This window comes from Anser cygnoides, chromosome 5, assembly GCF_040182565.1.
Source record: "Anser cygnoides isolate HZ-2024a breed goose chromosome 5, Taihu_goose_T2T_genome, whole genome shotgun sequence".
NCBI classification, from domain to species: Eukaryota; Metazoa; Chordata; class Aves; order Anseriformes; family Anatidae; genus Anser; species Anser cygnoides.
The window spans coordinates 39,628,940-39,911,045 of record NC_089877.1 but is presented as its reverse complement, the minus strand read 5'-3'; the positions used below and the strand labels follow the sequence as shown (position 1 = coordinate 39,911,045).

The following is a 282,106-nucleotide window of genomic DNA, read 5'->3' as shown; positions in this document are numbered from 1 at the left end:
TGTACCCTGTACAAAGTAGGGTGACTGTATTAGTTTTGTGGCTGCCTGTTGGCACTACTGATCCTTTCAGGTCTTCTCTCTGTTTATCTTGACCATCAGTCTGCTGATATGTGTGGACATCGTATCGGGGACATGCGTGCTCTTTAATGGCCTTATTCATATATTTTTGGCAAAAGACACTAGTATGCTTTGCTTATATGTTTTGACTCCACCACCTTCCTCTACCGTCTCAAAATGAATTGAGAATTTTAAGTTTTCCTGTCAGTCCCTCCCCTGTGCTGGAGTCATTTGAAGGTGATGGTGAAGCCATGCAGGCCGTATATCTCTTGTTTTGGTTTGTTTGGTTACTTTTGCTGTGTCAGGGCCTGGATGCAGACAAGGTGGCCATAGCTGACAAATGATACTGACTCTTCAGACAGATCCTCTTCAGTCACAGGGTGAGTGTCGGAGGAATGTTGGAGTTTTCTTGAAATGGAATTTCTGATGAAATTTTTGTCCTCCATTGTGTTGGCACAACCCAAATTCATTGAGTTTCACTTCATATTTTGAGAATATACTTTCCAAACCCTTAAAAATGGTGATGCCTATATGCACATGTTTACCAAGGCTTCCCAACCCTCTGAACAGTGGGGCCTTGGTAAAAGCTACCTTCTGTAGAAAGGTGGTTCTTTAATACATCCAAAAATGTATTCTGTAACTAACTGCTCAAAGCTCGCTAATATTTAGCAGGAACATCCTGTTATCCACCACAAGCTATGAACTTAGAAAAGAGAGAAATAAATAGAAACCAGAGGCTACCTGAATATTTCACCTTCTGAATACCAATCCTTTCTCACTGTCCCAAATTCTCTCTTGCCTATAGCAGAACAACATGACCATCTCGATTGCCTTCTACGTTTTTATAAATATAAACATTTATCAGGATATTTTAATAAGCTGTTAGTAAAATGCTCTTCCTGATTTCTTGCAGGCTCATTTGGAAATAAGCTTACCATTAAACCTTCTAGCAGGGATTTGAAAGGAAATTTAATGATGTTTTTGCTTCAGAGCTTATGAAAGAAAAAATTCTTTGTGAGGGAGGGAAAAGGGAAAGGGAAGTTGAACTTTTGAAATCAATCCCCTGCATTAAGGAAGACCAGTTAGTTCATGAATAAAACTTGTTAAAAACAAAGTTTCTAAGTAAGGGAAAAAGCAGAACTGTAATTCAGCGCTACCATTCAAGGAAGCTCTTGAGGCCAACATCAGCAAAGCTTTTGGTTCACTACCACAGCCTAGGCAGAGCTGCACTGTTGTAAAAGGACTGAGGCAGAAGAACGTTACGATTTACCTCCTTTATGATTGCTAATTATGTATGCACACAATAACCAGTTCTGAGTCACTGTGGCAGTTTCTGGGGGGGATGCTGCTGCACAGGCAGGGCATTACCCTCATCTTTATCTAAACCCATGAAAATCCCTCACTGCAAAGTATTCACATGGAGGAGCTGCTGATGTCACTTTCAGAGGGAAGGACAAGTATTAGGACATTGATCTCACAGCTTCAAGGCCAGGTTTTTGGCCTTTTCTCCCCTTGTATGCCATTCAGTTAGTGTTTTTTAAAAGCTTCATCCTAGCCATACATATTTACCGAAAGCCACACATCAAAATCAATAACTTCTCTTTACAATTTGTTTGATGCGTTACGGTACTGGAGAGAATTTCCAGTGGGAACATTGGGAAATTGGAGATTAGTTCACAAGTAAATACCTGAGTTCTGGCTCCAGAAGGGTATCCTAGTTTAATAAGCGTAACTTCATCATTTTCCTTTTATATATCGTAGATGAATGAGGATAGTCTTCCTTGTGATTCAGAGAAATCTGACTGGTATTTTTTTCTTTCTCTCAGTGGCAGCTTCTGGATTGTTAACACAGTTGGGGAAAATCCTTGTCTAATCAGGCTACAGAAGACCAAATGCATCCTCCATCTTGGTCCCCTGGGTCATACAGAGCTCTTTGCTGCATTGTTCCTCCTGATGCTTAATCTAACCTGCTATGGAAGAGAAGCTGCTCTAATTGTGTTTGCTTGCTATACAAATTTGTGTGACAAACAGATTTTGCTATACCTTTCTTTATGCTAGAAATCTTAACAAAACACTTTCTCAACTAATGGCTTTTTCTCCCCCCAAAATTTGGGTCCAGCTGCTCATTTAACAAATAACGGTGTTGCTCTTTTCTTTTAGCACACTCTAATAAACCAAGAGTAAATTACTGGCTGACCTACTTACTGGGATTGCTTAAATAAGCCTCAATATGGCAGTATAATTTGATGCCTTAAAATACAGGGCATACAAGTTGCAAGTTAAAAGAAGAAATATTGAATGTTAATGAAAACACAATTGGGTAATATAATTGCCTGAGGGATATTATGTTTCATATCTAATGTTCCCCTCCCTTTCCCCCCCGCCCCCCTTCATCTGCAGCATTTCGTTCTCCCATCTGGTAGATGAACTAATTCCTGGATCTCTGAATGAACTTGGCAAAATCCTGGTGATTTGTAGCTCAAATGAGAAGTTTACAAAAAAGATAGTTGTGTTTTCCATCTTTAATAGGTAGCATGTTTTAAAGGAAGGGCCAAATGCGTGGTTGCATTATTCCATTTTTCGCTTTGTGCATTCCTCTGGTCCTGACACTGGGCACCACTGACAAGAGCCTGGCTCCAACCTCTTTGCACACTCCCTTCAGGTATTTATAGACATATTCTACCTAATAGAATATATATTTATTTATTTATATTTATTTTGCTTTTATGTATTGTAACTGAATGAGAATAGTCTTCCTTGTGATTCAGAGAAATCTGACTGGTATTTTCAGTGGCAGCTTCTGGATTGTTAACACGGTTGAGGAGAATCCTTGTCTAATCAGGCTACACAAGACCAAATGCATCCTCCGTCTTGGTCCTCCGGGTCATACAGAGCTCTTCACTGCATTTAAGTTATATATATCTGTATGCGTGGGTGTGTGTGTATATATATTTATAAATGTATAGAAAATACCAAATAGGCAAATTCTACCTAATAAGAATTTTCTATTACTGCTTTCTAGTAATAAGTGATATATGAGAGAGAGATGCTATCCTGTCAAAATTCTCTGTTGATTTTTCTTTCCAGTTGCTACCTTCTTCCTGTTATATTGATTTGAGTCCCCTTATTATAAAACATAAGCATGTAGTGCACTCTACTGTTTACCTACCTAAATAGTTATCAAATAACCCTAAGCTTCGCATACACATACTTAGAGTTCAGTTCAAATCTTGACAAGAACAACTCTCTTTTTCATTATTTTTGTGTAGGTACACCAAGCTCCAAGTGGTCTCTAACTGACAGACCTTCAAGGCCGTTTTGTTCTTCATAACTCATCGTGTTTTATAATAGATTTTGTCCTGAAGCTCCCGAGCATGGCTGAACTTCAGAAATATTAAGCAGAAATCCTGCTCATCGCTATGAATATATTACTTCATCACAAATCCATGAGTAACTAGAGTGCTAATGTCCACTTAGTTGCTTAAGCACCTTTTGGGATTTGGGCAGAGGTGTACCCTCCACAGAAGACTTCCAGAGAATGTTTGGTTCCTGGTAAACTAAACAACATTGGAACTTCAGCTCTGTAGAAGCCTTTCCTCATACTCACCATCTTTTCTTAAACGAGGACCATTTATTCCACAGCTAGGAATTCTTTCTACCTGGGTGTGTTGGATTTCTGAACTAACAAGTACTAGTCATCTGAAAAAAAAATCAATACCTGGTCCAACAAGGTTCACTTTGCCAGATGAAGGGTGCTATTGAATGAGAAAGACCTAGGCAGGTAATGGAGAAAAAAAATGATATCAGATTGGAGTGGTTAGAAAAATGTTTCAACTCTGCATTAGCAACTTGCAACAAAGAACTGACAGCATCTGGATTAAATTGAAATGTTTGGTCACTTCAGTGGCTGTGTAGCAAGACTCAAAATTGTCCAGTGTCAGCTAGAACTCAGCTTCTGACTCTAACCATGAGTCACGTTTGCATTCAAACAAGACAGTGAGAATAAAGAAATAGATAAAGAAGATTTTAGCTATAATACAGAGGCTTGATAACCGTCTGGCATTAGTTGAAAAACTCAAAGAGAAAAGTTGTGGAGCCAGGTTCGTTCACAGGATTTCTTTATGGAAAAATTAGAATACAGCTTCTCTTGCTTAATTTTAGGACCTTTGTACTGCTGTAATGTTGTCTAGGAGACTGTTGAATTATCTCATGAAGAAAGTGATGAAAGCTTTATGAGTCATATAAGACTGGACTGATAAAGCACTAGAAAATATTACAGAAGAAATTGGGTATTGGCCCTAAATGGGAAAGGACTATGTGGATTCAGTAATCTTTAATTTTGATAGTGGGGACTAGGAGTAAAGAGGAAAGGAGAAACAAGTAAAATGCATATGATGCCACTCAGCTGCATTTCTCCATCTGTTCTCAGGATCACAAGTGCTTAGTTAGCATTACTGGCATAAGCTTACTCTAACACCTAGCTCCTTGTTCAGAGATAGGAACTAGAACAGAGTTGTTAAATATAAGTGCCAAAACTATGCAAAAATCAGAGGGAAGATTAAAATCCAAACCTCCTTTGCCTTAACAAACACTTCCTGCCTGCTCTTTACATCTTTTTTTTTTTTTTTCCCTAGAATACTGATCACAGCAAGGTCTTTTTTAGATGTCTTTTTGGTAGACATTACTAAATCTGGTGAGGTTTTTGCATTCTTCCTCTTAGGGTTTGTCTTCTGGGGAGCCTCCATGGAGATACTTGAACTAACTGCAAACTAAAAGGTGTAAAATAGCCTTCATGAATCTTCATACTGTTTGTGCTAAGTGGTTTTCAGGATCTGAGCTAGCCAGTTTAATACTCCATGCTGTGACGACATCTGAAGCCTGCAGGTCTTCAGCCTCCATTTTACTTTAAGTGAGTTTTTTCCTGTGGCATGGCTGATTTGAGCTGAGTTGTTCCCAGCTTTTCTGTGCTCCATGGAGAAGGTGTGTTACTGATTTTATTATTACTCATTATGAAGTTCTGGATAGACACAGTAAAAGTCTTTCTCTGCATGCCTTTTTTTATGCAGCAGGGTGTCTGTAAATGAACAGATGTGCCAAATAAGAAGTATTTCTTCAGTCCTGGAAGAGGGGTTGAAAGAAAGGTGGAGGAGGAGAAGATTTTCTCAGAAGTTGCAGGAACAGGGTTTCTCACAACCCTTGCATAGTCCACTGAATGGATTCCTTCTTAATTTCCATACCAGAGGTCAACAGGTGGAAGATCACGTCTCTCAGTGGGAAAACCTGCTCTGAGGCACTCCTTCCAAGTGGTTTGAAAGGGTGTGGTTGCATGTGCAAGTCCCAGCAAGTGCAAATTGCACTTCTCTGCTTGACTGGGCACCCTTTTGAAGTCTCGAGGAGTAAGGCAATGCCCTATATGAAAGGAAGAAGGTGTAGAATGCTGTGATTTAGAGCTTCTTCAGGTTGGTGGACAAGATAAATTAATGCACTGAGAGGGAATTCAGGAGAAGGAATGCAAGGGAAAAACAAATGCAACTTAAATAGTCAAGAGACTACGGTTCCGTGTTTAGACTGGAAACTTGTATGGATGTCCCACAGGCACACTCTCATGGGCTCCAATGATGTTTCTCATCATGTAATATTAGATTATCTCCAGGACACTTTAAGGGATTTAAACTTGTACTTTGTCAATCTTTCGTTTTTCATTAGAGCAGTGGTGTCCTAGGCTTCATATATAAATTGTGATAAGGCAATTTTTCTTTCAAGACACTTGTTTTGTACTTGAAAGAGAAGATAGCTTCATTTGCTACACCACAAAGGATTGTTCTGCTTTCAAGTGTGTGCCTTGACAAAGAAAAAATAAAGCATGGTCTGTGAAGGAATTCCTCCTACAAGGCGGGTGTAGTGGCCCATAAAAAATGCATGTACTGTGAAGAAATGTCCATTGCCACACGGACCTAGGGGTATAATTATAGCTGAAGTCAATGGCTGCGTAAGGCAGGACATCTGAAAAAGGAATATCTCCCAGGTAATCAGAGGAATGTGGCTCAAGGAAGCTGTACAAAACAGAACCTCATTTTGTCCAACAGATGAAGCTCTAAACATTTTAGAGCTTCTGGAAAAGGATGATAGTCTCTCTGGCAAGGGCTCTTGGCTGTTCAGAAGGGGTAGGCAGGGCAGGTGAGGTGGGGGTGTTGTACAGTGTGTAAGGGAGAGATTAGACTGTACATCCCTTGTCATTAGGGATGTTGCAGTAGAGGGCCTCTGGGTGAGCATTAAGGGAACAGATAGCAAAGTAAATGTTGTCATGGGTGTCTATTATTGACCACCCACTCAGAATAATAGCATAGATGAGCTGTTCTACAGGCAATTAGGGGAAATCTCTGCATCAGTTGCTTTCATCCTTAAAAGAGATTTCAAATTCCCAGACATGAGCTGGGAGTATCATACTGTTGTGACAAACAAGTCCAGGAAATTCTTCAAGCACATTGAAGATAAATTCCTGTCACAAGTACTGAGGGAACCAACTAGGGAAGGTGCCCTCCTGGATCTGTTATTCGAGAATATAAAAGGCCTTGTGGGAGAGGGGATGGTAGGTGGCTGCCTTGGCCTCAGTGATCATAAAATATTTGAGCTGAAATTTTTGGTATAATGAGAAAAAATGCCAGCATAGTCACCACCCTGGCTTTTAAGAGAACAAACTTCAAGCTACTCAGGGAGCTAGTTAGCAGTGTCCCTTGGGAATTGGCTCTAGAGGGTCAGGGGTCATGAGAGCTGGTAACTTTTCAAGAATCACCTTTTAAAAGTCCAGGAGCAGACAAGCCTGTTGTGCCGCTAGTCAAGAAAGTGGAACAGAAGACTGGCTTGGCTGAAGAGGGAACTCCTGGCGGTAGGGCAGAAAAAGAAAATATGTGGTCTGTGGAAACAAAGTCAGGCTTCACAGAGAGAGTACAGCACTGCAGTTTGTATCTGCAGGGAGAAAACAAGAAAGCCAAAGCTGAACTTGAGTTGACATAGGCCAGTGTGGTGTCAGACAACAAAAAAAGGCTTTTAAAAAATATGTCAACAACAAGAGGAGGTCTAAGAAAAACATTGGACTGATACTTGCTGAAGAAGGTCACCTAACGAGCAAGAATGAGGAAAAGGCAGATGTATTTAATATATTTTTTGCCTTGTTTTCTAATATTGATGATAGATCTTGAGCCGCCTAGTACTCTGAGAAAAGCTAGGAAGAAGATTATCCTGGGTGCTCTTGAAAGGCATTTAAAGAACAAAGCTATCATCAGGCATAGTCAACGTGGAATCATGAAGGGAAGGTCCTGCCTTAGTAATTTGATTTCCTTCTATGATAAGGTCACCCTCTCGGTGGATGAAGGGAAGGCAGTGGATGTAATCTTTCTGGATTTTAGCGAGGCCTTTTATACCATTCCTCACATCACCCTTCTGGACAAATTATTCACCTGTGTGATAAACAGGTTCATGCTATGCTGGGTGATGAACCAGCGCAAAGGTAGAGCTCAAAGGGTTGAAGTGAAAGGTGCTGTTGCCTCCCTGGAGGGAAGAGAGGCCTTGCAGAGGGATCTACATAGATTGGACCATTGGACAAAGAGAAATGGCATGAAATTCAACATAGGTAAGTGCTGGTTGCTGCTGCACGTGAGATGAAGCAATGCCGGACAATGAAGGAAAAGAAGAGTGTTTGGTATTTAAAACCAAAAGAAGTAGGAGGGCAACCCCCAGGGGCCAGAGATGTTGCATATGGGACTTGGCTATTTCAGTCTTCAAAAGGACACAATCAGTTTAAAATCTTGTCAGTTTGTGATTTTTTAATCCTCTCCAAAAATCCTTGCTACAGTAGTGTATCTGTTCATACCTTTTAACTTTTTATCTCCCGTGTTGTCATTTCCGATGAGTAGAGAAGTGGTCTGCTGAGAAAATGGAAGCATCTGGACATCAAGCATTATTAAATACACAGTGTAACTAAAATTGGGCAATTTCCACTTGTTTTCAGTGCTGCTGCTATTCATTTGAGACCATATACTTGGCTGAGCTTGGAAATCTGTTTGCTGTGGGCTGCCCAAGCTCCAGGCTCCTGTTCTGAATGGCCAAGAGTCTTTCTGTCTAAACAAAATGCTGGAGAGAAACAGGGAGTGGAGAGACTAGTTCCAGAGAGCTGCAGAGTTGGGCAAGTCTGATCCTTACTCCTTACGTGATTAGGGCACGCTTCTTCCTCCAGCTATCAGGGATCAGGGCAGTACCAGCCTCTGCCGAGGTAGGATGCAGTTGCGTGCAACAGTGCAACAGGTCAGGCAGCTGGCAGGATGCTGTATGAAAAACAGCATTGCTTTATTTGAACTGACCATTGCTTTAGTTGAACTGACAGCATCTGAAGCTATAAGGGCCAGGAAGCGTTTCTTTTCAGCTGGCCTGCTGATGCCTAGAACTTGGATAGGAGATGCTTCAGCTAGATTACAGAGGCAGGATAGAAAAGGTCGTTCTTTCTCACACCACCTACTTGCTAATTTTACTTTTTTCCCCATGCCTTCTCAGCTTTCTGTTCTGTTACACTGAGACCTCTGCTATTTTCATATAGAAAAAGTGAAAACCTGTGCAATCTTTGTTCTGTATCACTTACAGAGAGACAGAATTGGCAGGGAAGTAGAGGTTAAATATTTGCACTGCCTTGCTTTCCACTTTTTCAGGGATCAGCATACATGTGCACAAGTATTTGAAATTCAAAGCTGGATGTCCAGTATTCAAGATTCATACCGTAATTTAATTGTGCCTCATCCAGACAGATTATATACAATGATATGATGCATGAAATGGCAAACAGAAGCATTCTGTGGGGACTGTGAGTTAGCAGCAGCAATAATACCAAAACACTGTCAGGAATGTTTAATTTGTAGGCCTCACATAAACCCAAGGTTTCTGACCTACATGAAGCAAGGCATTGCTACGCTTTAACTGAAGTAACTGGAGAAATCTGACATGCTAACCTTCCTTTTGGACCCCTGGTGCCCCAACTTGAGGAATTCTGTGCTGAGCTTTCCAGTTCATACATATTCATACTGTTTATTGAATGAGACAACAGCCTGGCTATTCATTCTTCTGCTTGCTGATGGGTTTGGTGTTGTTGCCATGGTCTGTTAAGCAAAAAAATAAAAATAAAAAAAAATGTAATTTTTACTTTCCTTCTACATCAGTCTCTTGGAAGTTGTCTTCACACGTTAGAGTTGTCTTAGGTATCATCGGTATCCTGAGTTGGGTAATCTCTGTATGTTACTATTATTACAGTACAGCCCAGAGAAAAACTCTGGGTTAGGATGCCATAGTAGTAGGAACCGTATGCACACATTAACCACTCCTCTTGCAAGTTGCTCTTGTGAGATGCAACACATAAAATATTACAAGAAAATAGGAACATTATTAAGTCACTTGTCCTAAAGTGCCTTACAGCTATCAACAAAGGCAGAACCAGAGCCCAGCTCCCTGTCCCAGGTCCTAGCTCATTGGACTGGGAGGCCACTGGATGCCAGTGAACCACCAGTGAACCACCAGTGGTCATCCCACAGGTATGTCTGGGCTTGTGGATTTGAGTTAGCTGCCAATTATGGTGGGGGAAATGGATAAGGAGAATGTTTAGTAGTGATGATGTGATTCAGCAGCAGAGGGAAATTCCCTGTGTCCCCTCCCAGCCTCGGGAACTCCAACAAAGAGAGTAGAGAGAGACCCTGTCCCATCCTAGAAAACAACAACAACAAAATCAAATAAAAAACAACCCAACAAACCTTGCTGACTCAGATTCAGCCTATGATTTGTTTGCGAATAAATAAACTGAGGTGTGGAAGTTAGCTACTGGGGTTCTGTTCCTCGTCTTGGTGTCTTGGATGGTTTTAGCTTCTTTAATCTGGGAAGACCTTAGTAAAGGAAGAAGAGGTAGTTCCTTTGTTTATGCTCAGTTTGCATCAGTCTGCAGCTACTGGTTTGAAAAGCAGCCATTCCCTGAGCATCCCACCTACAGAGCAAGTGCTCAGAAAGAGCAAATAAGTGCAGGCTGGGGCAGGGAGGCGTGAGCAGTGGCTTGCACTTTACACTGACATTTCTTCAACCACTCAGGAAAGAGTTAAAACAGATCTTTTCATCTCCCAAGGTAGTCCCTTGCAATTAGGAAGGATTTCCTGTCCCCTATGAAGGAAAATGTGTGGTGGCTGAGGGTGGCCACAAGCTCGCAGCACCATGCTCAGCACAGCCCCTATTCAGCAGGACCGATGAGCTAGTGTGAGCTGCAGCCAGCATCGGCAAGACAAAGGCAGAGATGGTGGAAATGGGAACTAACCCAGAGAATTAAGGGAACCAAGCAGCTGAAAGGAAAACCCGGCTGATGTTTCTGTGCAGTGCAGTCACCTCCACTGCTTGTGATCTGCTTCATTGAAGAATGCCAGGGCAGGGCAAGAGGTGAGGATGGGATAAGCAGATCCCCCTCCTGTACGTCCCTGCTCAGTCACAGTATGCCCTGCTGCTGTGTTACGTGTGTGTTAATGAATCTTCCCGTGCCCCTTGGAAACGCTTTGCAGAGAGCTGTGAAATGGATGGAAGGAGTTAATGGCTGCCAGCGCAGCCTCTGCCTCCTCCCCGCTCTGCTCTCCTCTCCTCCGCTCCCAGGTTGTTACTTCAGTGCAGGGCTCGGGCTGAGCTGCCGATGGAGGAACTTCCTTATTGCACCGCCTGGGTGCAAACACCAGCGTGTCCAAAACTCGGACGATTCATCTTTTTTTTTTTTTTTTTTTTTAATAAAAATGAAGGGAAGGGAAGGGAAGGGAAGGGAAGGGAAGGGAAGGGAAGGGAAGGGAAGGGAAGGGAAGGGAAGGGAAGGGAAGGGAAGGGAAGGGAAGGGAAGGGAAGGGAAGGGAAGGGAAGGGAAGGGAAGGGAAGGGAAGGGAAGGGAAGGGAAGGGAAGGGAAGGGAAGGGAAGAGAAGAGAAGAGAAGAGAAGAGAAGAGAAGAGAAGAGAAGAGAAGAGAAGAGAAGAGAAGAGAAGAGAAGAGAAGAGAAGAGAAGAGAAGAGAAGAGAAGAGAAAAAATGAAAAAGAAGAAAAAGAGAAAAGTAAAAGTACCTTACGGGTTTGGCACAGGACTTTGAGGTTTGGCAAGGAAATATTCCTGGAGTTAAAAAGGTGTTTTTTGCCATCCCTGCAAAAACCCTGCCCAGTTTGGCTGAATTATAAGCCCATGAAAGTTACTATTCCTGCATGTGCAGTAGAACTTGTTAGTGGCCCCGCTCTGTTGCTGCGTGAATACTCTGCCCTCGCTGGATTATATTCGCACACCCCACTGAACCCTTAACATCCTTCCACAGTCTGGAAACTGAAAATACGGTCATTCGGTTTTGAACAGCACTAATTTGGTTTCAGAGCTCTGTCATGAGCATTTCCAGAAGAGGACCTCCATTTCCTGCCTGTGCATTGACTCGCTTACTTCTCCCTCAGTGCACCAGGTTCCAGGTCCAGGGTAATGTGTCAGGGAGATTCATCACGTCGTTATTTGATGGTAAAATCAACACCCAGTGATAGGGAAGGCAGTGTCAGACTGCAGGAAGATCTGGCAGCAGAGTTTCTCACCAAGCTATTCAGGATTATAACAAAGATTTGGGACTCTTCACAAAGGGTGGAGCTCTCCCCAAATTAGAGAGAGAATTTTCTGAGGAGCCAGCATGGGCTCCAGCAAGGACGAAGCACTGCAGCAAAGCTCTCTACTTCCCAAGAGCAAAGATATACCCCTACGTAAAGAGCTATATGTGCAGGAAGAAAACAAAATCATTTTTTCCCTTAAAAAAAACCAAACATGATAAACCCTGTACAACAGATACAAAAGCACCTGCCTGATAGGAAGACACTTTGCTGCACATACTACTTGAGAAGAAGATGGGAGAAAGCTTAGCGTGTGGTGGACATTAGTCATTTCACTTAATGCGGTGCTGGAGGCACTCAGATACATCACCAACCAAACAAAGCTAGGAACTTAAGTAGAATTATACTACATGTAATATATAAAACGTTACACAATTTGGCATTCAGTGAATTTTAGCAATCACTATCCTGGCATAGATAGTAAAGAACTGAGAGCTTTGGTTTCTACTAAGCAACAGAGTTATATAGAAAATGTCAGCAAAATCTTGTGCTTGGCTTACACTCTGTCATTATAAGGTGTCATTATAGGACACTAGGCCTAGCATTAGGAAGGGGGAGAAAGAACCTTAGACCCCACAGACAACCACTTCTTTGACTTCCTTCATCACAGTGAATTGTCCATCCATCTAGTGACATTTGTGGTGGTGGTTTTATTATTGTTTGTTCATTTGGTTGGTTGGTTGTTTTTTTCAGAGTCCTTTAGCTCTGTAGGCTTTATTTGATAATGCACTCATCCTCTGCATTGCTAATGATTTGCTTTTATTTTTCTTTGGGATTCAGGTCTCAACTCTCTGTGGTAAAACCTCAGCCATTGCTTTTTCAAAAGCATTTCCCCATGACACCGTGTGCTTCTGCTTTTACGTGCATTCCTAAGCAATAGCCACCAGCGCCATCAGCTCTGCCATGAAGATGCCATCCTGCTTTCCAACACCTTTTTTATAAGCTCTTCTGCTTGCAAGAGCTCAGTGTGATTGTTCCCATGGGGCGAAGGCAGAAAGGCAGTGTCAGAAGCTCAAAACAGAAGGGTTCACCATTATTGCCTGGCCCCATTCTTCCTGTTTAACAGGGGATACCTATCTGACCTGAGTATTTCTGGGTTCTGACATTAGCTATTTCCTGACAAAAAGGAGGAGTGGTATAGCATAAAGTAAGAAGCCAGTATGGAAATCTGGATATTGCAAGCATCCATCATACCAGTGTACACATTATTAGCTATCCTCACTTTGTGCAGACTCATCCATTCATCTGGTCTAAGTGGTAACTCTTCACTCTCTTGAAGGGTGTAAGGAAGATCTTTCTGTACATTTTTGCATCTAGGGTGTTCTGTGTCTGGAACTCTATAGGTTCCACAACGACTGAGCATGCGCAGGGCTGACTGCACTACTCTTGTCATGTAATGAAGGCGCCTCCTTGACACTTGGCCCTGTTCAGATGATAAGGTCTGAGTTGTTATTTTAAGATTTGAGCTGGAAAAGCATGATTGTTATATGATAGAAATGATGGACATGATGGACACTTGCAATATCCAAAATTCCATAGAAAATGGCCTCTTTGTTGACAAAACCAAAGCTTTTAATAACATCACTTACATTCTTATGGCTAGCAAAAAACTTGTCTAACACTGTTTAGACTTGGCTTGTGAAAAACTCATGCTGGCCTCTTGCTCTTTCCAAGGACCTTGACTTAGCATGATCCAAAGCTTTAGCCTTCTTTACAGAAGCAAAATAAAATAATTTTTATTAATCCTGGTGAAAATGAGCCCTGCAGGAAAGCTGTCTGGGGGTGCTAATACAAAATTCAGATTCCATTATAGTGCCTTTTGTGAAGACATGCTCTTAGTAAGGACAGTTTTCCTGCAGGGCTCATTTTCACCAGGAGACATAAGCAGTGATCCCTGCCGAGCTGACAGGTCACTGAATCTGTGTGGAAGTCTAAGGCAGGCTCAGAATTTCACTCAGACCCTTCACTTAGCCTTAAAAAGTTTGGACTGGAAGCCATGGATCGACTCTGTCCCTTCAGATTGTTAACAGATGAGTCACAAACTCATTTCCCCTAGCCCAGCAAGCTGCCAAAACTGTCTCACGGGTAGCAGGTGACAACCTGAATCATAACATCTGCTGGCCACAGGATATGAATTTCCACCAGGCAAGTGGGAAACCAAGGTGAAAAAAGAGATTGGCATTGCTTGACCCTGTTTTACTCTAAAGCGAGAGGAGGGCAGCATTGACAAGAGGAAATCAGGATGTGCTTTGGGCTCTATCAGTGACCTCCACCGTATAACTAGGTACGTGTATCTTGTCCTCTTCCTCCCTCCTGAAATTCTGTTATTGTCAGTGGTTGAGTTTTCCTTGGTTAACAAAGCCTGTTTTAATTATTATTATTGTTTCTCCAAAACTAAGTTACTTCTGGAAGGACTACAGCATATTCAGTTCTCTGGTCACCTCGTCCCACTTTTATGGATTGTCTTGCTGGCTGAGGAAAGGAGGTTGGGGACTGGGGGATTTTCACTTTATTTTTCTGCAGAGCTGTTAAATTTCTTAATGACATTCTTAAACTAAGACCTGATTCGATTTGCACACGGTATCTAAGCAAAAGGCATTTGGGTCACTTCCAAATATTAAGTCTGTAAATTTTTACCTCTGAGCACAGTGATGTGGAGGGGAAGGGAGAGAATGAAGCCGAGGCAGCTGCCCTGTTGCTTTTGTCGGTGTCTTCATTTGGACAATCACCACAAACGTCCTGAATTCTTTGCTGTGAGCTCTGAATGAGAAGTAACATGTGTTTGTATGCCTGGCAGCCTATTCCTGGTTTAGGAGAAAGGAAACTGTGCCAGAGGTGTCTTAAGCCACACAGCAGGTCAGTGCAAAAGTCCAGCTGTCTAGTTTCCCAACGCGATGCTTTCCTGATACCAGGGCGATTAGTAATCCTGCTGAAAGTGAGCCCTGAAGGAAAGCTGTCTGGGGGTGCTAACACAGCACCGTGAGATCTGGTGTCCAGAAACACCCTGATATTAGAGTAGCCCCAGGGTCTAACGTGAGCCCGTAGTGGATGTTGCACATCCGCTTCTGACTCATGTGCGTGAAGAGTCTGGGTCTGCAAACTTGCCTCTATAAAAGTGCTGCAGTGGTTTTAATAACCCAGCATCAACAAATACCTACAAACTAGGCAGGGGAGACTATTTCTTTTAGATACAGCTCACATCTCTATTTTCCACTGCATATTAGAAAGGGAAGATGCCCCTTTATCTTAGCTCAGAAGGAAGTTATTATTGTAAGATAAGTCTGAAGATCAAAGTAGCTATATAAATGAGAGGGCATGGCTCACCGCCTTTGCATTTGTCTGTGTGCACACACGTGTATGTACATATGCAGGGTTTACGTTTACATCTTATTTGCTGATCTAGAAGCTCTTTGCAAACTGGAAGTGCTCCCCCTGTATTTCCACATGCTTATACACCAGCGTTATTTGCACTCTCAGTGTTAGACATGTGTTTGTAAGTGTGGAGATGGAACTGTCAGAGGAGGTGAGCTAGCAAGGAGAAGAAGCCACCATCTGGAGCAGGACCGATCACATCCCATCACCTTCTCCACTGGCAGCAGCGACGTGGGACCTCCGGGTACACCACATTGTCTAGCTCAGCTCAGCTAAATGACTGCCTTCAGTATTGCTTAACTCGGTGGTGTTTAGGTCGAAACCACACCACAGAAAGTGAATTTCAGAGGGAATGGAAACGCGAGCTGAGCCCCCAGAGCAGCCCGTTGCCACAGAACCCCTCCGGCCCCCCAGCAGCTGAGCTTCCCACAAGCGAGCACCCGAGCCGACCCTCCCGAGGTTACAGGATGCTGTATGACGAGATCAGAGCCAGCAGCGGTAGCATGGCTGCAGGCCAGGAACAAGGCTAGTTCTTCAGGTCTGAGCTTTGTTGACTCTGGCATGGATTTTTCCATGATGGGTGTCTGGATGCTAGTATGCTGAAGGAGAGGCAGAGCTGGTTTGACAGATCCCTGCTTGTGTTACAGTGAAATTCCTGTAGCAGCGAACATTTTCAGCCATGTGGAAATCTTCTGATGTTGTGAGCTGTGTTCAGAATGGTAGCAATTCTTCCACAAGCATGTGGATAAAGACTTTAAGCAGAGGGAAGGATGGCTCTGGATGTAGCTTCTGTGCATGAGATCCACACACACTTGTTTCAATAAGACGAACTGGTCGAGCACAATATTGCACAGGCCAGCCCAGACAGTCAGTCCAAAAAGGTAGGATTGAGGTCATTTAATAGCAGCAGTTTCTCACACTGTGAACACGTCAGCTTAGAACTCAGTTATCAAATATTGCTGAAAGATGCAGATGCATAAGGTTATATTTGGTTATACAGCAATCTGGATCTGCACAAGGAAAGCAGAATTAAGGTGGCATATATATTATGAGCTTTCAAATGTTATTCCATTACTGCAAATCCTGAATGTCACATTAATTTGGATTACTGTACTTTAAATAATTCATTCAGAAGAGAGAGTAAAAAAAAAATAAAAATCTTAAAGCCTTTCAGATTCAGCTTAGAATTAAGCTTTTGGAGTAAAATTTTGGGTGAATCCAAGCAAAACTTCCAAATTTTTCGGGACTTCCACCTGATGTCACCCTGCTCAAGCCACTTCCAAAAGCTTCTGAAAGTTAACAGGTTCCAGAGAAGCTAGTGAAGCTGTGGGTTTGCCCCGAAACCTGAAACTTCAAGAAATGCAGATGTTTGCTACAAATGCTCTGCAGAGATCCAGTTGTGGCATGCGGGCAGGCTTCCAGAAGGGTTCAGTTCAGTGTGCCTCACAGCAAGCCAGGCTGAAAAATGTCAAACAAAAGGGCACAGGGACAGTGTATGGTGACAGCCTACATCTAGGAAAGAAGGGAGTTTAAAAAAATCTTTTTCCATGCACAGTTTTCACTCATAATGATGGATTTATCTTGAAACCCGTCTTGCTCATCAAGAAAACAGCAGCACAGAGTGTGAAGGAACTGGAAAGAAAGGTAATGTTAAAAGATGATACTGAGCCTGTGCAGCCTTGAGAACCAAGGGACACACAAAGACACAGTAAAGGAAAAGTGTCAAATGGAAATTAAAAGCTGTCGGTACAATTAAACTTGAGGAGTAGATAAGACTGCTCAACAGTGCAGACCCAGAAGGTGAGATAAGGACATTGCACTCCGTGGAAGTGCCAGGGGGCAAGGCAGAGCATTTTGTGGAAAGTTTGGAAGTGTCAGAGGATCATGTATCCTCATTAAAAAAGAAAAAAAAAAAGTGATTGCAAGTTAAGGATGATGAAAAGGATTGCTCAGTGCTGTACCAGTTAGGAAAGAGTTAACAAAATGAAAATCGATGGAAGGCAGAAAAATGGAAAGTAGATGACAATACCAGTGAAGTAGCAATCAGCACAAATGGTGGGAGAAATATGTAGACATCGTTCATGAAAGACCTAAGCCACTCTGTTAAAACATTTACAGAATGCAGGAAAATGTGCACAGAGTGAGGAAAGGGATTCCTCATGTGATGAGGAGGGGACTTTAGAGGACTGTAATATAAATTACAAATATAAATATAATAAAACACAGCAAACTGAAAAGTATTTTCCAATTAATAGTTGCAATCTGATTTACCCTGTAGGGATCAGGGAAGGAGCACACAGAGGGCTCCATGTTACCTCAAACCAAAAACCCACTGACAAACAAACACCCAAAAATGAATGAAAGGGGATGCTTTTAATTGTCCATAAAAATAAAATCCATTCTGAGGTGGCATGAGCCAAATTATTAAGTAAATTGACTGCAGTGGCAGGATTTTAACAGATCTCCTTGAACAGAAAGTGCTCCAAGATCCACACTTTGAGAGCACCCTTTGGCAGATACTGCATTCTTAAATTGCCTTTTTGAGTATATTCAGCATGGTTCTTCTGGCAACAGGAAGATGAGCCTGGGTGCTATGTCTAGAAGAGAAGCTCTTCCCCTAGGCTACCTGATTTGTCAGGCACGACCTGCCCTTAGTGAAGCTATGTGGGCTGTTACCAACCCCTCCCCTATTTTCTCTGGGCCTTAGTAGAGTTTCCAGGAGGATCTGCTCCATCATCTTGCCAGGCACAATGGTGAGGGTATTCCTTTTTATCTGAGTGCATGCTCAGGACAAGGAAAAAGAAAACTGATTCAGAAGCTGAAAATAATTTGCTGAATTATTTTTTGTTATTAGTTCTGAAACTCAACAATCTGTTGCTAGTATGGACTTACCTAAAAAAAAGTTGTGTGACACAGCAGATCAGTAAGACTGGCTGAAAATCCCTTGGGAACTGACTGTAACATGCCTACTGTTGTATTCAAGCAACCTGAAGGCTTATGGCACTTTATCTGTTACAGGTTGCTATCTTTATGGGCTTTTAAGTAATAAAGGAAACCTAAAAGGGGTTCTAACAGGTGGCATGATTTGATACAAAACAGCATTTCTTAATCTGTTGTCAATGAGACATTGGGAGGTGGGCTGCAAAGCACTTTCAAGTTATTTTCTTCAAAACCTACACACACATATTCCCACAAGTTCAAATAAGGAAAATTAGCTAAAATTTAGCAGCATCCTACAATATATCTCAAGAGCCTGTTTATTTCAAAAGAAGGTATTGTGCCTTTAATAGCCCATTCAACTATTTTTGTAACAGTGACACCCACGGTACTTAAATTGACTTTGTTTTGATATGACTTGACACAATGACAAAAAACAATGACATATGAACACAATGGCAAGTGCTTGTCCCAGGTACCTCAAGTATTGTGTCATACATGTGAGGGGTGGGTGGGAAATCCTATTCAAGGGGGGAAGTTCCTTATGCTGACAGGTCAGAGTGGGATTAGAAATCTAGCAAGCACTGGCTGCTTGCAAGAGAAGACTGGAGAGGTACAGGACAGATTTCAGGTTTTGAATACTATAGAGAAGAATATATATATGTATATATATTAGTTTATTTTATGCCTAATTTCCGTTTCTAGTTAAAACTTCATCTGGAGATCAGTCTTGATTGTCAAGCAAATAGCATTCATTTAATTTCAACATCAAGACGTTGCAGGTTGGGCATTGTGAAATACAGCACTATTGGCTTTAAAGGAGCCTGGCCAGATGCATTTGGCTCTCTGCGCTGAATTTATCCTCATTGTTTTGTGCTCTGCCTGGTAAGTCGCCCCAAGGAGCATTTGTGTGATGAGAGATTTCCTGTCTAGGGTTTTACCTTTGTAACGCTTGTGTTCTCTGTCTACTTGCCCAATGTGGCAACAGCAGAGCAAGCTGTAGAAAGAGAGTGCATCAGAAGGAGGAGTTGAGGTCCTCAGACTTGTGACTGAGTTGCTGAGTGATTTTTTGGCTCTGTCTTGATAGCTTGTGAAGTAGAATAACCGCAGGACGAAGTTAACACACTTTCTGGTTTTCAGAGGAGCTAGGTGGTGAGATTTGATTCACTAGTACTAGTAAAGCTTGGTGAGACCTTTGCATAAAAAGAATTGCAGAAACGATAGCAATGTGGCCATTAATTGAAGAACAGTAAATATTTTGCACTTCTGCAGTGTTCATGAAAAACAAACAAACAAAAACAAAAAAACGCAGGGGGCTTCTTTAGTAAACAAAAGAACCTAATTTTTTTCAGGCATCATTAACAAAGATTAAAATGTAAAGCCTCAGCAATGTAAATGCAGGGGTTTTGCATTGCTGTGATAATTAAATTGCTGCAGGGAATGGGTTGCAAGTTCCTAAATTAGGATTCTCCAGTTCTAGCTCAGGTTGGATCAAAGAGATCCATAACTCAGCTCCATCATGTGTCTTCATCTGCCTGCTCTGTATATCCCTGTGTGCCTCTAGGATAAAATCTACCTCCATTTCGGCCAAAGCTTGGAGCCACTCAGCTCTGTTCATTAGGAGCTCCAGAGGTAGCTCATTTCTCTGTCTAAGGACCAAAGAAGCCACAAAGAAAAGTTGCAGAAGATTTGGGGAGCAGGAATCCGCAGTGGACACAAGGAGCATTTTGTTTAGTGGTTTGCTAAAGAAAAATAAATAAATAAATAAATAAATAAATAAATAAATAAAGCTGGCTTGAGAGATGCCTGGGTGGAGTTGCAAGTCCTTCCTGGGCTGGAGCCAGTGGCTGGTTACATCCCCAGCACACCCTTCCTCTTTCCGCTGGTGCCAGGGGGAGATGAGGGTGCTGCCAGGGAAGAAGAGAGCAGCCCATTGTAGGGTGCACCTGCAGGGAGCTCCCCCCCAAAAGTTCACACCCGCGCTTGGCTTTGATGGATTTAGGGACCCTACTGAATGCATAGTTTGCTTCTGCCAGAGCAGAGTTCTAGCCACTGTGTCAGGAAGATGAATTTTCTTCTTGCTAAGGTGAGGGTTCCCTGTGCCTTTGCCTGGAGCAGCTGGGGCTGGCTGGGGTGGCAGGGAGACTGAGGCCAGCCAGATCAGGGCTAGGGGAGGTGCTGTGTGCTTACCCTCTTAAACTGACAATCCTACAACCCCTGTTTGAACAGGCACGCTCTAGAAATAGCCATGCCATTATCTATCTCATGCATCACCTAAAAGCCAGGCAGACTTGACAGCAAATGGGACCAAGCCGTAAATGAACTTGCACTGCGTGACTTCATAGGTCAACAGGACAGGGAGGGGAGAAAAGGGGGAGGAGAAAGAAAACAACTTAGAGCTTCGTTTCAGGCCCATTTCTCTCTCTCCAGCAGTCAGACAGGTTCCTGCTTAAATCAGGCAACTCCATTTCTCATTCTGAATGAATCACTGCAATTCTGAGACAGAAATATTAAAGGAACTGTCTGTCTGTCTTCTGCTCTCCTACACCTTTGCCATTCTCTGCCACCCAAATCATTATGACAGCTCATCTGTGGCTAATAATTGGCATTTGCCTTTTGCAGGACTAAGGATAAAGAAACTGCCTCTGTAGGAAGCGGTGTGACACATTCCCTCTTCCGACGGGAGCATCCCCTAGAATAAGGTGAGAAGATGGATTAATGATTTCTGGGTACTTATTTCTAAGGACGCAGGAAGCAAAGTGCTATACACTGCTTTACATTTGAGAAAACTACGGCAGAGCAAGCCATCACTCCACTCTCCCAGAGCACTTCCTCCCAAAGGAAGGGAGGGATGGGACATATACATTAAATCGTCAATAATTGTTCTCAACCTTTCTTGCAATTTTACAGGGACATCCCTTTCTACAAAGTGGGTAACTGTACTCCAAACTATTGACCCAAGCCTTCACTGGCATGTTTTGTGGCACGCAGCAAGCAGCATGCCCAAATGGGCAGCTCAAGACATACTCTGACTGTAGAGGAGGTCACAGTGTTGGCCATGGTGCTCGCTTCCAGTTTCATGGCAGGAAAGACTGGGTTAATATTGGGAAGAAATTCCCTGGGGCATCTCTGGGTAATCTGCCCATGTCAAAAGCAGGCAGGTCTGTCAGAAAACACAGAAAATGGGCATGACGGAAGACACAGAAAATGGGCATGTCATCCTAGGCTGACACCTGCAGCATTTTCTTAAAAGAAAGTGGGTTTTATTCTAGTTTTCCCCTTCTTGTTCTGTCCCAGACTCTCTGTTTAAGCACACATACTACAGGCCTCTCTTGAACTTGCAGGCATGCAGAGCTGTTTCTGCCCTTTCTAAGCTCCTCTGGCATAAAACAGTGGGAGGGGAGGAGACAGGATGAACTTTCACGCAGCATCCATATCGTATTTGCTCTGTCATGTCACAGGCAACGTATGTTTTATGAATTACAGAAACAACCTCTGTGATCATAGCATGCCCTCTGCTTTTTTCTAGCCTAAATGAAGCCCACCAAGTGTACAGAAGGGTATGATGGGCTTGCCTGTGAAAACTGGGGATGGTGCTTCTTGTAAACCCAAGCAGCATCTTCTGTTCTTATGTTCCTTCTCATTCAGTGCTGAACAAACTGATATTTGAAGAAAGCACTGCCCTGCTTTTAGGATGGGATGTAGAACATGAATAATGGCTCTTTGTGGCCACTGAAGATCTGTAATACTGGAGGAGAAAGAGCACCCATTGCTACTGTCTTGTATCAATGGCTCGAGGGCTATTCTGATGGGGGATGAACCTACTACTTGCGTTAGGCTTAGTGGAGGCAAATCCTCCATTCATTTTCAGGAACAGGGAACAACCTAGCTGCTGAAATGCAGCCACACGTGGGTAAGTGCACACTTGCTATCTAGTAGAAGCTCCTCTGAAAACTTATTCTGAAAACCAGTGAGCATGTCATAGGTTTCAAAACCACCGGGACTTGTTCTGTCACCTGATCTGACTTAGAAGCGTGCCAGGAAGGAGGCAGGTACCAGATTTTGCAAATGTAGGGTAGAGATGTCTCTTCCCAAAGGCCCTCAGGAGCAGTGGCCACCAGAGGAGACCTCCTGCTCGCTGCCGTGCTGCCGCCCAGGGACAGCTCTCAGCAGCCTGGCAGAGGGGGGCAGGCTCCTGGGCACAGAAGTGGCTCTGGCCATGCCCTGGGTCAGCATCCAGAAGTATCTGGAGAGACAGGGGCTTGTGGCAAAGTCCCCTCACAGAGGCAATGTTCCCATACCAACCTCCTTCAGAAAACTGACATTAATGCTTGACAAATTCAGGACATTATTACTCCTCATTTTTCAACAGCTGGGAGGCAGAAAAGTTTTTTTTTTTTTTTTTTTTAAATGCTTTCAGTTTAAAAAAAAGGAAGATTGAAAAGGGAAATCCATTTTTTTTAACCAGCTCTAGGAGTATAAATGGTGACGATGACCTGCTGACAGCCCAGCTGTAAATAACGGCGACAGTATTTGTTAGCAAGGTCATGTTTACCGAGACTTAAAATTAGTTAGCAGACTTATCTCACAAAGTTGTTAAAGCCTATGACATCTTTCGGGGAACGGAGAAGTCCTATTTTTAGCATTTCCTCTTTCTAAAACTTACTTCCTTTTTGGGGAGCTTTGTTCTTCCTTGCCAGGGTGGTGCTGATTTCCTCCCTGCTTTCTTACCCCCTTACTCCTAACTTCCCCTCCCCTAGCAGCACGGCACTCTGTTTTGGTGTGACGTCCCCTCATCCAAATTTGGTGTCACATTCCGGCACCCTAATGGGCTAATGTGCTGCCGCCGAAAATAAATGCTGCAGTGTCCTCTCCCAAATGCGTATGGACTCAGCTGGGTCTCCAGGACTTTTTATAGCCCTTCAGCTCAGTCCTATCTTTGGTAGCATCAGCATTTCCATAGCAACCAACTGTGATGTCAAAGTAACATGTTTTTTGGTGAGAACAGCAGGAAGCGGCGAACCCTTCATAAGCAAAGATCCAATTTTCATGCAAATGTCTCTCAAAATGTCTGCCAACCGCTGTTTATGCTCCTAATTCTAATTACCTCACTGTTACCTCGCTGTCCCCCATCTGTCATGCCCACCTGGTGTCCCCTCTTCAGTTAGGTAACGCAGTGTGCGCTTCCTTAGGGGAATATCTGAGCACTGGGGAGGAGAAAAGTGCACTCCATTCAAAGCAGAGGAAGCAGTAATAGGAATGGAAGAGATGTAGCAGTAGCATGTTAAAATATAACAACACTTTTTTTTTTTTTTTTTTGTAAACCAGAACTGGTGTAATTGGCCAATATCAGCTATTTCCAGCCTCTTACAGTTGTAGATATTTTTTTCCAGTGGATGCGTAGATTGCAAGTGATGCGAATTGAGCCTCCTGACACGTGGTTTCTGGTGGTACTTTTCAGGACCTCTTATAAGCAGGATCTCAGGGCTCTGCAGCCCATAGCTGAAGAATCATAGGTTCATATACTATACTGACAACTCGTAAGGGAAAGAAGCAAAGAAATGAGCTTTTAAGTTGCAAAGGCTACATGCTAACTGGATCTTAAATAAACCCTCAAGACCATGGATTCTGCCTTGCCCTTGTCAAGCTGCAGTGCTGCCCCTGTGCATGTCCTCTAACCCAGAAGACAGCAGTGAGCGGTGGGGGTTTCCACTTGGAATAGCATCTGTCCATCTTTACTGCAGCACTGCATATTCTTTGGACCAAAACACTCACGTGATGGAGACTGCCTCATGGTGTTAAGGATTAACCCTGTAATTTGCAACAAGTTTGATTTGTAGGAGAGAGTTCTCTCACCACCAAGGGTGGGAAAAACAACATATTGTAACTTAATGCTGAAAAGACTAGAATTTATCTACTCAGAGCTCTCCTAAGCGTTACCTGCTCTGTTGGACTGATTCTGTTTTTAGGGTCCTTGCTTCATAGGGTGACTGCAGTCTAAAAAGCAAGGTGTGCTGCAGGCTAGAGGATATGTTTGGAGATGTGAGGCCTGGAGCTGGGAGGGATGCAGGAAAGCAGTTGCAGGTCAGGACTGCAATGAGTTCTCCAGCCTGCCTGTCAAGAGAGAACACGAGCAGAGGGCTGGGAGTGCTGAAAATCAAGGGAGAGGGTAGATTCAAACACGGAGCAGCTTTTATTCAAGGAAAATTCCCTTGCATGCAAGTGAAGTAAAGAAGTGTCTCTTCTTTATCCACAGCGGTGAATGGGCTTTAGCCAATTCTAACCTGGGCAACAGAGAGTCAATCTACTCCTCCCTGCCCAGCCTGAATCAACAAAGAAATGAGTTTTCCTCCTCTTTAATTACTGGTACGTCACTGGCTCAATGGCAACTGAAAATGCACTGTGGTTTCTCTGGCTCCTAATTTTTTATAAGCATATATATACAAAACAGTGCTGAGAGGGGAAAATGAATTACTTACTCCATGGCCCTACAGAGAAAGCAAGATCACACAAATTCTCCATCTGTATTTACTACAGGGGAAGACACAAGCGGGACTCTTACTCATCTAGAAATTGGCTCACAGACTGGCTTCTCCCCAAGGTTGTAAAGTGCAGCAATGGTGGAGGAAATAAAAGCACAAAGCCAGGCCTACATGCAGAAAAGAGGGCTCTGCCAGGCACTGGCTGCTGCCCTACATCCTTCAGTGCCATGTTGTGACAGTGGGGAGGACAGAAAATGTTAGAAATACTAATAGAAATAGACAATAAAGGATGGCATAAACTTTGCAAGCTAGTTTTTAAATTTAATGGCAAACTGATTGTTATTCCAAGAAACTTTGTATGGGTTCTACTTTTTAGTTGCAATGTGTGCTATCTTTCATTTTTATCAAAAGAACTTTTTTAAATCCATTGAGAAAATATGTATTTCTGTGACCTGAGAGGTCACACACATATTCCTTCATGCATTTGATCAGTGTTTTAAACACCTGTACCACAGACGCATTCTAAAAAAAAACATTTCAAGCCGTACATAGAAGTAAGGCCCATTAGCACTAGACATACTGCCTCATCATTGTAAGGGAGGCCAAAATAATGCTACATGCTGATGAATTGGTGTAACCAAATCCCTTAGTTGCTAATCTGGGACCATATATGCCAAACCAATTAGTTCTCCATCCAATCTTGAACACACATCTCCATGCAAAAGCAGTGGACAGTTAGAAGAAGAGGCCCAAGAAATTAGAGCATGAGATGTCAGGACTTCAGCGGACCAAATCTGGGAGTCAGCTGCATTTCTAGTTAAAATCTGTCACAACTGCTATGCCCTAGACTGGAGGCCAGGAACTTCATGGTCCTGAATACATGTTGTTTTCTCCAGCTGAGTCACTTCAGGCTGTTGTGCAATCCCCCCAGGGAAATGATGGATGGAACATGCATTCCTTCTCTTCCTAGTCAGGGTAGGAGGACCACAGCACTCTGGGACGATGGGTAGGGGAAAAGGCACCCTCAACCCCCTATCTTGTGCTTCTGGGATGTCACCTGCAAAGGAACCTTTCGGTATTCCCAAAGATAGCCATATGCAGGTCTTTCCCTTGGCAGAAAACCTCCACGGACTCCAAAGAGGGTTATTGACTATTGCCTGGCCAGAGAGCCTTCACAGAGGCCTGTGTCAGCCTAATCTCAGATTATGGCACTCAGACACAGTGCCATGCTCTATTTCTAATCCTGAAAATTTTCTGATTTTTTTTTTTTTTAAAGCCAGGTTTTCATTATCTTTAGCTCCTCCTAATGGTAAACATGGAATTTCTGGATTTCAGTTTTTATCACTACTAGATCTGTGCAGCACCGTTGACCTGTGAGATGCAGAAGATCCTGTACCTCTGGAAAGAGGTTGCCAAAAGGTGGACAAAACCTCACACCTCAAAATGATGGGCCACTTTGGAAAGTTTGGTTTTGTTCTCTTTTTGGGGAAGGGAGATAATTTCCAAGGTAGCAGGTAATACAATAAATTGCTTTGAGATCTTCGGGTAGATGATGCTGGAACCATGAAAGCTTTCAGGCTGGAGTAGGGGTTAAGACTTTATAAATTCTCTTTTGGATAATGAAACCATTAATTAACTGGAACCACCTTTGTTTAGGCTGAAAACCAAATAGCTCCTATTGAAGCTTTGGGATTGCTCTAATGCCAGGACTCACTGTACCACAGCATCTCTCTTTAGAGCAGAAGAAATCAACTCAGAGAAGAGTTTTATCCCAAGCCCCTTAATACAGTTTGGTACTGCCATCCTAGAGACACCCTAGTTAAGCTCTGACAGGAGTCAGCTGTTCCTCCAGCACACTGAGTACTGCCTATAATGCTTCATAGAAGCTAATAACACAAAGGAGACCAGCTCAGACAACCAGTGCCTCCTCAGGGAAGGCAGCTAGGTAACTCCCCAAGGAGTTTAGAAAAGGAAACGTCTGTCAGCACTCAAGCAGCCAGCGTCAAACCCCAAAAGTCTTGCTCTCAGACTGTCCAGACCTTCTTCATGTGCAACACCAGCAAGATTAGGCAAATCAGTACTCTGGAAACCCTTATTTCTGCCTCTCTCTAGGTTTGGTATTTCAGTGCTGGCAAGAATATTAGAAAGCATTTTTCCTTTTTATTGCCAGCACATTTAGGTCTATGAACTATCTGCAGAAACTGGTCTTTAATAACCCCTCTACACTTTACCCTTCCAGTTGAAACCTTTGAATGAAATAATGACAATATTCTGCATCTCTGTGCAGCAATGGGGAAAAGCTGTGGAAGTGACCCAGGGCTACGCAAAACCACATTCTTCTACTTTTTGTACTGTGATTTTTGCAACTGCTCTGCAATGTCATATTCTGCATTAAAGAGTTTTCTTTTTAACAGTGTTAGCAATTGCCCAAGGGCTAGACATTATCTTCAGAGCATTAACTCATGTTCTGGTTCACATACCATGCCAAAAATGGGGGGAAAAATAATCTGCTTATTTGAAATCCTTGATAAAAAATGTTGAGATTCTAAATGGCTAAACTTCACAGCAGATTCTCCATGACAAGCACCAGCTGTACTTCACCAGATTTACCTAGTGGTAAGGTGTACTACGGGATTGTGCCATGACCTGCATGGCTGGTGGTTTTGTGACCGGCCACTGGAAAGTTAACTTATGTATATATGTACAGTAGTATTTCAGATCTAACTTAGGCTTTTGTTTTTAAGGTATTATTTCTTTCCTTGCAGATAATGAAAACAATCCAGTCCCCCGGTGTTTATACAGATACTGGAATTTAATTAATTTACTCAGCTATCAAATTTTTATTCATCTATTCATCTAGCAAAACTGATAACAGCCATAGGATTTGTTGGTTGTACTAGATAAGGGCTCGAAGCAAAGTTTCAGTCCTGAATCTTGGAAGTCTGGACAGAAAAAGGGAGGAAAAAAGACGAGTTTGGAAACTGGCACTACCTCTGCATATATATCCTAGCCTATGAAAAGAGAAAGGATATGTTTAGCCCTGTTGGCAGCAGAAAGGCAAGCTGTAGAGATATTGCCCTCTGCCCGTACCCGTTTCCAGATGCCAGGGTGATGCAAGGAGCTGAGACACCCAGTGAGACTGGTGCTTCCAGTGAGGTGGGAGAAAAGCATTTTCCCCGTGATCAGAATGCTTAATGTTCAGAGACTGGTCCTCACCACCCCACAAGATGTCTGTGTACAGGCCATGGGGAGACATTCCCTGCTTCCTTCCAGCTTTATAATCCCATGGGCCCATCAATAAACCGAAGCTGCAGCACAGGACAAGGAAGCTGTTGTGGTGACACCTGGCCACTGTGAACACTGTCCCAAAAGACAGTGTTGCTTCAGGGGGAAGACAATATTGCTTCAGCCCCAAACAGAAATCACGAGTACAGTCCAAAAACAGCACTAAGTACCCCCAAACACTGGCACAGACAATTCAGCATGGGACGCTAAAAGCAAGCCAACATGGGGTGTCCTGCTTACACATCACACGACAGGAGGAGGGAATTCTGCTGCGCTGTGGCAGGATGGCAGGAAAGCAAAGAAACCGCTGAAGACCAGGTAAGGCGACCTTAAAGCCCATCTAATTGCAACCCCCTGACATGGGCAGGGACACCTCCCACCAGAATAGGCTTCCTCTAGCCCCATCCAGCCTGGCCTTGGGCACCTCCAGGCATGGGGCCTCCACAGCTTCTCTGGGCGGCCTGTGCCAGGGCTTCACCACCCTCTGAGTGAAGGATTTCTTCCTTGTATCTAATCTAAACCTACTTCTCTTTCAATTTAAAGCCATTCCCCCTTGTCCTGTCACCACACCCCCTGACAAAGAGTCCCTCCCCAGCTCTCCTGCAGCTGCCTTTAGGCCTGGGCAGGCCGCTGTGAGGGCTCCCCGGGGCCTTCTTGCGCTGGGGGCACAGGAAGAACACGGATGCTTGGTGTCCCCAAAGCATATTTATAGGAATCATAACAGAGATTTTCATGGAAAAGTCAATATAAGACTGTCTTTGTGCATAGCCTTAATGAGAACAGACTTATTATTGCATCGATCACTGGTGTCTTCCAGGGACAGCTTAAACTTTTCTTAGCTTTGACCACAAATTGCTTCAGTGCAGGATTTTCTACAGGAAAAAAAAAAAGGCAGTGCATTTCTTCTAAAAACCTCGACATGCCAACACTGGAAAGAATGAAGTCAGAACTAAACTGAAGGGGTCACTGCGCCATCCTCTGTAGCGGGGAGGGCAGTGGCACCCCACAGGGCCCCAAGCCCCCACCCCGTGAGCTCCATGCACTTACAGGGAAAGTGAGAGCCTTGATTTCAAGCTTGGGGATGGCCAGGCTTAGAGAGCATCTGCAAGGCAGCTTAAAAACAACTGCCACTGAGAATTGTCCCTGTTAGCAATCTCTCCAGGTCGTAAAGTGGCAGCTGTAATTAAGGAGGAGCCTTGTTCAGAGCACGTCTGTCTTTCACAGGTGCCAGTTTTGCACCTCTCCACCTTTTACGTTTATTTCGGGGCCGCACAAGCCAGTGTGGCTTGTCGTTGTTTGCTAAGCAGGATTGTTTTGCTTCCCACAGGAAATACCAGATGTCGCAAATTCTCTTTTATTGCTAAAGGGATGTCTCTGCTTGGGGGATGTCTGACACAGAAGGGCAGCCCTCTGTCTCCCTTTCTCTCTGATGAGCATTCTGCTCGGGGTGCCAGGCCTGGCATCACTGAGATGGCCTTCCCCGATCCTGTTGTTACGTTGCAAAGCCTTTCAGACTTTGGACTGAGCAGCTCCAGTCAGCAGATTGTGAATGACTCAAATGCTCTTCATCAGCAGATGTTGAACCTCCCCATTTCACTTTCCAGGAAGGGGGAAGAGATTGATTTATTCACTTTGCCGGGGTGGCAGAGGACAGAAGCGAACTCTAAAAAGGAACAACATATTCTCTGACATTTTTCAAATCCTGAGGCTTAATGCATGCAATCTGCCCTTCCAGGATTTCAGTCCTCTCATGAGTGATATTTTAATTTGCATCCAATTACAATTAGAGTGTGCACCATTTAACTTTCTAAGGGAACTCTGACAAGCTGATATGCAAGATGCTCCTCACAGTTTAGTGACAAACTGGTTGCAGAAAGCTATTGCAACTGTGTGTGCACGTGTTTTTGGATCACTGCTTCTCAGAGAGGCCAAACTGCTCGTCTTTGTCGTATGTTCCGTGCTGCAAACTGGCGAGGGAGATTCTTCTGCTCAAGGAGTGACAGAAGGGAGAAGGAGAAAGGGAGAAGTCTATCGTCGGGAAGAAACGTCATGCAAATGCCCCACACTGCTGTGCTGAAGTCCTGAGTGAAGGCTTGGTTTTATTGCTCACATTCACTTTTATTACAAGAGCAATTAGAGATATCAAAACTTTTGTTGGACATGGTGCAAACGAAATAAATTGCCCATCCCCACTCCTCACATTACTGATAATCTAACAACAATAAGCTAACCTGAAGCCTCTAAGTGGCTGGGAATTTATCACCCTAGGAAGATGCAGATCACCGATCACCTTCCCCTTGCAGGCTCAAGCCTTTAACAACCACTTTGTGGCTATATCTGCTGGACCTTTTCCTGCTCTGAAGGCTGGCAATTGGTTTCACCACCTTGGTTTTTGTATCACAGAACCTGCAAACTGCTTTTATCACCAGACAGCGCTTCCTGGAGCAGGAGAGCAGGCTGAGGAAAAGAGGAAAGAAGAAGTCTCCCCCATTTTTGCACACAGTGCTGCCTCAAGCAGTGGGCTCTGTGGCTGTATACCTGTTTTTTGTGTTCCCCAGCAGAAACTCCCAATAAATATGCACTGTGTGACTTGTCTTGCAAGGGAGCAGTGACAACTCCAGTCATGCAGAAGTAGGACTGGACTTTTCTGCTCCTCCTTGTTCCAACAAAACAGTAACATCCCAGTCCCCTACACAGTGACTGCTTTTTCCTTTGAAAACTAGGGGAAACCAAATGTCTAAGCCATGATCCAGGGGCTCAGATCTGCAGAGCGACTTGCACTCATGGCCACTGTTAGTAAGAGAGAGCTGCAGTTGGATGGTTCCTGCAAAGTTAAACAAAGCCCTGATCTGTCTACAACAAAATTCCCATTAAAAATCCTGATTTGTAGGATTTTATGCTTCTATGAATAAAGCTAAAATGCAGGCTATTGCCTAAATGTATATTCAGCAGAGGTCTCTGGTATGGCTGTGAGTTTTTTGTCCCCGGGACACTTGACACTACTTGAAAAATAGGAGAGGAGCATGCAGACACCTGGGGATGGGGTTACACTGCTATGCTCTGCTCCTGCTGGTCTTCTGTCTTGGTCACCAGCTGGGGAGATGGCCTTAAAGCCCTCGTGACATTTATCCTCAGTGCTGGTACTTGCATTTCATTAGGGAAGGCCAAATCATGTTCTCAAAGACACATGGACAGGATAGAAGAAAGCTGAATCTGATGATGCAGGTACAGAGCCTTTTGGAGATCCTTTGCTCTCCCCCTTTAACAAAGGCAATGTGCTCCTTTCGGTGATGAGGAAGGCTTAAATGGGATGACTAAAGAAGGCCTGAAATCTTCTCTGCCTTTGAAAAGAGAAATTAACTATTTTTTCCTCAGATTGTTTTTCTAATTACAGATAAAGCCAAGTGCCACCTGGCTTTTCCTCTAAAGTAGTGCAGAAGTAGGTGAGCTAATGCCATTACATTACAGGCATCAACAACAGAACTCATTTGAAACAGACCAGTAAGGAAAGGCACCTGCTTAAAACCACGTTTTCTTTTGTCAACACTTAATCAATTCAGACTTTAGACAAAAAGCTGGGAGAAAAGACTCTGAAAGTTTTGAGTGCACCTGATGCTTAGTTTTACCTTCCTCTGGCAGATCTACAAATAAAGGCAGGGGGAAAGGGCTATTTCTTGCTGCCCCCAGAAAGAAGCACCACAAAGACAATGAACTTAAGATTCTCTCTGGCTTCCTCTCTGCAGAAAGGGTGCCATCCGTTCATGTTTTTCTTTCGGTAATGAGCCGGTGTCTCAGCCAGCTCAAATCTAACTAGATAAAACTCAGGACTGATGAAATCAGAGCTTCTTCAGACAAACCCTTCAGGGAGCTTCATGGCTTTGCTATTGTTCTCAGTCTTCTCATGGTTATGAGTTAAATCCTCTTGATATTGATGCTGTTACCCACAGCAACTTTGCAGCTGGGCTGCCAGCCCTTTGTTTTGGCAGTCCGGAGCATTCAGGATGGAGGTTTATGAGGCACTTCCCTTGTTTCCAGCCTGTTTCCAGCCCCAGGTTTCTCAAGAAGGTGAGGGGATTTTCTGTCAGCTGGGAAGAAGCTGTCTGGGTTGGGAACAGTCTCATCTCTGTGTCACACAGCACACCCCTTGCACTGTGAGGCCACGCATCTTTTTCTGCCGCGATTTAAGTTGGGATGACAGAGGTGCAGGAGGTCTGTCAGGGTGACTCTCTGTGATTCCACTTGGCCTCCTGTTTGCCCTCCGGCTCCAGAGCCACTTTCCTGGCCTGGTCCTGTTCAGAGGCCACATCAGCAGCTCCCCACTTGGCACTTCCATAACGCGTATTTCACCTGAGAAAGAGATGAGAGCATGGGCGATGTCCTAGTGAAAGAGGCATTCTTCTGCTGGAAGCAGTCACCTCTCTGAAGTGGTTCACACTGAACATTTCAGTCCCTCCCTCTTACAGGCTCAGATTTACTTGCAAGGCCCTTTAGGTCTCATTTTCTCAGAAGCCGTAAGCTCTCATGGCATAGAGAGCACCTCTGCAGTTCCTACCTACATCCTAGCCCCCCTGTCTTGCCTTTAGACCCTGGAATTTATGATGCTAAGCTGATCAAAATTTCTGAAGAGTTCACAAGCCGCTTTTGCTGCACTTGTGGCTCTGTGTAACATTGGTTACTTTGCCATTTTGTTTGGGTGCTGCAAATGGAGCACTTACTAAGCGAGCCCTCCACAAAGCCTTGCAAGGGGTCACACTGCAGCGTGGTGGAGCCAGACCAGAACCCAGAGCCCAGCAGTCCTGCCCCAGAGAAGGGGCAGGGAAACTTTTCTCTTCTTGCATAGCAGTTCCCCCCACCCACTGGTCTCTAACCAGGGACTAAAGCTGGAGTCTTGCAGAGATTACAAATAGGGAACTATTTGCAGTGAGAGCACAGGCAACCTCTGATAAGCTGACGTTTCCTGACCAAGCAATGCTTTGCCAAGCAGTTCCCTCCCCTGAGCTCTTTCTGTGCTTCTGTTTGCTGTGCCAACTGCTAGAAAATACTGTGTGATGGCATCATTATTTGCATGTTATTATTCTGCTTTTAATTTAAAGCAGCAGAGAATCTGAGGCAGATCTGCTGAGCTGGAGCCTGGAAAGAAACCACAGGGAAAAGTGTCTGTTTGCTGCAGTGCAAACGGCATAGCATCGATCCTGGCCTGTTATGGGACTGACCCCAGTCCTGTGTGGACTGCTTCCAATCATGTCTGTCTGTCTTCTCCTGCTAATCCATTAATATAAAGAGCAGAAAGGAAATTTAAACCATCCTAATCACTTTTCACTGGGCCACAGCTCTGCCTCTGTCCATGCACATGCTTTGTCATTGCTAGCAGGTGATCATTGCTTATATAGAAAGAATTAAGAGTGGCTGGCTCTTTTCTCGTAACATTTTCCCCAAGGTAAGTGGTGCAGCAAAGTACATGGAGTAAAAGGCAAAGTCTCCTGCAGCACTTAAGCTCAATTACATTGCCGCAGTCTCAATGTGCAGTCGTGTGCCACTGAGGAATGACCAATACATGGCAAAGAATACAGGTCTAACCCTCCTGTCCTTAATGTTTTGTGAACTGGGGCTTTGAGCCTTGTGCAACACAAAGTCCTGCATCTGCAAGGGTGTGGGGATGGGGCTTTGCGTGCAAACAGCAAGCACTGGGCCCCCTGGGGGGCTGAGCACAGCACACCTGGTAACTTTCAGGTAGGGTGCAAGGAAAGGATGGGGATCTGGGCCTGGGAGCATCCCCCTCTGTGGAGCCTTTTCTTCTGTCTGCAGCCGCTTGCTCCTCCCTGAGGAGCATTTATCTGCTCTATATCCATCCATGCCCCTCAGTCTGCAGAGCCTTTTCTGCTCTGATTAACCCAAGACTGCCCCTTGTATCTGACACTCAGCTGTGTGGTGCCTTCTGATGGTCTTCAGGTGGAAAGGCCTTGGCTTTTCCAAACGCTCCTGACCCTGTTCAGGAAGGTAAATACAGAGTTCAGCATTCCAAAACGCTTCAGCTGGGATATCAGTTAGCAGGAGCCCTTTTTTAGAAACACAGACCAGAATAAGGTGGGTTTTAAGCTTTTGATTATACTGGAAATGTGACAAGAAGGTTAGCAGGAATCTGCCAGACTGGGCCGGCCCTAATGCTACCAATCTGAAAGAAGGCAGACAAGTTTCTCCTGTGTTTTCAGCACCCAGTCCTTTGTGCAGCTTGGCAGCTCCTACTCAACCTTGCCTATTTCACAGAGCACACATGATCTGATGAAGTGAAAGGGAGCTTTACCCTGCTAGTGCAGCAGCTGTTGTACTCTCAACCAGGGACAAAGCATGGGCAAGGTATGGGGAGATTTCGATGCTGTATGGGGAGCTGTGGCACCTGGGTATGGGGCAGCTTTTTATTGCTACCCAGGAAAGGAGGACACAAGAAAACAGAGTTCTTGCAAAATCTTGAAACACTGATAAGTTCCTGTACTCCACAGAGGCAATAAAAGGAAATTAAGAAGAAATCATGACAGACAAATGATGAAAAGCTATGGCAGGACTTAAACCTAGAAGAAGAAGATACCTGGAGGAAATTTCACCATTGGTTCCCTGGGTATATGTGAGCAGCAGGAGACAGAAACGGTGGGGAAGCTTCATTCCTGAGAAGAAGATCTGGGCCACTCAGTGAACATTTCATCTGAGGGTGAGGACATCCACGCAGGTGACTGCTACTGGCACTAGAAAAGCATGAGCAGAGGCCCAGGACAGGAAGCAGAAGACTAACAGCAGCTCCTCTATTGCTAAGCAAAACCAAAAATTACCTGTAACCGAAACGACACAGTGAGGAGAAAGTGAAAGCGGCAAAGTGGACAGGTAGGTAAGAAAGAGCAGGAGGCCTGCTTCACAGTGTGCAAAGTCTGTGAGGATGGAGGGGAGGATGAGGCAATGAAATTGTTGTGGAACTGGAGATTGCTCCTGGGCACGGAGGTCTGAGTTGCATAGGCTGCCAGTCTGAGGGAAGCACTGGTGAAGCTAAAGGTGTTAGCGGAAACAGCCCCAAGCTGGGCTGCTGCAGCAGCTCAGTTGTGCACAGCAGGTAGTCCTGACAAAATTAGAGGATCCAAGTCCCATCCGCAGTTTACAGGGAGCTTCTGATGGTGAAAGAGCATCTGTGGATGCTGTTAACACCTGAACTCAAAAAAAAAAAAAAAAAAAAAAAAAGAGTCTGCTGCCCCTGGTAAACACTGTTTATATATAACAAATGTGTTTTTATCCTCCTGCCTGGTTGAATGAAGCATTTGTGAAGAGTCCCTAACTAATCCAGAACTAACGTGGCCCCCTAGTCCTTCTCCTATAGAGCATCTCATGCCAGACTGAAGGACCAAATCTTGCTGTAGATTGAGCTGTGGGGCTCTTCTCCTCCTCACAGGCCTGCTGCCCTCATGAACCACCCTGGCTTTGCTCACGTCCTGTGCTTTATGGTGTGAGTCTGACAGTCATGGTTGCTTTACAGCCTTGTGTCCACTCCAAGAAAGCTTTGCAGCATGCCAGAAGCATCCAGCTCCAGCAGAGCTATGAGAGGACACAGAAACTACTCCTCTGGTATTTGCTTCTAACACCTCCGTCACAGCTGGTTGTAAGTCCCAGGTGAACAGGCTGTAGCACCTTCACCAGCAAGGCACAGTCCCAAAGCACCTGAGCTGGATGAGCGTGCAGGGATGGTAACAGCCACAGGTCCCATTGACAGTCTGGCCAACACTCAGCTAAAGTAAGGCAGCTAGTCAGGTCCAGGGTCAAGCCAGGAAAGCCAAACAACTGAGGAAGAGATGCGAGAGCAGTTTTGCCTATGACATATATCAGGCCAGGAGAGAATGGTCAGAGATGAACTTCAGTGGAGGCTCTTGGGCCCACAGGCAGAGGTTGTGGGGGTCCCAGGCGAGGCTGGTTACATTAATTAAGGTCCATGGATGTCCTCAGGGCCCTGACACAGAGCTGCAAATGAACAGATGTAAAGGGCATGAATGATTCTTGGGCACAGTGACAGCCTCTGTGTCATCTTGCTCCTTCTGTGTCTTGCAGTGGGCAACCACAGACACCTAAAGAAGAGCATGAGAACAGAGCATGCCTGGAGTCCAAATTCTCAGCGTTTTCACAGTCTCCAAGAACGTATGGTTTAGGGACTATCTGAGCAAAGTATGGCATCTGTGTCCTGGTGGCTTTGTCTGCCTTGAACCTGTCTGGTCTTTCCTGTCCAGCATCCCCCACGTCCTGTGGTGGGCAGTTCTTCAACCTCACTACCCATCCTGTGAAAAGCCACCTCCTCCTGAATGTTTTAAATCTGCCACCTCTTATCTTCATTTGAGCTTCCTGAGCTTTTGTATCAGAGGAGGCAGTGGTTAGTTATCTCCGCTAATTTCTTCCATGCCATCTTGAGCCACTTATATCTTGTCCACAGGCGTAGGGTGGCTGCAGGCTGCAGGCCGTGTGCTCTCATCACTGCAGTCAGTTAACATGCAGTGCTTTGGTAGTAGGCTCTGTGCCCTCTTTCTTCCTTTGAAACAACTGATTTGGGTAATTTGATGGCACAGAGAAAAAGAGATGGAGGTACCCAGGCAAACATTTATCTTTAGTCTTGCAAATGCTAGACTCTTTCGGAAAAAAAAAAAAAAAAAAAGCAAAAAAAAAGCTACCAGCACTGTGAAAACATGGCATTTTTTGCTTTATCCCTGGCTGGCTGGTTGCCGGGCCATCTAGGCAGATCAAATCCCATCACATCTCATTGCTTGCTTTGACCTGATGCTGAAAAACACAGTTTTTCTGTCCATGTTCTTACCTGCTACCTATCTCCTGAGCCAGCCTGTGGAAATTCAGTTTGAGACAGGGGCTGATACGCAGCTCTGCTTTTCTCTCCTCTACACAGATGGCTATTTCTTAATATTTTATTTATTATTTATTTATTTAAGTCAGGGCTTTTGGAAAGCAACCCCTACTCTCCTCAAAATGCTGCTTGAGAGCTTGTGGAGATACAAACGCCGTGGTCTCTGTTTTACATGCCGCTGGAGTAGGCTGCACCTCTCTGCCTTCTCTCTGCCTGTTTGTTCTTTAAATTTTACTCTTCAACTCTTAATGTGGCCCTGGAAATAATTCGTTCAGACAGCTAGTCCCCAGCAGCTTAGAGGATACTACTGCCTGCACAAGAGCAGCTGGACCCCCCTCTGCATGCCTGCAAGGCTAAAATGTGATTATTTCATTGGAGAAGATGGGAAAGGAGAGACCCACGGTGGCTGTCCAGACTCAGTGCAGAACAGCTTAACCCCTGCACCACTGCATCTCCTCTGCTGTTCTGAGAACCTGGCCAGAGTGTGTGCAGCTCGGGACCGATGCAGGTGCTGCCTGGATGGCATCACTTCTGTAAGAATGGTTGCTAGGAGGGAAAGATGTAAGTAATACCAAGACTGTGGCAGATACCATGAAAGGTGGTACCAAGGGACAAGGAAAAATGCAGCATCAAAAGGATGTAGCACCTGCAGTTATCTAAGAGAGGGAGCATAGAAGAGCTGTGACAGGAGCTCCGCAGGGTGAGGGATGCTAGAGAAGCTGGGAGATGCACTTCCCATCCTAGGGGCAGTAATTCCAGGGCCGTGTATCCTTTCTGAAACAGCTATATTGCAGTCACACTTTTTTTTTCTTTTTTTTTTTCCCCACCTGGAGTTATCCTTTGCTTTCAGAGGTAGGAATATCACTGCTGCTAGAGCAGAAAACATATAGATCCCAGGTAGGTACAACAGGCAAGGGAAAAGCCCCACATATGGTGCAGGGTATTGAGCACAGGCCACAGAAACTGTCCCTTGAAAATGGCCCCTGCATCCTTCAGTCCTCCCCAGAGCTCTGCCTGGTCATGAATCTTCTGCCAGGCCCTGCCTTGGGGAGTGAGAAGGTCCTCAGGGACTGAGCGAAATTTGCTCTTGTGCCATTGCAGACTGTTTCCTATTCACTCCCCTGGCTTGGCTGTCTGCTTGGCCACCAGGAGCCCAAGCCACTTGAAGTAGCTCCCCTGTCTGACCCCATCCTTGCCTCCCCCACACTCCCACCCCTTCCATCCCTACCCTCCAGCTGTGTTTGTAAGTGCAAGTGCAGACTCCAAGAGTGGTCTGTGATGGTCTGCACGGAGACTCAGGGACTGCTTGTAGTGTTTTCCCTTTCCAGATTGCTCCAGCTCCTGCTACCAAACACTCCCATTTGCTCCTGTTCACCAGCAGGCGAGTGGAACCAGCATGTGGCGAGGTCAGTAGCTCTTCGGTGTATCCCAAATAAGAAAAAGCAGTTTCCACCTCATAACTGCAAATGAGGGCTTTCTGCCCCTCTGTGCATCTCCTCCCGCTCTGGCAGCCAGCGCTGCTCCTCCCTGTGCCTGTATCCTGACACGGAGTGCAGGCTGGGCACAGCCACGTCGCTGCAGGACGGGAGAGGAGGCACTGCAGATATCTCAGCAGCCTGTGCTCCTCCTCCCCCTGCCCGTAAGGCTGCTAAGCAGCATCAGCACGAGGGAGCTTTGAGCTGAGCTGTCACAACAAGAGCAAAAGCAGCAGAGGGAAAGATGCGTGGGGGACATCGTGCCCTGCAGCGTGGGACCCAGCGGAGAGCAAGCGGTGACCCAACCCACCAGGAGGCTCCCAGAGCAGAGCCCTCCACGCTGTGAGCGTTTTATGTAATCCCCCTGGGATGGTGTTGGTATATTGTGGAGGGGGGAAGAAAGCAAACCTCAGGAGGAAAAACATTTCCTTGTGGTAACACCACAATAAAGGAAGGGGGAGATGGAGGTAGTGCTCTTGCCTGCCCGCTCCTTTCCAAAGGGAAGGTTCAGCATCTCTCGCTCAGCTTTCTCTGCTGTCCACTTTATCCAGCATCCACTGCTCTTGATGGAAGCTGTTCAATAAGCTTTGGATTGGACCCATGTCAGCAGGAATCTGCAAAAGCTGACAGATGAGGTGGGAAATGCCAGCAAATCGGTGGTGCCCTCTCCTGCCTGCCCCATCATTCATTATTGGTTTGAAGCCAAGTCTTTTCTGCTTTTATAGATTTATTTTTTTTTCCAAATACCCTTTTGTATCTCCTCAAGTCCTACCCCAGAAAAGGAAAACTTAGAGCATCCTCCCAGAGACCTCTTCTCTCGCAGCAGTTTGCAAGCCACCGCACTTACATAAGAGTTGGCACTTTTCCCCTTCTGCCTCCCATTTCCTTCTAACACTCTTTAAAATCTTGCAGACTCGTTTATTTTCTCTCACGTGATCCTGGCAGAGACTTCCCTGCTCTCTATTTGGCTGAGCTCTGAGTGGACCCTGCACTCACCTGTCCTGCACCAGCACTCCTGATGGTGCCAGGCGGACTTCTTCTGTCTGCAGTGCAACCCAATTTAACCATATTTGCAGCTGCCTGGTATGCTTGGCTGTACAAAACCACATCGCTGTGCAGTGGGAGACATTTGATTCACATATTACTCAGCTGTAGGGCTTGTAATTCCACCAGTGGGGTCTTGCAGCAATGAATCAGTCTCTGACACAGAGGGACACCTGGCCTGCAAACTTAAGAGTAAGATGTGAATTCGTCAGGTTCAGGTATTTATATGCATATGTATGTATATATAAACCAGCTAGGATTTTAGTTATTAGTTTCCAGCAAGTGGTCACATTTAAAAGGAAAAGAAGACATTTTGCCACTGATTGTAGTAATTATAAAATGAGAGAGTGATGCAGGTTTAGAGGTCCTGGTTGTTTTCTAGGAGGCAGAGAGCTAACTCTCCCTCTCATGTACGAATACAGAACAGTCTGCAGTGAAAAAAACCACACGTTACTCTGCATATTATTCACCCATGAGGTACCTTTGTTTATGTAGAGATTTCCAGCAGTAAGTTGCCCTTCATAATCCCAGCAGCTAATGGTGCAGCTGAAGCTTTGTCGAAGGTTGTCTTTTACTGTGGTTATTTCCATCAGAGAAAAAAAAAAAAAAAAACTGCTTAAGGAGGAGTGTGATTACCTGTGACACAGCACTAAGATGGATGGCTCCAGGAGCAACCGATTACACCTGAGAAAACTCTGCAGGCTTGAGATCATGCGAAATATGGGAATCTCTGACCTCGTGTGTTTTGTACATTTTTCTGTCAGCTGATGCTAAATCCACATTAGTGAAGAGCAAAGAGGAAAGAGGCTGGCTGGCGAAGGTCAGGACTCCCACTGATCTGGCTGTGCCCTTGCCTGCGAGTTTGACAGTGTTGTTGGAGCCCTTTGAGCCCTTCTGTTTCCCTTTGGCAGCCGCTGCGGTCCAGCCCTGAGGAAGAGACCTTGCTAGCTGAGCTGGAACACGGTCGTATTGTAATGCTGCTGACTCAGCTAGTTTACAAGGGTCAGCTTTGAACCCAACCTACCTGCTAATTTTTCCTTCGATGTCTGGGGAGTCGGAGCATGGGGACAGACCATCTGTCACACCCGAATCAGAAGACATACTTTAAAAGTTTGCTTGGAAATTAAAATCTTTGTAGGCTAGGGGTCAAACCTCGGACTCTCTTACACTTGAGTAACCCCATATGGATTGGCATTGGCAGCAACCAGCAACCTCTAGGGCACGCAGACATGCTGCATTACACATCTGAAATGCATGGCCATGCATGAAGATTGCCAGAGTCAGGCAGAAACAGCTGCAAAAAGCAGCACCAGGTTTTGATGGAATACTTGCTGACTCCCACTGGAGGAGAAATAACACCCATGGGGAGGGTTCAGGTGACCTAGCTTTCTATGGTTAAATGATCGCTTCTCCTGCCAGCTTTTGGCAAAAAAAGAAAAGCTTTTTGGTCTCAGCAAAGCAAGGCCGCAAAACCTAGGCCCCAGGGGCACCTGCAGGGATTTCACATGCTGGGATGAAGTGATCCCTGCGACCGACAGAGGCATTGGGACAGAAGATGCATGGGGGGATAAATGATTCCTGACAGCACACCAGAACTTGTCCACCACTTGGATGTGGGGCTTCTAGACCTGCTCTTACACTGCAAGTCCAGGAACTGTCAAGCTGGGGGGCGGTTCCCAAGAGACATTTGTGTGCCGATTTTTTTTTCTAATAGAGGTCTTGGATGTCCACAAGGGGGTTAATTAGGGATCAAATCAGTGTTCTGCACAACCTACAATAGTTGCTGGATGCAGAGAGCAATATAAGTCTTAGCTCAGCTGTGACTTGATTGTGAAGGACTGCTGCTTTTTGTGGTGGTGGTAGGAAAATGTGGCTGGGGGGAGGTGTTTTACCAGCCAGGTGAGAGCCTGGCTGGAGATTTCAATAAGCCTTAGAGGTCTGGAAGGGGCTGGGGGATGTGATGATGTTCATACCAAGGGTAGCTTCCCTAAGGGGCTGCTGAAGCGTGGGGAGCAGTGTCTGGCTGCACTGCCTGGAGGTACAGTGGGGCTCAATCTAGCCTGAATTTGTTGCTTTTTGTTTAGGCCTGTGGAAGGGCTTCTGTGTCTTTTTACTTCCCTTTCAGATGTGTTCATTTGCCTAATGCTGTGTCTTCCAACTGGCCTTGGATTGATCAATGCTAAGCAGTATGAAATACTGAGGTTTTTTTCCCCCTAAAATGTAGCTCTCTGCTGGTTACTGTGGGTTACAGGATACAACCTGACTTGTTCTTAGACTTTTTTTTCTCTACCCTTAAGGATCATAAATCTGTATTACTGCTAGTGGGTGACAGCTGAGATATCTAAAGACTTTTTGATTAAGGAGCTGGAAACCCACACCCCCAAAGCCCAACTGCATGACTGCAAAATAGTGGAGTTGACAATGCTGCAGATGAGTCAGGCCCAAAGCAGCTGGGTTAATTTCCAAATGCTCCTCTCCTGCAATTCCTCCTCCTTTATATCTAAGGCTCCTGGCTGCCTTGATGAGGGTGATTTTGATTAATGGTGGAGAGTAGTATGAGAAGACAAAATCAGTGCTGAACCCTAGAGGTATAAAGAAACAAATGCTGTTTTCCCCTGAGGTTTTTATTTATTCCAGCAGTGTTGTGATGGTGGAAGAAAAGCTAGGGTAGGAGGGCTGGTTCTGGTGACTCCTGGAGCAACAGGCATCCCTAGTGGGATCTGGTCAGGCAGCCTCTTACCTTCTTTTTCTGTGAAGAGGGGAAGGTTTGACTCAGGGTGCGGGTTTTCTTCTTTTTTTTCTTTTTTCAACAGATCTGTATCTCCAAGTTGGCTTCTGTGGTCTTCAACAAGAGGTAACTCCAATGAAGCTTTTAAAATTCTACCATTTTGTGGGGATTCCCTTTTGTCGCATAATGGTTATATGTTTTGTGCCTCCTCTTTCTCAGTGTGGGGCACTGAAATCATTCTTCCTTATCGACTCAGCTCATAGGAGTGTTAGAGAATAAGAGCTTTGTGTCCCCCAGGTCCCATGTGTACTGGAGGGTAGGACTATAAACCTAACTTCACGAGGAAGTCAGAGCAGCAAATATATAGTTGAGGATTAAAAGGGAGTGCTTGGAATGGGAACGTCTTCTGTGTGAGCCTGCTCTGACGGGGAGGTGCAAGCTGCTTGGAGAGGCCTGGTGGACAGTGCTCATGCCCCAGTAACTTATCTAAATGAAGGAAATCCTATGAGATGAAATGATGCCCTGACTAGCTCATTCTCCCATCCTCTATTCACATTGTTTGAATGTGTTTCAGTGCTGGTAGAGGAAGAGAAGCAGTAAAATAGCTTGTCAGTGTGGACAAAACGACAATGCTCCTTTCCCTTCAGAAGATCAGACCATCTCCTTGCCTGTAGGTCTAGCCTAGGAGTTTCCTTTCCCTTATCCCCCGATGTACTGAACAAAGCCCTTCGACCTTCACCAATGCAACTGTGCTCTGCCCTGCTGCACCTCCCTGCCAGGAGCTGGTTCAGCCAGCCACAGCTCCGTTTGTACCCTGCTGATATTCTTGCACAGACAGTGCTGCTGTTTCTCTCAGTTTCCCCAAAACCATGCTGGGAGTCAGTGATCCCAAGGCCTTCTTCTCTCAGGGCTCTGCCACCTGCGTTGAGAATGCAGCCCACCTCCAGTCCCGGGAATAAATGGTATGTGCATGTGATCCCTCTATAGGGAGTATATCACCTGCAGCATGCATGCAGGCAAAACTGAGATACGTGAAAAGCAACGTTACCAGTATGTCTAGGGGAGCAAGCTCCAATGGCACGCGTTCACCTCCACATTCAGACAGGTAACCCTCAGAGAATGCAGTGACATACAGCTCAAATGAAACTTAATGTGAACCAAAAAGAAAAAAGAGCAGCTCGGCTACACAAATCATTGGCAAAATGAAACCAGTTTGAAAGCCCAGCTGGGAAATTATGGCCAATAACAATTTTAATTCTCGTGTGATGAGTAACGTCTCCTGGCACCTAGCAAGCACTTGACATCAAGCTAGCAGAAGTCAGAAAGGACACTAAATAATGCCATGTTCTGCCGTGACGTCAGCGGGTGATAATTCTGGAGCCTACAAGTAGGCATCAGTTCCCAAGAAGACTAAAGATAATAACTCACCCTTTCTGGTACTCCATGGGTGGGCGACTGGGGAGCTGGTCTTGGCAGCAGGGGATGCTGCCCAGTCATGCAGTGTGACTGAAATCCCCAGGTAGTGAGAATTGTACAGTCAACTGAGTGGAGACTTATTTAGGAATCAGACAGTTTAGGTTTATCTGGCCATCCATGGCAACAGACTGTTTTTGTTGGCTAATGGGCTCTACAACCCTTTTACAACATTTACCTTTGTTACCAAATGTGCTAATCAGCTGAACTTCAAGTCTCCAACCGAAAAGAGGATCTTGCTGTGAAAATTCTCTCTCTTGGTAATTTTATGGTAGAGGTGAGATGGTGGGAAGTTGGGAGAAGTACAGAGAAGAGAGATGAGGCACAGTGACGTGGCTCCAACATGCTTTAATTGAGCTGTGCTCATGCGTTGTGTCTGTGCTGAGTGCCTGTTTTCTGACAGCCAGGCATGTCTGAGGTATCTCAAACTGGCAGCTGAAGTCTCTGATCCCTTTTGAAATGCTTGGCATGAAAGGTGAGTGGGAGATGATAAAAAGATGTCTGTAGCAGCTTTGGGAACCAAACTCGGATCTGCTGAGTCTTGAGTTGGCGTGGTGGGCACAAATTATACCATTTGGCTGATTTCTGGAAATATTACAGGATTTACTGTGGCTGCTGTATAGACAAGCCCATCCATGGGCCTGAGAAGGCCACAGACAATTCCAAAAACCTCGCACACAGGCAGTTATGCTCACACACAACATGGAGCAGAGCTACTTGATTGAATTTGACTCTTAGTCCAGGTCCTGTGGATTGCTGAGGGTGTTGTGTGATAGATATTTGTATCTACTGCATCCTTTTCTCATGGTATAAAATTACACCCAAATGCAGCATTACGCCATTTCAGCACTGCTGGGGCTGCAAGAAGCCTGGCATGCTAAAGGTACACTAAGGAAAACAGTGGCTAGACTAGAGGTTGTGGGAATTTCACCACTGGGTTTCCATCGCTCTGCCCTTCCCACTGCTTTCAGGGTGAAGGTAGCTTGATAAGGAAAAAAGGAAAGACCCCCAGTGTCAGAACTGTATCATATCAGATTTACACCCAGAACTGATGGCTCCCAGTGGTGCTGCTTTCAAAAGATCAGCCTTCAGCAGCTGGTTGAGATTTTGAACTGAGATCATCTCTGAATCACACCTGCTGCTCCTGCAGACTTGCAAAGGAAGGTGTGTCATGGTAGTAAGCACAAGACCTGAGCAATACCTTTCTTTGTGGAAGATACTCAGTGAGCAAAGTCTTTTTTTCCTGTCTCTAAAAGAGACTCTTGCCCTTTCAAAAGGAAGGCTGCAACGGCTGCAACCCATGGTTGTGATCCATGAATACAGTTCTCTGAAATGTACTTATTTCTCTGAAGGGTGTTAGCCCTCTCTTGCAGGAACTCCAGATTTCATTTCTCCTTCTACTCTCTAGTTTATTAAACCAGAAATCATATGTTACTCCAGGGAAGTTAAAAACTACTAAAAATGGTTAGTGATCTATTAAAAACCCAAGAGTTTTATCTAGCATTTTTGGTAATTGTGCAAACTTTGTGGAGTATTCTAACTTGCTTGGTCTGCTTAAGGTTTGATGTGGCTTGAGTGATGTACTGAAAAAAAACAATTGCTGCACTTACTCATTAATGAGTGGAGGGCTGTATATCTCATTCATTCTGCTAATATGCCAGCATAGACGCATTTTTTTCAGTGCATTACGTTGTTACTCAACGCATTGTGCAACCATTTGGGCTTTAGAAGGACTGCACCCAGTACCTTATTAATTCAAATAGCATGGTGCCAGCCTTGGATCAAGGGGAACTAAGGACCTCATGCAGTTTCAGTGGTTTGTTCGCATTGTTTTCTGTGCCAACAGCTGTGAACATTCTGTATGGACAAAATTAGTGATGTAATTTGCACTGTTTGGGTTTTTTCTGATGATCAAAAGATCAGAGAATAAGTGGCATTTGTCCATGTTGCTTCATACTGATAGAGGAAAGAAGCCTGCAAGTATATTTGTTTTCTTAAGGGGTTTTCTTTCCTGATGTGATTATGCATTTTTTTCTGTGCTTTTGCAATATCAGAGATGTCAGGTCCTCTCTTATTTCTCACTGTTGATGGAATACTTGGAAAGTACCGAAGAGGAGACTAATATACAGATATGACTCAAGTCTCTAAATGTGATTGCCAGTTGCCAGTCCTGAATAATTCCCAGGTTTCTCTTCCTGTGCTCTCCCTATAGACGTCTCTAGGATATACAGACCTTTGATATGAGCCCCCAAGCCAGCAGCACCACCTGCTCCCACCTTACCTGCTGCTCTTTCTCTTGGCATGAAATGCCTGGCTAAAGTTACTGGCCCCAAGGACCTAACAGCTGCTGAACTGGATTATTATCCACAAGGAGAGAAGGTAGAGAACTACAGAGACTAGTCACTTACGTGTATTTTTTCCCTTCAACTGGGGAAAAGTCATGAGGTTAAAAGGCAAGAAAACTGTTGTTTAAATTGTTGTGTTTGTGTCCTGTCTCTTCATCTCTTTGAGGTAATCAATCTACACAGCTTCTGCCAGCCCAAAGCTAGTTCTTAGTAGCTGATGAAAAGAGTTTTTCCTCTATGCCAACAGAGAATACAGCTCTCTACAGCTGGTTAACATCCTTTATAAAACACGAATAGAACACACTGTAGCATTCCATTATAGATCTTGGCAGTACTGTACATGAATGACAAAATCATATCCGTTATCACATATTAATCTATCTCAAAGTTGTATTAGCTGTTTTTGCTATGTCTTTTGCAAGGCTCTTTGTGTTCAGCTTGTGTTTTATCACATCCATCACATCCCTGTCCAAGACGTATCCTGTGCCTTTCTCTCCTCCACTTCAAACCACCTCTTGTCAGCGTGGGACAAAACCCTATATTTCTTAGTGTTTGTCCTTCCACGTGATTGTATTGGAAAGCTTTTGGATTGAATATGCCCATGGCCAAGTAATCCAGCCCATGCCATATGACTGATGGTTGTAGATACTCCCCTGTAGCCTGTAAGGGGTAGAAGCACCTGGGAGTATTGTACTGCTCTTGGGCACAATTGTTGGATATTATAGTGAGATTATTATTATTAGCCTCCTTTACTCTCCTCCCTATCCTCTTTCTGCTTCCTAAAAACAGATTTAATTTGAGCACCACAATGTTCCCATGGACCTGGTGTAAGAATATTTATTAGGCAACCATTCAACAGCTTCTGCTTAAACTCTTCTTTCCCCTCCCTTCCTCATACCTGAACTCTTAATTCTCACTTCAGTAGTTTCCCTCTCTCCTCTACCAAATACCCTTTGAGTAAGACAATGTCATTTCTGAAGAGTGAGCCTGTACTACAGAAGCTTCCAAGCTTCTGATTTAGAACATAAAGATTACAAAAGGGGTCTGCCTGGAGCCCCGGAGAGGAAGGTTTAGCTGTGGTAGAGATCAGTGGGCTCCAAAGCGTGGTGAGCATACCTAGAGGTATGCAAGATGATCCACTGGAGTGCAGGAAGAAAACGTTAGAACTTCAGTAGTACATGTATATAATTTATAAACAGATAAATATACTCATACTGGGGAGTGCACACTCTTTTTTTTTTTTTTTTTTTTTTATACTGATAGGGCTATGCAATCAAAAAAGATTGGAAATGACTGGTCTATATTACCACAGCATGCCTCCCCTTCCAGGAGGGTTTTGCCTACAGGGTTTTATCTCCATGCTGCTAGTCCAAGGAGCCATAGGACCACCAATTTCAAGTGTACTTTAAACCTGGATATGAACAGAAAGAGCACAGAGACAGGAAGGCCCCACATAAATAAAGATACGACCAGAGAGAGACCTCTGATGGTCTGGTTTATGCATATATGCAAGCTAGAAGCTATTATTTGGCCTGCGGACAAGCAAAACTCCAGGGGCTGGCATGAGTTTGCCAAGCATTTGTTGCTTTCTGTTTCGAAGGGGGTCCTATGATGTCCTCAACACAGAGGCTGGCAGATGGTGCTCTCTCATATAGTGAGTGTGTATTTAGGACTGCTTTCCAGTATAAGAACATACATTTTAGTGCCTTTTAGAAAGCAACACTGAGTCTGCATATAAAAGGCAACGGATATTTTGTCCTATTAATATGGATACTTGTATACTTTATAGTTTGCTGTTGTGTTAGACAGTACTTCGACATTCACTTTCAGTCTGTCATCTTAAAGAAAATAAAGCATGTGAAGCCAAAGAAGGCAAATATTTGTCCAGTGATGATTTAGGGACATGGATACATTTCTGTATGTATTTTTAGGGAGTCTTTTTTTTTTTTTTTTTCCCTTAATGCTGTCTAGATGTGTGGTTACAGGTTGGGAGAATAAGGTAGCAGGTGTGGTGTGCTGGTCTTCTACAGCCAAAAGCATTTTTTTGCTGTATCTGGCATGTCTGGACAATGGTTTGAACATCTGAGCACCTTCTTCAGACTGTGAGGAGCTTCATAAGCCGTGCACAACCCATTACTGCCACCCACACTGATGCGTGTTGGAAACGTGCAACGGTTTGTGGGGCAATGAGCAGGGCTCCCCTGTCCCCTCCTTCCCATCAGACACAGAGCCTCATGTTTGCAAGGAGCTGCTTTGCCATGTGGGCTATTGCCACTCTGGCAAGGCCCCCACGGTGTCCCCTGAGATGTGGGGACGTTGCCGCTGAGCCTGACACAGGTGAGCAGTGCTGGCTCCCAGGCTGTGGGGTCATGGCAGAGGGGTGCATGTCCCCAAGACCCTCGCTGGCCAGGGTGGGCTCTGCGGAGCTCTGAAGGGGCAGTGCTGTGGCTGGGAGCCACAGATGAGGCCCTTAGATGGGGGGATTCGGAAAATCAACCGTGATGTTCCGGCAAAAAAGCCGGAACAACCTGAAATGTTAACCTGAGCGTGACTGTCTGCTACCTACAAAATACAGGTGGGGCCCTGCTGTGAAGCCTGCCTCGATGGCTGGGAAGCAGGGCAGCAGTGAAGTTGTCCAGCAGGCGCTGAGAAGTTCTCCGTTCTCTGTACTTTCTTCCTGCATCCAGCACCTCTTCCTGCCTCTGTGTGCTTAGGTTTCTCTGTCTCTGTATTGCCATCTACCGGTGAGATTGCCAAGAGACCACTGAAGATGACCCGTGAGGACCACACCAACCCCTGGTGACCTGCCTGAAGGTCCCTGCCTACTGGCCGAGGTGGCAACAGGCCTCTCCTTGCAGATGCCCTGAGGGGACAGTCAAGGCAGCAGAGGCCATGGGCAAACAGTGAAGTCTCTGTGGTGGCTAGCTAGTCACTAGTCAAGCGGCTAGCTGGGAGGGATCTGAGGTGGCCTGCTGTAGCCGTCCTAGTGTGAAAGCCCCGGAGCACAGCCACCGAGCGGTGAGTCCAGCTGGCCGATGGCACTGAGGGCTGCTGGAAGGATGGGGTGAGCCTGGAGCAGCAGCTCGGTGCCACCTCGTCTGTCACTCGTGCAAAGGGCCACAAGGGGTGTGTGTGTGTGTGTGTACAGGGGTGTGTGAGGGAGGCTCAGGCCCAGCGTGGAGCACATAGGGCACTGCAGCTTTTCTGCATGGTGGCAGGCCATGTTCTCCATCGGCAGATGCTACTGCGAAGGCAAACGCCCCTCAGTCAGCTGCTGAGCATGCTTGTGGTGTGTGAGGTGGCTCGTGTGTGACTGAACACTGTTGTTCTGCTTCTGGGATGGGGCTGAGTGTAAAAGAGAAGACCAAAGAAAGCCCGAAGTGGTCTGGGTGAATGTTGATGTCGGGGCTTTACGGATTGAGTTCAACTCTGTCCCCCCCTTAAGTTTTATTCTGCAGTAAGGGCATTGCTGTCGTCAAAGTGGCATGAGGGCTGGCGTCTATCAAAGACATTAATTTTGGCTGACATGAATGCAATAGGTTAAAAAAACAGTTTAAAATAGGCTTTAATAGGTTAAAAAAAAGGTGGATGGAAGAAACTTTAACCCTTCTGTTTCCTTACAGGCTCGTGGAAGGGGAGTAAGTCCCTTAGCCACTTTCGGATGTGTAAATGCCTTTGTCTAGCCTGCTTTCCTGCCAGTCTGGCTCTCAAAGGGTGTTCAGGAAACCTCCTTCCACCCCCCCCCCCCACTCCTTCTCTGAGCCTTTTGGCAGTCCTGGGATTTCCTGGGTGGAGGCTGGGAAACCAACAGTGCCTTGGCAGGCCAGAGAGGAAAGTCTATTAGGGCACCTAGCATGGCCCTCTGTAATTGCTTCCTCCTGCTGCCCTTTCCCCTGCCAGCCCCGGGGTAGTTTCTGAATCTCTCCTTGACTGGGATATATCCCCCACGTGCCAGGGGGAAATCCATAATCAGCTCAGTTAATGTTAAACAGATTGTTATTTGGGAAAGTAATCACCAGAAAGTATGTTACTGGTTAACTGCCCTCTCTTGCACTGGCTCTACGCGATCTCAGGAGAAGGAGAATAATGGCACTGTGCAATGCTGTTCTCCATCTTCTGCTGACACTGCATTGCCCCCCATTTAAAAAGAGGCAAACATTCATGCTGTTGCTTTGTCATTAGAGCAGCTACCCTAGTCTTCCTCTGGTACTTCCACTGTTTAGAATGCACACGATTTGTTTGAGTTGATTTTTCTTTAAAAACACACACAAACAAGTACTGACTCTGATGGCTTGTTAATATAGTGTCTCTTTCAACCTGGGAAAGCCTCAGAGCTTGTCTGAATTCAGTCAAAAGGTTTATATTAAAATAAATCACTTTTTTTTTTTTAGCACAACAAACCAAACACATTTATGCTCCACACAGAGTTAATTTGTACAAATTTCTGTCCACCTCATGTTTTAATATAAAAGCTATAAACCCTGGGGTGGAAAGATGCTGGGAAGAATGGTGTTTTGCAAAAATGCCACTAGACACAAGGCTGAGAGCAGCACTGCCAGGCATTGCTGTAATAACTTTTGTTTTTTGGGTTATGTAAGTAGCTACAGTCTTCATTCTGTGCCTAAGGCCAGTCTGCTGATGGTTCAATGGAGGCTACTGTTAAGGCAGTGTGCAGAAAGAAAACAATTCAAAATTCATCAGCAAATGCATTGTCTGCACACACTTAGACTGGAAAAAGCAAAAACTCTACAGCATTGTTTACAGAGCATTCAGTCAGCCCCAGCTTCAGCAGCACATAATCTTCAGGTGTTCTTGGCATGGGATCAAGGTCCTGTTTTGTGGTGTGAGGATGAGGGAGGGCAAGCAGGTCTGAAGCAGGAAACAGCTTCCCTTGAATACATTGCACTCAAAATCAGCTGTGGTGCAGTGTGCTGTTTGACCGGGGAGGCAGCATTTAAGCTAGATTCCTTATCGTGACTGACCTCTTCAAGCAGGATAAACCCAGCTTTCAGCACAAAAGATACAGGCTTAAAAACCAAGTTATAATTTTTAAGAATTCTTTAATCCCACCAAGCCAAAACTCCTCCCCAACATGGCTCTAAGCAAAGATGAGATTTGGTGACTACTCTCATCACTCATTTTTCTTCTGACTGGAGGTTACTTGTTCTCTGCCACCCCCCTTAGCAACCCACTTTTTGGGTGTTTGGATTTTTGCTTATGTTGCTCTTCCAGTCTCCCTTTCTGAAAGGATTGCCTCTTGTTCCCCCAAAACACCCTTTGCATCAGCCTGGGCTGTCCTTCAACACAGGAAGCAGCTAGTGCAAAGCATTGTGGCATAACTCAGAAATCCTTATGGATGAGCTAAACAGCAGAGCAGAAACCAGGTCAACAGGAGTTCTCAAGAAAATTTAGCTATACCTCCAACATCTCTCTTCTGATCTGTTTCTCTCCCAACCCTTCTACTTCAGTGTATGGCCATACCAATATCAGAAAGAGAGGTGTGCTTAAAATCCTCGTGCAGACGAGGCAGGTTGTATTGGTCAGTTAAAGCACGTTTTGCTTTCCTTTAGGGAAAATTTATCAGTTAACATATTGAGAATATGTCCTTTCTCCTTCTCCCCTGCTATCAGTGAGGACAAAGCCTGTCTGCTTTGGGATGGAGTCTTAGGAGTGAGGACCAGCTCTTCTTCTGTGTGCATGGTACCCATCACAAGCATTCCACAGCTGTTCACCAAGAAGATGACAAAGCAGAAGAGGAAAACATCACATGCGCCCCCTTTGTGGTGATGTTGGAGTCACTGTGCCGTAAGAAATCCAAACGCTGAAACAACCAAGAAGGTCATATTTGAACCCTTGGGAATATGAATCAAATTATAGTGCAAGCTCCAGTTCCAGTTCTGGTTTGAGTGTGTGTGTGTGTGTGTATATATATATATACATATATTCCTTCCAACTCAGGCTATTCTGTTTCTATGATATATCCATATATATGATGCATGACAGCACTACTACCTACTGGAGTGTATACCATGCCACACCAATGGTGTGTAGCTGCCGACTGCAGTGCAGGATGAGCTGCAGCAGTGCTGCCACCCAGTCCTTGTACAGCATGACGCCCACCATGGGTGAACGATGCATTTGTACTCACCTAAGAGACTTTCCAGGTTGCTGTGCGGTAGCAGGGTAAGGTGACAGGACTGTCACTAGAAACTTCTGCCTTGTGCCATAGCCCAGAGGCTGTGCTGGACCAGCCAACCACCAAGTTAAAGGTCTGGTCACATCATGGGCTCCCTGAGCCTCATGTTAACAGTTTGCAGGCACCCTCATTCTGCCCTACTTCTTGCGTGGTCCATGGCAATCTTCAGCCCAGGTTCCCTCTGCCCTTGGCCCATATTTTCTCTTCAACTCTATGAAGGGTGATGAGCCTAGTAAGGATCTGCAAGCAGAGGCAATTCTAGCCAGTAATGAGAAAGCTAGTTAAGCATAGAAGCTTACAGCAAATTGTGCCATGGTATCAGGTATGATACTTGTCTGATAATGCACTGCTAGACTTATCTTCCATGCTGCTGCTTAGCTGTGAGGGTTAATGTGTTTTGACTTGTGCTTCAGGGATTCCTATGGCTTCAGAGAGGCAGGATCTCTGGCAGAGCATGACATCCATTTTTCATGATGAAGCTGCGGTAACATGATGCCAGTGGGACAACTCTGTATGTGTCTGAAGAGAACTGGAGCATCCTGATGGGTTGTGAGTAATGTTATATCTGTAGTTGTAATGTTCAGTGGATGCACAGAACCAATCCTTTTTAGCTGTTTGCACATATTTAATTCATTATAGTAACTCAAAATGCAACCACTTTGATGCTCTGTCCCTGTGACCAATTCTTTAATTGGGTTAACATTGCTACAAACATGGTATTACATGAGAATCTTGGCTTTAAAATAAGTTTATCAAGAGCACTTTGAATTTTAAGTATGAAATTTGACTTTTAGGTGACTACTGTCAGTGGATGGAATACCCCGTACTCTGATATGGGGAGTTTAGCTCACTGAAATTGAGATTTGCTTATCTGCATTTCCACTTCTAGGGACATGTATTCTGCATTTCCTTGCATACACCAAATCCATTTTAAAATGATAGTCAAGATCCTTATGCAGTGTCTTGATTGAAGAAGCTAGAGGGTTCAGAAAAGACTCATAATTGCAAGATCTGCCAAGACTCACGATTCGGTGGGACTGAATTCAGAGATGTGCAAAATGCAAGACCAAAAAGGAACTGTGGCCAAATTCCTTCAAAACTGTCATGCCAAAATGAGCTGTTGTACAGTTGGCTGCAGGCATTAGTCTTGATGGAGAACAAGGGCTCTCCTTCCCCAACTAAAATGGCCTTTGTGTCAGCCCAGGGTTCCTCACTAGAAAAATTCACACTCCTCCAAGAGTGGGCTGCCTCAGTTCTTTGGTGCAATAGGGCATATTCCAACATTGAAATTTTGGAGAGAGTGTAATTCTCAAGGAATGAGTTTACTTATCATTTAATTGATTTTAATAAAATAGCTCCAAAGAACCAGCATGGGCTTTTTTTTTTTTCCACAATGTAATTTTTATTAGTAATTTATTCAGCCTAGCAGATGCCAACATGCAAACTATGCAAAGAGCAAATCTCTTCCTCCAAGTGTAAATATTTACTGATCATAGTCAATGGTATTTAGTACTCTGCAAACATATTGTCAACGGTTCTATCCAGACTCTTCCCTAATTGCAGCTTGAGAGTTGGCAGAGGCATGTCCTCTGTGAAAAGATGGCTACAGGAAGGGAAGAAATAAAAAAAGGAAAGGAAAAAAAAAACGATAGCAGGCTAAATAGGTTCTTGACTTAATTTGATTGGAGTTATACCAGAGGTGAATATGGCCCAGAACAAGTTAAACTCTGGTGCAGGAGCCACACAGAGAGTTGGAAGGATGATCCTTGTGCCTCTAGAGGGACTACTCTCCCCCAGCAGACCATAAGCTTGTCTTGGCACTGCTCTAAAAGGGACTTTACAGTGTAGGGTAGGCAGGTTCAACCTTCCACCTGTTTGAAGAGATGTAGGTCCACTCCTTCTTAGATGTAGAAAGAGATGAAGGACTATTCTTTGCATTGCCTCAACTGGCTAAGTTTATTTGAGCAGTCCAAAAGAGCAAATATTTGCTATCCCAACCACCATCTGTTCTGGAAAGGAGACTATTTTTTAAACACAGACCTGCCTTTTGTTCTCTAGCTGTCAGCACAAAACCCTGCATGGGTTAATGTCTGGAACAGAGCTCGACTGTACTGGAGCCACTTGTGCTTGAACTAATATCCTAAAATCTCCTTTACTGCACCTCCAGCCCAATCCCCTTTGATGCCATTTCATTACATCCCATAATCTCTACTCTCTCAACAACCTCAAATAAATACAAACCAACTGAAAGATAAACAGTGGCTTAGACCTCATTTATATTCTATGAAAACCTCCTATTGCCTGCATGTCTTAGCACCCCAGCTTTTCACATGAGGCGTGTAAAGTTGCAAAGATCTTTAAACACCTTTCAAAACGATGTCCTCTGGGGGCCTGAACAGCAGATGTTCCCCGTGCATCACAGGGAGAGAGGTGAACAGGGCACGTTTATGATATCACGTTCTCTTTGTTTAGGTGATCACGGCTTTACTTTAGTACCTTTATTTTCCCATTCTGCATCTGGGCTTCTCCGTGTGCATTTTCATTTATTTTTTTTTCTCCTGAGACTGCTTAAGAAATGTGCTTGTTCCCCACCATACCAACCCAAGGGGTGTGAGCCCTCCTGCTTCATATTATTTGCTCCATCTTTGCACTTGATCCTGTCAGATTTCCTTTTTCTACAGCACACAGTCCTTCCCCCATTTTCAACCGTCTCTTCTAATTCTCCTGGATAGCAGAGGTTCTTCCTCCCTTTCTCCTTCTCTGGAAAGGAGGGGAGGGAGCATTTCAGTAGATGTCAGTATCTTACATGAAAGATGGAATGATACATCTACACAACAGATGCAGGCAGACACGCTTTGAGTCCTTAATGTGGAGCTCTGTCTGGCTCTGCATTTTGTCTACTTTTAATTATCTGATGGACTAGGGTATAAATTCCTCCTCCTCATTGCTCATTTCTAAAAGCAAATTTCTGTGTTCTAAAATTACATCAGCATGTGTGAATGATTTCAGCATCGCTTTCATCTATGGCCAGATTAGCAGTAGCAGCTCAGATCCTACTTGAGGTAGCAAAAGCTCCTGTTTCACCTGTTCAATGTCACAAACACTATATAAAGCATCTCACAATACGGGCTATGCCTGTACGCACAATGTTGTCACCTGCACTTTTTTTTTTTTTTAAGACTCTTCTCTGGGCCATCTGGAAATAACCCAAACGTGCTGAATGTGTACTTGATCTAAAATGGGCGCTTACAGCTTAAAGGAAGTTCTGCTCCTTCTGTCGTTTTGTGGAGCTGGCTGCATGTTGCAGAATGCTGCTCCGGCACACCTATTTAATATGTATCTGTACGTACTGGTACACACTGCAGTGTGTAAATGCTTCAAAGTTCCACTGCTGCTAGGGTTTCCCCTGATAACACACCAAAGCAGCTGCAGACTGGCGTTGTGCAAACCTTTGGCGTTGACAGAAACACTAAAAACGGCAAAATAACCATTTATTATTGCAGGATGTGTGTTACTGAGATGTGGGTAACAAGGAGCTGTTAGCCTGAGCATGTTTCTATCTAGTTTTTCCTTTCGGAGACAGTTGTGAGTCTTACACAACCAGCCCAGCCGCCCTTCCTTTACTCAACACAAAGCCTCCTGTAATGTTTGCTTGCAGAAAACGTGGGGGAGGCGTATTGGTAATGAATTTAGAACACCGAAAGATGCTTCTGCAGCCGCCCCCCAGCTTGCAGCAGGGGTTTTCACACTGGAAGAAAATTGCCCCTTTGGCTGCAACTCCTCAGCCAAGAGCGGGCCAGGGTACAAGCCTGACCTCCACAAAACAGGCACGCCTTAACGTGTGGTGCGCATCTGGGGGTAATTTACACGTGCTGAGAGGAAAGGGGCGTCTGTGGCCCTGCCCGGTGCGCAAATAGGAGCCGGGCAGGAGGAGAAACGACGCTCACGCAGAGGGCGGAGGGACACGACCACGCTCCTCCAGGCCCCTCCGCCCTCCACTGGGCACAGCCCCCGCGCAACGCTATTTCCGCCCTCCCCTCGCCGTTTCCGGGGTGACAGGAGAGAAGGGGGGCGTGGCTGGGGGCGTGGCCGAGGCGGGAGGAGGCGGGGCGATCTGCGGGCGGGCCAATGGGGAGCGGCGATGGGCGGGAGGGGCGGGGCGAGGCGGCGGCACGTGGCGGGGCGCGGCGCCGCCCGGTTCCGCTCCTGCCCCGCGGGGGTCGCGCCGGTACCGGGCGTGCGGCCGCCGCCTGCGCCCCGCTCAGCGCCGCGGTAAGCGCCCCGCTGCGGGCTGACAGTGCCGGGGGGGGGGGCGGTAGGCTCGGTGCGGGCACGGGGGAGCGGAGCGGGGCCCGGCGGGGCACCGGGAGGGGGCGGGCAGCCGTACCGGGAGGGCTCCGCCGGGTCGTCCCCTCCCCCAGCTCCCGGTTGCCCCCGGTCCTGGTTCCCCACTCCTCTCCCTTCCCCCGTCTCCTTCCCTTCCCGGTCTCGGTTCCCCTCTCCTATCTTCCTCCCCGGTCCCGGCTCTTCCTCCCCAGCCCTTGTCTCGGTCCCGGTCCCGGTCCCGTTCCCAGCTGCGGAGGGTAACGGGGAGCACCCGGTGCCGCTGCATGCCCCATACCGGGAGGTGACCAGCCCCCCGTGATCCTCAGGAGACCTGTTTTTTTTTTTGGGGGGGTGGGGTGGGTTGGGGATGTTCTGAAAAGCCCCCCCCGGTGCCCGCGGGGTGCCCGGTGGGCGTCGTGGCAGGGGGTCTGTCGTGGGGCTGGGGTCTGAAGTTGTGCAGCGGAGAAACCGTGGGGTGGGAGGAGCGCCGTGTGGGTAGCGCGTGTTCAATAACCCTGACTGCACCCCAGAGCTACCGGCGGCGTTCCGTGCAGCTCCTTTTATTTCCCTATGGACCCCTTCAAAGACGCGGGGTCTGCGGCACTTCCTGGCGGTGTCACAGGCACGCACAAAAAGTCTGGTGTCTGAATAAGCGATGGAGGCTGCATGAAATGCAGATTGCCTTTGTAAGTGGCTTTCCGCTTCACGTGGAGGAATGAAATGTTTTTCATCCTGTGCCCCATCGTTTACCCCAAGTAAATGTTTTCAGTAGGTTTAACTGTACCCTGGGCGATGTTAGCACACTGCCATGAGACAGTAAGAAGAACAAATCCTGTTCTTTGACCGGGCTCTTAAAGACAGTATCCTCTGGGGATGTCCTGTTCCAGTGGTTCTTGCCCTGGTGGGTTTAGTGAATCCCTTAACTCGCCTCTCTGCTGCCTCCAAACTTTGTCTTGTAGGACTGGCAAAGAAAAATCCCGTGTCAGGATCCTATTGAGTACGGTGCCTTGGCATCCCGTGTGTTAGCTGAATGAATCCCTGCCGGGCTTGGTCATGCGACAGCACTCCTGCTTCCCGATAAAGTGAGTTAACCGACTGCTTGCCTAAGGAGCCACCATGGGAACGCTGACCCTCCCTGCCTGGAGCTAATCCGCGGCCTTGCTGATCGAAGTGAACTCCCTGATACTGAGTATTTGGTGCCCTTTAGGCCTCTGAGGGTTTGTGGCTGATCAGTAGCTTTGAAAACTGGGCTCTAAGATGCATGTTGATGTTTCTCTCTCTCAAAAGTGCATGTATTTCTGTATTAATCTTACTTACCTATCATAATGATCCACTACTGTATGTGTTAATGCAGTCCATTACATGGCAATGGGTAATTTAGAAAGGATCTGTCCATTTTTATTATCTTTATAATGGGTTAATGCACTTGCTGTGCGTGTTTGCTGCTTGGTTCTAGTTTAAATACTTTATATGCTTGTATATGCACATATCCTTTTTTGTACTTCCTTGGGGAAAAGTTTGGACTACGGGCCTCTTAACGTGTAGCTGCAGACATCTTTATTTTTTTGTTTTAGCTGTAAATTCCCTGCTGGGTTTATAAAATCATCTGCCAGAAAACAGGCCTTGCATCTGGCTATCTGCTATTGAAATTCTAATTGGAGCCTCTGTGCAACCTGCAGCCCCAGCCTCCTAAACGGAGTCTCCTGGTGCAGACTTATCAGAGGCGATGGAAATAATTTGCAAGCGAAATTTCAAGCTTCAGTGATGAAAAATGCCCATGCTGAAGGCCTGATAATGTGCTTAAAGGCTCTGGCTGCATACCCTGGATTACAGGGTAGGTGCTTGTTTAAATGTGGTAGCTGACTTATCAGGGTATATGACTGACTAAATTTTCAAGGGACAACGTTGCAGGGATATTAAAGAGCGGAGACGTTTGTTTTAAGCAGTGCGTGCTGGAAACATCCAAAACTTTGCCTGAAGAAACTGCGCAGAATTGATTTGCATCAAGTTTCTTGTCTTGCTGTGTTTTTTTTTAAAGGCTTGGGTAAAACTTTTCTCCGTGAGGCTTTTAGTGCACGCTTCCGCTGACAGCTGCCTGTGCTCTGATGCATAGCATTAACCTAGCATGTGTTCTGGGTAGCGTTATCTGTGCTTGAACCACAGTTTTATAAATCGAAAGCACCATAAAGCAGGTCCAGCCGGAGTTTATGCCAGCATGCTGAAGTGAAAAATGATGAGGAAGCAGGAGGAATGAACTTGTTACTCAGCTGTGCACCCACAAACCAGAGGAGCGGGTGCGTTGTTTTTGCTGCTTCATCTTGGTTGGTGTGTGTGCTCTAGGCGTGGAGTGGTGCTGTACTGTTCAGAGCGGTTGCATCAATGGGTGGGTGTCTTGCACGTGTTTCTTTCCCGGTCCCAATCTCCATATGGAGATCTTTGACATTGCCTGCGTGGGTGTGGGGAACAGCCATGCTCAAATCCTTCTGCTCTGACCTGTTTCTGGCTTGGAGGCCTGCTCTTGGAGCTGGACCCCACACGTAAGCATGTTCAGACACTGCTCGTGTCTGGTTTAATTTATCCTTCCCCTTTAATTGGTACTTTACATTTGATACACGCTCCTAATAGCAAGAACAATTATGCAATAGGAAAGCTGAAGGAAAAAGCAGACGATTCACCAATGCTTGCGTGCAGATCCTCAGCTGCAGTGAATTGTTACAGCTGCCTTGCAGAGCAGTGGCAATCCACACCAGCTGACTGTTTGTCCTTTGAAGTGCTTAAATCAAGATCAGATGCCTTTCTGAAAGATGTTCATGGTATTAACACGTAGCTGGTGCAAAGTTCATTTGTGTGGTAGGTGAGATAGCTCCCCTCTGCAGGGGAACTACTGGATGAAATTCTATGGCTTATGCTGCACAGGAAGCTGAACTGGGGGATCTTTGTGGCTTTTATTTTCTTTCCCTCCTACCCTTAAGATCTGTGACTCTCTAAACCACAAAAATGGAGTCAAGGGGAGGTAATTCTGTTGGAGAAATCTGACTCAGTACTGTGTGGGTAGTGTGTGGGGGCAAATGTTGATGTTCGTGTCTTCTAGCCAGGCTGCCAGGACTGAGCAGCCAGTGTGCTTTGTCTTCTGGTGCTGAGATGGGACACTGACTCACCAGCTGAAGGACTGGGAGAGCATTGTACTTCTGCTAGATGCTTTCTGATGCTGTGTGCTCTTAGCTTAGTGAGGTTGCTTCCCTTCCTGGCTTCCAGCCTGTCCTCAAGGTGTAACCCTTTGTTATACCTGTACTGTCAACGTTACCCAGTAAACTTGGATTTCGAATTACTCCCAAAGAGCTGTTGACCTTGTTGACTGGGAGGCCAAGAAGTCCTCTGAAATAAACTGCTGTATTCCTTGAGCCTGTTTTGGACTGCATGCAGTCTGCAAGCATTCATTCCTTCTCTGTGAATTCGACTCGGAAAAATTCATGGAGCTTGTGAATCTGCTGAGCTTGACAGCTGGGGTGTAAGGATGTTGCTGGAGCTGCAGGGACAGTAGTGATGCTGAAAATGAATGCAGGCAGAAGCTTAAGTGTGCTTTGGAAGTGTCATTCACGGTTCCTCTAGCTCTTGCTGCTGGCAATCCAAGAAGGTTGTCACAGAGGTAAGGCCCCAGGGTGCCTGCAGTAGGTTGTCGTTTCCTGGATTGGGAGCTGTCTCCTTGCAGCGTGGTGCAGGGTCCCCATCTTGCAGGGATGTGAGGGTTTCAGGGTGACTTTTTCTTTGATTTATGAAGTTATGGCCTCAGGTCTTGGCTGTGTCATCAGCGTGCCTTTCACTAGCCAGAACGTGGCTTCCCGGTGAAACGCTGAGATTTCAGGTTTCTGAATCTCAGCTCCCAGCCCCTTTGGTGCTGTTGTTTGGTGGCACGGTGGGCTGGGTTAGAACAAAATAACCGCCTTCAAAACACTTGTCTCTTCTTTTCCTTCTTTCCATTACTGTGTGTTCCTGTGAACAGTTAATCCAGGCTCTACCAACACGAGCAAGCGACAAGAACTGTGGAAGTAAGTGGGTTTTACAGCTCAGTGAAACCACCCGCTTGCCTCGCTGGTGTGGAGAGAGGGGTGAACGCTTAGCTGCTTGTGCTGTCTGGGTTCCTTGCTGCTTCAGGTCTGTAGGCTTATTTGTGGAAACCCTGCGTGTAGCTGATGGCTCTGCTGTGTCGTTACCCTGATTATCACTGAAGTGAGGTTTCCTCCAGTCAGTTTCGAATGTCAGTCAGCGTAGGTGCCAACACTTCTGGCAGTCTTCCACTACCTCTGTTTTTTCTCTGCTGTTGTGGGCTTTGCCTCCAGGATCAGATCTTGAATTCCAGCGCTGAGGAGCGGGGGTGTCGCTGTGGTGACACTGAGCTGCTGCGTGTCATCAGACGGGACGGGGCTGGAACAGGCTCCTGTGGCACAGCTCCGGCCGCCTCTGCAGGGACTGCGTTGCTGTGGTGGGAGAGCTCGTCTCACTTCGCATAATGTGCTGTCCCTGCGACAAAAGACAGACCGAGCCCGGATTTTCCATCATGTCCTTTCCTACAAGTTCAAGTGATAACTTGCCAACTGTTTGGAAAGCACATTGGGGCACTTGTTACCTTTTCTTGTAGGAAAAGGTGGTATGAAGGAAGGAGCTGAGGGCCGAGCACAAGCAGTGTGGATTTTGAGCTCAGTCCTCGTGCTGAAGAGCTCAGCAAGTCAGGTCACTTCATCTTTTCAGCAAAATCCTTCCTTCGTTCCCTAGCCATATGGATAGGCCTGTGTCTGCTTTAACTTCTTTGAGATCAGGGCTATTTCTTTGTGCATGCAGGCAGAGTTGGGCAGAAAGGGGCTGTAGGCCTCGCTGAGTCCTTTAGGTAGATTGCTGTGTAGTATGAAGCACAACCACAAACGTTTGCCTAGCTGGGTAGGTGGAAGATGCATCCTTGTACCAGTGGAAAGGAGGAAATGGAGGAAAAGATCATTGGGATTGCCTTCCCTAAGCGCCAATGGAATTGGTGCTCAGCCTGGACAACTGCGTTATGCAGTAGTTCAGCAAAACACTTGAGCATGCACTTCAGACAGAGGAGGAGGTGCAAGGGTTTTAAGTTTGCTTTTTTTTAAAAAAAAAGTAGGGAGAAAAACAATTTGGTGAAATGGATGAATATTCTCGTTGAATTTTGCACGTGTATTTGTGCTGGGTTTATGTTTATTGAGCTTGGGGAGAATTTGCACCACTTTAACTAAATCTGTGTTTAAATCCACTTAAGTAAAATTCCCAATACAACTTGTACATGGAGACCAGGCTGAAATCTCATTAATTTTAATAGGATTAAGCATGTTCTTTTGGTGAGTCGTCTTCTCTATCTTTCTTTGTCGGGCTTCTCTGTATTAAAAAGCAGGATAAACCTCTCTGCTCATCCATCTCTGTGCAAATGCTTTGACAGTCTCAGGAATATGGCTCTGGTTGCATACAGTAATTCTTCATACATTTTTTTTTCTGCGCTTTCAGCTGTAGTCCTTCTGTATCCAGGCTTTTATTGGATTTTGCTACCCCTAAAGGCCCCAAAACTTCTGACAGCAAGTCATAGTTAAGTGTTCGCCTGGTAAGTTTCTACCCTTAAAATGATTTTTTTTTCACGCCATCTGGAATGGGTGTGAAACAAGTCCATCAGGAGAGGGAGAATTGGTTGAAGTTAGCAGGAACTGTGTGTGTCCAGATGAGCGAGGACAAAATTTGTACCTATTTGTGAACTGGGAATATGCTGAAGAACAGGGAATAAAAGGACCTAATGCTATGAATGCAAACAGGTTGAAGGGAAATACAGGGGATCTATTTAAAATCAAGTAAGCCATTAATTGGAAAGGAGACTGTGTAAGGCATTTGTGCTATCTGTGTACTCTTCCTTTCCTCATTTCTCAATGTACATTTTCCTCTGAATCTAACTCTTGACTATTTTTTATCTGTATAAGTATGTAAAGAACATTATGAGAACACTCCCTTTCCCTCTCTTCAGAATAGACAAACTCTGCAGCAGGTACTTCTACTCGTTCCTGGAATGCCCTTAATGACACTTGGTATGTATACACTCTCATATGAAAAGTAGACCCAGGCACTAAGGTGGATGTGAAGAGACTGGATTGATTTGCGTTTCCAGCTCTGACCACTTCCTCCTATAGCTATAGGATCTACAGAAGGCTGTTGTCTTCTCATGCCTCCTGTTCCGCCCAGTGAGATAAGGGAGGCTTGGTCTCTCTTACCTCCACTGCGCTCTTTTGAACTGATGCCCTGTTGCATTACGGCCTGCTATGCGTTACAAAGGTTAAGCTGCTGTATGTGTGTCAGCAAAGCTGACATCATCAGCTTATCCTTTTGCTGGAAGAGTTAAACACCTTCCCCCTCCGACAGAAGTTACACTGGCAGGAGCATTTGCACTTCAGTTCCTATATCTAATCAAAAAGGAGAGCGTGTTGGAAAATGTCATGGAATAAACTTTTTTTTTCCCCCCAAACAACAAACAGGAGATTTACTTACTCAGCAAGTTAAGGATGGGAGTGTCTGATGGTCGAGAAGCATCTAGTGATAAGGTCAAATTCCCAGTGTCAGAGCAAAGAGCATCCCCATTTACTTCCTAAATCTTTACAAAAGGTCTTCTGGATGCTAGTCTAATTGTTAATGAACAGAAGGTGTTGCTGTAAACTTTTTAATGCTTTTCTCAGCTGTGCTGATCCAGGGTTTTTCCTTCTGAGACTAATTTTCTCTAAGGTTATGTCCTCTTGTTTCTAAAACTGTCCCAACTGATCTACAAAAATGATGTTGTCACTAGGATTTCACAGTAATTTATGTGAATCTTCATGAGTGTTTCTGTCACTCTTGGACCTGAAGAGGCTTTGATAAAAGAACTCTCTTACCCCATAAATAGTGAGCAGGCCAAGAGCCCTTGGAGCATTTCTGCAGGGCAGCTGGTTGCATGACAGGATCTCCTCTTGCGTAGGGATGCCTCTCAGGTTAAGCTTGCTGTATCCCTTATTCCTTGCTAGATTCCTTACCACAACAGATCCTTGGTAAGTGATTAATAGCTTGCTAAACTTTGCAGGCTTCACTAAGATTATATCTTTGTGCACATCTAATCCTTAGACATAAACCATTGAACAAGCCTGGGGCTAGGAGTGGATACAGCCACATGGAGGCTCCTTACCTCTTAATCGAGTGCATTTTGCGGTCTTGAATCTTAAGTCACTGTCTTATTTACAAGTAAGCTTTGCAACGTATCAGTAAATACATTGCTGCTTCTCTTATATGAGTGAGGTGTATAGTTTCTTCCACAACACCATCCTCAGAAGGAATATCTGAATGAAAGAATTTTAGAATAAAATAGAAAACGCTTGGCAGGGGAGAGATTGTTTTTCCTCTGCCTTGCAGCTGCAGGTTTTCGATACACCAAGCTGTTCTTTCTGTGTTGTGTGTTCTACGCTTGGTCTCTGACCCCTCTGAAACTGGAAACAGATGTAATGCAAACTGTGGAGTGGGCAAGTAAGTGGTCCTCTGGGAGCTGACTGAGAACTGCAAATCCTTGTGCTAAACGAGCTCTTAGCTTATTGCATGTCTTGGGGCAAATCCATTTATTTACAGAGCAGTACTGAAATCAGCAGAGGTTCCTTCTGCATTTGAAGTATGTGCTCCAAGATTGTGATTCATGAGGTATATCTCACAGTGCACTCAAGCATTCACATTTACAGTTGCTGCTGCTCAACATACAGTGAGTGCCATCCAGTGAACATACTTCATATGTCCAATGGCAATGATTCATCTTTGTAAAGGATATCTGGATGAAGGAGAGAATTTGTGAAACAAAAATCATGCACAAATTTATTTTAGTAATTTATTAGACATGTAAGAGATGGTGCAGGAGACCACAGGTGGTTTTAATGTGCCTGTGTGTGTACTTTACCTCTGTTGCCACCCTGATAGCAAGGTTGAGGTGAAGAAACTAAGTGAACAAAGATGTTAGAACTGAGTGTAAACAGTTTGCTTTCTATCTTGGCAAACTAATGTACAAATCATGTTGTTAGACACAAATAAAAGATATTAGCAAGAATGCTATCAGGAAACTTGACTGTTTCCACCAGTGTACTTCTGCCCCTGTAAATGGCTTTTGTTACAGTAGCTTGGAAAGAGTTTGTAATGCCAGCTTAAAGCTAACAGTTTTATTTCTTTATACAGTTCCAGTAAAACGCTGCATGCCCCTGACCTGTCGTTAGTACATCTGCTTTGCTCCTGCTGAAGACATCAGTGGCTGAAGTCCTGTGTACAGGTGAGCGCTTGCAAAAAGGTCCCGTGTTCACTTCTGATTTTTGCCCTGCAGAGGTGCAGTGCAGGCTCTGTTGTTAATGACTTGGTTCACTTTTTCTCTTGTCTCCAGGAAGGTTATTGCTAGAGGGAAATGGAGGAAGTGTGCAGCAGCTCTAAGAATCAAAGACTAAATGGTGGGCATGCAGTTGAAGTGGTTACAGTTTCTTTAATGTTACAGGCATTAGTATGTGGAAAGAGTTTCCTGTCTTTGCCTATCAGTGCTAGAGGATTTGGTAAGCAAGATTTGAAACCTAATTCTTTCTGAGATGACTGTCATATGAACAAAAAATAAGGTGTGAACATCTAATCCTCACTGTAGGGTTCTTTTTCTGCTACATTATCTGCTTGGGCAGATTTACCTGACAATACAATTCCAGGCAATTGAAATCTAAGTGCACTCCTGTAAAGTGGCTTGGATGCTGCAGAAACTGAGTGCTGAGAAAGAAGCTTGATTTTTTTTTTTTTTTTTTTGTGGAGAAGCTGGTGGAGATGATCACTTCTTTCTAGGGCAGAGGAAACCTTTAATTTCTCCACACTTGTGAAGATCCTTGCACTGAAAGCTAAAAGTACTGGTTACTTGACTATTCAGTGACATACCAGCTCTCAGGAATACGAGTTGTTATAATAGCTTTGTTAAATCCTCCCATGGATGCTTGCATACTTAACTCTAGATGCAGCTGGCAGGGCTGGTGGTGTTTCCCTGCCCTGCTGTAGCTTTTATGTGTCTCTGGCATCATTACTCTGAATTAGGACCCTGAATGTGGGGTGGAGCCTCTTCTGATGGAGAACCCCTGTTCTCGTGGTGCTTTTTGAAGTCTTCATGGTTACTGACATTAGGATAATTTATGTACTTCCTGCAAATGATAAGGGGTCTGATATAACAGTGTCATTTATCTCCTAAATGGCCAGAATAAATATCGCCTGAATTGTTTTTTTCATTCCTGCACTGCAGGTGAATCAATTTCTTGAAGGCAAATTTAACTCCCTCAGGGTGTAGTTAAATAGCATTTTGGTGTGCTGTTTGCCCATTACAGAAAGGGAACTGTGGTTTGAGAGGAAGGGAGGCCGTGTCTGACCCAGATGGTTTGCGATAACTTCACGTGGCACTTGAGTGGTGTTTGCCTGAGCAGGGCCTGGCGCAGGGGGTAGAGGACAGGAGGAAGAGACGAGAGTTTCACAAGATGGCTTTGTCATCAAGCTTAGAGATGAGTTTTCAGGTTAGTTCATGCTTTGGCTAAATGTACCACTTATGCAAATATTTTGTTGTTGATGGCTAAGGGTCATTGCTCTCTTTAGGTGCAGGCTAGCCATGCTACGCAACAGGACATGCAACTTGGTCACAGCTTCTGGTTTCAAAGAGGTTTCTCAGTGTCCCAGTTTGAATCTTGTCCAGTCCTTTCTGCATTGAAAGAAAATTCACCTTTTTTAGTACCTTGACAGGTTTTTGTAGGGTTTGATCCTTGTTGAGATTTGATGTTAAGATTTGCTCTGTTGGTTCATTTCACGTAAGCCTAAAGACAGGATTCTGTGTGAAATGCCAAAGTACATCTTTTAAAGAAGTTAAGTGTCAGAGCTCAGTCTAGCTTGTTGTAGTATAGTTTGAGTTAGTTCTGCATGCTGGGCACGGGGCTGACTTCTGTTTGTTCAAACATTAACTTTGGAATGACAGAGGAGAGCTGCAAGAGCCTGAGGGCTGTTGCCCCACAGGCAGTGGAAGCGTTCACTCTGTTTCTTGTTTGTTTATGCTTGGAAGTTTGAGATTCACGCTGCTGAAGCCTGATGCCCTCCAGTTGCTGACAAAGGTGGGAGGTTGGTATTGGTTGTGACCTTCCTTCATAGTGCCTTGGTCCAACAATATTTTAAGGCTCAGGGAACCAACCTTCTCTGCCTTTTTGCCTTCTGGTGGTGAGGATTGGCATTACCAGGAACAAGCTGGGAGTTTGCTTTCAGCTTCTTACTAAGACAGCCACAGCCTTCCACAAAGGGCCATTTTCCCTCAAATACTGAGAAGAGATGAGGGTTCTGCAATGAACTGACCCACAGCAGAGAGGGAACCTGAAAAGAAGACTGCTGGCCCTCTGACCCATGTGTTTGCTTAAAAGATGCCTCCAGAGCTTTCTCTGATCTTCTCTGCAAACTTCAAGGTTTCTGGATGATTTAAGAAGCAAACAAGAAGCTTCAAACGTGTAGACAGTTACCTTTGTCTTGGGATATATAATATCTTAAAAGAATAGTGATAGGTTTTTGAAGCAATTCCGTACCAGATTGGGAAGAAAGCCTAAAGTAACTTGCTTGTGAGAGTGAGTGAAAGCATCCCTCTCACCCTGCAGGCTAAAAATTCTGACAATTGGGAAGGGCTTATCTTTTCATGGCTGTAGCTCTTCCTTCTGCCAGGGCATATGTTATCACTCTGAGGTTCCTGTCCTTCTGTATGGATGACTTTGTTGTTTATGGGGCAGATCTTGGTTTACCACAAATCACATTGTACTGAGTCAAGGAAATCTGAGCTGGTGCCAATTCACTTTGTGCGCTTGGCTCTCAACCTGCCCAGTTTACGGGTGTGATTCAGGGCTGCTTCATGCCTAGCTAAACAGCCTTTAGCAGGAGCAAGAGTTGCCAAGAGGGCAAGGTTGGGTTTGTGGGTGGAGGCCCCAGCAGCCAGCTGATGTCCATCCTGTGTGGTGGACTTGTCTGATGTGTAGTTCTGAGGATCCTAAACTTGCTTTGAGGGAGGAGGCTGAAAAAGTGTTGTTCCCTGGTGTTGGCTGCCTGCGTCCCCACTCATCAGCATTTACAGCCTCTTCTCATTCCAGATTTGCAAAGACTCTAGCAGCAAACTGGATTTGGAGCAAAAGGTGGTGTTTGGTCAGCAGGAAGTACATGTTAATTCAAGTGTGAATTGCTTCATTCTTGACATGCCTTTTGTTTTGTTTGATTTCATTAAGTCACAGCCTGTTCCACTTGTTGATTCCTGACCTTTGGGGAATTACAGATGGGATCAGACTGGTTTGTATTGGATTAGGATAGAGCTAAATTCTTCAAAAAAACACTGTTCAGTGTATTGAAGAGAGTGGTAAGAGTTAGTACTTGTAGTGTGGCTTTCACAGACTTGTCCTTATCCTCGTTTTTGTTGTCCATGCTTGGACAGCCTCCCCCAGGGCAGTCTCTTGACTCAGATAATTAGTGTATGCTGACCTCATTTTTGGACCATGGTGGGCTATTCTTGTTATTCTTTTTGGCATTTCTAGTCCAGTGTTCCCTTCATTACATGATAAGAATATTGTTGGCATAAAATCAATAGCCAGGAGTTTCTAATGGGTTCAGTCTGTGCTGCTGCTCTTAGGACGCAACTGGAGAAGTAAGACTAACTGCTTGCTTTTGTTTTGAGCCAAGGTGTTCTAAGTTGAGAGAGGACTTCTGGCTTTGTTTTTCAAAGTAGAAATCTCTAATCAGTGAAAGGCAAAGTACCACTCAAAGGGATGTTATTCTAACAGGCATGCAATAATGTTGAAAATCTGTTTGAAATCTGTGTTCAGGTACGTATCATATCTCAGCCTGCTAGGTCTGTCTGTGTTTGGAAATGAAGAGAGAAAGTAACAGCCAGTGGCAGTCTTCAGGAGTCCATAGGATAAGGATAGAAACGTGTAACATATTGAAATACTTAGCAGAGCTACACAAAAGTCTGTGTGGGTTCCTTTAGGAAAAAGATCCCATCAGTTTGAGACATATCTCTTCCAGCTGTGTTTTGCAATTGCAATTTTTCTGCTGTAAAATGTAAATTGATAAAAAGCATCTGTGTTGATGAAATCCATTTGAACTGTGTTTGTCTTGGTGTTTCTTCTTATGAAGATCAGACCCTCTTCTCTGCCTCTACGAAGGAGGAGGAAAAAAAAGGAAATGGACATTCTCTAAAGCTGCAGAGTTCTACTCGGTTGAGGCAAAATTTCTAAGTAATGGTAGTATCTTATTTGATCAAATAGAGTAGGTGGGAGGATAAAGCAGACCTGGTATTCAGGTCACGCTGTGAAATGGTTTTGGGGTCCTTGTTAGCAGCATCATAGGCAGATCTTCTATATCAAGCTCAGAAGGGTTCAGAAAAACTTACTGCTGCGTGTGCAGCCCCTTTTCTATAAATGAAATACACTTTGTACAAAGACAGTTGTATGGGGAAGGCTTTGAGGAGCTCAAGCCAAGGCTATTTTACTTAATTGATCAGTGTCAGGAATCAAAACTTAAATAGATTCCTCTGAAACTGCAAAGAGGGAATGTGGAATGAGGTGAGTGAGCACATCAGTTGCCACGTAGGAGACAAGTGACCCAAGAGCAGAGAACCTGCAGAGCAGCTGTGGGTGCCCTGCTCCCAGCCTGTGTAGCCAGCTGAGTGGTGCTGAGCTGGGCTGGTACTTCTACAGGTGCTGCCTGGACAGCCACAGAAATCAGTGAGTAAGGAGAAGGAAGGATGTATTTATCACCTGTATGTTCAGATGACTGCTAGGTTTAAGTTTAGGTTGGTGTATGGCTTACAGAAGATTTGTTGGCTAGGAACCTCCCACAGGGAAGGCCAGCAAGGATTAGGAGAGCTGCTATTGAATTTGATTCTCCCATTGTTTAGAAAAATAGATGCGGCTAATCTTCTGCACCCACCATGCCTGGTGATTTCCACATCTTTTAAGCTGTCAAAATCAGAAAGCAGTGAGGCCTGTGGCCAGCCACCCTTATTTGTTATTGCTATGAATGTCTTCCTGGCTTGGAGATTTTGAGACGAATCCTCATGATTTGTGTCAGCATATATACGGTGAAAAGCTCCCCTGTGTCAGACTGGTTTGTGATAATCTGGAATGTGTGATAATGTGTTTTTGCTGCATCTCACCTGGCAGCCCTTCCATATAAAGCTACCTTTGTCTTTTAACTAGAGTTTTACAGTTTAAAAAGACGACTCCTACATTATAGGGGTTTTTGAGTTGTTTTGCTTTCAATAATAACTTACAGTGGAGGCAGGATTTTTGAATTAAATCTTTTAACTCTCCATATTTTAGGATTTGTGCAGAGATCCTGCATCCTTAGAGAAAAGAGAGGTCCAAAAATGCTCTCCTTAAACCCAATTCTTTCAGCGTTGAGCAAAAGTTCCCCTTCAGTCATTGTACTGGGATCACTCTGACCATTGCCATGCTGTCTGAATGTCTCTTTCTGAGCTCTCCATGGTGTTGCCTTATGCCTTTGTAATGTAGGGTGCCATCACTTCTGAGCATGGTCCTGCTCAAAACCATGCACAGTCTTAAATTGCTGAGCAAATCTGCAGACCCGTGTGTTCTAAGCAGAGGTGTTCTCTGTTTCTAAATGCCTAAAATTAGCATTATAGCTACCTGAACCTACAGAAGAGCATAATGATTTCTCAAAAATATCTGAAGTGAAAGATGACGTTGAAGTTATTAGCTTCAGTGAAATTTAACCTGACCTGTATTGCTAGCAAATTGCTGACTTGTAAAAATTCTGCAGGGCCAGGAGGTAGGCGAGTGACCAGACATTTAACACATTTGTGGTTTTATTTGTTCGAAAAGTAACACCTGGTTAATTGTACCTTCAGGCTGAAATCCCTTCTTAAGTCCCTCTTAACTCTGGACTTGGGAGTTTCAAATTTAATAACACCTCAGACCAGTTCTGAGTGTACGTGCTGTGTTTTAACATGGGAGGGCTGCTTCTGGCTTCCAATGCCATCTATCAGGAAGCACGAAGCACTTGTACTGCAAAGTAAATGCTTCTCTAGGTACTTAGAGCCCAAAAACATGAGCCTGCCTCCTACCCACGTAGAAGGGTATTTGGTCTGTATTAGCTTGGTGGCTATGGAGTTCTGGGGTGATTTCTTTTTGGGTGGTGTTGAAAGCTGTTTAATTTGAAACACGTGGTAGCAGATGCCCTGTGTACAACCTCATGTTCCAATGAGACAGCAGTATTTGCTATCTTTTTTGGGTACGGATTATACTAGGGAAGGTTGCGGTTTTGCCATAGCACACATTTTTATTCCTTGGAAGAATTTGTGTTGACAGATTTATTGTCCAGATCCAGCTATATGCAGTTAGCATTTGGCAGTTCATTTTTCTTTATATTAAAATGGGATTGTTTCAGATATTCCAAAACAAGCCATATTTTCACAAATGAAACAGCTGTCCAGTCACTTTTCACAGGAAAAGTCCTGCAGAGTAGTAGTTCTCACCATCTGAAATGCAGAACTTGGCAGTGAACATGGGTGAGGAAGGATGATGGGTGGTGGTAGATGGGGAAATTCCTGGTTTTAGGCTTTAACATTTGTTTTGTCAGAGGTAACCTGTGATGGGCATAAAGTCTTAACAGTGCCAGTGTGGGCTTTTCTCATTAGTTAGGTAAGAACTGTGTGAGCTGCCCCGTGCTCAGAGGAAGAAGTGGGGAGTGCAGGTGAGGAACTGAGGCAGAGAAAGACAGAGGCAGTCAGCGATGTAGGAGATGAGTCAAGCTGATAACATTCAAAACAAAACTAACCAAAAAAGAACAACCACAAAAACCACCGGGGCTCTATCTGCCCAAGATTGTGAATCAGTAGCGCTGCCTCGCTTCCATGGGAAGCTGGAAGTGGAGAAGGAACCTGAGCTCTGGTTTTGTCAGCTGTCAGACGTGGGCTGTAACCACCAAAACTTCCTTCCCCTCTGCGTTGTTTGTGGGGGAAAGGTTGTTTGTGGGGCGAGTCGCTGAAAGTCTCGAACCTCAAGAATATAGCCCTTTATCTGTGTGAATGAGGTCTGCCATTCAGACTCTCTGATTAATCTGCCTGTTGCATGGAAATGGCTTTCCATTCCTTGTGGAGCATGGTAGCTGCTGACCTTGCACAGATGCTTCTCCCTGTTGCTGCTCCCCGTGAGCTCTGCAGAGCACAGCCTGTGGTGTACAACATCGTTTGTCAGCGTGGAGCCTGAAGGGCTTTATACTTGGGAAACTTTCACATGTCAGCCAAGTCCCAGTTTAATCACAGAGCTCCTCAGCAAACCTTGGAGTTCCACCCCTCTCAGAGAGTCTTTAAAATGTTTGTTTTAATTATGTAGAACATTTTGGAAGTCTCATTAAACATTTGGCCATTTACAAGCAAAAGAATAGATTTTCTTGCATAAGTGGCAGCTGGACAAATACTGTAGCAGCTGCAAACTTCTTTTAAAGATCACCATTTCCACGCCAGTCTTCAGAGGTTGCAGCAGCTCAAGTAGCCTTGTCAGAGGCTGTCTGCTCAGTAGCTATGGTTTATCCCTTGCTTTCTAGCTTAACATCCATCTAAGTTGGTCAGACGTGAATCTGGAAGGAGGTGTTGGTGACGCTGAACAAGGATGCTCTGTTCTTTTGAGTTTGTAGTTTGCAACTCTTGGCATCTTCGGGCTCATTCCCTGGAGCTTGTGAATGTTACTGCAAACGCTGCAGTTGCATTTGCTGTGGGCTGTGTGCCATACAGGCTGGTGGGGGATTCAGCCATAGATGGGGACTAAAATGACTAAAATAAGATGGGGACTGAATGAGGGGGCTCATATTTAGGGGCAGAGAGGATGTATAATCTTGTGACTGCTTAATCAAATTGTTTTCACTTAGTGGTTTGTCCTTGAGAGTCAATATGGTGGAGTCTTTGTGGACTCAGGCAAAAAAAAAAAAAGTATGTATCGTACAAAGCCATTTTAGTGGACATGTATAGGGAGAAACGTTGGAAGAGCAGCAGCAGACCCTACTGATGTCTAATGCTATCCTACCAGCTGCAGTAAGGGAGTGCCTGCTAATGTGGAAGGATGTGCCAGCTCTTCTGTAATACGTAGCCAGCTGTGTGCTGTTATGCTCTGAAGAAGCTGTGTAATAGGAGGAGGAATATAAATGACATTCTTCCGGGCGTGAGCTGGCAATGTTTGCTCTTTGCATCGTATTTCAGAGGACGTGTAACTTGTGTCCTGGTGTTGCAGCATCAACATCAAGCATCAGGAGCGTGCTCCTCTTTGTGGGAGGGTCTGGTTCCCTCTGAGGTGCAGGGAGATGTTTGCCTACCAACCTTTTTGCCGAAATTACTTCTTGGAACAAAAAGATTCAATTTTAGGTAAGCCTTGTAGAAAACGAGCGGTGTGCTACTAGAAATCTTGTGAGCCGCTCAGGGTAGTGAAGAGTGCTTGGCGCACCAGCAGAAGCCTTGCATGTTCTTCTGGGCTCATGTCAGTGCCAGGTGTTGATCAGATTCAGCTTGTTGGTCCCCAGCCTAGCCTGGCCTATGTATCCATGACTGATTTTTAGACACAATTTTCTTCAAAACTCCCTCAGAGTGTAGAATTTTGCCTGTCCCACCTCAATCACCCTCCCAGTGGAGCGCTTTGTTAATACTGGAGAAATGATGGGGGCATGGAGAGTCTGTCCTGGAGCAGCGAGCAGACCTTTGACCACTGCAGCCTTTTCTGAGGAAGTGGGGAGCTTCACATGTCTTGTGAAGTACAGTTAGAGGAACTGTGCCCAGAGCAGGGATCCCCTCCACAGTCATCAGTGATGCATTTGCTGCCCTGTAACCCATAACACTGTCTGCTTCACAACCTCTGGTCAGCTCTGTGTGTGTTTATGGCAAGTGACGTTTTGTAGAAACACCTTTTGTAATCTGTCATTAACTTTCCCTGGAGACTAAAGGAACTTGATGGCTTTAAAGCTGCTGTTCAGAGCATGATGTGACTTCATCTGGCCATGCTCTGCTGACCACGGGTGGTGACTCAACAGGAGATGCAGGGGAGAACATTTTAACAGAGGCTTTGAACCCACAGTTCAAGCTGTATTTACTTGCTCTGGGGCGGGTTCTTTGCATAATGTAGTTAAATCATTCTCAAACGATCTAAAGGGCCAGCTATTTTTTCTCTAGCACAGTAACGAAGCGTTGTTGTTCCTGCACATTCTCAACCTGCTTTGGGGCTGTTATAATTCATGCGTGACAGACACTGTTACAGATAGAAATCATGACCAAAGTGAAGTTTTGTTGCAGGGATAAGTAAGTAGCTTCCTGCCATTATTCTCATCCCTTTTTCTTGCCTTACTGATGCAAATGCGATTCAGAAATCAGCCTCATGTACTTTGTTGCTGCCCCTTCTGTCTCCAAACCTGTACGTGTGTGCCATTTCAGAGAGAAACTTGGAAAGCCAAATGCTCCTGAAGATTGCAGCACAGATTCTTTTGCCTCCTGTGTTCTGGCCTCAATTCACAAAACGAGATGTGCTTGTCTTTCCTTAGCAAAGCCTGGTTTAATTCTGTTTTCCAAAGAGTGAAATATAGCACTTGTTTTGAGAGCTGATGGCACATGAAATATTTAGCAGCAATTGCAAGTTGAAACCAGGCCTTATGTCTTTTCAATTTAATGGGAGAAATAGCACCGTTATTTATGGTATGTATTCCACCCTTGTCTTCCCTGCTTTGTTGTTACCCTGAGGACCTCACGGTCCTGTGCTGTGTCCTCATGTTATTTCCCTGAAGGACAAGGAGTCTTGTTCAGTTGCTTTTGGCTCTGGCCCAGCCTGAGGGAGCATGAACTGCACAGATATCTTTCTGGCAGTGAAAAGAGACCACGGTACTGGCAGTTCAGTGTGCTGGGTGCTGTGGCCTTTCTCTGGATTCCTCTGTAGCAAGTCCATACTGTACGCTGCCTGCTCTGTGCCTTCCTACCCAGAAGGATGCTAAATCTCAAGGTTTCCTTTCCACCTTCCGTCAGAAACAGGTAGAGATGCTCCAAGGGAATGGAAAATGACTTCTTTGCAGCTCTCTGACCTCATTTCATGTTATTGTGAGTTTTGGAGCAGTGGCTGCTGACTCTTTGACAGCTCGAGGGAGCACGAGCCCTAAATGACTTGCTTTGTTTGCGTACTTTACACCTCTGATTTCTAACAGGCCCTCTCCCTTGTCCCATGTTTTTCTCTGTCTCTGCCTCTCTCCTTTTGTCATGCTGGGCTCCACCTGTGTCCAGTCACTGCATGCACCTTGCAGCTGCTTAACCAGGAGCATCTGAGGCTGGGATGGCACGGAGACAAAGGGTTTATATTCCAAGGCTTTGCTCTGCTCTTGCAACATCACCCCCAATCAAGTAGATGTTGTTTGAAACAATACTTTGATTTTTTTTTTTCCGCATTCCTTGGCTTCAACTACAGGGAAATCAGCAAGAAGGGAGGAACACTTCTGAAACCCAGCAGGCAGTGCCTTCTGGTTGTGTGTGTACATTGCAAAGTCATCAGTCATTCAGTTGTTGACTCAAAGCTATTCTGGTTTTCCAGCGTGCTTGTTCCCCGCTGAGTTATAGCCACAGATGGTAGAAGTAAACTTTGCACTTCTCAGTGTAGTCTTTTCTCAGATTTTATTCACTCATCGGCTTTTGTGGTTTGGTTTGACTTTTAATTTCCTTGGAGATGCTTTACATATGGAAAAGGTAGTGCTCAGTGTGAATTTTGCTCTGATTTCTCAAAATTGCTTCCAATAGGAATGCTAGTGTTCATCTCTTCCTTCATGTTGTCTCTGACTATACCAGAGAACGTTTTCATCTGGGGAGCAGCATGACCTGGAGGGGAAGCTTCAGCTGGTACTTCTCTGGGATGTAGCTGTGTGGGGTGAATGTTCCGTGGAGTTTGTAGGAGTACAAATGGAGCCATATGGGACTGGTTAGAAGTGTGAGGGGAGGGGGGAAGTCAGGCCTATTGTTCGTAATTATAAAAGGCAGTGGTTATGTTGGGAAAAATGATCTGTAAGTAATTGTGATTCCTGCTATGGATGTATGAGATTGTGCAAAGGTAAAAGAGGCAAAAACACCCCCAACAACATGCTGGCTGGAGGGTCTGATATTTGATACAGCATCCCAAGTGTCATCTGGACTGCATTTAAGGTATGACTATGTCTGATTATCCCCTCGCTGGCATCAGGGCGTCATTTAGAAAACAGCACTGTCCTCAAAGAGGATTACGGTTGTGGTACTGGTACTCACTTCAGCAACTTAAGCACTTCAATTAGAAGGTGCCTTACCTGTAGCTTTCTTTTGAGAGCTTGTTGTGTCAAGGTGTTGACTTGGATGCCACCTCTTCCAGAGGTCATTCAGACCTGAATGAAGTTCAGCATGGATCATGGTGATGGGAGAGTGCTAGTAAGCCATGCTCATTGCAGCAGAGAGCTCACAGCATGAGATTTTGGTGGGTAAGGTAGATCACCACAGGGCCTGGGGTGGCTTTGCACTTGCTTTGCTGCAGCCCGAGCTGTTGAACCCCTCACTTGAGCGAGCACAGGGTGTGCTTTTGCCAAGCACTGGGTGCAGCACTTAGGGGGACAGCTGTGTTGCCTGAGGTCAGAGATGCATTGTGTGTCTTTGAAAGTCTGCGTGATGGTTTCTTATTGTTCTCTGTATGTTTTGAGAGCCCCAAGCATGGTCCAAATCAAGTTCTTCTGCAGTTGAGACCATCTGTGGTAGATCACCCTTGTGAACCAAACCCTCTGCACCACTCATCAAGAGCTGAGAGCTTTGGGCTGCTGCTCATTAGCTTTGGGTCTTGCAGAGCAGGGAGCATTCAGCTTAATGCTCATGTTTCTGTAACGAGCATCACTTGGCCCCTGAGGAGACTGTGCTTGCTGAGAGGGAATGGGGAACTGCACTGAAGGCAGGTGTTTCTGATGCCTGAGCTTGGTCTGTCCTCTGTTACTGGTGCTGGCCTAATCCAGAAAGGCTCCCAGGTGCTTTGGAAGGGGTGAGAGGCACTTACTGGGATTTTGCTCGCTGGAGCTGTTGCAGTTACATGGGACTGAAGTCAGCTGGGGCTGGCTGGCAGGGGCTTCTGGCCTGGTAATGTGGTTGGGGACGCAAGATGCTTCTGTGTGGGGGGACAGTTATCTGTGCTGACAAAACAGCTTCTAGACCTCGTGTGATTAATGCACGATTGTCCAAGTGTATGAGTTCCTGGGTCAAGGCTGGGAGTCATGCAGTGTTAACTGTGAAATGCTGCTATATCTGCATTTTGGAAATGTAATGGGAGATTTATTCTTTTGGGATTGCTTACTGTGATTACAAAAGTAATGCTAAGTGATATATCTATAATAACGAGAGAGCTCTCTGTATTTGTATTAGTTGCTATTCCATTTTTTATATAAAAAAGTAAATGCATACATTTATTGCACAGTCAGTTCATTCCTGTTGACACTTCAGGCTATAAAATTTCTTGTAAGTGTTCTTACCTTGAGAAGTTTACTGCAGACATAAACAGAACTCTCTTTAAAATGTAAAACTTACCATTTAAGATCTATATTTTTTTCCTGTGGGCCAGGTACTGCTTGCTGAATCTCTGCCTGTGAACTTAACAAAAAACCCTGCGGTTGTTTCTGCCTAGCGTTGACAAATAGTGCTCTGAGTATCTTGATAAAGTACCTACAGTGTCTGCGAGGGAACCTCAGATTGCCTGCTTCAAGTTGAAGGATTCAGAGTTTACAGCAACCTTTTTCTGGCTGTCAGCTATAGAGATCTGTTTGCTCTAGGAAAACGTCTCTTGCAGGCAGAGTATTTTACATCTTCCCTTTTTCCTTACTGTCAACTGGAGCTTTCTATGGTTAAACTATGTGGAAGTGCCTTGCAATTCAGAGCAGCAGGGTGAGTATTGAAGTTACATTGGTGGAGTAACACAAATTGTTTCCCCTTTCAGATTCCCAGACTCAGACTTCTGAAAATGTGGAACTGCTTTCCCAAACTGCAGACATCAGCATGCTGTGGTGCGGGGCGCTGCAGTTGTGCATTGCACAGGGCTTCTCTCCTGTGTTGATTCTGTTTCAACTCCTTCTAGCTCACCCTTGGAAAAGCCAGGGAGCCCTTGGCTGAGCTGGGACCGGCTGTAAAGCCAGTGCATTCCCTGGCAGGCAGGACTAGATGGGGCTGGTGAGCTGCCTTTCCCCACCAAGCTTCTCAAAAATATTTCCAGCTGCCAGCTGGGACGACCGAGGCCTGAACTTCTGTCTGGAGTGAGAAACCCACTCACACAAAGCAGCTGTGCTGCTGTGTGCCTTTATTCCAAGGAGAGAGCCACGGAGCAGTGTGTGAGCTTAGTGCAAATCCTCCGCCATCCGTTCCTTTGGGGCTCCCCCTGTTCTCTGCTATAGAGATCTTCCATCTATTTTCAACAAACAAAATAGCAGTTTTTTCACTAGGAGAAACAGAAGGCAGACAAGAAGAGGGTTTGGGGGAGCAAGTGGAGCTTCCTGGGGGAAGTCGTAGGGTGCCTAGGGATGCTGAATTTGATGCACTGCAACTTTCTATCAAGTTTTGTCCCTATCTTTGACCTTTTGATAGTCTGGTGCAGACCTGTATGTTGTGTATGTGTCCTTTGTGAAATCTGGGGGAGCTGTTTACACTTCAGCTTTTTCCAGGCAGGGGAGTTTTGAGTCGAAATGTCTGCTACCGTGTTCAGGTCTTCAGAAAGTAGAGTAAGGAGAAAACTTGGAAACAAAAGTTCCATCGAGAAAAGTTTCATTGGGGTATCAAGATGTCGCAATCTGGGTGTAAGAGTAAATATTATCTTGGAGGCATTTTTTCCACAATAAAGATTAACTCAAATTCTTAAATTCACAAGCATAGCTGGGAGTAGGGTTCAGAGCTCAAGGCAAACCTTGCAGGAATGGCTAAGTCAGGACTGTAGCCTGCTCCCGATGACCATTGGATATTTTTCACTATGCTATTTATACCGTTCACGCGTGCTGCTCATTCCCTGAGCTGTGAACTGTGAGCGTCTTCACATGCAGAAGTCATGTAGACCTCTGAGATGTCAGGCATAGTTAAATCTCACCACTCTTTGGAGGCCATGACATTTGTCTTGATAACTGCAGGATGAGAGCTAAAGCTTGCTTCAGCAGTGAGGAAGAGTTGCCCTTAAAAACTACCTAGGGAAGAGGCCGATGTTTAATCTGGTTCAGGCTGGATTGTTTGGAAGTACCTGTTCATACAAAACTTAAAGAAAATGTTGGAAACGATAGGGTAAATCTAGATAGAAGCTGGTGATCTGCTCTGAAGTCAATAGGAGTTCCTCCAGTGACTGCCAGGGTGAGAGCTCATCCACGGAGACAGAAGTCTCTTGTGTGCATTGGGAGTGAAGAAGAGGCTTTGCCTATTTATTGTTTTATGTGGGGAAATGGAAGCTTACTGTGGGTGTGGATCTTCTTCACTAACAGCTGATGTCTGTGTAGCACCTTGGAAGATGTGAATTATTGGCTCTTGCTTGTTTTGAATCAACATTTTTGACAATCAGCAGGAAAATTGAAGCAGGAATGAACCAAACCTGATTCTTGGTTTTGACTGACTTGGTGTAAAGGCAGGGTGTCCTGGGTATAGTCCAGGACTTCCTATATTGTCTTTATCATCATCATCATTATTATATAGATGACTATAGTATCAGTGTCCTCAAGCTGGTCAAAACGTTTCTGCTGAGCCTGGGAACAACACAAAGGGTTCCAGGATGAGCCAAAAGGCATCATGTCTGTGTTGCTGTGGGCTTTGAGTTCGGCTTTGTGCCCACCGACTGTCTGACAGCAGTCAGGTAAACTCCTCCAGCTGAAGTCAGAGCAAGAGGCAGCAGAGCTCTTCCTGTTCTTGATGCTGATCTTGACTGCAAATGATAAATTTCACATTTTTCTTTGCCTTGCAACGTTAGGGAAAATAAAGGAATAAAGTAAGTATAACCCACCGCTTGCAGCTTTTGTGTTGAGTTGTTTTCTGTTGGTGTCTGAGAAAAGGAGAGCAAAGTACTGTTTCCAAAGAAAGACACTGAATTTGGGAATAGGTTTTCTTGTTTGTCTCTGCTTCATTATCAGTATGTTAATCCTGGTAGTGATACTTGCCTGTCTTACGCACATTTTATTGTCGTTCTTACTGATAGGAGTGTATTTAGTAAAACACTTCAAGTGTAGCCTTTTGATATAAATCGATCACTTTCTTTTCTTTGTAGGTATGTTGCAGTGGATCTGAAGGTGATACAAGAAAGCATTCTACTGTGCTACAGGCTCCTGGAAAGGGAAGCCTCCCAGCAAGGCAACCCTGAAGATGTGGACTGCCATTGTATTCTTCCTGCTGATTTCCTTCTGTATATGTGAAAACAGATTTCCTGTCCTGAAAGGAAGAGGAGTCCATGTAGTGCAAATAAACAGGCTGACAACTGAAAAGCAATGCAGGCAGGCTTGTAAAGGCTCAGCTGCTTCAGGTGAGGTTCTCATCCTTCAGTGGGAATTCCAGCTGGTTTTTCTCTTTATTAAAGGTCTCTTCTGCTCCCCTGACAACTATTTATCTTAGCTCCAGTTGTTTACAGGCATTTACAATTATGGCTTCTGTGTGCAGTCCTGTGGTGCTAAATAATTTCTGACAGCTTTGGTTAAATTGAATCCAGAGCAACCATTTCCCAGGGCCTTTCTAGCTTCTGTAAGAAACAGCATTCATGTGCTCTTGGTGTGAGCTGGTAGCGTGCAAATGGTGTTAGGTCACTTGAGTTGAAGGATGATTATTCCATGCTGCCAGATGTTTGCAAGTGAACAATGCTATAGTAGACAGCTGCACTGGAGTGAGTAGCCTTGTGTGTGTTTTATCCACCTCAGAAGAAACTGGTTGTTAATTATCCTGCAACCAAGCGCAGCATTAATACCAGGGGATATGAGAGCGTTCTGGTGTCTACCTCTGAGATGTCTTTAAAAAGCATTAAACTTCTAAGTGAGTCTTTGAGAGGTGTCCTTATTAAGGACCTTAACTTATCTAGCCACATGCCAAAGCTTGTAGCATTTAAAAAAAATCAGTGATGCTGTGGTTGAGATGAGATGTTAGATGAATATCTGACAGGTTGATAGGAACATCATAAGGACTTTTCTTTTGATGCTTAGAGCTTAGCTATTTTATACACGAGTTTGCTCTATCCCTTCACAGTGGAAAGAAAGCAGCTTTGCAAACTTTTTTTTTTTGTTATTGTTTAGGAGATAAAATATGGGTGGGTTTGTTTCCAAGGCACCAGAGCTTCAGAGCTCCACAGAGAGCTGACACAAAGACACTGTGCTGATACTTGGGGTCTGTAACACTACATGTTTGTCTCTTCCACCAGAGAATCTCTAAATGCTATGGATGTGTCATCTTAACTTCACAAGATCTTTATAAGGGTAGAGAAGGTGCTACAGCTGCCTCTTCCAGAGGAGGGAGCTGAGGAACATCAGGAATTCAGTCTGTCATCAGGGTTCGGAATGGAGACTGAGCGCGTACTTTGCCCTGTTGCTGACTTCAGCCACTTTTTTGTACTCATCCCCTTGTTCCTTACTGGTATGGTGTTTCATAATGAACAAGTCCTGTTGTGTGTTAGCTGTGTTGGGCAGAGGGGGCTGAGGTTGTAAAATTAGGTGACCTGGTCCATCATTGAGAAGCCATGCAAAAATAACTCCCATAGCATGTACTGCCCTTATCAAGTTTTATATTCTGTATGAAACCCACTGAAGCAATTTCATTCCTCTTTCTTACTTGGTGGCCAGTCTCTTGCTTTATCTCTTGTTATCAGGGAGAAAGAAAAGATACAAACTCTTGGCATAAGTGTGTAATCAGGTGCAGAGAGATCATCTGGAGACAAAGACCTGACATGTCTTTTTTTTTTTTTATGATTTAGCTTAAGGTTTTAAGATCAACTTTACTGCTCTTCTACTCCTGCCTTTCTGGAATGCCTTTTTTTGGTGCTTCTTTTTTTGCCATTTCATTACAGATGTGAGTCCAGAGGCTATTGAATATTGCAATAATTACACCTACATAACTGTAAGTAAAGGAGCAGTGGTTGTGATTTCAAAGGTATTAGTTTTAAGTTGCAGGACAAGGTTGCATGAAGAGACATCTTCATAACTACGTTGCTTAGAGAAGTGGAAAGATTACATTCCTAGCTGATCAGTCTCTCTTCTGTAGTTTGAATTTATAAGAGGAGAAGAGCCCTTGCTGATACAACTTCTCTAACTTAGGGAAATAGTGTAAATGTCACAAAGAACCACTTTTGTGTGTTAACATCTCAGGTGTGTCCTGCAGAAAGGAGGGGGCTGGCTGGAAAATTCTCCAGGGCTGATAGCAGGGGTAGTAACTTAACCTCCGTATGTTTTCTAACATAATGGGTTCAAGCCTTCAGATGCTGCTAGGGAAAGTGTTACAAGATGGAGAAAGTGCCCATCTCAGCAAGAATATGTCAGTTGAGGATTCCCAGATTCATGATGAGCAAGGTAAGCACATGCTGGGGAGTCAGATAAGTTTGTGCTCTTCCCTTTGCATCCCCATACATATTCTAGAGCCCTCCCAAGATGCTTCTGTGGTGGTTGGTACAGGTCTGGATATCTCGTCCTTCTGAACAGGCTGGTTCAGAGCAGAGCCACCTGGTCATAATTCTGGGCAGTCTTGCATGCTCTGGGGAAAATAAAGGGAAAATATGAGATGTCTGCAAGAACAAATATTCCTGCTTCTGCTATACATGTGCATACCTGGCTTCTACTTGCATTTGGGGATCTGAGTTTTCTTTCCAGTAACAGCAGGTTAGAAATGAAATAATCCACTTCTGCACGGCAAGACCTTGATGTCTGTTGCCTACATGCTTTCCTTTCAAAATGTGTATGACCAGCATTTGTTGTATCCCCCCAGTTTCTGTCTTTTTCTGCTGTGTCTTAATTAGATATGAGCAAAGAGGAGTGGCAGGGCAGCAAGTGTCTTGCAGTGGGAACAGCAGCCAGGGCCCTGGTCTGTAACTCCAGCTCTCATCAAAGGGAGCACTCATCAGTCCAGTTCTATGGAAACATTCAGTTCTTCTGGGATGCAGTTGGGTGCAGTTCTGATGGCAGCAGAAATCAGGCTGCTGAAAATGTTGACCCTGTCAGTCTTTTCCTGACCTGACTTACTAGATATGTAGCTAATACAAGGTATGCTGCTGGCTTTTTTTATTTTACCCAAGAAATGAGAACTGACACTATTTACAGTAGTAGACCGTCTGTGATCCTCTGCTAGCATGGTTCTCAAGCCAGGAACAGGAGGTGGGATTAGGAATCAGAGCACGTTCAAACATGGTTTCCTGTCTGAGGAGGGGACTTGAGTATAGCCTCCTCTGTGTGCCTGTTGAAGCTCTTAATTTTATTGCTTTTTAAGTACCAATTTTCAAGTGTTTGAATGGTTTCAGTGACTTTCTTAACATTTTATTTGTTAAGTGAGTAAAATGCCACTTCGCTAGTTTCTTTAGGGCTGTCAAAACAGACTACAGTTGTTGGTACAGGGATTTCTCCGAGTTCATAAATTTTCCACAAGCTCTTTTAATAACTGTGGTAATGTAAATGTTTTATTGTAAAAGTTCAAGCTTCTCACAGCCTTAATCCTCAGTGAGGGTAATTCCCTTTGTAGATAAGAGCTTTAAATATAGCCATGTGTACCACATCTGTCTGTTCTTTGCCCTTTCCTACGCTTCTAATAAAACACAGGAATAAACTTCTACTACTGCCATACACTTAAGTTCTCTGATCTACTGATGGGTGGTCAGTTGGGTACACATCTGCTTCATCCCAAACCGAGAGCTATCTTCTCCTGTTGATTCTTGTTACAGCACACATTTCCCAGTCCTAGAAATGCATTGCACACAAGGTAACAAGTTAGAAAGGATGACAGGAGTGGGAGTTCCTTCTGTGATGACTTACATGAGCTTATTTAACTTTGTGTTGGGATTTGACATACTGAAAGGCAATTTCTTTGATGGCTCCCCTGGCCAGTGGTATTATTTGTCAGCAGATGAGGAGTAAATTTGTGTAACTTCAAGCACTGAGATGAGAACTGTGTCTTATGGAGACATATGAGAGATGTCACCCATCTACCATGGGTGACAGTTATTATCTCATTTGCAACTCACTTTTTCTTCCTCGTTAAGACATCTAGGTGAATGCTAGCATATAAATGGGGTCTGTCCAAACTCAAAGGCACATCTTGTTATTGTCTGGGTGATCAAATTATTGTTAGACGTTGGCTCCAGGGGACAAGCAGGTTGGTAGGCTGCAGCTGCTATATATTAACTTCAGTGACTTTTCAGTTATTTTGACTAAGGCTGAGTCAGGTTCCTTTTACACCGTACCTTCCAGATATTAGTTGGTTTTTAATTCTTCATTTACAGCCATGAAGCAATATGTTCAGTTATGCTGTGTGTAATGATCCATTTTCTTACTTTATCTGAAAGTGTGTTCTTTGGTCAGGCAAGGTTTTGAGGAGCCTGACTAAGGTAACGTCTGTTCTGGCCTATTGGATTTTAGGGGTTCTGTGTTGTAAGTGGCTAATAGTCCTGATACCTGCCTTCTCTGTTTTTAGGTAACCATCACTGCAATTGGTCTGTCCCCTACCAGAATCGCTGCATCCTCTTGCAGTGTCACCAGCTAAGTGTGTGCCAAAATGCTGGAGAGCAAGAAATCAAAGATCTGCTTGGAGGTAATGCTATGCTTCAAACTCTTGCTAAATCCAGGATCTGATCTGTTTGCCTTAAATTTAAATCTTGACTGGCTTTCAGATGAAGGGCGATGGGTTATGAAATACCTGCAGGATGATTCTGTAACTGAAAAAAATGTTTTACTAACTGATCTGGTACTTAAACAGCTAACAGTTTTACGAACAGCTCTGGTACTTAAATGTGCATACTATGTCTTTGGGTAACTTTTATTGGCCTCTCCATGTGAAAGGCATGATTCATTCAGCCCATGTGCACTCCACATTCTGTCCTTAGGAAAATAAAGGCATAACAGATGTATTTATTATTTTTTAAGAGAAAGGAAAAATGTCTTGGCATTGTATTTTCTGAGATTGCCAGGATTTTTGAGCCAGAGGCAGAAGGCTGCTTATATAATCAGAGCAGTCTTAGTAGCAGTTGCTCATGGTCACTTCTGAGTGCTAGGGTCTTCAATTTTAATTGACTAATTAACAAAACAGAGCTTGCTCATAATCAAGGAGTTGATCTTTTAAAGTATGTTTCAAGAGTATGCCATACACAGGCTTAAAAAAAATTGTTCATTGTTCTTTTGCATTGGCAAAAGTTTCTCTGCAACATAGCAACCAGACCTGTGATAAGCAGGTGAGATTTATGTCACAATAAATCTAGATGACTAGTTGTGAAGGAGGTTCTCCTGAGGTACGAAGGTATATGTGGAAATTGTCAGTTTTGAGAGGTGAAAATTAGTAATCTAAGCATGAAGGGCTTATTGAGAATGTGTAGCCTGATGAAAACATAACGCTGCTTCTTCAGAGCTGGTGTTCATGGCGCTGCTCCTTTTGTGAATGTTTGTGTTGTAGCTCTGTACTTCATTACCCTCCTTTCATGGAATTAATTCCCTGGTTGGGCAAATGCCAGAGGTCTGTGGCAGGGGGAAAAAAAAAAAAAGTAACCCAAAGGGATTGTATGCAATAAAGGCAGGGGTCTGGGTTTTCATGTTGTTGCTGACTTTGGGACTGATTCAGTCCAGTTGTACTGCATGTACTTCAGAATACACATTCTGGTTTGCACGTGGGAGTGTGAGGTCAGATTTTGGGCTTCAGAGTTTTATTCTTACAACTGTTTTTTTTTTTTTTTAAGAAATCATGTTTGGGGAAAGGGAAACAGTCCAGTTTCACCACCAAAGCTATCCACAGAAAACGAAGAGGATGGTGAATGCACAGATTGAACAATACAACAGAGAGAACCTATTTTCCTCCACCACTCAGGCTCACAAGATTTACTTGAGGCAGTTGGCTGCAAATTCAGGTTATCCTGAAGCACCAAACACAGGAAAAACTGCAAGCAGTGTTAGCAGCACCACCACCACAACTGTCAGTGCTACCACAGTTGTAACGATGGCTGGTACAAGTGCAACTGTCCCCAGTGCAGCTAATGAAAAAACTGCCAAAGCCTCGAATGCTTCAGGAGTGCTCCTTTCTACTGCCATGTCATCCACTGTCCCTTCTCCCACTATTACCAGTGACACTGCTTCCACTTCCAGGAGTATCACCAAGCTCCTGACCACCGCTGAAAAACTAGGAAATGATAGCTTTGGCTCAGTATCAGCCCCCTCTTCTGCTCCCATCACTGCCACTACTGGAGCAGATATTCAAATGAATCACACTGAGCAGTTTAGCACAGCCACCAACACGACCAGCGCTCCCCACTCCAGTAGCCTCACTACTGCTGGAGCTGGCCCGAAGACAATGAACACAACATCAACCATGCTCACCCAACAGGGTGCAGTGACATCTTCCACTGCTCTTATTCGTGTTGCTACGTTCAGCCCCTCGGTGAGTCCGCATTCTGTGAATTCAGCGCTCCCCGTGTTGCCAGAAACAAGTAGAGCTCCAACATCCTCAAGTGAATCAACCTCTTCTCAGGGTTCTACAAGAGGTGCCGTGGATTTAACTAGTGGTCCTACAGCACAAGCTACAACTGGGCATGGAATAAAGTCAGTATCTCTCGCTCCTTCAGTTAAACGTACAACCACCACTCCAGCAAATGCACCTGGAACAACAACTTTGAACATTGCAAAGACTCGGGACACGAACAATGAGTATCTTCTCATTGCTGCTGAGCCTCTGACTCAGTACTTAGTGGATAAAAGTTCGCTTCTTGCAGTGCTTTTATTTGGTACGGTTTTTTTCATAACTGTCATAGTCCTTTTCCTTATGCAGGCGTATGAAAGTTACAAAAAGAAGGATTATACGCAAGTGGATTACCTGATCAATGGAATGTATGTGGACTCAGAGATGTGAAAGGGTAGGGATAAAGCAATGGGCAGAAGAGATGGAAGGGAGATTAAAGGCCTACCTGGCTTGTTTTTTCTTTCCCATTTGCCTATAACAGAAACTGAAAGTGCTTCCAAATTTAATTCTGGTGCAATTTAGGAGAAATGCCATGTACTGTATTAAGAAAAATATATATTTTTTATTCAACTGCAACAGGTTGCTGTAAAAAATAGTCATTTTTAAAACCTTTCCATAATGTGCTATAGCTTTGATCATTATTTTTCATTGTAAATTACCTATCAAGGGGTAAGCCATCATCCTCTGAAAATGATGTGGCACTTTTTCAACTGTTTACATTACAAATTCATCATGTTTCATTAGTTTCATGTGTGTTTCTTTCTGAAAACAAAACAGAGGATGCTCTCACCTTTTACAAAATACTCTGAAATCACTTGATGAGAAGTATGAAGTATTGCCACAGTGGGGAACTTTTAATCTAATGTGTTATATTTCGGTACGCTTCTAGCTTGTAAAAAGAGGTCTGTTTACAAGACATTGTAAACACTGTTTACTGCTAATCCAAGATACCTTTTTCACTAGGGAGCAGATTACTGTGCATCTTCACTTACATGATCTTATTTTTGTATTCACTCAATAAATGGAGCCCTGAAAGGGCATATCTTGTTGCATTTCTGTTTTCATTCCTGTTCTCATCAGCTTAGAAGCAGACAAGTGGCCTTTTGGGGCTTGTGCCAATGAGATCTATTTGAGTAGTCCGAGTACAGGGTTTTAGACGACTGCAGTGGAGGTATGAATGTGTCACAGAAGATGCTGGTTGTCTTTCAGGGTATGGCTTCTGTTCCTTCAGAGGATTATGCTACCAGTCTCCCAGTTATGCAGAGACACTCACCTTAGTGTGATGATTAACTTTCATGCATAGAGCATCAGGCTCTTCTCTTGCATTCAGGACTAGCACAGAGCGTTTGGTAATTTGGAACTCTTATTGTACATGCACACACAGAGCTGACCTCTGAAGATCTGCAGTTGAGAGGGAGTAGAAAACAATTTGTTTTTTTATATATATATATATAAATAGTATTCTTCAGCAAATAATGCATTTTGAGCAGAGTGTATATACTAGCAGCAAAATGCTGGATCAAGGTGCATTGTATTTCTTTAACTAGATTGTCTTGTATCTCACTTCAAATTAGTTGGCTTCTCTTTGATCCTGCTTGCATGTAATCTTGAGGCTGATAATAGGCAAACCTCAGAATTTGAGCTGTTGGGTTTTGGTTATTTATCCAAATTCTTTGCATGTTTAGGATTTGAATGGAGTCTGTAGCCTGGAAAAGGGTACCATGACTTGTTCATCATGAAGCTGAAAGTGCTATGAAAACAGCTCCAAATAGCACTGGCAGCAGCAGAGGCAAGGGGTGGTTGGAAGAAAGGAGGTGGAAGGTAGTTTCCTGAGCCTTTTCTGTTATAAAAGGCTTCTTAACACTGCTGTGGGTTTGGGGACAACATTACAGCAAATAGAGTATCTTGAGGAAAGATATTTACAACCTGCCTGTCTGTGTCTGACTGCATTTTACCATTTTACAGTGCTTTTGCGTAGACAGCATCTGCATTCCAGTAAGTTACAGCATCTCTCCAAGCAAAAAGATAGTGTGGTTTTGGGAGCCATCCTCATCGGAAGGCTTGTTGTGTAAACCACAATTCACACGGTTTCCTCGAGAAAGAGTTTGAGGGGCTGACTTTTTTGTTGTATTTTAAGGTTATTTTTAATCAGTGCCTCTCCTCTAAAGAATGGAACTGAACCCTAATTTTCTCAATCTTCCCAAAGCTGCCCATGTGCAGCATCTGATGCAGTAAAGCGCTGGGAACATCCCTCAGCATGCTTGCATCCTGTCGAGGTGCTTGGGCCTTTCAGCATGCTGCTCTGAGCTATTAGCAGACATCAGACAGATGCTCCACAACTGCCAAGTCCAAAGACTGATCTTTAGGTCGGGATCTCAGGTTTCACCTTTAATTGCATGACTTAAGCAGGTGAGTCACTAACCACAGAGCTAAGCTTGTGGTCTGCGCTGTGCTCCAGATACTGAGATAAGAGCTGTCTCAGCTCCCTGCTGTCTCCCAGGTAGGGAGTTGGGTGTTACCTTGGATTCAGTTCTCTACTTTTTCTCCTCATTTGGGCTTCTCAAATAGAGCCATGCATTGAGGTAGGCTGAATCCAGGCAGTAGTGCCTTCTGTTTTAATTTCTCACAGTGTAAGTGAATTCTCCTTAAGAAGTGCCTTCCTGCATAAGGAGCTGCTGTTGCAGCTATTATCTAGTGCTCTGTAGTAATCTTTTTTTTTTTTTTAATGTCCTGAGCCATTTCCACCAGGGCAAACTGATCATCAGGCTTGTAAGAAACAGGATTTTTTTGAATGAACCTTGCACCAACTGGCCTTATTTCTTTTGGTCTCTGTGGATTTCTTCATAAAGGAAGACCAAAAGTTGGACGCTGGATTCTGTGGAGTGGAGCAGAAGCTTGTAAAGTTGCATTAGTTTTTTGTTCTCCTCTTTAGAGAAATATTAGTAAAGAGATATTAGAGCCCTGTACTGATTTATCTGAGAGAGCTGGAAAGGAGAGGAAGGGGCCATTACTTTAGACTCTGAAAACAGTTTTCTAAAAACAGACTTTCTAGGGTTTGTTTATTAAAAAACAAACAAACAAAAAAACCCTTCAGGGATAATTTAAGTATATATAATATAATTATGAGAGTTGGAATTGGGTTACAAGTGTATTTACAATAGTCCTAGGGAGTTTCTCATGGATGGAATGAGAATGTTACAACTGCATCATAGCTAAAAGAAACCGCTACCATAAAAATCTTTGTGGCTTCTTAACAGGTTCTTACAGGAAGGTAAGTACTCATCAGAAGCTTATTGCAGTTCCCACAGCCCTGTGTGTGTTTACATCTCAGTCTTCTCTTCAGATACTGACACAGCTTGTCTTTTTTGTTCTTATTTGAGTTACGGCACTTCCAGCTGTGAATTAATGTCTCAGCAGAAACTGAGGTTTTTAGCGTAAGTTTGAGTGCTAGATCATGTCTTGCCTCAGTGCAGTTTTGTAACAAGGTAGAGATCACCATATGTACCATAATGATTCTCCAAGTGTGGTGCCAGCTGGAGAAAGGGCAACTAGGTTTTTCTTTGCATCCCAAGGGTTTTGTGAGACATGCTCAGTTTATGCATTAAAAATACTAGGTTGCAGCCTGGCCTCCAAAAGTCAAGGTGTATTTTCTCGTTTGTATATTGAGACCAATTTTAAAGATCTGGCAGCTTTGCTCGTTCTGTAATGCTTTTGCATTTAGCTACTCAACAGGAGGGCAATGGGACTGTAGAAGTTGGGCTGCCCATGCTGTCTTCCCAAGGGCTCTGCTCTAGACGTGGCTTGATGTGCAGGTCAGAAAGAATTAGAGCTTCTTCCCTGCTGTCTCTTTTTAGGTTGGAGGCCACCAGCAGCAAACAGTTGCTTGGTAATTTCTACCTCAAACTTTTTGTTTCTGTGTGGGTGAAAGCCTGCCTCCCAGCATGGCTTTGCTTGTTTTGGTTTTGAGTCTGCAAATGGTGGCAAGAACAATTCCATTTTCTTGGTACAGTGCTGCAGTAAGAAGCTAGTACACTAAACAAGGAAATATAATGCCTTTTGAAAGTTTGCTTGCTGAATTCATGGTATAACAATAGACGGGGTCCTACCAAGTTATCTAGAAGACATCTGCCAAGGCACTGCCAAAAACAACAGTGCTGCTGTGAAGCATACTATATCTGATCCACATTTGGTTTCAACCTGTTGCATGGCCTCTTTCTTAATGAAACACAGGAATATCCTGGAATTAAATTTAGGTTTGATTAATTCTAAATGCCATCTCCCTGTTACTTAATTGCCTGTATTAGAAGTATGATGCTCTAGACAGCGGAGAATAAAGGAAATAATGGAATACTGAAACATGGAAAAATAGGAATGAAGAACTCATAGACTGAAAACGTGTGTTTGTAATACACCATGTGGTGTCCAGAGTTGGGGAGCATAAGCAGAACTCTCATGCATTATCTTTAAAACAGCTAACATAGGTAGTCGGAAGACACATGGGGAGCTCTGGAAACAGAGGTATCTGTGGAATTGGTTTCTCTGGATTTGTCTGGTGGTTGCGAGTTTCTGGCATCAAAGAAAGAAACCTGAGCCAGCCCTGCCCTACTGAAGCATTTCTAAGGACTTTTTCCACTGTGGGTTCTCTGGTATGCAGTAAAGAAAAGTTCATATTACAGCATCTCCCTTGACCAAGGCAACTCTACTTGTCTCCTTTCCACAGCCTCTAAGTCTCATGAAACTTCATTATCTTTGTTGCACTTGACTGAAATTGGCCCGTGGGTTCAAAAGCAAATACTTTCATATTGCACAAAATAAAGGCTTGTAAGTTCATGCTTTTCTAGAAAAAAAGCAGGCTCAGCAACAGGAAAACCTAGAGCTAGAATGATTCCTATCTGCTAGAAGGCCTAGGTCGTTCGGGGTTAGGACTCTGCTTTGACATTTTGGCAAAGCTGGTGTTTGCTCTACAGCATTTTGGGCTGTTTTCCTTGTGGTTTCATGTCTTCGGCCCCGACAAACCTAATCTATAACCACTCTTACGCTGTTCAGCTTAATTGTCCAGCCTGTGTCAAAACGTCATAGTCCAGCTGTGGTTCAAGAATGTGTAGCAGGCCATTATCCTTCACTGCATTCATATTTCTTAAAATCTTGTCTTTCTGTGCTGTTTTTAGGTTTGATCGTGTTGAGAGCACTCCTGCTTTGGCTGAGACGTGCCAGCAGGCTGTGCTGCGGTGCAGCTCTTCTGGAGCTCGCCTGTTCAGCCTCCCTCTGGCAGGGAAACCCCAAAGGTCTGGGAAAAAAAAAGTCTCTACTTGATCTTGGACTTCCTGGTTAGCCTTGGGTGATGCTCAGCTTGTGCCTTGGCTGGAATCATGTTTGAATTATGAAGTAGGTTTGAAGGAGAAATCCTTTGCTCGTGCACAGAACTTGCCCAACATCCTGCTGCTCTCAAAAAAAAAAAAAAAAAAAAAAACAAAACTATTTGGACAGGAGTGTGCAGTCTGTTTGAAAAAGCAAACAAATAACTTGTCTTCGTGTAAAGTGGATAAGTGGATAAATGTTTTAACCCCTTCAAGCTGAGACAAGTGAAACCAATTATGCTAGTTTGAGGGTCATGGACTTGGGTAAGTGGTTCCTCTTCTTTAGTGGAAGCAGATGAAATTGCAAAATCCAAGCTTGTGAGTGTAAACACTGTTAAATATTCCAGCATAACTCCTGTAAGACTAAGGAATAGAGAAGAAAGGGGGAGAGACTGAGTCAGCCTGAAAAGGCTCATGTTTAGAGGTCATGCTCACATTCATGGCTGGGTGGGAAGAAAAAGAAAGTCAAGATTTAACCAAATTTCTAGTGTAGGATCCTAGGATATCCCGAGTTGGAAGGGACCCACAAGGATCATCGAGTCCACCTCCAGGCACCACACAAGTCTACCCAAAAATTCAGACCATGTGACTAATTGCACAGTCCAAACACTTCTTCAACTCTGACAGGCCTGGTGCCATGACTACGTCCCTGGGGAGCCTGTTCCAGGGTGCGACAACCCTCTCAGTGAAAAACCTCTTCCTTATGTCTAGCTTGAACCTTCCCTGTCGCAGCTTGACACCATTCCTCTGGGTCCTATCGCTGGTCACTAAAGAGAACAGATCGGCACCTGCCCCTCCACTCCACCTCGTGAGGAAGCTGTAGACCGTGATGAGGTCTCCCCTCAGCCTTGTCTTTTCCAGGCTGAACAGGCCAAGTACCTCAGCCGCTCCTCATACATCTTCCCCTCTAGGCCCTTCACCATCTTCGTCGCCCTCCTCTGGACACTCTCCAACAGTTTAATGTCCTTTTTGTACTGTGGTGGCCAGAACTGCACACAGTACTCAAGGTGAGGCCACACCAGCGCAGAGTAGAGCGGGACAATCCCTTCCCTCGACCGACTAGCGGTGCTGTGCTTAATGCACCCCAGGATACGGTTGGCCCTCCTGGCTGCCAGGGCACACTGCTGGCTCATATTCAACTTGCTATCAACTACAACTCCCAGATCCCTCTCTGCAGGGCTGCTCTCCAGCGTCTCATCGCTGAGTCTGTACATCGCTGAGCCAGGGTTGCCCCGTCCCAGGTGCAGGACCCAGCACTTGCTCTTGTTAAACTTCATGCGGTTGGTGATTGCCCAGCTCTCCAATCTGTCCAGATCTCTCTGCAAGGCCTTTCCACCCTCAACAGAGTCAACAACTCCTCCAAGTTTAGTGTCATCAGCAAATTTGCTCAAAACACCTTCTAGTCCTACATCCAAATTATTTATAAAAACATTGAAGAGGACTGGCCCTAAAATGGAGCCTTGGGGGACCCCAATAGCGACTGTCCGCCAGCCTGATATGGCCACATTTACCACAACCCTTTGAGCCCTGCCCATCAGCCAATTGCTCACCCATTGTATGATGTTTTTGTTTAGCTGTATGCTGGACATTTTGTTCAGTAGAATCCTATGGGAAACTGTGTCAAAAGCTTTACTGAAATCCAAAAAGATCGCATCAGCTGGTTTCCCTTGATCGACTAGATGGGCAATCTTATCATAAAAGGAAATCAAGTTAGGCAAACAGGACCTACCCCTCGTGAACCCATGTTGGCTGGGACCAATGACTGCATTGTCCCCCAGGTGCGCTTCAATAACTTCAAGGATAATCTTCTCCATAATTTTACCAGGCACTGACGTGAGACTGACAGGCCTGTAATTGCCAGGGTCTTCTTTCTTGCCCTTCTTGAAAATTTGCCAGCTTCCAGTCTACTGGGACTTCTCCAGATTCCCAAGACCGTTGAAAAATAATTGAGAGAAGTCCCGCGATGATGTCAGCGATTTCTCTAAGCACTCTGCGATGAATCCCATCCGGACCCAAGGACTTGTATGGATCCAGGTGGAGCAGCAAATCCCGCACATGTTCAGGGTCGGTTGGGAGTTTATCATTCCATCACAGTCCTCCAGCTCAGGGCACCTGGGGTCCCGAAGCCCATCATCAGCGTTGAAGACAGAGGCAAAGAAGGCATTAAACGTCTCTGCTTTGCCTATGTCCTTGTCTGTGAGGTGACCTTCCCCATCAAGTAACGGACCTCTGTTTTCTTTGGTCCTCCTTTTTCTGTTCACATATTAAAAAAAAAAAAAAAGCTTTTTATTGTCTCCCACAGACCTGGCCAGCTTCAACTCTAATTGGGCTTTGGCCGCATGAATTTTCTCCCTACAAACGTGAACAGCATCCCTCTATTCCTTCCACGTTGCCTGACCCTGCTTCCAGCAGCCGTATAATTTCTGCCTAAGTTTCAGCAGAAGATCCCTGGTCAGCCAGGCCGGCCTTCTGCACCACCTGCTTGACTTCCGATATTTTGGAATTGCCTGATCCTGTACTTTTAGGAGGCAGTGCTTAAAGACTGACCAGCACTGATGGACGTCAACGCCTTCAAAAGCAGTTTCCCAGGGGACCTTGCTTACTAGTTCCCTGAGCAGCCTGAAGTCTGCTCTCCCCATATCCAGGGCTGAAGTTTTGGTGGAAGTTTTCCTTCTGTCACCAAAAATTTTAAAGTCAACCGCTTCATGGTCACTATGACCAAGATGGCTGCCAATTACCACGTTCCCCACAAGACCCTCTCTGTTCTCCAGCGACTGATCTAGGAGGGCACCTTTGGTGGCTCCCTTAGTGCCTGCACCAAGAGGTTATCATCGAGGTGCTTTAGGAACCTCCTGGACCTGCTCGTGTTGGCCGTGTGGTAATTCCAGCTGACGTTTGGCAAGTTAAAGTCCCCCATAAGGACAGGGGCAGTTGATCTCAAGGTATCTCTTAGTTCCTCAAAGAATAATTCTCACAGGTGGTCATGCAGGTTCCTGTAGTCCAACACAGCCTTGGAAATTTCTGCAAAATATTTGCACCTTCCTTTCTGTTTCTGAAAGTGGAGAGATTCTGTAGGAGAGAGCAATTAGGTCCCTGAGCAGTCTGTGACATGCAGTGAGCATCCCTTTTTGAAGGAAATGGTGAGCCTCATTAACACAGCCTCCATGCCACTCCTAGATCACACGCAGCCCTGGGGTCTGTTTGTAGCCAAACATAAAGCTTTTTCAAAAGATGAGCTCATCAGTTTAAAACCACATGCATGTGAACCAAAGCAGGCAGGGAAGCAGTGGCTGAAAGGGATGGAGGGCTCCACATGGGCAGCACATGCACATTGCTTGCACTGGGACAACCCATGTGTTTTTCCAGCCATAAGCCTCAGCTCTGCCATCAGCATGTGTGGGGCTGAGCAGAGTGTCCTTTTCTTTGAGTGTTTGCAGTTTTGTTAACCAGCAGGGAATTCTGGAAAATGTCAGGCTCTTAGTGAGAGCTGTCAGACTGTAATCATCTCCCAAGGGAAGGAGCAGCAACCCCATGGGAGTTCAAAACCATGAAGGCTAATGTGGCACAGGAAAAATCCTAAGGATGAATGGGATGATTTAGTAACTCTTTTGCAAAGAGACAGCGAGCGACGAAGAAATCAGATTAGCTGGAGAGAACTGTGTGCATGTTAAAGGAAAAAAAAAGACGACCAGGCATTCCCATGAAGAATAGTATTTTCTTAACTGTATGGGGCTATTAGCCTTCATACTTCAGGGTATACAAGATTGCTGGTCAGATGAAAGAGAAACACACCTCTGCATGCATTTGTACAGAACTGTCTGCAGAGGAAATTAATTCCCAGAACTGAAGCATTCTGTGAGGTACCTGATGTTAGTGCTGAAGAGATGTTGCTCCCTGGCTGACTTGAGTTGCTAGCTGTAAATAGTGGGCTTTGCTTTGTTCCATGTAGCAGGGTCATAGAGCCCATTTCTGGCCACAGGACTGTGTAAAGGTTCGCTTCATCAAATTGTCCTTTTCCTAGCTCAGCTTTAAGGCTCTTTCTGATTCCTTCTCACTACAGACAGAGCACCGCAGCTGCAAGGTGGGACTGCCTCATCCCCTCACTAGGTTGTGTGGATACCCTATGGCTGTTCCTTCCTACCCCACAGCATGTGCTGCGTTCACATGTGCACGTGTTGGTCTAGGAATTGTCATCCCACAACAGCTTTGACGTGTATATGCTTCACCTGTTGCCAACACAGACCTCTTGTTTTATATTATATATATATAAAAAAAAAAAAAAAAAGAAAAAACACCATGTGTGAGATGTCTCTTCCACATCTCTGAATCTGTTTGGCTCAAGTCCTTCATGTCTTGCCATTTCCTGCCCAAACTGACCAGCAAGGTGCCACAGGAGGGGGTAATCCTTATTCTGAGCTTTTATTACACCCGCAAACCCCTTTACTACTGCTAATTAAAACTAAAGAGTGCTTATCAAAGGATATACCTATATATCATATACCTTTTTTTGGGGCTGCCTTGTGCTGTTTGTTTTCTCAGTGGGTTTCCTGGTCATTCCAGTGAGCTGAAGAGGTCGTAATACAGATGAGACTAATAATAAACTTGCACTAAAAGCAGCTGCATTGTAGAGCTTTAAACCTAAAAGAAAAGCAGGCAGGGACAGTTTTAACCACAAAGTTCTCTTTAATTGAAACCTGGGCTGGAACTGACCTGCCTGCCTTGTGATACTGTGTGGGTTGGGTGGGGATTCAGTCTGCATTGTTAACCTACCCCTGTAATATTTACATAGACCATTTTAGCCTCTGACAACATGAAAATTATTTCCGTGTAACCTTTGGCTTAGGCCACCCACAGGCCTGGGAGAGAGGAGGTCGTAGGAGCATGGGCATCATTGGTTCCTCAGGGTTATCACACTCCAGAGAGGTAAAACAATCCCTGTGCAGGAGACAGGACTAGCTCCGGGGAAGAGGGCTTTCAAATCATCTCACCTTTTTCTTTTCTTTTCTTTTCTTTTCTTTTCTTTTCTTTTCTTTTCTTTTCTTTTCTTTTCTTTTCTTTTCTTTTCTTTTCTTTTCTTTTCTTTTCTTTTCTTTTCTTTTCTTTTCTTTTCTTTTCTTTTCTTTTCTTTTCTTTTCTTTTCTTTTCTCTTTTCTTCTCTTCTCTTCTCTTCTCTTCTCTTCTCTTCTCTTCTCTTCTCTTCTCTTCTCTTCTCTTCTCTTCTCTTCTCTTCTCTTCTCTTCTCTTCTCTTCTCTTCTCTTCTCTTCTCTTCTCTTCTCTTCTCTTCTCTTCTCTTCTCTTCTCTTCTCTTCTCTTCTCTTCTCTTCTCTTCTCTTCTCTTCTCTTCTCTTCTCTTCTCTTCTCTTCTCTTCTCTTCTCTTCTCTTCTTCCCTTCTTCCCTTCCCTTCCCTTCCCTTCCCTCCCTTCCCTTCCCTTCCCTTCCCTTCCCTTCCCTTCCCTTCCCTTCCCCCTTCCCCCTTCCCTTCCCTTCCCTTCCCTTCCCTTCCCTTCCCTTCCCTTCCCTTCCCTTCCCTTCCCTTCCCTTCCCTTCCCTTCCCTTCCCTTCCCTTCCCTTCCCTTCCCTTCCCTTCCCTTCCCTTCCCTTCCCTTCCCTTCCCTTCCCCCTTCCCTTCCCTTCCCTTCCCTTCCCTTCCCTTCCCTTCCCTTCCCTTCCCTTCCCTTCCCTTCCCTTCCCTTCCCTTCCCTTCCCTTCCCCCTTCCCCTCCCCTCCCCTCCCCCTCCCCTCCCCTCCCCTCCCCTCCCCCTCCCCCTCCCCCTCCCCCTCCCCCTCCCCCTCCCCCTCCCCCTCCCCCTCCCCCTCCCCCCTCCTTCTCCTTCTCCTTCTCCTTCTCCCTTTGCAGTGTTGCTGAAGGCTTCTTTCCAGTACAGATTCCCCTCATTGTGTGTTTTTCTCTTCTCTAAGGAGGCTTCAGAAGAGACTTTTGCCTTAGAGCGGAGCCTCTTACAGCCAGCTTTGCACAGCACTGGCAGGGCTGGGGAAGGACTGTGGGACAGGCAGAGCAGACTGTGCAGCAAATTGAGGCTGAGGTGGCTAGCCAGGTCACTGGGAGTCCATTAGTCTGAGACTATGTAGATGTGCCACAGCACCACCTATTCCTGAGCCAGCTGAACTTAAGGAAAAATGGGTGTCTTGAGAGGAAGTCCATGCTAATGAGGACTCTGGGCTGATACTGTGTTACTGGGGCCGGACAACCACTTCTTCCCTGTGTGGCCAGTGATTCAAAGCTCGTGGGGCCTTAACTGCGGCCTGCCCTCAGTGTCGCTCTCTGAGTAAGCTGCCTGTGCAAGCAGCTGAAGTGGAAGGTTGGTTTGGTGTCAGGAGAGGGTTTCTCTTGTTGGCTCAGAAGAGAAAGGGCTAGGAGAACTGAAAATGGGCCGAGGGGGCTGTTGCTGGCTTTTGTGACAGGTGGCAGCTCAGCAGGCAGAGAAAAGCTCTTCTCGCTCCGGGTCTTGCAGCTGCGTTCGCCAGAGTCAATGAATGGTCAAAAGTGGGACTGCTCTGCAGGCTGCAGTAAAAATAGAGAGCAGGAGGTAAAGGAGATGGGTCCCTCAGATTTCTTACTGAGCTCCGTGTCCATTATACTTTGCACTCAAAGGAAGAGCGCTTTTTGCAGACAACCTGGCTGGAGCTGGGTGGCAAGAAAACGACAAAGCCTGGCAGAACGTTGTGGTGAGGGGGCGTGCATCTATAGGGGCACAATACACCAGTGCCATTGCCCAAGATGAGGGATATTCCTTCATCTTCTTCTTAGAGCATTTATACAGCCACGTAGCTCATCTGATCTGAGGGTATGGAGGCATAAGCAGAGAGTATGGGCTGATCGAGATCACCAGGTACTCCTCTTGCCTGTGAGACTGCTTGGAGGCAATGAGCCTAGGCAGCTGGAAAAGCAGAGCAGTGGGATGGGTGGGAGCAGGGCTGCACCTTATTCATCCCAGCTGCAGTGCAGGGTGATCAAGTGCTCTGGTGAGACTGATGGATCACTTGCCAGGATGTGGTGCATGGCATTGCAGCAAGATTTAGGTGTGCCTGAAAATGCCACCAGTGAGCTGTGTCTCGTGATACAGTCACAGAGGGAACGCAGGCCACTTGAAGCCAGAGGAGCTCACCCCATTGGCTTGGTCAGATTGGAGCCAGGGCCAGAGAGTCACTTGTCCTCTGCAGCCTTCTAACAGATTGTGTTAGTGGCACTGCTGGCTTCCTGTAGGGCAGGTGCCTGGAAATGTGTGACAAGTGACAGCCTTGCTGCCCGTGCTCCAGGACACCTTACCAGTGGGATCCATTTTCCATCCTCTTTTGGCTGCCTCCCAAAGGTCAAAGGTACTTTTATTAAGATCTTGGGACAGAAAAACAAGAGATGCTTCCTCAGTATTACACTGTCCAGGATAACTGACACAGGAACAACTGTGGATCTACCACAAAGCATTTAGCCTTCAAGTGCATAAGAATGAGAGAAGTTGACCAAACCTCTTCTATACAACGTGACTTTTGTTAGTTGATCTTTGATTGCATTTAAATATTTTAGCCATGCTCCCTGCATTGGGCTGGAGGCTTACATATATTGAGATGCTGCTGCCCATGGGTTGAAAAGATTGTGACTGGTACAGAGCAGACAGATTTGAGGTAGAAAGAGAATGCACAGAGAGAAATGGCAACTAACTTAAAGATGTAAAGCACGATAGTGGTGAAATCCAGAGAAGTGGCTGGGCCTCTGGTTTCCGGATTATTTCTCCCCCCATCCTCCCCTCACAATATGGCTTCTGCTGTTTTTGTACAAGGAGAACGATCTGCAGCAGGGAGGGGAAAGAACAGAAGCTGCCGTGCTCTAGAGGCAGCATTAGTCCTGCTTCGAAGCTTTCCACAAGGCATCAGCTCACCATCAAAGATGTCAGCTCCAAATAAAACTGTTCCAGGACATTTCCTCAGTGTGCTGCTCCGCAGCAGGCTGCGTTGGCTGTGACACTGAACAGACCACTCAGAGTGGTTTGGAAGAGCAACAAGCTGGCTGCCAGGAAACACGCCTTCGTTTTGTGGCAGGCCAGGAGAAAATGTGCACAGGGCTGCAGTTGTTTTGCATTTAAGAAACACTGGCTATTTTGAATCACGGGAGAGGGAATGCAGCACCGAGGCTCAGCGTGCCTTGAATGGACAGAGCAGAGATGGTCTTCTGAGCAGAAAGTCTCAGAACATGCACATTTTCATAAAAATCAATGTTTAGCTTGGTTTGGGGTGTGAGTAGCCAGGGCAAGAAAAAGGACCTTTTGTTGTCTGATATCGACTCTTGTTCTGCTGGCTGGATGATAAGAAACTTGTGCTGATCTTGCGGCTTCATGCCACAACAGCAGTGTCACCTGTAGATCCAATTTTAGGTGTCACTTCATCAGGCATTTGTTCTCCGGGGGTTACTGCATCCTCTGTTGTACTCTGTGCAAAATTAACAGCATGGCTTGTTTGGGGTAGGAGGGTATTGCTTGTTTTTTACTGTTTCAACCCAAAAAATCTTTAAAATTAATTGGAGTTGGTTCATTTCCTGGATGTGCATTACAGCTGAGCTGGCCCCAGGGGGATCATTAGCACTAAGTGAGGAGCATGGTAGCCGAAGTGAGCAGCCTGAATCAGAGCACTGACCTCTCCCATCAAATTGTGTCCTGGAAGTGGGGTCCAAGGAGAGGCACTTGGTGCTCCCTTGCTCCTCTCCTGTTTTCTCTGTCACTCTGAAGTCATTGCTCAGAAGTGCTTTGGCCCTCTGAGCTCTCTGTGGGGAAGGCTAAATATTGCTCTACCCTATTACTGCCTTTTCCTGTTCCTGGTTTGGGATGATCCAACAACCACCTCGATAATTTCCCTACAGAGGTTCGCAATACCTCACTCCTCTCAGACCCAGTCGCTCCGTGACCAGGTGAAACCCATCCGAGCGGACAGATATCCGTTGTGGAGCTGAAGAAAGGAACCTCACCTTGACAGCTCTGCAAACCTGGGGGTGAGCTGTACCTCCTTCTCCCAGGAATAGGCTGTTCTTTCCCACCATCTTTCTCTCGTCTGACGTTGGATGCAACCTTTCCTTTAAACTGCCTTCCTTTGCCCTGAAGAACAGGCTCTGCAAAAGTCTTTTCTAGCACTGAAGTGTCATGACCTCCATCACCATTACTGCTATTGAGAGATTAATGCCTGAGAGACTCATCCCTGGATTTGTTCCTGGATTTTAAGTAGCGGATCCTGGGTAGGTTAGCTCAGTAGGCACATTGATGTGTTTCAGCTATTTTGAGATGTGTTTTCACTGGAAAACTAACAAGTGCATGGCTGAGCCAACTTTAAAAGTTCTCTCCTCTTGCTGAAGAACAGGATTGCTCAAGATGAGTTGACAGAAAATTTATTTTAACATTTAAATGATGGCAGCAGTTGTATTTTTCCCTGCCTATTCACTGCCTTAAAACTGAAAAACATCTGAACCAAACTTTCCAAAAATATTAGGCAGAAACCAGAAGGGCAGAATTCCAGCTGAAAAGGTTAAAGTTTAATGAAGTTGCCTACAACTGAAAAAAGCCACTTGAGAACAGAAATGATTAGGTGGCCTTAAAGAGTTGTTCATACATGCTTCTCTTCTAATACATGCTAACAGCCATAAAGGTAACAGATGTCCAAGGAGCATTTTATAGGTACTTCAGGTACCTAAAAAGTTTCCAGGAGTCTGTCATGTAGACAGGTCTTAACAGTATATGGCAGCATTGCACAACAGCTCTTCAGAAGTGGAGAAAACTGGTTCCCAGTGAAAACTGAAGTTCCCTTCAAGTATGGAAAGGGAACTATAATTACTCCAGCTGGATTGGGGCATGGCCAGCAGGCTTCTAAAATTTTGCCTGCTGCAAACTGCATCAAAAATGGTCAGTTCTGTCACTTTTCATCTGACACAGAAATGGAGCTTCCGAGAGCAAAGCTTTGCCTCCCACTGGCACTGGATGAAGATACAGAGCTCGGGCCGGGAAGGGAATCATCTAGTGAAATGCAAATGCCACCTCTGGCAGCACCAGGTATTTTATTGGCAGCTGTTTATTCAAGTGTTGACTCAGCCTAGTTTTTGAGATCTGACAAGATCAAGAGCCCTAAAGGGCTATGGCCGTGGGCATTAATAAAGTAATCGTGTTAAGAGATAATTAAGTTGCATTTATTAAATTCCTAATTAAGAAGCAAACTGTGAGTTTGTTAGGTAAGGAATGCTCAGTTGGAATTATTCACTTTCCACACCCTTGCAAAAGGCTAAAATGGGGAAAAAATGAAAAAATCCCCCACCTTCTGAAAAATAAATTATATTTTAGGTGTGGTGCCTATGGAGGAAGCAAAGACTCGAGCCTCTGCCCCCCCGAGATATGCTGATTAGCACAGGGAGGGGTGGGGGCTTTGTTTCCAGAGTTTTACCCTCATCCTCCTGGGGAGGATTGCACAGTGTGAGCGGGTGGTACCGCAGCAGTAGCTCTGCATAGGTGCTGCTCCTTGTGAACAAGAGTAATGCAAACCCTAATGTGAAAAGAGATATCTTTTGCTTTCTTAGGCAGTTTGGGCTAAACTCAGCTCCACTGTGAACCCGTAGCCTCCTCAAGTCTTCACAAAGACCATAACCAGCTCTCAACTGCAGGATGTATGCTCTGGCCAGACAGAAAGGGTGTGGAGGAATGAGATGTTTTGCTACCTGTGTTTTACAGAGGGGGGAAAAACAGGACCTAAGAGTCTAAGCTAAGTCTAGCTTGAGATCTTCTTGGCAGAATCCCAAACAGATCAATCTTTCTCCCTTTAAAGTGAGGGGAAAAAGTGCTGAATTGGTACTTCCGTGCCTGGGAAGATGGGAATGCAGAGCAAAAAAATCTGCTGGCATTATCTTGGGTATTTTGTTTGTTTGTTTGCTTGGCTCTGCAGACGAGGAGGATGGGAAGAGGGCTCCTCCAGCGCACGGCAACCTTTCACAGAGCTGGCGAGGGCGCGGTGATGCTGGCGGCTTTGGCCACACCTAGGGGAGTGGATGGCATGTAGCGTTTGGCCTGAGGCTCTGGGGCAGGCTTCTAGGTGGAGCCTAATAATCTTCCCCTGCTGTTCCTCCGAGCTACCGACAGCAGCCCTGGAAGCTGTGCTTTGGTTGATAATTTGTCTCCCGAACTGTGCTGCTTGCCTGAAAACTCTTGTGGAGCCTATCATTAAGATAAATGTTTTTTTTCTACAGGATTTCCTTTCCCTCTCTGCTTTGTATTCATGTCTTGCAAGAGACATATCCACAGCTGTAGACAGCTTGTGTATTTGGACAGATCATAGACATCTCTGATACTCATTTTCTGTTCCTGGTTTGGTTTAAACTCCTCTGTTCTCTAGATGGGAGATTCCTCCCCAGTCTGCCTCGTGCCCACACACATCCTAACGGCCTTGCTTTTCACACATCCCCTTGGTGAAATGCTGCCTGCAGACAGAGATCTGGCAGGAGGCCGCAGAAGCCATCCCACAGGCTGAGTGCACGTCCCTTGATCCCCAGCCTTTCATCACAGCCAAGGGCACGCTGAAGCGTTTGTTCTGCGAGCACTGCGGTCAAGATGACAGAAAGACTGAGTTAGTGGAAAGGTTAAAAGCCTGGGGCACCGGCTGATGTCCAGGTTCTGCTGCTGCTAAACTGTGTCTCCACTGGGCAGTGGATCTCAGTCCAAGCTGTTCCAGCACCTGGCCTGGCTGTAAGCAGTTGTTTCTTTTGGTGGTCCTGAGAAGCAAGGGGAGTCAGGAATACAAGAATTCCAGATCCCATGAGGATTATTTTCCTTTCATGCACACACTATGGCAGGAGATAACATTCAGGACTAGCACGAATCAAAATCATGACTGAAGAATAGATGTGGTAGGTGTGTATGTACGCAACGATAAGTGGTTTGTGAAGAGTTTGTACTCTTATTTTGTCTCCTCAGTCTTTCCTGGAGCATCTGTCTTTGGCTCTCACTCTGCTATAGGTTCCTTAGTCTGTAACAGAACCTATATAGCATTAGTGACATCTTCAGCCAGAGCCAAGTCTGCTCCTCGCTGTCCTGAGTCCAAAAAAAAACAGACAGAACATTGCACTCACAGACATCCTTCAGCCACAGAACAGATATCAGGTAAGCACCAGACAATGTTAGTCTAGATTCATGTGCAGAGCCTCTTTTAAGAAAGACTGAGGACACAGAACATGGAATTAAGAGGCTGAGTGCACGACACTGTTCCTGAAAGGCTCTTGGTGGGGGTAGGGGGGCAGCAGCAGCCACGTGGCACCAGGTGTTACCCATGGAGAGTGACACCTTGCAGGTAACAAGCAGAGCTGGATTGTGCCTTAAAGCCATTCGCTTCAAATCACTTCAGGTGTTAGTGTCATTACAAGCTGGATGAATGTTGACAAGGAGGACATCTCCTTTTGACTTCTCCCGTTTTTGCTGTGCAAGTAGCAGGACCAACATTCAAGCAGTGTTTTCTCAAATACAGTGTCTGGGTCCCATTAGTACCCCTAGTGCTTATTTTCGTTTCAATCAGGCAGGAAAGCAATTAGCACAGAGGTGAGATCTCTGATAAGATCAATCCCTTTTCTGGCAGCTGTTCACAGTCTGAAATCATTGTGAGGATATGAAGTGCCTACAAAATGATCCATAAGTCTTGCCTCTCCTGTTGATCTAGGTCCATAGTTTGGTAGGAAGGGATGATCTTGTGTAGTGTGCAGGGTTGTCTTTGCCACACTATGAACACTAGCCAAAACTGAAGCCTCCCTTCATATGCACATATATTTTACTAACCTGAATTTGCACTGGCAGAGGTTGAGGGATGCTTGTCACTTATGTGATTGCACAGTCACAAACACTTACTCACTTCTACATACTAATTTTTTTTTTTTTTTTTATTTCTTTCTATTAGGTTTGCTTTCTCTGTGGGAACTCTGATTTACAGCGATACTCTTTCTGGTTATTCAGATTCCTTTTCTCTACCCTCCTCCTGTTGCCTCTTTCATAGCCTAAGCCAAAATATTTGTCTACCACAAGCGATCAATGCCAGATTTGTTGTATGGGCAGGACTAACACAGTAAAGGATAACAAAACAGAGAAAATTGATGCTTTACTAAAAATAGACCTGCTGCAGAAGGTAGAAACTAGTTCCTCATGTCAAAGCTAAAGGATAATTAATTGAACAATTGGGATGAATTTGGAAAATGGTTCTTGGTGAACCACATCCTTCCCGTGCTCAATGAGCAGGCAGTGTGTGTGCTCTGAGGGGGCAGGATGATACAATTAAGTGAGTGTAGCAGTGGTGAGAGGGGCTGTGTTTACAGCTGTCGTGACTAAAGCTGCCTATCATTTTGTTTTTATTGCAAGAGGTTAGAGCATTATTGCCAAAGGCATGTGGGCAGTTCTTGAGATCTTCCTTTCTGAATGAGGAGGGATCGATGTGGAGCTCGGTCTCACGTGGTGACTTGGCAGAGGGAAGGGGACATGACAAGGTTTCTGGGCCTGGCATGCCTTGAGTCTGCCCCAAACAAATTTCCTTGCCTGCTCTCTACTGTACTTTACCTGTCATGCCCACAGACTGTCACTTGCAAAGGGCTCAGGCAATGCCAAGCTTTCATTTTAGCAGGGGGGAATCCATGCTTTAGGATAACGAACGCTACTGGTCTGGCCCAGTGCTGTTGGAAGTTATTTAGACTTAATTCTGTATTCTGCACACTGGATCAAGGCCTGCAGCTTAATGCAGCTATACTACTGGATCTACTGAAGATCACTCTGTAGTTTCATCTGTTGTCCTCTAACCCATGGTCTGCGTGCCATCTGACTCAAATCTCCCAAATGGAGGATTTTTCACCATTTTGCTACAACAGATTAGAGCAGCTGATTCCTGAGGCAGCACCTGCTGTTTAATTATAGTTAATAGATTGTTAGCTATAAGCACCACAGTTGCCAGCCTGGGAAAGAAAACTGTGCCAGAAACAAGCTGTTCATGATGCTGGGGAACTGGAGGCTGTTAGAGGACATGAGGCATGTCTGGGTGAGTCTGTTGCACTTCTCTTTGAAGAACAAAGTATTTGAGTAAGTGGGAAATGACCTAAAATGTCCTGCAACTGGACAGGTGCCATGCTACTTTTGGTGACAGTCTGCACCATTAATAAGGTCACAGATATAATGGGATGCCTCTGTGAAAAGCAGGCCCAGCCACAAGTACTGTGCCCCCTGTAATCAGTCAGAAGCTCAGCAACGTCAAGCTGAAGGGGCAGAGGAAGGAAGAGCCCCGAGAAGCACTGAGATGAGCGTGTTAGGCCTTGTTGACTGTGTAACACAAGCCTGTATGAGATGTCTTCTAGAAAATCATTTAGCTTTGATTCAAGAATGGCCAGTGGGGGAGAATCTGCAACTCTTTAAAGCTAGATTACAAGGTTAGTAAAGGTCCACGTTAAAAAGGTGTGCTATGTTTCTAGTCAGGATTTCAGTATGAGGCCACTTGAGCTTATTATGTTTGTGTCAGTGGTAAGAGAAGGCCCTCTTATGAAACACAGGTGTATCTAGACTGTTGTCAAGTCATCTCTTAATCTTCTATTCAGCAGGCTAAAGGAAAGATACGGCCCACTGAAACCAGTGGGTGAACCACTCATCACCTGAATCAGTTATTTCCTAGTCATCAGTGACGACAAATTAGGCAGAGGTCTTTCTGCCTCAATAGTAAAGCACCTATAAATCTAATGAAAGACCTGAGTAGGTAGAAGAGAGGAACACAGACTGGTGCTCTTTCTGAGGATGAGACCAGCAAAGCTCAGCTGTGACAGTGTCCTGGCTTCTGTTTTGCCAAGCAGCATGATGTGGGCTGGCCAGCTGGTGCTATGCATAGCTGTGACTGGCTGCAAGGCATTATTTCCTGTCTGGTGGGCATGAAACGGGGAAGCTGCAGGGTTTTGAATTGTGGAGGTGTGACAGTGAACGTGGGATGTAAAGAAAAGAAACTCTCTTTCCCTGGAAAGAGGGTTGCTTCCATTCTGCGTTTTTTCAGAGCTACTTATCTTCAGATGTAGCTTTCCCTCCACTTTTGCTACTGAGCCTTTCTAAAATAGGCTATAATGTTTGTTTTGGATATTCTTGCAAGGCTTTAGAAATACCCAGAGAGGTATTAGAAATACTCAGAGGTTGTCCTCTGGGGGAAACTCTGACTCCCCTTGTGTATTGCCTGGTCCCCACTTTCCACTCTTTTGTCTTCACTAGTTTTGTTCTTGGCATCTTGAATCCTTGGGTGTCCTAGACACGCAGGCAGGAAAAAACTTAGTAAACAAATGCAGTTCTTCCTTTGTACAAAGGCAGCATTAGGCATATCTAGGCCATCCCGTATAGAATATCTAGTAATTTTGATGAATTGTCTAAATCTGTTCCTGGATCCTACATGAAGATGATTCCACAGTCTAAGTGAAGTTGTCTACAATAATGCTTAACTAACATTACAGTTACGAAATTTTATTGCACTGATTAACTGAAATTTTGCTTATAATAAATTCAGAATTTCATTTTTTTTCAGGTGGAGAAAACTTAAACCATATTCTTTAATTTCAGTTTTTTATGTGTTTAAGATATTTTGCCGTATATTCCTCAAGTCTTTCCTGTGTGAGGAAAAACAAGTATGTTCTTTCTAATTTCTTGTTGTTGATTGTAATTCCTAAACCATCAATGTTACTCATTTTCCTTTAACTAGCTTGCATTTTGGGTAAGCGTGAGGCCTAGAAGAGATTAAAACTCTGCTAAGGTAGAGATGAAATCTGCAATGGTAGAAAAATACCCTAAAAGCAAGTCATACAGGACAGTTCAGTGCACTATAAGATGTCTCATGCTACTCAGTAATGAATAGGGAAAACGTTAAGGATCCTACTATACTTAATCCATATGTCTGTCTCTGCATTCAGCAATCAGTGGTTTAAAAACTTCCTGAACTGGAGGTTGCATCTGCATCATCATGTTTAATAGGCCCTGATGGGCTAATTGGTTGAAAAAGAAGTTAGACAAATTTTATGGTTAATCTTCAAAGCATCTGGTGACACTGAGTTCCTCAATTTACGTGCTATCCACACAAAAAACATATTTCCCACAGCTTGTCTCAGATGTGTTTGCCTGGCAATTTAACCACTGCTCCCTCCCTCCCCGTTAGCTCTTGCATCGTGAGAAATAGCGAATGTTCTCCATGTCCTCCTTATCACTTATGTTTGCACAGACCCGTGGCATGCTTCTTTTCTAGTACCAAATGTGTACTGCTCCTGTAGTCCTAGAATAAGATTGACCTTTTCTAGACAAATTATAACAATTGGTTTGCACTCTGGGCTCCTGTTCAGTCTGTGGTTTGGTCCAAGTCCTGATCCTTTCCTTCAGGGAAGTTAGTCCCCTTTTTGAATAGGTGGATTTTTTTATTCTTTCTCACCTGTATCGTAGGGCTTCACACTTTTCTTTGCATCATGAAAGACACAGTTCAGTAGACACTTATCCTGCAGGTAGGGATCACTGGAATCAGTACTGTGTGTCTTCACCGAGGGCACCAAAACTCTGTATCACAAGATATGTTTAACCAACAGTTTGCTTTGTAGTTCTCTACTTCTACATTTATTTATTTATTTATTTATTTTCAGGAACAAAAAACAGAAGCTTGTCTTCATGAAGCTAGCTAAATTTAATCAATTGATTAGTGCTAGGGAATAAGAGTGCTTCTGGAAGGTTAGGTGGCATCTGGGGATTTGATTGCCTGAACTTTGAGAATTCAGGATTATTGTTTCTGCCAGAGTAGTCTGAGAACCTTTCATCCACTTTGATTGCTGTTTCCACAACAGAAAGTAATAATTAAATGCTCAGCCCCAGTCAAACTAGTCTGCCAGTTCTCGCATCATATGTGGTATTTCACCTGAACAGTTCCATCCAGCTAAACAAATGGGGTGATCACTTAAGGGTCAAATTTTTCACCTTAAAGCTTAAGGAGAAGTGCTGGGAGATGTGATCCCTAAAGGCAAATACAAATCTAATTTTATATATTTTCATTGGAAATTCATGATTTCTTGAAGTCTTAGGGAGGCCGTAATGTTGAAAATTGAGTTAAGTTGCATATGATTCGCTTAAATCCCTGTTTGCTGCCAGGAGCCAGTGCCTTGGAGCTTGAGCTGCTGTTTGGAGAGCTGGATGTTAACCTGCCGCCTTCTGCCAACCTCGGGCTCGGTGTCACAGTGCTGCACCGAGCCACCAGAGGGAGATGGAGGGTAAATTTCTCGGAGGACCTGGGTTTGGCTCTCCAGCGTCTCTGCAACCTTTCCAGGTGCTGCTGTACCCTGAGGATGGCCACCGTTGACCAGAAAGGCACAGGTTTTGCTGCAGGTATTGCATGTGTGCACGCCTGTATGTGCTGGGTAAGGTTATAAAGCTGGATGAGCTAAAATTACTGCAGTTACAAAAGGTATCCAGCACAGGCTATTGCCATCTCTTACCTCTCTTCCTAATGTGGCCTGATTTAATGGCATTGACTGTGATTAAATAACCTTTGGTGCTTTGTAGAAGTGAATTCTTGCAGCTGAAAAAAGCTGCATAGCAGTCATTCAGAGAAGCAAAACAGCTTCTTCTTTCCCCTTTTCCTTCCTGTAAATGGTGTGTGTGTTTTATCACTTGCTCTTACATGCATACTTCTAAAATATCGATTTCAAAAGCTGGAAAGCGGCTGTCTCAGCTCTGTCCCAAATGTTGTAAGGATGGCTCTGCAGGGTTTTAGTGGGACCAAAGTGACCTGCAGGTTTAACTGTTATGGGCTGCTCTGGAGGATGGAAGTGCCAGCATTCTGTACAGGACACTTCATAGACAGTGGTTGGAACAACATGACATATATTTTATGGGATTTTACAAGGTTTTGAAAAGGAGGTTTCTCACTGGGTAGTTCATGAGGGTAATGAAAAAATCACAAGGTCTGCTGTGATTACAGTTTGGAGCAACCAAACCTTTGTCATTTATAGAAGTTGTGACTATTCCTTGCCCCGTTCTATAACTTTCCTGCAGAGAAGTGTCCTGCATGCTCTCTTTAAAATAAAGCAGCAGCTGCTCCTGCCTTTCTGCAATGCCACAAATCTCCTGCTGAAACGGGGTGAGATGCTGCAGTTTCCTGCACAAATTAACCACAGACTTCAGCTGCTGAAGTAATTGCCTGTGGGAAGGGGACAGCATGTAATTTGAGAAAGGATTTTTGCCTTCCCTACTGTGTGTAGTAGAAACCTGCTTGGTACATATGCCTGGTGCTGGGAAATCAGGAGGGCTGGGGAATATGGCTGCACCTGTACTCTGTAAATGTGTCCACATCATCCTTATGCAGGCTTGCTCATTTGTCACTTCTTTCACCTCGGTCATATCTGGAGGGTGCTGCAGTACTAAACCTTTATTCTGAGCTCTTTGTAGTCCCTCAACATTCTGTTTCAGTAATATTACATGTCTGGTTTAATTGAAATAAATGCTATATTTATAAAAATAATGAAAGGGCTTTGTTCCTCCTCCTCATACTACTTATTCTACATATCTGACCTCAGGAAAGTTACTGGGAATCTTCTGTAGAGCACAGCTGGGTGCTGGTGATGATATAAGTAGGGAGATGTGAAAAACATACAGTGGCCCTACCTCTATATTAAGGGTAATATAATTATGTGTAACACAGGAAATCACAGGCCAAATGTTGACCACTGTATCCTATGTAGATTTTGCTGAGATTGGCTTTGATTGTCAGCTGGTGGCCAGAAACGAGCTCTGACTCAGTTGTTCTCTAAGGCCACCCACCTGGTGGTTCAGAGGCACTGGAGTAGGCAGATTGCTTGTGGCTTCAGCAAATGCTCCAGCCAGAGGTCAAGTGAGCAGGAGATGGCATTTCCCTGCCCATGCAAAATGGGTTGTCCTGATCCCATCTTATTGGTAGATTTGGTTTAGCTCAGAAATGAGCTGGCTCCATGCGCTGTGGTATTAAAACTTCATATATAGTTATGCACACCCTCATATCGGAGAAGTCTAAGTATCAGATTTTGATGTTAGTCATGAAAATCAGTTGGGAGGGATAGGTAGGAGGAAGTATTCACAAACTATTACTCCGGGGACTTCTGCTAACAGGCTCAGCAACCCACTGCACTGAATTGGCTGAGAACCCCTGTGGGAGGTGAACTTTGAGGTGCTTGCAGATGGGGCTGGGGTGGCCTTACCTGCTCAAAATATGGCTGTGAGTACAAGTTCTAGCAAGTCCCATGGACACTGGTATTTGCTGCTATGGCCTCTAGGTACTCCGGTGAGAATGACCTTTGTGGGATACAGGAGTGATTTGCTGATCATCAGGAGTAAGGAGGGTGTGGCAGGGGAGGGATTGTTCCATACACAATCTCTCATATGCTTTCTCTGACTCCTGTAAACCACAGAAATCCCAACAGGCTTCTGTCTGGAGGGAGAAAGAGGCAAGGTAAACCTTCAGTCTGACCTATACAGCGGTCCTTATGATGTACTTGGATGGAGAGACAGAGTCAGTGAATCCCTAGAGAGGAAAAGGCAAAGGCCTAGCTGATGCCTCTGAAAAGAGATGTGGTGGTAGGCTTTTTTTTCCTCCTTTGACCCAAATCACTGAAGCCATTTTCAAAGCAGACCAGAAAGGATGGGGTTCCTTACACACCTTCAGGCTTGTTTAGTCACAGATGAGGCCCTTGTGTCTAAGCCACCAGTTTCTGTGCATTGAATCTGCATTGCCTACAGAGGTGACAATAGAACTAACATTTCCTTTGTGACATGACCTTTAAAGTAAGGGGAAGAAATGTCAGCCTTTTTGTAGTCTTTCCGGCTTAGCAGGTGAGATGGACAGGACCGCCAAATTTTGCTGTAGGTGGAGCAAAAGGAGAAATCCTGGAGGCCTGCTTCTATTTGTGTGCTCATCTTCTCCAGGAACGCAGTTGGTCTAGCATGCTGCCCATGCAGCAATGCTGCTGGGCTGAGAAGGAGAGCAAGGTAGGGGTTAAAATGCAGGAAAACTTGTTCTTTGGCTGTCAGGCTGACAGAAAGCTTGTCTTTCTAAGCCACAAGAATTCCACTGTTAAGGAAGTTAGTACCTGAAGCTAGCTTGCAGGAGAGCAAGCCTTGAGATAGTCTTAGTACATCCTAGTTATTAAAGTAGTGTCCTCAGTAAAGAAAGGTTTTGTGGGAGAAGAGCCTTCCTTTTGACCCTCCTTTGCTTGGCCTTGTTTTCACATTCTCCCTCAGTTCTTTTTATAATGTTATAACAAATTTTGATAACTTATGTTGCTGGCCTGGAGCTCAGAAAACTGGAGAAAAAATTGTCAGGAAAGAAAGTATAGTGCCAGTGCTTCCCCCTGCCTGGTCACCGCTCCTTTTCCCTAGCTCTAGCTGCCGGTAGCTCAGGTTGCTCTTGAAATAGAGATTGCTGGGTAGAAGGAGAATTGAGCAGCAAAAAGGCAGGCAGGACCTCAGCATTGCAGGAACTAATATTTTCTGGGAAGGAAAAAAAAAAAGAAATCCCTAAGCAGCTCTGAAAGTCACCACATTACAAGAGGGTGCATTGAAATGTGCTGCTGGTGCCTGAAATCACTCAGTATGTCTTGGCTATGTCAATGGCTTGCACATGGTTGTTTTTTTTCCTTTGAGTAGCAAAAATTGCAGATGATAGATTTTTGGGGTTGGTAGAGTGTTTCAAATCAATTTGTGTTGTCCCAGGTTCCTCAGAGTGCAGTCCTCCAAAATGAATTAAATTGTTTTTGTGCCAGCAAAGGCCGTGTCACGACTTGACTTTCATAGCCAAACTGGAGGGGTAAAATTCTCGCCAGCCTTCTGTTCAGTAGGTACGCAGCACTTTCTTCTGTACTGAAACCTAAACGCAATCACCCAGACTTCTCCAGTTTGCAAAACTGGACCTGAAATAACACATGCCCAGACCTTCTCTCCGAATTTTGCCATAATAGTTTCTGTCAGAAAATTGGATTAGAAGTGAAACAGAGGAGAGCTGTTCATCACCTGCCTGTTTTAATCAGGATTCTACCTGGTGAGAAGTTGTAGTGAGGTTCAGTCAGATTCTTGTTGCTCTGCAGTGATTTTCCTATCTCTACTTCAAACCACCCTCTGTGGTGTTTTTTTTAGAGAAGGAAGAATGTACTGCTCTGCTCCACAGAAGCTACTTATAGCAATGTTCATGGTGCTGGAGGGATGTCAGCTTTCCTAAGCTGTGGGGCAGGGGGTAAGCAGGGATTCAAGATAAGAATAGCACATGAAATCTTAAATTTGACAGGCCTGTCAGAGAGGAAATTACAGCTTGGAGGAGGAAAAGTGGTTGTCTTTTTGAATTTTCTGTAGTAAATATAAAGTCTGGGGGTTTTGGCGGTGAGGAGGCAGTTCCACCAGGAATGTGTAAGGCTTTGTTTGGGACATGCCTGCCACAGCTGTTTTCCATTATAAGAGAGCAAGAGGAGGACTTGGTGACAAGGAACACTCTATGCTGTGGTAGAGCTGGTGTAAAAGGCAGGCTAAAGGTTAGAGGCTGGAAGATGCTGGAAATCGCTTAGACAGCCCAGGTGGTACTTGAATGAGCTTGGCATAGGGTTGCCCTTTCCTCCCCTTCTCCACTGAAACAATAAATTGCTGACCTCACCTGGCAGTAACTGCAGTGCAGTTTCCAGCTGTGCCAGGGGCCGGACTGTTGTCTCTTTATGGTCTGTGTTTAAGAATATTTTGCTTGCTTTTTAAATTATATTTTAAATTCTGTTCTCAGGCCAGCTTGAACGCGTACTGTGGAAGAAATAGTGGTATTTATGGCTGCTATGCTGAGTTTCTGCAAAGATTTACGCCACAGGGAGTGGAGGGCAGAAGGGGGGATGAGAGGTGTGGAGAAGAGCTTTGTAGCTCCGATCTAGAAATGTGCCGGTGCACATACATGCACTATCACAGGCTGTTCAAAGGTCAAGAGTTGTTCTGGCCTCGTCTTTGAGGCAATTCAGTGTGTCACCCCAGTGTTGGAACAAAGCTGTCCAGAAACATTGAGACACCCCTTACCAGCCGGTTGTGCAGAAGAGTCCTACGCAGGGGACAGAAGCTCCGTTTGTCACCACCTGTGTGGCTGCTTCTCTGGAGATCAGCCTGTGGTTGTGCCACCTTCTGTGAGCCATCCTCTCCTCAGCAGACTTGGGCTGACTTAGTCTGTTGGCCAGACCTTCCCCAAGGGAAGAGGAGATGCTTCCAAATAGTGTGAGCGTTAGTGAAGTGGGGCCAGGTATTCCGGTGCTGTGAACACCCAGCAACTAGGCCTGAGTTTCTGAAGTGCCACCCTCGGGCCCAGTCTTTCTGTCCTTAGCACCATGAGATGTTTAAGAAATCCAGCCTTTTATTTCAATGCTTATATGATTGCCAGTCTACATACCTGGCCTTGCATTGTGTGTGTGTAAGATATCGGGATATTTCACTTTACTCATCCTGGTTGCCCTCCTATTTTAAGGGAGGGAGGTGAATGAATTTTTGCTTGTCCTTTAAGTAAGACTCAGCACTGATGATGTCCCACCTTACAGGAATACCAACTTACTAATGAGTTTGGTCTTTGAATTCAGGGCTGTTTGTTTCCCACCTATTCCAGCCTGGGTTGTGCCCAGAATTTTTAAACTCTTTCAGAGTCCTTTCGGATTCTTTCTTAAAGAGCAAATAAATGAGAGTTCATCTCATTTATGAGGGAAATAAGAATGTTAGAACCAAAAGCTGGCCTGTTCCCTGTGGACATGTTATTGTGATAACGGGCAGCTGATGACTAACCCAGGGCAGTGCCAGAAAGCCAGCATGATGACCACCACTCCTACCAGGGCTCTGGTGTTGGCTTCTTACAGTGATATCACGGTGCTAGGAGCTCAGGCCAGGGACAGTCATGGAGCCAAAGAAAATATTTAAGCAAGGGCTGATGAGCACAGACTGCGTCTCTAACGTCATGTGTTTCTTGGAAATTTGAGTGCTAATGGCTTAAGCTTTTTCACTTCTGCTATAACAACAAAGTCAACAGCTCAGACAACCTCCTTCCCTCAATCTTTTCCCCTATCTCTTCTCCTCCAACTTATTTTTTATTTTTTTATTTTTCCTCATGGGCCATGAATAATGATTATTAATCACTTAGAAGGCTTGAAAATAGCAGGGAGGTATGGAAACAAGGATTCAACCTCTCCCATCCAGATAGCATGGGCTGGAACACAGAGAAAGCAACGGGCTTTGTGTCCTTGCTCCTGGCGAAGTCAGGACAAAGATGATATGCTGGTCAAGTTGCCCAAGGAGAGGGTATCAATAAGGCATCGATGAATTTCGGAAGGATAGGCTGATTGTTATTTCTCTGTCTTTGTTCTTTTTGGCCCCTCAGACAGGTTACAGAACTAGAACAGGTCTGGCTCCTGCTTCCCAGTCAGCTGAAATTCCACGGGATGTGGCTTCTCTGCTTTTCCTCTCCAGTCCTCCAGAGATGAGACTTTCATACTCCAAATACAACCACTTCAGAGAGGAGGCACAGGCAGACTTCCCCACACCCATTCTCTCCAAACAAGCAATGTGAGTGCTCCCCCTTTGACCAAGTAGCAATACAAAGTGCATTCCACAGCTTCTTGCTGAAATTCACTGCCATAGGTTTAGCTACCACTTGCCTTCTTTTAATTGCAATTATTCAAAGACATAGCTTTTAGTTCAAGTAGGAGGAGTTCTGGTATTTTATACTAAGTAGAGTCATGGTCAGATTTTAGCCTGCAGTTTTTGGAGGCTTGAAAGACCTTTTTTTTTTTTTTTTCCAAAGCCAAGCTGCTTAATAACCTGTTGCAGCCTATACTTACTAATGGTCTCAGACACAGAGCTATTGCCCCTGTATAGATTTCTTTTTCTTTCCGCTGGCATGCCTTCTTGAGGTTAGTCTTTTAGTCTTGGCAGATAAAGTGCGAGCTCCTTGTTTGCAAGTAGCTGCTTTATACTTTCCACTTTGGCTTTTTATTGCCCAGTTGCTAAGGGGCCTTTATTCCTGTTGTGTTTTCCCTTTATTTTCCATTTGGTTTCGGGTAGTTTCAGAATTTATAGTGTCTTCTCACAATAATAACAGATGTCAGCATGGCTTGTCTTATGTCATCGACTGTGTAGACCAAAACAGGATTGACCACCGTTGAACTGGGCTTCTGCATATGAGCTGGCAGTGCATCCTAAAAGTCCTTTGGGACTTGAAGGTAAAGATGTGATTTTAACGTGAAGAATCTCTTGCTTTCCTCACTGATGAATTGATGGAAGCTGGTGTAGGTGTCATGTAGTGTTCTTTACCTATGGACTTGAAAACATTTCAGAGGAAAGCAGGATTCTTCCCCCTTTTATAGGTGGTTAAAGCAAAGCACACGGTAAAGGTATTCATCAGATCAGATGGTGAACTTGAGAATACAACCCAGCACCTCAGACCATGCCCTCTTCATTAGGTGATGTTGCCTCTATTTTCATTCCATTGCTGTCCAAATCTGACTGCTGGTGTCAGGAGACACAGGGAAAAGTGTGTGCAGTGGCTGGATAGGCATCTTGTTATCCCATGAAACCACAGAGCAGCATCAGCCCTTTGCAGTGTGGCAGAGCCCTTCCTAATGCTGTGACTTCTCTTTTTAATGATGTCTGAGATTACTAAAGTAAAGCAGCTCAACAGCTTTATCTACTTCTTTTCTCTTTTTTTTTTTTCCCTTCTTGGTGAGTATTCAATTTTTTTTCAGCCTGGGAAAGAGAGAAGCTAGTCAATTTGTACTTCTGTTCATTAGCACTGGTTTACCCCTTTGTGCTACTGGGCATCCTAGTAAACTAATGTAATTCTTTTGTAAGGAATTGTTAAAATCAGGGTGAAAAAGGGACCGCAAGAGGTCATCTGGCCCATGTCCCGGCCTCAGGAGAGAACTGACTGTGTGCAATAAATCTGAGAAGTGTTTGTCTTACTGGATTGCTTAAAACCTCTGGCAGGGCTGATTCCTCACTCTCCATTAGCATCTATTCCAGCTAACCTTATTATAATAATATTTTTCCTCACTTCTAACCCGGACCTCCCTTGCTGTGATTTGAGCTTCTTGACCTGTTTACCAAGGGCGTAGATTTTTTTCTTTTCTCTTTACAGAAGCTAATACTCTTCTCACTTTTCTCAGTCCTCTTTCCTATAGACCAGCCAATCCTGATGACTATTGCAGCTACTGATGCCATTTTCCAATGAATATCACAGCTACCCTGTAGCATTTTTATCCAACCCATATTTTTCTGGTTAGTTTTTGAGGTCATGTGAAACAGTGCTAAAGCCCGTAGCAGAGTTAAAGTATGTGGTTTCCTGTGCTTGTCATCTGTCTGTATCATAAAAAGAAATTTAAACACGCTTCAAGTGATTCGTTTGTGACAGATGTGTGCTGGATGTTACTTATCTGATGATTTACCTGGTGGGTGCTTCCAAATGGTTTGTCTGTGTTTGGTTTCTGTTGGAATTGAAGTTGAACTAAGCAAGTCATGCTTCTGAGTCCTCTCTTTCCCTTTTCAAATATGAATACTGTCTTTGCATTCAAAATGTGTGGATGACTCTTCTGTCTTCCAGAAACTTTCCAGTCCTGCACAAGCTGTCAGAGATCACCTGTGATGGCTCTGAAGGTTCTCCTAAATTTCCTAGTATTAATATCATCCAACTAAAAACGATGTATCAAGTCTATTCTGTTCTTCCTGAATTCTATCCTGAGGTTTTCCCATATATTTCTATTAATTATGTCAACTGCCTGATCTATAGTGGTTTTTAATAGATACTGAAGCAAAAAATCATTATGCCTGCTTCATGACATCCAACAAGAGACTTCATTGCCTTGTAGTAAATAAATTCCTCACTGGTTTTCCTTTCTCTGTTATTCTAACAAGGCAAGCTTTGTCATCTTTCTTCTCCATGCTAGTTGTATTTCCCTTTCTGCCATGGCCTCCCTGATTATCTCTGTATACCTGTACTGTTGTTTTATATCTACAGGCTTCTTCTCTGTGGGGAGGGCTGCTGAAGAAGTCATGATTTGGTCTCTTTGTCCATGCAACTTCTACACTAGGGCAGTTTGTGTCTTAGGTACCCTTTCTTTAAGGATTGGAGACTCGTATGAGCTTCTTTCCCATGGGATCTGTCCTCTGAACTCTGTTCATTTAATTCCATGTTCCTTGCAACAGCTTAATCTGTTTTTCTCACTCTTTCTTAAGGCTCCGAGGCTTTATTGCTTGGTCACTCTCAACCAGCTTGCTTTCCTGCTTTGCTGTTTCAGTGTGTTTCAACAAATAGGGAGGACTTCAATCCTCTGTGTGGTTTCTCAAGATCTTGCATCCACAGTGTTTCTCCTCACGTATGGCTGAGGAACTTGTGGAACAGCCCATGCTCTGCGATATTCCTGTCTCTCTAGTCCCTTACTTCCCCTGGAAATTAAAAGTATTTTTATAATGAAAATTGCCATATTTCAGTTTGGCTGGAGTTTTATAACTTGATTTCTAAACAGTTTTCTTATGGCCTGAATTTATACCAGGTGTAAATTACACCTCTGTCAGGTTTTGTTCTTGATTTACCAGCCACATTGAGGAATTTAGATGCTTGCTTTACAAAATCCCTTAGGGAACACAGCAGCAAGGAAAACCCAGAAATGCTGGAGAGGTGAAAATCAGTAAATCAGAGCTAACTTTAAGACTGGCCTGTTTCTGCAGTGAAGTCAAACAGTAAACTGAAGATAGAGCTGGTGGAAATTTCTTGTAAAGACACCATTTTTTTCTCTGGAGTGAAGAAGTCCAAGATGTTAACACTATCATGTCCTGCTCTTTGGCAGAGTGCTCTGATGTGTTGACTTAAGCAATTGTTCTGATCTCATAGACATCCAAGTAATGAAACCCTAATACTTAACACTTCTGTTTCCTAAGCTGAATGTCATAAGTTCTTTGTTTTAATTGATGATGTTTTGCTGATACTTCATTAGTACAAGTATTAGCTTTCAAATAAATTATTGTGCAGAAGTTCTGAACTCCTGAATGGTGCCTCAGCACCACATTCCTGTGCCTCTGTATGTGGTGGACTGTATCAAAATGCACGTCTGTTATGTATTTGTACGGTGCAAATATTGTTTGTTTAATGCATGATCTCAGCATCAGAGAAATATCGGTGAACGTGAGCAGTGAAGAGTCCAGAATCATTAATGATTTAAAAAACAAAAAAAAAAAAACAGCACCACCCTGCTTTCCAACAGTGAAAGGTGCTACAAAAATCGTAGGTATTAGTTGGACTACCCGGAGCTGCGGTGTGGCTGGTGATGCTCACCAATGCTGCCATCTACAGGAAGTTATTCACCATTGCCGACCTTCAGGCACGTTTCACGCTGTTGAACCACCACAGAAATAACTTCATTTTTCTGTACAGAGTTTCAGTCAACTGACTTGCCACATAGCAAACTCAGTGTAGGCATATTATAGGTTCTTATATTTACAAAGGGCTAAGAGGATGATGTTCAAGAGAATACTAAATGTAGGAAATTTGCATGTGTATGTATTGATGCCTGCATAAATCTTATAGAAATATTATAGGAAATCAGGACTCTTCTCACATTTACACCTGTCTGCAGCTTTTCCTTTACACGTCACCTTCCTTTTCCTCCCTTACCTTCCACCTCCTTTCTTTGGCAGCCAACAGGAGCACTTGGTGCGATCCCAGCAAGAACCACTCCAAGTGCTGTCAGCAGGCAGCTAGCACGTAGAGTTCACGTAACATTGCATTTGGGACCAGTTTCAACATCCACCATTTTAATATCTAAATAGTCATGGCACTGAGCCATATCGTGGGGCCTTTCCCACTGCATACAAGAAAGATTCGCATCTTGCCAGGACAAAGCAAGTCTTGCCTGGCATCTTAACCGCCCACAAAAATTAGTCAGACAGTAACTAGTCGAGCATGGCTTCACTCCTGCTTACAACACTTTTTATCTTAAGCAGCTTTGAAAAGTCAAAGAGTTTTCTTTTTATGTGCTGAAAATGTCAAAGAAATGACCTTTGTGACCTTAGCTGTAACTTAGTTAAGGGAGCATCTTACCAGCAGTTTGTTCTGATACTATTTCTACATCTTCTAATCCTACACTACTTGACTTGGTGATGCTTTTAATGATTGGAGGTGAGTTTTGTCTTTTAAGGTGTGAATGAATATGACAGGCATGTACTAGTGCTAACAGATCATGGTGTTTTGCAATGTTTCCTCTCTACACCCAAGTGCTTGCTGAAAGGGTAATCACACTACAAATGTAGCACATTCTGTGGCCTGTCACACACATTGTAGCAGCTTATTTTTATAGTATTATTTTATAATATTTATAGTATTATTTTAGATGTGAGTATCAACCACAGTTGTTTGGGGGTAAAATGAGGCAGGGCTTGGCTGTTGTATGAATAAATGCTATGGCTCTGAAGACAGATGGATGCCAGATTTACCTCTTCTCCTACGAGAACTGTGGGCTATTCAGCAGCTCAAGTATGACTGCGTGGAACTTCAGTTTGCAACCACTGACTGTAATCTGCCAGCTGTAGCAAACCTATGGTGCATAGAGAAAAGAAGGCAAATACACCAACCTAAGTTTGCAGTGAATTGAATATTGTGGTGAAAAGCCAGTTACCATGGGTGGGCAGATGGGAGATGTGGAGTGATCATTTATAGACATCAATTACTGCATAATGCTTTTCTTCAAACAATGAGATTAGCGGGGCTTCAGGATCCTTCAGAAGAACCTTTCCTTGCTCTGCTTGGTACAAGACTCCTGTGTAGTGCAGAGATGCTTGGAGCAGTGTAGAAGCATGTAAAGATGCCACGCTAAATCACAACACTTCTCTCTGACCCTTTTAGGGTCTGTTCTTACATTCTCACTATCTCAAGCCCAGCTCTTTCCAGTCAATGCTGCATTTGGCGAAGGCATCTCAGGTTACCCTTTATCTTATGTCATGACTAGAGCTAAGACACTCCTTGAAAAGTTCCCGTGTGAATATAGCACTGGAGTGAGACCGAAGAAACCTGCTGCTGGCTGTTGTAGTAAGGCCTCAGGTGCTACCTTGTGTTAATGGCTGTGCAAACTTAATGTTTTAGGTCCCTGCAAGCACTAGAAAAAGGGAGATGCTTAGCTATATGAATGGACCTACTTGGTTGGTTATGCGGATGCAGCATAGGCTACATTTAATGACCTTGCAGTCTGGATCAGGCAGAACATATTATGTTCAACCTCTTACCTGAATTTCTTAAAAAAAAAAAAAAGTTTCATTTGGGGATTTTCATAGTGCTACTTCAATTCTTATTTCTGTGCTGACTTCTTTAATTTTTGCTGTCACTTTAGATTTCCACTGAAATATTGGAGTTGCTTGTAAAAAAAAAAAAAAAAAAGTCTTCCACAAGGAATATAGGGCAAAAAATTGCAGCTGACTTTCTGTGTCTCTCCAGGCAGAATCATTCTCCTTTCACAGTTCCCTTATTTTCTGCTAAAGGGATAATATTTCCTCACTTTGATACAGAACTTTGGTGACCAATAATGAGATGTAAAGTGCAGCTCAAATAGTTTTACAACTGGCTTTGCAAAGGTAGCTGACATGGAAGTTCTAAACAGCAACTCTTGCTTGTACAGCGCAGAGAAATGTGATGACTGCTGGTCTGGTAGCTGTAGCAGGGAGTTTAGTTGTGACCAGAAAAGTATTCAGAGTCCAAGAATCACCACCAAAAAAACCCACTGAACTATTTTTATGTTTTCATAACTTTTTATGGTGACATGTTTCTCCTCCTCAGGCAGTGTCAGCCCCTCTGTTCCTGAGGCTGCTGGCCAGCAGGAGGCTTTGGGAACAGGCTCTTTACCCTTGCCATCTCACTAACACAGTACGACCTTAACTATTGTTTCAATTAATACTACCAGGATGCCTTTCATACATTTTTCAGTATTAGTGTTCCTCTTGCAAACCTGTCAGCCATCTCTCCTTAAGCTCACTCCTTCCAGGAAGTCTCTATCCCATAGCACTCTGATGTCTTGACTCGCAATGTCTCTAGATTTTCCTGTATTTACATTATTGGCATGTGTGTTCTCTTTGTCTCTTTTGGAGTAAAGCTCTTGGCAGATGGGCCCTGAGTACTGTAGAATATCTCAAGCACTGGCAAATGCTTAAAGATTGCTATTCTCAGGCTCCTTCCTTCTGTAGTCCCATCTAGATTACTTACAACACTTCTCTTCCTTAAAATATAACTATTTGACAAAATTGACTTTTTTTTTTTTTTTCCCAAGCTCCCAGCCCTGTTTAGCTGCCGTAACCTCACTGGGGTCACAACAATGGAAATGGCTGCACTAGGAATGTCAGGGTTGTAATTCCATGCATGGCACTGGAGCCCTGCCTGGGAAGGAAAGTTCTCCAGTTTATACATGTATAATGCACAATGTTCTACAGTTGTATCTATAACGCACACACGCTCTTTCACTTGGCTGCCTAGGCCCCAAAAGAGTAGCTTTTTTTGATATTTAACCGTAATGCTTTCCTGACCAACCTAAACCTTTTAACCTTTTTCAGTGCTTGAACCCTTATAGCTTTCCCAATAAGCATAACAAGTCATGTATAGAAAACTTAACATAACAAAGTTTGGCTTGCTTTTTGTTGTTAGTTTCATAAGTGTCTTAAAAGAATACAAATCAGAGGCTGAAAGATCACTGGCTTAAACTTAAGTCACACATTTTTATGTCTGTATGACAGATTCTTGCTGGCTTAACTGTTCAGTTCATGTTATAGTTTATCTGGGAAGGGGGAAGAAATAATAAACTGGCCATGTTTAAAAAAAAAAGTTGGGTTGATGAGATATTTTGGGGAGTATTTGCTCTGAACAAGATCTGCCTCTACTACTGTGCAATGCCAGGGAAACTGCATGATGTAAACAAATGTGTACATCTGATGGTCTTTTTTTCTAGGGATTAGGAAGTAATAATGATAATGCTCTTTTACCATGTCAGGCAGCTTAATTAGTGGCAGTGCAGCTTTTTAGTTCTAAACGTCCAATGACTTTTTTCAAAGCAGTGCCTAAAAGTCCTGTGCAACCTCAGACCTGGCTTGGACTGTGATGGTATCTGCAGGGAATGATGGTCTGAACTGGCAAGACAGATAAAGGAAGAGGAAAAAATTTACCATGTGGGCAGAATATGAGCAACTGATGTTGTGGGAGCCACCGAGTGGTGCCTATAGAGTCTGATGGATGGATGTGAAGACAAAGCCCAGGTTTTCTGAAGCATGTCATCGTGAGTCCATAACCACACCCAACCCTTGCAAAGATTTCTTCAGATGTCTTCTCAGTAGGTGTAATCTTAACTACTGTTGTATACATGCTATCCTCCTTGCATCTAGTTTTTGGAGGAGATGAGGGAACCTGCATCTAGATGATATTTTCCTCAGTCATTTCTTACTTATTCTAGATTACCTATACACATTTTCTCTTGTGATAAAGGGTGAGAAGGACTAAGAGTATCTACATAATTTTAGTTTGTGGCTGCTTTCTGTCCAAAAGGTGGGTGAGGAAGTATGAAGAAGTGTATTTGAGACACTGGAAAAGGAAAGTGATTCTGTTTTATGGTCTTAGAAGTAGTGAAGGAAAATGTCATCTTATTATTATTTTCTGTTCACTTTGCATTCTTTTTGCAAAACCACAGAATATCCTCAACAGATTTGGATCTAGTGACTTTGTATTCAATAAACAGTGCTGCCCCAGAGGAATAAAGATGCATGTCTTGGTACTGATATTCATCATAAAATAAACCTGTGTGTCATTTATAAGGCAGTAAATTTACTTTAGGGGCTTCTGCAGTTGTCATTAAGTGTTTAGCTCTACAGGAGCTCAGACAGCTCTGGCAGCTGGGAGAGAAGGATGCTGTAAACTAGGGTAGGAGGGAGAAATCCAGGAGGAGTAAATACATAGAAAGCATTTAAAGCAATTCAGTCAAGCCAAGTTTTCCAGCTGTGGTGGGATGGCTAGGCTACCCCGAAGGACATCCCTCAGAGTTCACATACAGCTGGGCTCTTTGTTTTCCCTTCTATGCCTCTGCACTTCCCTCCTTTCTCCGTCAGGGATGACCACAATGGCAGAATGCAAGAACTGGCCTGCTTGCAACTTCGAGGGGGAGTGCCGGGCTTGCAGCCTGCATTCCTCCTCTTCCTTCTTCCTATAGCCAGGCCCCAAACCTGCTGCAGCTTCCTTTACACTATGTGGACAGAATGAAAGGAAAACTATTCCCCCTGCCCCTTTCATGAACGGAGAAACTGACGAAATGCTAGACTGTGACTTACCCAGGGGGTTACTCAATGCCTTGTTTCACCTAGGTTTTCTTGGCTCTGTTCTTGGAGTCCTACTTGAGTACTGTGCGCATGCAACCTTCTCTGAAAGGAGTGCCTCTTCTGTTAAGGAAAAGAAAAAAAAAGTGTAACACCATGTTGTTGCTATCCCAATAAGGTATTTTTAACCTGTTTTTCACTTCCTCACAAATGTATGTGTCTGATATTTCAGGAATGTCACAGCTTTGCTCTCCCTGGTTTTGCTGGAGGAATTCTTGCAGGGCTGGCAAAAAGGTGGGAGGTAGCTTTCTCAGCACACAGGTCAGACTTCCTTTTGGAGTTGTCCAAATTTAATTTTCTCCCCAAACCCCAACAACATATTAGCTGAGGTTAAAATGGCATCTTCCAGGTTGGAGGAATACTTCATTCCTCCTGACTGCTACTAGATTTGCCAGCACTTTAGGTAACAATATCTTTTAGCAGAAGTGTTATTGTCAAAGCCCCCCAAAAAGCATTCTGGTAAGACTTGTTTTTTCCCCTAGTTGCTTACCTCTATAGCCTGGTCTCTCTCCCCTTTGCTTTAGCTTTAAGTCTGCCACCCAATCTGTTAATTGAGGTAGGCTGATTCAGGAAGGAAAGGGGGTACCAAGCGAGAATACTCTCTAAAAAGAAACGTTAATTTTATTCAAACATCTTATTCCAGCTCCGTGCTACTGTGAAGAATGAACTTCCACATGGCATGAAACTCTGCAGTTTATGTCTGTGAATAGTCCTCTAGTGTTGCTGCGTGGCTCCAATTGGTCACCGATGGATCTTTCTAGTCTACACAGTTCTTATGGCAGGTACCTTCCTCTGGAAAACATGTTTTCTGTTGAAATCTCTGTCTAAATCCAGTCAGTGCCATCTTTATCTCTTTTAGCCTCTACTTTTCTATAACATGTTTCTGCCCCTTTCATGTTGGTAATGCGTTTATATGAACAGGGAGCACATTTAACAGGGAAAAAGCAACAAAACATTGTTGCTGAAAAGTGCCTTTCTTTGAGAAGTACGGTAGATGAGAAGTGTTTTCAGAAAATATTTTGGTGAGAAGAAAAAGCTAAATTCCCCCTCACAGAAGCAGGCACCCACCTTTTTTCCTGGAGACAGGTAAAGGAGTGCACATCTGCGCACTGAACTTCTACATCAGTTGCAGAAACGTTTCTTTATAAACATGGGGCAAACAACTTTTCCTGACCCTTCCTGTGTCCCCCTTGCAACCTCCTGGCTGGTTTTAGAGTAAGTGTTCCAGAAAGAACAGGGAAAGAGGAAGGAGGGAAGGAAGGGAAGAAGGGAGGAAAAGAAGGAAGAAGTAAAGAAGAAAAGAGAGAAGAAGGAAAGAAAACACCCCTAACTCCCCCACCACCAGACTCAAAGAAAGAACCGCCCCAACAGCCCCCCAGAGCCAGGACTCCACCCGCATCCACGGGCTCGGGGCCTGGGCCGCTCCCCCCGGCGTGGGGCGGCCGGGCTCGGGGCTCCTCCCCGGCTGCGAGCAGGAGGAGGCGGAGGAGGAGAAGGAGGAGGAGGAGGGTCGTCTCCAGCGCCTCCTCCCTTGCCCGCCTCCCTCCCCGCCGAGCGCAGCGCCCCGAGCATGGAGCCTGCCTGAGACGCTCCGGCGGCTGCTGCTGCGGCACAACATGGAGGCGGCGCCGCCGCCGCTCCTGCTGCTGCTGCTGCGCCTCCTGGCCGCCTCCCTGCTTCGCTGCCAGCCCGGCCCGGCCGAGGGTGAGTTCTCCTGGGCGCCACGGGGCCCGTGGGGGCGGCGGTGGGGGGGAGCCTCAGCCCCTTTTGTTGTAGGACTTCGCCAAACTTATCCACCCCCCCCCCTTCCCTCCCGGGATGTGGACGGGATGGGGTGAATGGGGTGAGAGGGGGTTTTGGTGGGGGGTACGTGGACGGGATTTGGGGTGAGAGGGGTTTTGGTGTGGGGGTGCTTGTGCCACGGGTTGCTATTCCTGCTCCTAACCCCTCTTTGCTCCCCCTAAAGGCACGTGTGTGGTGGGGAGGGGGGGGGGTTTCTTTCTGCACCCCCTCGGGACACGTCCTTGGGGTCCGAGGGTATTTTCCCTCCGGGGCAGAGGGGGGGAACTATGGTGAACTCGTAGGGTTGCAAAAAAAAAAAAAAAAAAACAAAAAAAAACCCACAGAAGTCGTGCCCCCAGAAAAACCCCAACCTACCCTGCGCCGTGCTTCTTCCGCGGTCCCAGCCGCGGATTTCTGCGGGGTTTGGGGAAGCTGGTGTCGGGTGTCGCTCCCAGGCGGAATCAAACCTCTTGGCACGGCTGCCAAAGGGGGTGGGAGGAGGGCGAGGGCCCCCCCGCAGCCCCCCCGGCTCCGTTTGTCAGGCTGTGGGCGGGCTGGGGGGCTGCCACGCGTGGGCCCCGGCTCCGCCGAGCCCGGTTTGCTTCCCCGTTCCGACCCAGCTTGCTGACCTGGGCACCCAGGTTGCTGGTACCTTGCTCTTTGCAGTGATCCACAACACTGTTTTGAAGTAAAAGTGCTCCCACTTAAAAAATAAAATAAAATAAAATAAACGAAGGCTGCCTTCTGTCAGCAACATTCTTGGGGAAGGGTCTGGGGGTTGTTCCTCTCCTCTCCTTTTTCTCGCTGCTTCAGTCCCGCATTCGTAACATCCTCCGCTGGGAGACTTCTGGCTTCTTGCTGCTGCATCTGGCCCGCCTGGATCCGTCAGCTCCCTTGGATCCATCACCTGAGCGCTTTAGCAAGCTGAAGCCTAATTGTTGCAATTTCCTAGGCAGTTTAGAAAACTCGGCAGCGCGGCCAAGGCTGGCAGAACATCACCTCAGGGCCTTTTTTATGAGGCCACCCACCTTTAGAAACCATCTGTAATTATTAGAACTGTCATTTAGAACAGGAGAACTGACCGTTTTCTGCTGGCATCGTTGCTCGCTGTTTTTAGTTGGAACTGTATGCAGGTGTATGCTGTGCCTTGCTTATTCTGCCATAATTATAGGAAAGAGATGTCCTTTGCATCTCAGACGGAACCTTCTTTATCTATACATATCGCCCTGGTCTTTTAAAAATGTTTCAGAAAACCTGAAGTGTGACTTGTTCCATTCTGAGTATTTCTGTTTGTGTGAAGATGTTCAAGTTCCTACTCGAGTGAATTCAGCTATGTAGCTTTAGGAAGAGGGGAAAAAAAAATAACTTTTAGGGAGTCTTAAATGGAGAGAGAACAGGCTGATAGTGCTCCTTGAGGGTTTCCACCCATTTACTTGTCGGTGTTACGGACTCTAATCGAAAGGAGTATTTTAAAAAGGAGATAAGTTTGCTTTTGGAACTCTTAAGGAAGAAATGTAATGCAGTTCACAGTAAGACTAAGAAATACGTTGTAACTTGAAGGTTGGATTTGATTCACCTCGTATTAGAGCCAGTGATTCTTTTAATATAGTATATATTCTGTATCAACAATCACGTTCCTGAAAAATGTGTGGAAAAACTCCTCTACAAATGTGCTGGTTTTTAGTAATTAGCTGAAGAGTCTTGGTTATAAATCTTAGTGACATTGCTTTTGTTCTGAGTACTTAGTAGGAAGGTATGTGATTCTTTGTTAGGTTGGTCTAGATGGTGCTTTTAAGGACAGCTCATCTGTCCTTTTGGAAAGAGCATGAATGTACTATGAGGGGCTCCCCACGTTTTCAGTTGAGTAGTCTTGGTTATCAGTATGTTCTGTATTTGTAGACTGCAAAATGTCAGAGAGGTGTAATATGTACTGTATTTTCACCTTCCAGACATGTTCATAAAGCTGTGATTCCTCCAAGTTTGAAGAATTACAGCGTGTTTTTCATGCATGTGAGACAGACCAGCTGTAAACAATCTGAAGAGGCTCGTGCTTTCTGTTTCCATTCCTGAGAATCGAAGCAGATGCCTGACTTTAACGGACTTTTACCTCTTGAAATTATTTTGATGTGCTTATATTACAAATATGTAAATAGATCTCTGCAAGGTGGGGGATGTGTTGGAACTTCTCTAGTGTTAAAGCTTCTGCTAAGTTTAGCGTGTTATAATAGATTCTGAATGCTTTGGCCATGAAATAATTTTTGCTGTGGAGTAATGTCCTTGCTCTGTATGTGGTCGTGTCAGGAGTGGTTTTATTTATGTGGCTTGAAATAGTGATAGTCAAGATGTGTGTTATAATGGACTCTGTTTTCACCGAGGTGAGATAAAATGATCATTGCATTTATTGCTTCCTTGAAGGGGGGTTCATTTGCCTGTTGAAGTATTCAGGAACAGGATAACTATAGCAATTACATGTTTGTTGTTTTTCATTTTTTCTGAAAATATTTTAAGTTCTGAATGCTTAATACTGTATAGCAGATGTTTTATGTGTGGCTCTCGAAACCTAAAAGCATTTGAAATAATTCTTGCTAAGAAGTTATCTTAAGCAAAAATTGCTCTTAAACTCACAGGAACTTGGTTAGCTGTTGTTTGTGGTATACTAGAATGCTTGACAAAATTGTGAGACTATATCATAATTTTCTTTAATGGAATGATTATTTGCCTAACATTAAGAAAAGCAAGATAAGGAAAGCTGAACAGAGAAATGTGTGGGTGATTTACAAAAGTTTGAAACCAGGGATGCAGTGTGAAATAAAAAGTGCAGTTGAGCACAGCACTAAGATGGCTTTTAATTCATAGTGCTTTTCTTGAGATAAGCTGAAAGTAATGAAACTTATCACTCTGCTTAAACACAGAACACAGCAAGATAGAACATGTGCTACTTTTATGACGAGGGAATGTGCTACGTAGGAGTCCCTACAACTTCAGAACTGTTTCAGTCAGCCTGTCGCTGGTTTCGGTAGCTATTTTCCTAGTAGCTACTACTAGCATGGTGTGAGGGTTTGTCACAAATTATGGTCGTCAATCCGCTGAACTAGTGAAGAAATGCTGGAACTTCAGACTAACTATGAAATTTAAGTTCATGTTTTCAGAGCGCTGCTGCTTCTCTGTCCAGACACAAAGGTTTCACTCTCTTTTTGGTATGGTGTTTGAATTCATTCGTTAGTTCTGGATGCTTTAAATTTACTCTTGTGGTAGATGTTTACATAATACATATATCAGTTTGACACACAAGGTTAATACTGTAGAAGAGTGAATGTATTTCATCAAAATTTGGCCAGTAATGTAAAGTTGAAAGCAGTTGTCCTCTTTTTGTCAAAGCATAAACAATAATGATAAATCATTCTTCATGATGTTCAGAAATAGCCTTAATGGCAACAGTTCAATTTGTTTAGTTTCATATTAGGTCTGTATTTTTTGTGAACATAGTGTATTGTACGAAAGCAACCTGCCTTGTTGAGGTTGAGAACAATGACTAGGTTTAAATCTATTGTTAGAAAGAAGCTGCGCATTGTAGGTAACTTTTTTCTAAGAAACGCTCTTATTTTTCCCCTTAAATATTTAGCCTAAGAGCTTTTAAACATCCAAAATATTTGACTTTTTTTCAGTACAGAATTTCTTCTGCGAGTTGGTATGGCTGAGAAAAAACACAGTATTAAGAATACTTGAAGGAAATTGTTGTTATTTTTTTGCTTGGGATCTCTGTGAATAGGTATACTCGAATAGGTATCAACCTGATCCTTGAGAGATGAGTGGCAGTGGAATAAGTATCCTCCAAATTTATGGCATAGGCGAGCAGCAGTGCAATTCTACTAAGCACAGTAGAGTTGGCGTTTTGTTTAGAAATTTGAGGCAAGTGGATTGTTTTCCTTTTTCGTTACTTTTTCTGTCAGAATGTGCCCAGCAACACTGCGAGTTCACTTAGGGCATGACCAAGTAATGAGAATATAGGCTGGGGACACTGGCTGGTCAAAGCCCCATGCTGTTGGACACTTGGGACGTTGTGAAGAAGTCAGAGATGTGCCATCTGACAGTGCACATCTGGGACTTCTGAACTAGAAAAACACTTCTGGAGAGCCCTATGCTCATTAAGTTAGGCCGTGGAATGTATCCTAATAGAGTTAAAGGATATTTTGAGCAGTATTTGAGATTGTGGGAGATCAAACTGTTGTTGGTGAGAGGAAGAGAGAAAAGTGGAAGTATGCCCCAGAGGGTATCGTTCAGTACAGTTTTTCGTTAGGAGTTTATGGGCCAACAATTCTTTTGGTTCCTTCTCTCTCTTGGAAAAAAATAGGATGTGGAACTCACCAATGTTTCATCTCTGCGGTTTTTGCTTACTAAAGAATAGATGGAAACTATCTGTCAAGCCACAAACTTCCACTGAGATGTTCCAAGGAGTTTAAGGAATGGGTGATGTATTGGTAAGGGTGCTGAGGGTCCATGTAATAAACAGGATTTTTAATTTAGCTGTTGATTGCTTCGCTCTTACTTGACTTGTGCTTTACCTGCCAGCACAGGCAGATGTAAGGCTGTTGTTTTATATTAATTGTAAATCCATGGGTGACTCTTGCAAGGACAGAAATAAATTCAGACGTTAGGATTTAATTGGTTAGTTTGTTGTGGATAATAAAATGGTTAAAGCAACCAAAACGACTTTTAAACAAACAAATAACTTCTGTGATTGTGCTGCATTAAATTAGCTGAAAGGGGACAGTCTTATATTCAGGCAGGCCTGTTGGGAATAAGAATATATCAAACAATATTTAAAAATATATCATCAGCTACAGGTATTGTTTCATTTCTCACAGGTCAGTGTGCTGACAGCAGATGCAATAGCAAGTTCCCACTGCAGTTGTGAATGGTCTGAGACCATCAAATATTTGTATATGTATTTTAAAGTGCCCCTGCTTAATAATGTAGTTGTTGAATACCATTTGGCACTTTGGGTTTCTGAAGTGCATTAGATAATTCTGAATATTCTGCTAGCATAGCATCTATTATTTATTTTTAATACATAAGGAAATTGAGCTTCCCCAGTGTAATTAATTTGGGGGTTCTGTCCTTTCGTTCATAGAGGACCACCACTGGCCTGAGTTTTGTCTGAGGCAGCTGACTCATGGATTATGTAGCTACATTAGGCTCAGTATTTAATATCTTTTTTTATGGTGATCTCAGAGGTTCTCTGCTGCCCTTTCTTTAGGTTGTCATGAGTTTATGTTGACATTAATTTCAGTGTTGTTGCATTGAATCTGATTCATTAATCTAAACATTTTTTTTTGCAAGTGACTTACTACATACGATAATAAAGGTGTTAAATTAGCCTTGAGGGACTCTAGATACTCAGTCTGCAAGAATAGGTTCGATCTGAAGTAGGAGGTGGCTGCAAGTGAAGACAGAAGCTTGGCCTCTTCTTTCTGTGATGTTTGAGGTGTTTTTTTTTTTCGTTATAATTTAAAAAAAAAAAAAGCCAGAGTGTGAAGGAAACACTGTCTACATAGTGTTTCCAAACCTCTTGGCTGAGGAAGATCGGCTGATTGAGTGGACCTGCTGAGTTAGTTTCTTGTTTTTTGTGTTTGGGGACCAGATAACATCTACAAAATCATGCTGTAGTGATGCTCATTTTCTTTTCTACTCTTCTGTGCTGTTTTAACTAAACCAAAGAGAAAAGGAGTAGAGAATGTGAGAAAATTTGATGGTACAATGCTGCTATAACTTATGAACTTTTGAGATGTCATTTTAGAACTTTGACAGGATGTTGTATTGAGAGTTTGTCTTCAGTCCTGTGCTCCAGGTTTTGAATTGGGCACAAGTTATGCTGAACGGCAGGAATCCACTTAAATCCTTATCAATAACTTCAACGTACCTTCTGTGCAGATTTCAGTTTCACTTGGATTCGATTCATGAATACTTTGTCCAGCACTTGTACTTCTATTGGTTTTCATTTTGCATGAACGCATTCTTTCTGGTTGTTGTTGTTGTTTGTTTGTTCCAAATTAAAACTCTCCTAGCTGGAATTCAGAGGGTAGAAAAATGTTCAGAAGACCAGAAATGTAATTCGAAGTTAATTTTTATGCAAAATTTCATGCTATAGAGTATGGCTGTCAAGAAGGTTGTTTCCTGCAATATCGTTGTAAATTGAAAAATGTAACCCTAAGCTTGACAGGTGTACTTGTCTTTATATGAATTAAAAACAAAAAAAACCAACATGAGTGCCTAACTGACAATGTATCTTGTGGATCAGCTGAACAAAATGTCTTTGTGATAACTTGTATTGCTTCAAATTATCCAGTGCATAGGATATCCTGACCTTAAACTTCTGTGCCAGTGTACTCCACTGCATGCCCCACTTCTGCCAGGCTGTTTTCTCTAAGTGGTTCTTAAAGATGTGGGTTTGACCTTGCTGTGAGAGAAAAAGTGAAAAAAGTGAACTTTCTGTGACAGCGGTGTTCTGCAGTACCACATTTTTATGTTGTTGTGTGCTGCTGGAGGAAGGAGCTGGGCTGCGCGTGCTGTGGGTGTTTTGCAGGTTTCCTTCCCTGGCGCATCTCTGTGAGCTTTTTTCCTTTCCGGAGTAGCTGGCATATGCCACCTAAAGCTTAATTTCTTTGTAGCGTGTTACATTTCTTTTTAGACTTCTTTATTTGTATTTGTTTTTCCTTTCATTATAAAGGAATTTAAAAAGCAAGAGTTTGGCTTTTGGATAACAAGCTGTCTAATGATGGTGAATAATTCAGAAGGAATGGAACGTTATGAGATTTATTACCTGATGTGTAACTATAGGGGATGTCTGCATAATATACTTAAGCTAAAAGTGCTAAGACAGACCATTAATACAAAAGCCAGAATGCTGTTTCTTGAACTTTTTAAAAGAGCAGAATTTAAATTAAAAAAAAAGAATCCTTTGTTTTATAGACGGTGTCACCTTTGACCGCTGAATCATAAATTACCCAGTGTAATACGTTGCGACTGATATGCATTAATTGTGCAAATTTTGCCTTGGTTTAAAGTTGCTTTGGAGGCTTTCTTTCATACGTAACTTCAGTTATTTCAGGTAAAGTGTGGCCTATTTATGAGTTTGAACCCATTTAAGGAAGGTCACTCGGGCCACAGAATTACCTGTTTTCTCTATCACACTTCAGTGTCATTTTAGTCATTGAAAATTTTCTGATTCTGGATCAGTTGAGAAGTTCAGATTAGAGCTGCCTTCCTACCTCAATGAATTTTGACGTAGTTTCTCATATAAATAGTGTTTTTTTCTTTAGATTTTTCTTGTTGCTTCCTCTACTTGAGCATTGGAAGCTTGAAGTATGTGTTTAAACTTTTTTTTTTTAGGGGAAAATGCATTAACAGCAGAAAACGGTACTGGTAACTTACCTGGATGTGTGTTTTGCAAAATCTATGAAAGCAAATTAAACTGCTGTGTTAGAGTTCACATTCCCAAGTCAGAGCCAAGAGGATGGAAATGCACGTGGGCAGCGTTTTCCACATACAGGGTCTACACAGCTGTGGATGGTTTGGAAAAAAAAAAAAAAAAAAAAAAACACTATACATTTTCTGAGTCTTCAATAGTCGAGTGAAAGAAATCTGTACTATGGAGAATTTTTGTCTGTCTGGGTTTTCACAGCTTGTTTTTACTATCTGGGTAAAGCTAAGACTTACTTATCCATGCTGTCAAACTCAGTTTGCAGGTGTTCAAGTGCTAGAAAGTATATACTCAGAAACAGTTCAACATCTGGACTGATTTAGGCAAACTGCATGGTGAGATTTAGGTAGGGTGTGGCTATTGCAGGCAAAACCATAGTGAAGTCTCAATAAATCGAACTTGGATCACTTGCAAGTCTTTCCGTTTTGCCTTTCTCAAAACCTGCGTGAACCTAGATATTCATCTCATCAAAACTTTCTTTATAACCCCCTTCTACTCCACCCCAAACCACAAAGCCCCACTACACTAGATGGCAGCTCTGACTTGGGAACTTGTGTACAGAAGGAGAGTGTTTTCTATGATGCCATTAAAAGCTGTGTTTTTCAATTGCAAAAGTCAGATATGGGACTATGAGAAGAAACAGTGCATGCCATAAGGAGACAGGAAATATTCCTGGAGATTTTTTTTTTTTGAACAGAGTAAATCAAACTCTAAGGGAGATGAAAATTTTGGTCAATATTGTAGCTAATGACGTGACTGGGAGAAACGCACACAAAACAGCAAAAAGTTAAGTGAGCATTGGATAATATTTGCAATAAATACACCACTGTCGGGAGGTATTACGGAAGAGTTGCAGACGAACAACTGCAAGAGTGAGCTCTGTAGCTTGCCTGTAGAACTAAGGCGTACCATTTGGACTTTGAATTGTGTGCTCTCAGGAGAAGGACCTGGAGGTGTTGGTTAATGAGAGAAGCTCAATGTGAGGCAGCAAGGTGCACTTGCAGCTCAGAAAGCCTCCCGTACCCTGGGCTGCACCAAAAGCAGCGTGGGCATCAGGGTGAGGGAGGGAATTCTCCTCCTTTCCTCTGCTCTCGTGAAACCCCATCTGGAGCCCTGCGTTCAGCTCTGGGGCCTCTGATATAAGAAGGACATGGATGTATTAGACTGAGTCCAGAGGAGGGCCGTGAGGATGATCAGAGGGTTGGAGAAGTAGAAGGCTGGCTGTGAAGAGAGGCCGAGGGAGCTGGGGTTGTTCAGCGTGGAGGAGAGAAGGCCCCGAGGAGACCTCACAGCAGCCTGCCAGTGCCTAAAGGGGGCTGCAAGAGAGCTGGGGAGGGACTCTTTGTCAGGGGGTGTGGTGATAGGACAAGGGGTAGTGGTTTTAAATGGACAGGGGGTGGGTTTAGATAAGCTATAAGGAAGCAATTCTTCACTCAGAGGGTGGTGAGGCCCTTGCGCAGGCTGCCCAGAAGAAGCTGTGGGTGCCCCATTCCTGGAGGTGTTCAAGGCCAGGTGTCTGTTAGTGGCCAGAGACGTGATATACATTGTGATTAATTCTCTCAAGTGTTTTTCATGTCTCTGTTCATTTCCACTGGTCACTACCGTCACATCTGACTGCAAGCAAAAATGAAATGCTCAGCTCTGAAGACTTTTACTTTAAAGGGCAGGGAGTTGGCCATGAAGTTATTGTCGCTACTTCAGAACTTCCCTTCTGCTGTCATAGCAGTAGAAGCCAACACGTTTGCTGGGGGTGAGGGGTGGTAATCCTTCTACTTGAAGGAATCCCAAATGGTTGTGACAAAACGCATATGTTGCATGCCTGCTAACACAGAGGTCATTCTGTTGTTTGCAGATTTCAGTGCTTTAAAGAGCATTCAAGACATTTGTGGAAAGTGAACACGTTTTGCTTGAGCCAGAGGACTGGAAAATGCTTGGATTTTGTTTACTGACTGGTAGTTACTCAGAGTTGAAATGTGCTACCAGATAACTTAATTCCCCAGAGCAGAGACAGATTTGCTCATAGTTCACAGAAGTGCTGACATAGGCAGAAGACATCTCTTACAAGGTCCTGGTGAGCTTATGCTGAAGAACGTACGTGGGGAAGCGTGAGATGTTTGAGAGGGGAATGCATTCCCTGTATGTATGTGTGTGTGAGTGTGTATACAATATGTATGTTTTTATGTGCTTAAATACTTGATTAACCAGTTTCTCCTGCTCTGTTTTTTTTCCTCCATTCTAATGTTTGTGTTATTCAATAACCTTCCATTTCTAAGGGGAAAAAAATGCTTTTTTGTGTAGACTTCAACTCCATGTCTTTATACGGGATTTTAAGGAGGAAAGTTTCACAGTTGCTAGGCGTTGCGCTGGAATTCAGTACACCTGGGTTTCTTCTTGGTATTGTTACTGAAGCATGCCCTTAAGTCTGTGAACTTCAGCTTTTCATCTTAGAAAAGGTGAAAGCGATATGTAAATGATCTCTCTGAATGCATCTTGGAGTGCTTTACACGAGAAGCAACTCGGAGTAATCTTTTGCTATACCAATGCGTTTTAAATAACGTTCTAGTAATAAACCTGCTCTATTTGACTGTGTTGTATTAGTCTCTCAGTAAATGGTGTTTCATTAGAAGAAAATGAAGCTGCAAACTAGCAGAACAATAGGGAAAGTGTCCCTGAAAAGGTAGGAAGATGTGTTTTATTAAGCAGAATTGTATACCTGATCAATTTCGTGCAGCTAAATCTTTGATCTTGCATAACCAACACTTTCTAAACCTTTTTCAGTCTTTATTTTATAATTTTTACATGGTGTACCTTTCTCCTGTGTTGGTAGTGTTTCTTCTTAACTTGTAAGCTCTTCTAGGCAGGGATCTTTTGTGTAACTTTTCATTTTACCTGCTTGCTTTCTGCTTTTTTTCCCACTGTCTGAAGAACCACGATTGCTAAAGGCTGTAATGTGTGTAGGTGTGTAATTAAAAACAGTGGTCAAGAGAGCTCTTGGAAACTTGTTGGGTTACTTCTCTAAGTAGGATGATGAGACAGCATCATTGAATGGAAGAAAAACAAAACAAAAAACCACCACCCTCTTTTTTCTGCCAGCTTGAGGAGACTGCTTGCTGTCCCCTTAGCATGTGGTTCTGCTAACATTGTCTGCCCATGGTAGAATTGGTAAAAATGGAGAAGCTGCAACTTATGTTTGAGGATTGCTGTTTGGCATTCAGCCTTGTGCACAGTGGAGAGAAGATGAGTAGGTAGAAGTACTTTACGTTTGTGACCTCTGTTCCAAATCGTCTCTCAACTTGCACGGTCCAAATTAAGGTCTTCATTGTTATCTGCAAAAGATTTAAGTGATCTAGGATTCATTTACCTTGGCGATTATCACCTCAACACATCCAGCCCTTCTCCATACTGCTATAATAATTACAGCTCATGGAAAATAACTCTGGCTGCTGCTCCCCAGGGTGTGGAACTCCTGGCATCTGGAGATAGAGCACATCTGGCGCTGGTCCTCAGAGGCACAACTCAGTCGGCCAGAGCTTCAGAGCTTATTGCATGTGGGGAGTGATGCAAGTGACATGTTTTCTCTGAACAATGGCTATGGGATCTTTGTAAGCATTGGCCTCTCGCCTGGTTATCCTGATTTTTTTTTTTTCCTGAGGAAGTCTGTGTGCAGTGAGGGAGGATGTGGAGCGCTGTTAAGTTCTTGATACAGCCAGCTCAGTACCTGCAGCCATACTCACTCCTTGGGACTGTAGTTCTTACATATGCGGAAACTGTGTGTAAAGGCTGCTGGGCCCATCCAGAAGGCAGCTGGTAGATCTTGGTAAAGATTCTGGTGTGCGTTTGTGTTTTTCTGATTCTGAGGGTTTTGCGGGGTCAATGTTGTAGGGACATGGAGTTTTCTTTTTAAAGTCGCATACTGTAGTGCACGACTTTGAGGAATGTTCTTGGGACCTGTTTGTATGGATTAAGAGGCTTTTGTAGGGTAACAAAATGTACTTCATTTGAGATGGAATATGCACTCAAAATTTAACAGCTGTTGCAGAATAAATTCCCCAGTAATGCTTTTATTTTAGAATGGTTTCCATACAAAGCTCTGTTAATAAATACTTTATTGTAATTCTTTCTTAGCATTAGCCTTGGAGCTTGTTTCTGCCTACAGGAATTGGGGCTGTATAACAGGTTCATCTATTGAATCTGAGCATCTTCTGGTCACATCATGATATAAACTGATTCATTAGCATGGTTGTCTATAACATAACACCTGTCCATATGATTTCTGACAGCCTGTTAAGACCCTCTTGTCTATGAATGCTAGTTTGTGAGGGAGGATGCCTTCTATGTATCTCTTCTCTTAACACAATGCTAAGAGCCTGCGAGAACATCTTTGGGGCTATGCAGCAAGAGAAGAGCATCTGGACCTGTTTTGCTGAGGTTTGACACTTCTTTGTCATTGCTAGGGGTAGATGGGAGGACTATTTGAGTGGACAGCAGAAAAACTGATACTTTGCTTTGGAGTCCATGGTGTAGGACAGATACAGTCGAAGCAGTGAACTAGTATGTGGCATGCATTTGTTCTACTTGCAAGCTTTGCTGTTCTTTAATTGCTGCTGAATTCTCCAGATGTTTCTCTTTACTACAGTTCCCCAGCTATTAATTGGGAAGAAGCTGCTTTAGACTTTCTTTCCTATGCTCATTTTGACACTAGCAGCAGTTCCTTTTTTTTTGTTATAAATAAAATCTTGGTCTGTGTTGGAAACCAAAAGGACTTCAGGTCTCTCTTCCCTGCTGGGTGACTGTCATTGCAGTTGCAAACCACTGTGTTGACAGAACCTCATCATGGACTCAGTAAAACTTGAACGATTGAGAGGTTGTGTACCGGTGCTTAGGAAATGCCTTTGTGTGCTTTACGGAAACTTGGACATCACCAGGCACGTGGAGAGGCTGCAGAGAAAAATACAACTTGACAGCTGCCGTGCTTAGGATTACACCTGTATACAATGCTTTGTCCTGTATAACTTGTCAGCTGCTTCATTGTGAGGCAGAAGTAATGTGTTGGATTCTCCAAGAATATACTTATTTTGTCTGGCAAGGTGAATTTTGAGAACTTTTTTTTAACTGGAGTCTCAGTATGCAAGTATAGCGCATTCAGTCTGAGTGGGAGATGGGAAGCATTACGTGCACACACTTAAGACTGTAAAAAGAAGCTTTAGCACTAGTTTGTTATTATAAAATCTGAACTAATGTTGGCTGCTTATGAAAAAGAATGGAGTTCGCAGGATTATTTTCCTATTTGAACATCAGCAGGACACAAAACCGATTACTGTGAATATTTGAGCAAGTCATGTTTGCTTAGTGAGCTTGGCAACGTTTCTGTCATTGAAAGTTTAATTTTTTATCCAAGTTCGATTTCAAAACTTTGGCCTCAATCAGGAAGGTGAGGTGGCTGGGAAAAAATATTTTTATTTTTACTTCTATTTTTGGTGTGGATGATGTCAATCGTATATATGGCCAGAAGCGAGTGTTTTATTATCTTTGTTGAGAAAGACTTTTTGAAACGAGTAACGGCAATTTAAATCCAGTCATAAATATTGCTTGTTCCTAAGAGGATGATTGTTCTGGAACATTTACAAATAGGTCAGCCTCCAGCAGATAGTATTCTGTGCCGGTCTTTCTCCCAGGTTCTGCTGAGCATATGCCAAACGTATGATCAGACTCTCTGCAAGATGCTACAGATCTTCCAACTTCGATTCCACTTGTTGCACTGGCTTCAGCGATGCATTGCTAAAGCAGTAAAGTTTCCAAAACACTTCTCAGTGTCTGAAACGGCATGAACGTTCTAGTCCTGACAGTGGGAAATTCATGTTAAAAACCTGATCTTAAAGCAAGAATCTGTGAAACTTGTCTATTAGCAACTTCAAAGGCCATCTTTCTGTACAGTTGTAAAATTGGCACCAACAAAAAAGGCTGTGTTTAAATTGTACGCAGAACTTTACATGCAAACCCCAAATAGCACAGAATTTGGATTATCTGCAACTTATAGTTTAGATATTTTTTCCATCTTCCCTGATATTTAAATTGAATTCAACAAGTGCTTCTCTTGTTGCTTCCTAAATACAGTAGTTTTGTTTGTTTGTTTATTTTAATAAACAATTGAATCAATATTTAGGCATAGATTACTGCAAATGGGGTTGCAACAGTGTCATGCCACTCAGTGGACTAATTTGAAATGTTCTAGACCCTACTGGGAACATTTTCTTAACTAGCTGTGTTGCTTTAAGTCCGAATGAAAAGGAATTTGGTTGCAAAATCTGGCATAATTTAGGAAGAGGCTGTTTCTAAAGGAGCATTTCGTCCAGTGGTTCTAGTTTAAGCAGCTCCCAGTTTCCATACCGTGACCCATGCAGGGACAGTACAAAAAAGTGTGGTCGCATGGCAAATCAGATTTAGAGGACTGGTTGGGCTGAAAGTAACCTCCTGTTACAAGCATTACCTGCTGGTGTGTGGGGTGTTTTTTCCTTGCTGGATTTTTTTTTTTTCTTTCTTCCCCTCCTCCTTCTTTCTCCAGTCAAATCATTTTCCTGTACTGGTTCACAGAAACATGGTAGCATAACATACAGCTTATGATAGCTGGGGAGCTACTGGGTGAAAAGTAGCCACAAAGATATCTAGGTATATTTGTTCTAGTTTTGGCTGGGATAGTTAGCTGCATTCATAGTAGCTGGTGTGGTGCTCTGTTTTGATGAAAATGATGGTGATAACACGCTGATGTTGCTGAGCAGTTTTTACGTGGGCTCGAGGGCTCTTCTGCTTCTCTTCCGCCCTGCCCGTTGGGGAGGCTGGGGGGGCACGGGAGAAGCTGGGAGGGGACAGGGCCAGCACAGCTGACCCGAACTGCCAGAGGGGTGTTCCATGCCATATGGCATCATGCTCATCCATAAAACTGGGGGGTGAGGAAGGAGGGGATGTTTGGAGTGATGGCATTTGTCTTCCCAAGCAACTGTTAGGCACAAGGAGCCCTGCTTTCCTGGAAGTGGCTGAACATCTGCTGCCGGTGGGAAGCAGTGAGTGAATTCCTGATTTTGCTTTGCTTGCATGTGGAGCTTTAGCTTTACCTAGTCATCTCCCTTTTTCTCAGCCCAGTTTTCTTCTACCCTTCGGATTCTTCCACACATCTCACCGTGGAGTGAGTGGGCGGCTGTGTGGTGCTGAGCTGCCTGCCGGTGTTAAACTGCAATAATACTGAATGTCTCCAGACTGCAGGTGCTTCTTTCAGCCACCCAGCCTCTCCCCGATTGACTTCATTTCTTCAGTAATAGTGTGCTGTCTGACGAAGTCCCTGTAAACTAATGCAGAACACAGGTTTTAGGGAGAGTGGAGCGTGTATCTATTTGTATGCACATAGCAAAATTAGAGTATAGAAGTGTTCTACACCTTGGTTTACAGTTTGCTCTAAAGCTGCAGTTGTACAGCTGTGATGTGTTATGTTAGTGGTGTTGCTGTCCTGTCTGTGTTGATGGCTTTAAATTGCCAGAGGGTAGATTTAGGTAGGTTACATTCTTCAGTGAAATTCTTCACTCCTGTGGTGGTGAGGCACTGGCACAGGCTGCCCAGAGAAGCTGTGGATGCTCCATCCTCGGAACAGTAAGGTCAGGAACAACATCTGTATGTGGAAGGGAAACCTTAGCTTAGAAATGACCTATGCCAGCTTTGCCAACATCCCTTGGCATCCTTTTGAAATCAGTTTCTGAGAAGTGGAAGGTGGTAGCCTGTATGTAACTCGCCTACCTGATGGGGGAATAAGAGGTGCTGCATTTGCATTGTCAGAGTTCGGGTGGTTGCAAAGCAAAAGCAATCCTTGTACTGCAAGTGCAGTCATGGAGCCATCCATCAGATGTAGTGTTAACAAATACCTGCATACCTGAGAGAGGGGCTGCTTTATGATACTGGGTAAAACATGATTTAAATCAATTTTTCTGTAGTCTAATAAAAATTGTGATAGTGCAAGATCAAGGATTTGATGGGTCTAACTTATTCAGCTTTGAAGGAAGGGTAATGCCACATGTTTCCATGCAATTCAGATGTTATGCAGCCTATGATGTTTTGTTCTCTGTTCTTTTTTTTTTTTAAATCTAAACTCAATGTGTTATTTTTGCAAGTCTTTAATTGTTTGTTCTGCACCTCATTAGCAACAAGAATAGCATCTTGGAGAATCTTCTAAGGAACACAGAAACGGAGCATGTGTTTGCATTTATAGTGTGATGTTATAGAGGGTTAATTGTATGGATTAACTGTTATGCAGGAGCAGATAGACGTTCTCTTCTTTGATGTTGTGTTGTTCTGTGGTGTGCTTGGACAATTACTGCATGAGACGAAATTTCTAGTTTGAAGGCTTCAACTTAAGTAGCCTTAAGAAATGTTTGGTGTCATTTGATGTCAAGTCTTACAACCATATGAAGTGTATACGCACACATACATTTATATATATAAAGATAGGCACTCCAGGGTTTCATAAAGGAGGCAACATAATGCTGTAATCAGTGGAGCACATGCTTTTGAGAGATTTTAGATACCCTAACTGCCTCCAAGTAAAACATAAGATGTTTTTCACGTGTTGAGAACGGAGAGGAAATAAAATGCATCTTCTTGCTTCAGTGCTTTGTGGTGCAATTATTAAGAAGAGGAGGTGGCCCGATGGTAATGACTTAGAGTTACTGGTTCCTCAGTGACTCGTAGAAAACGAGTTGGTAGGTCTGAATCTCATTCCTGCTGAATCAGTAGGTGTTTCTCACAATGCTGCTGTATGGTACAAGTAGTAGTGTCAGCAAAGGGAGCAACAACAAACAACAACAAAAAACACAAACACCCAACCTGAATTGTCCTTGAAGGTGATTTACTTGTCACCTAGCTAAGGTCTGTTAACAGCAAGGTTGGCCTGTATTGCACATGGTATTTACTAGAAGACTGACGTAAACAGGGAATTCGGTGTTTCAAGTTCACTTAGTAAAGGAGAAAGAAATCTTCATTTCTTTTTAAATCTTCATTGATTTATTTTTGCACTAGATGAGCTTGATAAGGGAATTATTCCTTTTCAGTTTGTACTGCTTTTGCTCTTCGTGTAATGTTGCAATGCTTTCTGCCAGTAGAAAGTGAAGGTTGCCCTAACTCCGAGCAAGTATTTGGTTACAGATCGAGGTGCCTAAGTTTAGTATAGAAGCGAAGGACTTCTGTCAGCTCTGCTTCAAGTTTGTGCTTGTTTGTGTGGGCTGGGATTTTTTTATTTGCTTTTTTGTTTTTGTTCTCAGGAGAAAGCTGAGTTTCATAAAAAGCAAGTGCTTCTGTGGTCTAGTTTACATCTAATTTTTGGGGAAGGTAGGTTTTTCCTTTAGTTTAGCCTTCTCTCTGACAATGCTGCAGAGGCTGAGTGAGTGCAGACAGAGCGTTCAATTTTCTTGCAATTCACTAATGAATTTTAAGGTGTCTTTTGTGCTGTTGTTTTTTTAAAAATTATTCACATAAAGCTTACGTTTGGGTCAAAATACTTTTTAAAGAAGTTTTCCCCCTTTAGTATGTAGGAAGAACAGCCCTTCTCCTCTGTATGTAAATGTGTGGGTTAAACTGGGTTCGTAAGACCCCATTGTTTTTTAGGAGGGTAGGTGTTTGCTTCTGTATTTGGTCATTGTAGGTCATACCTGGAGGGAGTTACTTAAATGTAGTCATTTCTTGCGTATATTTATGTTTATTAACAATCCACTGCAGGGGATTCTTTAGAAAAGGTAAAATGCAGTTGTTAAATGGTAATGATGTCCTAGTGTCTGGCATGATGCCTGTGCCACACGTGTCACATTTTTGGATTGGAAGTGTGATTTTTGGGCTGTGGGCCCATAGCTTTTTGTATTAAGTGGCATGCAGTGTGTTTTATGTTTAAAAAAAAAAAAAAGTATACTGCGGAGCGCAGAATCCATGGTATTGCAACTCCAAAACAGTCTGCAACAACTGGAAATGGAAGAAGTTTCCTGGTTCGGCTCCTGAATCATAGCAGTGTGTTTTTTTTTTTTCTTTTTCTAAGCTATAGCACGTAGTTGGGAATGTTTGCAGAATGGTGCTTGGTGGTTGTTTGTAAAAGTAGTGGATGTTTCCCAGACACAAAGGGAGCTTGCTTCCTGCTCTGAAAGGCACGCAGTCCAAAGTCGTGTCTGCGGTGCTGAAACAGGTGTAGTTGTTACGCCGGGAGAGCAATACTGCTGTAAAAATCCAGATAGAGGGAGTCAATGCGGCTCCATGTAGCTGATGAAATCTCAGGTGAGGAGTGTCACTGGCTTTTTACTTGATGTAAAAGTTTCCTTTTCTCTGCTGGCATTTTAAAATTGAAATAGCGTCTTACTCAATGCGTCTTACTCAGAGCATATTAACTCCCTGTCAGTGTAATAATTACATCTTTAGCAAGGAGGGCACAGCCAAATAGTGAAAATGAAGGGGAGAGGAAAGGGATACAGTGCACAAAACAGTATAATCAGATCACTGACAGCAACACATTGTTTGAGTTGGCTTTGTTTTAGTATAAACAAACGCATTTTGCTCTGCCCTCCATGCTGCTGCTTCCTTGTGTAATGCTCATAGGCTTGCACCCTTCCTTCTGCAGAAATAAGGGGTAGTTAGAGCATTAAATGAAATAATAAAAAACAAATAAGCTTCCCCCCCCCCCCCCCCCCGCGATGTGTTTTGTCACCTGTGTTCTTTGAGCAGATTCAGAATTTGTATACTTAAATTATTTGTGGTGGAAACTGTGTTCCTGTTCCTCTCCCTGTCATTCCAGCAGTGTGCTGCTTGTATCTTTGGTCTTCTGATTTTGCAGATGAGCCAGCTGTCTTTTGATTCCCAAAATGGCGGCCTGTATCTTCATTTTTCTTTGATCTGACACTGGCTTTTTTTTATTTTTTCCCCCTCTATTCGAAACAACTGACTGTAGCATAGCCCCAGAGTTTTCTTTTGCACTTAAATTTGCTGAAATTGGAGAGGAGAGAGATGGAAAAATCTTCAGTCGCATTTCTCCGGATGTTTTGTACATCAGGAGTCCAGTCCATTATTTGCAGTACACCTTGTCTAGACTGCCAGAGGGATGGGAGAAGGGATTGGGGGGGGGGGTATTTGCTTACTCTGTCTGGAATGAAACCCTGGTTATAGCGTAGTGCTCCACTTGGCACATCTGGGTTCCCATCTCGGCTCCGCCACAGCCTGAAATGTGTAGCCACGGGTAAGACCCCTAATCCCAGTCTTCTGTGGGCTTCCTTTCTTTGTCTTGTGTGTCTAGATGGCAAGTTCTTCAGGTGTGAGTCTTTCACAATGTGTGTGCGTCGTATCTTGAGGGTGACAATCTCAGTTCTGGCTTCTAGGTGTTACTCTAAAGAATGGTGTAAGGCTTGTGCTTTTTTTCCCCTTGCATAGTTACTTTGAAGGGAACGTATTGAATTCCTTCTCACTTTGGACCTCTTCTGTGATGAACTGAAAACTTTTTAGGCATTCATTTCCTTTCTTGTTTGGGAAAGGCAGATATGTGTTGGGTTAAAACAATAATTAGGCTGGGCTGTTTATACAGGTGGGGAAGCATGTGGGCAGAAGAAGAAAACTTCTCAGAGTGAACTAGGAAGAAAAGAATATGTTTTTTTCCCTTCAACCTGCTGCTGAGGTTGAAATGCACAAGACCTTTCTAGTTGCTTTCTAGTACCTCTCCAGCTTGCTGTTAGGACAACTTTGTGTTTCTGCAATAGGAGAGTATCTGACAACCTTGTGGCAGCTGCTCCTCTTTGTGCAATGAAGGTATTTAATTTATTCTGGCAATAGTATGCCATTGAGACTCAGATGCAAATTTTAAAAGGTAAAAAAGCATAACTTAAAAAAAGTCAAAGATGAATTGTAATTTGTAGCTCTACATGAAAATATTTTATAATCTTCTTTTTGTGTATGTGTGGGTGGCTACGTCTGTGTTTGGACATCAGACTTCCATTATGCATTGCTGTTCAGACACTTCAGAACAAATGCTTTAACCTCTCTCCTGACCCTGTTATACAGGTAGGCTGGTTAAATGAAAATTTTGCTTACTGCTTATTCAGATCATGTTTGTGTTGACCTGTTCTGATGTGGAATTTAAGAAATGAATGGCTTCAACCCGAAATGAGTAGTGGTGTTTATGTGCCTTTGCTATGAAAAGTCCGCCCCGTTAACCTCTCTGTGCAAAGTGGTAAATTGTGCATGGATTCCTTATAGGACTGTATTAGACTCAGAGAGCTGCATTAGGAATGGATGTTTTTGGGGTCACGGTACTGGGTAAGCCACCTGGCAGATTGTAATTTGTTTTCTATTTTACCAGACCACCTCCTGCAACCACTGTTTAAATATTGCCCCTCTTTGCATTGCTTCTAAGAAACAGTTTCATACTTTGATTAAGGATTCAAGTACAAACTTGCGTTTTGCCTAACACAATAGGGCGCTAGTTTAAATTCCATAGCGGTGTTTACCATTTTCAAACCACACTGGAGCTATCTGTCAGCTGACTCAAGACAGTTTTCTTTGTGAGAATTAATATGGCACTGTGCTTGTGACCACAAAAACTGGAAAAAGCCTGTCCATTGAGATTTCTGGTATTTTCTGATTTTAGAATAAGCAGAAGTGGCATCGAAATAGTCTCTTACGTGGTACTGCAGCTGGGCTTTGCCAAAATGGTAAGTGCAAAGGCAGTGCTTAAAAATACGGATGGGGGATGTGGCAGGAGGAAACCATACTTGGATGTTTCACATCCTATGATGCGGAGTACATGGCAATAATTCATTTCACTGCTGTTATTTTAAATGTACTAGGCATGGATTCCCCCACCCCCAGTGTTATGCTCAGTGCAAACTGAAAATTTGTCCTATTGATGCATAAACTGGTGTGGAAAAAATGCAGACGAAGGGGTTACTTCCGTGAACACCTAAACAGTAGGTTTGTGTTAAATGATATAGGGGAAAAAACGAACAGACCTGTAGTGTCTCCTTTTAGATTCTGGATGCCAAATGTTTGTGAAGGGAGCAAGGCCCATTTCTGTTGTTTTTGCAGTTTATTTTATTCCTTCTTGGTTTGGCAGACAACTGTCTAGCCAATAATAGTAGATTATGCAGTGATGACGGTTCCAAAATCTTAATGGATAAAATAGTGGTTCTACATCATTTGGAAAATTTGGCTTTCAAATTTTCTTCAGGACTTCAACAAATACAGGCTTGACAAAGGTATGCTTGTTTCTAATCTGAATTGTTTCCAATTCCTAGTTCCAGATGTTATATTAACTCCAAAGGGTGCACATCTTAAAAAAAAAAAAAAAAAAAAAGCTGAAAAGAGACTTCTTGCTTCTGTCTGCACTAAATATATGATATTGCTAAAACTACGAAGAATTAGCATATGCTAGATTTGACTAGTGGCAAATGTCATTCATTGGAACAAACGTATAGTTGAGTCAGATAAAATGTCACTCATTGGAATAAATGTATAGTTGAGTCAGATATAAAGGTCTCAAATGTAGGTTCTACAATAAGATTTATTTTTATTCTGTTACAAATCTTCCCAAATAAAACCGTTTGTTAAGTGGAACCTGCCCCATGATGCTGTGCTTTAGGAAGTGTGAAGCAGGGAGAAGTTTCTAGTGACTAGTTGTGGACAGCACTTCTGTGCCAGTCGTATGGCTGTCTTCCAGGCAAATATTCAGTGTTTTGGTTTTGTGTTAGCTGCTTAGGAAGGAGAGCAAAAAGAAGGTGAAGTGGAAAGGATTATTTAAGATAATGAAATCTGTAATATTGTACTTGAATTTGTATCAGTGATAATACTTAATTTACAACCTCTGATGTAGCACATAACTATCACAATCTACGCTCAGCTCTGTAAATCATTCCTTGCTGGGGATGCTTCTGCTTTAGCCAAGATCATTGATTAAACTAAATTCGGTCCTTATGGCTCCTTCGTTTCTCTGTAAGGCCAGTGTTTGTCCTGCTGCAGCAACACGAAGGAATATTTTTTCTACTGTCTTCTATATTATTCTATAAATCTAAGTGTTGCTCAGTCTGGTGGAGTCAAACACATGACATTTTGAAAACGTGTTTTTTTTTTCTCAAGCATCTGGTCAAAAAGAGTGGTTTCCCTGGAAGAGAAGGCATGTTCAAAATTTCACTAACTCTTCTCCCACTTTCTGTCAGAAGTTTGCCAAGGGTCTGGAAAAAAATAAATCTGAGCTTATTTTGGAGTTAAAATGTCCATAGTATGTTACAAACTGAGTGGAAAAATGTTTCCAAGATCTGTAGGGATTCCAGTGCTTCTTCAATTAAAAAAGGCATCAATTCTAGTAATTTCCATCATTTGGGTGGGATTAACAATTTCTGTTACTGCCTCAAGTTTCTCCTTCTTCAGAGTCAGTGCTTATACATCCATTTATCTTACTACAGCTGCAAGAACGTATAGAATAATTTTAGGACTGTAAAGATTATTGCTTGTGATGTTGCTAATCATTAGTAGAGGTCTGAAAGCTGCCTTGCAAATAAAATGGGGAAGAAAGGGGAGGACCTATCCATTGGGTTGCTTCAGGTTTTGCATTGGCAAATCTGGTAAGTGTAAAAATACTGCAAAAAAGACTTAGTACCAAGCTGAAGTTTGGCGGCATGTCTCTGTTGGACAGAAGAGCTTGAGTGGTGTTTTCTCCATGCAGTTATTTTCCTTTTCAATTGGAGTGGCTTGCTGATAATTCCGCTGTATCACAAATCAGTGAGGATCAGGCTTGAGTCTAGACTGGAAAATTGGTTAAAAAAAAAAATTCTTTCCAGTATGTCAGTGCCCAAAGGGTCTCTAAGAGAGGGCAATGAAGTTAAGTACAAATGCCAGCCTGGCTGAAGAAGCGTGAAATAGTTCTGTGCTGTTTGTCCCTCCAAAATGTTGAATTTCAGGACATTTACAGGAAAACCAGTTGTAATTCCCATGCCTCCAGCATAAAGTTGGCTCTCTAAATTTGGACTGTGTAGGTAATATTCAAGAGAAGGCAGATTGTATCAGTCTCCTTGTACTTATTTTTATAGGCCGGTAGGCTGTGTGTGGAGGAAGGGAAATGCGTTTAGGAATTCAGCCCCAGAATATCTCCTTGGCTTTCTTGGAAAAGATTTTGAGTCTAGATGATGATTTGAAACTGAAGAAAATCCGCGAGAGAGTGGAAGTGTGGGATCTTGGACTCTTAAAAGATGAGTTACGTAGGAGCCATTTAACGGTTTTGTTCTGTGTTGTTTTGCTTTTTTCTGTTTTTCTTTACAGCTAACTAATTACTTCTCTGCCTAATGATGTGGCTATTAACTGGTCCATTCTTCAGTGTCTGAATTCTGGTGCTTGTAGCCTCGTGCCTGCAGTATGATACGTAGTTGGGGCTAAAGCCCAAACACAAGTGGTGTGAGAAGGCTGAAGTGGGCAGGTGGCACCGAGACTGGAAACCAGTTTTTGTCGGTATAATGGGCAGGAGAGGAAACTAGAGGTCCCAGGACTTTTTGGGTGAGCCCTGGGCTGATGCCTTTCTTCTGTGTTTTCTCTCGTGTCCTGGCAAAACAGGCAGGTTTTTCTGCAGGCACAACCAGGAGCTCATCTCTGAGATTGCAGGGGGGACCTCCCTGTGGGTGTTGTTTTCTTCAACGCACAGGTTCAAAGGTAAAGCTGCCTTTACCATACAGTGTTTCTAAGCGGATAGTCCCAGAAAGGAGACTAAAAACAACAACAAAAAAAAAGCATCGATGCCAGCCTCTGGTTGAACTTCCTTGTGTGTTCCTGCCTGTCCCCAGCTGCTGGCTGCTCCCCAGCCTCTCTGCTGCCTTGCAGATGTTTTGATGCCCCAAGAGCTGCCAGCATGACTGCACACGCCGTTGCTTTCCTTGGGAGGATTCTGCCAAAAGGATCCAGGTTTGAAAAGGCGAGCCCAAAAAAGTGTGCTACGGCAGCTCCTTCGCCCGGCTGAGCTGCAGCCGGAGCACAAATGGAAAAATGCAACAAATGGAAAAACGTTTTACTGTTGCAGTAGGTTTTTAAGAAATGCTCTCAGTGCTGCTGCAGTAGAGATGCAAATGGATTTACATTGAAGGGCCACAGACCTGGCCTTGAAGCAAATGTGCATGCCATCAGCAACTTTTTTTTATGCCTGTGTCTTCTTGGTGACTTGCAGAGTGACCGACCTCAGAATATGGTCCTGAGACTTCTCAACTGCATTTCTCACTGAGGTAGGGTCACCATGGGCTTGTATGAGAGGCACTGTGAAGGAATACTCTTCTTCCCACAGTGAAAGTAACTTGTGTTTTGGAGCCAGGGTTACACGTTTGCATCTCTTGCTCCTACAAAAGGCGTAGCAGAGACCGTGGTTTGGTGTAGCCGAAGGAAGCGAGATGCCAGTGCAGTGCTCTGTGATGTGTCTGGAGCGGTTCGCTCCTCGCATTTTGAGACAGCAGCTGGTGCGGGAGGCCTGTGACAGCCCTCATTGTGTCACACTGTTCTTAATTTAACATAGAGGGGATTTGGAGGCTAGCTGCAGCTGGCTGTGATGGGGGTCAATGGATAGTCCTTGCATATGCGATGGGTTTCCTTCTCCTATCCGATTCCTTCGTTTGGGCGCAGTGGCAGACTCGAGCAAACCGGTGCTTTTAAAAACCAGGGCTGCCTGGAGTTTGCTACTTTGCCCTTGAAGCTGATGTCGATTCCTCCAGTGCGCAGGTAATTCTGCGAGTCTGCATTTGGGAGCACAGGACCTTGGGGTCTGGATACTACGATCCCTTGAAGACTGAGAAACTCCAGGGCAAAACTGGAAGGGAGCCAGCTTCAGAGCAGCTTAAAACAAAAATGCTGATCGGCAGTAAAACAAACCAACCAACCCAAATGCAACATGTCCACAATGAATTAGGTGAACTGCAGCAGGGGGACTCGAGAGGTATTTTTTTTTTAATGATAGGTTGCAATCAGGTGTGTGTTGGTTTTTAAGCTAATGCAGTTCCATCATTATTTTTCAGGGTGTCAGACATTCTTCCAGACAGCAATCGTTACCTTAACTGATACGTTAGACCTGTACGTTACTGTTGTCCAGTTGTTCAGAAAGACTGGGAAAGGTTTTTCAGCTTCCTTGTGGAAGGTCTGGAATTTACTGTCTGCATTTAGAGTGGGATTTTCTGTGGAGCCAGGGAGCTTTGGCCTTCATTGCTGAAATTTGATGGCAATTCTGTTTAAACTCCCTTTGAATTCAGTACAAATCCAAATCTCTAACCATCACCAACCCAAAAAGTGGACTGTTGAGCTGAGCATGCTCAACTTAATAGTCTTAAAAATGCGTAGTAGTTTTCAAAGCTTGCTGTTGGTTCTCATGTGGAGGAAGAATGTCCTAATCCCAAATAGACAACATATTTACATTGAAGCTGTCACATGCATTGTGGTTATTGAGTAGCAAAGTCCTATTATCCTATCACAAAAAGCTTATATAATGGTTACTTCTTCAGAAGTACTGTGCTTAAAAACTGACAAACTGTTGTGAACAGCATACTTTTGCTTTTGGTATGTTGAAACTGGAAAATCCTATGGATGTTTTAACCTCTGTAAAATGCTCAGATGGAGAATCTGAGGTCAGGAAGAGGTGGAGGTTCAGACTGCAGAGAGATGATCTGTTTAGCATTAGCTAGTCAGGATTGCATGAGACTGCAGTCCTCACAACTGTTTGGCTGAGCACCAGCTCTGCATTACATAGAGAGCGATTGCCAAGAGCCGGGAGTTTTGCAATAATGTTTAGAAATTTCCTCTATTTAACAAAACAGAGCAGAGGAAAATTGCTCTATACTCCAGTGAATTGTATTCTCCTCTAAATAAAATGGTTAAAGTGGTTGAGAGTCTTATCTAATGAGTATCTGAGCAACTTCATATATGTGTCCCCAAATCTCTGCTGATATTCTGGTTTTTGTTCAGTTATCTAGCACATCCCTAAACACGTTTTGCGTGCTGCTTGGTGGTCCGGGCCCTGTTGGCTGCTCACATGGGCTTGGCTGTCCTCCTTCCCAGCTGCTGAACTGTGTTAAGAGATGATGAAATATGCTGTTCCATGTAACCAATTTCAGTATTTGCTGCAGGGATATTAAGGACAGTCTGAGAGCTATTGCCTTGTGCACCAGGAGGGGAGTTCATGTGGCATGCTTAATGGGTGGTCTGTGGGAAAAGAAAGAAAAGCTTGAAGAACCCTCCATAAAAATGTCTGTAGGAAGGTGGTCTGAAAGACACACGGAGAGCTTGTTTCCAGCCTCTGCAGAGATGGAAGTGTGCTAGGTTATGCGTGCTGAATCCAGTCATTTGCCTGTTCTGGTGTGTGAAGGTTTTTACTTGGAGTAGGCGATGTAATTAGGAGTGAGACAAAACAGTGAGTAAGTTCAGAGTGTGCTGTTGGGGAGTTTTGAAACATTTTAGTGCCATCCCAGAGAATCCCAACAAATCCTAGGTTACAAATAAGGAGAAAAAAAAAAAAAAGAAAATTAAAAGGCAGCTTTTCTGGATTTCTTCAGAGAAATCCTTTCACGTCTTCCATCCAGGTGCTATAAACCAATTCAGGCCAGTTGAGATGAAATTGAATATAACGTTTTATTGTAAATAATAATGTTAACAGTGACAAACGGTAGGCTGCCAAAATCAACACTGAACTAAATCTCTTCTTCCTCAGACACTGTTATTATTGGGGGGGAAGAATCCTATGAAATATAATGAGATCTTAAAAAATAAGCTTGCTTATTTTATTTAAGAGCTAAATGGCAGTTTATGTTAATATTTTATCATATTTTAACATTAGTATTCAATAAAAGGTACTAGATGCATCTGCTCTGGGAGGCTGACAGGATCGTGACTATGATGTTACTGGGAGAGGTGTGTGGTTTTTGGTGGCGGTGTTTATTGTATGTCTTGCGTTTCAAGACACAGATGAAACTCCTTTGCTGGGGTAAGATTTAATTGAACAAAAAACTTCAGGGGGATGGCTATCCAACTGCTATTTAAAATCACCTTTTGCAATGAATTCTACAGCTTCTGTAGCATGTTCCAGTGTCTTCAGTGCATGTGTTGCTCTGTACCCCATCCACATCGACAAAAAACCTGAAGCCTGCCCAGATCTAATTTCTTCAGTGCGCCTTTTCTCCAGGGTCTAAGGATAAATGATCTTGATCCTCTTGTAAAAGCTTTTACTGGTCGGACTGTTATTTTACTCCTCTCTTTCTCCATGACCACCTTAACACACCTCCTAAACAAGGAGAACAAATCCTTTAATTCTTTCACTTCATGTGTTTTCTGAACCCAGTTACAACTTATTTTTTACGCTTTGCTGTGGGCCCTTTCCAACTTGCTGCTGCTAAACTAGATGTTCTCTAAACTTACAGCTAATTTACACGAACCCTCCTTCCAACATATGTGTAACTAAAGCTTCTTTGCTTCTTGTAGGTACATTGGTGGCTGAGCAGCCTCTCTTAGTCTAGCCTGATGGCAAATAGATGACTGAGCTCCTGGTTGTCTTCTAATACTTAACAATGATACTCAATATAATACTTAGCATATATAAATAAAACTGGCATCAAATAGGTTTGTATTTCAGGATACAAGTGTGGATAGGATTACTTTGCACTGATTTATGCCTAGTGTAACCATGTAAACAACTTAAAGTATAGGTTTTTAAAGAGTAAAATTTACGAAAATTGCCTGACATCTGCTACACACTCTGGGCATAAATGTGGGATATTCTTAGTGGTTTAAAATAACACCTCAGTCTCCCCAGAATTTCAGACCTCAATTCCACCCAAAATTAGATAAATTGCAAATGAATCCTCCTTCCATGATAACCAGAACGCTTAATTTCACATTTTAGAGGGGGAAATTACCATCAAATGGATTTGGAGTGTTAGATGGAGTGGAGAGTGGGAGGTGTGGAGTGAGTGAAAATGGAGTGGAGGGTCAGAGGAACGGGGTGGAATGTGGGAGAAGGAATTTATTTTCCTCTCAAAGGTGGGACTTTAAACCAGCCATCACCAAATAGCTGTGTCTTTACAGCTCCTCAACCCCCATGCTCACTGCCTGATTAATTAATTTATTACAAATGGAGCAAAGAATAGGCTGCTGAAGCAAGGTGGTGTATGTGGGAGGAGAAGTGGTGAACCTTGGTTTTGGGTCAGGTCTGCGAACTGCTACCACCTACCTCTAGGTTGCAGCAAGAATATTCTTTAATTCAGTAATTACACTGGGAATTCACCTTATCTAGAATAATGGGTTTTGAGGATGAAAGTCATAGCCTTCTATTCTTTGGAGGACTGTATCTGGCAAGTTTAAACTCGGGCTGGATATGCGCAGTTAGTACAAGATCAACATTTAATCTCTCTTTTTGAAGTTGGTGATCAATGGATTTCAGATTCTCTGCAGCAGCAGCTGCCAGTAAAAAGGACTGGGGTCCAGAGCTTAGGGTTTTTAAGAAAGATTTTTTTTTTCTGCTGAATATATAGCAGTTGTGTTAAAAAAGAAAGGAAATCTGTGTTTGTGGGATTTGTGCGTGCCATTGTCTTCTTGCATAGTGAGTTGTCAGAATTTTATTTTTAGTTGTGCTTGATTTTTGGAGATGGGTCTGGCAAAACTCTTGATTCCCATACTTTCTCTTCCAAGCCTGAATCTCTTTCCTTTTTACCTTCTTTCCTGGGTCTTGATGGGTCTTGTAGCATCTGTGTGTTCTGGCATGTGAGCTTCCTGCTGCCACCAGCTGCTGGCTCACCCCCTGAGCTAAGCCAAGAAAAATGGGACTAACACCCAAAAGGGTGACAGCATGTGGAAGAACTTCCTTCTCTGGATGTTTAAAAGCAGCCTTATGCTTTGTATCAAAGGCCTAGTCTCCTTATGTTCCGAAAGTGTTAGAGCTGAACGAGGAAAGGGATCACACTGTGCTGTTGATCTGGTTTCTCTGTTGAATTTCAGGCTGGTGGGACTGTACTTAACCGAGCTGTTTCTGTGCAGCAGCTATTTTTGAGCACAGAAAGCTGGTGCACGCTGGCCCCATATCCCGCCTTAGAGTTTTCATAAGACTGTAACACACTTGGGTGCAAAAGTTTTGACATGTTTGTTTTTACCATCTTGTGTGCCTGTGGCATCGGGTGTGGGGGTTGTTTTTGTTCCATGGTAATGAGTGTTTTTGTGGTTTGGGACATGGACTGCTGCAAGAATTAGATGCTATTCTCTCTGTCCAGCAGCACAGACAGCTTAACCACGGAGGTCTCCGATGCATTTGTCCTGTTAAGAATTGCTATAATATTTAAAATTTCAGCTGTTGCACATACTGTTATTTTGGATAGCTGGTTTAGGTTGTATGCTTATTAAAATGAGATCTTCATTCTGTGTTGTGAACCAGGCTCCCGTGATCCTCGGTCGTGTCTGTTAAAAGTGCAGCCAAACCTTTCTGTGACCTTTAGCCTAGTTAGCTGTGTTAAGATTTGTTAAGTAAGGCTTTTTTCCTGGGCTATACATAGGATTTATGTGTCTTCCAGTGCTTTCGAGAGTAAGAATCATGCGTGTGTCCAGTGGTGTCACGCCTTCAGCTTTCAGGGGATGCGGACAAACTGTGGGCACGTAAACAACTGTGAGCCAGTAATATAAATATCTCTGCCTAAAACCTGATAGCTCAGCTCATCTTAGTAGGGCTACTACAGCTTCACAACTGACCAGCAACTGGTAACATGCTGTCTTGGTACTACTTAATGTCATCTTGGTCTTAGTATGTCAATGAGTTGAGCAGTGTCTGACTTTTGCAGAACTACTGCTGAAACCAAGCGCGAAGGCTGTTCCTGAAGATCGTGTAGTCATCTAAGTGCAATTGGCAGTCGTTTGTCCCACACCACTTCTGCTGGGGCTAGCGGAGCGCTTCGTAAGCTTTAAGTGCTATAACTGGGACTGGAGAAGTTAAACCCCAAATGAAGGTTAATGACTGAATTCAGAAGCAGGTTGGGGAACAGGAGGCACATACTGGCCTGCTCTGCTAGAAGGCAGTTGATTATAGCTGGCAGATGGCATCAACAGAAGATTTGCCCAAGAGCATTCAGAAGATCTAGAGCAAAGCTGGAAACCGAACCCAAGCAGGCTGATCAGGACTGTTTTCTCCAGCTAACAGACCAATGAGAAGCTGCATTTTCGCACTCTTGTGCAATAAGCTTCTGTGTAGACAGCTCCTTCATAAACTCAAGGGTGTGTTTTCCAATAAGCAGAAAACCACTGGAAAATGGTGTTTTAAAAATGTAGTGTCTTTCTAGAATAAAGTGATGTTCTTCAGGCACTGCATAATCCAGATTAGGCTGTAGAACTACTACAGATCTGTACCTAAACTGCAGTAGTTTTTACCTGTTTAGAGTTCATTTGTTACTTTGTGGGATTTCACGTTCTTTTTTTTCTTTGTCAAGGGATTGTGATCTCCAACTATGTACAGAGGTTGTAAATGTTGCCTATTATGGAAAAATATGAACTGTTCTAATTTTACTGAAGAAAATACAGCTTTTTTTTTTAGTAGCTACATTAAAATGTTGTCGTTTCAATTGGGTGGTAATAGGCTGCATATAAACAGTTTGTCCTCCACATTCATCATTCATCCTCTTAGTGTTTATTCTTCTCTCTTTTCAAAATAGAAGCTGGTTTTCCTTTTCCAGCATTTTGTAATTGTCTGGAGTGTTGCTGATCAAAACAGAACATAGAAACAAGTGTTCCTTTGAGTGTCTTTTAACTTGCTACCCATGAAATAACTTCTCAAGCAAGGGATGCTGCATCTCGTTGTCTAACAGATAAGCTCATTTGAAGGTAAGCAGTAATTAAAATTGCTGCTAGTTTTTTGGGTCTGCTTCATATGCCCTCACCTCTAGCTCGTCTTAGTAAAAAGGGTCAGAGGTTTCAGAGGAGTTTGGAGTAGGATGCATCATGAGCTTGACCACAGATGGATTTTGAATATCAGCCCACAGTGACAGTATTTACAAATCAGTTGCTTTCACTCAGATTTCTGTAGAAACACATTGACTGTTTGACATAATAAACATGACTGAGTTTATGGCATGAAGATGGAGCAGATAGTGGTAAGAGCAGAAATTGTTATTAACCGTATTTCCAGTTTGCCTTTTTAAGAGCTGTGCAGTTAAATGCACCAAAGACGAAGTGTTCTTGGAAGCTTCAAGCCCAGCTCAGGATTTGAGTGTGAGACTTGGATGGTTTGTAAGGAGATTGATCTTCACGTTTTTGGAAATGAACCTTCCATTCTACATACAGATGGGATTAAAAATAAACAAATTAGTACTATGTGTTGATGGCATGATATTGAATCTCTGGTTGTTTTGACGATGGCACAGAAAATCAAGTTGTTTTATTTTTCATCAATCGCGTTTGTTTTGTTTTTCTGAGCTTTCTGTGTTTTCTCATTCTAATGCCTTTAAAAAATAAATGGTTATAATCACATAGAGGCAGAATGTATTGTTTGAATTGCTAAACTGTTGAATTTAGTAATTCTATGAAACTAAATGCCATGAAGCAGTTGCCAGCGTATTAGAAGTCTGAGCTGAGGTATAAGGCAATTTTTTCTCCCTCTCCCATATGTCTTAAAGCCCATCTTTGTTGGTTGCAAATGACTACAGCGATATTGCTATAGGTCATGTTAACTGACTGCTGACTAGTGGCCTTTCCCCTTCACGCCCCAGACGCCCCTGGGTTGTACACTTTACAATTCAGTGAATTGTTCACAAGTGTGAACTGATTCTTCTTTGGTCGGGTTGAAGTCTGAAAAGGCAGGTATGTTAGGCTACCAAGAGGAGTGCATCTCTTAGCTGAGAAAGTCTAATGCTACTTATAAAGGCTGCTGTTTTACCTATCTTTCTAGAAAAGCATCTGCTTTCATGAGTGTCCCTTTCAGATTTACTCTTTACTTACTGGGAAAGTTGGAAGTTTGCAAAATTTTGTGAACTTTTCTTTGGACACCACGGAGTTTGTATTTACTTGAAAAGCTGCAGAGTTGGCAGAACTAACCTTGCCACGGCGTTAAGAGTTTGGACCTAATGTGGTAAGTGCCAGGCCATCGAAACGGAGCATTTAATCTCTCTTCTGACTCTTGTGTTATTTGCAAAGTTGGGAGAGCCTGTGTTTCTTCAGCAGCATTCCGAGCAGGAATCAGTGTTGAGAACCAGCTTGTTGTTTTGATTCCTGTTTTTTTCCCCTTTCTTCTCCATGCCAGCAGGGCTCTAAAAGTGCTCTGCGGTGATTTTTATAGAACATGGTCTGCATAAAACATGCTAGTGGGGAGGAGCAGAGAAGTGAATATGATTTTTAAAATCAGAGTTGCACCAAATCCTTTTTTTTTGTTTTCCAGAGGAAATTGAATAGTCATTTGTTTTTTAAAAGGGATGAACTCTGGACATCTTTCAATAATCAATCGGTTTACATCTATGTACAAATGCACTGAAATTTTAACACAACTGCAAGCAGGGCAGTATGATTTCCCTGCTGGGTGTTCGTAGCAAAAACAATGCAGCTGTACTTCAATCAGGACAACTCTGAAGCACAGAAGTGACAGTGAACACAGCGGTTAATGTGTTATCTGTATGCTGTTGCCCTACTGTGTGCATCAGTGGGGAAGAAATCTCTTGAAAGGGATGGGGAACTGGGATAATATTGATACTGATTGGATTAGACGTTGTTCATGTCTGATCTTTAGTTAAGAAGCTGTTGAGTTCCTCTGATGTTGATTGGAGTTGATATTTCAGGCTCCTTTTTCCTTTGTAGCAGTATTAATGATGGCTTCAGTGTGGAAATGTCTAGTTGAAAATCTGTCTATTCATATTCCGTAAAACATTTTGGGGACTATATATATATTTAATTTTGTACATAGACCTTTTATGGCTTTAATCTTAGGCTGGATATGGGACAGGTTTGGTGAAGCAATATGCATAACTGAAAAATCCTGTCCCAAAGAACTTGTGACTTAAACAGAGCCCGCTATCATCAAACTTTCCAAGTGTTCAGATGGTTTGGTACAGTGCCACTTAAAATAGACATAGTTATGGGGAAACAATGAGTTGCAGAGAAGAAAACAAGCACTTTGCATTCTAGATGTTTTTTTCTTCTGTTTTCTATAACTAACCTGTTGGGCTTTCGTGATATTGCTAGTGCTTTTAAAGATGACAGGGGAGGACGTGGCAAGTTAGGAAATGAGATGGAAGTGATACTGGGACTTCATTACTTAATAAATAATTCTCTTCAAGCTTTATCAACTTTTCTGAGTTATAAATGTTGTAGAAGAAAAATGTTTTATGTTCAGTGAAGCATTCACGATAACAATTGTCTGTCTGTGTGCTGTCCGAGATCCCCCCAAAACCTGCAGCTGAATTAAATTTTCCTTATTACTTTCATCAGTATAGACTTCCTCTAAAAAAAAAATAAAAATACAGCCATCTCTTTCCTGACTCGGGAAAAAAGGCAGCGCAGAATGTTAATAAAAAGGCTGAGTTTTTAAGCATGTTTTTAATTTCATCTGAAGTTGAGTTGTAGACTCTGACGGAGCCCTTAGCCTGCAGATAAATACATAAAGTGTTTTTCTGGACGTACTTTGCTTTGGCCCATGAAGTTCCAGGTGCTCTCCAGTGCGCATGTAGTTGGAGCCAGAGGTCAGGAGCAAAGCAGTAGCATGGGATCAGGCTGCCAGCATAGCAGACCTGCAACTCAGAACTTGTATAAACTGTCGTCCTTTCAAAGGATTGGAGGAACCGAGTGTGAAAGACATTATCAAGAGCTGACTTTGATATATCATATACAGTAATGTGAATTTGAAACTGGAGGTATTTATATCACAGGCCTGAAGTAATAGACGAAATAACGTTATCTGTCGTTGCTGCTCTGTTCTGTGTGTTGTTCCTTGAGATGAGTGGCAAGTTTATGGACCTCTGCTGGTTGTGCGTTGGAAGCAAAAGTGTCAAGTGAAATACTGAAGCTAGAAGTCAACAGCTGATCAGCATAGACCTCCGCCAGCTGTTGTTTGAGATAGAAGAAGTGGAAGAAGGGATGGGGAGAGTACTGGGTTTGAAGGTGGCCAACTGTAGGGGCAAATGAAAATAGTTCTTCATTCGATGACAGAAGATCACTACCAGACTTTGTCAGTCTTAGGAGAAGCTGAGGGAGCTCCATTACTTCCAGAAGTTAATGACTTTTTCTGGAACGTTGGTGTTCTCCTAACCTGCCAGTAGTATTTGCAGCCGTGACAGGTATGGTAGCACCATTGTACTTGGTTGCTGTCTCCTGAGCCATATCTGAAGATAAGTAATTTTCTAGTTTACTGCTGGATGAAGAAGAAAGACTGTACTCTTAGGGGAGAGATGAAGTAGTTAGTTTGGCCATCAGTCTGACTGGCGTGGCTGGGAAAGCATGTTCTGCAATACGTCTATTTAACGTCCTCTTCTGGAAGGAGCAGTGGGGCTGAATCATGCCTTTGGTCCCATTTGTAGTGGGTCCTTCAGAGGACACTTATGCTTTCCCTTTCCTGGAGCTTTGTAACCTGGCTTTTTAGAATTTGTCCTAAACCTTAGTTTACGGATTGACTGAAGGTACCTGTGCATGTGGGCTGGAGTATTCATGATTACACTGGAGGGTGTGAGTACAATAGCAAAGAGTTTTTTGTTTGTTTTTCTGAACTGGCAAGGTATTTCCTGTGTTAATATTGGCATCTTGTCTATGTTAGTCTCAGTTGAATGCTCTTTTACCTCAACCCACTTGCTAACGTGTAAGAATGAGTTCTAGGTGAGTTTGGACTAAACTACTGAAGGGCCTCAGTCCAAACCCTTCGGCTGTGTGAAGGACTCTATTGTAGATAAGGAATCAGGCCCACTTATCTCTGTCTTTTCTTTTACTCCTTTGTCTGACAAATAGAGGCAATAAGTTATGGGCAGTGTGCATTTTTCTCTCACGTGAAACTTCTGTGTTCCTTTTTGCTGTATTGCCTGCCCTGATGATCTGGGAAAATACGTCTTCCTTTGCTGTAGTCATACTCAGCACTTGAACATCTGTAGATGCTGCTAATGCTAATATGTTTTTGTTTTTTTTCTTCTGTAGCATCTCCCTTCCTGCTTTTTGCCAACCGTCGGGACGTTCGACTCGTGGATGCTGGAGGCACGAAGCTGGAGTCCACTGTGGTGGTCAGTGGTTTAGAGGATGCTGCTGCGGTTGACTTCCAGTATTCGCAAGGCATCGTTTTCTGGACAGATGTGAGTGAAGAAGCCATCAAGCAAACTTACATTAACCAAACTGGCAATGTGGTGCAGAATGTCATCATTTCTGGTCTGGTTTCCCCGGATGGCCTGGCATGTGATTGGATTGGGAAAAAACTTTACTGGACAGACTCAGAAACCAATAGGATAGAAGTAGCTAATCTCAATGGAACATCTAGAAAAGTCCTCTTCTGGCAAGACCTTGATCAGCCCAGGGCAATAGCTTTGGATCCGGCTCATGGGTAAATATTAATTTGACTTAAATGCTTAAATAGCTACGGTCGTGATTTATGTTGGGTTTTCATTTCTGAAAGAGAAACATGGTCTTTTGTTTCAGTTTACATTTTCCCAAGGTATTTTTCTCAAGATCCATAACTGAACATATGTTTAAACTTTAATATTTTGTGGCCAGAAATGAGAGTCCTGGGCCAAAAAGAAAAATACAGCTGTTCTTAGGTGCCAAGTCAAATACTCGATCAGTATGATTGCCTAACTTATTCCATAGTGCTTCTGAAACGTAATTAATTTTTCCAGCCTTTTTTATTACTATTCCCTCAGTTATCTTGTCTGGTAAGTTCCTTATTTGATATATGATATCTGATGTGTCCAGTCAGCAAGGTGTATAAATCTGTGTGAGTCAAAACAAATTCTTTCTTGCTGTGCTCTGGTAAACACAACCAGGATATTTTTAAGTGGTGACTTCAATGGTTATGTTTGTGCTGGCAAGTGAAAGAACCCAGGTGAAATCAGGGGCTCTTAATGCTTTAAGATGACCAGGTTAGGCAGTAAAAAGAGAACAGGCTGAATTTGTTGCAATGACCAGTCAGGTGCTTGTAGTACTCTTGAAAATACTTGTCTCTGTATGGTTCATCCGTCCCTCCCTCTTCAATAACCTCCAGCCCTGCACATGCACTATTTGCTGTCCCCGTGCACAGACAGTACCGATGTTCACTTTGTGCCCTGTATTCATTGCAGTGATAATTGAAGGGGTCCCTGCCCCTTGTGGAAATCATACTGTCAACAATGATGAACTGTGGATAAGGGGAGCAGCAAGGAAGTATTATGCTCACAAGCAAAGCTAGTTGCTGTTTTTAGTTTGCTACCCTTTTTTACAACTTTTTCTGAGAGTATTTATCTTCTTCTTCTGTATGGTATATGCCTTTAGGTTTCTCATCTTTAAGACGATCTGACATCAGCTGACAATTTCATTGAGTCTAGCCTCGTTGTAAAGGGATGTTGAGTTAATGCAAGGTCTTAGCATAAACCACAGAAAAAGTAATTTTATTGCTTATTGGTAAAATGGAACTGACTGCTCTGGGAGACCAGCAGTCTCTGGAGAAATGATCTTCTTCAGGTGTGTGAGAAGTGAATACTGAAACAGAGCAATGAAAGAGGGCAGCTTGGGATTGCTGTGTCAGCAACTGCCATATGCTACAGACTGAAGCTTTGAAAAGTTATTTTTGCAGAGATCTCAGCATAAGGCTTTTCAGATGAATGGGAGGTGTTATGGGTACATTTATGATACATATACGAAGGACACAAAAGTACTAAATGAAACTGTGTGCACCCAAAGAAACAAAATCCTTAGTTTTGTTGACATACCAAGCGCCAGAGCTGCCTGTGTTCTCCAGATAAATGATAGAAGGGGAAGTAATAATTGATAAGAAGGAAAGTGGAGAGACTGTTTTGGACCACAGGACTTTCAGGAGAGACTTTGTCCTCTTAATGCTGACTTCACTTCTGCTACTGATGCCTTCAGGTGAAAGGAAGGAGAGAATTTACCTGCAGGGGTCAAGAAGTTCAGTAAAATATTGATTAAAAAAACTTCAAAACCTGAAATCTGTAAAATTCTTCCCCTAGCAAGTTGTTGTATGCAAGTATTTTAAGTAAAGTAGCAGGAATCCTATCTCTATCCTTACAGTAACTCATCTATGCTTAATTAAGTGTACACTAACTTTAAATGAGTTCAGTAGTATAATTTAAAGAGAGAATATGATGTTAAATTCAGTGTTTCGTAATGAAGTAGATCAGAAATAGTGGAATGGCACTGTCCAGCAATACTAATGCCAGGCTGACATCTCATAACTGGATCCAGTTCCTCACCTTTTGACTGTTTTCTTTAGCGTAGCCTACATGTTGGTCATGGAAATGCATTTTATGTCTTATTAGGTGCTTTCTGACTTTTTTGAAAAACTGATGGGTTTAATTGGGGATTTCTGGTAACATTCCTCCTATATTATGGGAAATGCAAAATTATTCTTTTAATAGAAACTGGATTAAAACAACTGGGAGAGAAAGTGTGGCTGGTACAGTCAAATGGAGAGCTTTTACAAAAATCACTGGTATTGTGTGAAGCTGTAGTGTTCTGCAGATCTAATCCTTGGTTGTGTTTGGAAGGAGGAGGAGGCACAGGCGTGGTTTATTTTGCATGACTTTGAAAGACAGATCTCAGTGGCAATACTCTGTTCAGAACAGATGTGCAGCATTTCTTAAGCATACACAAAATTGACCGAGTCTAACAATAGAGGACTTTGTTTCACACTAGCTTCCTGTTGCCTGGGAGTTGTACTGTGTCCAGTTTACAGCTCAATATTTTGTGGTTATGAGACACATTCCAAGATTAAGAATACAGTGCCAGCTTACAAGGAAGTTATCTGGCATTAGCTGCCTGGTATGTGCTAGGCATCATGCCTTGGGTTTGCCTTTCTATGGGTCCTGTGGTAGCCTTCTCTTTCCTTCCTGGAGGACTTCTCCACTTCTAATTGTCTTGCATTTACTCCTCCAGAGAAAGTACGCAAACATGAACAATCACTGTGGAATGGGCTAATATAAGGAACAAAATTTATTTGCCAAAATGGTAGGTGTCTGCAGGTGTACTGGTCACCTTGCAACATTTTGGTTTTGATTATCGTAATTACTTGAGGTGAGGAGAGAATGATAGTTCTGATTTTTACACAGATAATTTTTTTCACTTGCTGGTGTGGCTTTGCTGAGCATTAGTTCAGTCTGTAGGTTTTTTTTTTTCCGTTGGGAGCAGCAGCGTTAAATGAAACGCTTCCATTGGATTTTAACTTGTGGCAGATATTTCTAATGTTTAGTCTGATTTAAGTATTAATCCAGTGCAACAAAGCAAAGTAAATTAAACTCTAAGCATTCTGTGAAAATTAAGATACATATATTCTTTATAATTAACCGATTCATCCCCATTAAGGTTTATTAAAATCAGCCTCCATAGAGCTGCTGTTCTGGTTAAAAGTGACAAAATTCAGTATTGCTTAATTGCATGAGAATCCTATTGAATTAAAAGCAGATTTGTCCAAATAACTATGTCTGTTAGTTTAATGCAGTGACCTTAAGTCAACAAATCACATACGTGGCATGACAAATTTGAATTTAATCTGATTTTACAACCAATTTCATGTGGTAGATCTGAAATATTTTATAGGTGTAGACATGACATTTGACTTAGGCACAGCAGGCTCTGGGTTGGAGCTCCTCTAGAAACAGTTGTTCCTTATTGACCAGTATTTTCTGGGGTAGGAAAGTGGGTTTGTCAAGTATGTTATCATATATCTATATGTTAACAGAATTTCTGTCATTAGAATTTATTTGTAATGATGAAATGTGTCCTTGTGCAGATAGGGGACACCGTTACTTCCCTTGTAGCTTCAGTGAGGCTGTTCTGCAGAGACGAATGGAAGACCCAGTTTCATGATTGGGAGTTTACATTGGAATACTGTGCCCAGTTTGGTATTTGCATAATATATATATTTTTTTCCATTTTGAATGCAATTCAAGACATAGACTAATTTGAGAGAATAGAGGAGAACGTACTGAATATACAGTAATCCTGAAAATGTAGCCTCTGAGGAAAGATCAAATGGTTTCATGTTGTTTGTAGAGAAGGAGGTGACAGAAGGGATGGAGAGGAACATGAGATTTGAAATACATAGGTTTTGACAGATGATTAGCAAAGTTGTTCTTAAAACCTTTAGTGTTTAGTGTTAGAGACTCTATGACCTCTCTGGGCTATCTTTTCCAGGTCTTTAAGTAGCCTTACCATGAGAAAGCTTTCTTAATAACAAGCCTAAATCCTCTTCACTCTTTTCTAGTTGTTTTTTAAGCTCAGTACTTTCAGTCTGGTCTACTGTGGGCTTATGGAGCATTCAACACTAAAGGCTTTAATAAGAGTTATTTTGATCATCTCTCAGGAATGTTGGAGGTGTAATTGACCATGGTGTAGGGTGTGGAGATGGACTAGCTGACTTCTAGAGGTTATTTTTAAAGCCTATTTTTCTGTGTTTTCCAGCTGAAATTCAAAAATTTGAAAATATGAATGTGATTTTTTTTAATGTTTTGGCAGGACTGCTAAATAGTCACTTGGTTGTTTTTGACATAATGACATTTATAAAGAGAGCATCATCATTTCCACACCAAACTGGCATTCCTTCTTTAAAGGTAATGCTTGTCTAAAGCTTTCTATATTATGGCAGTGGAATTTGACTGAATACTCTGAAAGTTCAATTATGTTCTTCGTAAAGGATTTGTTACCTGGAGTAGGCAATATTACCTGGAAAGAATTTCAAATAGGGCAGCAGTACAAATCGTAGTATAACGTGAAGGAGAGGCCCTTGTCATCCACCACATAGCCTCAAACAGTTATTCAGAGCACTTCTGGAAATTCTTTCTTTTAAGGCAAGCAATGAGAGACTATTTTAGATCATCTGTGTGTCTTCACTCTTCACAGCACCAGTGACAAATCTTCATTTGTACAGGATTTTCTTATGCCCCGATCGTGATTAACATGCAGCTATTTAACATGTAAGATGGCATTCTTTCCTGGGCACCTTGAAGCCTTCTTGCTGGAGCCATCTCTCATTGACTAACGAGGTGTATTTTGTCACTAAAGGAAGATAAGGATGGGGTGACTAAATGCGACAACTGTGGGATTTAAAAAATCTTTTTAGAAAGAAAAACTATCAAGATTAGAAAATTAATCAGTTGGGAGTCTGAAATGAGGAGCCTTAGGCAAACTTAACTGGTAATCCAGCGTCTCCTCAGTGTCACAGCATGACCTATAGTTGTGAATTATGTAAGAGCAGCCCTCTTTATAACAGTGCTTAAGTAAACTTTTAGTGGTGTTTACTGCTAATTCACCAGGACTGTGGTCCCACGCAGCAGTGTATTGTGTTTAAAGTTAAGCAGATGTGCTGTGTGTATGTATGTATATATATATATATATATATATATATATATGTGCTGTAGCGGGCAGGTTTTTGAACATTTTAATTTAAATTATTGGGTATGGTGAAATGTGTTTTGAGTGTATCTTCTGATCTTATCTCCTTTGGAATAGTTGAGAGGAGGGGGATTACTATTACACACTTGTGACAATTGAAAATACCGGAGAGGGAAATCTTCAAACACTGTATGGGCAAAGAGTGTGTTTTATACTCACTTTTACTTTCACTTGTGGCCACCTTGTTAAAATACAGAAGATGCTCTGATTTAGAGTAAAACATTATTATTGCTGCGTTGAACGCTACAGATTAGTTTATATCCTGTGCTTCTATACAGTAATTAACTTAAGTATAAAAATATTTTGAAGCTTTTGGTTAATTGTTTAAAATGTTGTAATGAGAATGAATGTATGAGTAGCACAGTTGTTTTCTTAAAATGTAAAAAAGGTACTCAAACGTAAAATTGGTTACGAGTCGCATCCAGTCTCTTGGTATGGCTGTAATTTCTGGGAGTTGGAAAGCTTTTGATATGTTATGTGGCCAAATAGCTGCAAATGTCTCATGCATGAGAAACCTGACGTTCTTGTGGGAAGTGTTATTTACTCTAATTTTCAAATGGGTGCCCTTGATGGTGACAGCCTCTATATAAATGTTTCATCATTCTCTTTTTTGGTTGTTTTTCCCCTTTTTCCTGCTCATAGGTATAAAGGGCACAAATTGTTCAAAGACCATTTGCTTCATTTGAGAGCAGAGCTGCCTGTTCAGGAAAGGCAGGAGGAAGCATTTTTCTTTCTTTCCCTTTTTTTTTCTTTCCCTTTTACAGCTGAGATTGTACAGGGGAGAGGTGGAAATGTGTACATTTCCTTAATAACCCCATTGAGCTCTCTGCCCCATTAGCACTCTTTTTCAGTACAAGTTCTGTGATTCCTCATATCCTGGAAAAAGAGTGGAAGTGACTGAGAAGAAGCTGAGACTTCTTTGCCCTGTACACGTTCAGCCTTCTTAAGTAGTTGGGAAATGATGGTATTCTGATCTTTATGATTTCTACACCATTTCTTAGGGAGCAGGAGGAGGTCGATATCATATAGCAAGAGGATGGCTTTGGTTGTCTCGGTGCTGGTGTTTGAGGTGACCCAGGGACGTGGTCTTCATTTTGCTATTGGCCCTGAGCCCAAAGAGATGGTGGAAGCTGAAATTTCCTTTGATTAGAAGTCTTGATGGATACTGGTTTTTAAAATGCACAGAGGATTGTTCTGTTCATTGTGAGTGGGTGACTTTGGTTTAACTCAAAACATGTTTTTATTTTTTTCATGTAAAATTAAGCAATGATATAAGCTGAAGTACGACTTTTTTCACGTAACCAGTTGAATGTGAACTTTAACAGGTTTATGTTTGTTTAATTGTGTTTGAAATTACAATCTTGCAAACGAACAGGCCTTGACAAATCATTGATGGTCAATTGAGTGTCCTGTTTTCCCAAGTTTTGAGTTAACCTGCATCAGGATGCTGAAATAGATCAAATCCATTGGCTTGAGTCAAGCATTCAAGGGCGATTGTGTGAGATCTGTGGGTAAGAGAGCAAACATGTCCCTTGCAGGACTGAATTGCTGCTGTTCACTATGTTTGTTGGATCCCTGCCCTCTGTTAAGTCAGTACAACGTGTAGGTATCATTTCTTGGACTGTCCTGACACACTGTAATCCAGTGTTCCTGTAATCCAGTGTTCCTTATGGTCACAAAGATGATTTAGGATTGGAGCATATGCCATAGAAGGAGAAGCCAATTGAGCTGAGACTGTTTAGCCTGGAAAAGAGAAGGCTCAGGGGGATCTTACCAAAGTGTATAAATACCTTGATGAAGGGGAGTAAAGAGGATGGAGCCAAACTTGCATCAGTGCTATCCAGTGAAAGAACTAGAGGCAAGGAGCACAAACAGAAATAAGTTCCACTTACAAAAGAAAAAAAATCTTTTCTAGTTCGAGGGTGGTGAAACACTGGAACAGGTCGTACAGAGGGGCTGTACAGCTTCCATCCTTGGAGGTGCTCAGAACCCACCTGAATGAGGTCCTGGCTGACCTGCCTTGGTTGACCCCACTTGGAGCGGTGGGATTGGAGTAGGTGATCTCAAGAGGTCCCTTCCAACCCGAACAATTCAATGTATCTGTGAAAAAGGTGCCATTCTGGGGTAGGGCTCCTGACCTCCCAAAGTCCTTTCCCTACCTTCTTTTCTGAGACTTCCCTGACTAACCTAGAGTGGAGGTAGGTTGCTGAGTTGTTTGTGGGGTGCTGTCAATATGAAATGATTTCTTTAAATATTTTGCGTCTTCATTCCTCCTCAGAAATGTCTGGGAAGAAAATGTTACCTTGCATTCTCCCTTTTGCCTTCTTTACCTCATTTTCTGGCCAGGAGGAGCAGTTATAAGGGCTCATTTTAGCTTCTTATAGTGGCTTTCCTGTTTTCTGTATAGTTTTTTTTTTTTTTGGCATATGAATATGGTAGGTATTCTTTTAGAGGGGTAAGTGCTTTACCTCCCCCCCCCCCCCCCCCCCCAAAGGAAACCCTAGCAGTGCAATTTCTTTTTCTTGTTTCAGAGGGTTTTGCAGTAATACTGAGTTCCAAATGGAGAATTCTCTTCCTAACCCTGCTGAGCAGTGCAGCCTATCAGCTGATAAGCCACTGTTTCCTCTTCATTCTCAGCTGCCAAATAGCATCCTATATACATTAAAAGTATTTTAGGGAATATTAAAAGAATAAACCTTTCACAATGAAAGACATTGTAGGGAACCTGTAGTGGAGAGAGGTGGTTCTCGGGCTTGTTTTCTTTTTGTTTTTTTATAAATATGCACTTTAGAATGGATATGGTGTGATTAGTTGTAATTATTACCTGCTGTAGCATATTCTTGGGCTGGAGCAGGAAGATCTTTTATTTATATATATATTTATATATATATATTTATATAAATATAAATGAAGATGATCCAGGTTGAAAAAAGGAGGCAACTTGAGTAAGTGTCTTGCAACTTCTTGCTATGCAAGACAGCCATTCTTTTTCCTTCTCTAGACGATTGGCGCTATTTCATGTAGCAGTTGAGTTTTTGGAGCTTAAGCAGTTGGATGGGTAAGTTTTGAAGGAAGTAAGTTTTGAAAGTGCAGGATTCTGAACTTCATGGCAATTTCCTGTGAACTCCTGTTTCATGCCTTGGGCTTGTATAAGTTGGAGAACTTTGAAATTGGAGAAGTCTGTGCTGATTTACATTGTCTGTATGACTGGCCCGTTTTGTGTAAGCAGGTTATGTAAGATTTGGCAACCGCATTGCATTTGGGGAGGTGGAAAAAGTGTTCAGCCAGTGTGGCTTCTTTTTATTATGACCACGGTACCTTCCAGCTCGGATGGCTGATCAGCTGCTCTTTGAGGGCATAGCTGTGATTTGTAATCTCTTCAAAAACGATGACAACAGAGATGAAGCAGCAGGAAATAAGAAATGACCTGCAGCTTTACAACTGAGGGGAAATACGGTCCTCATCCTGTTTTTGCTTCTGCACCTGGAATTTTAAAATGAGTTAAGCTGGCAACATTAAGGCCACTGGGGTGCAGTTCACCAATTTTATAATCAGTTTATTTTGCAAGGTGGCTTTCAGTCCCGGTCTTTTGATATTACTGAAGCACCATTTAAGCCCTGATTCAGTGTGGTAATCAAGTATGTGCCAAAATCCAGTGACTTGTTGGCTGTTAAATTTCTGGCTGATATGAATTTCTTTCCCCACAACCCTGCACTCTTTGTTTTTGAAAGTTTGGGGTTAAAGGCTAAAACCCAGCAAAGGAGAAGTAGTAAATGACAATTAAGATTCCCCAAAGAACTGAAGAAAGGAACCAGAGAATTTGTCCCAGGGTTGATTCTCTGGTGCTCCTTGGTTTTTCTTTTTGAGAGTAACAATTTGTGATAGTTGCATAGCAGTGAGTTTTCCTCACAATGGCTCTTTTATTAGCTCTTCAGGAATTCATGTTTTGTTTTGCTTTCATAGCCTCACTGTTGTTACGCTTTTATTTACCTGTTGTAATCCGGGGGGATACAAAACTCCTGGGGTGCTAAATCTTAGCCCTAAAAACAAAATCTATTGAATTTGTGCTAAAATACAAGATAGCAGTTTTGATATTTTTAGCTTCCCCCAGTTGTTATGGTGTGCCCTAACCCAGGGATATTTAAAACTGTGCAACTTACACTTAACCAACCAACCAAAAGAAAAAAAAAAGTTTGCAGTGCTGCTCAAGCTAAGTTTGTGTCATTCTTTCCACAATAATCGTGGATTTTTTCCAGGATTTATAACTTGTCCAGAAACTGTCTGTCTTCAGCTGAATCTCAGTGTAACTTGTCTCAGCCAGGATACTGTTGGTGTTTAATTTGGTCCAAACTAGCTTTGTCACTCTTGCAAAACAGAGTGGAAAAAAAAAAAAAGGAAAGTTTGACACTGCATTCTTGAAAATCCCCCACAGGCATGCATTTAAAACATGACATTTCATGGCCTTATTAATGTCTCGTGTCAAATGCTGCGTTGTGCCTTGTGTTGACCAAAAAAAGTCAAAACAGCCTGGATGCTATGGTGTGGAAGGGGGTTGAAGCGGGCTGCCCTAGCTAGTGACTGCCCATTTGCTAAGGTAGCTGAGAATGTTTTCTTGTAGGGTCCTCATGTCAGAAGCAGATATGGGGACCAGGGAAGGAAGGAACTGCTTCGTTTGGCAGCGGCATGGTTTTAAATAGGCTTACACAGACCAGAGATTCCCCCTCCCTGCTGCAGGAGCAGTTCAGCTGTTCTTATAATGATGTCTAAACTCCCAGTTCAGTCTTGACGTGTTAAGAGACCCCCAAAATGGTGTTTCAGTTCTGTTACTTTGGTTTTAGACGTTTGAATGGCAGCAGCATCGATGAGGATTGAGCTTGGCTCCTGCTGATGAGCTAAAAAGTAGGGATGTAGTTCTTCTTTGGCAATTTATGTGTGAAGTTGAAAGTGCCGGTTATACCCAGCAGTCTCTGCGTGGTCACGTATGTGCCTCGTGGGAAAGCACATATCAGCTATGAAACAGGGCAACAGGTTCAGGGGGCAGAGGGGGAGAGTTACTGGAGCTCAAGCTCCAAAAATATAGTAGAAAAGCCATGGGGGCCCTTTGGCTTACCGACTTTTCTTCATCTGAATGCGTTGAGCTTCAGGGCAGGCCGCAAGCCTTATTTAAGAAAAGAGAATTGAGAAGAGGGAGTTTGCTCCAGGGTAATGTTTTGCGTAGGTAGGATATTTTTCATCCTTTTTATTCTAGCCTGCTTTTAATTGGACTTGGGTAGTTTTGTCTCTTTGTTTTGCTTTAAGTAACTATTGCAGGATTTCTGATTCAGGTCTGAGCTACTTTTTAGTCTGTATTTATGCGTTCAAGTATATAAATGAGTGTGGCATTATCATAACCATATTAAATAGCCTAACATCGCCTTTTGATAGCCAGGGTTTTCTTCATTCAGCAATCAGGTTTTTGACTGCTCTGAACTGATTCTTCACTTTGTAGTGAATTCAGAGATGCTACAAATCTGTGAGCTAGGGAGGATGTAGGAGAGAGGAAATTCTGTTTTGTGGTTTGAAATTTCAAGTGGGAATTCCAATTCAGGAATTCTGGATAACCTTTTTTTTCTAGGAGCAAGAACTGTTGATGCTGGGACAGCTGTACGGGGACTTGTCTCTGTCTCCCTCCTCCTTGTTCATTTTCTTTCCTGTAGAGAGGTCTCAGGGTGTCCTTTGAATACTTAAAGCTAGCATGGGTGAGCCAAATCAGAGAACTGATTTGACTGAAAAATGACTCGACCAAAAATGGCCGGATCAGTTCCTCAGTCTGATTCACCAGCTGGTTGTATACACGGTTTCTTTTATGTCTGCCCTTCTCTGGCTTCAGTTGTTTGTCAATAGCTGCCTCACCACACAGTTTGAACTGCCACAAATTACAGCCTGACCTGTTAAGGAAAACCAAAATGAGTAGCAATTTACATTCATACGTTGGTTTGTGAGCTGTGGCAGCTCAGCTCCTGCTTCTGCTTCTTCGGGAGCAGCTGGCCTGGCCTGGCTGGGGGAGCTCAGACATTTTGGGAAGGCGCTTGGGGACAGGGATCCAGTGCAGCCATCCTGAGGTGAGCCGTCTCAGCTCATGAATCAGAAGCCTGAGGCCTCATTTGTATGGAAATTTTACTAGTTCAGCTGGCAATTTTTTTTTACCCTCCCACACTCAAGAATGTATGTTTATTGTGATACGAGTTGTTTCTTTCTCTGTTTGAGCTCCTGGTGGCAGGACTTAGCTTTAATGTCACGTAGTTAGTGCGAATACCCAGCTGTTACCTGTCCAGTGCTGCTGTTGATATAGCACAAAGAACCTGGCGTGTTGGGGAGTCCGGTGCATGGACACTTAACTGTGTTTGAGAGCTCTCTCAGGTTGAAGGTTTGCTGGCACAGACAATGCCAGAAATATCTGTATCGGCACTGGGAAAGCAGTCAGTTTTTCTGAGTGGCCTGAGGTAGCAATGTGTAGGGTTAGCTGTGTTGTGTTTGCACCCCTGGCGTGCCTAATTTGCAATTTGGATATCTGTCTCTGGGTAATACTGGCTGGAAACCGACTGTCCTCTCCTAGTCAGAAAGCATCTCTTCTAACTGCACAGTCTCAGCTCACCCAGGCACTGGAATTTGCTGATTTCTCATCTTCTCGGTGTACCAACTTTAAAAAGGAAGTACAGCGATGGTCATTTTGGAAATTGCCGGTTTGGGTAGTAATCAGTTGTTTCTGAATGTGATTTAGGATATCAAGTTGTAATAATTGGACATGCAACTTGTAATAACTGGGCATACATTGGTTGTACGTGCTTGTGACAATCAGGTGGTGCCCAACATTTGAAATATGATGGCAATACGTTAAGCAGGGGCAATGCTTTTGAGACCTGCTCTAATGAAAGACTTGTTTTTTGTGCTCTCTGGAATGGTGATTTGAAATGGTGAGTGCTAATATATTTTGGGGTTATGTATTTGTGCATATACACGGCTTTAAGGTGCAACACAAAATAAGCAAAATCAAAACAAAACACTTTAGAACTCTATAAAAGCCACTATTCCTTCTGTTGCTGAAGCTAACAAACATGTATTGTCATATATTTTCTCCTTTCTTTTTTAGATACATGTATTGGACTGACTGGGGGGAAACACCCAGAATAGAACGGGCAGGAATGGACAGCAGCACACGAAAAATAATTGTTGATTCAGATATCTATTGGCCAAATGGACTCACAATTGATCTTGATGAGCAGAAACTTTACTGGGCTGATGCAAAATTGAGTTTCATTCACAGAGCGAATCTGGATGGTTCCTTTAGGTAAGTTTCCTTTAGTCTGTAATATGGTGTGAATTATTCCTCATCTTCTGCATTTGTTTTGCACTGAAACTTTTTTCAGTAATCTAGAATAATGTAAATGCCTTATTGTTAATTTTAACCTCAATTGTTGATAGCCTTGCAAAAATAAAACACCTGCATGCCATAAAACTGACTTTAAAATTTAGAGTATTTATATCATTATTTTACTCTAGATAGTTTCTAGCCTTCTTGTACAGCATTTTTTTAAGGCTTGTACTTATCTTTAGAATAATTGGAAATGCTCTTCTGTGGCTTCAGGAAATCTAACATTTAACCAATGCTTATAGGGATTTTACAGGATTTTACTGTATTTTTTACAGCGGTGTAATATATGTTGAGACACCTGTCCTTGGCCCTGTCCAAAGATGTACTTTGTGACATGCCTATAAAGTAACCAAATTCAGCTTATTTCAGGTTGTGAGCAAATGTCATTTTCCTAAGGCTTGATACAAAGCACAGTATACAAGTTTTGTTTGGAGGGCTTCTTTACAATGGTCCCTGTTGATTTTTGGCAGAGAAATGACCCTTTAGACAGGCCAGATTTGGGCACTTGAGTTTGTACCTGAATCTCTGTGAAGTGTTCAATGGGCACGTTGCGTTGGCTCTGAAGGGCAGCTGCCATCTGCCCGTGAAATGTCCTGCTGAGGATGCAGTTCTCTGCGTTTTGGTCCAGCTTTGGTCTTCAGGTAGTCTTAAGAAACAACCTGTTGAATAGGCAGTAGTATACTGAATGCCACGCTGCAATTGATTTCTGCACAATTAGTAGAATTACGTTTGATTTGGTTGCGTGAGGCACACAGAATTATACCTTCTTAAGTGTAGCCTACCCAATTCTTTGGATCCTAGATTTTCACATGAAGACTTAAGCATGTGCTGGGGTTGCGTGGATAGCAAGCTCACAGTGCAGAAGTCTTTCTGCTGATATTCTTTTTAAAAGCAGCAAATTATGACACTACATTATCACTTTACTGTAAGAATACTGTAAATGAGTTGTCGTATCCTGAAACACAACTTCAGATGCTGAGATTTTGTTAATCATTCTAAAAAAGTTTACTTTGAGGAAATAGAGAGGGATGTTGGGTTATGGCATAGTGCTCTGCCAAATTGTGCATTGTCAGCAGGTTGCTATCCCGACGTGTCAGCAGCACCTTAAGGCAAACTGGAAATTGCAGTGACCTTTATATAATGCACATAAACTCTGTATTTTAAAACATATAAAATTTATTTGTTATGAAATCATTGAGTATTGATCAAAATTCGGAGTTTTATGTCTGTCTATATAATATGCCTCCCCCCTCCAAATAACACTGCATTTTTTCATGGTGTTTTTCATTTCTTTTTGCAGAGGTGCATTCTGTGCCTGATTTTCACACTCATAAAAGAGGCATAACAATATTGACATCCTTTATAAAACGCTCTAAGTTCTATTGAGAGTACTATGTAAGAGCTAGATAATGGTGGCATTGTAGTCAGTGACAAGTACTAAGTGACAGTCAGAAGTATAGACAAGGGAAAAGGCCTTTACAGAAGCGGAGTGGAAGCTCAAAGGCTTGATACAGGTTCATAGAAAGAAAATACTGTCTCAAAATTCTAAATCTAAGAGTTTGCATGCAATGTAAATACGTTTCTCTAGTTTGGGGCTAGGTGGCAGAGTGTAAGATTTCCCGTCGCAGTCTCAGATTTCTGCCAGTTCTCTTACATGTGCAAATTTAATAAACGTTACTTCTAAGTTTGAGTGAAAACTTAGAGTTGGAATTGGTCGGTCAAATGTATTTTGCTTATGTTAAGGTAGAGAGAGACCACCTGAAAGAGAAACAGCTTTTGAATACATTAATCCTAGCAATCAGTCCAAATTATTCTGTGATAAATTGGTGCATTACACTCCCTCCCCCCTCACGTGCAGTTTTGTATCATAAAGGAATCGGTATTTTAGGAAAAATTAATATATGTGCTATTTTGCATTAAAAAAAAAAGTTTAGCTCACTGATGCACACTCTTATTTTACTATCAGCTGCTGGAGAGCTGATGTCACACTGGATGTCAGGACACTCCTCTGCAGGATGTGTTCTGTGAAATTCCTTGTCTCTAACTGCATGTGGGCTTCAGGCATTATTTAGTATAATAGCTTAAATGTCATTTAGCTGTGTATGTTTTAGATTGTAACTATGACAAAATTTCCTTCTTAAAATGTTATGCCTATTAATAAATCCAATGAACATTGATCTTAATTTTCTTTTTCAACACTCATAGAAAAAGTGAAATCTTTGAAGTTTCAAATGCTTCTTCTCCTCTCATCCCAGAATTGCTTCAGAATTCAAATAAAAAGGAAATGTACCCTCTGCATGGTGGATTAATGCTACTGGATCAATCTGCCTGTTACATTAGCAAGATTCAGTTTCCAAGCATGTCAGCTGGAACTTTTTCAAGGGATGTAATTACGGGAGAGGGGGAGACTTGATATTTAAGAATGATGGAAATAGGTACACTATATAGTGGAAAACAGCTGCTACAATACTAGAATACAAGTCCAGTCACTACTGTTACTAGTTTAAAAAAAAAAAAAAAAAAGAAAGCAACAGCAAAGGTGAGAGTGGACATGGAAAGTGAAATCAGTATTTCTATTTGTTCTGCAGTATTTCATGGTGAGAGAAGTGATAATTTGAAGTCCAGAAATGTTAGAGCAGTTTTAGTTTTATATCTGGAACAGGAAGAATAATATTGTTTTTCCCCATTGTCTGCTTTATACATGTATATGAAAGTATTTGTTTGCATTTGCCAATCTGTTTTAAACCTGTCCGTTATGCTCAAGATGTCTGAATACATATGAAGAATTCTAGGGCTATGTTTTATTCCGTCTCAAGAAACTGCAAACGGTAGCTATGCTGATAAAAACGAAACAATCCTTTCCTTCCCAAGCATTAGATGTTTTTATTATTATCATTAATCTCATCTACGGAAACAATTCAAATCTGAATATAGGTGTAAGAAAAATGCATTCCTTGCTTTCCTTCAGGGTGATGCTGAGACTTAAGGTTTCTCCAAGTTTTATGCTGAATAAATTGGAATACTGGTTTGCTACGTCAGAGCACTGGTTTAGAAGGCATGTGAATGCCTTTTTGTTTGTACACAAAATGCATGAAACTTGTGAAAACTGAGTTTGTGTTATTTTGACTGAGGAGTTGTCAAGTGTGTTTACACTGAGTGAATGCCTCTGAGACTGAATCTAAATTACAAAAATTTATTGCGATATGTATAAACTTGGGGATCCTGTGAGTTCAGAAAACATGTTGGTAGTGTCATGTGTTTGGTGAAAATGTGAAAATGCATGCATCCACAGAAGCAAAGGAGTGTGGTTGAATGAGGAGGGTGTGCTGAAAAACATCTGAAGTGTTTCTGATTTATTTTCATCACAAGTATTTAGTCTTAGACAAAGTATAGCTGACAGGAGACAAACAGTTTACTGCTTTTAGGGAGAGAACACTCAAAAATAACACATCAAAAACCCCGCAAAGTGTCTAGTATTTGAGGTGACCCCAGAAAAACTCGGTGAGAAATAAGGTATCCAGGAAGGACGTGTTTAATTGAGAGGAGAGATGGGAGGGAAGAAGAGAGGTAATAAGTTGGCAGAAATCTCTTACTGGGTTTGAACCTTCTAGGGAGGAAAGAAGATGCTCTCTGGGCTTTGCACCTCTTTGGGCTTTGGGAGCTACTGAGCTAGGTATTTCATGTGGCTGTGAGATGGCATGAGCTGCTGCGGTGGTAAGGAAGCTGGTTCCCGAAGTAGGCAAGGTATTTTTCCAGATGCTCTCAGGTCGTTTTCTAGGGCAAGCCTTCGCTCTACATTTCAAAAGGGATACCGAAAACCTTTTTTTTCTGCTGTTGGGCAAGTTAGGAGGGGTAATTTATAGAGACTCTTAGGTCATTTTTTCATTTTCCTACTATAAGGAAGGACTGGGTGCAGCCGATGATCCAAAATTTGGAAATCCTGGGTAAAGAAATCGTATATTACAAATGGAGACCAATAGATAAATAAAAAATAATGTGTTAATTGGAGGAGCGCACTCCAGACCTGTGTTTCCTCCAAAAGGCAATTGTATTTGGATGTTTGCACAGCCCTGGTAAGGAACTTTGGTGTGGCCTTTCAGAGGTCAGTGTACAGCTGGATTAGATACCGTGTTGCTATGAAACAAAGTGTATTTGTTTCCTCATTGCTATGAAGGAGCAAAGTCTAAATTTTCATTCCTGCATTTTTGCATAGCTAACTGTGTATTTGGGAGGTGCTTGCCATCACGCTGTATGGGCATGCTGACGTGATGTGACTCGTGGCTGCTAAAACTACTTTTTTTCTTTAATTTGCAACTTTCGAGGTTAATTGTTAAGTTTGTCCTACGGTGGCTGCTGCTAACAGTGATTTATTTGAAAGCATTTTCAAATTGATGTGTGAAGAAAACTAATTTTCAAGTTATAAAGACTGGGGGAAAAAAAAAGGAAAAAAGAATCTGTACCATGAGTGCTTTTAACATGCAGTAGAGGAGGATATATGTAAAACAATTTGTAAAGATATGCAAATGAATGTGTTGGTTATGCGTCTGCTTGGCTTAAGTTCCTCTAGATTACTGTAAAAACTTACTGTACGTTTCACTGTGATTGTTGCTTTCATCACCAGATGATTCTCTTGGTCCAGTGTTTTTATTAAAAGATGACAGTTCCTATATGAGTTGTTAAGAGAGCCAGATTTTTTTTTTTCCCAATGGCACCTGCTGAAAGCAATGCATACTAATCCTTGCCCTTTCTTTTATCTAGGCAAAAGGTTGTTGAAGGTAGTCTTACTCATCCGTTTGCACTGACGTTGTCTGGGGACACTTTGTATTGGACGGACTGGCAGACACGCTCCATTCATGCCTGCAACAAACGGACAGGAGAGAAAAGGAGAGAAATATTATCTGCCCTGTATTCGCCAATGGACATCCAGGTCTTAAGTCCTGACCGGCAGCCTTACTGTATGTTTTACTTTTCCCTGAAGCTTTTTGCATTACTTTAATTTGTTTGTCAGGAATAACATTAATCATAAAAATGGTCAATGTGGAAAGTTTTAGTGTTTTAGAAAACTTTTGGGGAGTTTGGTCTCTAAAGGCGTAAGTACCCGAGTCCTTTACATCTCTTTGAAAAGTTCAAGTAGGTAGGATCTCCTTCATCATCCCAGTTGGTAACAAAATCCCAAATCCAGGGCAGTACTTCAGTGACATATTTTGATTTGGATAGCTCAATGAAAGTGATAAAGACTTGCCTCACAACTTTTTAAATACCATGATTTTAAAGACAAATGAAAAAGTGCATATCATGGCATTTTAAAAAAAATTATAAGTACAATTACCATAAAATATGTAATGTTCATTTTGTACTTATAAGGGTAATTTTTGAAGTCCACACCTGACCTTGCTTATCTTCAATATGTAACAAATAGTTTGTGAATGTTTTCAGTATGAATGGCATTTAGTCCTGAGCTTGTATAAGAAACATGTATGCCTGTAATTTTTTTTCCTTTGTGTGTGGTCCTTCAAAGAAAGTTGAGTGTAGAGAATGGAGTATTGAAACAGCCTATGTGTATTTTGTATGTGAGTGATTTCATGTAGAGATCAGTCTATTTTTTTTAGTAGGAATGTGGAAATGTGATTTTAAAACGAGTGGAAATGTATGTAATTCACTAGCTGTGGGAAGAACCATCTCTTGCCTAGAGGAGATACTCTTGCCGTTTGGATTGGCTTCTTTGTTTATGCCAACTATAACGTTAGCTTCCCTGAAGATAGCATCTATTTTCCTAGTAAAGTTTATAGGATGTCAGTAAACAGGCTTGAAAGTAAGCAAAAGGAGTTTGAAGATCATCTTGGTGATGGAACGTGCAAATTTTCATTGAGGTTGTCAGGTATGAGTAGCACCCTGGTTTATATCACTGCTCCAGATAAGAGTTTGTCTATACTGAATTCTTGTCATTGCTTTTAGCTAAGGTTATGTCCCAGCCTTGGGTCACAGTATTTCTGGGTCAGTCACAAGAAAATATGATGCACAGGGAAGCAGCATCTGCTGAAAATAGCTCAAATGCTGTTGACTTCATTAAGATCTGGCTCAAATTCTTCTCCATCTTCTTTCTCACTGCCTGTCAGTGGAAATACCACAAATCAAATTAGCTGAATTGTTTTTATTTTTAGAATAAAGTAGTTCAGAAGCTTATTCAAACTGTGATTGAATTTTGGAGAGGTCTTGCACAGCTTGCAAGATTTTTTTAAAATGTGGCAATGTTGTCTATATTTATGGTTACAGTTTTGTCTGTTGCAGTTGTTACTTGCTCCAGGTAAATGAGATAGGTGTGTGCAGTTGCACTCCCATCCTTACCCCCCACCCTCCTTATTTTTATCTATTTATTTATTTTACATTTTCAAAATAGCTGGGAGGCTCAGAGAAAAGAGTAACTGTAATCTTTTTAGTATTTGAGCTTTTCCTAATGTTGATGAAATATGCAAGGGACGTAACATGTTCCCTTCATGCATTTCCTGGAGATTCAGGGATATGTCTTGCTGAAAAAGCTCTACAGCAGAGAAAGGTATTTCCTAAATGTAGCAGCACTGTAATGTACAAGCTATTCCAAGCCCCAATTTTCTTTTTCATGGTGCTTAGCAGACCCACCGTTTGGCAAAGGAACTAGTGTCCGTGGTTCTTAGCTGTATTGAGCTTGAGAAACATTGAAAGAACTGCACAGTGAGAATGTGCAGAGCTGTCAGCTCTTGTGAAATTGGCTTTGCATGAGTCTCAAATTAAATACCCTCAGAAAGAAGTTTTTGGGGAGGTGGGGAATCAAATACTTTATTTTATGGCTCCTCTGTCTGTTAAAACTAAACTTGTGCCAGTCATTTGTGATCTATAATTTCTTCCTCAGAGAGGGTTGGAATAGCTTTAGGGGTTATAGAAAAAAGGAAAATAAAATGTATTGATTGTTTGCTTGGTTTCTTGAAGTTCACACTCCATGCGAAGAAAACAATGGTGGTTGCTCCCATCTGTGCCTGCTATCTCCCAGAGACCCGTTCTACAGTTGTGCTTGTCCCACTGGTGTGCAGCTAGAAGATGATGGCAGGACATGCAAATCAGGTAAGAGCCTGGCTTTTCTGCAGTAGCAGCCTTGGCTTGGCTTGGGTTTGCTGCTTAAAAGTTGAATCGTGAAGAAGTGGATTGACAACTGTGTGACATGCTGAAATTTACCTGTTGCTCTGAAACTGCTGAGTTTTTGTCCTAATTGCAGAAACTTTGCACCTGGATCTCTGAGTGATCAGAAATTTTGTGCCTTTTGACTGTGTCACCAATTCACTCTAGAGAGGAAGAGGCACGCAGAGGCTCTTGTGGAAGTGATTTATTAGAATTAACCTACTCTAGGACCTCTTTCCATCTGGACTGAGGACCGCGGACAGAGAGGTTTGCTCCCTCCTGTTCATTGGCTTGTAGCTACTGATGCATAGTGGTGGCCAGGCTGTTGCCTTCCAGTTGCATCTCAAAGAACAATGTGCTTGAGATACCTTCTGTACACTGAAATGCCAAAAACGTTCAAGGCACAGTCCATGCGCCCATGTACTATTTCAGAGATAAACCTGTGTGTTGGCTCTGATTCGATTAATTTCATAATGAAATAGTCCGAACAGAAAAATGCAAAGTTAAGGTTTAAACTAAAATAAACTGAAAATACCATATTTCTGATGCTGAAGATGATTAATCCCTCTCTCTTTGGGCTGTTCTTTGTGAAGGGATATATGAGGAAATTACGCAGGGAACTTTTTCTTGCTGAATCTAGTTTGTGATTTTGGACATTAATTTTAAAGTCAGCCAAGGTTTTGTGCAAAGCAGCTTATAAAGTTTGCTGATTGAGATAATGTAGGTAGAGAAAATACTGTTCTAGGTGCCTATTCCCTGTCACTGAAAAATAGATGAGTCTTTTGTACTACCATAAAAAAAAAAGCTGTTCAAAGAACTAAGAGCTAGAGTATATGCTTTAAATGAAGCGTATAACTAGATGCATATTCATATTGATAAGTTGAGTGAGACAGGTGGTATACTTGGAAAACTTGGCTTTACTGTTGATGAGGAAGCTTCTTGTACAAATTCATCTTACAAAAACGGGATTAACACTGATATGGCCATAGAGATGCTAGGAGGCAAGGTTTAAGACAATGTTCTGATTACAGACTGAAAGACACTCTATTGCCCGTCTCTGCTGCGTTTTCATGAGGCTAGTCAAAGTGTATAGTCGCTTTCTGATGCGCCTTGATTCCTCTGAGTACTAAAACAAGCATAATAGACTCCTTTCATTTGTGAACTTGAAGCAGAATTTGAACACTGAACCTCCAAGGTTTAAGGGCCAGCTTTATTAGCTCATCCTGCTGCAATTGAAAGGCTTATAAGGTAGTTCTTGCAGCTGCTGAAAGACCTTTCTCTTTCCTTCTTCCAGCTTTGGAAAGTTTCCCTTTCACAGCCTTTAAAAAACATTGCTGAATACGCAGGACAACCTTTTTAGACGTTCATATTGACCTTATGTTTCTGGCAGTGGGAATGAAGGTCAGCCTGCTTTTGGTGTTTTGGCGGATAGCACAAGCAGGAGTGACTGCTTTTACTGTGCTTTCACCTTTCCATTGTCAGGGCAGACAATCTGTCAAGGGTGTTCTGTCAAAGGAGGGCAAAAAAGTGGGATGGGAACAGGAAATCTGGTTTTGCATAAGAATGTGGCCTTTTGGTTCAGTTTTATGGATTATTTCTTTCCCAAGCTCCACATCTTTTGTTGTCCTGTCTGCCTTATGCCAACATCCATGTGCTTCTCTTTCCACTCTTATTAATTAACTCCTTGGTTGCAAGGAACTGACTTTTTGTTCTCTGCACGAGTCCTTTGTAGTAAAGCTGTATCAGGAACTACTGATGCAACAGGGTTGACCACCTCTCCATTTTGTTCCCTATTAGCTAGAGCACTAAGTCACTTAGGCATATCGAGTTCGTTGACATTAGGCTTTTAAGGCAATTGTAAAAATGGTGCTGGGGATTTGTCTGCAAGAGGAAAAAGCATTTTGTTTCAAAATTTGTCTGTATGGGGAGTTCACTGGTACAAACATAGCTATGTAGTGTTACTGTATAGCTCTGTCAGAAAGTATTCTTGTGCAAAAAAGCCCTGAGATTCTTAAGCAATTTCAGCTTTCTTGGATACTGCAGAATATACACATATAGTTCTCATATTCAAATATTCTGTATAGCTCACTGCAGAGTAGAAGTGTTGAATGGTAATGGGCCTAAGTAATTAAGAAAATATGAATTCAAGAACAGACAGTGCCACTATTTATTTTGCTGTGGGTTGTCTTTATACATTGGAACTTCAGAAGTCTGGATTTTTAGCCTTTTTCTAAACATATAAATGTTGATATGCTGAAGCTATTACTAACTGTATCTGTATTAAATGAATAATTCATTATTCTGCAGTCTTAGCTTTCAGTGTTAATTCATTTCTGCTTTCTCTCTGCTGAAGAGTTATTCTGCATAAATTAAAAAAGTTGTACAGTAGATATACGTCACTAATAATGTTAAATATATGGACAGATTGGCAACTGGTATCAAGTACAAGGTCTTCTCTGGGAACATGTACTTGTTCTGTGTAGGTAGATGCTTTGTGTCGCTTCCCTCCAGACACATGATGTTAGTCTGTTTTGCTCTGTTGGTGTGTGATGTTTTCTTTGCTCGTTGATAACATGGACTAGTACTTCCAAGAAGACTGCTTGTGTAGAGCCATTCTCAGTGCAAGAACAGGTTTTATATCTGTAAAGGACAAAAAGCCAAAACTAACAGCTTAGCATGAAAACAAAGCACCTGTTGCATGCACTTTAAATCAGTTGATTTCTCCTCTGTCCACACCCTTACCTGGATTTGGTAGCAAAAGATGAGTGCAATATTTGAAAAGCATTAATAAGGTCGTTCTGGTGTCTGTAGTGGCAGTCTTGTTGACTGGTGTCTTTGATCGCTGAAGGTACAGGCAAGGTGAACGCTCCTCTAGCTTTTGTAGAGTTGGGTAAGGAGGTTGCAACCACATGCAGCTCATTATCTCAACAAAGTTGTTCCCTTAAGCAGTTCTGTGAACACTCAGAGAAGTGATCTTTCAAGCCAAGATCTTCAAAATTACGTATGAATTTGTGTTGGACCACTACTGGAAGGGAGGACAAGGAGGCTTATGACCTGAGATACTGAAAACAAACCGACCTGTTTGTCTATATAAAAGTATTGCCAGTTGCTGGGAACAAGATTTAAACGGTATGGGACAAAGTAGTAATTGGTGTTTTGTTTTTAACTTTCAATTTTTAACTGTTCAGTAGAACAGCAGCTTGTAACAAATAGAACTTGGGGCATCTTTGCTGCTGTTCTGGTTTCGAAATGCTGTTAATTTATCTCATTACAGTTTGTAATGAGATACTACAATTTGTACCACTTGATGTGAATGGAGCCATGATCTTTCCATCTTGCTCTACATCATCCCAGTCTCTCATAAAATACCAGTATGCATTATTCCAAGATTGAGCCCATTTCTGCAAACTGTGTTCAGCAGCTTGTTTCTCTTATGTTTCTGGAAAATGTGTAATTTCTTTCTGCAGTATTCAGTGTTACTAGCATACAGCCACTGCTGCCGGCCTTCTAAAAGAATGTTTAAAACCTCATCTTTTTTATTAGAAGTGGATATGTTTCCCAATAAGTGGCTACCCCTATTCTTAAATCCCCTCCGTGTTGCATTCCCAAAGGATCTTACTCTCATTGTGCATCATTTTGTGATATCATGGTACTAAGTCAACTGCATATTAAGTAAAATTTATTAGAGTTTTAAAACCAATCATCTGATACCACAAAACATTTTGAGTAAAAGCTCAAAATTTAGTCCCTACCTCACCCTCCAAAATTTTTAATAATTTGGATCTATGACTATAAAGAATTGAAGTGAGTAGAAGAAACTAGGACTTCAGTAATGCTTTTTTTATTGCATATATTTTAAACTCAGTAGAGGTGCTCAGAGGTACCTAAGCTCAGAATTAGTCTAGGATCCATGCAGTTTCTGGAAGCTGCATACTCCAAAGTTCTAAAAGCAATATTCAGTTTTTTATTTTTGTTTCTCAATAAATGTGTAATGCTTTGTTGCAGAATTGTAAATTGTTGTAAAATATTTCAGTAAAAATTACATATTTTTACTTTATGCATTGCATAACTTCATTTTGCAAATTTACTTGGCCTGTGCATCGTTGTCTTTTGATCCATTTTAATTGTTCTGGTTTTGGCTGGGATGGAGTTAATTTTCTTCACAGCAGCCCATACAGTGGTATGTTTTGGATTTATGACCAAAACTGTGTTGATAACACACCTACGCTTTAGTCATTGCTGGGCTGTGCTTACCCACCCTCCAGGCCCTTTCTGTTTCTCACGCTGCCCCACCAGCCTGAGGCTGCGCAAGAATTTGGGAGACGACACCACCAGGACCGCTGACCCAAACAGACCAAAGGGCTATTCCACACCACATGGTGTCATGCTCAGCAAAAAAACTGTGGAAAAGGAGGAGGAAGGGGGTAGCATTTGGAGTTATGACATCTTTCTTCCCATTTAACTTTTGCACAATGGTGAGTGTCTGATAGGTGCTTTCCATGGAAAAATGCTGTTATTTTGTTGTTTACACATTGCTCTTTTTTTCTCTTCTGCGGTATTTTAGTTGTTTTTCTCTTCTCAGGTGCTTTTTATATTTTTACATATGAACATATAAGGTTTTTATAAGACCCTTTTAAGGTTTAATTTCTCTTCTTAAGCTAGAGATGCTTTCAGGGTGAAATTACCAGTTCAGTAAAGTACATTGAGGTGTAATTTGTCCATTTTGTGATGCGGATGGAAACCTGGCCCTGCCAAGCTCAGTGGAAGGCTCCCATTAGTTTCCTTGGGACAAGGGATAGCATCCAAGAACCTCTGGATATTTTGTGATGCTCTTTAATAACCCCAAAGTGTTTGATATTTTATTTTTTAATTTTCTTAAATGGAATGGAGGAGGATAAGCCTTATTGTGTCAGAGGAGATTGGATTATAAGGTAGATATGACTGTTTCGGGGGAAAAAATACAAATGGTGTGTGCAATAAATGCTCAAGTGCAGAAACTTTTAGTGTTTATATGAATGTGAGTGGGACGTATGGCATGTTCACCTCAACTCAACAGAGAACCATTTCTGCAGGAGAAAGCAACTGTTATTTGCTTGAAAGGGGGAAAGCTTGGGCTTTTGAATCAATCTCATATGGTGGTAGGAGCTGTAGGGTTTATGCTGGGAAGACAGGACAGCTGTAGTTTCTCAAATGAACTATGGAAAAAAACATTTTCATAATTGGGGAAGAAGGCAGCAGCTTTAGGTGTTTGAATATTCATCTCCACTTTTTTTATCCTTGTTTCTGTTGTTGAGGCAGTTGATCAGGGTTGGGCAATATTCCCAAATGTGGTATTTCTCTTTGCCCTTCTTCATAATGCAAAACAGCAGTGTTCTTGGAACCTGCTGGCTCATACTGCAGGATTATGCTATTTTTTATGCAGGAAATAGGATAGTATTGAAGGAAGAAATGTTAAGGCATTTCTTTCTCATCTCCTCTGTGTTTCTTGGTACACATCATATATTTTAAAAAAATTGGTGTCTACAGTTCTTTCACTGAGCAATCATCAGCTTATTTGAGCAACTGAGCTTCCAAGCAGGACAAGCAGGAGGATGAATACCTCCATTGTAAAGTCTTTCTTCCAATGCAATTTAACCCTTGTGACTACCAGAGGAGAAGATCCCTTTGTTCACACATCTTCCTAAAGAGAAACAGTATGGACTAATCCAGACTTTCTGATTAAATATGTCAGCTGGTAATTAACGATGAACAGCCTCTTGGTCAAAGGGAGCAGTTAAGGAGTCGATTGTTATTTGGGATAATTGCTGTAAATCAGCTCCCTCAAGTTCCTGAGAAGGCTTCTCCTGGAATCGTGTGAATAACACACAGTAACTGGCAGGAGGCTTCTGGTACTTGGAAGATGCTGGAAGATAAATCTTGCAGATTGGTAGATAAACTCTGATTATATTCTGGTATTGATGAAGAGCTGTATTGGGAAGGAGCGTTCACGTACATATGTGTTTGTTGGGGGAAAATAAACAATAGAAAACCTATTTTCTACAAAAAAAGTTTGTGGAGAACAGTATTGAAGGGATGCCTGCATGCCTGTCTCCTCCCCTTGCCCTCTCTGTGATTGAAATGCAACTGTGGAAAAACAAGATCTTCTCATTGCAAAATGCTTTGACTTCATAGGTGTCTTTTGTCCTGTGCCTGGTGTCTGGTTACCATGGGGAGATCTTCAGAAGTTCTGGAGGACTTTTTCTTGTTCCCCATCTTGCATCCACTGTGATCCCAGTGGTGTTTCACGTTTCCTTCGCCTACCAAGGAGTAGCTGACCCCCTGTGTTCCCTTTGTTAGGCTGAGTTGGGGCCACCTTCAAGCTCACTGTGATGCGTTTTTTCCGTCTCTGAGTGAGGGATTTGTGTAATTGGTGTCACCCTAAATGTCTGCAGCCACTTCAGTTCTGTACTCTTAGTTGTTTTATGTCTGTGTCCCACCACCACAGCAGATCTAGTCAAAGGATCCATGGGTGTTGTGCACCACCAGGTGAGAGGGAGAGAGTTTGGATAATAAAGCAAGCGTGCAAGTAGCGTGCAGTGGCATTCCTGCAAGGTGGAGAATTAACCAAATTCCAGGCATGAAAACGAGATGCAGTAGGTTGAAAGAGAAAATAGCACTTCACTACCTACATCCAGACCCCATATTGGCCATGATGTATAATACAGGAACACACCCCATTGACTCTTTAGCACTAAAACAGTGGGACAGAAGGTTATTTACTATGTTAGAAATACCATACGTGAAACTCCATTTCACTGAGATGCCTTTGCAATTAACCAGGAAGGATTGTAAAAGCTGTCCAGCAATGGGTATCGGATGATCTAGGAAATCTGGAGGCTACTCTGCAAATAAGAAATCAATGAGTGAGCCATCCGTTTTGATATGAGCTCCATAACTTATTTCTCCTAGGGTTCCTCCATGTTCTTTGTTGCCAAGGATGATGGGTCTTCCCTTCAGTTTTAGGAAACTTTAGCTTCTGCGTGCATCAGAAACACAATAGTGGAAAATCTGTCCATTTATGTGCTAGTCGTGAACCCTGTCTGCATCTATTAAGTAAAGCAATGTAGTTACCCCCCCTTCTGTTTCTACTCTATTTCATAAAAATTTCATGATTATTTTTTCATTCATTTGTAGCTGTTGTTTGTTTTGAATCTGTTTTTCCCCTTGCTTTTGTCAGTATGTTATAGTATGATTTCATTTGATCTGCATGAAAAGATTACATTGCTTTCTATTCATAGCATCTTTTATCCTCCTAAATGGGGAGTACTTTGTGTAGCAAAGAAATGAAACAGCCTCTTATGGTAATGGCCGTGTTTAAAATTTCATTGGATAGAAGCCATGAGAAACACGCTGTAAGGAACAAACCTGGAGGGAGTGTGGAGCATTCTGGAAGATCTGCCACATCTTCTAGCTCTGTTTTCAGTGAGTTTACTGGATTTTACCGGATTAATGAATGAAACTCTCCTTTCGGTCTTTGACATGTTTCGGATTGATGACCACTTTGAAAGACTCTGAAATGCAGTCTAGTTCAGAGCTGGTAACTAATTCATTTTGTGTGTGTGTGGATGTGTGTATAGAAGAGAAAGCAGCACTTCCCCTTCTCAGCAATGCTGAGTCTCTAGCTAGGCTTAGTTTTTATGCTGCAGTAGAGCCACACCTTGTGTCTGCAGTGAAAAGGTTTGTGTGTAAACTTTATCTTGCATTCTCCATGGGCTAAGTACATGAACGTGGAAAGTTACCAAGTCTCAGTGCTAAGTTGTTAAGCTGTTCTAGCTTGGCTGCATCTTCATACTGTGACCAAGCTCTGTTTTACTGCATCAAAGTAGCAACAATAAGGTTGAGATTTGCAAACCCCAATTTACAGTTGTTTATAACTTTTTCCGTGATGTTTACCTTCTGACAGATGATGATGATGTTAGCGCAGAATTGATTTTTTTTTTTGTGGCTCCATCTTACTTGAAACATAATAATTAACACTTAAACTTCAAAGCATTACACAGCTATCATCCTCAGAGGGGGCCCATGGGACATGAAGTATTTATTCCTATTTGTGTTAAGGAGGAAAACAGTGCAGAGAAACTAATGTATATGAGGTCTCTTGGTGAGTTGGAATCATTTGTGATTGGAATGCACAGGAGCAGGAATGCAGTAAAACTATTGTGTGTTTCTGTTCAGTATTTCAAAAAAGTGGTAATTATGTATCTTGCTGGGTTTTAATGGATTTTTGATGGCATGTATTTGAAGGTGTCACCACCAAAACTCTGTTTAACAGAAACTAGTTAAGTGGCTGAGACCCTTTAAAAGTTAGTGATTTCGTAGTCTGAGCCAGAAGGGTTGTATGTCTCCAGGAGAGACTAGGTGCTTTAAAACTTTAAAACCATGCTTTGCAAGGAAATACCAGAATCCAAAGACTGTACTTTTTTTTTTTAGCAATGGAAATTTCTGGCACACATTTTTTTTCCCCATCGTATTTCCTATAGCTTGCAATGGACTGTTGTTAATAATTCCGTGTAAAGAGGTGTTAATTTTTTGGTAATAAAAAGTAGAAGCCAAGGCTGATATCTGTAAGATAACATTCTTTCTTTAAGGCACACATAGTACAGACAGTCAAACCTTAGGGTAAGTGTTAAGACTTATTAATTGTTCAAATGCTTTTTGGATGAAGTGTCTGTACAAGGGCAAGTTCTTTTCTTGGAACTGAGACAGACACACAATGGTGTTGATCTTTGATTCAGGTTACTACCAGTGCAGTTATGACTGTTGCTTTATTTTGAAAAGTTCTCATAAGAGTTGGCTACTCCTCTGTTGGTAGTAACTTCACAGAGCTTTGTGCTCACAAATATAATATGTATGTATTATGTATGTACAAACTGTAGATGTTTCACAGAACCTAGGTCCTAAATTAGAATAGGGTGTTAACTGTGTCTTCTCTGTTGCAACAGCTTTCTCTGGAAGAAACATTGCTTTATGTCTTAGTCAGCTGTTTTGTGCTAATGATTTTATCAGATGTAAAGTTTAATTAATACTCTGAGTTTTTTGTTGTTGTTTTTTGTTGTAATCCACCCCCCCCCCTCCAGTAGTCATATGAATGTGTCATAACCCTGCCTGAAATTGTAGATCTTTTCTGGTTTACGCAAAGTAACTATTGGAAGTCTAGAAGTCTGCTGCTGAGATAATGGAAGGAGCACTGGACACCAGCTTTTCACTATAGCATGCAGGCAGATATGATGTAATTTGTGAGTTACGTGAGTGCTCTGGTATTTCCTTTCGTTGTCATAAGTGTTAGTTTTCCTTATGCCTACTTACCTTTCAATTCAAATTCTGTCTAAATGTGGGCACTCAAAACATTTTTTTCAAGTAAACCTTTCTTAATTCTATTTTGTTGGTTGCTTACTCTCACTGCATGCAATGCTCAGTTATAAACTAGTAAACCTGATGTGTGCTGCATGCTTCCCCTGGTCCACAGTATCAAGTAGGAGGAGAGCACATTCCCTGCTTTTCCCAACCCAGAGCCATCACCACTGCAATGTGAAGCAGTGGTCTCTTACTCTCAAACTGGTATGTAAATAAAGAAATGAACTGGGATACACAGTAGTGTTCTTGTTTCAACTGGCTCAAAATGTACACACACAGGAAAAAAAAAAAAAAGAAAACAACAACAAGAAGAGAATGTAAAAAGAATTTCCATTTATTTCTAGATGTTACCAAAGTTTGTTTCAACTCCTGTAAATATTTTTACATTCTGCAGGAGCTGAATAACAAAAGTGGGGTTTGATACCAGATTTAAACATCTCATAATTTCATGACATCATTCTTCCTGTGGTGTGAAGACTGGCTAATGCTAAACACTTGTGCAAGATGTAACTGTTTTGAATATTGGCAAGATTATTAAACAGTATGGCAACATTTCCTATTTTCATCCACTCTATACAGAATAATGAAGTTTTCTCCCACCCCCTTATTTCAAACAGCCTGTAAAAGAGTTGCCTGCAGTCAAAGTACTTCTAATGGACTGTTTTCAAAAAGAGCTCACTGCTTTGTTCCACAAAGAACTAAAAGCTTTACAATTATTATGGTTTATTTGATTTTCCACGTAAATACAGAGATTTCGAAAGTTGCCTTTAAATAGACTGTGTATGTGCATATGCATGCACATGTGTACGCAGAACTGGGGGAAGAGTCCCACAATGGAGCATTGTTCTAGCCTGATTAGCAGACAGACAAATGGGAAAGGAATAGCATGGTGTTTTCTGGCATAGATTAGCAGAAGCAACCACTGCAGTCTACATTTGTTTAGATTGGACGAATAAATTGGAGCATTTGTTACTGTATTATAGATGTCTTGTCACTTGTCAAATGTGAAGTGGGCCAAGGGAAGAATAAAAAAGGCTCTTGTCAAGCTGATGAGATGGCCCGTTTCACTGCTGTCAGCTCTGATTGCAGATAATTTTGCAAATTGAATACAGCTGCCATTTTCAGCACTGAAGCACAAATTTTTAATAGCAAGTGCACAAAACAACAAAATCAAAGCAAACACTATACCTAGCATGGGTATTAAAAATAATAGATTAGTGGGTATGGGAGGGACAGAGTCACATGTACAAACAAGAATATGTCTTAACGTGTTTCTGTAGGATTTCTTGATGGCAAAGAGAGAATATAGTCTTCAGGAAGGTAGAATAACTGCCTTGAACAGTATTATTTTTTCTGTTCTGTTTGTTTTTTAAATTGAGATATTGTTAGCATTGGTTCTGCATGTTAAGCAGAACAGTTCATGGGTATTTATGGATGTTACACTGTCTGAAAAGTTCTATGGAAGGTCTGCAGAAAGCTTTTGGCGAATAAAAAAAACAATGCTAGAGTAAATTAAACAGTTAAAAGTTTAAACCAGTGGGAAAAATAAAGCAGTTTGTAGTTGTAGGTCTTTTAAAATGCTTTCCAAATGGAAACTTCAGAGAGACCTCATTTCTTCTGTTTTTCTATCTGCATGGAGGACTTCTGCTGTGATACGGTAGTACTAGGAATGGTTTGCATTCTACCCCCATGATCCCCAAAGGAAAAAAAAAAAATGTTTTTCATTGTGTAGTGTTATATGTGACAGTGTTCTAATAGTAATTCTGCTGGGAATCTCTTAATCAGTGGTTACATAAGTGCGGTGAGAGAGGTTCGTGAAAATCAATTTAATTAAATAAATGCTGTAGCACTCTAGTACTAGCGCACTGTAACGTATTAGACAGGTTCTGGGGTTTCTAATATTACAGCAGACAAGTCACAGCATAACACTTCCATAGCTTTCAAAACATTCCTACCAACATTAATAATCAAAATGCCTACATGATACAGATAAAACTAATGAGGCAGACGAGCGTGTTTGTCCAGGTTTTTAGGGAGAACTAGCGCCGGTGCTGAGATAAGTTCTCATCTCTTAGAGCTGTGCAGAGCCCACTGCCAATTTTCTCTCTTCTACCAGGAATTTATTAAGAGAGGCAAATATGGTTATAACAAAAACTGTATCTTTTGGACCGCACTGCAATAAAGGCCGGGATTTTTGCACCTGTAGAAACCCGCCCACAATAAGGATATTTTAGCAACTTTTAAAAGTAGCTGGAGGAGGAGAGAATGTAATGAGAGGTGCTGTGTTAACATTTTCTTTGGTCACATGGATTGTAATGGCTAAGGATGTAGATACACGTCTGTCATGAGGTCTTGTTGTGTAATAATTTGACTTCATTTTAAGCAGCTGCATCTCTCCAATAGAAACTGCTAAGCAGCCAGAACTTTAAATCAGTCAAGTAGCTCATTCCTCTTATTATTTCTTTTTCCCATAAGTCTTGGTTAGAGGCATGTTAAAAATCAGAAGAATTTTCCAAGAAGCATTCTGTTCAACTACCAATAAGCTGTCCCAGTTGTCAACTGGAATGAAGGATTTTTTTTTCTGGTCAGCTGGGTCAACAGGGGAAAAAAACAACCTAATCCTTAAATCTTGGGCTGCAAAGTTGTATCCTACATGTTCATTTTAGCTGTGTATGCCCATGGGGCAGAACTGAGTTTGGGAATATTCCTCCAGTAGTGCTTGCCTGCAGAAAAAGCCTGAATGGCTGAGTACATTAGAAACAGGGTTGTTTGTTCCCTGTGCAATGAGGTTGTAGTCATCATGCAATTGCTGATTCAAGGGGTAGTAGTTGCTGCCCTGTGCCTTCTCTCCCTGGTCAAAATATTATTTTGTATGCAAGCAAACGTGTGATCATACGCACAGGTGTACATAGGACAGAGGTAGATGAGATAAAGTTGAGCCTGGTTATTGCTGCTGTGAGGAACTTAAGACTGTTTTGGTTTCATTTGTGGATTTTAGGGGAATATTAACAGCCTGTTGTCTAGCCAGTGCGTGTAGGTATAATTTGGGCCTTTAACTTTGATCTGCTAGTTCCTTCCTCTGGTATGTTCAACCCTGACCTTGTTCACCATGAACCAAGGTGAAGATGCAATCATTCGTGTGAAGACGTGAAACACATGCATGTGATTTTTATCTGTCTGTTCCCATGAAACGATGCTTATAATGTTGGTAGTCCTGGAAATGTGTGTAATATTGGTAATTGCTGTGTTATCAGTTGCTACGCATATGTTTGATGCTATTCTGCTTCACACTACACATACTTAATATTAAAGATTATGACTGCAGACATTCATAGCCACTTCACCTCCTAAACTTTTATTATATTAAACAGAGTGCTGTGGGTGGCTGAACAGCTGCAGTGCTGCTCACTTTTTGACCCAGTTGAGCTAAAACAGTTTATTCTTACTCTTCTGGTTTTGTGGAACATTTTGATGACCAAGCACATCCCCTTTCCACATTGAGTGTTAGGGCTTGAATTTTTACTGAAAATCTCAAGTTTAGAGCAAGTTATTTTGACTCCCTAAAGTGAAATATTTCAGAAACATAGAAGCAAGACATAAGACTTTGTTACAGGAGCTATGTGTTTCTGCTGTAGCTTGCTGCCTGACCTCTGCAGTTGCAGATTAGGGTCTGCAGATGCTGCCTGTAATGATGCCTTTTTTTTTTTTTTTTTACCTTGGCTGTTGAAGTATAATTTTAGTTTACATTAAAAAATGAAATATTTTGTGTGTGTTTCAATGTGGTAAGAAACAGGACCTTTGGGAACTTTTTCCTGTAAAGAAACTATGAAACTATGTGATGGTGGACAATCTGTGCTATTTCAGGTAACGTGCAGGATTTGAGTGACCTGGGTTCTTTTTCATTTCTGCGCTCGCCAAGCTGACATGCTCTGGACAAGCAGCATGTTTTCTTCCTTACTCTGTTGGGTCTGGTGACGCTGCAAGTTCTTTGGAGATGGTACTGTCAGAAAAATCTGCGTTTTTAATACTTAGCACAGTGGGACCAATTACCAAGTACTTCGAACGTAATTTTAACACCCACAATTTAATGAAACAAAAGAGATCTAAAAGCCTTTCTGTTTGAACAGGCTCCATAAAAATGTCCTTTTTAACCGCATTAATCAGCTTTGAACACAACCCTTGGATTCAACAATATTATTTTGAAGGTCCTTCCTTTCTGTTTAAAGTGGATCCTCATAATAATGTTTGAAATAAGCATAGGTTTTTGGTGCTTGTTTTCTAATCCAGAAACATCAGCATAGCCCATGACTGTTTCTGGGGAAATCCTTGAAGTAGAGAGAAAAAAGTATCTCGGGCTATGAACTTCTTTTGTTCCCAGACAGCTTTTTAAAGTAGTTTAACAACTACGGTTCTTATGCTTGTTTAAAAAAGAAAACTGCCTTGCATTTGATATATTCAGAAGTAGGTAGAGTAGATAGGGTAGTTAACAGCGTCGCCTTTCATTCCTGCTCTCTGCCATTATATGTAGTTAATCAGTCAAAGATCATTTAGCTAAGAAGCATTGCAGAAGAGAAGGTGTAAGCTGTATATTTTTATTTCTGTCCACCATGGTCTTTTTTTACCAAAAAAAAGCAGTTGATTTTTTTTTTTTCACTGTTCGGAAAGGAAACCGATGTTTCTGACCATGATATAAAATACCAAATAATGTTTTAGGTATTCCACTATTCTTCTCTTTCTAGGAATCTTATAAAGCTTTTGAAAATTAATAATTTTCTTTGCAGTGCCTTCTTACAGTTGCTGGTAAAAGTTGTTCCCTTAACAGAAAGGAAACTTGAAGGAAAAAACAAATAGAAAACCTGATGCTGTGTTTACCTAAGGGAGCAATGGAGGAAAGAAGCCTTACAATTTGTCTGGTCACCGGGGGCTGTTTCCTTCTCAGCTTGGACTGCAAGTTACTAGTTTTGATATGTTCAGAGAAGTAATCAGAACTTTCAAGCACAACCAAAAACTGTTCCTGAAAACTGTTTTAATTTTGCCACCTTTGAAGCTGGAAAATCTTAAGGAAATTTGATGGCAGATTGCTCTCTTGCTTTGCTATCAAGAATGTATGGGTTCTCACTCCTCCCATTTCTCCACCTGTTCTTAGGCTCTGAGTTACTGTTGCTTTCCTTCTGCCTGGCCTTCCTTCAAAGTCAACTTGTGCAAATGATGTTGTAGTTATCAAACCTTGTCAGACAGCATTGACTGGAAGAAACATACATGTTGGCGGCCCTCCCCATGCCAGCACAAGCATTCGTGGAGCTCTGCAGTGAACTGGGCTGGTTAAAAACCTCAGACTTCTTTCTGCTGAGTTAGTTTTTGTTTAGATCAGCTCTTTTTAGAACAGTTTGCAACACACAGCCTTGCTGCCTGTTGTGCTTGCACCTGTGAAGGACTGATAGAGGAGTGAGGACAAGCAGCTGATGGCAAGGAGAAGGGCATTGCCACTTCATTCAGGAGCTGTGGTGGCTTAAGGTAGCTCAAAGTGTGCATCGATTTATGTCCATGCAGTATAGCAAAATAGCTTGGGTGTGTTCAGACGCTTTTTTTTCCTAGATCCTTCCTTGTGTTTTTATCATATCCTTGCAACCTAAGCGCTGTTTCTTTTCAGCACTTCTGAGATACTATTTGGAGATTATACTCTGATTTCCAAACCCAACAGCAGAGAGCTGTACTTCAGGAGCAGATGGTTAATATAGTGAATATAGCAGATAGTGAATATGAATTTGGTTTTGAAGTGCAATAGACTAAATTTCCGAGTCTCAAACTCCATACATATGCCTAGGTGCGATTTTCTCCTAGAAGACTGTTATGAGGATTTGAATTTCTGGTTTTGTTAGTGGTCTCAAAAAAGTGTGTCCCATGTTGGCAGCTGGTGTTTTCTGGTCTGGGTGAAATGAAACAAGTGACTTTGTTTTGCTTTCCAGTTTTGGAGTGTGGCTAAAAACTCCATGTCAGTTTTGAAACTACATGCCACCGACTTAGTAACCAAGTAGGGAAAAGACTATACTTGCTCTTTATGTGCTGAAGCACGTGGGTGAATGTGGGCAAAATGTCTGAAGTAGCTGGATGTTTTTCTGTGTCTTGGGTTTGTTCTGATAAAAGAAGTCGCCAGAAAGACAATGCTGAATATTCCACTTGTCTTTGAAGCGTGCTCCAGGTTTTTGGCTGGCACCCTTTCCACCATCAATGAAACTTTGCAATGGGGAGGTGGAGTAGGGTACAGAGAGAACTGCCCTGTTGCCTTAGAGTTAGTTTTGTATCAGCTTTCACCAAATAAGAAATACTTGCTATACCTGTGACTTGTTCTTATTAGTTTGTCTAGAGCAAATCACTACTGTAATTTTTTTGACATACTGAAGTCTTCTGTTAGCGCTGTCATTTATTATGTAGTGCTTGTGTGTTGAAAAACATGTCTAATGCAGTGATACAACTAGTGGGAAGTTCGGCTGACCTGGGGAATTCTATATAACATGATGAAATATTTGGACATACCCCATCAATTTTTCTTTGGTTCACCCTAATGAAAGGAATGGCATTGTTCTGCATGCAGCCTGGCTGATCTACACTTTCGTAACTTTTTTTTTCCTATTACTTCTTTCCTGATAGTGGAAAAAATAGTTGCATAAAACTTCCTTTATGTAATCAATGTTTAAAAAAAAATACATATCCCAATCTTTTTTACTTGGAGGAGTGGTAGAGAGAGAGACAGGTGGTATTTGATGCCAGCAGTGTTTTCAAGGCTGGCTTTATGATTGTTGATTTGTAATCTTTGTTAAATGTGCGTTCCTACCAACTCTATTTTACCACTAGAGACAAGGTTGCTAGTGCTGTGCAGTCCTTACTTTTTCATAGAGAATGTGGTAAGTTGTGATACTGGTTGGAAGCTGGAGCTTGGTGTTTTCAAGCTGCACATTTGCATTGGTCAGGATGTATTGGATCTGGTTGTTGGTGTGCTCCTTGGGAATTCCACCTGCATTTGGTTTTTTAGTTGGCTAATGGAGGCTGCTGATTTAAAGCAAATCTGTTGTCCTCGGTTATCTACGTGCATGGATGCCCTTATTCTAGACTGAGGGTGCTATGTTCCATGTTAGTGTGGGAGGCTAGGAGAAAGATACTGTCATTGTGAATTAAGAGTGCCAGCACAAGTATTCAGTTGAGAAGAACTGTTTAGGAATAACTCCCTATTCAGACAAGGCTTTATTTCAATGAAAGGACTGTACTGTATTAAAGTGTTCATATTGATAACAGAAGAACTCTGTTACGGGGGTATTGAAGAAGAAAAGGATACCATGAATGGTTTTCTCCCCAGGTGCTGAAGAAGTCTTGCTGCTTGCTAGAAGGACAGACTTGAGAAGGATTTCCTTGGACATGCCAGATTTCACTGACATTATTCTGCAGATAGACAATATCAGACATGCAATAGCCATAGACTACGATCCTGTGGAAGGCTACATCTACTGGACTGATGATGATGTCCGGGCAATTCGTCGGGCGTACCTTGATGGTTCTGGAGCACAGACTCTGGTAACCTCAGAAATCAACCATCCAGATGGTATTGCTGTGGACTGGGTGGCAAGGAACCTGTACTGGACTGACACTGGAACAGACCGCATTGAAGTGACCCGGTTGAATGGGACATCAAGAAAGATCCTTATCTCAGAAAACCTAGATGAACCTAGAGCAATTGTGCTCAATCCTGTAATGGGGTAAGTTTTATTTTCGTTGGTAGCCCTGTGGTAGGTCTTTGGGTCCAGCTTGTGGTTTCATAAAACCACAAAGTCTGCAGGTTACAAGATGATTATTTGTCAAATGTTGCTTTTGTCTTGAAAATAACTTGTGTTTCCATAAAAGGTGACTGCAGTGTCCTTCGAGTCTATATGTTGCATGTTCAGTTGGATTTTTTTATCTGCGTCTTCAGTATTATAACTATTAAAGAATTGGGCCACTGCACATTTTCAGTAGTTTCATTGAGTTAACTGAGGTTAATTTAGTTATTGCTGATGACAAAATGACAGAGTGGTTGAAGTGGGAAAGAACCTCTGGAGTCATCTGGTCCAACCACTGCAGGGCCATCTAGAGCTGGTTGCTGAGGTCCATGTACAGGCATCTTTTTGAAGATCTGCAAGGAGGGAGACTCCACAGGCTTTCTGGGCAGAGAGGATACTGTTGAAGTCAGTTGGTTTGTTTGTTGCATTTTGGAAAGCAGAAAGCTAGGATATTTTGTCAAAAGCAGAACAGATCTTGATGCTTTTCGGCTGGAATGTTATGTGCGTTGACTGTTTCTGCCCTTTTCTTTACAGCTACATGTATTGGACAGACTGGGGTGAGAGTCCAAAGATAGAGTGTGCTTATTTGGATGGCTCAGAGAGGAGAGTTCTGGTGAACACGTCCTTAGGTTGGCCTAATGGCTTGGCACTGGATCTTGAAGAGGACAAACTTTACTGGGGAGATGCAAAAACAGATAAAATTGAGGTGAGTAACAGAGCTGTCTTGTTTACATTCTTAGAAAACGTGTTGTTGTTATGTGCAGCTTTATGTCTTGGATATATTTATCCATTTGGGGGGGGGGGGTCTTTTGTTTCATTAATATTTACAATAAATTTATCAAAACAGTACATTAGAGAAGAAAGGAAGTATGTTCATATGCTGTACTGGTTCCAAAAACTTTCGCATCAACTGCTATGCCAAGGGATATGCAATCAGAAACTTCTGTATTGCTGGAAGTATAATCTAATTGCTTGAAATCTCAGGTTTGATCTGAAGCTTTTGAAACAAATTGGAACACTCGGGTACAACCTCTTTCAGTAATGTTTTGCATTTTCTGTGGTGCTTGGAACTAGTGTCTGAAATTGCTGCATGCAAAAGACTTGATGCAAGGTTTGTGTATGGGAAAAAGTGGATGTGGAGGCCCTAGAGAGCCATATTTCAGGACCTTAATGATTACGTGGTGTCCAGATGCATGGGAGAAAAGTTGTTTTCAATGTACCACGACGCTTAAAAGTACCTTCTGCCTGCCTTGAAAACAATGTAGGCATTCTGTCATACAATCTGGGGAGGGGAAATCCCCTTCATGATGTTGTATAAGCGTTTATGGGAAATATTAAATATTTCTTAGTTATTGAAAGAACTTCTGATAAGAGTATGGCATGACTTCCTTTTTGTTCCCCTTTCATTGGGAAGAAATTTTTTTAAATGCAAAAAATCCATCCTGTCTACCTGTTTTCAAACTCCTTTATTTTTTTTATTTTTAATCAACCTGCTTTGGACACTTTGTATGCTAGACAAAGCTGGAAAAATTATCTGCTTACTTGTTACATGTGTTTCCAGCAGTAAGATTGTGAGGTGTCTCTGGAGATTCATTGCTTTAAATTTAAGATATGATCAAAGCAGACATCTGGTATTGGTGTAGTCATGGATGTTGACAATTGCACAAGTAAGGCCTGAGATGTTCTCATAAAGGAGATGCCTTTTTTTCCCCTCAATTGTTTTTGCCTCAGTATCCCATGATTAAACCTTAGTCTGAAAGAATAATTGTGAAGTGTGCTACCACAGAAATGAAACAGCTTTTAGGTACAGCAAAAAAGTACAGCAGCAGAGTCCTGAAGTAATTTCACTGAGAACGTGATAAATAACTGAAAGATGTTAAATCAGGTTCTGGGGCCAGGCTATTTGGGCTCTGAAGTCGTGTCTACAAGATTCTGAAGTTTCATTGAATTATTAACAGTTGACTGTTAACTGTGGCATTTTAGGCCCAATACCAGTGAGATTTGGTGGCTTTTCCACCCCCAGCTCCCAGGAAATTCCAGCCTGAGAAGATATTGCTATCTTGTTTGTGCAGCTCACCAGTGTTTTCTCTTGCAGCCTGCAACTTCCAGCTCCTGATGCATATTGAGCCAACTTGACATCTTACCTAGCAAGCATAGAAATACTGTTTGGCCTAGGACAATTGTTTCTGTAGGAGCACCAAACAGTTTAGAAGAGAGCTGGCAGTAAGGCATTTAATAAGGCATTAGTGACAGAAATACCAATTTCAGGCCGATAGGTGTAGCTTTGCACTATTTCTCTATGGCAAGCAGAAAAGGCATTGATGTTAGTTAGCTAAGCAGGATGCTGCAGAGATGATTGGGAAGAGAGGAAGTTTTCCAAGAGAAAACAGAAAAATATGGATACAGCCAGGTGTTGTGAGGAGGTCTGAAACATTTGATATAGATGCTGTTGTGTTTCCCATCACTTTCAGTGCTTGGTTTCTTAATAAAATAGTTGTTTAGCAAGGTCACCTTATTGCTGGTGAACTTCCTAAACTTTTCTTTAGCTCACATTTCTGAGAAGGAAGGAAAAACTGGATTTTGAACCTCAACCTAAAGTTGTTATAGTAGGCTATAATTAATTCAAAGGCTTGGTTGACAGCATAAGACATGACCTGAGGTCAGACAAATTTGAAAAGTATTATTCTATTATCATTAAATGATGAGATTTGTCATACTGACAAACGTTCATTTTTAACGTCTTGTTCTAATGCTCTGGGCATCTGGTGGAAACAGGTTCCTTGAGCTATCTCTGGTACGTCGTTGTTGTGAAGCAGTTGTTTATCTTCCACAAAGATGTCAGAAAAGCAGTTTGAAAATTAAAGGTGCTAAATAATTAGCTCTGAGTATTTTAATTTCAAAAGGGAATTCTCCAGGGAATTTGAAATGGCTTCAAAGTAAGATGAGGTAACCAAGCTAATTGAAATCAATTCATAAACAGAATTGCCAAACCAGAATGGGATGAAGAAGGGGCTAAAACTATTGCTTTAGAGAGATATTTTCCCTATAATGTAAGTTTTCTTCCTATAATGTAAGCTAGTTTGTTGAGGTTGTGTTTTGACTATACTATATATTTATAAAAAAGAAACAGTTCATTTTTGTAACAGTACTTAGTAGAAGCAGTATAGAAATTTCACCCTTGTTCTGTGAAGTCGATTGAGTTTTCATGTTACTTGAGGGAATAGTATATGCAGCATTTTCGGATAAATAAATTTTGGGGCCTTTAGTAATGTCCGTACTCTCTAAAGTTTTTGCCCTCTGGAAGAAGTGAATCAAGACTGTCTGCTGGCTTCAGAAATATAACTTTGCTGTCTCGCGGTGTCTTGATGTACTGGGCTTGATGACTAGTAGAGGTGTCGTCGCGTTCCTTACCTCTCAGGCTGTAGGAAAGAACATTCTAGATTCCACCTTTTGTAGCTGGAACTGTACTAGTGCAATTGATCTCCCTGGTTTAAGCAGTCTGTTCAGTCTGTCTTACTTCATTTTAAGACAGTAAAGCCAATGGTACTGTTTGATTTGGCATCTAAGTTTAGGAAAGTTGGAGAAGCCCAAGTAAGGGCTTTTTATTCTCTCAGTTTTTCTTTTGCTTATTATACTTTTAGTGGTTCTCTTCTGTTTTCAAAAACAGAGAGAAGAGGGTATTTTACTTGGTCTCAGAAACAGAAGGTATTTTTTACATGAAGTGGATTACAACATCTCTAGATATTTTGATTGCTGTATATCATACAACCCAGTTATAGTTGTTAGTATGAAGATTTAAATACTTTTATCTCTTATGTCCCTACCAATGAGTTCTTAGGTTAAAACAGGTATAAATATTCCTGCTTTAAATCACCCCGCCCCCCAACACTTTTTCTCTTTATGCTTGGTGTTTACTTTTGCTAGTTAGCATGAACAGACTCCTGACATTTACAAATCCCTAAATAGGCCCATTTAGGACGGGATGGGGAAAAATATCATGGATGTTGTCTGGAGTTCGGAACAGTGCTGTGAAGGGCCCTGTTGTGGTCCACTGTGCAGCTGCATGAGTTAAAAAGGCGCTGGCATGCCATCAGTAGAAATGAATGTTAAATGTCTATTGCAGAACGTCCATTAGAAAACAAATTTTCACTTTCCATTTTGGAACACATGCCAGACATTTGTATTCTGCTCACTTGGGAAAGAACTGCATGACTTAACTGGTTATTGACACAGCTTAGGTGTTGGCTGATTTCAGACTGGTCTCCAGTAGAGCTTTTTATTAATACTTCTCTGCAAGATCAAAAAATTGCAGTAGGGATATATTTCAGAATAGAAACATTTATCTAATGGATTGTATTTCGTATCTCTTGTTTATCTTGTTCTATTTGCAGCCTTATAATTGTTTCCTGAAACATTTCTCTGTTTGAGAGCTTCCTTCAATACCCTAGGTTTGCCTAGTAAGCCATATTTCATGCTGCTCTGCTAGCCAAAGTACATGTGAAGTCTTGTGTATGGTATATGAGGTGGGACGTTTCCACTTAGTGTTGAAGTTATTCTTCACTTTAACATGAACACATTCTTCTCATGCATGTGTTCTTTTGCCAAGAGGATGCTATATAGATGGCTTGCCAGCACAGCTGGTGTCTTGGTGATTTCTTCTGTGTGTCTGTGTATGTCTGTTGCACCCACAGTTTGTCAAAAACAAAGCCTAGCTTAGCTGCAACTTGAGGATGTGTTTAATATTTTCTACTATTGTTGACCTAGCTGAGTATTAAGATTTTTTTTTCTTTTCACTGTTGAGGATGTAAAACTATTTAAAAGCGTAGTGCTGGCTAAACTTTCCTCTAACCCTTTAGTTGTGTCCCAGCTGACTGTGTAGAAATTGCAAAATGGAATTAAACTGAAAACATTATCTCTACTACTATGCAGAGTATAGTTGCAATTAAAGTCTGTCTGGGTGGTGGAAAAATGAGTATTAAGCCTTATGCCTGATAATGAAAAAAGTGCGCTATTAAAAAACTGTACACTTTTCTGTAGGTTTCTGAAGAGCTGCTTGTAGAATAGAATTGCTTTCATCCTATGCTATGTATTCAACTGCTTTCCATTCAGGAAAAAAAAAAAAAAAGCAGGAGTGAATTTAGCTTGTATATATTTGTGTATCTCTCTGCTTGGTATTCTTTTTGCTAGACCTCAGGTTTGAAATGTACTGTGAATGTCTGGTGTGTTTGTGGCTTTTTTTACCAATTATTATTTTATTTTTTTCTCTTTTGTTTAGTTGGTTTTAGGTTTTGGTTGTGTTTTTTTGGTGTTTTTTGGTTGTTTTTTGGAGGTGTATTTGGTTGGTTTTGATCTGGAATTTTTTAACATGTTTTCACATTGCTTTTGAGTGCACTCTTTGAAAAACAGAAAAGGAATACTGCAGAGCTGCTGAAGGTACCAAGCAGGGTCCTGTACCAGGAGAGTATGTTCTTATTCGCGTGCCTGAAACTTCACATGGTGCAAACAGCAGTTACTCTTTCCTGACGGAGACCTTCCCATCTGCAGCATTCAGCTGCAACACAAAGGGCCCAGTCACTTCGCAAGCGGTTCGTATCCTGAAGAAACCATTTGGCAAGGCTTGTCAAACTTTGCGTGACAGCAGCCTGTGAGGCTTTCACTGCAAATTTGGCACCCCGTGGTAACATTGTTCCCAGCTTTTTAAATTTCTGCTTAGTTTGGCAGAGGCGACGGCAAGGAAAAATATATAGCAAATTTTGAGTCAGGTCTGTTGAAATCATGTGTTTGTCCACACAGCTTCAGCTATGAGTAAGGGGCATGGAGTAATCCAAGAGAATTTGGGATTTTACTGACAGAGAAAAGGTACTTTCCAGGAACAAACAATAGATTAACAAGGATTACCGAGTTCCAGCAGGGAGAGAAGCAAAGACCCAATGGCATCCACGTGTAGAATTTCCTAATTCTCCTTAAAAAACAATTTTGTGGTTAGCCAGGTTTCCCTTGTATTATTTCTTCAGTATTTGCTTAAAGTGCCTAAGGTGTAATTGCATAACGAGCAATTACTGAATTCTCAGGTGCCTGTTATTATGTATGCATTTTACTTAAGTTTGTGCAGTATTCTTGGAATAAGCGTTATGCAGACTACCCCTTCTGGCAACTTCCCTTTGTCCTCCTGCTTTCCTATCTCCCCCTCGACAAATGTCCTTTGTTTATCTTTGTGGAAGACGTATAATTATATATACAGTGATTCTTTGCAATTTTATAGGATGTTCAAGCTAAAGTGTAAGCATCAAATGACAATTCTGGAACTCACCAAAAAATTTCCAAGATTCATTTACATGGGCTGTCCTTGAAATTCAAGGAAGCAATTTTATAAGTAGATTGTTGTTAACCTACTGCATAATAGGGTAAAATGTCATTTGGAACAGTTTGCTACTTAAATTGGAGTAGTGTTTGCACAAGTGAATTGTAGAGAGGTAGAAAAATTAACAATCTAATTTAAAGCTGCTTTTTTCTAGACAAGTCGGAGTATACTTCACATACTACACTGTTTTCCACGCATTTGAGTAAAAAAAAAAAAAAAAGGCAATATTAATTGAGTTTTAACTGATACATTTTAATGTGTTTGTTTCTTTGCTCTGGCGTATAGTCCATATAGTGTAATAAACTCATTGGGAGATACTGTGTATTAATTTACTGAAATAAGAATGTCTCTTGGAAAGAACAGCTATTTTGAATTTACCTCCACATGCTAATTAGACATAAAAATAAAAATATATAAATCTGGTTCCGGTAGACACCGAGTTCAACGAGAGTCAGCAGTGTGCCCTTGCCACTAAGAAGGCTGATGTTCTTGGCTGCATTACACGAAGTATTGCCATCAGGTCAAGGGAGGTGATCCTTCCCTGCTGCTCAGCACTGGTGAGGCCACATCTGGAACTGTGTCCAGTTCTGGGCTCCCCAGTACAAGAGAGGCTGAAGAGAGTCACACGTAGGGTCACTAAGGTGATGAAGGGGCTGGAGCATCTCTCCTTTGAGGAGAGGCTGAGAGCTGGGCTTGGTCAGCCTGGAGAAGAGGAGGTTCAGAGGGTTTCTTATTGATGTCTGTAAATACTACCTGAGGGGAGGGTGCAGAAAAGACAGAACCGGGCCCAGAGGCAGCGGGCCTGAAGTGGGACACAAGAGGTTCCCTCGAAACCCCAGGCAGCACGGCTGTGCCGTGTGGGTGCTGGAGCCCTGGCACAGGCTGCCCAGAGGCTGTGGGGGCTCCTCCTTGGGGAGCTCCAAAAGCCACCTGGACATGGGCCTGGGCACCCTGCTCTGGGTGGCCCTGCTGGAGCGGGGGGGACACCAGATGACTCCAGAGCTCCCTTCCCATCCTGTGATTCTGTAAAGTAAACAATCCCCACACTGCGTATTAGTATGAATGCATGAGAACGGAGAAGTAAAATGGATGTGGAAATAAGGAGCACAGGTTCTTTTTGATCTAAAGAACAGATATCATTCCGAGTAGACAGCTGCAGGAATAAAATTGCTTAAATTGATAATACAGCGAGTGGCCTTCATTTCAGTGAATTTAAAACTTTTAATGACGCTTGATTTGATTTAGAGCTGTGGCTGAGAAACATCAGCTAAATGTAGTTGTTAGGAATGAAGTATAAATTGATGTGCTTACAGTTTTGTCCCTAACCTGAAATACAACTTTCCTATACTTTTCTTTCTTGATCCTTTTTTGTGTTGTATCCGTTCTAGATGCAAGTGCTACATATCTAAGCCAGATTAGATGTTAATCGTGAAGAGCATATATTGGAATCAGCCTAGCAAACCCGTATACTTTCCTAGTCTTTGTATTGGTCTATTCAGCAGTATATTCCTGTAGCCTGGGCTGGCTCTTTCAATGCTGTTCTTAGTGCCACTTCAAATTTTTCTTTTTCAAATTACTACTTTTCTGTCTGGGGTCAAACTGTGTTGAGGCAGTGAGGTGTATAAACCTCTCTCCATTTGTGGCCATTGGATATTTGTTGGTGTTGTATGTTTGTGTGTAGTTGGTGGTCATCAAATACTGCTACGTTTTCGTTAGTTTGAAATGGCTTTTAGGCTCCTTTATTGCTATGTGTTTTGCTTGAGGAGCAAGCAAGCATGAATGCTGTTGCCAATGATTTTTTGTTTTACTTGGAGGGAGCAACTCAGTTCTAGGCAGCAAACATTTTTGTGTGAGCACAGCAGTATCCAAAGAATGGGTGTATAATTATCTTTGAAGGTTCTGAAGGGGAATAATCGGTAGTAGTGAACTTGGGAACAATTTTTCTTGCCAGTAGCCAGGTAGTCATTGTAGAGTGGATAGGAGGAGTCATTTGAGGGCAGGACTTTCTTAAAATACTGTTACAAGTTTATGTCAGTTCTTGGACTTTGTGAAGACTGACAAATTAGTTGTGCTTGCTTTTCTCAGAGGGATGTTGCTGGAATGGAACACAAGTTTTCTGGGAGGGATGAAATCTGTATCTTTGACTTCAGTGCTTTAGCGATGACAACTATAAATATACATTTTGAGAGTTGCATAAAGAACAAAACGGATAGTAATTCTACAAAATGACAGCCTAACAAGGCTTCTTCAGTGAAAAGGCGGTGTGCATCTTTAGGAAGAAACAAGAAATCCAGCAGCAAGGGGGACAGAGGGTCTTCTATTCCTTCCTCTTCAGGGTTCCCCAGTCTCTCATCTGCCTATTTGCCTATTTTCAGCTTGCACCATCAGATTTATCACCAGATTTGGAGTAAAGTATAAACACCTCGGTTTAGACTGACAAGGATGTTGGTGGAGTCTCAACTTCCTCTGCTAAAAAATGTTGATTTTTTTGCTTAGATATATTTGCAATGCTCTTTCTTAACTAGTTTGCTACCATAGAAATGGTGTTGCAATTGTTTGAACTTTCTGCACACCAGCCTGTAGTTTGGAACAGAGACTGCTGAGATGAAACGCACTGTAATGTTCAGCAGGTCAGACCTCCGAATAGTTTCAGATCCTAATACTTTCTTATGAATTTAAACTCTCTGGCTGTGTTAATTCTTTCTAAGACAGACTCTGGTTCAGGATTTCCTGGTGTGAGACTGCCTCTTTCTGGAGTACAGAAACATAGTCAGCCTCTACCTGCTTTAAGAGCATACAGCCTTGTGACTCTGTTTTTCTAATTACAAGACTAAGTTGTCTGTGTTTTGCTTGCTGCTTGATTAGGAATTTCCGTGTATTATTTTATACTTTGCACTACACGGTCCTTGTTTTCTTTTAAGGGGACTGTTACCAAGTGTGGCGGCTGCTAAGCAAATGAGATCCACGTTCACAAAGTGAGAGGCTTTAGCTGAGCTGAGTGCAAGCACTGCACCTTTCTACTCTAAACTACGTAATAAGGAAGCGCTCACAGAGCAGAGAAATTTATTTGCCAAATAAAAGAAGACATACTTATCAACATGCATGCAATCCTCTCCCCTTTTAATGAGTCAACTACCAGGTGAACTTGTATCTGAGCCCCGAGTGTAGGAAAGGTATGACAGTGTTGAGTGGGAAACTGTTTCAAGAGTTTGCAGCCAGTGTTTTATATAAGGAACACATCTAAAGTTTGGCCAATTCCACCTGTGTTCAGGACTGCTCTCGGAGAAGCATATGTTTTAAGTATATTATTTTTCCATTCTTCAGCAGTCTTGAGTAAAACCTTTCTTGCCATTCTGGGTGGGATGGGGAGGTTTCTTTGCAGGTGGATGATGATCTAGCCTCTATTATTCTTGTCCTCATCACGTTCTGACTGAAGTGCAGCGGCCCAGTAGACTGGGATGTGGAAGCTTCAGTACTTGAGGGAAATGTCCTGGACCAGTGTCTTATCAGTAGCCTGTGGTGCTGTGAGCATGTTCATAGTTCTTTAATCTGAAACTTCCCAGAAAACCTCAAATCTGTTTCAAGACCCTAGTTCTTTTTATGGGCCCAGTATAATAAGAAAGCAGTTTACACATCTGGGGTGAAGACTGCTGTCTGAGATCCATTTGAGCATAAATGGATTTTCCACAATAAAAGCAAATCTCTTCTGTAGTAAAGATCTTTTTTTCTTAAAGGTTATGCTGAGATAGTGGCTTAACCTCCCCTCTTCCCCCCTTTTCCTAATTTCCTGGAACTAAAAAAAAACATCAAAAAGTTCAGTGCTGTCTGTTCCAAGTGCAAAGTTCTTATTAGCTGACCTTGCTTTCACCACTGTAAATAACCAGAAATGTTAATCTGTAAAGGAGTAAAGCAAAACCAGCTTTGCAGCGAATCCCTATTCTGTGGAAGCAGTCACAGCAAGGACTTCTTTTCCCAAGTAATAGATCCAGGAGATGATGTGGCCTGTGTTAGTCACACCACCTAATGCGCGAATAGAGGACTATCAAATAATGATTTGATTGAATGAGGAGCCTCTATAGAATGTTCTTGATCAGGGATTCTCCCAAACTTTTATATGCCAAGCTTGACGTCTTACGCATTAGCCTCAAAGTGAAAATCCACAAATGCTGGCAGCTGCCAGTTTAAATACTCCTCTGAGTCTTTCCGTGGTGGAATCCATACCACTATGAAGTTATTTTCCTCTACAACCATTTATAATTTATCAGGGTTTCTGTACAGTCATAAAAACCTCTAAATCTTGTCAATTTTCCAGGGACTGTATTTCGTACTACTTTTTGTAAATGGACAACTTAAAAACTTAGCAGCTGACAGACAGCTTCTAAATTTGGTCTTTGCAGAGTCCTTAGGAATTACTTCTGTATGTGCAGCTTTTGCTATATTTATCAAGAGGAAATCCTGAGGATGTATTAAGCTACAAAGTTGAAGAATTATTTGAGTTTTACATGCTTGAGGCTCTCCTTTCTCATTGAAGAATTATTTTAGGCTATCTGATATCAAATCACTCTTTTCCGCTTTGCTAGGGAGAGAATTCTGCTTTGCTTCCCTTGCTGGGATCACCTTTCTGTATTTAAAAGATTTCGTATTTAGCTGTACGAAGGCTTCTATACCTATGAAGTGCTGTAATGGCTCCACTTTTAGGAGAGCCTAATGCATTTTTGGGCACAGAATAAGTAAGTATATTATTCCAGACGCTGAGGAAAAGGTGGGTTCTATGTTACATGTAAATTTGATTCCCTTTATCAGACAAGCACGTAGGATGCATAAAGTTTTTAACTGTCACCTGTTTGCCAGTAGCTCTGAGGAATTTTCTGTAGTACTCTTCTCCATTTTGCTTTTGCTTTTTTCACAGTCTCTCTTCCAAGAATAACAGAGAGCATTTCCATACAGCTCACCTCTGGCCTAGGAGGAAGACCAGGAGCAGCTGCCCAGGAGTTGTGACCCTATGAATATTTTCTTATCACAGGGTCGAGAGACATTTGTTTCTGTCTTTGTGTATAACTGTGTCAATATGCACAGTGCGCTCTATCAGATTATCAGGTTTGTCACCATGGTCTGGGCACTAACTTTTCACTGGGAAGAAGTCTTTCCCAGCTATTATTTTTCTGTTGCTGTTTTGGAAGGAAAGTATTGAATATAGTTGACCTTTCAGTGCCTGGAACTCTACTTCTGCTATGTAATCCTTTGAAACCACTGGGGAGGACACCGCACCCTTTTGGTGTTTATTGACATTAGGTGTCAGGTTTTCAAATGAAGAATACAGAGTGAAGTGCCACGAACACAAAATTTAGCATTCTTCCTGTTTTGTTTTTTTTTTTTTTTTTTTTTTTTTTACAAATTCAGCTTAATGATAGTATTTCACAGTACTATACAGGAGAGAGAATATTGCAAAGCACAAGCTGGACTGTCTTTAGCTCCTCTAATGTTGCATACTAGTGATTGCCCTGCTCTGCCTCATTTTCTGTGATACAAGGCTGAGGGATCTTGCTCCTTCTGCTGAAATATTTCTCCAAAGCCTCTCACTCTCACACCTCCATTCATCTCAGCTAGTTAGACTCTTTTTTCTGTTCAGTTTAATTTTTTCCTTTTTTTTCTTCCCATAAGTTTCATGGTAATTTGCCACTAAACCTCCTCTCCTTCCGTTGTATTACATCAGTGAGCCCACAGTGCAGCTGCTGGGAGGGCAGAAGGTACCAAATCTGCCCATCACTGAATTTCTGGAACCTTACATTGTAAAACGTGCAAACCTGGTTACTGTTAGAATTAGAAGCAGGAGCCCTGTCATCATGGGCTGCCCTGATGCGGAACAGGGATTCCTGTGTTTCTAAGGAATGCAATGCTAAAAATAGGGGTGAAGGACTTTGTTTTTCGTGCCACATCTTATTAATGAAATTTTGAAAGTTTTCAGCACCATTTTTAGACTCCTATGTTCTGGCCCTAATAAGAAAGAAATCTAATGGACATACATGATGGCCACCGCCAGCCTACCCTAGGACTCCCAAGGTTGCCTGCAACGGTGGGAAATTTTTCTTATAAATGTCTGTAGTGTAGATGAGACCAAAGGTTTTTGTGTCTATTTAGCCTTTCTAAAAATTCTTCAGTGTGCTGATGGGATAGCAGTCACTCAAAGGAAGACTTCCTTTGCTGGCTTGATTGACCAGAGTCATTCTGTGGGAAAGGAAGCTAACTTATTCTAAACTGAAGGTGACCCTTGCCTTTTTGTGAGCAATAAAGACATAATAGAAGCCCAGTTAGGGTTCAGTGGAACCCCCACAGCCATCTGCACACTTCATTGGCAGAAGTGGCTTTCACTTGAACTTGCATTTGACAAGTGTTTTCTGTCTCTTTCTCATTCAGAAGGGTCCTTCAAAGCCAAGTAATTGAAATGCTCTCACCCCTCGCTCCTTTTCCTCCTTCCCCCAGACTCCCTTAAATTGCAGCATGCTGGTATTCAGCGTTAATGAGTAAAAATGCATGCGCCTCCAAAGCTCGCACGTTTTTTCCTTCCCATAGGGAAGTTTGTGAAAAACTCTCTTTTCCACACCCTCTAGCACCAGCCTCATAAAGGAAAAAAAAGCTGAAAAAGTGTTTCTGTTGCCTGTTGCCATTCCTGTTTCTCTCTCTCCCCCTCCCCCTCTTTTTTTTCTTCATAGTGCTGGACTTTTGAAATGAAACACAAATCAGGTCTCCGGAATAAAAGGTTGTGAGTATGCCTTGTGGCATTTGGAATGAGACTATTCACTGCCTGAATAACTATAAATAGAAAGCTAGGAGCTGTGTATTTCTCAGTTCAGACTCCCTGCAAAGAAGCGCCCTTCCCAGTAAAGGGTGACTTTTGAAAGAAACCTTGTTCCTCGCGCTGAATTGAATTGCTCCAGGAATTCTTCTTCGTGCAGCTCGCATAAAAGGCGTTAATCTCTAATTTATTTCTCCTTTTAAAGGCAGTGTTCTCTGCACTAAATGTATATTCTCAGCCATGTAGCCAGAGATGCCTGTCTTGTCTGTGCAGAGTTTGGTGTAGGGTTCTGAGCGCAGAACAAACATTGTTCTCCGCGTTTTGCTCCTGAAAGCTTTCCTTTGGCTCCCTTCCAGCCGTCGGCTCCTTTTTATCTGGCATTCATTCTTCAGTAAGAAGGCTAAATTAGTGGCACTCAGGTTTTTAGGGTTTGAGGAACAGAATGGGAATTGTGATTGATTTTTTTATAATAAAAGATTTGATTCTCCCAACAGGCTTCTGATGTTACCGACATAAGAACCCCGATAGCTTACTGTTGCATTTCTGCAGACAATTTGTTTGGCTGATTTGGTTGTTAGAAATGCTCGCAAATCTCCTGTGTTGTGCAGTTATGCAAATTTAGGACAATCATTTTTCTTCTTGCTCCCCTTTTCAGAAGTACTGTAGTATTGAAGGAAGAAGCATAGTGGACAGGAAGAAAATGTTCGACAGGTTTGTGAGTTGGCAGTGCTAAATATCCTAGCACTCAAGAAGTTGTCATGGCTTATTTTTCCCCCCCTTCTTTTTTCCCTTTTTTCTACTTTACCCCCCCTCCTTTCTCTTCCCTCCCCTTTTCCCTCCTAACACACTGGTGTTTTGTGCAGTGTTATTTTGAAAGCTGCTTCTAATTTTCTCCTCAGACCTTTTGTTTCACTTTTTTTTTCTGCCATCTGAAAGCTAGCAAGGGTAGCCTTCTTCATAGAACCTTTTTTTCCCCTGATCAGAATTTTTCATAGAATGGATCCATGTATTCCTTGCATTGCTGCTTCCATTCCTGCTGGATTCCTAGTTGTGTTGTGGTTTTGGGTTTGTTTTTTCTTACCTCTTTTTCCTTTAACAAAGGAATTAAAAGTTTGGCAAACACCCACCTTCGTTTCTTAAAGTTTGGTCTCTGTGTGATTTGTAGTGCTTTTTTCAGTAGTGCTAATACAAAAATGAGAGCAATGGTGAACAAGTGAAAAATAAGGTGGCTGTTTGTGTATGGGGTTTCTACTAAAAGGGAAAAACAAGCAGAAAAATAAGTATGCTCTTCAGTGAGCTTAGGAAAGCAGATTATAAGGAGTATCCAAGGAGTAAGGAAAGAAGAGATTCTAGAATATATAATATCTTTGTATTTTTGTAAATTATTTCCTTATTGACTCACAGTCCATGTGACTATAATAGGATTTTTCATAGCTGGACACATGAATGATAAACTTTGTAGACAAATATATTCAAGGTGGATACTTCCTTCTCTTGATCCTGACCATTGGAACATCTTGATTATCCCTGTCATTTTACACTTTGTCTGTGCTCTGTTTTCTGTCTGGAGTGCCATCTGTTTTCCTCGTCACCTTTTATTGAGGTGACTTCCTTCACCTAAGACGGGCCCCTGCCGTCCTTTAAGGCTGCTTTTGTCGATGACACCTACCATCCGTTCATAGCTAGGAATCGTGGCAGGAAAATTTTACATCTTAACTCCTTGTATGATGTGCTTTTTCTGTGATTTTTATCTGCCTTGTAATTTGAAGTAACTTTGCTTCATGGATGTGTTTTACCTTTATAAATATACTTGAGCAGAGATCTTAGTTTAAAAATCAAACAATTGCTTAGGTTATATTTTGCCACTTATTCATTTGAGTTGCCTTTGAGTTCTTTGCCTGACTTATGGTCACTTCCTAGGTAAAAATAAATACTAAAAATGCAATTTTTCTTAGATCAAATATTGCATTGGCTTATTTTTAATTATGTTGCATGCTATTTCAATTTAAAATTTTGGACCATGTGTTTTTTTTGACTTACTGTATACACATAATATATTTAATAATTACGTATATGTAATGTTGAAAAGTACAACATTAAGATTTTTAAAATGGCTGGTAAGCACAGAGTGCCCCTTTCTTCTGCCTATGTGTCTGGTTTTATTACTTGTTAAAACACGAAGTACGTTTGGCAAATTTACAACAAGAATAAACTTGCTGAAAATGGCATCATTAGAACCCAGGTAGTTGCTTGTAACATAAACCTCCTTTCTGTCATATGCATTCTTGATATTTTAGTCTTATTTAGGATGCCTGAAAACCCCATTGCTCTCACTGAGCAGGTAAAGCATGGGAGAGTCCCTCAGCTTTAGCAACCAACAGCATGAAAGCTTTGCACTTGGAGAGAAGGTAAGTGAAGTTTCTCTAGGAAAACAAATCTGGGTTTTGTTTCCCTCTCCTGGGGTTCTTTCTTATCAAGCTGGTTAAAGGGACATGGCTGTAGACCAGCTGCACTTTTATCATCTTCTGTTCCTATTGTGAGTCCTAATTTAGCCCCAGGCAGTGAGCACAAACCTATGTGAGGAAAGTCCCTTATTTCATGAAAACATCTCAGAATTGGATCTTCAATTCACCGGATTATCAGCAAGACTTAAACATTTGTTATCTTATCTTTGAGACGATCTTAAAACATCTTGAGAGCAGAGCTGAACACAGCCATTTTTGTCGTCATAGCTTCCTAGTGTTAATCTGAACGACCGAATGCATACAGATCACTTTAGAATAGCAGCATCTTCTAGGCATGATTTTTGTTGGTATAAACTGTGGTTTAACCACTGTGGGCTTATTCCATCTGGTCCTCTCACTGAAAGGCAAGTGTACAGTTCAACATGCATAGCAGAGCTTATTTTCCAATCTGAATGCATTGTAAAATGTCTGCAACGAAAGATCTGGTTTTGTTCCCTTATTCAGATAGCAATGGAGACTTTGACAAATTGTGCTCATAGGTTTTACAAATTGTACCTGGATACTCAATCTTCTAATCTTTACCTCCTCAAGTTCCTTTCTGTTCTGGTCATGTTGAGGTTTTCCTAAGCTAGAAGCAACGGATGTTTAAATCTCATCCAAATTCTGTGCTGTCATACATACTGCTGACAGACTTGCAGTTTGAACTTCAGCTGTCAGGGGAATGGTACAAGGCTTAGAACAGTAACAGCTATGGAATTGCCTTTTCCAGTGATGTAAGATAATAAAAATGTTGGTTTTGCTTTAATAGTGTTTCTACTGGGTACGTCTGTGTGTTCTTTTTTATTTCTTTGCTTTACTTTTCTTCAGTCTAACCTCACAGGGTAGCATTATTATCAACTCTCATGGCTCAGAGCTTCAGCTGTATGCCTGTAGGAGTCAGAGGATTTCGGTCTCTCACGTCTATCTGAAAAGACGTATTCAGTTTGACTGCACCTGGAGGCAAGACATTGAATGAGATCTGTGGTCTGAGATGATGCAGAAAATCCATTTTTAATATGTACTTGGTGTGCCTTATTTGCATGTGCAGTCATAAGGATAACTTGATCCGAGCTTAGGAAGGAATATTCTCTAGGTGGTTGAGAACTTGCTGGTAATAGTATAACTATCCATGTCTTTTGTCAGAGCAAGGCCCCTTCCTGAACTTAGATAGATAGCATATGTTTAAAACAAGTCAAGATACTTGAAAAAGAAGCTACAACCAGTTTGAATGTAGAGTTGCTACTACCTGCCTGTAGCAACGTGAAGCAGGACCTGGACAGAAGGCAGAGAAGTAAGTGTCTCTGTTAAAGTGTAAGTTAAATATTTGTCATGAGCATTAAAAAGAGAAATCCTTGGTTTTATTTGCACAAAAATAATATCAACTTAAGAAAAATTTTTGACACTCAACTTGTCACTACCTGTGACAGCTTGTGTATAAATCATTTCAGTTGGAAAATCTCATGCTAGTGAGTTTATACTTATAAAGGAGGTTACTTCTGAAGATGCTGCCATGCTTTGGAGGTACCGTTTTTGCTAGTGCCAGACTAACGCAATAGATGTTAGTTGTCCTGCTGAACTCCCACTCCAAAATGGCAAGGCTCAGCCTAAGATGTGATACTACTTGAGTGATTCTGAAATGTTAGGCACCAGAAGAATGAACAATTAATGCTAGGCTACAGGAGGAATCTGGGAGCATCAGATGTCAGAACCAGGATTGTCTGAAGAACCTTCTGGAGTAGTAATTACATAACTCCTGTTTTCACTCTTAACAGCTGGCTGCATTCTGATGGCCCAGCAGAGATTTAATAGTCCTGTCTTGTTTTTGTCCCTGATATCTTCGTATTGAGACATGTATCTGCCTAGTAGGTAGTATTCTGTATTTTGCAGTGACTTTTCAAGAGCATCCTGTGAGGCAGTGAAACATAAGTAGTTTCCTTTTAGAAAGATGAATCCTCCCTGCCCCCTGCTTCTACAAAGGTGAAGAGCTCTGTAGGTAGGGAGCATCATTACCCTTCATGTTACAGATGATTAAATTGACACCTGTTTCAGTTTAAGTGAATTGCCTGGAGGCGGTTAGGTCTGGGACTCAGGCCAGGTCCAAGAGTTTAGCTGGTTAGGAGTGTGAAAAATGTCATGCCCTTCAGCCTAATGCTAGAGCTCAGAAGGGTGTTTGCTTGCAGTGCTTGTGTCATTCAGAGAGTACCAGCACTCCTCCTGTTGGTGTGAGATGTTTCTCTGCTACTAGGTGTTTCGGGCCGAGTAGTACTGGTGAAATCTTCTAGCACAAAGTAGTTCCCCAGGTGACAAAAATAGGTGGTACTTCCACTGACTTACCCAATGCAAGGTTTTGCAGCATTTCACTGTCATGCGCCCCTGCAGTAGAGTATTTTGCAGCTTAATGAAGGCTTACTAATTTAATGTTTTAGAATGCTATGTAAATGCAAATTTAGCAATGCAAAGAAATGAGGAGAAGCAAGGCATCTTTGAGTGCCACAGCTTCTCCTTTGGCCTGCTCTTTCTTATCTGTGGTTTGTCTAGTTTTAATGTTCTGTTCTGTCTTTGGCAGTTTGCAGTCATGGCATTATGGAATATGAGGCTGGAGCATTTGTTATGGTGCTTATGTGGGACCACCTTTTGTTGTGAGCCTAACACCCTAGCAAGAGTTCTGCCTTGCCTATCACCTGGTTATTTCTGCTATTGAGACAATCTTCCAAGGAAGAAGAATCCCGTTTGTTCCACAGAACTAGCACACTTTATGCCACCTTTGTGTAGTCAAGAGCTTCTCATCTGTGTTTTTTTTTCTTCTTCTGAGAAAGGAAGGATCTACAAGACAACTAGCCTTTTTCCTCCACTTTCATAGTCAACAGTAACCTGTTGCTTGTGCTGCATTGTATGGAAATCAATGCTAGCTGCTGCTGGCCAACTGTAAGAACCAAGTAAAGGTTGCATCAGTTTATCCCCATTATCTGTTTCCTAATTTTTCAAAGTTGGAACTTCTAATTCTAATACCGTACCTGATTGCACAGGGCAGATTTGTAAATGCAAAGTTAAAGTTGTTTTTTTGTTTGCGACTATCCCAGCTTCCTCAGATCTTTTTGAAGGAATTGAAAACACATAGCAAATAATTCTTGAATGAGGAAAGATTGCCAGTGAGGACTGGGAGGGGGGAGACGGTCTGAGATCAAAGATAATTTGTTGCTACAGACTGACAGTAAAATGTAAATCATTTGGTTTTGGAGTAACAGACTAAGTTCTTAAATGTGTCAGATCATTCCAGTCTCTGAAATGGAATGGGATACCTTATGCTATGAACAAATGCTGGAATAGTTAAGACAATTGATTTTTCTCCAAATTAAGCTGTAGTGGAGCTTCAAATGAACGTGTTTTGTTTTTCATTTTTTTTCCATGCTGTAACGAAAGATTGTAGGAAACGCATAGGCACTGAGAAGAGGTTTTACACATCTATATACCGTTAATCTTATTTGAGAAGTCATGGCAGTCTGGTGAAGTTCCCAGTGACTGGAAGAGGGGAAAACATAATCCCCATTTTGAAAAAGGGAAAAAAGGAATACCCAGGGAACTACAGGCCAGTCAGTCTCACCTCTGTGCCCAGCATGATCGTAGAGCAGATCCTCCTGGAAACTCTGCTAAGGCACATGGAAAATAAGGAGGTGGTTGGTGACGGCCAACATGGCTTCACTAATGGCAGATAGTGCCTGACAAATCAGGTGGCCTTCTACAAGGGGTTTACAGCATTGCTGGATAGGCAAAAAGCGATTGACATCATCTACCTGGAGTTGCGCAAAGCATCTCATGCTGTCCCCCATGATATCCTTGTCTCTAAATTGGAGAGACTTGGACCTGATGGAGGGACCACTCCATGGGCAAGGAATTGGCTCAATGGTTGTGCTGGGGTTGTTCAGCCCGGAGAAGAGAAGGCTCCAGGGAAATCTCATTGTAGCCTTCCAGTGCCTAAAGGGGGGCTAGAGGAAAGCTGAGGACGGACTCTTTGTCAGGGAGTGTGGTAATAGGAGAAGGGGAGATGGTTTTACACTAAAAGAGGGTAGATGTTTAGATTAGATACTAATATGGATGAAATTCTTTACTATGAGGGTGGTGAGGCACTGACACAGGTTGCCCAGAAGAAGCTGTGGATGCACCATTCCTGGAGGCATTCATTGCCAGGTTGGATGGGGCTTTGGGCAATCTGATGTAGTGGGAGGTGTCCCTGCCCATGGCAGGGGGTTGGAATTAGATCCTTTGAGCGTCTAATAGTAGTTTACTATGTAACAGCTTCATAGCCCAGGTGTTTCCAAAATTTGAAATATTTTTCATGTGGAAATGATCAATTCTTTTTTAAAAGTAATTGGGCTTGGGCGTACTGAACAAATTCACCACCGGCAGTGGTTGAGTAAATGATTTTTATTTTTTTAACTCCCAATGAGCATAAAACTAACAAATATAAACAGTGTGACCCAGATCAGGAAACAGCCTTATCCCTAACACAAACAAACAAACAACCCTTCCCTCTACCCAGAGAAACCTCTCAGATGATAAACCATCAAATCCAACTATGCACCCAAATTTAAACAGGAAACTAATATTTTTGTAGTCTTAGTGGCTGCCTCCTTCCATATCCTCAGGCTCAAACTGAAAAGCATATGTTTCTAATACATGTGTGGAACAGTTGTTACTTCTTTTATGTCAATTCAGTAATTTAGAGTAGAAAATCAATTACTTTGGTTTGTGATTCTGTTTAGGTTATCCTCTCTTGTTTTCAGGCTTACTGAGTAAAAACTTGGGGGAAAGGTTTAAGAACTTTTATCCAGAACTGAGGATCTGGAGTTTCCTGTACCTTATATACCAATCCTTGAAGTAGCCAAAATCAGACAGTGCTGGAGTGAGACAGCCTCTTAATGATAAGGTGATAAGAGGAGCAGTGCCATCTCCCAGGTGAACCATCAAACTGGTCTTGGGTGAGCTAGATTCCTCTCCTGAGTTGGGCACTGCAGATATTGTAATTTTTCAAGATCCTCATGTTAAAAGTGTTTAAATGAGGCCAAGAGAAGTTTGTGAAAATAAAATAACAAAAATTGCTGCAGCACTCAAAAAATGACAACTAGAAGGCAAAACTCACTTTGGGTAGACAGATTAACTTTCCAGGCTTCCATACAGTTAAGACCTGGTATTCAGGTTTTAATTTACATGGAACTGAGCTCATCCAGAAATGTCATTTAATGACTTTTTTATTGTTATTTTTAAACGGTCATCTCCATCTTGGGTACTAAGTACCTGATGTTGGAGATTGGCAATGAGATGTCATTTTCCTGTTTCATACAGTTGGATTTGCATTCTTGATTCTGGCATAAATGCATATTTTCAAGATAATTATAATTTGTCAATAATAATTTGTAAGTGGACTTTGAACTTCTGAAGGGAGAAAAAAAATAGTGTTGTAGTTTGTGGACTTGGTGTTTCTCTCTCGTTACTATCTGTGCACAAAGCTTTGCAGCGCTGGGAAGTCAGAGGAGTGACAAGAGCCATATGTACACCCCCAGTTAAATTTTTTGTGTTCCTTTTAAACATTTCTTCAGCCAAAACCTTCCCTTCAAATTTGTTCTTCCTGGCCTGTCATGCACTGCCTGTTGGGGATGTGAGAAATATGGATACTTATTTCTGGGGCTTTTCGTGTTTTTCAAAATGTGGGGGTGACTGTGTCAGTCTGGAGGCAGCAGTGCATCTTGTGACTCTACTGGCTGCAGCTGCCTGACCTGCAGCACTGTGTGTAGTTTTTTGACTCAGTTTCCCTGCTTGCAGCACTGAGATAACTGGTAGCTTTTGGTATGAAGTGCTTGAATCTGAGGATGGAAAGAATGGTGAAAGAGGCTAAGCACTCTAGCTTGAGTGGAAAACTGACCTCTAGCTGTACTCCCCCTTCAAAGTATATGTTGTGTTTGGTTGATAGTGGAAATCTAATCCTTTGGGAATTACAAATTCCTATAATGGCTCTGATATGTATAAATAAAAACGTATTCCTTGTTACAAACAACTTCAAAGCAATCGCAATATGGATTAAAATACACAGCCCCCATCCTCCGTACTTATATCCAGCAATGTGAAGTTCAAATGAAGCCATTGGCAGTATCTCCAAATATTTGGCAAAAGCAACCACACTTGTGTAGCTACAGGCAATGAAAGTCCCTACTACAAAAAGGAAGGGGGGGAGAGGGGGAGTAGCCTGCATTGATCTAATTAGTCAATGAGGCACAAAGTATGTAAAATCTCATTATATATCACCAGGAAAATTTGGCTTGAGAAGTAAAGAATATGTAACTGGTTTGTCTATGGGTGGGTTATTCATGTCTTTGAATCTTCCAACAGGAAACAGGATTTCTGAAAACATTAAAAACACACACACGTCCTGCTGGACACACACATACATACATGTGTATGCATATACACATGCACACATACATGTCACCAGGTCCCGAAACTCTCAGCCCTTACTCAGGGTAGGCTTTCATGAGATAGCTCCTGATAGGGACAAAGTGAAAGTTTTTTTTGTTTCCTAATGAAGTCTGAATTTGGCTAATGCCAGTCACAGCCCAAAAACACAGTGTGTGGCTGTTACAGTATTACTAAACCCAGACGATGGGTTTGTCCCATTGCCCCAGGCAGTACAGCTCATGCATGAAACAGCTCTTCTCCCTGATGAAGATTTGCTAAAAAATGGGGACTTAAATTGACTTCTTATAACTTGCCTTTTGCCCTTTTCTTTCAAGCCTTTCAGGGATTCATGTTACATTTTTTAAATTTCTCTAAAACCAAGAACACTTGAAACATTTATATTAGAATTTAAGCCAAGATTCCTACCCAATCAGTTTGTCTCAGGAGCTGAAGATTTAAGTACAATGCCAAATATGTTACACCCCCCCCCCCCCCCCCCAAAAAAAAAAAAAAAGGAAAAAAAAAAACCACACCACCCACCAAGCCCTGAAGCTAAACAGACAAAACAAAAGGGGAGAGGGAGAGACAGAGGCAATGAAACGAAGAGACTAGCTCAGTCTTGCAGGTAGCCAGTGGCAGGTAAAGGAAGAACTCTTCCCAGCCTAGCATTGGAAGGAGGGAACGAGGGATAGGATTTGGAGAAAGTGCTGAGTGTTACCAGTGCAGGTACAATTAGTGATTTAGTTCTTGTTTGCAGGGTTCTTTGATAAATATTTAGTATTGGCTATGCTCCAACCAGTCTGTTTTGACCATCCCCCTTTCCTTTTTTTTTTCCACACTGGCAAGATCATTTGTTTAGTCTTGCTCTCAAAGAGGTTGTTCCCATTCTTTGATTTAGATGTTAAAATTTGTTTTGACCTTGTCAGGTTCTCCTTCATCAAAACAAAGTGAGGGTCATTCTTGTTCCTTGTTTGCTTTCTACTAAATACGGAGAATTTGAATTTATTTTACATGCTTCCTCTTTTGATGTCCATTTCTACCTACCCCACTTCAATAAACAAACATCATTCTGGAGCTTGCATTCCAGGAGATCAGGATTTCTCTTCCCTCTTTGATAAATGAAGACAAACTGTCCCCAGCTAATAGGTAGGTACAGCACTGATCGTTTCTGTAATCTGTTAAAAGATCTGAAGGGATATTAATGGTCTTAGCAGCCCTGAATGCAGACATCCTTGAAATAAAACAGGGAGTTCCGTGTGTTTGGAATGAATTTCATACCAACTTATGGAATAATTCTTAGGGAATTATAAACATTATCAGTTCCCTGCTACGTGAAACCTACATCCCTACCTACTGAATGCTCAGTCCTCTGTTTTGAGCAAACAAGAGCCTTCTGACATTACAAAGTATGTACAACCTCTGTGTTACACTGATAAAGCCACCTTTGATTCACAAGGATGCATATATCTTTCCTATCAGGTCAATGAACTATTTTCATAGAAGCAGTCCTTCTTTGTGCTATTTTACAGCTCATTCTTCAGGAGATGGCAGCTTCTGAAAGGCAGGTCCTTTAGGTCTGCTGCTCCCTGAACCAGACAGAACTGCAGCTGCTAAGCATATGGCAGCCTGCGTCTTCCCCTTCTCTGCCCCAGACAGAATGGTGGATTTATTTTTGTTAGACATCTTTGCCTCAATCACGCTAGTTCTGGTTTGCTTCCCTCCCTTGAACTCTGCTGGGACACAAGTTCTCCATCCAGCTCCTCCTTTCACTCTGGTTGAGGAGGTGATGTGGATCCTGGTCATATCAGAAGCGACTCGGTGAAGAGGAGAAAGATCTTGTGACTTTCAGAAGTCAACGTGAGCATAGTTGGATCCTAAAGTTCTGCCTGGACTCCGCTGGCTAAACTGACAAACAAACAGAAATCACAGGAAGCACATACCTGCTGTCTCCTCTCAGAGACTGGAAACTAGCCAGATCCCATCTTGTGCTATTCCTGAGCAAAGTCTTGTGTGTTTTTTTTTAATTGGTTGGAAACATAAGTGCTGAGGTGCTAGTAGGCCAAGTCCTGTTCTCACCCCTTCCATCAGAGTGGTTCTGAAAAGCGTTTATCAATAATGGTAATGGGTGCTTTACGTATATATATATGTGTATATATATACACATGTGTATATATAAAACTTGCTACAACTTACCATGTTAGAACAGAATCTGTAAAACAACAAAACCATGCTGCTAAGTGTTTAAATTTGAGCCTCCATCTGTGAAAAGAAAAAATACATGCATGTGTGCCACTGACATTGGCACCAAATTACCCAGATAATCACCCAAGTGTCTGCTCACGCACATAAATGTGACTAATTATTTGCTTCTGAACACACAGGTGTTCCTCATTCCAAAACTTGGATGAGTAGAGTTGAATATCACAGTTGAAATTTCTCATGCTCTTTTATAGAGTACAAGTCTGTTAGGTGGTCTTTGGCCTGCAGCTCCCTATTGACATTGTTTCATCAGTGGTGGTGAGGCACTAGGATGCCTCAGCAGAATCTGTTGCATCAGATAAATTTACTTGCTGGAAGGCTACGGGGTATAAGTTTCTCCTTTCTTAAGAAGGAAATCTTATGTTGATGTTTATCACAGTTGGAGCTCACATCACAGATTAATTATTGATACTTGTTTTCTCTCTATAAATGGTGCTAAGTAGAAATACATTAAGAGGTAGCTAGCTGTAGGTTTTTTCTTCCCACAGATAATGGGTGCCTTAAAAATTGTATTTAATCCTTCTGTGTTTAGAGATGTCTTTTTATTTTTTTTCTCTTTCTCATCCCCAGAGAGCCTTCTGAAGGGTTTGTCTGATAGGAGAATGCCTTCAAGGCCACTTCATTGCCATTAAGAATGTATGGCTTTGTTTTTACAGCTATTTGTTTTTGTCACTATTTCAGTGTGTTTTACAAGAGAGTTGTAAACCACTTCTGGTGAGTGGTGTATAGAAGTGAAACCTTTGCAGGTAATTATAATTGAAAAAGAAACAGATGTGCGGGTGGACATCCATGGATCTAGGTTTTTGATGAGGTCAGTCTGATCCCAGAAAATGTTGTATCCTTTCATTCTGTGCCTTCCAATGAATGGTACAGCAACCTTAAAGCTAGAAGTGCTATATGAGGTATTAGCTCAGAAGTATAGCTGGATCTAATGCAGGAATGCTGAGGCCGTTTTGGAACAAAGATAGGGTGCCTCACAAGTGTTGAGGCCCTGCACATTGAGCCTAAGTTTAAATCTAACTTTAGAAAACAAGTTGAATATTTGCGTCCGTGAAAACTGTAACCTTGTCTCCGTGCAGGTCTGCAAATTTGGTGGAGGTTGTACTGGGGGAAAAAAAATGTTGTCAATTACTGAGTTCATTAAATGAGCGATTACTTTTATGTGGGGTTGGCAGAGATCTCTGGTAAACCAGGGGCTCCATTAATGTACTTCAGCTGGTACTGGGAGTCTTCTACCTACAGCCCCACAGGAGGGAAGTTTCCTGAGAGGTGGAAGTCGGCCAACATTCTCTGGATCTGGATTTGACCCTTGAGTGAGATGCTGGAGGGAATGATTTATACACGTGGAGTATGAATGCAGCACAGTGTCTCATTTTGAATAGCTTGTGTGCTTTTTGTAGCAGACTTCTTAAATGAAAAGGCAGAAGGTAGCTAAAACAGACTGTCTAGCCTTTTTATGAGCTGCTTTGTTTTAATGTTTTAAAACTGGCTAAAGGAATGAGCAGAATATTAGCTGTGGTATGTTTAGGAAGACTGTGTCTTGACTAAACAGTCAGAAGAGCTTGGATGCTTACTGGGTAAAGCTTACAAAGAGAACGTGGCAAGTTAACCTAAAATTCAGATGCTCTCTCTCTGTTTTTAATATGTCTGTTCCCTTATAAAAATAGACCTTTTTCATGGGAAAAGCACACTTGCGTTGTCCATAAATGTAGGGATAGATGAGGTGTGTCAACCTGCAAAGAGTTGGGGAAATGAGTCTTGCAGTGCAGTGAACAGTGCACTGGGAGTTGGTGAAACTGTGGTCTTGGGTTAGGCACATTCCACCCCCGTAATAAAATAGTGTATTTTTTTATAATTTGGATTACAGAGCACCTGAGTCACTTGCTTTCTTTAACCACAAGCTCTAGGAAATACAGACTTAGAGTATGCAAGTTCTTTCCTGAATTTAACATTAAATAAATGCTAAGAGGCTAGTAGTGACATATCTGAGAAATATTTAACTGTTGGTCTCTTATCTTTCAAAAGCTTAATCTGATACCCAGTGTCTCAAACTAGGATTACAAGAGCCTTCTGAGCCCCCACAATACCCAGTAAGAGACAATTCTTTTTCTCTTCGGTACCAGTCAGTCAAGAGGTGTTGTTTCTTTTCATCACAAGGGCAAAATTACTTTTAGTTCAGGATGTCCTTGGCATGAGGTATCCTGATAGTTTGGCATGTGGCACACAGATTTGCCTGCTATGTCAACAATTCCTCAAATATTTCTAATGTGATAGGTGAACTTTTGAATTGAATGGAATCACACAGATGTGACAAAAAGGAAGTCTGATGAAATATGTGATAATACTGCACAGGTACTTCGTCTGCTACTATTAAATGGTTCATCAACTGTGTGAAGAGCAGCGATACTGTGAAAGGAAATAAAATTTCAAGAGCAAGTCTGTCATCTATTACAGTATTATTACTTAAAAATATTCCTACAAGCCCTATCTTTCTAGGTGTAGCTTCTGGCTACATATGTACATATACACCTTTGGAACAGTTATAACCCCGGAGATGGCAAAACGAAATGGGAATTTTATATAGTTAAGAGTACGTATGTTTTTAAAAAATGCCTGGAAATATATCTGAAATATAAGGATTTTGACTTCTACTGTATGAAACTAGGTTTTAAAGGACTACTTTGGATTTAGAAGGAGAAACTTAGAAGTTCTGTAACAAATTACCAAGGTGCAGATTAGATTCCACACACACCCCCCCCCCCCCCCGGGACTGAAGCTTCTTGTTTTATAATGGTTCCCAGTCTCCATCAAAACTGATGGATTGACTGCAGTCCATTCTGTACGTGCTGGAGACCACAACATGGAGGATTTTACAGGGTACAAGGTAGAGTGCAAATAACGGAGATGGGAAATGCTCATCTCTAATCTCTATGCGTTTTTTTTTTTGAAACCATTTATAACCCTTTTTGTGGTACAAACACTGAATGAATGTCTGAACACAAATTAATTTCAGCTAAGGGATCACAATATTGGTAGAAGGGTTTCACCAAACTGTAGAATATGTTGGGCTTTAGACACATTACCACATTGTACGTAAAGTGAGAGTGACAGTGTTGACATTAAAACAGAAAAGACATCAATGAAGATGTAGTATTATATTTGCTTCCAGTTCTACGTGACTGATCTGTCTAAGGGTAATCAAGGAAAATGTATTTATATGGTGTAATGCGCATTACACCCCAAAAAGAAACTGGTGGTCATTATATAAAGTTCTTTACTATAATTGTGTCATTTTAAGCATTTGACAATATCCAGATATTTTGCAAGGCTAGAACTGGAATGCACTTTAATCACACAGGCCACCTGATAGCATACATCCTAGGTCAGACAAGAGCGTTTCTGATGTGTCACCCAGAGTCTAGACCTTCAAAACTGGTGGGAAAAAATTTCTAAGAGCGTTTTGCTTCAGGTCACCATAGAGACAAGAGCCTTCAAACCAGATTTACACCAAAGCTTTGAGACTGGTTTAAGTCAACACTGTAGCTGAAAGAGAACAGGAGAAGGAATTAGAATCACAGAATCACAGAATATCCCGAGTTGGAAGGGACCCATAAGGATTGTCAAGTCCAACTCCTGGTAACACACAGGTCTACCCAAAATTTTAGACCATGTGACTAAGTGCACAGTCCAATCGCTTCTTAAATTCAGACAGGCTTGGTGCAGTGACTACTTCACTGGGGAGCCTGTTCCAGTGTGCGACCACCCTCTTGGTGAAGTACCTCTTCCTGATGTCTAGCCTAATTTTACCCTGAATCAAATCCTTGATCTAGTTGACTGAACAGCCACAGAAATGCATGTAATGGCATAGAAGGACATGAGAATGAGCTGCAAAGGCTGGTGTGTAGGGAGAGGGTCTTGGACCATCCTTTCCAGTAGCTGTGTCAGTTTAATCTGATCATGAAATGACAGTGCTGTTGCATCATAAAACTCTAGCCTCAGCTTATGTGAATCTGTTGAGAGAAATAAGCATCCTAAACCCTTACCTCTGGCTTGAGTTTTCCAAAGTTTGTGCAGCCAAGTGTTCACCTGAGAAAAAGAAAGACCTAGCCCTTCTCATGGGTACCCGCCAAACTCTGCTGGCTTTTGTAGCTCTTAATTCAGAGCCACAAGCGAAGGGAGAATCAGGCTGAATAACTTTTTCCTAGGAAGTATATCAAAAAGTTTCATACTAGTAGCAGTGAGAGCCAGGAGAACCAGTTTCATGCCTTCACATAGCTCTGAAAGAAAGAAGAAAAGGGATTTGGAAATCTAACACACATTTCTAGGGGTACTCTCTTGAGAGGAAATACTATTGGAATTACTATGCTTCTACTTTTCTTGGCTGGAAGATAGTAACGTTTCTTTTCCTTTTCCACAAAAAATATTCTAAGCAAACATTCTATGATTATTTAACAGTTTTCAAAGAAGCAGCTTCTAAATTCGTTTTCCTGTAGAATTTGATTTTTTCCTAACGTTAGTTATGTGATTCCTAAATGGACTTATGTGAACATCTTGCATTGTAACATTGACGTCTTTCATTGCCAGAAGTCTTCAGGATATCAGGTTAAATAGAGAAATTGACATGAACACCATTACAGAGGAGTCCTCTCTCTACCACCACCTCCAGAGCCCATTTTATATGTTGTTACAATACTCTGCCAGGCTCCATCAATCCTCAATGAATCTATGAAATAGGAGAGTGTAGGTAATTTCTGAGCTGAGAATAGGCTTCTCTTTAATTCATTGTTTAAAAAAATTGGGAAGAAAAAAAATGTTTGTATTGCTTTCATTCTCTCTACTGAAATGAACTGTTGCTTTTTTCTGAAACCTTAATTTGGGCAAGGCTGACGTTGCTAGATTAGAAGAAAATAAAGAAGAAGTGAATAGTTCTGTGTTCCTTGAGCAAGATTAGGAGTAATCTAGCCCTACTCATAGGATGACTTAAATTACAGTGTCCATCTCCCTGAAACAAATCAATGTTTTAAAATTCTAGGAACTAGCCTTGGAGTTAAGTTAGCTGGGGATCTCGATGAAATATTAGTAAGGGCTGTCATTTCCAATTAAAGCTAAATCCCTAGTAGCATGTGTGTTAATGGATTAGGCCAGTGAAGGAGACTGAGTTTAAAATGGCCTTATGGTTTATTGCTGTTACAGTTTACAGTTTTTAAATGTGTGAAATTTGACTATTTTAACAAGGTTAAAATAATTGTGTGCAATGTGTGTTGAATAAATTAGCTTTAGGATTAAATTAAATGAGCATGTTTTGTTTGCAAAATTAAGTATTCATAGCTCAAATCTGTGTTCAGAAGTAAGCATTGTTAGGTGATTGCTCGTTGTTTTTTTTTGTTTGTTTGAAACTAAATGCTTATTTCAGGTATTTTATGCAGAGTTTTAGATTTTTTTATTTTTTTTGTAAGCAACTTTCCAATGATTTCTTTAATCTTCTTTTTTGTTGTTGTTGCTGTCAGAAATTCCAGCAGGTTTAAATAAAGCTTAAACATGTGTTTCTGATTAATTTGTAAGCTTTCTGTAGGGATACTTGGAAGTAGACCAGTAATATGACTGCAAATATTTTTGTTTAATTTAGAATGCATGCTTTATTGCTGCTTTAAAACAAACAAACAAACAAAACCAGCAGTGTTACGCCATGTACAAACAAGTGCTGAGGTGAGGTTATGCCTTTATGGTATGTTAGCAGATAGAGTTGCATTCAGGGTGAATGCTGTAGTCACTGCTATACGTGCATATAATATTTGGCAGAATTTTTTTTTAAAAATTCTGTTTTGTATTATTGAGTTCAGGTCTTTAATATTCCACGGTATTTGCATTTGTCTCCAGTTTACCCTTCCTTTTCACCTCCTTATTTGTCTATCTGTTACAAGCATTATGAACCAGAAGTGCCACATCCAGTCTAGATGTGAACTCAGCCTACCTCTACTAAGAGAAACAGCTTTGGCTTTGCATTAATTAGTTACAACTCTGTGTCTTCTTCTACTTGAGTTGAGCTGTTTGAAAGAGGCATTAATAAGATCCTGGCAAAGAGGCGGGTGCAGCTGATACCTCCTGTGATCCCCCTCACACTAAACAACTGAAGAGTTAAAGTGTGTATCTGAGAGCATTTACCAAACCCTTCTTGAGTGCTAACAGGCTTGTGGCCATGACCACTTCCCTGGGGAGCCTGTTCCTGTCCCTGACCACAATCCCAGCAAAGAACCTTTTCCTAATAACCAATTTGACCCTCCCATGATGCAGCTTCATGCTCTACCCTCAGGTTCTATCACTAGAGAGAAGAGGTCAGCGCTTGTGTTTTTACTCCCCCTTTTTGGGGAAGCTGTAGGATGCCATGAGGTCACCCCTCTACCATGTGTATTCTAAGCTGAACAAACCAAGTGACCTCAGCCACTCCTCGTAAGTCATGCCCTCTAGTCCTTTCACCATTTTGTTGCTCTCCTTTAGACATGTTCTAATATTGTTAGATTCTTCTTATGATGTGGAGCCCCAGACTGCACATCGTACTTGAGGTGAGGCAACACCAGTGCTCAACATGGTGAGACAGTCACTTCTTTTGACCTGTTAACTGGGCTCTGCTTGATGCACTCCCAGGATGTGGGCGCTAGGGCATCTTGCAGGCTCATATTGATTTCACCATCAACCAAAATCCACAGATTCCTAACTTATATCTCCATCCAGGATTACACTGTCCGAGCAGCAGAACCGTGCACCTCAACAGTGTTTGCGAAGTTGAGGGGAATATAGGGCAGACAGAAATCTTGGCTTGTAAGCAGGTGGAATCTTTGAGTTGTCTGCAAGTTCAGGGTGAAAAAACAGTGCTCTTTTCCTCCTGTCATCAGGTTGCTCACTTTTCACATACAGTAGATTGAAGATAAGTGTGGAGTCCTGAATTTTATTGCAGGAGAGAATCATCAGTGGGCAGATTAGAGGTGCGAGGAGGTGTTTGGTCAGTTTTTTATTGCTTGGCTTTGCAAATATGCCCTGTGGGTCACTCGTTTACATGCAAAGTTTTAGCTGATTGTATTTTATCCCTTTTATCTGAGATCGAGTGTGTTCAAATGCTGCTGGATTCACATTCAGTATGAGCTTTTTGGACATCTGCTAGAATAACGGGAGTTTAAGTTTATGATTTGTTTATAAAGACTATCAGCGCTCTCAGCTACAGCTATCAACTCTAATCCACAGTTCTTCAATTCTTTAATATATTTATTATTTAAAATTAATTGTAGGATATATTATGTATAAAATCACTCCTACTCACTGAATGAACAAACTCCTCTTGTTACCCAGTGAGGCATGCTATAAAGAGGCATTTTTCCCATTAGTCCTATATTACATCTGTGAAGATGGTGTTTCCCAAGTAAGTTCTTTGCATTAGTGCCTGCAGGCAGTCACCTGCCCTCCCTATCTGACATTGTGTTTCTGCCCCGTTCGGTGTGGAAAGTACACTGTTTCTGTAGCCATGATTTTCCAAAGATGTACTGTGTGTGCCTCAGACTATGAGGTGTCCTCCCACCTTTGAGATTTTTACTGGTACTGTTCTTTATCTACTGTCTTTAAATGTGGTGTTTGAATTTAGGAAGCTGATCTCTCTTGCCAAGTAATATGGGGCTGAGTTGAATTAAAAATGACACGGATGAACCACAAGGGCCTGTTTTGTGGAACTCAAGAATGTAAACGAAGGGGATGTGAGCGGTGTTTGCTGCTGTCCCCAAAGGTGACAACGCTGGATGATCAGAATGGGAAATGCTTTTGAATGCTTGAACTTTGTTGGCAGCTAGATCTTTGGACAGTGTTGTCAACACAGTCTTTGACTTAGTTTTAAAACCTGACTGATGGATGGGTCTCACAATTGGAGGCAGTTTTCAGGACAGGCTTCTTTCTGATACGTGGAGTTTGCCTGAGCCTAAGTGTCAAAGCATTGATCACCTCCTCCTCAAAAAGATAATGGGATCTTGCCTGTTTTGAGAGAGGGGTTGAAAGACTAGTGCTCAAGCTAAATAAACCGCAGGTGACAAAGCTTCCATCAGCTCCAGTATCTCTGTTTTTGCTGGGTAGACATGTTGATTGCTCCTGTGGAAAAGTTTTGGGCCTGTAGGTAACTGGATTCTAGCGATCTACCACACAAAAAGACCAGGACATAGCTCATTTAAACGAAACAAAAAAAACTCCTAGAGGGAAAGAGGGAGGATTAATAAAACTTGTCAATTGCATGTGACTGAAAAATACATGAGGAGGGCTGTTACAGATGGCATAAGTTTAGTGTTATGCACTTCACTTTGCTTGTCTGTACCAACATGGATTTTTGAAGAGAGTTTGCCATTACTGCCATGCTTTAGCTTGAGGAGGATTGTAAAAGGGCCTGTGAGGCAAGGCTGTCAAAAAGAGTAATGACATTTGGTAATCCTACTTGGGATTCTCTTCCCTGAACATCTCAAAGTGTTTTTTGTGTCGTGAGTAAAGATACGACACGTGTGGACATAGAGAAGTATCTTTTCCTGCTATATCCTCAGTGAGCTAAAATGGCATAGTCTGTAGTGAGAAATGATGACTTTTCTCTTGGAGAAAAGAATCTATACGTAAAGGATGGTATTGTGTCACTACTTCTATTTGCTGATATCTAAGCATCTGATAGTTCAGAAAATAATAATAAAAATGTATTTCTACATCAAAACTTGCCTGAAATGAGAATGACTGGAAAGAAGAGCCACAGTAGGATGTATAGGATTTATCCATTAAACATAATGACAATTAAAAACTTACTGAATTTTATTTATGATGGAGCTTTTACCAGGTCATCTAAGTATTGTAAAGGTGGACTGAAATTATTGACAACAGTGAGGAGTGCTTTCTAAATTTCCAAGACTCAGTAGAGTGCGCCAACAGATTGCAGAGTGGTTCAAATTATTTTTTTTGTGTGTGTGTGCAGATGTGGAAAATGGCCAGATATATCTGTCATCCAACTGTTCCCCCAACCTTTTCTTGATACTGTTCTGGTACTGTTTGTTTTAATTCTATTTTATTTTCTGTTTGCCAGTGTCTGCCAACACATGCCTGGCATTAAACCCCTTCAGAATGAAAAAGGAGGAGTCAACTTTTATCCTGAAGCATTGATGAAAGGTGGTTTTATTTCAGCTGTTGGAAATGTTAACGAATGGCTTAAACTCAGCTGAATATAGACTGCTCACAGCTGCTTTACTCTTCTTTTTTTGGGGTAGGCTTTTTGACCCTCTGGAGTTTTCTGCTTCTCTCCATTTTTCTTTGTCTTTTTCTTTCCCTGTTGACTGCCACCCACATAGTTGCTCCTTCGGGTTCTTTCTCCAGCCAAGGAAAACTGGGCATGATTCCCTTGAGGGGATGATTCCCCTCTTCTGGGGTCTTCTGAGGAGAATTGATAGAAGCCATTCAAGGAGCTTTCCTTTCCCACAGGCTAACATCATGCTCTGGATAAAAAGACATGGACCTGCAAGTCTACCAACCTAATAGTATGGCAATCATGTCATCAGTGCCAACCTACTATGTCTGCTTACTGCTCATGTTAGTGATTTAGCTTAAACCAAGAATTAGTTTCCATTTCTCTCAGCTTTGTCTGTAGCAATTGAAAAAATTTTGTTTTCTCTTAATGAATTAAATAGAGGAGCAAGGTGTCTTGAACTTTTTTTTTCTGTCAAAAGACATTCTATATATGATCTCTTCTCTCAGGTGACCAGTGATAGGATCCAAGGAAATGGTTTGAAGCTGTGACAGGGGTGGTTCAGGCTGGATATCAGAAAAAGGTTCTTCACTGAGAGGGTGGTCAGGCACTGGGACAGGCTCTCCAGGGCAGTGGTCACAGCACTGAGCCTGCCAGAGTTCAAGAAGCATTTGGATGATGCTCTCAGACACGTAGTCTGATTTTTTAGGTGGTTCTCTGGGGACCCAGGAGTTGGACTCAATGATCCGTGTGGGTCCCTTCAAACTTAGGATATTCTATGATTCTATATGTGCTGAATAGCTGTTGTTTTTCACAGATGTACCTGAAATATAACTTGACTACATGAATCACACCGATGCATAGAATTTAATTGCATTGTTTACTTTAATCTTCTTCAAAGAGCCAAGAGCTTTTGAGTGTTATATTTGGAAATATTCGTTAAATCATTTTGCATATCGTGCAGCAGCATCCAAAAAAGGAAAAGAAAAAGCACACCTTATCACCTTATCATGTTTTTTGTGTAATTCAGTTCATTAGAGTGTTTGATGTTGATTTCATTTTGCCCACAACAGATTTTGGCTGAGCTTGTCAGTGCCTAATTAAGAGATTGTCATTGAAGTCTAAAGACTAATCAGGGGCTTTTAGTGCATGCCTCTGTTCAAGGGGACCTTTTGGTGTTTCGTATGGAAAGCACAGCAGATTTAGTGTTGTATTTGTCCTTTGACCCAAGTCGAGATAAATTTATCAGTTATAGGAAGAGGATGAAAACCCTGAGTAGAAAAAAGCCTGTTCTGTTTCTACCTTCAAGGTGTTTTGAGGAAAAGTTCTGTATAATGAGGGAAAAAGAAAAGCTATTTCACAAAATAATCCAACTGTTACCTACGAATGGGATTAAAAGTCCAGGGTACCTTTTTCCTGCTCTGTCTTATAAACCTTTGTTTCTTTCTGTTAGTGCTTGTGCAGTTAAACATTGAATCATTTCAAGATGTTGACTGCCTTAAAGCCCTCCCAAGAAATACGGTTTGTTTTCACAGATCATCTCTCTGAGCAGTTTCAACATGCAAGTAATACCAGTGCAAGAAAGGGAATTGTAACGCAGCTGCCTCATCTGCACTGAAGCTGTAATTCTTTGACACGTATTGCTTTGAATATACCTAACATCATACATTCCGTATGAGGCTGTCCTTAGGTAATTAAACTTGGAAAGTACTTCTTAGTGCATTGTTAGATTTCTGTTAATAACATTATTTTTGCACTAAAATCTGTGTGCACTGTTACAGCTTCCCTTTGGCTGCAGCTGGCAAGCTGCACGCAACTTTAGACATTAAATGATGGGATAATAGGGTATTTTATCAGCTGTGCAGTTTTAGTGAAAGGAGTTGTGTTTCTGGTCATACTGTGAAACCTGTTTACAGGTGTGTTTTTTTTTTTCCTGCATCCTCAAGGTTTAGGTTAATGTTCTAGAGTAGAGGTGAATCTCAGGGAAGATAAATGACAGCAAAATCCAAAAGACAAAACGTGTCTGTACCTTTACCGAACTGCACGTGACAGCTTACTGTGTTCAAGCTTTGCCCTGGTTGCTACTGCAAGATAGTCTAATTAGCACTTAGTTATCACTTCCTGCCTATTGCCGTGGATTAGCTACCACCAGGAAGGCTCAGCACACAAAAACCTAGAGCTGCCCTTCTGCATCCAAGGGAAACCTGCTTGGGTTCATAGGCGTTCTGCTGCCTTGATGGGGAGGGAGGGGTGTTCGAGACAGAGAAGGAAAGACAGGGGAACACTTACTCTATCTCCTTCTTAGCCAAAATAGAAGCCATTAAACACCTGTTTTTTTTTTTCTTTTTGTCTGGTTCAACGTTCCCTCTATGCTTGATCAGTCATATAATTTAGGAATCCTTCTTTACTCGGACAGGAAGGGACTAGATTGCCTAACAGGCTTTTCACTTAGTAATTTCAGTGGAGATTGTGTTTTTTGACAACATGCACAGGTGTGCGTGGATATAAATAATGTATGTTTCTGCATCTTTGGATCCAGTCTTAGCCCTCGTGTATTTTAGTCAACAGGTATAGTATTTGAACTGTACATTTACTGCCCAGATCTGTAAAACTAGTTTGAAATGTGCTAGTTTGATCCTCATCCTGCTGATGCAGTGTTGTATTTGTATGGGAAATGTGTCTTGTTCACTGAAGGTTCCACCAGTTTGTCTCTGGCACCTGAGTATGTGTGATGAACTTTTGAACCTGCAGTACTGCCTGTGGGATTGATACTGTTTTAAGTAAGTGAGCATTTGGGGTTTGCCTGGACATGATGTAATGAGATAATTGCAGAACCATTTGGCTTTTAACCGCAGACAAACTTTTTTTTTAATGTGCTCTATTTAGCTTAACGAAATAAAAATACAGTAATCTTAAGTCTCTGCTACTTCATCAAATAGTAGGTTGGTTGACACAAAACTCCCCCAAATCTTGCTTTGAAGGAATGTCAGTGTTATTTTTAATTGTCCCCAGCAGGAGGCTTTTTGACTGGAAGGAATCCCTGGATTTATCCCCTTCTCACAGTTCCCACGTGGCTGGGAAATTTCTCTCTCCTTGCAAACAGTGCTTTTGCACAACTTCTCCAATTTTTAGTTAATTAAAAAGGTTTAAGGAAGAAAAGTCTGTATTTTCTTTTGCAGAGAGAATAAAAAAAGGAGAAAGGTGTTCTGATTTCTTAAAGCACCTTTCTGCTGCCGATTCCTTGACTGTGCAGAGATTTCTGTATCACGACTTTGTAACATTGCAAAGAATAAATATTTTCTTGTTCTGCTTTCACACTTGCTGTCTCTCCCAGAAGTTTATGTTGTAGCTTGTGTTCAAATTCACATAAGCTGTTAGTCTTGAAGATCTTAAGAAGTTTTTTTAATCTGCATTTGAAGATACCTGCACTATAGTAATGCAAGATAGACTATGTTGTAGTGATGCTTTTTGTTTGTATTATGCAAATAAATATAGGGTGCAGCAAATGACTGCATACCCTTGCTGTTGGGCTGGTAGTAGCTGGAAAATCTAGGTTGTTCCATGTGTGCTAACATTTCTTTCAGATAACATTCATACAGTAGAATTGCTGACAATATTACTTGCATTTCTCTGAAGTGGGAATGTGCCCAAATTAACTGTGTAATCAAAGAGAGATACACACTGCTTTCCTGAATTTACCAAGTATTACACAACTAACTGTAATAGAAACATCAGGTTTCGAACTGGGGGTTTCTTTTATTATTATTTTTATTTGGATATCTACCACAGGTGTGCATGCAGATATTAAAAATACGAATTTAATAAGATGTGATTGTCATTAGTCACATAAAAAATAAAGTGTGCTCCCTCTGTCTACCATGTATGGATAGAGTCTTACAATGCACTGTTTTTATGGTTTCTGTATGAAATCGGGTTAAAACTGTTGATTTTGACTGCCCATTGGATTGTTAAGCATTTAATGGATTAATGTTACATAGCATTTAAATTATGGATGTTTTTAACAAGAAATAAATATCAGTTAACAATTTACAAGTCGGGGGATACGGTGTTGAAATGACCATACTTGTCTTTAAACCAAAAGAAAATAAAAGCATTGTATAGTGAAGACAACTTAATTTCCTACAAGGTACAGGTTTAATATCTTGATTCTAAATAAAGAAATAATAAATGAATGATAGCAAAGAGATTATTTAAATTTCTACCTCAATCACAGGCAATGCATAGCCTAGATTAAAGCACAGGTTGTCCACCTGTGAGGTGTTTCTAGCAGCAAGTAGAAGATTGGATTGCATAGGAAAAGAGAAGTTATAGTATTTTGATTTAAATATGTTACTGGACTTGATGCTGTCCATAGTGAAAATTTTCAAATAGCACTTATTTATTCCTTTTTTCTCATGTGTCCCACAGGTCATAAATGTTGATGGAACAATGAGGAAAACCCTCCTAGAAGATAAACTTCCACATATATTTGGGTTCACGCTTCTAGGAGATTACATCTACTGGACTGACTGGCAGAGACGAAGCATTGAAAGAGTTCACAAGATAAGGGCTAGCAGAGACATTATTATTGATCAGCTGCCGGACTTAATGGGCCTTAAAGCAACAAGTGTTGCCAAAGTGTTTGGTAAGCCTGGGCTGGCTGGATCCAATGGTGAATGGCTCTTCTAGAATTCCCTGTTGACAACCCATAGAGTTAACGTATTTTGAAGATTTGTGATTACATTGCACTTCCTCTCAGCCTTCCCCTTCACACTGTCTCCGTAATACACTAATATCTGTTTTGTTTTTGTTGTTTTGTTTTTAAGGAACTAATCCATGTGCAGAGAACAATGGAGGCTGCAGTCATCTATGTTTCTTTACACCCCAGGAGACCAGGTGTGCCTGTCCCATTGGCCTTGAGCTGCTGAGTGACATGAAGACTTGCATCATTCCTGAAGCCTTCTTAGTTTTCACAAGCAGAGCAGCCATTCATAGGATTTCCCTTGAAACCAATAATAATGATGTTGCTATTCCTCTTACTGGAGTCAAGGAGGCATCTGCTCTGGATTTTGATGTCTCTGATAACAGAATCTATTGGACTGATGTTAGTTTGAAGGTATTACTGACATGTGAATTCCCTGAATATAATGCCACAGAGCAGTTCCTTTGATCTAACAAAGGTCTCTGTTACATGATCTATCCTGCAGTTGCTAGTGTTGTCATTGAATTGCATCCAAGGAGACTCTTGGAGTTGAAGACAGTTGCATTGTTGAATGCACAGTTGGGTGACAGGCATGTTCCTGCTTCAAATAAAAATCCAAAGTGGTGTTTGCTCATACTGAGTGCTGAAGTCTCAGATGCTGCATGGGCTGCATCCGTATATGTCCCTATTCTAGAAATACCATTTTTGTGTCACGTAGTAGAGTAATTCAAGCACCAAGCTTGGCAACCCCCCAGGCTTTCTACCCCCTTACAGATTTGACTTGGAAAACAATCTTATTTAATATTAACAATTGGCAAGAGAGCTTTGTATTGGTTGTTGTTAGCCTATGACTCCAGCTTGTCACAGAGCGGGTCAGGGAACTGGTCTAGTCCTCTCCATGCCGTGTTAATTGCCCCCTGCCAGCCCCCACCTCTGTGTCATTGTGTTCCCCAACAGTTTGAAATTTCAGTTTGATGTGTTCTGGTTCATATCCAGGTGCATGCTGAAGTGAACATTGTGGTGTTCATCAGTGTTACTTAACTTCTTGAAGCTAATTAAGTAACGGTAGAAAATGACACAGTCACTTCACTGGAGCTGAATTCCTCTGTTTAGCCTTTTAATGTTTTTTTCCAAGAGCAGTTGAAGTTTCCTTGCCAAAGTGCCTAAGCCATAATAGGAAAAAACTCACCTGTAGTGATGGCAGGGCTAGTGCAATTTTCATAGCCTCTCTGGGAAGAGTAATGAGGGTTGTGCTTCAGCATTAACAGTGCTGCTTGTAGTGTGGATACCTTCCTAGGAACAGTGCCAGCGTAACAAATTAGTGTGCTGCAGACACGGTTACTAAATAAATCTCATGCAAGCATGTGGAGAGCTGGGGCTACAGTTGTCTTAACCATTTGTAGTGGAAAATACATTACTTGAGCTGCGTCAGGTCCCACTCTTACTGTGCAGAACTGGACAACATTTTACATGTCTGTGGCCTCCTGAATTATCCAGGAATACTGTGTTTTCACATACGTATCAGCATAGATTTCAGCATGCCTGGGCTTTCCTTCCCTCTGTCCCCCAACTTTCTGCAGTTTGGCAGTAGGCAGTGTAACTTCAGAGCCCTCTTCCTGTTTCCATAGACAGCTCCCCTTGATGACCACTGCGTCCCTAAAAATATAGCACATGAATTCTGGTTTTGACATTTACCTTTAAAAATATAAAACATCTCTTATTCACACATGTTCATTTATCAAACGATTAATAAATTAATACCTGAAATTTTAGCAGGCAGTTAGGAATAAATGTAAAATGTTGAGTGTTAACGTGATAACAAGGCAGGGTAATTGTACATTGGTCCTGGATGTTCCCAAAGGTTTATTTGGGCATTGTTCATTGGTAGGAGGAGCTTATTTATATGTACTCAGTCCTTACCCTATGGCTTGTTTAGCTGACTGTATATAACCAAAATGTAGATGAGAGCGATTAACTTGCTCAAGGTGACTGATCATGAGAGAAAAATAAATTCAGGTTTTGTTGAATTGTGATGCATTCCTGAGAATTAAAACATTAGAGAGAATTAAATACTTTTAAAAAAATAAATACTTTTATATGCAAATGGCAGAGAGGAAGACGGGTCAAGGAAGAATCTGCAGATGTACAGTGCTTTCTGAAAGTCACGTCCTCTTAAGATGCTTTGAACTGGTCATCAGAAACTGTACTGTTAACTTTTCTGAATATTCAGGTCTTTTTATCCTGTGAATTCCTATGTAGTTTTCTTTTAAACAGACATTTATTTTGAAAGTGTAATATTGACTGATTGTTGTTTTTACTACTAACCTCTTTTTGTATGCCAAACTTCATAATAACTACTTATTTTGTTTGAGTATCCATAAATACTGAAATATTTTTACACAACTGTTTTCCAGACCATAAGCCGAGCTTTCATGAACGGGAGCTCTGTTGAACACGTGATTGAATTTGGGCTAGATTATCCTGAGGGAATGGCTGTAGACTGGATGGGAAAGAACTTGTACTGGGCAGATACTGGAACCAACCGAATTGAAGTAGCCCGCCTGGATGGACAGTATAGGCAGGTCCTTGTGTGGAAGGACTTGGACAACCCACGGTCTTTGGCTCTTGATCCTACCAAAGGGTAAGGGATAGTGTTGGTTTTCTAAGTTTTATGTGCTCATACTCTTACATGACAAGATACTTGGCAGTTTATATAGCTTCATTTCTTCAGGGTCTTTGAAAACACAAGGTTTTGTAAGCTCCACAACCTTATGGGTTTCAATGAAAGTTTGGGAGTTGTTGATCATGTTTTTCTGTCTATGTTTAAAAAAGGGATGCTCTAATATATACTAATTAACTGCCCATAATCACATGGGTTATTCCAAATTTAAAAAAAAAAAAGAAAAAAAGAAAACTTGAAAGCAATGAAATGAAAAATCAAAACATAGAGCCGAACTCAAATCTCACCTAGCTGTAATCTTTCTTTCTGTTCTGCTTCTCGTTTCAGGTACATGTACTGGACAGAATGGGGAGGTAAACCTAGGATTGTTCGAGCATATATGGATGGAACAAACAGCATCACTTTGGTGGATAAAGTGGGTCGTGCCAATGACCTCACTATTGATTATGCAGACCAAAGGCTATATTGGACTGACTTAGACACCAGCATGATCGAATCGTCAAATATGCTAGGTATTCTGGCTTTAAATTACATTGGCGTTACTCCATCCAGTACAGAAATATGCACTGGCCACAGTAAAACAATTGAGTAGATTTTTAGAGTGTTTTAATTAAATTCTTGAAATGATTGTCTCCAAACTAACCCTGATTTTTTTTTGAATGGTGATTCCATAAGATTCCATAATGAACTGTTAAATCACTTATCTTTTTCTCTAAAATGTTGAGTCTGTTAAATATATTAGACTTAAAGCATGTATGTTACTAATTTGTCGTAAGTAGTAACTTGAAAGATCGAAATAATATGATTTATATTAAATCTGCATGTATGTTTTCCTTGTGAGAGTAACCAGAGAGTTAAATGCTTGAGGAGATGATAATGATAATAATAATAATAATGAAAGCTTCCTAAATTAATAACCATGTGGTAGTTTTAATAACAATAGTGAAATATAATCCCATTTTAACCTTGTTTCTCTGTATTGTCATGAAATTATGTGCACTTTACGAAATTAGAGATATGACCTCTGAGAAAATGAACACAGCTAACAGGTTCATTATAAACTAGCTTTGACTTTTCAGTCTTGACACTGATTTTCTGTCAAACTATTACCCAGGTCTCTCTTCCCAGCTTCAGACTAATTTTGTTAGTTCAAAATCCAAACCAAGGTACTGCTTGGCATTCCATCAGAGATGGAATCCAGAAGCTTGTGACCTGACATCACATGTCCCATTTCCAAAGAGAGGCCTTTGTTAGATGGGAATTAACTAACACCTCTGGGATTCCAATATAAAAAGCAGGGTTTGTGTGGCAAAACATACAATATTTAAGCAAACTCATACAGGATTGTTGCAGCAGTGCTCTGGCTGATGACACACACAGTTTCCCTGCAACTCACTTACTTTTATTTTTAAATCTTCTGTGAAAAGCTACCATTACAAAGACTTTTTTTAAGGTGTTATTGTCTGTGCGTATCTTCAGAGTATGGAGAACCTACTACTAGGTTTTATATGCTTTTATTTGAAGATCTTATGCTATAGTTGAGAGAGGAAAAAAAAAAGAAACCTGGAAAAATCTGTTAATGGAGAAAAGGCTTTCTCACATGTTCTGAATGAACATAAAAAAAAATGAGTTGTATCAGCATTTTGACTTAACCTTTGCACCTTCTTATGCTTCTGTACACATATACAGAGCTGCAGGACTTCAGTTTTAGCCGATGACCTAAATGAGTTGAAGTAATTGTTTTGATAGCTTCTTAGTAGGCCACTGTGTATGTCCAAGAAAAAGAAGCATTAGAAAGACTCACATACTATTCTGGTGATGTGACTGTATGTCAGTTTCAGCTTATGTATGCTCTCTATCTACAGTAAAAAAAAAAAAAAAAGTTTATTCACAAGTTGGCATTAGAGCAGGATGTTTAGGAAAAGGATGTTCTGAAAAGCCATAACAAAAATGGATTAAATCTCTGGAAAACAAAGCCATACAGTTTTGGATTCCAAGGCTAGCAATGATTTTGCATCACTTGTATTCGTTGTTCTGGGATAAGTACTGCTGAATGGATGTTGCTAGTTAGAAATTGCATGAAGGTTTTTTTCTTTATCTAGAGTTGTGGGTGGATTTTTTTTTTTTGCTTTTTGTTTGTGTATTTTCATATACTGCATGATCTATCAAAGCTAAGCTGCTGCATTATACTTCGAGAAACAAAATAGCCAGAGGCAAATTTGGATTAGAAACTGATTGTGGTATTGAGAAGAAACACAATATTCAAATCATCTGTGGTAAATTAAGCTAGTTCTAAAGCTGAAACTATGGTTAACATTAATTTGTGGTGAGAAAGTAGGAGAGGAGGACTGCTGAAGCTAACAACATTGTATGCTTGTCCTTTAAGTTAGATTGTAGGGTAGGCTTCTAGCAAGTGGGCTTAATGGTTAAGGAAATGTTATTAGACTAGAACTTGACTTGCATTTTGCACTGCTGGCCTCCTGGCTAGGATGGATCTGCATGACAGCTGGCGCTAGAAGCATCTACCGTACCAGCAATAAATAATGTACTCTCAAGTGGATGATTGAATGCTGTCCCAGCTTATTCTTGTCCATTATAAATGTTACCCAGCAGGCCAAAATCACTGTTTTGGGAGATTTTTCTCCATCTACTGCCTAGTAAAATTCAGGTAGTTTACTTGCTTCCCTTAAAAGAACCTCTACCCTGAATTCATCACTGTAGACCAGGATTGGTCTAAGTCCCTGAGAGTGTTCAGGATATCTGTGTGCCCTTAACTTGGACACTTGAGATGCCTAAAAGTAGTTGGGAAGTTTGCCTCTATACTTAGTTCTAGTATTTTATAGAAAAAAATGGCTTAATGGGTTTTTAGTTTTTTTGTTTGTTTTCCATTCCTTCTCCAGTGTTGGCTGAATGAGAGAGGGTGAAAGGTAAACTGAGGCGGGGAAAAAAGGTCATGTTCTGTAAAATACAGCATTGAATATTTGTTTGAGGCAGGGAGAGATGATGCTGATGAAGGCTACATCTTCACTTGATATAAAGTGGCAGAGATTCAGGGAGTTTTGTGCTTGAAAATGTTTTGGAGGCTGATTTATAGGAAGACCTTACTTTAGTAGTGAATCTCTGGCAGAGGCCATCTAATGCTCTCGAGGTGTTAAATCTGTTTTGAATGTTGCTAACTGAACCACTGAGTGTGAGAGTACTGGGATTTCTGCCAAACAAATGGTTTCCAAATCCTTTGGGGTATCTTTGGGGTACGTTGAATTGCACTGCAAATAATTTGTTTCTTGAGTGAAACACTGTAATTTCTTATCGCTCGTTCTCTTTGAATCCCAAGTTTGCTATATGTTGCTGTTGTACATATTATTTTATTATTATTATTGGCCTAAGTCTTGGAGCTGATAACATTCTTGAATATGTCTTCCAGTATTTATTTGGGATGTTAAGTGTAAGACATAGAGCAATATTTATTTAAATGGCAACACATTGGCACAGTTTCAGATTGCTCTATAGGCAAGAAGTTATCAGGATAACGTTTTTGAGTGCTAGTGTTTAGGTTACTTCTTCAGCAGGTACTGTTTCATAATGAATCCCCTGATGCGACTGGTGAATTGAGGTTTTATTTTAAAAGGGGAAGGAAAAACTTTTTCTTAATGTCCATCACACTCTGTTTCATGACTTGGAAATTGTGTTTTAGTTGATTATCTTTATTTTTGCAGGACAAGAACGAGAAATCATAGCAGATGATCTACCTCATCCATTCGGATTAACCCAATACAGTGACTACATCTACTGGACAGACTGGAATCTTCACAGCATAGAAAGAGCAGACAAGACCAGTGGGAAGAACCGGACACTTATTCAGGGCCATCTGGATTTTGTGATGGATATATTGGTCTTTCATTCTTCACGTCAGGATGGCTTGAATGATTGTGTGCAAAATAATGGCCATTGCGGTCACTTGTGCCTTGCCATACCAAATGGATTTAGGTGCGGCTGTGCTGCTCACTATACATTGGATCCCAACAGCAGGAACTGTAGTTGTAAGCCTTTTTGTTTGCTAGTATATTCCTCATTGCTTGTGGATGTCATGTGCTTGTGATTCCTTTCAATACAGGAAAGTGTTGTGGGTTAATGCTGGTAGGTAGCTAAAAACCACCCAGCTACTCTTACTAACCCCTGAGGACAAGAGTCAGAAGGATAAAATGGAGAAAACTTTTGGGGTGAGATGAAGACAGTTTAATAGCTCAAAAAAAAAAAAGCTGTGCAAAGCAAAGTAAGGAATTCATTCACTACTTCCCATTGGCAGGCAGATGGTTAACCATTTACAAGAAAACAGGGCTCATCATGTGTAATAGTTAAATGGGAAGACAGATGTCATAATTCCAAATGCCACCCTCTTCCTCCTCCTTTCCCCCAGTTTTATTGCTGAGCATGACACCATGTGGTGTGGAATAGCCCTTTGGTCTGTTTGGGTCAGCGGTCCTGGTGGTGTGCACTCCCAAATTCTTGTGCAGCCCCAGGCTGGTGGGGCAGCGTGAGAAGCAGAAAGGGCCTGGAGGCTGGGTAAGCACAGCTCAGTAATGACTAAAACATAAATGTGTTTCAGTCATAAATCCAGAATATACCACTGTATGGGCTGCTGTGAAGAAAATTAAGTCCATCACAGCCAAAACCAGGACAATCTGTGCCCCTTACATCATACATTTTATGTCATGCTTGGGTCCAACAATATCCAATACATCTCCATTAACCACCATCTTCTGTTCTGTCCTATAATTTTCATACATAGATATTACTCCCTGAGTCTACAGGCTTCCCACGTAAAGATGTCCATAAAATGTCCAGTTAGTTCATTTAGCCCATGACTTGGGTTCTGTGTGTTAAGGTGGTCACTCAGGACAGGAGAAAGTGTTGTGTGGAGTTCTTGGACGTCAAAACCAGATCATCTCAGGTCACTGCTGCATTTGCGCTGCTTCTTTGAGGCTTGTTTGAGTGGTTCCTGCTATAATAGTTCCTGTAACATGCAACTCAAATCGTGAGTTGCAACCATTTAAAGGTATATATAATCTCCATCCCTGGTCTGTTTGGACCAGGGTATAGGGCTTAACATTGCAATGTACTCCTGCCCTTGCCCCTTTTCTGGCATGGATTTATGCATGGGTAGAGGTGGAGCTGTTCCTGTATGGTCTTGTTCATGGGCTGCAATCCCTTGAGGGGCACATTTCCTGCATCATTGTCTTATCCACAGCCACTTTGAGGTGATCTAGGATGGCCTTATCCATGGCCACAGATGCTTTGAGGTATACCTGCACCAGTGTGGGCTTACCTATGTCCACAAAAGCTTTGGGGTGCACCTGCCTCACTCGTGGATTTATCCATGGGTCACAGTCCCTCTGACTCAAATTCACCCTGGAATTCCAGCCTGTCCAGTACAGCAGCACGGGAACAGCAGCAGTTTCCTGGCTGCCTGTCAGCCCAGGCGCATGGCTGCTGCTGTTATCAAAATGTTCCCAAGCACAGCAAAGTAAGATGATAAGGACTGCAGCAAACAGCAAAAGCAAAAAGCAACTCACTACCAAGCACTCCAATACACAGTAAGCAAGCAAGTCCTGTGGCAAGCACAGCAGCCTGCCAATTAGCAGCTAAACAGCTATAAGAACTAAAAAATTCAGTCTAGGATACTCCACTCAAATTTATCTCAAACCCTTCAAGCCCCCTTGTTGGGTACCAGAAAGGACTGTTGTGGGTTAATCCCAGTAAGCAGTTAAGCACCCTGCAGCTGCTTGCTCATTCCCCATTATGGGATGGGGAAGAGAATGGAAGGGTAAGGGTGAGAAAACTCTTTGGTTGAAATGAAGACAGTTTAACAGGCAAAGCAAAAGCAGTTCATGCAAGCTATTCCAGCCTAAACCAGTATGAAAGGGAAGGGGTAGTACAAATCCATTTCAAAGGTTCTGGCTTTAAAGGTAATCTGAAATATGAGGACAGAATGTGGAGTTTTATGTTCATTTTTGTGACACGGATTAGGGATGAAGATTTGTATTTAAAGTCTTAGAAATAAGAGCACTGTCAAGTCTGGTCCTACTTGTTTTGCTGAAAGTGCTTTCCAGGTGATTCAAGTGTGTGATTGAAGCTTTCCCAGTCTTTAACTAAGTGTATAGGTGGGTGGAAGAGAAATTCTTTTCGTCTTAAATGTTGTTGAAGTCAACAAAGAGAGCACCCAAAAAACAGCTTTCTTTTTAGTCTGAAGAGCAGCACGCACATGCACTTGGAGTTTGTGGAAGTTTATGCGTAGTTATGTAAGTTTAACTAGGTAAAAGGATAATGTAGGAAAACCTGTGCAACTTTGTATTTCTCAATATTGCTGGTGTTACTTATACTCTTTTTTGACTTGTTTCAGCCCCTACCAGTTTCCTGTTGTTTAGTCAGAAGTCTGCAATCAGCCGAATGATACCAGATGATCAGCAAAGTCCAGATATCATCCTGCCTATGCATGGTCTAAGGAACGTGAAGGCTATTGATTATGATCCCTTAGATAAATTGATCTACTGGGTAGATGGACGTCAGAATATTATAAAAAGAGCTAAAGATGATGGCACTCAGGCAAGTTTACATGGTGTATATACTTTTTTTGGGGGGGGGGGGGGGGGTGTGTCTGTCTTTGCACTTTATGCTTGACTTTCCCCTCCTGTCCCCTGCACCAGGGAATCATCAGTTTAAACTTTACTCTTGCTAGCACTTATTCATGTATGTTCTGTTTATATGTAAAGATTACTGAAGGTTTGTTGCTTTTTTTTTTTAGGATTGTGATTTTAAGTTATACACAAAGTGTAATAGTCTATGTATATCATATGTACCTGAAACAATGAGCCTTAGAATCCTAAAATCATTAGGGTTGGAAAAGACCTCCAAGATGATCTGGTCCAACTGTCCCCCTACCACTATCACCCCCTAAACCATGCCCTAAGCACCATGTCCAAGTTCCCTTTAACACCCCCAGGGACGGTGACTCCACCACCTCCCTGGGCAACTCGTTCCAATGCTTGACTGCTCTTTCTGAGAAGAAATTCCTCCTAATTTCCAACCTGACTGTGAACCCTTAAACTGTGATATTAAGCTAAGGGTGGGCAATGAAGTAAGGCAGGCTCACTATCTCTGAATTATACTAGAGACAGAAATTGTATTCTAAAATCAATATTGTGCATGACAGTTGTGTGATCATATTGTCATCATTGTAAAGCTGTCACAAAATGAAAACTCACACAGCTATCCAAGCTGTAGTTAAAACCCTTATTGAATGTAAAGCTGACTGTTGTGTCAGATAGGGGTAGACTTATGCGCATACACAATTGTTTTACTGAATTAGGTGCATAAATGTTTTTCTTTGCTAGTTATTCATACAACAGTGGAAAGAAATGTGCTGTTCTTCTGGGCAGTGTTATGCATTAATATTGCTTAACTCCCAGGACAGAATAACAGATTCTTTAAAAGCTGTAGTTCGAATAAGAATACAAAAGGAAATGGAGAATGGGTGAGGTATATTTTCTTAGCTTTGGGCAGTCATATCTAAACAATGTAATGTGTTTTCAGTGGAACTGAGTTGGTCTTTTCATGTGCCTGGGGAATCAGTGATCTTACAGTGCCCTTTAAAGAAAAAGATGGTTTAATTTTTTGGCAATTTCTTTTAAGATTGGAAGAGGTATCTTAGGATAAGCAGCTAGCTGGGTTGTGGATGAATTTTCAAGGAGTGTTTCTTTTGCTCTTTTGGATTGTGCTAGGTGCTAATTGTTGCAGTCTAGCTTCTCTTTGGTACTCGCTAGGTGCAAATTGCAATGGAGATTTGTCTGCTCTGTGTTTTCCACTACCTTGGCCGCACAGCTTTGAAGATGCAGATCCCCTGCAAATTTTGACTTTCCAATTTTCACTAACTATTTTTACTGAATTTTGCTAACTCTTGTTTTTTTTGCAAACAATGCACGTGACATACTTGGGTAACGTTATCGTTGATTTCCAGATAAGAATTATTTCTTTATATTTCTGGGCACACTGACAAGAAAAGATAGGGATAAAGATTTAAATAAAAAGAAAACATTACATCACTCTGTAGAACTTGGTGGCTTAAAACCAAATTATGGAAATATATTGTAACTTTCTCAAGTAATTCTGTTTTGAGTAATTCATTTCGCTTAAGTTGAGTGTGGAATAGTGTATTCATCTTTCTTGACCCATACAACCTTTTTTGCTGCTGTTTTTGTTTTTGGATTGAGAGTACCATATCAGGATACTTTAAAGAAGACACCGCTTTCCCGTGACCACTCTGATGTGACCAAAACCAGTCACCTTTGAAAACTACTTTGATGCAGGGAGTCCTGCCAGTGGTATTAGTATCCCAATGGCATTGGGATTAGCAGTACACTAGTGGAGCCTCTGTAATGTCAAACTGAAAGGTTATTTTCCTTTTGGGACTTCTTATATGCTCCAGTACTCTTGAGTGGCTGAGGGAGCTGGAGTTATTTAGCCTGGAGGAAAGGAGGCTCAGGGGAGACCTTACTGTGTTCTACAATTACCTTACAGATTTTATGTAGATATTTTCCCTCTAATCTACAGTTTGAATCAAATGTATTTTGTTGCATTTGTTGTACTTGCTTCCTTGTGGTTTTAGGTATTTCTGGACATTTCACATAAATAAACCGTGCTTTTTGTGCAATCAGAGTTCATACAGAACAGTTATTAGAAGTCATTCCCTATATGTTGTCTTGCAGCCTTTTACTGTCATGAGTGCTCCAAACCAAAGCCAGAATCCCGAGAAGCAGCCACATGACCTCAGCATTGATATATACAGCCATACCTTATACTGGACCTGTGAGGCCACAAATTCAGTCAATGTCCACAGACTGAACGGCGAGTCAATTGGGATGGTGCTGCGAGGAGATCACGACAAGCCCAGAGCCATTGTGGTGAATGCAGAGCGAGGGTGAGATTCCTTTCTGTTCTTCACACAGAGCACATCTGGGATATGTCAGCTGTGTGCAGATCTTGTGATGCATCTGTGTATTTTAAAAATGAGAAATTTTGCGTATTTAATCACTCAGGTTATAGGTGATTGATAGCTTGATTCTGGGTTTTAAAGGTATCCAACTTTCTCTTCCTGTTCTTTCCTTTTCTGCCTCCTCTGGTGTGCCAACTTAGATGTTCACACAGCTGTGTGGTAGGTTACAGTGGGAAACTAAGCCGGGTGGGGAAAGCACAACAAAACACAACAAAACAACCTTATTCTGTTCACTGTGTGAGTGCACAGGCAACAACCTCACCACTAAATCCAGAAAAAACAGGAACTGCTATAAACTGTGTTTATAGCAGCTGATGATCCACCTCATAAATGTTCAATTATCATAAAACAAATGTTTCTAGAAAAAAAAGGGATCTTTCATATGGTATAACTACTCCTGCTAATGTAATAGTATAAAGGTTGACAAAAAAATCAAAATAACCTTACATTCTAGACATTTTAAAGTCAATTCTGTCTTGATGTGTATCTCAAAAAATGCTGAAATGAATTAAGACAGTGTTGTGGTTTAACCCGGCTGGCAGCTAAACACCACACAGCCGTTCGCTCACCCTCCCCCCTCCCTCTCTGGGATGGGGGAGAGAAACGGGAAAGTGAAGCCGGTGAGTTGAGATAAAGACAGTTTATTAAGACAGGAATATAAGGAATATAATAATAACAATAATAATAATAATAGTGATAATGATAATAGTATTAACAATAATAATGTGTAAGAAAACAAGTGATGCACAATGCAATTGCTCACCACCCGCTGACCGATGCCCAGCCTATTCCCGAGCAGCCGGCCCCCCCACCCCGGCCAGCCACCCCTATATATTGTTTAGCATGACGTCAGATGGTATGGAATATCCCTTTGGCCAGTTTGGATCAGCTGTCCTGGGTCTGTCCCCTCCCAGCTCCTGCTGCACCCCCAGCCTGCTCGCTGGCAGACAGAGCAAGAAGCTGAAAAGTCCTTGGCCTGGTGTTAAACACTGCTCTGCAACAATTAAAACATCAGCATGTTATCAGCGCTCTTCTCATCCTAATCCAAAACATAGCACCCTACCAGCTACTATGAGCTACTTAACTCTGTCCTAACTGGAACCAGGACAGACAGGTAAAGGTAGTGCAGTGACTTCCCACAGGAAGAAAATTTGTAGTTTTGCTGTAAAGCAGTTCTGTTTAGATTCAGCAGACCACATCTCCACTTCAGGTGGCTGGTAACTTTATACTTAGAGGTCAAAGATGGCCCTTTTGCTGTTCTTTCTAATAAGTTAGATGCTTAAACCCCAGTTTACTCTTAGGTGGCTTTGATATGTGTTTGGCAGATGTTGGATGACAATATTCCATAACTGTGTGGATACAATAGTACTCAGAGACCCTATGTGGAACATTTGTGGGACTGTTACATTGTACAGTGCTCACTGCACGGGTCAAAAGCTGCTGTGGGAACAGGGGGATTAGAGAAAAGATTCTAATCTGATTGGGACTAACTCACTTGGACATAGTTTGTATTTATAAAAGCTTTCCTGCATTCTCCGTTAAAATGGGAGTTTGGGTTTGTTGATCACTAAAACACTTGACTTTTCAAGTCAGATTTTAAAATGAATTAAAGATAAACCTGCTTTTAAATTAAAAGAAGTGAAAATGGGAGAAAGACAATGTAGAAGAACACTGTGACTACCTGGGAGGGCTGAATCAGTGATCTGTTCACTGTCCTGCCTAGTTCCAGAAATCCTTCCCTCCAGCTCTCCCTTGGCTTGCTTGTTCTCACTGCTGCATCTCCTTGTTTATGCCATCAGGAAAGCCTGTGCAGCAGTGAATCTGCCCAAGTTATTTATTACTGAAGAAATGGTAGATTTTTCCCTGAGGGAGTTCTCAGTTCACCATGTGGATGCGCAAACCATTTTTTAATTATGCAGGGGAGAGCAGAAACTGCTCCTGTTTGCAGCTGAGCTGGCTTAGGCAGAGATAAAGTGTTCGTGGAACTATGTCATAAGGAACACAACATTCTCGGTTGTTCTTTCTTCTGTGATCTTTGTTCCTCTTAAGTTTAGTAGGAACTTATACTTGCTGAGAAGAAAGGAACCCCAGAAAGGAGGTAATTGTGTTGGTTTTTTTTGTTTGTTTGTTTTTTTGTCAGAAAGAAGGTGAGGAGAGCTTTACCCAAGGACAATTGCAGAAAGTTTTCTGTACTAGCCTCTTACAATCCCTACCTCCACTGCAGGAATATTGCAGGGCAGCAGTGCTGAATGCTGAAGCAGTGCTGATGCTGAACCATAAAAGGCCTGGTGTATTCAGGAGAAATGCAGTTACTTTTAGGCTGTCTCAATATGCCGTTTAGCAAATGTTGGAGCTTCTGCAGCAGCGTAGATCTGGATCTTTGCAGTTGGGAGCAATAGTCACCAGTCATCCCTGTGTAAACCATCCCCACTTACAACTGAGAACCTGTGTGCAAAGGTGAGCTGCTTCCCTTGACTTCTGAAGCTTTTAGTTAATCAGCTGGTGGCTTTGTTCTCAGGTATATGTACTTCACCAACATGCAAGAGCGAGCTCCCAAGATTGAGCGTGCAGCCCTCGATGGCACAGAGAGAGAAGTGCTTTTTACCACTGGGTTGATCCGCCCCGTAGCGCTGGTGATTGACAACAAACTTGGAAAGCTTTTCTGGGTGGATGCAGATCTGAAGCGCATCGAAAGCTGTGACTTGTCAGGTATGTGGTATGCAGTTAAACATTTGGAGCAGCGTGTGTGATGTATAGGACATCATTCCCTCTTTGATACTGACCCCAGTAACTTCTTCCACAGTTGCCAGTTCTGTGCAGGCAGGCACAGCTAACAATTGTTGGTGGGCTTCTGTCTTTGATGTGATTGGAATAAATGTGTCTGTAATGACTGCCACCCTCCAAGAGGGACGTTTGATTTTTGATACGTTCTGAAAGCAACTCTTGGAAGATCAGATTTAAATAGGTGTTGCCAGTCATGGCACCACTAAATCACTCCTGCTTTTTATTTTCTTGTGGCTTGAAAAGTTTGCGTGACTCTTCAATATTTTTTTTCTCTGGAGGTTACAGCCTACTAAATCAAGGTAACTAGAAGAACAAATGGAAGGGGTAGCAACTTTTTTCTAAGAAGGATGATAAGGCAGCTCACCTGGAACACCAGTGTTGTAAAACAGTGAAGGGATGTCAATTCATTGCACTTTCTCCATATTAGTAAAATAAGGCATTACTCCACATCTATAGCAGTAGCACCACAGGCTTCTTATAGAGCACTGTTCATCACTGAATTCTTAAAGCAGTTGGCAGTGCTGAAAAATGGAGAAATGTGCAGTATAGCACAGAGTCTATAGCACAAGACACAATGTCTGTGTCTTGTCACTTGTGATTCATTCTCTCTTCCTTTGTGTGAAGAAATTAAACTCCTAAAGGAAGTACAGAGAGAAGTGAATGAGTGTCAGGGAGTAGAAGCTGGGTTGTTCTAGTGATTGGCAGCTGCCATAAAAAGCTGAGCCTCCAATTTTTGGTGGACTTTCTCTTAATCACATGTAGTCACATCCCTTCCCTTGTGAGGCAATGAACTAAAATAGGTGAAAATTGTTCCATTTTTTTACAAGAATGGGAGGGAGAGAAGAGGTACCAAGGAAGACTGAGAGGAAGTTTGATGGCCTTGGAGAGGGGAAATGCACCTGTGAGAAGTTAATGAGCTGAGGAGAGGGCCAGTAACTGGTGCTGCTATAGATTAAAAAGATGACCCCCACGTAACAGAAAGCCATATTACTTAATGAAACCGTAGCATGCAGTGGACCTAGCTGTGGCTTTTACATGTATGTACATAAGCATGCCTTTTTTCACCTTGGATTTAACATGCATGCAAGGCTGAATCACAGCTAGCAGGCAAGGAGGATCACAGGAGGTGGGTGTTTCTTGCTGGAGATGAGCTGAGTCCTTGCATGGTACAGCATAAAAGGCAGAAGCAGTCTGTACATTACTGTTTTAGATCTAAGTCTTGAATAAATAAGACCAAACAAAAGGACTTTGGTAAAGTGATATATGAGTAAATTAGCAGCTAGGCCATCACACTCTGGTAGTTTGTATCGTGGTTGTAATTTCCTTTGTATGTGGTATACATTCCTCCTTTTGGTGACGTAGAAACTCCATATAAGCATGAGTTTGAATCCTGGATCTGTATTTTAATCCATTTATTTATTTACAGAGAAAACTAAGCTTTCTCTGGTTAATATTGAAACAAAGCTTTTAATGCACATTTATTTGATGGGGTCACAACTGAAGAATCAAACCCTAAAGGCAAGATAAAGGGGAGGAAAGCTACAGGACTAAAGGAAAGCAATAACTGGAAGCCATGTATCATGTAGCCAGAGAACTGTGGTTGTGTTTGATCCAGCTAAAGCTCACTGTAATTTGATCCATCAAGCTGTTTTGTAGTTGTTGGGTTTTTTTAGAAGTTAACATTTTTATTTTCAAGTATTTTGTATATTTTGCAGTCTTATATCACAACTTCAGAAAAAAAATGACAGCCAAAGTTATGTTGGGTTGAATTAGTTCCTCTAAAAAGTAATTCTTGAGCTGTCACTTTTAAATGGTCATATACTAGAAATCCTTTTGCTAGCATAAATTGAGGCTGCTGAAAAAAATGGACCCAAGTTGTATGTAGTGTCCTTCCTGCCAATTAGACAGTTCCAAACAATCTTATTCCCTCACAGACTTGAGGAGATTACATGTTTCTGGAGGTTTCTGAAGCTTTCCCTACACCCGGATAGTTAATAGCAGCCTGCTAAATGCTCGGGTGACCAATGTTCAACTTATTAACTTAACTTTCAGAGAGGGATGAAAGAACTACAAACCTGTCCATAGAGCGAACACTTTTATTTGTGAAGTTGTTGGATTTTTCAGCTGGAGCTATTGATGCTTTTCAGACATTCATAAAACATCTGCAAATGACTTGGCTGCCATATCAGTCAATTAAAAAGTAGCATTTTATATTATTGTTGAAGTGACTGGAAAAATCTATAAAAATGCTTTAATTTCAAATAGACTTCAAATACAGCAATTGGTGTCCTTCCACCTTAATGTTATTTACATTTAAGTATTAATTTCAATCTTGAAAAGACTACACATCTGTTTCATTTTGGTAACTAAAGTACTTAATTACTACGGAAATTCAACACTTTACTTGTAACATGTTTTCTTTACCATTTGTTAAGTACATCTGCTGAAAATATCTTTCTGTTCACTCTGTTTTTCATTATATTCAATCTTCTAAACAACAATGTAATGGTGTCATCCAGGGCTATCTGTGCTCTTTGCCTCTCCTTTTAGAATTACTATTTGGACTGTCATTTACTTAAGACCAAATCCAGCATAATTCAGCATAAATCAATCACCATCTCCAGAGCTATCTCCAGAGCTTCCCAAATCACCAATGTTCAGCTTTTTATAGAGGAGGGAGGAAAAAGATGATGCTTGAAGGTATATCCCAAAAACCATTAAATGTAGCCTGTTTGGGAGGCTGTTCAAAGAGGCTAGGGTTGTAGCAGGACTGCTAGCTTGCGAGTGTCACCAGACACCTCGTGTCTTCACAGTTTTAGGATGGCCCCAGGATGTCAGCTTGCCTTTTATTTCTAAATGGATGTGACCAACTTAGCACTTAAAAAACATGAAAACTAAAGGAGGTTTTCATCATATCAATTTGTAAATGAGGCTTTCCCATTCTTGATGTCTTTTAAATACAGCTGAAACTTGTGCTTTTTCAAAGTTTTGACAAAAGAACAGTTATCGTTGATGGTCCAACATTGCTGAAGTTTGTAGGGACTAAGGGTGCTCATAGACTGCAGAGCAAATGAACAAAGTGCCCTGTGTTTTCTTCACTGTATACCTTCTTTTGTCAAAATGTTATTTTCACAGTATTCCTAATTTTTAAGATCTGTACATTTAGGAGAAGACAAAGGACATGCCAGGAATTGCATTGCTTGAGAGTAGCACTAAGGGTCTGATTTAGTGAAACCCGTGCAAGTGCATCTGTTCTGTTCTACGTATGTCCTTACAAGAGGAAAATCTAGGGGAAGCGTGTACAATAATAGATGCATCAGATTACAACCAGGACTGTGCTATCATACACACTTCCTGAGTGTTCCTTCTGAAAATGAAACAAAACAGGTGTCTTGGTCATTGGTTTGAAAGCAAAATACATTCAGGGATAAAGAACTAAAACCCTAACTGCAAGTACAAGAATATATGACCTCTCTTTATTCTGTTTTCTTAATTTCATTTGGTTTATGCTGGGCAGTGTTCATCATGGCAGTCAGGCAAGAGTTGTGGGCAGTAAGTTTATGTGCAAAATTAATAGAATCTGTAATTGAAATAAATGTCATATTCTTATGCTTGGCTGAGCTCCACGTAATTTATGCAGCAAAATAGTTGAATCTAGTGCTCATTAGCATTTTTATTATGTATCCAGATTCAATAATCTCATTTTGAGTAGATATTTAAAACTTCCATTTTTTAAAAATGCAAGCAGGCATAAGACCTTTATTCCAAAATGAAACATCAGATCAGAGGTAGCACCAAGTTATAATTCTGTTTTGTATTCTTAATTTTTGAAATCAAATATGTCTGGTATACACTAAAAATGTTTTCTGTGAATTAATAGAATAATCTGGGACCTCTTGTTCACCCTAGGCAAGCATAACAAAAGCAACAATTAAATGCCACTAACTGTAGTGCAGCACATGATAGAAGACTGCAAGCAATTAAAATTAAAAGCAGTCAAAATTCATTTTTGTTTAACCTGATTTTTACACCTTGATTGAGACTTACTTTGTAGAGCAGTAAATCTGAACATTTGATGATGATCCTGTTTAAAAGCATCTCGAGTTACATTTCACTGTTGCTAAACATGGAACTTGGGTTTTCTGCTTGGTTACTAAAGAAAGAAAGAAATTGAAGAAAGAAGTATGCTTGTTGGAATATAAGGTGTTTTGGTTTTTTTTGTGTTCATTATCTCTGAGGATGTGATATAGCATATGACAGCATTTGAGTGCTCGATTCCTGTTTTGCATGATTACTGTGTGTTGTGTTTTATGAGAGGAATGGCAGTAAAGCTAATTACTTCTATTTCACTCTTGCTTGTACATTCCAACAAAGTTTACTGCTAGGTGTGTGAATGTATTGTTTAAAAAAAAAAAAAAAGTCCCAAGAGAGGAGGCCCCCCAAAACCCAGTGGGGTAGGGGGGAGAATTGCAAAAAGCAAGAACTCATAGGTTGAAATAAGGACATTTTAATAAGAACGAAAAAGGGAAAGCAAAATGATTAAAAATAATAAAAATAAACAAAACAAGCGATGCACAATGCGATTGCTTACTGCCTGCTGAATGATGCCCAGCCAGTCCCCAAGCAACGGCAGCCCCAGTTTGATGGTTGAGCATGATGCACATGGTATGGAATATCCCTTTGGCCAGTTTGGGTCAGCGGTGCTGGTTCCGTCCCCTTCCAGCTCCCTGTGCACCCCAGCCTCCTCCCTGGCAGGGCAGCATGAGAAGCCAAGAAGTCTCTGACTTAGTGTAAGCACTGCTCTGCAACAACTAAAACATGGGTGTGTAATCAACATATTTTCATCCTAAATCCAAAACATTCCAGCTACTATGAAGAAAATTAACTCTATACCAGCCAAAACCATAACAGAACTGCTCACAGTTATTTATAACAGAGCATGCCAATGTGAGGCTCTTCATGGCTGGCTGACGAGCCAAGGTACCCAAGGATGAGCTGTGCTTCATATTGGATCTGCTTGCCCGTGTAATAATTTGTTGCACTTACCTGAAATGAAACTGAAGGAGTACTGCCATGGTCTGCCAAGACAAATGGAGCCGTTAACTTAAGAGCTCCTTCTAAAATGAATGTACTGGAGCTGGTTTTAGAAAGCCCCAAAATTGTCAGAGCATATTTCAAAATGTAGTGTTTTTTTCTTTGTTTTTTTTTTGTTTGTTTGTTTGATTTGGTTTGGTTGGTTTGGTTTTGTTGTTGTTGAAATGAGTTAAACGTTGTTTCTACTGATCTCAGGTGCTAACCGCGTGACCCTGGAGGACTCCAACATCCTTCAGCCGATGGGACTGACGGTGCTGGGGAATCACCTGTACTGGATTGATCGTCAGCAGCAGATGATTGAGAGAGTGGAGAAAACTAATGGGTACAAAAGGACTAGAATTCAAGGCCGAATCGCTCACCTAACAGGCATTCATGCTGTGGAAGAACTCGATATGGAGGAATTCTGTGAGTTTGTTTAAATATCTCTCTGTGACTCTTGGCCACTGTCTCTCAAATTCCTCATCCAGCTGCGTGTTTAAATAATATTGCCCTGTGGGCTTTAAGTTAAGACATGGAGCGCTTTCAACTTGGAGGGCTGGGACTCTAGAATAGAAAGATAAACAAGTTTCTCACTCTTGTCCTGAGGAGTCCTCCTGTTCAGCTAGACTGCAATTTCACAACACCTTAGTTAGCTGCTTTGTACAAGCTCACATGATACTGAATTCACTCTAAAAGCTGATTGGAATTATGGTTTTTATTTTTTTCTACATATATATAAGTACAACCAAGTAACAGAGTTCAGAAAAACTTTAAAAAGAAAGGAGAGGATAGTACTTGCCTTTTCTTGAGGCATTTCAGACCCATTTGTAAAACGTTTGACTCAGCACAACTGATAACATAAAAGCCTCCAGTAAGGGAGGGGGAATTGGCAGGAAGCTCCTAAAATGAATTTCAGTGGATGTGGAATTTCTCTCCTATCAGAGGTGGAGCTGATCCCTTCTGAAAGGGGCCGCTGATGGTTGGACCTTATTTTTCTGGCCTGGTGCCTCAGTTCCAGTGCCCTGAGGGAGAGTGTAGAATCCCCTTGAAGCAGTCGCTCCTCAGGGTGGCAACCTGCAGCTCCTCCTGCTTTCACCAGGCCTGCTGAGAATATAAAAGCACAAGGTGGGGGAAACAGAAAGCCTCTTTAGACTTTGTGACCTGTGATCAGTTGAACTTGTATGGTGACCCTGGATTAATCTGTAAAGGGTACCTGGGGGACATTTGTGTTTTAAAAAAAAAAAAAAAAGAACTTTATATCAATGTGTTTTTTAAAATGTCTATTTTTTTATGGCAAGAGTAGTATTTATTCAGAGATGCACTGAAGCGAATCACTTTTTACATCTGAACTCTATCCAATATAGGTGACTTCTGTTACAAGGGAGTAAAAATACATGTGCATGTGTGCATGCCCACACAAGTATATGTGTGCACTTTTTCTGCTAGCAGAAAACCTGCTAACCTGTGCCTCACACAGTAATGTTTCCATCACTGTGTTAAATTGATGAATTTTTTAAGGGTGAAAGCAGACCACTGAGAAGCCTGAACAGATGGAAGACAACTTTGGCACAGAAATAATGATATTTATACCATTTTTTCCCTGTGGAAATTCTTGGTCCTCACTAGTAGTAAAGAATGCATTGTTCGGTGGCATCACGAGTAACAGAGGCTCCTGCTCCACAGATCACTCCAGCAGATGCTCGGCACACTTAGGACATGAGATAAGCAGGCAGGAGGCTGGTTCTGTTCTCACTCAGCTGGGCTGGGGTCTTCAGACAGTGACTTCACCTCTCTGTGCCTGTTTCTCATCCAACTAATGTTAATTTAGTTTGATTGCATTAGAAGCTCTTGGGTACTCGGTGCTTTTGAATAACTGATTTGGGAACACAGCCATGTGTCTTCTGGCAAGTGTGTGTTCTCACTGCAGTTTTGTGAGTAACAGGGAAGTGGTGAGGGCTTGTTGGGGGGAACAGGAGCTGAGTGGTAGGGCTGGATATTAAGAGGTCTCTGAAATTAGAGGAGAATTCCTGAGGGTTTTGGGGAGGCTGGCATTCTGAAGTAATATATGTTAATTCTTGATGCCTGACTACCTTAGAAGTACAGATGGGGTATGTAGGTACATCTTAAATGTGACCTTCTCAAATCTGCTTTCTCACTTCTCTTCACCTGAGCTCCCAAATTCATTTTAGAAGTCCTTTAAAGGTTTCCATATCACTCTGTCTGGGAGAAATGTAGTCCTCGTGTAGTAGTAAATCAGCTTTTGAGCACAGACCTGAAAAATCCTGCAATTATCTTCCTATGAATTTTAGTGAAATGTTATTTACTAAAAACAGAAGTGCTTTATGAGTGGTTTTGTGAGCTTGCCTTAGCTAGTAGTTAGGATTTTTTTTAATACTGTCTAATATTCCTTTCTGTATGTTTCTGCAGCTGCACATCCATGCTCCCGTGACAATGGTGGATGTTCGCACATCTGCATTGCCAAAGGGGATGGGACTCCAAGATGTTCATGTCCAGAGCACCTTGTGCTTCTACAGAATCTCTTAACTTGTGGAGGTGAGTTATGTAAACTTCTTAGCAGAACTGTTAAACTTTAAAAGTAAAAAATAATAATAATAAAAAAAAAAGATGGGGTTTGAGGAGGTGTAATCTTAGAACCATCAGAAAATTGGTCTTGACTATGTCACAAGCTGATGCACTGATAGGTCTTGAGAACTCTCTTTCTGGAATAAGATATTTTAAAAAATAACTAAATGAATGAAGTCAGAGTGACCAAAATCAGTTGGTAACTGATGCAAGAAACTTGTCCACCAGGATATTTGTGACTTTTATGTGCTATAAAATTATATGGATTTTCTGCAGGAGGTTGCACTCGAATCCAGAATGTGAATTTACAGTGTTTTCTTAGACGTGATATGTCGCATTATGTCTTAAATGTGACCTTTGATTTTCTGCTAGCTTTTTTCTGCTTAAGTTTTTGGACGTGTGACTTTTCATTGCGTGCAGAATACTTGTGTTAGACCTTAAAATAGTTGCATCTTCCACTGAGATTTTCTTATGGTTGTATGATGTGACAGCTTTGTGCTATAAACAACTGCTTATAACATGATGTTGAATCAACCGACGATAACCTAGTAGCAGAAACTGTGCATGTGATTCCCACACCACTACAGTCTTTCAAATGAATTTGGCCTGATAACATGAAACACTGTCCTGTCTAGTTAATGAGAGAGAGGCAAAAAACTCAGTTGTAATCCTTTTTAATTAAGGTAGCTCTTGTCTTTCCATGTGGTAGACTTTCCCTTTAGACTTTGATCTCCCGGTCCCAGGATTTTTGAAAATTGTTACCTTACTCTTGTAGAGAGTAAATAGGGAAAAATTATTTATTTAAAATGGGGAAAAAATATTTATTTTTTGGGTGGTATCCCGTGTTTAATCATCTGTCTCTTTTGGTTGTCTTGGCTTTTTTATGTACTCATTTTGCTGTGGATTTCATTCTTCTGGCTGAGCTCTGATCTCCCGTGGGACAGTCCTTTCTATTATAAACTGTTTTCTTTCCCATGACCACAACATGCTATGTGGTTTCAGAGTAGTGGCAGTTACATCTGCAGGAGGGAAAATAAAACAATCTACTTATATTTGTTGCTGTGCTTTTTTTAAAAAACAAAAAACATGGCCTATGGGAGATTATATCCCACTACTTTATCTCCTATAAATGTAAAAATTAAGGGGCCTTCCTTTCAGTCTCTGGTTTTCGTTTGTTTGTTTGTTTGTTTTTATTCTAATCCTTCTGTAAGCCTGCAATGGCTTTTTGATCTATCTGGTCTGCAGTAGTAGCAGCCCATAGCAAGTGTTTCCAAACAGATTTGTAGCTATTTTGACTGGAGAATATTTGTCCATGTACCCTCGTGAACACTCCTGTCAAGCTTTTAAACGCAAGCTTGTGCCTGCCAAATGAAGCCATAATGCAGCAAATCATAGAATCATATGTGGCTCTTGATTCAGACAGAACTAGTAATCTGGCTGTTGAATTATCCGAACAGAATGTTCCTATCAAAATTAATTCAAGAACTACCTTGATGTGTATATATGGGATCTTTATCTTACCTACAGCTGCCAGGTCACTGGTTGTATTTGCAGTCCTCAGTATTGCTACACCAAATAATCATAACGCAGAAACTTGGAAATCATAAGGTTTTGAAAAAATCAAGCACATTTGGATTTTTACTTGCATTTGTGTTTTTCAAGCTCTTGATTATACTTCGTCTCATTCTTGAACATTTCTCCTTAATGAAGGAGGATAGCAGCACTTCAAAAATAGCTTGCATTTTTACAGAAGAACTTCAGTGAAGGCATAAGCATGGTTTTCTCCATCTGTGGAAGAAGTCCATCTCATTTTACACTGTCAAAAGAGCTAAAATTGAATGCACACATGTGCTTTGTTTTCTCTTTCTCCAGAACCTCCAACTTGTTCCCCAGACCAATTTACCTGTGCAACTGGAGAAATCGACTGTATCCCAATGGCATGGCGATGTGATGGATTTCCAGAGTGCGATGACCAGAGTGATGAAGATAGTTGCCCCATATGCTCTGCATCCCAGTTCCAGTGTGAGAAAGGACAATGTATTGATGCACATCTGCGGTGTAATGGAGAAATTGACTGCCAAGATAAATCTGATGAAGTGGATTGTGATAGTAAGATTCATTTTCCTTACCTCTTGGCTCTAACATAAGCACCTATTTGGGATTCTAACTATTCCTGATGTACATTTATGATTTTTAGTTTCAAATGGGGAAAAAAAGCGTTACCCATAAGCCTAGCTAAGCTATCAAATGATTCTGTTTTCCTCTATACAATGAACCTTCCAGGGGTGCTGGTTACTGGCTCTCATAAGAACTCTCTTTACTGATCATTCAATATGCTTTAACATCACAGAGATTCCAAAGTTAATTAACACGTCCTTTTTACTGAAATGGAGGCTTCTGTATATAGATAAGAAGTTTAACAGTTAGCCGAGTAAGAGTTGATAGGGTGCCATAAGATAGCATAGAGTATATAAGGTTTGATAATATATTGAGTTACTACATTTTTTAAATGGCAGATGATCAGTTACACTTTGTTAATTATTGTAAAAGATCCTTGCTGATTTATTCCCAGTTTTGCCCCAACGGGACCAAATTGACAAAGGATGTGGTGTTACTTGGATCAGAATTTTATTTTAGTCCCACTGAGTAGGATGTGTAAGAAGAAGGAGGAATCAGAGAAATTCAGACTTGCATTTTACCTACTGCAGCAAAGCAGGTGTTCTGGTGCCTCCCTGTTTGTATTTGTGGCTTGACATATCTCACGTTTTGGTTTTCTTAAGGTGCTGCCATGCAAGAAATGATTAATCTTTTCTTTCTGTGCAGCACTTTGTCTGCCCAATCAGTTCCGATGTGCCAGTGGCCAGTGCATCCTCCTGAAGCAACAGTGTGACTCCTTTCCAGATTGCATCGATGGATCTGATGAGCTCATTTGTGGTGAGATGTCTTTGCTTCAGATTCAAGAGCTCTGTTTTCAGGCGTAATACCTTGCAACCATATGCAGAGCCTCAGGCTCTGCGTAGGAATATTCCTTCAGGGAAACCCAGTGAGTCTTTCCAACTCCTGTTGGAAATTTCAGACTGAACACGTTTCTTTTCATTCTCCAGTGTCTTTCATTTACCTGACAGCCCTCACCCAGTTCCCTGGATATTGTAAAGCCACTTTTTTTGTTGTGCGTGTGTGTGCACATGCGCTTGGCAAACTTTTGTGCTGCCAAGTTAATGCAGCTGTTTCCTGTTTGCACATTGGATCCAGTCCTACAATTAGGTCTTAACTGATCTAAATGAGTCTTTTTGCAGACATAAGACTGTCTCTTCTGGACACTTTGTGACACAGCGCATTCTGTGGTTTCGTGCTTGACAGAGGGAAAGAGGTCAAGTAGATAATAAAAATGATTGCTACTTTCAGGATAAGGATCTTGCATTTAAAAAAAGCTAGAATTGAGAATTTTGTGCATTAAATTAGCTAATTTGGGAATGTTTTAATTTTGTTTTCGCTTTTTTTCTGGTATCATATCTGAACTAATCTGCCTATTTAAAGGTTACGTCCTCAGCTGACATAAAAGCTGCTACGCACTAATAAGTAAAACAGAAATGAATTCTTGTTGAGCTGTTAAAAGTTTGATAGATCTTTGTATTTCCTTTATCTTCCTTCTCAAATTTCAGTTCTTTTGCATTTCTTTCAACTGAAAGGCAAGAATTTGGGAATAATTTGGAATGTGTTGCCCATAGTCAATGGGAGATAAGGTATAAAACTCATCTCAAATACTGCAGCACTTTTTATTATGTAACACTAGGCTGTATATGAGGAAAAGAAATAAAAAGTAGAAAGTATTAAAGATATTTTGAGTTGTGCTTTTCCTCCAGTTTTTAAGGTTCCTTTTAGAAAACAAGTTACTTAGTGACATTTTAGGAAGGAAAAGTATTCTGTTTAAGGGATATTTTAGGTAGGAAGAGATCCATCGTAGCTTTCCCCACCAGTGAGGACTCTTTTTTTTTTTTTTTTTTAATGGTATTGCTAGTCCAAATGACTTTTGGGAGACCAGATTCCTCTATGGATAAGGAATTAATGTTTATGAGTGTCCTATATCTTTAACAGATTTTGAAGGTGGGGAGTAAAGAAAACTCTGTGGGCTGTTATTGTATCAAGATGATAAGGAATCCTGTTACAAGAAGAATTGCTAGACAGAAAGGAGAGTAGCTTGCTATGACTTCTTTAAGTACATGGAGGGTAAGGAAAGGCATGGTGTCTTGTGTGTTAAATCAGAATAGATAAAGTTATGCCTGAGTTTGGTGCAGAGACTTTCAAAGACACTGTGTGAATGACTGGGAGCTGACTGATGTGCTGCACATGCTCCAGGACAGCATCGTATGTACTGCCATGTTTAATAACCTCCTTGTTTTTTCCTTCTCTTTCCAGAAAAAACAAAGCCAGCCTCAGATGAACCACAACCCCACAGCAGTGCCATCGGTCCTGTCATCGGGATAATACTGTCCCTATTTGTCATGGGAGGAATGTACTTTGTTTGCCAGCGAGTGGTGTGTCAGCGCTATGCTGGGCCCAATAGCCCCTTTCCACATGAGTATGTCAGTGGAACCCCTCACGTCCCTCTTAATTTTATTGCTCCAGGAAGTTCTCAGCATGGCACTTTTACTGGTAAGAACCCTAATGAGTATCATTACATTGTCTGGATATATTTTTTTTACAGGTTTTGCAGGTTAAGAGTCCTAGAGGCAGGGATTTCAAAGAGCAGAAATGGTGTTGTTGATCTGCTCTGTGGTTTTGGTGTAAATCTGTGATTTGGATGAGATTTGCAAGAACTACTAGATGCAGTTCACTAGGGACCTAGAAAATCATAGATTTTCAAATACATTTTTTTCCCTAGACTGCATGTACACATTTATCTAAAAAGATAGAAACTATAAAAATATTTTGACTGTGAAAACATCCCCTTTAACTTTCTGGTGTATGTAATGGAGTCTGCGTTTTGCATAATACTTCTTACTTGAGGCCTGCAAAACACTATGAAGAGTAGTGAACCATGCACAGTATTGGAAACTTAAGAATGCTTTGTGCCATTCAAGGTCTCAGTGAGAGCTCTGTTCTGTTCTTTGTGACTTGTACTCCGATGTCCTTGTTTCTGTCCTGTACATTCAAAGGTCTTCACACAGCTTTCCCCTGTGTGCTCAGGGTGGATAAGTTCTTTCGCAGTGGAAAGAAACAGAGAAAAGAAGTGAAGAAGCTTAGGCTAATGTAATACATAAAAGCAGGGGCTAAACATCCCTCCCCAAAGTTAAAACAACAAATGTGGAAGAACATAAGCAGTCTGGGTGTGGTTTTGCAGTCTGGCTGCTCAGTGCCTGAAATGTAATGAAAACATCCCCTCTGGTTTAGTCCATCTCTGAGATAAATTTCCTGTTTGTTTTGGACAAAGTATTTATATTCTCTCTGTGTCTCAGTCCTCCATCTGTAAAACAGCAAAACTTCTCTACCTTGAAAAGTAATCAAAACACCAATCCAGAGACTTGTATGCAGATATTAAGATGAGATTGAAGGACTTAAAAAGGCTGGGATATTCAGCTAATAGATAACAGCCCAGAGTAAACCCTTAAGTGATGTATTTTGGATGATTTTGCAAATGTAAAATATACTGTTCATAGAGGAAATAATAAATTCCTAGCTGAGAAGTAATATTTCTTATTCAGAAAGCTGTAAAGTAAATGGTCACCTGTAAACCTACCAGACAGTGTCAGAATGCAAGAAATCCATATTTCAGAGTGCTTAGTCTGTTTTTCCTGTCAGCTGAAAATCAGATAAATGATAAACTGAAAAATGACCAGTGAAAAGATGTGTCATTTCTTCATATAAACAAGATTTTGAGATGTGCTAACTGTTGGTTTCGTCTAGCCATGATTTTGAAGACAACCAGATACTCTTTCTTGCTTTTTAATGACTGTGCTCAGCTGTTCCTGTTTAAACTATGCTTTTATGGTTATTAAGAGGTTTTGTGGTAGGAAATAAAATTTGAGGATGAAATCATTGCAGGTGAAATCTTTGCAGTGGTGTTCTGAATTGGACTTCGTATAAAAGCTTTTTTAATTAAAGAAAGTATTAGTGGTTTTTAATCTGTAGCACTGTGGGTGCTGATCTAAGCTGTCGTTCTGATCCCTGTTCATATTTGTTGGGTTTATTTCCTAATCCTGCTGCCATAGATTTTTCTCTGTATTGTTGCGACAAATTACAACAGCTGAAAAATCTTACCATTGATGTTAATTCTAAAGAGAAGACATAATTTATTAATAGCATGGCATTTCAAAAAAGCTAAGTGGCCATAAATGATGCTCACAAACGGTCACTCTGCTTGTAATGTATATGTCCCAAGTCTCAAAAATTTCTGAAAACTTCCAAACTAAACTCTTTCATTAGCACTGGATATTCTGACAGGAAGAAGCTGAAAATCCATTGCCTGATTTAAGTGCATCACGGAATTAAACAGATTGGAGGATGTTTTCTTCCCCTTTTCCTGTCACTCAGATTTCCTTCGTTTTTCTTCTGTTGATTTTCAGTTTAAGCAGTTATTATTTTTTTTCAGTAAGAATAATTATTTTTTGCTCTTGTTCATGAATTTGCAGTTGAATTTCTTTGGATGGAAATGAAAAAAAATGAAAACTTTGTAGGTCTCTACCTTGTTTCTCTTGGGCAATGTATAATGTTTTGTTTTTTTTTTGTTTTGATTGTTTTTTGCGAATGCATGAGTTTGTTTAATTGGAAAATTTCTTAATTAACGATTTTGTGGAAAGTTTGGATCAACTGTTCTAGAGATTCCTTCCTCAGCAGACGGTGATAGTTGTTTGTGAGGAGTTCGCTGCTGCAGAGACACAATAGGTGATCTGAGGATGAGATGTTTTCTTTACATAATATAAAACTGAAAATATGTTGTTCCTTGTGATCCTGAAGTTTTTATATAAAAGATCATTCCAAAAGTGACAACCGAGTTGCATGGGTTTGCCAAGCTGTGGACTTGTTTTCTGTTTTGCATCGGTAGATGAAGTTGTGGTTTACCTAACCTTGCTTTTGTCTCTGTTTCACTGCAGGCATCTCTTGTGGAAAGTCTATGATTAGCTCCATGAGCCTCATGGGAGGAAGCAGTGGTGCCCCCTTGTATGACAGAAATCACGTTACTGGAGCTTCTTCTAGTAGCTCATCCAGCACTAAAGCCACTTTCTACCCTCAGGTGTGTCTTGAAAATATAGATGTGAATTAGATCCACTTCTCAAGAAAACGAAGATGAAAATTTTTGCTACTACATAGGAAGTTAATAACAGTTGTTCTTGGGTGGTACTGTTTATGAAAAATACAGGCCGAGTCCAACACCTGCTCAACTTCACAAAAGAGTTTTGTTGTATTTCACCAAGGTTACACAATGCTATATGATGTCTAAAACGTTTTGTTATTAGAGTGATACTCAGTTGGGTTGTTCCTGGGCACTTCTGTTCTTCTGTCTTGACTCCCTTGGAGATATCTTTGCACCTCTTTTGCTCTGTGTGAACTCTGATGTCAGTGGCCCAATGACATTTTGTGCTGTATAATACAGCAGGCACACATGGAATGAAAAGACAAGGAGTAGAATGAAAATGCATAAGAAATAAGCTCAGCGTGCTCTTTACCTGAAGTGTTGATTATTGATTCAAAGAACCAAGTGTTCACACTGGGAGAAAATCCTGGTACTAGAAGAGGTGGTTATATTAGTGTTTTTTTAGCTATAACTTAACCTGTTTCTGGCTTTTAACTGTTGGAAGTGACAGAATTTTAGTCCCCAAATCAATTTCTTGAGTTCAAAGATGTACAGTATGAATGGAAAAGAAGCTCTAAGAATATATAGGAGAGATCAAAGTTTACTCATTGCCAGTATTTGGTCATATGACATTTTCCTTAGTGCTTTTGAGCAGGAAATTCATTCACTTTTGTTTGCACAAGCTTGTAATATTAATCTTCTAGCTACTGAGGTGGTTTTTCATTAGTGTTTAATTGGGAGCCTACATGTTGTGTGGGTGTATGTGCCTTTGTGTTTACATGTAAACTGTTATATTACATATGGACATTTTGATTGATAGTGTTTTGCCTAGTGACAAGCATGTTCTCTCCCCTTTAAGAAGGGTAAAGATGGAGGAGAGACGACTGTGAGCTTATTAATTGAAAAGGTAAAATTGGTTAGACTTATTTTCTACATTACCTTCTCACTGAAGCCAAGCTAGTCATGGCTAGCAGATACTGGAATTCAGCGGGCCTCCTAATTTAGTTTGTCTCATGCTTCACCAGCATCTCTGAAACTTCCTGAACAATTTCATGCTAGTACATGGTTGTTGTGTCAGTGCCACACTAAAAAGGATGAATAGAAAAAATGTAGGTGGATTTATTTAAAAGAAAAAATCTTAAATCTTGAAAGACAAAAGTAGCCCAAAAGCTGATCCCGGCTCTGCCATTATATAGTATCTACATTTGTCCCAGACTCTTCCATTAGGCTGCTGGCCTAAACTAACCTGGTTGCTACTGGGAATTCTTCTTCCATCCTTTCAGTTCAGGGCTTTGTGAGCCAGGACTTTCAGGGACAATATCAGCCTTTTGTTTAGGAAAGGTGGGGTGCCAGATTCTTATACAGAGGCTGTTGTGAGGGCTTTGCTACTGCTGATCCAAATGTTTTGGTCAGTTCTACCTGGTAACTAATTACCTAGCTTCACATTAACAACAAAAACAAGTGGTCTGAGCATCTAGATGTTTTGGCTTCCCCTTACTGCCCAATATTTGTTTAATACACCTTAGTAGCACTGATGGATAGTCTGATACAGACTAGGGAAGAATTGGCAATTATGCCAGTTTATATATCTGAGAACCTGGCCACAGGCATCCTGGCTGACACTTTTTGCTGTATTTTATTTGAATGTGGAGTGGTGTTGATGCAGGTCAGGATAGATCAAGAGGATTCAGAAGTAGAGTTCTGGAAGAGATTCTTGGGGCAATTAGTTATCATCCCCCACAGCTGGCAATGTGTGGTATTCAAGCTTGTCTGCCTTCACATGAAGTCTGGATGCAGGGCTTGACATTATTAGTCACATTATCAGTATTATTGTGGGTGCTGATGAGCTCAGCTCAATGGCCAGGAGTCATTTTGATAGACACCGCACAGTGAAGACCTAAAGGATGATCTCTACTTCAATGATCTTACAGTATTACTATGAGAGAAGGACAGAGGCTGAGGAAGGATGCTGTCACAGTTACTGTGGCAGGCTGTAGCTCAGCAGAATGCCCTAGAGAGGCTGCTCAGAAGATGCTCACAACAGTAGCAAGGCCTTGCCATCAGCAGCGATGCAATGGTTTTCTGCATTGGAAGGGATGAAGCACTCTCCGTAGTTTTAGGCCACTGTCCTGCTGGTCATGTCACAGGTTCTGCTTCCTGCTAGAGGGGTAAGAACCCTAAAGGGGTTATATTTATCCTGAATCATAACAAGCTGTTGATAACCCTTAATCTATGAAAACAATCATGTACATGCACATACAGGCTAGGGCAGGCTGTAACTATTTCTTAGCTCCTAGGCTCTTTGCATTGTGAACTGTGCCAAACTGGGCCTCCTGACCCTGCTATTGTATGGTGGTAAGTTTAAGACCTGGGGGTGGAACAGACTTTATTTCCTATTAGCATTTGCTGAGGATGATGTCAGTCCTTACGTCCAAGGAACTGCACTGACATTCAGAAAAATTGGGTCCAGTTTCCAGCTTTACGTCAGCCTTCCAGCAGCACAATGAGCGTAGCAAGGAAGGAAATTCCCTTTACCACGAGAACACACAAGACCTGCAGTGTACCTAAGCCCAGAGTAATCTCTCACAGTGAACTTAGGTGACCTTTAAAAAAAAATGCATTAATCTACCCAAACAGCAAGGAGAGGAAAGTAAAATAAGGTAGAGTGACCTGTTGAAGACATGAGTAGTATTTTCAAAATAAATAGAGTTGTATAATGAACTCAAACTTACATATTGCTTTTTATTTTTCCTAGATCTTGAACCCACCTCCGTCCCCGGCTACTGATCGCTCCCTGTATAATGCAGAGATGTTTTATTCCTCAAACATTCCTTCAACCACGAGATCTTACAGGTACAGCTCAGATAAAAAGACCTGATAAATTTTCGTTGACCTGTCCTTTAGTTTTGGATCTTAAGCAAAATGTTCTTGTTTGTACATTGTTGGGTTTTTTTTGAACAAGGTAAAAATGCCACCTTTCCCTCTGCTCATAAATGACCATTCAAATTGAGATTATGCCAGCTGTGACCTTAAACAATGGATTCGCATCTTTTTTTGACATAACAGGGTTTAACACCTTTCAACACAGTGTTGCTGATTAAGAATAAAACATGTGCAATGTATATATTGCTTAGTTATGGTGCCTTAGCATCCTGTGTAGAGAATTCTGGTGTTTTCTGTTAAAACTCTGGTGGTTTGACCTATTTGTTAGTGACTGGACTAAATGGTCACGGTGGTCTTCTCTGGCTGTCCAGATCTATAGATCCATCTGGTCAGGGACTGTCATAATGCTCTGCTGGCTGTGGGTGACTGTGCCATTCAAATTTAGCACAGTTCAAGTACTTCTTGTTGGTTTCTATCAAAGCCAGAGTTATGTGCATACAGGATGAATAAAGAGCTCTCTTGACTGGGAACACAAATTCTTTTTCAATCTCTGTTTTCCTTTTCCCCAAACTACAACTAATGCCTGTGCATTTTCTTTGCAGGCCTTACCTTATACGAGGGATAGCTCCACCCACAACCCCATGCAGCACAGATGTGTGTGACAGTGACTATACTACCAGCCGATGGAAGGCCAACAAATACTATATAGATTTAAATTCAGACTCAGACCCTTATCCCCCTCCACCCACACCTCGCAGCCAGTATATGTCGGCAGAAGAAAGTTGCCCTCCGTCTCCTGCCACAGAACGAAGCTATTTTCACCTCTACCCCCCTCCACCCTCTCCTTGTACAGACTCCTCATGACCTCAACAGAAGGAACTTTTCCTGTAAATATTTTTAAATATGAACAGATTTAAAATATATATTTTATGATTTAAAGTTAAATAGGGGTGGGAATTTTTTTTTAAAATGTGAATAAAAATGGGTGGGAGGGATGGGGCTGTGAAAATTGTACAGAGGAAGAATATTTATAAAATTGATTTTTTTAACTTAATTTCCATTCTTTTGTGCCATATTTGCCTTTTGAAATCATGGAACTGACTTAATCTCCAAAGGACTGGGGGGTGGGTGGGGGATGTTGAGCTTTTTTGGATTTTGTCACCTTTTTATACGCAAAATGTGTGTAATTATTTTTACTAATGTGAAAAAAGAAAGTTAAGTGGCTTGTGGGAGGAGAACACTAAAGAAAGACTAATACTCTTGGAGAAGACATGCTTAAATAGAATTGTTTGTCAGTATCTCATCCTTTCTCCACCACTGGGACAAAACGTGCAAAGAGTACCACTGTCAGATGCTCCTATTTCAAGTGAGCTGAATGCTTCCGAGCAGAACTTGTATATGGAGACTTGGATTTTGAACCTCGCTCTCCATTTGCTCAGCACTGAACTAAAAGAACCCTTCTTTTAGCCAAACCTTCCAGCTTAATTATGCCCCCAGTTGTGTCCTAACTCATGCCAACAGTGCATGTTGCCAGTTCTGGAACTGATTCTAGCTAGAAATATATCCAGCCCCAAAAAGCTTATTTTAGCTCCAGTCAGTTCCCCACTTTGAATGCGTGGTAGTAGAAGCAGTTATACTGACCTGTCACAGAGATCAAGGGGCTCTTGACATAGCTTTTCAGCAGAGAGAAATGCCTGATGAGCTGCAGCTTTGCTCAGACTCGCCATTTTAATGGTGATGAAACCAAGCTCCTTCATCCTTTTCTAGCAGCCACTTCATTGTGAGGCTTTGGTGACTTGTGTGAGAAGGAGCTGTGATAGTCAGCTGCTTCTCAAAAACCAGCGGTACTTCAGTTTTTACCCGAAAGTCCAGTAATTCACTGTGCTGCATCTCTGAGGTGTTTACCTGTGTTGAACTGATCAAAGAATTGCTTCGTCTTTGATGTTCGTTTCACAAAGTGGGATGATATGGTGACCTGTGTTCATTTAAATGAGAAAGCTGTTGCTTATTAATCTGTGTTTGTAGAAAACGTTACCTGCCTAGCTCAAAAACAAAACGCCTGCCATTTGAACAATTTAGTCATGTCATCAAAATTTTCCACCAAATTAGTTCAGGTTTAGAAACATAAAAAGCACAGGAATTAGAGAAGACATACTTCTGATTCTCTTAAAATAATAATAATAAAACAACAAACTCCTGTATCCTCAGGACACCACGATCATTGAAGTGCTCATGCTTCCAGCTCCTACCAAAAAACCCCTTTGTGAATGGGGGGCTAGAATCCGTGCCTTTTACAATATCGGAGATTTTTTTCTGCTTTGATTCTTCTCTTGCTGTAACAACAAGGATTGGGTATTGCATGTCACTCACAAATCCAGCTCTGATGATGATAAAATCCAGCTCTGATGATGACAATGTGAGTGCCTACCTGGACATCTGAGGGAAGATCTGAATATGCAGACCTGCACCTGTTTCTGCAGCTGCTGAATAATAGATGTGTTAGGTCTTTGACAGCCTTAATATTGTTGGCAATGACGAAAAATTTTTCTTTTTTGAATTTAATTCATATTTGGTTTGGGGTCTTAGGAGCTGGGACCACAGTGTTCTGATCCAGTTTGTGTTTCCAGATTTGTTAGTGCAGATCTGTCTTCCAACCTACATTGCTCAAGGATAATATTTGTGCTGGCACCGGTGTATTACTGAAACTTTTTAAGTAGCTTTTATTACCTTCACGGCTAAACTTTCACTTCTGAGATTCACGTTTGGCACAAAGATGATGCCCACCATTTTCTTTGTGGAGAAAAATACAGAATTGGAGAATACAGCATTGGAGTTCGGAGTTTAAGAATGGATTATCTTCTCCTATCCCCTGTCAACATTAGTAACTATAGCATGCCAGGAGAGACAAGGTCATAGATTGTTACTCTTAGGATGACTTGGCAGATCTCTGAAAATGTGTCAATGATTTGGTAAAACAAAAGAGCGCTTTCATGTGATCGTGTTTCAGTGAACTAAATCATGACTTTAGATTCACAGATATTTTATGTATCACATCAATCATATGAAGGAATACTTGTCCTGTGTTAGAGCAGTTGGTCTAATTTCACATCATCTGTAGTTTTGTGCATAACCATTTGCCACTTACAGTGAATGCATTAACTGTTTCATGTTACAGTCCTAGCTTAGAACCACATCATATTAATTTTCCTGTGTTCTTGTGATGACACTGGATGAAAAATTACCTTTTTTTTTTTAATTAAACCACTGGTCATTTTAAAGAGCCACAACTGTAGCAATCCTAACCACTTCATCTTGTATCCTAGTACAAAGTTTGGAGTTGAATCCTTGAAAATTAGCAGTTGTGCTGAGAGTTAAACTGTCTTAAGGGTCAAATTCTTTTGGACCTTAGGTATTCAGTAGGAAGCAATCACTTTCTGAATGGAATGAACTAAGCATGAATGAATTAAGTCTCTTATTTCAGTTGGACGTTCAGATTCTCTTGCTGCTGATATTTGCTGAGAAATTACTTCATCTGAGGGACTTGAGGTTTTGTGATCAGAATCTAAGTTCCACTCTGCTCCATACTATTGATTAAAAGCCTTTCTAAAAAGAACTTGTATGCAAATTTAGCATCAAAACATTTAAATACTAAAATATTACTTTTGATTGCTGTAGGGTATCTACTATAAAAGGATTAATGCACTCCTGGTGTCAGAAAATATATTTTTGAATGAGAGGAGCTGCTTCTCCCCAGAACTATCTCCCAACGAGTTTTTAGTGAAGCGTGGTTTCTATCCTGTGAGCTTTCTGGCTAAAACTTCGAAAACAGATGCTAGTTTCTTCTAGATCAGGACGAGGGAAAGAGTTGCATGGAATTACTGAATGCATATGATGAATTGTAGCATTTCGGGGCTAAACAGGAAGTAAGTGGGGAAGCGCTGTCTAATTGAGGTTTAAGCATAATTCTACTACTGCAAAAATGTAGTCTGAGAAAGCAGGCTGAAATATCCCAGGAGTTCTGCCCTGAGAATCTGCAGGGGGATGCATGCGACTAGACTAGCTGTGTGAATTGTGAGTACTTGTATCAGTTTATTCAAATGTTTTCCAAGCCCATTATGACTACATATCACCACTTAAAGCAGCTCAGGATGTAATATAGAACAGCGTCTGGATGGCAGCTAGTGATAGGCAAATGATCGGGTTGATTCTGTGTCACGTTGAAAGGACAGATGTCCTAGCAGCTGATTTGCCTTCCAGTGCAGTCATAAAAGCTGCTACTAGGGACATCTTCTCTTTGTCTTTGTCCTGTTTGCAGAACAGATGTAGCAGCAGTGTGAAGCTGTAAGGCAAATAAGCAGACTTAAAATTAAATCATGGTCTTCAGTACTGAAGTATCCTTTAATTTCAAGCAAAGGATTTGTGTAAATTATGGATGGACTTCAGCTGGACTGATCAACAGACACCGCACCCTGAAATTTACAGTGGGTGTCATTGATTCGTTCACCACTGCTGGATGATTTTGAGGAAACTTTGTTAGCATTGCCTAGTTGTTTTAGTGTTTCAATTTGCCTGCTTGGACAGATTGCCAAAGAGCAGTCAAGCTAAGATTAAGTCTGTATGTACAACAAACTGTTTTCTTCAGAGTAATGTCAGAGTACAAAATGTCCCAAAAAATGAAGTTGTGCCATTATCATCATGATCTAAAGAGGAAAGGTGAAATAATCGAAAAATTTCTTCTTTTCAATAATGGGTTTGACTTTTTGGTAATAAAGTTTGATCACTCTGGTTTGCAAAGAGTGCAAGCACTCCCTTAAAGTTCTGATTCTTCTCAATGTAACAACAAAATGGTCTCTCTCTCTTCAACATGTCCCACACAGCTGGGATAGGCTTTTTGGAGATCTGCAGGTCCAAGCCCATTTACCCTGGACCTATATTTAGTCTGATATTTAGAAGGTCATACGCTAGATATAAGACTCATATTCTTCCATTTTTATGGGGGTCAACTAGTCATAGTTGGATTCTGGGGCTTTTGAAACTCTTTAAGTGTCTGGGCACAGCAATGAACAAGGATTTGGAGGCAGCAGCACTCAGTAGGGGCTTGTCATGATGGGCTGATGTCAATCCCACGAACATTTCTCCATTGGCCATAGGGTAGATCCCTTTACTAGAGAGAACTCTATTGCTGCCCTTCATTAGAGCCTGTGGAGCATGTTGTAGTACTTTATGAGTGTGGTCAGTCAGACTTCACAAAAGTTGTATCTTGTTTGCTTCAAGCATTATCAGAAGCAGATCTTTTCTGATGTCAGTCATTTTGTTGGGGTATGTGTTCAGTCACTCCAAATGAGTAGTTGTGCTTATAATTGTACTACAAGTGATATCCATTAATGTCAGGAAATGAAAACAGAAGGCAGGCATGTTCCCAATAATTAATAACACACAAGAGTGCCTGGCATGGCGCCCTGAGTTAGAAATAACATGTTTGTTGCTACAGTGCTGAGGGACATTTTATAAACTTCGTTATTTGGACTGAGCCTTAGACAAGGCACAGTCAAAGATGACAGTCGTTTGCAGATCACATATTCAGTTATTTCCATGCTCAGTTATGAGTGCATTATAAATGTTGAGTGCAGTCCTCACCAGAAGTTTGACTTCTCTGTAAAAGACTCAGGGAAGGCTGTGTCCTAAATGCTGAAAGTGCCTGCTGGTTCTGTTACTCTTCCATTATGCGTTGCAACGTTTTCTTTTCATCATTAAATGTAAAAAGCCCTTTCTTCATTTATGAGGAGTTTAGATAAACACCTCAAGATATTTATGAAATGTTAAAAGAAATAGTCTTATACATAGGTATTTTCAGTGCTGTCACGTCTGCTAGCTCTCCCTCCAGAAAACAATTTACAAAAGTTTTTTTTTTTTTTGTAAAGGGGATCTTTTATTTACTACATTTACTTTGCAGTTGGCCAACTATGCTGTGGGTCTCTTCACATAAAATCATAACCCCTGGGCAAGGGGTTGGGAGTGGGGGAAAGGAAAAGTTGATTTTAAATGAGCCTACTGATAGGAATGATGGAAACCAGTCTGATACAAACGGCTCCTGCATTCCACAACAAAATTCCTCGTGTGCCACATGCTGACCATGCTCCCAGCTGCCCGAGGCAGCAAGTCAGCCTACCTTGGCTGTTTGCAGCACAACCCACAGCCCTCATTGCAGCTCACCTCAGGAGTCGGGGGCTTGGTTCTCTCCAGAATCCTGGTGGCTAAAAGACCGCAATCCCCATTCCTAAACGGGACGTTTTATATTCACAAAATACATGCAGAGGACATGACTTGAAGGAGTTATCAGAGGAGAAAAGCGACTTTTGACAGCCACAGTGACAGCCCAATTCACCAGCATTCACGTCTTTGAAAAGCAAGTACTCCCACTGATGCCCGTTTCTCTAAGAAAAGAGTAATGCTGCTCTTGTGACAGCATTCCCAGGGTAGCTCCGTTTGACAAAGGGAGTAATGTTCCAGTTTGGTTTGTACAGAGATCCTGCAGCGTGTAAATAAGTATGGAAGAGTTTTAGTTGCAACTACAGCTGCAATAGTTGTAAATGGAATTAATCAGCCTAAAGAGATAAAAACAAAAGCTGTTGAAAACAGGAGGACTGCTTTGCTGTTGGATGTGACATTTGGAGGGCATCATAAAGAAAAACTCTAACCCAGACTGCTTTCTTACTTATCTAATTGTATTGTAATTGCTGCTATTGTAAATGTACATGAATATACAAAGACTACCAAGAATTTTTATGATAAACCCACACAATCTTTTTTATATTTATATTAAAATGTGTATTCTGCAAAAAGCCTAATAATTACAGATTTATGTGTATCATTTTGTAGAATTTGTTACTACAAAGGACAAGCAAACCCAATACTTAAGTGCCTTGTGTATTTTAAACAGCTCAGACATTGACTGGGGAAAGAAGTAAAGCCTTAAATCACGAATGTCCCCAGAATCATACGTTGATTATACTCCCCTGGTTCTAACACAGCATCATGTTACTGCTAGGGTTCTCCTCAGTTAAAATACATACAGCCTCAAGTGGAAGTGAAAGCTGACAACTTTTGATTTTTTTTTGAGCGTATTTATCTTAAGTTTGTACTAGATCAGAATTTGTCTCAAATGCATTATTTCAAGTGGACTTTTATATATTCGTATCTGTTTCAACAGCAATCTTGACACCTGTTAAGTACATAACATTAAAAAGAAATGCTAACAAGTGATACTTATGTATTTGGGGATTAAATTGACATTATTTTCAGATTGTCACTGCAGTACTGTTCATTAAAGCCATTTATTGTGTTACAGCAAGTCTTTACCAATTGTTTTTCCAAATATGGCCTTCCAGCATACAAATGAACCTAGTGGTAAAGTCTTAAGAAAAATTTCTTTTGAGGCTTTCCTCACTTAAGACAATTACACATCAACAATTTTCTGGTCATGAAACTGCAATGTTTCTTTATGTTAACAAAACTGAAGTCTTGTTTGAAGTAACTGATATTTTGTATAAATATATGTAAGGATAACAGATTCTGCATTTGTACTATAGATTTTGTGGATTTTGTTTTATAATAAATACTTTTAAAAGATTCAATTAGCAGCTCTTTTTATGAACAATGATGTTTCATCATCTACAGTAGAGACAACTAACCAGTGTATCACAATTGTTTTAGATACTGTTTGGTAAGGATAGTGTTGCTCTGTCCTTGTTTTCATTTTAAAATATATAGAGCAAGGAGGTGAAGAGGTTGATTGGAAAATTGATTGTCTTTAAGATTACAATTGTTAGCACACTATAGAGTCTACCACAACATTGTCGGCATCGTTACCTTGTAAAAAAAGTCGCACTTCATAGCAATAACCTCTGTGGTTTTGCTAGACTGGATGAGATCTGTATTTTTTTTTTCTTTTTTAACGTATTTTTTTCAGGCAGGTGCAGTTAAAATGAAAGCCAAACTGAACAGAAGCCCACTTCTCCTTGATAATAAACTTACTTAGAGGATCAGACCTAGAGACTCAGGAGTTAGCGTTGGGTTGAAAAAGACTGAGTAATATGTGCTCTTGGGAGCCCGCTGTCGTGACATGGGCATTGTGAGAAATAGTGTTCACTGGAAATGCTTAGAATCGCTCAGACCATCTGCATCAGACCCCAGAACTGCTTTTCAGAGCTCAGGCACTGTCAAATGACCAACAGGTGTAGGGACAAAAGTTCCACGGTCTTAAAACAGAGAGGATTGTATTTCCTTGCCGTAACCTCAGTGAGACATGACTGCAGCTAAGGTTGGGGAAAGAAACTTGAAGAGGCATAGGCTGACTTTCCACCTTGTTCATAAAACTATGGAGAGGGCTGCTGACAAAGAGACAGCATCTTCTCTTCCAGTTTTGCTAAAGGGTTACCTCTGGCTGAAGAAGGTAAGTAGCAGTCATTTTAAAAGGAATTCTCACTTCTTTTCTATGTTCTGCATCATTTAAAGTAGTTTCAAATGCTTTGAATTACTTCTTTTGAAAACGGATTAGTGATTTGTTTGGTTGGTTTTTGGTTATTAATTGGAGTAGCATTTTCTCTCTCATATTATAGCAACCGCTTTTGTTTTTAGGAATCTGTCTAATTATATACTTCTTAATATTTAAAACTAGACAGGATTATTATGTGGTATTTTCTCTGCATGGGGGGATACTCTGTAGCATGCAATGTAAGAGATCAGACAATTCATAATTCTCTCCTACATGAATGAACAAAAACCCAGAAACACTTTATACTTGTATTATCTTCCAAAACTCAGGAACTTAGGTGTCTACAAAGACTGAAATCTTCAGCATTACCAGCATTTCTCTCATACAAGTGAAGTAGTTTAGCTACTATCAACTTAAATTCTATATAATGTTTGACCTATTGCCTCATAGGTCCTTTTTCTGTCTATAAAACAAGTTTCTGTCTGTGATGTTTACATAAACGTAAGTGAAACTCAGTGCGTCTGCTAATCTTTGACAAAGTAAAGCTGAGTTATCATCATTAAGTGTCTGTTTTTCCACAGGTCTCAGTGCATCTGTGATTTCACAGAAAGACTGAGGATTTATAAGAATAAGCAGTTCTGTTAGTTCGTAACTGTGGAGTGACAGAGAATTGACTGTGAAACAAAGATTAGGTAGAAGACATAAATCAAAAAGGATAAGGAAATACTCCAGGTATCCATGAGACAGGTTCCTCAAAGACACGTCAGGTACGTCAACAGGCTAGAGAGAGCAGTCAATCCCCCCAAATATGCAAAGAACATCCATCGGAGATCAAAGCCTGCAGTTATGGCAGAATTGTTCTGCTAACACAGACATAACTTATCCCATTTCACAGACATATCCTATCACAAGGTAATAGTTCTAACAACAAATGACGTATCTGTAAAGCTGTATGTATCTGCGTGTCAGCAATACTTGGAGCTGCAGAGAAATTTAAAATTAGAATCTGTATTTGGATTTCAAAAATCTCTAGCATCGTAGTGTCTGAAACTCATACTTGGAGACAAAAGGTTTTTTTTTTTTTTTAAGTACCTTAAGGCTGGGGAGGAGATAAAGCATGCGCAGGAAAGAACAGTGATATGTATATATTAACAAAATCATGTTACAGGCATCTAAAGTACAAAGCCAGTCTAGGCCAGAAACCCATAACCAACCACCCATGGACCAAATGTGATAGCTCAGCAGGTGTGCCATGTACAGGCACACAAAGGCTCAATGTTTTGCTCAAGATGGGGTAAAAGGAAGATCCAGGAACAGAATACAATTTTCAGGGTCCTGATGCAGAACCCAGATTATTTCCCCTTTTGCTTTAAGGCTGCATCAGCCTTGTTAAAAGGACCATTGGGCATACAGGCAGATTGATACAGGAAGATAGCTTTACAATTGTTCCTACCACAGCTGACTCTTGAATCCTACAATAAGCCTTCATTGCAGTAATACTACATATATGTGTATATATATTTTTTGGTATGTGTGTGCACTGAAGAAAACAGCATCTCTGCTAAGCAACTTTGTCTGTGTAGCTATAGCAGCAATTTATTTGGTGCCTGATCCAGTAACTATGAGGGGGAATCTCATCCAACGTGATGAAGAATGGGAGAGGTTGACAACGCCCCTGACTATAGCTCATCAGTGGGTGAGATTAATCATTAAAGGAGCCAGCTCTTGTCAATTTGACATGTGCTTTTCTCCCAGCTTTATTATGCTTTGGTATGCTTATACTTAATTTTTTTTGCATTTCATTTAGTACACTCATGTTTGGATTGTTTGCATGTTGCTTAGGATGCTTATGCTTAAATCATTTACATTTTGCTTAGATATAGATGTTTGTGTAGTTAAGGCTCACTGCTACAATAGAATTGCTGCTACTTGGCACTCAGTTCATTGCCACTTTGTTGTCTAGTATCCAAAGAACCCTGTTGTGCTGTGACATTTTTGGCATACTGGGAAGGATAGCAGGCACAAAATGACTAACGATAAATGGAATGCCTTGGAGGAGATGTCTGAAGGGGTGTTGGAAGGGACTGTCCTGTAGTCAGGACTGGACCTGATCAAATTGCTCTGACCCTGCTAATGTTTGGGAACAATCTGTGGGCTGACATTAATGCCAGAAAAATAAATTAGGCAAAGAAAAAGGAAGGTCTGATCAAACTTCTATGTTGCTGTTGGAGGGTGTCTGAGAATGATAAAGATGATTTATAAAGAAAAATTGAACAATTAGAATCTGAGTTCCAGGTTTAATGAAACAATATCAGAACAGGAAAATGGATGTGAAAAATCTCATGACCACTATACAATTTGGGGGAGATCAGATTGAAAATCGTATCATTGAAAAATCCTCAAAAGAAGGATGAACAACCCCAATCCTCCATTTTAGTGGCAGATCTGGAAGGTGGGGATGGGAATATTTGGTCATCCAGTGACAATGAGGGGGGTTCTACTGGCAAGTAGGTAGTCTGGTATCCAAAGAACCGTGTTGTCCTGTGACCCTTATGTTTCACTATCATGAGACCGGTTTGGCTTTTTAGAACTAAGTTAATCACTCATACATTTTCTTCTTTGGAGGTAAACACAGAAGGTTTGCAAATCCAGAGATGAGAATCGGGAAAATGCAAATACCCAGGAGGATCAAAGGATCTTATACAAAAACAAACAAACAAATGCTGTCCTTATATCCCTTATTTGCAGACATCTGCATGGTGCCAGGGCAAGGGCATGGGGATGATTTAGCATTTCAGGGAGAAGAGACACAGTAAAGTGAATCCTCAACATGTCTTTCCTCCTATCCTTGTCATCAACCACAGCATAAGTGCAGGCATTTTGGGCTGCTTTTGTTTACAGACTGTGATGTTTGACAGCAGCTGGGAATAATTTCTCCCATGTAGACTGTTTTGCTTGTCTCTAACAGGAAGTATGCAAGCACCTGACCTGCCTGTAGAAAACATGGTCCTTTGGCCTGGAGCGGCCTGTGTTTGGCTCTTCATTTCTAACAGAAAGGCATTAGTTTACCCAATGATGTGACTCCTGCCTACTGCTTGGTGTTTAAACAGTTCTGACAACTGATTCTTTGGTGTTGCTGAAAACAGCGTCTATCTATATTTATCTATGTTTATATATATACACATGGACTTCCCTGTCCCTCACTTCTGTGCTGTCCTTTTTTTGAGAACACATATAGAGAATCATAGAATGGTTTGGGTTGGATGGGACCTTAAAGATCATCTAATTCCAACCCCCTGCCATGGGCAGGGACACCTCCCACCAGCCCAGGTTGCTCCAAGCCCCATCCAGCCTGGCCTTGTGCATTTCCAGGCATGGAGCTTCCACAGCCTCTGTGGGCAGCCTGGGCCAGGGCCTTACCACCCTCTGAGTGAAGACTTTCATCCTAATATCTAATCTAAACCTACCTGCCTTTTAGTTTAAAAGCATTACTGATTGTCCTGTCACCACACCCCCTGACAAAGAGTCCCTCCCCAGCTTTCCTGCAGCCCCCTTTAGGCACTGGCAGGCTGCTGCAAGGTCTCCCCAGGGCCTTCTCTTCTCCAGGCTGAACAACCCCAGCTCCCTCAGCCTGTCTTCATAGGAGAGGTGCTCCAGCCCTTTGATCATCTTCATGGCCCTCCTCTGGACTTGTTCTAATATGTCCATATCTCTACATGTATTTTCTTTCTCTCTATTTGTAACTGCTACATATGCTTAGATGTGAATGTTTGATTATCTAAAAATTAACTCTTCTTGACCCTTCCCCATTGAAATCAACCCCCACACATACAACCAAGCCAAGCCAGATTCCCAGAAAGAAAATATACATTTGCTACCTTGTTGTTCAGTTCTGTACTGTCCCTTTTTTGAGCTTTGTTCTTTGCCACAGGCTTAAATGGCTGTGATGAACCTTGTGTCCTTTTGAAGGCTTCAGACATGAGACAGATTAGGCTTAAGCTACACTGGTATGATGCTGTGGGGAAGCATAGGCTGGTGCAGGACCTAGAAGACCTGGAAAAAGCCAGACTCTGGGCTGGGAGCTTGCAAATAGCCTGTCCAGGTAAGGCCTGCTCTAAACTGTGCTGTTCATCATGAGGTTGCATAAACCCAGAATGTATTTCAATAAGAATGAGATCAATTTTCTGGAGATGCTTTTGCCTCTCCTGTCTGGGAGGATGGCCTTTGTTCTTCTCATTAATTAAATAATTTTGGTCCTCTTCTGGCATAGAAAATCAGAAGCATTAAATGTCCATAATCTCAGACCCTGCATATGAGTGATGTGAGAAAGCAGTGTCTAACTCATTACTCAAATGAGAAAACATAAGTAATTACAGCCCAGTGTCCACTCCTAGCTCCTCTTGTTATTGCTTTCTGTACATTGTGTGGGCTCTCGCCATCACACCTCAACAAAGGTCTAGAAAATATCAGCTGTGGCAACCCCCAATTGCAAAATAGATATATTCTCACTCCATCCCATGGGCAGGTGCTGAGGTATCCGAGCATCTTCACTTGGCTGCTGCAAGGGAAAATGTTACCCTTCCCCTCCAGATGGACCAGCATTAATGAGACATAGAAGAGCTGCCCGTCTAGAATTTAACTTTTTAGTGGCAGATTGAGTTTATGATGGAAAATTAGTGAGAGAGCATCTTAATGCATTAGTTCTTTGCCCCTCCCTGTGCTCCTTCCCTTGTCCCCACCCCTCTTCCACCACTGAGACAGAGTACTTACATTTCTTATCCAAACATGCCACCTACTGTTGGCATGGGAAGCATGGTATAGTCAGTAAAGGCAGTGCATACATTAACCAAACTAGATGCAATGCTTATTTGCATTGCAAAACCAAGCGAAGGACCTGGGTATCACAGGTTAGTCTGCTCTCTGCCGTCGTGGAAGAATCATACCATGTAAATGCCATGGAGTAGCAAGGCCCAAACCTCGACAAACTTACAGCCTACCATGATGTTATTCAGAGCTGGAGCACTTAACAGACACTGCCTGAACAATCCCTTTTCAGCCTCCTGCTGAGTTTCTAACAGAGCAGGGGTGGAGTCAGTGGAGGTAGGAAAAAAATGGTGTTCGAATGGTACTGGAAGTGCAAAGCAACACTCAGTGGCTGCTTAGTAAGAGTAGTGTTAGCGAAGAAGGACTAGAGGAAATGGTTTCATAAGAATGAAATAATCATCTCTAACTTTTTTTTACTGACCAGAGTAGCGTTTAGATGAGTGTATACTGGAGAGAAAGTGTTAAACCTCCTAGAGAAGAAGAGACGTGTTTAGAAGCAATGCAGAAACTAATCCTTCCTGCCCACCCCACTCCCCCACGTGGCTGAAAGTGAATCAGACTTGCCTTTGCTTCTCCCTCCTCTCAGTTTCCTAATAGCTGGATGAGAAAAGGGAAGAGGGGATTCCTCAGAGGCAGTTGAGGGAGAAAGCTGTCTCCTACCATTGGAAATCCATGCCCAGGAGGAAGGTGGATGGTCCTTGAGGTTGGAGGAGGATAGCAGGAGCA

General features: G+C 42.0%; 2 protein-coding genes and 2 long non-coding RNA genes across 18 annotated transcripts; 3 read left to right on the top strand and 1 right to left on the bottom strand.

Moving 5' to 3' along the window:
- Positions 1 to 42,761: 42,761 nt before the first annotated feature.
- On the top strand, positions 42,762 to 53,104 carry LOC106038849 (uncharacterized). Its single transcript, XR_010831823.1, has 3 exons — positions 42,762 to 43,463; positions 51,393 to 52,507; positions 52,848 to 53,104. It is a non-coding gene; the product is annotated as an uncharacterized lncRNA (long non-coding RNA).
- Positions 53,105 to 56,113: 3,009 nt separating this feature from the next.
- Positions 56,114 to 87,073, top strand: C5H11orf24 (chromosome 5 C11orf24 homolog). 11 transcript variants are annotated; one of them, XM_066997961.1, is made up of 7 exons: positions 56,114 to 56,230; positions 57,244 to 57,366; positions 58,477 to 58,578; positions 64,514 to 64,604; positions 79,615 to 79,866; positions 83,997 to 84,113; positions 85,249 to 87,073. In XM_066997961.1, the coding sequence occupies exons 5-7, from the start codon at positions 79,710 to 79,712 to the stop codon at positions 86,409 to 86,411; spliced, it is 1,437 nt and encodes a 478-aa protein (XP_066854062.1). In that variant the 5' UTR covers positions 56,114 to 56,230; positions 57,244 to 57,366; positions 58,477 to 58,578; positions 64,514 to 64,604; positions 79,615 to 79,709; the 3' UTR covers positions 86,412 to 87,073. The 11 variants fall into 11 exon arrangements, with proteins under 11 accessions (XP_066854062.1, XP_066854066.1, XP_066854061.1 ...); XM_066997965.1 differs by having other exon boundaries at positions 58,474 to 58,578; positions 79,766 to 79,866; XM_066997960.1 differs by having other exon boundaries at positions 58,474 to 58,578.
- Positions 87,074 to 105,343: 18,270 nt separating this feature from the next.
- On the top strand, positions 105,344 to 275,707 carry LRP5 (LDL receptor related protein 5). Of its 4 annotated transcripts, none has more exons than XM_013185662.3 (23): positions 105,344 to 105,423; positions 160,195 to 160,591; positions 172,778 to 172,975; positions 177,818 to 178,014; positions 180,023 to 180,154; positions 196,953 to 197,349; positions 197,944 to 198,115; positions 235,446 to 235,662; positions 235,844 to 236,133; positions 238,134 to 238,360; positions 238,727 to 238,911; positions 242,116 to 242,439; positions 244,800 to 245,002; positions 247,162 to 247,373; positions 249,967 to 250,157; positions 255,522 to 255,731; positions 257,733 to 257,858; positions 259,761 to 259,997; positions 260,712 to 260,822; positions 262,305 to 262,541; positions 264,980 to 265,119; positions 267,935 to 268,032; positions 268,665 to 275,706. In XM_013185662.3, the coding sequence occupies exons 3-23, from the start codon at positions 172,782 to 172,784 to the stop codon at positions 268,924 to 268,926; spliced, it is 4,362 nt and encodes a 1,453-aa protein (XP_013041116.1). In that variant the 5' UTR covers positions 105,344 to 105,423; positions 160,195 to 160,591; positions 172,778 to 172,781; the 3' UTR covers positions 268,927 to 275,706. The 4 variants fall into 4 exon arrangements, with proteins under 4 accessions (XP_013041116.1, XP_047915640.2, XP_066854057.1 ...); XM_048059683.2 differs by lacking the exon at positions 105,344 to 105,423 and adding an exon at positions 108,482 to 108,761 and having other exon boundaries at positions 268,665 to 275,707; XM_066997956.1 differs by lacking the exon at positions 105,344 to 105,423 and adding an exon at positions 124,549 to 124,570.
- On the bottom strand, positions 105,413 to 125,153 carry LOC106038852 (uncharacterized). 2 transcript variants are annotated; one of them, XR_007161750.2, is made up of 5 exons: positions 124,857 to 125,153; positions 124,279 to 124,390; positions 123,744 to 123,851; positions 107,824 to 107,945; positions 105,413 to 106,658 (listed from the first exon to the last, which is right to left on the bottom strand). It is a non-coding gene; the product is annotated as an uncharacterized lncRNA (long non-coding RNA). The 2 variants fall into 2 exon arrangements; XR_001208855.3 differs by lacking the exon at positions 124,279 to 124,390 and having other exon boundaries at positions 124,857 to 125,147.
- Positions 275,708 to 282,106: the final 6,399 nt, after the last annotated feature.

Coding starts and splice junctions, on each gene's coding strand:
- C5H11orf24 (XM_066997959.1), top strand. CDS start 79,710: ATGTGGACTGCCATTGTATTCTTCCTGCTGATTTCCTTCTGTATATGT. Junction 79,867..83,996: donor TAAAGGCTCAGCTGCTTCAG/GTGAGGTTCTCA, acceptor CTCTGTTTTTAG/GTAACCATCACTGCAATTGG. Junction 84,114..85,248: donor AATCAAAGATCTGCTTGGAG/GTAATGCTATGC, acceptor TTTTTTTTTAAG/AAATCATGTTTGGGGAAAGG.
- LRP5 (XM_048059683.2), top strand. CDS start 108,497: ATGATTCGCTTAAATCCCTGTTTGCTGCCAGGAGCCAGTGCCTTGGAG. Junction 238,912..242,115: donor CGAATCGTCAAATATGCTAG/GTATTCTGGCTT, acceptor TTATTTTTGCAG/GACAAGAACGAGAAATCATA. Junction 265,120..267,934: donor AAGCCACTTTCTACCCTCAG/GTGTGTCTTGAA, acceptor TATTTTTCCTAG/ATCTTGAACCCACCTCCGTC.